Here is a 288,358-nt window from a genome sequence, read left to right on the forward strand (position 1 = left end):
AAGTAGCTCTTTAGCAAGGCACGAGATAACAAGATTCAGACCTAGTTGGTGTAATTAAAAACTACTTTTCAATGATTGTGTAGAATACGGTTCTGTCTTGGAAGCGGAAATTTTTTCATTTTTTTTTTCTCAATTTAAGAATAAAATCAGGCCTTACTGAGGACACATATGAAGTATATTCTCTCTTTAATCTTTCCACTCGACTCGTGTACACTATACTTCTTATCATACCTACTGAGGCTTAAATGCTGCTGTCACCAAGATATGAGGGCATATATTCACCATATATTAACAGTAGGAGCCAGACTAACTTGGAGAAATTAGCTAAAAGGTTAGAGACCCCCTTGTATTCATTTTAGTGTGGTTACTGCAGACTTTAAAATTTGCTACAGCGTAGCCTGGGCAACAGGATGAGACTCCATCTCAAAAAAAAAAAAAAAAAAGATAACTTAGGTTTAATGTTTGGAAATGTAGTTTAAGGACTTGAATAAGTAGTTGTAGGTAGCTCAGGATCTTTGAAATACGGACTGATCCTGCCTGCACTGAGGAAGAGGAGAGCTCCCCATTATATGGGGCTTAATTGTCATCTTAAGATCAAAGGTCGTATTGGATCCTGGATCTTAGAATGACCAATCTTGGATCTTCAGATGATCCAATATGACCTTGGATCTGAAGATGACAATTAAGCTCATGTTGTCCAAGGTCTCTTTCTTTTCACTCTTTTCCAGTTATTTCCTAATTTGTATATGCACCACAGAGCAGCATTAAAAGACAGAAAATTGAGAATTTAGTCTTATCCTTCAGTTGTTATTCATTCATTCAACAACTATTTATTGGACACTTTCTAGGCTCTAAGTACTTTTCAAAATCCGTCTATTTGAACATATTCCATGTGCACTGTTCCAAGTACTAGCATTACAAACAGACATCAAAATTGCTCCTTGTGTGGGAGAAGACAGTTTCAGGGAATGCTTCCCAGTGAGATGAGTTGGAATTTCGCATGAGGACAAATTGGGTTGTGGGAGGAAGAAAAATCCAGGAAAAGAGAGCCTGAGGAAAGGTCAGGGGGCTTGAATGGACACGATGCAGCAGCCAGGCATCATTTGGGGCCATAACAGAACATGTATGAATATTCTTCAGGCCTACTTTAAAAACTTTCTATGTTACTGATGTTCAATAATTTCAGTGATTTCTGTTGGTCGTCACTATAAACGAGTTGGAGTCATTTGAAGATGTATCATTAATACAAATGTATACAGTCTAGCAGTTTAAGCAAAACGCCAATCTGTTATACGATATGGTATTAGAGTCACACAGCTTCGTGATTAAGCTTCGCGGTAATGCATGCCAAGGCATTTTTCTCATTACACTCTGAATAATTGATAGTTGACAATATGTGACATTTATTGAGCATCAGCAATGTGCTAGCTCGCTTACAGAGCACAGAACTATCAGGGGACCTTGCCCAATTGGCTCACTATCAAAACACAGTCTGTCATTTCCTAAGTCTTCCATGCTTCACTAAACTAAAAGAAAAAGAAAAAGAAAAAAAAAAAAAGCATTTCTGGAGATTCACTGCAGAAGTGAAAAAGGCCAGATTTTTTCTGCAGGTAGCTCTGTGGACATTAGTATTAGTTCCATAGGGGATTCAATCTGTTCCCATGGTTCTGGTAATCACAGAAGATAAACTTGATAATCTAGCATAGATTAGGGTAAAGGTTGTTCTAGGATTTTATGATGCCTTTTCTGCTGCAGCCTGTAATTGAGCCCTCAGTAGTGTGACTTTTTCAGGATCAAAACTAAGTACATGTGTTTCAGTCTAGTGCATATAAAACCAACAGTTGGATTCACCAGGGAAAGGCTTAGCTTTGAAGGATTTAAAGGATTCCTTGAAATTCCTGGGTCCTTGAGGAAAAAATAAGAGACTTAAGATACTGCAAAGGGATAGGGAGGAAGGTTATGGGAATTAAATGCCATGAGTTGGTAGGGGAATAGGAGAGAGTAAACAGAATTCTGAGTCCTGGCTTGGAAGGTGCAAGAGGTTAGAAGGAGATCATGAGGGATGTCACAGTGGATGCATAAGAATAGTAGAAATTACTTCTCATGCGTGATTGTTGGGTAGCTTTATTAGTTTTCTAGGGCTGCCGTAACAAAATGCTACAGACTGGGTGGCTTAAGTAATGGAAATTTATTTCTCACAGTTCTAGAGATTGGAAGTCCAAGAAGGTGTTGGCAGTTTGAATTCCTCCAAAGTCTCCTTTTTGGATCTTTTCCGGCCACTCTCTTGCTGCCTCCTCACATGGTCATCCTTCTGTGCACACACGTATCTCTGGTGTCCGTGTCCTAATCTCCTTTTCTTAGAAAGACGCCAGTCAGATTGGATTAGCGCCTATCCCAACAACCTTGTTTTTAATTAATTACCTCAGTAAAAGCCTTATCTCCAAATACAGTCACAATCTGAGGTACTGAGGGTTAGGGCTTTAACACATGAATTTGAGGGGAGGCAACACAATTCAGTCTGTAACAGTAGCAAAGACAAAACCCTTCAAATGTGGGCAGTTTTGTTATTAACAACTTCTGGTTTTCCATAAAGAGAAAGACTTTTTTTTTTTTTTTTTTTTTTTTTTCTGAGATGAGTCTCAGCTCTGTCGCCCAGGCTGGAATGAAATGGCGAAATCTCAGCTCACCCGGGTTCAAGCGATACTCCTGCCTCAGCCTCCCAAGTAGCTGGCATTACAGGCGCACGCCATCATGCCCGGCTAATTTTTGTAGAGATGGGGTTTCACCATGTTGGCCATGCTGGTCTTGAACCCCTGATCTCATGTGATCCACCCGCCTCGGCCTCTCCCAAAGTGCTGGGATTACAGGTGTGAGCCACTGTGCCCAGACTAAAAAGGAGTTTTTGGAAAGCTGATAGAGAATATCAGAAGGAACAGCCCCAGTAGAACGGGTCCACTGATGAACTGTTTTTTCTTTCCTTTCCTTCTTGAATAGAAGAGAGGTTTGAGAAAGACTAGAAACGCTATTCTACAATCTTTCCTCTCCATCTCCCAATTCCATTTCCTTCCTAGTAATTCAAAATTGTGAAATTATTTGTATTTCTGGGCCAGCATGTTAAAGCTAATGTGAAATTTTAGTTCTCGCTTCCACTGAGGTCATTCAACAGGTTGATGGGTTAATTTCTTTTTCATGGAAAGAAGATGTACCAGAGAAGATGGAAATGGGCAAGAGTGAGTTGGGGAGCTTGCCAGGGGCTTCCTATACCCACGGCAGGCCTTGGTTCCATTTTTTGGAGGTTCCTCAGGTAGAATTAATGACTTTCTCATGATTCTTAAATCCACATTATTTAATTTATCCTGGTCATGTAATAGGCATTAAATGAATTATCATAATCATTTTTCTTTGTTATCAATTGTAATATATGTTTCTCAAGCAAGCCTGAGAATATTATCCTTTGGAACTAGAAAATCAAATTTATTGCATGTTCCAAGGATCTCAAAACTACGATTATCCCCATACCAAAAGTTCCTAGGGGGAATTTTGTAGAAATTCCACTTTTAATAGAGGTATAATGATTACAGAGTCTGGCCTTTTTGATGTTGCAGTTTTGGTAGGATGCTACATTCTCCACTGTTACCATCAGCTTTTCTTCTCAAGAGTAGTAAGCCCATATGGTTTGGCTGTGTCCTCACCCAAATCTCATCTTGAATTGTAGCTCTCATAATCCCCACCTGTCATGGGAGGGGCTTGGTGAGAGGTAACTGAATCATGGGGGTGGGTTTTTCTCAGGTTGCTCTCATGATAGGGAATAAGTTTCATGAAATCTGATGGTTTTATAAAAGGCAGCTCCCCTGAACATGCTCTCTCTTTCCTGCTGCCATATAAGATGTGCCTTTGCTCCCCCTTGGTCTCCTGCCATGATTGTGAGGTCTCCCCAGCCATGTGGAACTGTGAGTCCATTAAACCTCTTTCCTTTATAAATTACCCAATCTTGGGTATTTCTTCATAGCAGTATGAGAACAGACTAATACCTAAGCCTTTGGTTATTCTAGATGAGAACTATGATGCTATAAAGACAAGAACTTTGGGTGAAGAGTATAGACATGTAGCCTTGAAACGGAAAATGAGAGAAAGGGAAAGAAACCACAAACCTAGAAAGAATAAACAACACTAGCACCCAATCTAAGATAATTAAACAAAAATATTTCATGATCTGATTGAGATACAGGTATAAAGATGAGACTATGGCAGAGGTTGGGGTATGTCTGTGCACCAGAGGCAGGTAAAAGACACAAGAGGGTGTAGGTATATGATCAACTGTATATAATTTTGTCATACACCTAGCTGTCTTGAATAAAGTTTTCAATGTTTCAGTTGATAAAATAAATAATAATATAAAATAAAATAATAAATATAAAATAAAAAATACATCCAAATCTAATGAGCCCAGTCCCATGAACTCCTTGGGATATGGCATACATTTTTCTGGGAGAAAATTTTGCCAGTGGGAAATTAATTATAATAAATATTCATTATCTCTGGTATTTATGAAGACTTTTATCTGTAAGGGTTAGATGTATGGAAAAAGAAAATATCACTTTTGGAGTGGTTACTTTTGGAGTGATGATACCCACTTAAACTATCACTCTTCATTAGTGAGAGGCTACCTAGAGACGGGGGCCCCCTTAGAAGATGAGGTGATTTGCTTTGGCAGGGAGTGACATTCTGAATAGAGACAATCCAATCTACTAGTTTGATGGTAACTGATTAGAGGGTAGAGAGTGCTTCCTCCAGGAGTAGGGGAGGGACTAGTGGGTGATTTCAAGAGAAATAGATACTCCCATGCTCCCCCCACCAAAAAAAAAGAGAGACTGAAAGATGCTTGTTACAGAGAATGATGCAAAGGCAGGAAGCCACTGTGGAAGGGATTCAGACTCAGAACAAACAACTCACTCTCCCTCCCAACCTCTCCACACAAAAAGGTGTGGAATTTGGAAGCCTGAGAGATGTCATGGACTTTCAATCTCCGTATACACATGGCATATCAAAGCCTGTTGGCATTTGTTATTGATTCAATGTTTTCCAATGGCATTTCACATTATCAGTCAGAAGACCCATGAAGATGCTCCATCATTAACCTTCATACCAGGATAAAGTCTAAGAGTTAGTCCCCTTATCTGGACAGGAATTCAGTCCCCATTCAAGCTAGGAATATCCAGCAAATGCCTCTCAGCCAGAAGAGCAGGATAATATCAGTGTTTCACAATTTGGAACCTTGAAACTAGTACTTTTACAATCAGCCAGCATTCAGCAATTCTCCTCCACCACACCCTATTATTTTTTCCCAGGGGTGTCTGTACAATGAAAGGTATTGTGCCTTGTTAAAGAAATTTCAGGGGCCGGGCGCGGTGGCTCAAGCCTGTAATCCCAGCACTTTGGGAGGCCGAGACGGGCGGATCACGAGGTCAGGAGATCGAGACCATCCTGGCTAATATGGTGAAACCCCGTCTCTACTAAAAATACAAAAAACTAGCCGGGCGAGGTGGTGGGCGCCTGTAGTCCCAGCTACTCGGGAGGCTGAGGCAAGAGAATGGCGTAAACCCGGGAGGCGGAGCTTGCAGTGAGCTGAGATCCGGCCACTGCACTCCAGCCTGGGCGACAAAGCGAGACTCCGTCTCAAAAAAAAAAAAAAAAAAAAAAAAAGAAATTTCAGGCTACAAATAAAGAGATGGTGAAGTACTGGACTGATGGTAGAGGGTCCCTGACATCACATTTTAGGCTTATTTCTTTTACAGCTTGGACTTTTTTTACATTATTACTTTATGGTCATATAATTATTATGGTGAAACAAAAATAATGAACATCCAACAATAAAATAAATAAATAAAACAAAAAATGATTCTAAAAGTGTGCAGTTTTGGTCATATACAAATGCTGTGCCTATTCTAAAATGCTTTTATTACAACTGTGAAAGTTATCAGAATTAAAATAGTCACTAGTGTTAAAACAAAAACAAGAAACCCTGACAAAATTGCTGGGGAAGGCCAGGCAGAGAGGGTTCTCATGCTTGTATGTCTGATAACAAAACTGTCATAGAAGACTTTGCAAAAATCACAACCTTGCATAAAGGCCATCGTGACCTTGCACAAAAAATACTTCTGCAAGAACATCCGCCCAGCAACTGCTCATCTAACCTTGGACGGGAATCACCTTTGCGTTGTCGATCTTTGTAGCCAAGGATAATTATTTCAAAACAGTTATGTTATCCTTTTCATTTTCTCTTTAAAAAATCTTTGACTTCCTTTACCTCCCTGAATATGCACATAGTTTACTAGGCATGCATATTCCTATTGCAATGCTCTATTCCCTAATAGATATCTTTTCCTTTTAGAGAGCCTCTCTCTGTTATTTAGGATGACACGACATTTTTTTTGTTTTCTGAGATGAAGTCTCGTTCTGTCACCCAGGGTGGAGTGCAATGGCATGATCTTGGCTCACTGCAACCTCTGCCTCCTGGGTTCAAGCGATTCTCCTGCCTTGGCCTCCTGAATAGCTGGGACTACAGGCACATCCCACCACGCCTGGCTAATTTTTGTATTTTTAGTAGAGACAGGGTTTCACCATATTGACCAGGCTGGTCTTGAACTCCTGACCTCGTGATCCACCCACATCAACCTCCCAAAGTGCTGGGATTACAGGTGTGAGCCACCGTGCCCAGCTGACACATTTTAAAGCTTACTTCAAATGACAGAAGTCTGGCAATTTGATGTGGGAGGGATACAACACTAGTAAAAGGAAAATCAGATAGTCAACAAATGGTCAATTAGAAACAAAAAGTTTTGAGTGTCTAAAATATACCAGGCATTTTCTACATGTTGTTGTAGTATGATATGAGAGGAAGATAATATAATGATGGGTAAGTGAGTTCCCCAGACTGACGTTTGTCTATTGGAGAAAATACAAGACAATTTGATTCACTTCAAAGGTCTGCAATTTGAGTTAGATAAGAAATTTTAAGAGGCAGTTCTTTTTGCGACAGCAGGAAAAGTGTGCTTACCTCTTCCTTTGAATTACCAGTGATTCATTGCATGTCTGTAAGTGCTGTGATCAAAGGTCAAGGTACAAGTCTTCCTTACATGTGTGAGGTTTTTTCCCACCTTTGAACTTCTTAAAAGGCTTTTATTACAGAGTGCCCCAAAGATCAATGTGTCTTGTTTTATCACTTTACATTCTAATAATGCACCAAAGTTGGCTATTTGCTAGGGTTTTTTTCAAAAGGTTTTGCTGAAAGAAGATAAAATAAGTTTGAGAGGAATTTGTATGTGCTATTTTCCCTTTATTTTCCATGGTTAAATCCCAGCAAGTACAATTATAGAAATCCCTGTCTTGTCTTTTCAGATTGAGACTGGTGCATAATTCTTGGAAGCCAACTGAGTTGACAGACAGCTTCAATTCAGAAATTGGACAATAGCATCTAAAAGGGGGTTCTGTGCAGAAAATTTTCTTTAGACATTTTTTTGGTCAGTCTTAAAAGGTATTAAGTAATATCTATAGACTTTGCATGTCCCCTTCTGTTTACCTATGTGTGCTTCTCTCCGTCCTGGTATTTTTAACTGGCTCCTTTCATCCCCATGAGCTGGCTCCTCAGCCTCTGATTTTAGAGGCACACAAGTTTCACGAACTTCACCAGTTACTTTCCAAAACAAAAAAGCATATTTTATTGAAAAAATGACAACCTGTTGTTAGCTATTTCCATTAAAGATAGGAAAACCATATATTTATTTAAACTTCATTCACAATTTTCCTCTACTTCGACATGCTATTTAGTGCTAAATCCTACTTTGACAAAAATGAACTCATTTTCTTCCACCTCACAACCTGGTAATTTTTTGTGACTTGCCCGGTACTATCAACAAAAATGCCATCTGCCCAGGATTTAAGACTTAAAAGCATGAACTGACTTTTGGCCCCTATTTCTTTTCTGCTTTTCTCAGATACCAGAAGAAGTAAATTAAGCCACCAAAACATGTTTTCTCCATGCATTTCCTATCTGTTGATCCCATTTAGAAAAGTCTGTTCCTAAGTTTTCCTAATCAAGACCTTACATTCACACCACTCTAGTTCTTATCTCCATTATCTCTTCTTCACTTCATGTTTTTTAGGGATGACCTTTCCAGCTAAATAAGTTATCAGGGCATCCAATTCACTTTTTCTTTGTTTAATATCAAGATTCTCCCCAGCTCAAGAGTTCTGTTTCTTATTTTCTATTGCAACACTCTTCCAACTGGCTTTTCTGCTTTTAGTCTTGAACTCCTCCAGTCTAGTCTCCACATGCACCCAGAATGATCCTTATGAGTCCTAAATTTATTCACAGTACTCCACTGCTGGAGGCTTGGGTCTGGTTTCCCACTCATTTCAGGATACATTTCAAATTGTTCTGCATGGCATTCAGGGCTCACCATGACCTGAGTTCCGCTTCCTTTCAAGTTCCATCTAAATTTCCATTTCCTCTTCTCCTGCCCCACTTTGCACAAAACACTCCAGACATAATGAGCTACTTACTGAATGCCCAGGCAGCTTCATACTTTTTCTTTTTTAAACTGGGCAGTCTACCTAGAATGCCAATCCTGATTCTTTTTCCTGGCAAATGTAAATTCATCTTTCAAGGCATTGTTCAAATTTCATTGCTTCTTTGAGATCTTTCCTAACCCGCCTCCCTCCTTGGAGACCAGCCTTCTCTCAGAGAACCTCTAAGACCTTATTGCTCTAATTGATGCCTTAAAAGTCTATCAATGCAGTAGAAATTCCCTCTGTCTCTGTGTACTTTCTCTTCAATCTCTCTTGTTAGAGAGGTTGAAAAACTAGAAACTACATTTAGATGTTTTAGCAACCAAGGATCTGGTTGTGAAAAAGGGTTCTACCAACTAGACTATGTTCTAGAAATCAGAAGTCAGATGCTTTTCTTCCTCTCTTTCTCTCTCTGTCTCTCTGTCTCTCTCTCTCTTTTTCAACACGTTGCTGCCAGCATGCAGAACATGGGATGTGAGTGTTTAGAGGCAATGGCCAGGCTCAGCATTCTACCATCTGGAAGCCATCCCCATAGGTAACTGGAGACAACAAAGCTGTAGCATCAGCAGATGCTGCCCTGTGCTCTGCAGCTTTATGACGTTTGCCTGAATTCAATTGTCCAGTGTTGAGCCCCTGATTTTGGCCCTTCTATTCCTCCCAGAAGTTTTATAAATATCCATTTCCCTGTATTATATTTCGTTGTGCTTGAAGTACCTGGAATGGTTTCTGTTTCCTAGATTGAAACCTGATACATTTGCCTCTATTAAACTATAACTTTTTTGAATGCAAGAACGGGCATTTTTCTTTTTACTTTCTTGGGATGACCACAGAGCTGGCTTTCCAACCAAATAAATGGTTGATTCACTAGATGAGCCAGTAATGATCCAAATGATGTATCACAGAAAACATAAACCTGTTTACTGACATGCAAACCCCTGACACACGAACCCCTCTTTCAGTGCTCTCCTTCTTTACCTGGCCAACCTTGTCTATTCCTGTGCTTCAGTCTAGTGATTCTAGTTATTATATTCCATACACGTATGTCATGCCCCTTCCTCTGTCTTTTTGTTCCAATGGCTGCTCCCATCTGCAGTGTCTTCCTTCCTTTCAGCCAATTCACATTTACTACTTCTGTCAAGAAAAAACATAAATATCACTCTTTATAATAAATATTCTTTTGCTGATGCCCAATGATGAAAAGAATGCTTACTTCTGGTGCTTTCTGGCATTATGCTTTGCTACTCCATACCAGTTAAAATAATTTTGGCTCCAAGTAAAAGCAAAGCCAACCCTAATTACTTAAACAAATAAGGATTAAATTTCAGTTGTGTTTTGTAACAAAAAATCTGGAGGTGAGAGATCGCTGAGTTTTGGTTTAGTAATTCAAGAATGTTTGTAGAGGCTTCAAGTAATTTTCTTGACTTTTTCCTCATGGATGCAAATGACACCCAAAGATCCAGGTATTGTTCTTGTATTCAAGGCAGACACATAGAAGGATGGAGACAGAGCCAGGCCTGCCTGTGCCTTTTAATAGGAAAGCAAAAGCCGTTTTAGAAACCACTTAGCATACTTTTACACCTATCTTATTTCTGAAGACTGGGTCAGATGGTCATCCCTCACTACAGAAGAGTACAGGAAAGCAAGCTTTCAGCTGTGAGATGGAAATAAGACAGTTGGAAATGGCTATTGGGTTACCCAAACCAAAGTGACTACCCTATTTTCTCAATCTTCTACTACCATCACTATTATTTGGGCAAATTCAAGGCCTCATATTTTTCTACAATCTTCAGACATGCTTACCACTGTGCTGCAAACCTGGGCATAAAGATTTCCAGTAATATAAATAACTTAGATTTAATGCAATGAAAACGCTACCATTGTCTAACATGGAGTAGACTGAGAGAGACAAAAACACACTAATCAGATTGTCTCACATGAATGCAATAAAATGAGTAAGAAGGGTGTCTTAGTTCACTTTATGTTGCTAATAACAGAATACCTAAAACTGAGTAATTTGTAAAGAAAAGGAATTTATTTCTTATAGAGGCTCACAAGTTCAAAGTCAAGGGGACATATATTGTAGGGGCCTTCTTACTGGTGGAAACTCTCTGCAGAGTCCCCAGGTGGCCCAGGACATCACATAATGAGAGGGCTGAGTGTGCTAGTTCAGGTCCCCCTTCCTCTTCTCGTAAAGCCACCAGTCCCACTCATGTGATAACCCATTAATCTATGAATGAATTGATCCATTCATGAGGGCAGAGCTCTCATGACCCAGTCAGCTCTTAAAGGTCCTACTTCTCAAAACTGCCATACTGGGGATTAAATTTTGACATGAGTTTTGGAGGAGACAAATATTCAAGCCATAGCAAAGAGTGTGACTTGTTTTCAGATGTATTTTCCTATTGCCAATTGAGGGTCCTTGGCCTCTTTTAATATCATCAATTTAATAGCATTTCTTTTTGTGTTTATTATAATATGCCAATGTCACTTCTAAATTCTAGTTCTTAAGAAACGGCCAACCATTGTGGATGGTCAGTAGGTTCAAACATCAGTTTTTTATGCTTATAACATCTGTCTTGAGTTCAACATGTTTGTGAAGAGCAATGAAATGCTGGCTCACATAACAGCTGTTTAAATGAGAGGGAAAGTGTAGTTTGAAAGATTTGAGCCATTATTTGTGACTACAATATGAATTTTACAAACCTGAAATGTTAAGTTAGGAAGAGTTGAAGAGTCTTTTCTCCCAAACAGGCTTTCCTTAAAATCAGTACCAACCATAAGATGATCAAATGGCATTCTCATTTTAAATTTCCCCTTCCTGCCATTCCCCCAGTATTTTTAACCATGAAATAATGTTAAAATGAATCCTGAGGCAGGGTTGAGGGATATGACTGAAATAAGCAATCACAAAAGTACTCCTTGTGGAGAAACGAGGTTTGCCTTTATGATGGCAGAGTGGCTAAACAGTGTTGAAACGGGGAGGTGGGGAAAGGCTTTTGGTGGATTCTGCGCAGTGACTTTCAAGCCACTTTTAAATCACAATCTAATGGATTCTCTCTGTCCCTGTCATGCAGGCTAACCAGTACTGTCTGGTGCTTTGGGGCTGGCCACTTACCGTAGGAAGTCTCTGCTCAGATTATTAGAAGGAGTGCTTCTGCAATAATCACACCCTTCCCTCTGATAAAAATTAGATATTACAGCCTTTACTAATTATAGGCTGGTGGCTCCGGTGCCCTTCCGATGGTAAATTGCTTTGAGATAGCAGCTGGAAATTGGGTAGTAAAATAAATCCAGAAGAGGCTTGTCAAGCTTTTCTTGTCCATAAAATAAAAATAAAATATCTTATTTGTGAAGTTCTATAGAAGGAAAAATTGGAAAGATAGCTCAAGTTGCTTAGTAAAGACAATTTTGCTGTCAAAACATCGCCACATCAGCCACTGTTAAAACAAAAATGCAATCAGGAAAATTACTTGAAATGTTTATGTTTACTTCCAGTTTTGAAATTAGAACATCATGTTCCTTTGGGTTGCCATTCAAATCTCTCTTCCTCTCCTGATTCCCATAAATGTAGTAGTTGATAAACTCCTCTCTTTGAAAGTAGAATGACTACTCCAAAACTATTTTTTTGTTTTTTCTTTTCTGAGAGCTTCACTGCCTGTATGATGCCTGGAAATTACAAACACATCTAGTTCAAGTCCTTTATTTAAAAGATGTTTGTTTCTGACTTTATGACTATCATGTAAAATCTTTGCTGAGTATTATTGAACTACCTTTGTTTCCAAGTCAAAAGACATTGAATCAGTTGGGTTTTGGTGACTTAAGAACTCAGTGCTTTGTGAGTAGAGAAACACCATTTATTTACACAGCTGTTCTACACATCTGTGAAGTCCTTCCTCATATTTATCTACCCACACCAATCCCTCACCCCTACCTTCTACCTGCCTAGTTCTATCTTTTGGAGCAATACAGAATATCTAGGCACTGAGCCAGGCCAGCAAGTGCAATAGCTGCATGTCAGCTGACAGGTAAAAAAGGTTAGTGATCCATTCAGGTGGGGGCCGCTATTCTCACCTAGGGACAAGTCTCTATATTAAAGTCCAAATTCTGTTCTGATTGTCTTTAGTTTTCCTTTTGTATTCTCTCCGGCTTGTCACTTCTGTTTTTCATTTTTTCCTCCAAATAGAAAAAACATGATCAACCCAAGACGCACAGAAAAGTAAGCGCTAGGATTACAAGACAGAGCACCCTTACCTCTGGTTCTATGTAACAAATGGACAAGCAAAGAGAACTACCTACTTACCTTCCCCGCACTGTCCTGCTTTGCCGCCCACGTTCCCCCACAATCTTGTGTGAGTGTGTAATCATTTCGAATCAAATTCTAATCCCAGTTTTGGGCTCCATTTTACCCCTGGGGAGTGACTGAGAGGAGCAGGGTGGGGAACAACCGTCTGAGAAGGTTACATAAATCTCAATTCCAGGAGAACCTAGCTCAGATGCATCATTCTCAAATTGTGGCTCCAAGACCAAGCAACAACCAACCTCGCAAGACAACTGGGTCGACGGTGCAGGGGGAGCTTCGCGGTCCCGCCGCAAGGGGGAGCACGTGTTTGCTGAGCCCGGCCTCTGCGCGTGGGCGTGGACGTGGGTGTGGGGGCGGGTGCGGGCGAACGGCTGCCGGTCAGGTGTCCTTGTCCCGTTGAGTTGCGCGGGTCGCGTTCGAGGGCATGGACGACAGGTACGCTGCGCTTCGGCGGGCCCAGCTGCATCTGGATTTCATCCACGCCAACTCGTGAGTGCCGAGGTGGGGTCGGGGTCGGGGAGGGTCTCTGCGCCATGAGGAAAGGTTTTGCCGGTTCCGTGAGGAAATACTCAACAAGTGAATTTGATTTATGGATTTATTTACTTATTTGAGCTGTATAGGCTTTTTTAAAACCATGAAAGCGTGATAAAGATATATTCTGGGCCAGGCTGAACCCTTTCGGTACTCTTCAATGAACACCAAGTGGTTGGAAGGCCCCCATTTATCATTTAACACAACTGTTTAATTGTTGGTCGGCAGAACCGTGATTCCACCAATCCTGCCTAACCTTAGTCTGCCTAACGCACTGACAATTTAAACAAAGTTGCCCTTCAAACACAGTAATTTGCATATATTGATTTCAAACTCTGTGGCCTCCTGAGTCTTTTCAAAAATGTGACCTCTCTAAGGATAGGAATCTCACCTTTTAGTTATTTGGTCATTTCTTCTTCGCTGCCGTGCCTGTCTGCCTTTTAGAGCTTCTCACGTGTCATTGCAGATACTCAGATTGCAGAGGAGAACCACAGAGGTGTTTCCTCTAATCTACCATTTCCCATACAGCAAATTACAGCAGTTAGTGCTGTTTAATTCACAGTGGCACGTCAGGGTTTTTCTTTTTCTTTCTTTTTTTTTTTTTTTTTTTTTGTTTGGCATCTTTTGGTTATTTGGATTTACTAAATATATGGACCGATATCAGGGATGTACCAAATTTGAAACCACAAAAGTAGAGGTATAAAGAAAGCCAGGGAAGGCCAGCCTTGCTGTGTGGGACAAACTGTATAATTAACATAACAGAGTTAAACAGGCAATATTCAGCAGATACTCAGTTTTTATGTCTCTACAGAGAATGATGTCAAGCTGGAAAAGGTGGAAAAAAAGTTAAAAGGTAGCTGAGGTGGAAGACAAATGAAGAAATAATAGTTTTGAGTGAATTTAAGAAAAATGCTCAGTGCGGTGCTGGAAGGACTGTGAATTTTATCTCAGAAAAATTCCTCAGCCTCAGTTTTATATGGATTTTGTGACTACTGCTTCACAACCTCCATTCTCCCAAACCACCCTGTGGTAGCCACTTCCCCAGTCCCATTTTCAACTAGTGGTGTAGTAACTTAACAAGTGACAGCGACATGGAGTAACAACAAAATTAGATACAAATCGAAGACTTCTCAGCTCCTCCAGGTAGATTGGTTGGTTGGATTTGGAGACAGGGTCTTGCTCTGTGGCCCAGGCTGGGATGCAGTGATATGATCATAATTCTCTGTAGCCTCGAACTCCAGGGTTCAAGTGATCCTCCAGCCTCAGCCTTCCGAGTAGCTGGGACTACAGGCATGCACCACTATGCCCGACTAATTCTTTTTTTTTAATTTTTAGTAGAGATAGGACCTGGCTATGTTGCCCAGGCTGGCCTTGAACTCCTGAGCTCAAGTGATCCTCCCACTTCAGCCTCCCAGAGTGCTGGGATTCCAGACATGAGCCACTGAGCTCAGCCTAGGTAGATTGTTGTTTGAGACTTCTTTCTGCAAAAGGAGTGATTTTTAAATTTCTCCCTTTACTTCTATGTCCAATCCATCAAGTGCATGCTTTCTCTAAATATGTTTCAAATCATCCATTTCTCTCTGTCTCCACTGCCATTGACTTTAGTCCAAGCCACCACCATCCCTTGTCCAGACTACTCCAGACAGCCTCTTAACTGGGTTCTTTGCTTTCCATTCTGGCTGCTCGATGGTCCTTATCCTGGAAAGCTGCCAGAGTGAACTTTTTAAAATGTGAACCAAATTATGCCCCTCTTCTTAAAACACTACAGTGGTTTCCAGTTGTATGTCAGCCAAGTACAAGTTCTTCTCTGTGGGCTAGGAAGCCCTGCATGACCCAGTCATGCTCTCATCTCAAGCTGTTCTCCCCATTTTACCATAAGCGGAGCTCACTGGTCTTCTTAGCTCTTCTTCTGCTTCGAGGGTGTTTGCATCTCTTGCTCTTGCTAGAAGGTTTCTACCGTACTCTGCAAGGGAGTGAATTCTCTCATCCTTCAGGACTCAGTTTAAATACCTTTTACCAAGAGGTGCTTTCCCTACCACCATGCCCCTCCTCACCAGTTACTCTTACCTATCACTACTATGAAGGTAGCACCCAGTCAAAATCTGTAATATCATCTTAATATGTTTGTTTACTTGTGTGTTTTCCATGTACCCCACCAGCTTGAGCTCCAAGACATCCAAGACCCTACCTGTAAGCATGGGCAATGGTAGGCAGTCAGCGACAATCTCTCGAATGAGTTAGTGCAGAAACTCATGTGATGTTTTGGTCAGAATTACTGCAGTTGCTTTTCTAAAGGATTGTTTGTGTATTGAATTTTTGTATATTGAATCATGTACTTTAAATTTCCTAGAAGGGCTTGTGATTTAAAGTCCTGATTTTGTAAAGCATATCATACTTCTCTTTTACACTATTTTACATTTTTATAATGGCTTTCTTTTGGGTGAAGGACATCTTTTTGTAACAATAACATTTTAGTACTTTTTTTTGTTAATTACAAAATTTAAAGCTTACTGGACTCAAGAGACTTTTAATCAGCCTCTGTGTTTGAAACTCCAAAATATGGGGATATATTCTGTGTGTGTGTGTGTGTGTGTGTGTGTGTGTGTGTGTATGTGTGTGTGTTTTAAAAATACATTTTAAGCTAAAGTGTTGTCCTGTGTCCTGAGGTGTTTGGAGACTCCGAGACATTGCAGATGATGCTTTCTTTTGTATAGAAGAGCAGATGTGTTTTTGATAAATGAGGCTCTCTTGCTTCTGTTACCTGTTTACTGAATATAGAAAGAAAATTGCATACTGAATATTCCCTTAATGCTGTGATAAGGTTGCTGATTGAAATATCTGCATCAGGAAATTAGAAGCAAGCTTGGGAGCCTTAAGCTAGTGTGATTCCACCCTCAGATAACTATGCAACCTCCAAAATGTTGTAAATACTGAAGGCTGACTGGAGCATTATGTTACCGAGGACTTGGCATTGGAGGGTACAGGAGAGAGTGACCTGAGGCCATTTTTGGGGTTATTTAAGGAGCAGGCTTCAGCAGAAAGATTCCCCAGAAAAATACAGATTGGTGAGGCACGCAAGGGCTTCCTGCCAATTCCTTTGCCTGCAGATGGAGCCTTATGGCCTTTTAGTAGGCAAGGATTTTGATCAGTATTCTTCAGAAATATTTTGTCTTTAAGTAATACAATTTTAATGAAAAATCCTCGGGGGAAAAAACTCACTTGAAAACATGCTTATAAAGTAATATTAAAAGGTCAAAGTTTATTTCAGTGATAGACACTAACACCCTTAAGTTTTTATTTTATTAGAAGTGGACAGGATATTTTGGCAAAAGTGTTTTTAACCCCGGCTTCATAATGGAGGGTATCTAGTTCCAAATCTTGACCGTGCTGAGAGAGTTGTTTCTAGAGTAACTTCTTAATTCATTAGATGTCTGGAACTGGAGAACGTTTGTCTGCAAGTATCTTAAAGCTTTTACATTGATTACACACCTGGTTTAACTTTTTGTTTTCTCTTTGTTTCTTCATCAGCACCACTCACAGTTTCCTTTTTGGAGCACTGGCTGAATTGCTGGACAATGCAAGGTAAGGTTCAGCTGTGAACAACACTTATTGAGGGAATTTCATGACCAAACTCTTGTCTAGTTACATGGAAAGATAAAAAGATCATGTCATGTTTTCCCATCTGGAATGTTTTGTGACTTGATTTCCTACAAAATCAAGGTATTCTAGGGAAAAGCATCGTTGAGAGAAAGAATTATTCACCTTTATTTAATTTTTATTTATGATCAAACTTGAAGTCTGTTTTTATGTTAATAACCATTTAATAGTACATATTCATTTAGATATTTTTGAATTGTATGTCAGTGTATACTTGTCTTGAGAATTTACACATGGATTTGGGCATTTATTGAAGTCTGCATTGAAGCAAATTGTATGGTTAAGAAAATAGCTGACTTGTTGATCTCTTACTATGTATCAGACATACATAAACACTTTATATATGAGCATTATGTCATGCATCCTTACATCTACACTCTGAGATGGGAGTTAATATCCTAGTTCTACATATGTGGAAATTGATGCATAGAGAGATTAGATAATTTATTCAAAGTCACATAATTCATATTTGGCAGAGCTGGCATTCAAATTTTGGCTGTCTGGCTGCAGAACCTCACTACCACATTTTACTGTCTCCAATAAAGGTATTAATGATTAAGGAACCCCTTAGACAATTTAAGTTCTACTCAGTAGTGTATTTGTGGGAGCTTGTGAGGGGATAATTTTTTTTAAGTTAAATTGAATAAAGCATTTGACATGTTTTATATTGGTATTCCCTATAACAGAAGATTTTTCCTACTTTTTCCTTAGAAAGCAAAATCCATCCAGGAGGTAATATGCAGTTGTTAGATCAAGGTTCTCAGTAGAAGCTTAAATTCCCTGCCATTGGTTGATAACAGTATTTTAGCTTTTTTGTATTTGTTTCCCGTTTTTTGCCTTAGATGGGAGATGCCCCGTCTGAGAGTGTGACCACAAAGTGTAGTCAATTAACTAGCCATCCAGAATTTCCTGCCCTGCACTAGGTGGAAAGTCGTCATCTCCTCCTTTTAGGAAACTCTGTCTGTTGAGCTAGTGGAATCATAAAAAGGGAGGGAAGCGGAGAAAAAGAATAAAGTCTGTTGTTCAGAGCCATGAGCTCAGCTTGGAAGGAGCTAATAAGGATGAAGCCAAGACAGATGAACACTTCTGATTAGTTTCCCTAAAGGAGCTTAGGGTTGCTACTGTTTCTTCTGCTCAAAGCTTGGAAGCAAGGCTCTTCCTATGTCATCGGTCCTGCCTCCTACTGAATGGCCCACTTTCAGCAACTTGACATCTGAAAGTCTGAAAGAACACATTTGTCGATTTTTCCAACTGTCTTTTCTCCTTTGAAGTTGTTTATTTCAGTCATTCAACAAAGGAGGACAAGTAAAATCAGAACGTAGAAGAAGTAGAACAATGGAAACGGTTTCTTAGTAGAGGGTGATTGGGAAAGAAAGATTGACTTCAGACATGTGATCCATCAACCGATTCTTAGAGCAGCATTTGTAAGCTGGCAGCCCCTTGACCAGGTCCAGCCTGTCTTATGTGTGTTTGGCTCATAGTGAAAGTTTGCACAGTGTTTATAAAGAAAAGGAAGGGAGAAAAAAGGAATTATTTATAAGGTTTAAGATATTGGAGATACCAAATAAAAACTTTGGGCCCTCCACCTTCCTTGAAAGATTAGGAGAAGTAGCAATCTCAAGGCCACATTCCTCCACGGGATCAGGGGCTGGAGGTGAGTAGCAGGTGCTCTCGTGGGACCAGCCTGTGCCTTCAGCTTTGCCTCCAGTTTTCCCCTGTGGACAACCTCAACCCTTCAGTCCCTCGTTCTTCATGGACGTTTGAGTTTTCCACCACTGCTTAGATGCTAGTGTTTGACATCAGAAGAAGCTATTTAGCAGACTTAAGGTACTCGGTTGGTCTTATGAAGGAGAGTCCCCATGTTACTCTAAGAAACTCTTTTATATCATTGTATTCATTATTTTAATGATTTCCTGTAGTTTTAAAAATTAGAACTGAAAGATATTAAAAGAATATTGTAGAGAGAGGAGAAGAATATGTGGTGATATAGGAAGGATTTGTTAGGGCCCGCTTCCTCATACAAGAGCTCTTCAGAGAGGAAGTGTCCTGGGCTAAAGAACAATGATTATTATAAAATGTCTTTATGATAAAGGTGAATTATTTTATGCCTTTATCTGTGGAAGTGCTGCATAAAAAACCTCTCTTTAAAAACTTCCATTTCAATACATTGGCATTTATTAAGCATTTATTGTGTACATGGTACTTTGTGTAATGCATGATTATATAATGGAGATATTGATACCTATGTGTTACGGAACTATGGTAAGGATTGGAAGAGAATTTTCAAAAATACATCATTCAGTGCTTACTTGATACATGGGAGGTGCTCAAGAAATGGCAGTGGTGACTCCAGAGTGCCTATATAGGGAGGACTGAGAAGCAGCAATTGGCTAGAGGAAGGAGCTATATGGGACTAACTTCTAGGCCTGTGGAGCACGAGCAGTGTACCTACTCAGATTTGTTTGGGGTAGTTTTGGGTTTAGAACTGATGGAACTTTTGAGAGACGCTCAGGTTTCCCCACCTGAGTTACGTAGTTGCTGTTGTTGCACTGAGCTTCCTTTTAGACTCCTCCCTGCCTTAACTTACCTTCTTACTCATCAGCTAAGTCTTCCTTGCCTATGTCTTCTTCCTTTCTGTCACATCCTCGGTATTGAAGCCGGAGTCTTCTGGCCCTTTCTCCTTTCCTATTAAAAGTTTTACTTTTAAAAATAATTGTAAAAAAATACAAAAAAAAAATCTGTGAATTTTAGAAAATGGAGATTTTTTTTTTTTTTTTTTTTTAAATCTTCATAACCTAGAAGAGAGGTCAGCATCCTTTTCTGTAAAAGACCAGATGGTCAGTATTTTCACCTCTGTGGAATATGGGGTCTCCTTTGAAACTACTCAACTCGGCCATTGTAGTGCTGAGGCAACTTTAGATACTATGTAATGAATGGACATGATTGTGTTCCAATAACACTTTATTTACAAGCAGTTGATGGGCCATTTTGGTCCATGGCTGTAGTTTTCCAATCTCTAACATAGAGAAAACTCCTATTAGCATTTTGGTTTCTTTCCTCCCATGTATGTTCTTTAAAATGTCTTCTTATAGTATACTATTGCCTAGTAATTTGATTTTTCTTTATTTTGGAACTCAAATATGAAAAACATTCCATGACTTCTGGATTATTTGCCAGCCAGCTTTTTTTGTTGTTTTTTTAAAAAAATTATATCCATTTTGTTAGTTTTTTTGTGTAATTTCCACTAAATTCCATCTCTTCTTTCACATTTCTGAACTGCAGTCTTTTTCATATTCTCAAATTATGACTAATCGTAGGTCTTATGATATAATAGCACAGTGAAACATGTTAGAAATTGATTTTGAAGCAGTTTAAGTGGATTTTTGTATTGCTTGATATCTGACAGTAGGTTATACCTTATGTAAGCAATCCATTTTATCTTGAAGCAATAATATGTTTATATTGTTTCCAGAGATGCAGGGGCTGAAAGGCTTGATGTCTTTTCAGGTGAGCAGATTTGCTTTTTTCTTTTATATTCTTCTGATGGAAAGCCTGTAGTTATTTGCTTGTATTTCATTTCATGAGATAAAACCACATTCTATAGCATTTTAATGTAATCTAAGTGCTTTGTGGGTACAGTGACCCTGTGGGGAGCCAGGGTGAGGAAAGTATACTCTGAGAGTCAAATTGTGTGCAGCAGGACCCATTTGCAAAATTAGGTCTTCCAGAGTTTTGTGAATGTATCAGAGTGATTTGGAACACTCAATTCGCCTGCCATGAGAAACAGTTTTATTTTTAAAAAGCATACTAAGTTAGTGGTTATTCATAATTAAGCATACATCATTCCCAACTGATTAGTTTTAAAGTGTGTACGTGAATGTGCGGTATGAGGGCTAGAAAATCTGTTTTCTTTGCTGACTTTATTCGTAGTCATCCAGTATTTTTGCACTCATTAGTTATCTCATTAGACTATGATGCTAATGAAGTTAGGTTCTGTGATCCAGCTCTGTAGTTAACACTACCTAGAGAAATGCCCAGGTAGTCGCGCTGCATCCCTATCACTTTTCTGTCAGCTGTTCTGCAATATTGGCTACTGGTCACGGGTGAGAGGATATGCTCCATGATCTAAATCCATATCTCTGTTTAAAAAGCACCTCAGTTAACTGAGTGTTCTGAGCCAGAGGAGTGCTTATGCTTCATGAGGAAGATAGACGTGGACCTCTTGAGATAACTGAGGAAACAATAAATGACGCTCTTCATTTCCTTCTCCTCTCCAGGTCCTGAAAAACTTGAGAAATAAAAAAAGAGTCAGCCTTTATTGCTGATAAATGTTAGGCTGGAGTATGTAGCTTAATGTGAGAGAGCAAATGGACTTGCAGATCAGACCCCGGAATCACGCAGACTCACCCGCCCAGTGGAGTTGGGCTTCCTCTGAAACTTGTCTGCCCTGGGACAAGGGGTCAGGACTCATGCTGTCTGCAGGCAGCTTTCTCCCAGGAGGAAAATGCAGGGTGCGAACTGAGCCTCCCAGTTTATTCTTCCCTAAGTGACCAGTAGGTGAGTGAGCTCACCTCCACAGGGAAAAAGTGAGTGAAGGCACAGAATAGGGCCTTTCTAGTGAGAAAAAGTCATCTTCCCTTCCATATCCAATTATGTAGAGTAAACTAGGATGAACACTCTTGCCTAGGAGAGGCTCAAAGTATGGTGGGAACACAGAGAAAGAAGAAATTATGCCTCCTATTAAGGGGCTAGAGCTTGAAATATGGATGTGATTTTTGTCAGATACTCCAGGAAGAAAAGAATATTCCTGTCTAGATAATAATTATGAGAAAACAAATGGATGTAGGCTAGTTCACAGATTCATTAATTTATTCAGTAATAATTTATTGTCTACTATTGTAGGTGCTGGGGATAGTGCACTGAGCAAAATGTTGAGGTCTGTGTTCCCCTGGAACATGTATCCTAATGGGGAGAGAGAGATACAGCACAGAAATGAACAAATACATAGTGTACCAGGCAACGATAAGTGCTAAAAGGGAAAAACATAAAGCAGGATAAGAAAACAGAGAGCCATGGAAGGGGTATACAGTTTTTCATTGGGTGGTCTAAGAAGGTTTCTTTAAATAGCTAACGTACCAGCAAAGACCGGAATGATGTGAGGGAGGGAGCCACACAGATACCTGGTGAAGAAGCCCTCAGGGAACAATGCTGAGGCTCGCTTGACTCACACTGAGTGTCAGAACCAAATGAATGAGCGTCTTCAATACCATACTAAGGTTTTTTCTGCAGTCAGTGGACCACTGAAGAACTTTGAGCAGTGTCAGTTTTCTAAGTAGACATGTGCTCTTTTCTTTTTTCAAAGAAGGATACTCATTCCAGAAATACCTTACAAGAGAGTCTGGAGAAGTATGAAAGCAAGGATAGCAGGGAGATATGGCTATGGGAATTACCTAGGCAAGATTTCATGAGAATTTTAATAGGGCAATAGTACTAGCAATGGAGGAGGAGGAACAGATGTAAGCTGCATTTCCTTCAGAGCACACACACAATTGATGCAGGGATGAGAAGACTTATCCATAGTCACAAAACACAACAAATGTAATCAGAATCCATGCATTATATTTTTTGGAGTTTGTGACTGGAGACCTAAGTACTCAGCATCATCATAAACAAACAAAATAAGATCTTGACCAAGTTGAGATTAAAGTGGCACTTCTTCTTCTTCTTCTTTTTTTTTTTTTTGAAATGGTGTCTCACTCTGTTGCCCAGGGAGTGCAGTGGCACCATCTCGGCTCATTGCAACCTCCGCTTCCCAGGTTCAAGCAATTCTCCTGCCTCAGCCTTTCGAGTAGCTGGGATTACAGGCCCACACCCGGCCAGTTTGTGTATTTTTAGTAGAGATGGGGTTTCATCATGTTGGCCAGGCTGGTCTCAAACTCTTGACCTCAAGTGATTCCCTCTGCCTCAGCCTCCCAGAGTGCTGGGTTTACAGGCGTGAGCCACCACGCCTGGCTTGGCTGGCACTTACTTCTTTTTTGTGTTTATGTATATTTGGCAAAAAACTGAACTTATAGTTCAGTTTGGCTTAAAATTACCTATTCATGTTTTTATTGATTTACCTATTCATTTTTTATTGAGGCAAGCCATCATATGGCTATCAATCTGGCAAACTGATTTTCTTAAAAAAAATGGATAAAAAAGGCAGGGACAATGCTTATGCATCAATACATAGAATTATTCTGGGGATACAAAGTTAATCTAAGATTGGACTAGTTTTCAAATTATTTACTGTGGTCTTGAATTCTTGTCAATCTTAAATTTCTGTCAAGTAATTTGAAGGCTATAAAATTCAAATGAAATATGTTTCACTATGGTGTTTTATACGTTTGTGTGTATTAGTTCCAGTAAACATGGATATACATTCAGTACTTTTTTTTAGTGCTTACTAAATGCTGGGCACTGGGCTAGGTGCTGGGTTTACTCTCTTAAGGAACTGGCATTTTAGTGTGGAGCCCATGAAAAATGCAGTATGTAGCTGTACTTTGGTGGGTAGAGGGCCCATAGCTTTCCTCATATCTCCGAGGGTACTGTGTTCCAAAAAAGTGTAGGAACCATTGGTCCAAAAGACAAACAGATATATGAACAGGTATTTTAATATACTACAAAGGTGGGAAAACAGAGATAAAGGCGACATTAATTATGGGCACTAATGACATGGAAGGATTAGGAAAGGCTTCCTAAAAGAAGTCTGATACGAACTAACTGAAAGAGAAAATAGGCATTCACCTGGTGAGTGAAGCATGGAAAGGGTGGAAGGGCATTATGTGCAGCAACTGGAATATGGAGACAATGTAGAAAAAAATGTTTGAGATGTTAAAGATTTGTTCAAGGGGAGTATTTGTGCAGGAGTGGAAGGTGGCAGTATGGGCAGTATGGGCAGGTGAGGGGAAGACAAGAAATGAGCTTGGAGAGTTATCCAGAGGGCCAGGTCATGGAGGACAAACAGGATTTATTACGTGGTTGGATTTTATCCTGAGAGCAGTGGGAAGCCATGGAGAGGTTTTAAGCAGGAGAGCAGTGAAATACACAACTGATGGAAGACTGGCTGCACCCTATGACTGCAGGGAGAGCAAGAAGTTAGGGAGCTGTTGTGATCCAGAAAAGAGATGGTGGTTTCCTGAACCAGACAGTATACTGGGGATAGAGAAAGTGGTCAAATGGGAATCATTAAGGCAGTGAAATCGAGAGGACCAGATAGTTGCCCATGTGTGGGAAGAGGAGATGGAGAACATGATGATGATCCTGAGGTTTTGATTTGGACAACTGAAGCTTAGGGGCAGGGTGATGCCATTTACTGAACAGGAGACAAGAAGGAGGAGAAAGTCTAACATGGGAGGAGGTGTCTGTTTTGTTTTGGACATACGTAATTAACAGGTGATAAAATATACCTGAAATTCATAGTTTTAAGGAATTGAAATAAACAAGGCCAGGTTTCAGAGTGGATAATGGGGAGTATTAAATTTTGAGGCTGTACTTGCTTGTCTCCAATTCCTAATATGGATTTACAAAAAAGGGAAGTACTGTAGTATATGTCTGCTAGGAATCTTTGGTCTTTCCCAGCCATTTACTGAAGGAATACCCTTCTTTCTGCAAGCTCCTTTCAGGAGAAATATTTACAAAGAAGTGCAAATCAGCTGTGGCGGCTGTGCAGAGCTGCCTGAGGCTAAACCTGGTTTCCAGTCAGGTGGTTCCCAATCCTGGATGAACATTAGAATAATCGAGGGAGATTTTACAAGAAAATACCAATTTCTGAACCCTATCCAAGACCAATTACATTAGAATATCTCTAGTTGATTTCAATGTGCAACCAAGATTGAGAGCTACTGCCTTATGCAGAGAACTCAGCAGAGTTGGATTCCCCTCATTGAACAGTGACGAAATATCAGCCTCAGAGGGAGGACTAAACAGAACAAATACCTTAAAGGGGGAGAGGAGGAATGTCCTGACACGGAAGTTGAGGTAAGCAGACCAGAGGACTAGGTAGAGAGAAGGAACTGGGAAAATGAAATGGTAGGCCAGATCCTAAACGTTTATAGACAAAGAAGTAAATTAGAGAGAGAAGGGGGAATTAGAAGTGGGCATATCACCATGAAATTATAAACCCAGAAAGATTAAGTACGTTTTATAAGTATGTATTCATGGGCTATCTTGAAACTTATTCACTTTTTAAAATATTAATTCTAGGTGGCCTTTTTTTTTTTTTTGGAGACAGGGTCTCTCTCTGTTGCCCAGGCTGGAGTGCAGTGGCGTGATCAAAGCTCACTGCAAACTTGAAGTATAGGCTCAAGTGATCCTCCTGTTCTCGCCTCCCGAGTAGCCAAGACTACAGGCATGTGCCACCATGCCTGGCTATTTTTTTTGAGATGGAGTCTCGCCCTGTCACCCAGGCTGGAGTACAGTGGTGCGATCTTGGCTCACTGCAACCTCTGCCTCCCGGGTTCAAGTGATTCTCCTGCCTCAGCCTCCAGAGTAGCTGGGACTACAGGCACGTGCCACCATCCCCAGCTAATTTTTATATTTTTAGTAGAGACGGGGTTTCACCATGTTGGCCAGGATGGTCTCAATCTCTTGACCTTGTGATCCGCCCACCTCGGCCTCCCAAAATGCTGGGATTACAGGCATGAGCCACTGTGCCCAGCCTATTTTTTTTTTATTTTTAATTTTTAGTGGCCATAAGGTCTCACTATGTTGGCCAGGCTGGTCTTGAACTCCTGGGCTCAAGCCATCCTCCGTCCTTGGCCTCCCAAAGTGCTGGGATTGCAGGCGTGAGCTGCCACATCCAGTCTCTAAGTGACTTTTGAACAGAGAAGTTGACTTAATAAATGTGCTGGAAATGAATCTATGGGGATAGAAAGCATATCAGTGATTGCTTGAGGGTAAGGTGAAGGTGATGGGACAGGAAAGAGTCCTAAGGGAGGGTTTACAAAGGGTCAGAAGGAAACATTTGAGGTGTGGATATGTTCGCTGCTGTGATTGTGGTTATGATTTCATGCATGTGTGTGTTAAAATTTGTCAAATTGTGTACTTGAAACATGTGCAGTTTATTATGCATAAATTATTCCTTTATAACACTGTCATTTAAGAAAGAGAAATGTCCTAGAACTCATATGTCCAACTACTGAAATTATTTTCAGGGCCAGTTTACAAACTGGGCACTAAAATTAGTCTCATTAGTTTTAGTTGCACCTTTAACTTTATTTATTTATTTATTTTAGAGTCCAAGTCTTACTACCTTGGGCAGGCTGGTTTTGAGCCCCCGGCCTCAAGTGATCCTCTTGCCTTGGCCTCCCAAAGTTCTGGGATTACAGGCATGAGTCACCACACCCAGCCTACCTCCAACATTTTTGTAAACCAAAGATTATATTGTGTCATTTAATGATATCTTTAAATCATCAAAATTGATTTCAAATAACAGCCATTTTCAAAGATTAAATGCATCTTCAAGAGGCAAATATTTGTTCCCATGAAGAAACACTCACAAATGGCTCTTATGGGAATTAACTACTTAGAAGGGAGCCTGATGGATTTAATAAGAATGGCCTAGATTTATTTTATAATTGTGCCTTGGTGGAAGGGCACAAAGGTTGGTCAGTTTGAGCGAAGGATCCTGGGGTCACTTCACCATCTACCTTTTTCCCTCCCCACAGAGAGGAAATGCCTGACATTTAAAGGACTAGTCCAGTTCCAGAGCAGAACATGTCCTGCTGTATACATAATTTTTTCACATGTAGATGTTTTATGTTAATTTAAAGCCTTTATGTTGCATGATTGTTTTTTTCCCTGCAGTTTCTTGTGAAGCTGTAGCCAAGACTCCACTCTGGGCTCCGTCTTTGTGCCATAACTCTGTCACTCTGTGGCAGCATTGGAGGAAGACGAGTCATTATTCTAGCAGCATGACTTTCTGACTAACAAATTAGCCCGGTATTTATTAGTAATAACTGCTTTTTTCTTACAGTGGATAATGAAAACCTGCAGGGGGGCTTCATGTTGTGTTTCCTGGATGATGGATGTGGCATGAGCCCTGGTAAGTTAATTATCTAGATACCTAACTGGCTGTTAAAGGAAACAGTCTGAAAACCTACAAAATAAATAAAAATCAATTGAGCTATCTATGCAAAAACAGGTATGGAGCTATTAAGGGAAATAAGCCCCAGACTTTTTGTTGAACTTTTTAAGTATCCCAGCTGGCAGAGTAAATCTATTGTAACCATCTTAACCAAGACAAAAAGTAAATGTATGTAAATATTGTCAGAAAAATGAAAGGCAAATGTTACTGATTGTAGGAAATAAGCATCTGGGAATGAATGGAAAACAAATAGTCACTGAATGAACTCTGAGATTGTTTTTAGCTCACCCTTTAGGTATTGCTTGGGAGATCCCCAGGCCGTTTCCTGTGCCTTTAGGCTATTTTTAATTTTGCTTACCCTTGAGGTAGAGGTTACCTCTCCTTGCTTTTAGCCTTGTTTTTTCCTCTGCATTTTGGAAAATTTAGTTGCTTCAAATGAATGTTCCCATCATAAGGAATACATCTACAATATATTTCATGACTTATCTTTGTGTATTCAAGGTTAGCACAAAGCTAGCGCGTTGTGGGCACACAGTGTCTGTGTGCTGTGAAATTGAAATGTGATTCCATCTGAGGGCGTTGGGCTGTTTTAGATTTATTGTTTTCCTGAAATCTTTAAACACGGTGTGTTCCACAAACTAGGGTTTTTGACCACTAGATTTTAAAAATGGTGAGAGTTTTCAAGTAATATGGAACTGCCGTGGTCTGTTCCACAACCGAGGAAAGGATGCGTCAATATGCTCAGATATTGATTTGCTGTTAGAAGCTGAGAATATGAGACATGGCAAATGTGTGATTTCGGCTCTGAAGTTTCCCCTTGGTCTGAATAGTTGAAGAGTATTTATTAGCAAGTTTAGAAAGACTATTTCACTCAGTTTTGTTTTGACTTCGGATAATTTTGATTTTTCCAGGTCATTTTGATTAAAAGTATTCTTGGTCTTTTAGTGTTTAACTAAAGGAGAAGGAAGAGTTTGTAACAACAACAACAACAACAAAAACCCGTGCTGAAAAAAGTGATTTTTCTCTTCTAGCCTGAATGTTAAGTTCCTGTTTTTGAATTCCTAAAATAAATGACAGAATATATGTGATATATTCTAAGGGAATTCCTTATGAAAAGAAGCAACTCTTTTTATATGGGTCATGAAAAAAATGTTAGAAACACAGACAAATGATGAATATTCAGACCTTCAGAAGGAACTCACACTTCAGTTACATAGTAGCATCAAGTAGTAATAAAGTAGAAGGAAGATGACTAAAAGTAGAATCTATCCCTTGTTCAAAGGGAGCTACATCAATCTGGACCCATAGAAAATGACTACAGTACTTTCTGGGTTTTTAAAAAATTATTTAGTCTTGCCCCTTTATAGTCCATTCCCCACACAGCATCCTGAGTGATTTTCTTTCTTTTAATGTACATTTTATCATATTATTTTCCTGTTGAAAACCCTCAGTGGTTTTCTATTACTTAATACAATTTGTACTCTCAGCATCTCTTCCAAGGGCCTTACATTATTTGGCTCTATGCATCTCTTTGGCCTTTTCTTGTTCTTCCCACTTCCTCGCTTAGAACATTCCACCCACACATGGCTGGCCCCTGATCATTTGAATCCATCTCATGTTAACTATCTGGCAGTGGGCTTCCCTGATCATTCTGTTTGCAGGCCACATTCCTGTTAATTCTCTATCCCTTTATCCTGGTTTTGTTTTCTTCACTTAATACTCTCAGTCAGAAATGATCTTGTTTATTAGTTTACTTTCAGTCTGTTTCTCCTACCACAACATAATGTTGTCCAAGGCAGGAGCCATGCCTGGCCTGTTCAGTGGTTTATTCACATGCTCAGAACCTGGTAACCATGCATGTGAGTTCATGTAGTGTGTAATGAACACATAGGATTTGGTTCAGAGCTATACTATGTCTGTATCAAGACTTACAACTTTGGGTTATAATCCTAGCTGTACCGTCTATCAGCTCTGTGACCTTGGGCAGGTTTTTAAAACTCCTTAGACTTACATTTGCTCATCTGTGACATGCAGGTCATAATAATAATAATACTTTTCTTGTTTTGTTATAAATATTAAATAAGCTGTGCATGTAAGTTTACAACGTAGTACCTAGCACATACTAAACAATCAATAAGAACTAGCTAATATTGTCATTATGGATATCCTCACCTAATGCCTAACCCCTCATAGGAACACATCATAGAAGGTCCAGTTAGTTTCAGAGAAGCAGAGTGTATGGTGGCTTCTACACACCTCATACCATGTGCCACTGAACTATAGCATGTCTGTACCCAGACTGACACAGGGTCCTCAGGACAGTTCTTCAGCATGTATTCAGGTAGGCCAACAAGAAGAACATTCTTGGTCCTGGAGGTTGCTATTAATATATTCTGGAGTCCAAAGGATTACTGTGTAGAATTCCAGAACACGTGGAGAGGTCAGGAGAATGACTTGGAACGTCCGAAATGATTAGCCTTCTTTCCCAGGTGGTATCAGAGCAGAGGCCATCCTGCCCCTCTTAGTCTCACACGGGCCTGGTTAAGGGTTAAATTTGTGGGGAAATTACTAGTGGTACAAATAATTACAACACTTATAATTTGGTAACACCCACCGAGTGCCAAGTTTTGTGTTCAGGATTTCACAAATACGTCATCTCATTTAATTTGTTTCATTTATCTTCATCAGCAACGCTGTGATATAAGTATTAAGTAGTTCCCTCTTCCAGAACATGGAAATTAAGGCTCAGACTTTTTTTTTTATTATTATTATTATACTTTAAGTTCTAGGGTACATGTGCATAACGTGCAGGTTTGTTACATATGTATACTTGTGCCATGTTGGCGTGCTGCACCCATCAACTCGTCAGCACCCATCACCTCGTCATTCATGGGGAGGGGGGAGGGGGGAGGGGAGAGGGATTGCATAAGGCTCAGACTTTTAAACTCTACCTAAGGCCACATGGTTAGGTCTGTCTCATCTCTTTCAGTATACAGTTGTTTCTCGGTATCTGTAGGATGTTGATTCCAGGACCTTTCTAGGATACCAAAAGCTGTGGAAAGAAAATGGCACGGTATTTCCATATAACCTATATGCATCCTCCTGTATACTTTAAATCTTCTCCAGATTCCTTATAATACCCAATGCAGTGTAAATGCTGTTAAATAGTTGTTAAACTTTATTGTTTAGAGAATAATGACCAAAAAAAAAAAAAAAAGTCTGTACATGGTCAGTCCAGATGCAACTTATTTTTTTCTGAATATTTTCAGTCCGAGAGTAGTTGAGTCCGTGAACTCAACAGTACCTTGGGCTGACTGTAATACCATTAGGACCCTTGTCAGAGACTATGCATCCTGATGAAAATCCTTGTGTCTGGGCTGACCCGAGAGCTAGGGATTTGCCCTGATGTTCTGAGGAATGTGAGATCCTGACAACTGGGCCTCAGGCCAGTGTCAAAGAGTCTTCCTAACCACCTTAAAAGTCACTGTCAATTACAGAGGAAGCTTCAGACATCATTTACTTTGGACGATCCAAAAAACGGCTGTCAACCTTGAAGTTCATAGGGCAATACGGCAATGGTCTTAAAAGGTGAGAATCTTTTTTTCCCTTAAAACATGTATTATTGATACTGGGAACACTGTTTATAAAGCAGTTTACACAGAATGATGCAGGCATGTAAAGCTTTAAAAAGAATATAAACTTGAGGCAGGGGTGACCTACTTTGTGTTATAATCTCCATATACAAAACTGACTTTTTTTTTTTGAGACAGATTCTCACTCTGTCACCCAGGCTGGAGTGCAGTGGCATGATCTCGGCTCACTGCAACCTCCACTTCCCTGGTTTAAGCGATTCTCCTGCCTCAGCCTACTGAGCAGCTGGGACTACAGGCGTGAGCCACCATGCCCAGCTTATTTTTGTATTTTTGTAGAGACAGGGTTTCACCATGTTGGCCAGGCTGGTCTCGAACTCCTGACCTCAAGTAATCAGCCCGTCTCAGCCTCCCAAAGTGCTGGGATTACAGGCATGAGTCACCATGCCCAGCCCGTAACTGACTTTTATCTTTACAGCATTTTAAGTTAATTCTCCCAAATAATAAGATAAATCCTCTTTCAGAGATCCCTGAAGCAGTACCCCTGGACTTTAGGGCTTTGTTGCATCTCTATGTTCTGTTGTTTCTCAAAGCATATTTTAACCTAGGTGCTGTGTCTGCAGCTCATTTTTTTAGCGTGCTGCATTGAAAGTTGAGGACATGAGGCTCACTTGTACGGCTCCTGCCTGAGACAGATGATTGTTCTTTCAAGCCCTGAATGGACCCTTTCCCCAGCAGCCAAATCGCAAGCGAAAGTGTGGAGCTGGCTTAGTTCAAATTCTTCTGCTTTACTTTGAAAAAAAAGAAATTATACCCTCTCGATGACGGGTCAGCAGAACAGTGTTGGAAAGAACATCCTATTACAGTACACAGTGGTAACAGCCTACCTGTTTCTTCCTTTTTAGTATTTGAGATGTAAAACATGATGTTCTTCATTTTCAATACAGTGGGTCCATGAGAATTGGAAAAGACTTTATTCTTTTTACGAAGAAGGAAGAAACGATGACCTGTGTGTTTTTTTCTCAGACGTTCTGTGAAGAAGAAAGTCTTAGTGAGGTAAGAGTTGAGGTTTTCCTTCTGTTCCCATAGCAATGATGTTGCTTTCATTTACTCTCTCAGGAGGTGAAATCTTGTCGTGGGTTCTTTCTGATATGATTTAGAAACTTAGGAATATGTTTGGGAAATGGAGAGAAGGTATCAAGACGTTCTGGGGACATCAAAGGCCTGTCCTCTTAACCCTTTCCTGAGAACTTCATTTTCATTATCCATGTGCTCAAATCTCCCAAAAGAAGAGGCTCCCTTAGACATGATGAGCTTTTTAGAAGAAACCTGAAAAATCTTTCCAACATATGGGCCGTAAATGGATTATCATTTTAAAAATAAATAAAATATTGGAGTCAAAGACTTGGAATACAAAATGTAAAGAAATTGAATGCAAAGTAGACTTAAAACTGTAACTCTGGTGACCATAATTTCAACTCCATTTGCTGATCCAGAGGCATTTGCTGCCCCTGGATCCATTTGCAGAACCAGTGCCTGAGTTTTATTAGTATGACTATCAGTTATAATTCAGTACAACAAATACGTGTTGAGGAACTGCTCTCTGCCTGGTACTGGATAGACTCTATGAAGGTAGAAAAGAAGCAGAAGATCATGTGGCCATCTAAGAGTCTTCAGCTTTATCACAAAATAAGGTAGACGCATATGAATTGGATAAAAAAGTGAGGGTATTTAAAAAGAATGCTCCTCAATGAGTCTGTGTGGCTGCTGTTACCAGATTATCAAAAGCAATGATATGGATGGAGAGATTAGAGGGCCTCGAGTGGCCAATGAGGGTTTTATGGAGAGAGGACAACTTGCAGCTGGATAAGCTGGTACTGGACAGTAATGGCCCCAACAAGTCTCAGACCTGGAGATGCATATGGAGTTGGGATGGATGGTGTAGGACTATGAGACTGCCAGTGGGTGGGCCTGGGTGACAGGAGCAGTCTGCAGGTAAAAAGGAGTAAGCCGTGTGGGAACCTGACATGAGAAAAAGTGATGCTTTAAGCATTTATGTTGCATGTTATGTGTGTAAAGGGCATGGAAGATTGGGCTAACCCTTATTTATAGCTTTCTTAAAATGGGCCATTCCCTTTTTTTTAAAAAAAAACTAACAACAGCAACCACTTCCCGTTTCTACTTCCACAGAGACAACCTCTTGCAACAATATTAACAAGTTCTAGCTGGGCATGGTGGAGTGCATCTGTAGTCCCCGCTACTTGGGAGGCTGAAGAGGGAGGATCACTTGAGCTCAGTAGTTTGATCCCAGCCTGAGCAACATAGTGAGATCCTGTCTCAAAAAAATAAAAATAAGTGGCCTATTCTTTTGATATTTACCCGCGTATCTCTAAATAGCATGCTTGTATTGCTACTTCCTGATTTTATCTAGGCATTATCTATTAACCTCCCACTATAAGAGAGGATTTACCTACCTTTTTCTCTGCTTCTATCATATAATCACAGTCTTATCATCCCCCACCCTCAACATAGGTTTATTGTAATTTTAGTTATGACAGTATTCAGTATTTACTTTATAAGGCTTTTTAAACACTGTTCAACTTATACCAAGTCATTGACTATTATTTTTCCTTTTCATGTACAACTATTTCCCCTAAGATTAATAATTGACTTCTTAGTTTTTTATGTGTATTACTATCACTGAATATTTGCTTGGTTTTCTGTGTTCACATCACTCTGTTAACCCCAGTCTCAAAGTGCTGTCCTCTCAGTTCCATTGTCCTGATAAAGTCTGCTTGGGGCTTTCTCCTGTGCTACAGCTCACACTCCTGCTTCCATGGCGGTGTTCAGCTGCCATCCTGGGATCGCCCTTGCCATCGTCTTGGTGATTCCCTTCCCCTCTCTTCTGTGTCATCTCTGAGATCCTAGATACCATGTCTTCTTCCGTAGCTTGCTCTCTCTTCTTGGTACAGCATGTTCTCCAGTGACTTCGTGAGCAAGGGAACATAGAGGGCAAAATATCTGGAGACCTCATATGCATTAAAAGGTTTTTATTCTACCCTAACACTTAATGGTAGTTGGGCTTGATATTATTTCTAGGTTGGAATTTATTTTCCTTCAGGGTTTCAAAGGTTTTGCTTCATTATCTAATTTCTAGTGTTGTTATTGAGAAGTCTCAAGCCATTTAATTACTTAATCTTATATGTGACCCATTCTTTTTTTTGTTTTTTGTTTTTTTGTGTGTTTGTTTTTTGCCTTTACTCTTTGAAGGTCAAAAGAATCTTCTTTGTCCCAGTATGCTGATTTCAATATCTTGCCTTTGCGTGGCCTATTTACATCAATTGTGCTGGTCACTTGTTGGGTCTTTTTGATTTGGAAACTCATATTCTTCAATTCCGGGATAATAATTTCTCGCAATAACTGATGATTTTCTTTTATTCATATTCTCTTTTCTGTCCTTTTGTAACTCCTTTTTTTTAGCTATTGTATTCTGGAAATGGTTCTCTAATTTTCTTAGCCTTTCTTTCCTGTTTTCTGAGTTTTATATTTTTGTTTTATTTTCTGGGAGATGTTCTAATGTTTATTTTTGAACCCTTTTGTTACCAGAAAGGGGTCTGATCCAGCCCCAAGAGAGAGTTCTTGGACCTTGTGCAAGAAAGAATTCAAGGCGAGTTCATGGAGTGCAGTGAAAGCAAGTTTATTAAGAAAAAAGTAAAGAAATAAGAGAATGACTACTCCATAGGCAGAACAGTGGCCTGGGCTGCTCAACTGGGTATACTAATAGTTACTTCTTGATTATATGTGCTAAACAAGGGGTTAATTACTCATGAGTTTTCCAGGAATGGGGTGAGCAATTCCAGGAACTGAGGTTTCCTCCCATTTGTAGACCATATAGGGCAACTTCCTGACGTTCCCATGGCTCTTGTAAACTGTCGTGGCACTGGTGGGAATGCCTGTTAGCATGCTGATACATTATAATTAGCAAATAATGAGCAGTGAGGATGACCAGAGGTCACCATCTTGGTTCTGGCGGGATTTGGCCAGCTTCTTAGTGAATCTGGGTCAGCAGGGTCTTTGTGATCTGTATCTTGTGCCCACCTCCTATCCCATCCTGTGACTTAAGAATGCCTAAAATGGAAATGCAGCCCGGTAGGACTCAGCCTTATTTGACACAGCCCCTGTTCAAGATGGAGTCATTCTGATTCAAATGCCTCTGGTACTTTCACTGAATTTCTTTCTGTAATCATATTCTTAATTTCCAAGAAGTCTTTCTTATTCGCTGAATGTTTCTTTTTCAAGGATATCTCATTCTTGTTTCATGAATACAGTATTCTCTGTTATAACTCTGAAGATATTAACAGTAATTGATTTTTGCCCTGTTGAAATTTTCATCTTCTTTTTATGGTTTCTGTTTTCACTGAGTTGCTTTGTTTATAATTGTTTGTTCTCTATTATCATATTAGAGGCTTTTCTTAGATGGCCATTACTCCTGAATACTTTAAAGATTAGTCCAATAAGATGCTGAGTGCGAGCTCTGAGAGTGTGAGTGGGGCCTGGCTGCTGTGACTGTCACAATCATGTGATCTAACCGAGCTTTTTTTTATTGGGGAATCCTTAATGTAACTGTCTTTGCGTCTTTCCTTCTGGGTTGATCAGATTTTTCGAGAAAGACTCCTAGTCTTCTGCCTCCAGGCCTACCTGTCAGCTTCTGGGAGACAAATGGGAGATGAGATCTGAGGTTCTCAGCATCTGCGAAGTGTACTTTCATTCAGTCTATCTAATCTCAGTAAGGTGCCCCCAACAGCAGTGCCTGGTATGTCTTCCAGTCTAGAAATCCATTGTTCTACTCTTTCCAGAGAATAAATATCCAGACCCTGGGGGTTGAGGAGGAGCCAGATGGGGATGTAGATGCTACTTCTAGTTCTCCTCTTCCGCTACCCCAACTCTAGAGTTAACTCCTCCCATCAGTCCCTGAGCATTTCAGCGCAGGAATTCTGAATTGCAAATCAGGCTGGCTCTTCTTTCTGGCTTGGGTTTTAGATTGCTTTTCTTGTGTGTGCTGTCATCTGCTTTTCAACTTTTAAAATGCTGATTCTGTTGTTTCCTCTGCCATTCTACCCTTCAAGAGGGAGTTGAAGTACACTCCATCTGTTCCCATATTCCACAATGGAGTATTTTAAAATACAATCCTGTCTATACACATTTGTTATGTGTCTCTTATACGACTAGATTATAGGAGGAAAATGAACTTTTAACTCAAGTGTTTTGTAATTTGTCTAGATGAAGAGTGGAATGAAATAGATAAGACAAAAGAATAATGTTTTTTGTGTATTTTATAATAAATTGATGTGTTTTTTTTTTAATAGGTTGTAGTTCCAATGCCCTCATGGTTAATAAGAACCAGAGAATCTGTCACAGATGATCCCCAGAAATTTGCAATGGAATTATCTATAATTTACAAATACTCACCATTTAAAACTGAAGCAGAATTGATGCAGCAGTTTGATGTGATCTATGGAAAATGTGGTAAGATCATCAAAACTCTGACAATTTGAGGGAAGTATTTGTTTTCAGTGTCTTATCAAAGACACTGTACATACGTTTTCTTTTTTTTTGTTCTTATAATCTCATGTGGATTCACACTGGGGACAGTCATTTATTTTATCCATGTGAGCTTTGTCTTAAGAGCATCCAAACATAAATTATTGTAAATCCCTGACCCTGGGAGAAGGATGTGTACTTGCATGAACTTGGTGAAACTGGGTGAGAAGAGGATGATACAGGCTATGACCACAGGGACTCCACAGTCTCTGCACTAGATAGCAAAGTTAGGAGACACTTATTGCATCGTTTGAGATAGGGTGGTAACAGGTATGTAAGAGAGTTAGCAACTTAGGAAGTAATGAATTCATGTCTCTGTGGCAAAGAGTTAGCAAAAGCATTGCAGACATTCTTCTCCAGATTAACGGATCTTTTCCCTCATTCTTTCCACTTCCACCAACTTTCTGTTCAACATGTCGAATGCACTGTGTCTACTGACACAGTTGATCCAGGATTTAGACACAGACATTTAGGCTTGAAAGCCCATGTTCTTAGCTCCTATGCTATTCTCCCTTGTGTTTAAAACTACCAAAAAGTATAGTTAGTTGTCCTCTTAATTTCTCTGATGATCCTGTTTGACTTTGTATCATAATCAACTGGAAATAATTTGGACTTTTTCTGTGAACCGTGCCTTGGAGCAGGGGTCAGCAAATTATGGTCTCGGGTCAAATGTGGCCCCCTACCTGTTCTTGTAAATCAAGTTTTATTGGAACGCAACCACACTCATTCATTTATGTATTATCCGTTGCTGTTTTCATGCTTCAATGGCAGAGCTACATTGTGAATAGTTGCAACAGAGACCGTATGGCCTGCAAAGCCTGAAATATTTACTGTCTGGCCCTTTGCGGAAAAAATTTACTAACACCTGCTATAGTGTGTGAAAACAATACTTCTTATTTGTACAATATTTAAAAACCCTTCTTTGTTTTTATATGTGTTAAATTTAGTACTACCAATGAGAGCTTTACCTATAACACAAGCTTGGCTCATGCTCTTAACAAATTTCATAATGCAAATTATGAAAAAAGTGCCAAAGTTTAAAAATCCACATTGAAAGACTTGTAATGAATTGAATAGTAATAAGAGGCACCATACTGTAGAAACTCAGCACTCTTTGGCAGGGAGTGGAACTTGCTATAAGACATATCTTGGTTTAGCCAAAGACTTAGCCAAACATACTATTTCCTGAAGTACAAAAGAAAATTTTATAACAGATTCAGTTCCATAGATGAGATGATAGCACAATGACTAGCACTTAGTGTATTTAAAATACTGACAAGCCAAACATCTATTTTTCTACCAGGTACTTTGCTGGTTATTTATAACTTGAAGCTTCTGCTTAATGGAGAACCAGAGTTGGATGTTAAAACTGACAAAGAGGATATACTGATGGCTGGAGCTCTGGAGGAGTATGTGTGTGTTTGACAGAACGTTTTTCAACAATGGTGGTGAGCTAGAGTTAGGAGCCCTGTGTCCTAGCTCCAGGTCTGAGGTCGCTGGGCTTTAGCCCTGGGACAGTTCATCTTATCCTAGTTACCGATAAAGTTGGGCTAGACCAGTGGTTTCCAAACTTCAAGCCTCAGAGTGACCTGGGATGTTTCTTGAGAAGTACAGGATCTGGGGCCTCATTTTGACCTACTAAGTCAGAATGTCCAGATATCAAGCCGAGGAATCAGTCTTTTTCAAATGTTCCCCAGGTGATTCAGAGGTGCCAGCATGTTTAGAGACCACTGGAGTATAAGACTTCTAAAGCGTTCTAATACCTTGACTCCTAATTTATAGATATTAAGACTGAAAAAAACCTGCAGAGTTTATTACTCATTACAGATCATTAAAAATGGACAGACATCAGGAGAGTGTGAAGCAAAAAGGAATATGACCAAATGGCAATTTTATCGTTATTTTCTGCATTAAAAAGTGTGGAGAAAGAATGAAATAGTGACAAAAGCTAGGTTTCTCTAAAATAACATTTTTACTTAAGACTTAGCTTGAGCCTGCAGTTTTTTAGTCTCAGAACACTGCAGCTAGAAGAGATTGTAAAGGTAATTTAATCCAGGGCGATTTATTTTGTATTTCAGTGTTGTACAATAGAAATATAATGAGAGCCACAATAAGGGACAAATTTAATCTTAAATTTTCTAGTATAGCCACCTTAAGAAAAGTAAAAAGAGGCCGGGTGCAGTGGCTCAAGCCTGTAATCCTAGCACTTTGGGAGGCTGAGACGGGCGGATCACGAGGTCAGGAGATCCAGACCGTCCTGGCTAACACGGTGAAACCCCGTCTCTACTAAAAAAATACAAAAAAAAAAAAAACTAGCCGGGTGTGGTGGCGGGCGTCTGTAGTCCCAGCTACTCGGGAGGCTGAGGCAGGAGAATGGTGTGAACCCAGGAGGCGGAGCTTGCAGTGAGCTGAGATCCGGCCACTGCACTCCAGCCTGGGCGACAGAGTGAGACTCCGTCTCAAAAAAAAAAAAAAAAGAAAAGAAAAGTAAAAAGAATAAGTTAAATTAATTTTGATAATATTGATGATATTTTACATTCTTTTTTTTAATACAAAGTCTTTGAATCCAGTGTATGTTTTGCAACATATAGCACATATGAATTTGGACTGATGCCCAATAGCCACAGGTGGCCAGTAGCTACCATATGGTTTTAGACTAAGGTGTTAAGACCCACGTAGACACGTCAGGTTACAGAGAACTTCTTTTGCTTTTCCCAATGAGGTGAAATTTAGAAATTTCTTTCCACAGTTAGCAAATAACTATTTGATAACACACTTTTAGATGATCTTCTCTCCTTATTTCTGATGTATATTTTTTCTCATATTCCAACATGTGGAATTCCTAATCTACACAGAAATGGAGGGCTTTTTTGTTTTTTTTTTTTCTTTTAGAAAAAAATATTCAGCCTAATGGCTGTTCCACAAATGCTCGGAACCCCTGTGCCAGCATTAATATACCAGTGTCAGAAAGGAGTCCCAGAATTATCAACATCTCCATTACTGTCTTCCCCTTTTCCTGCTGCCTCTGCCCTTCTAGTTGCCAGCTGGTTCCAAAACCGATATTTCATGCTATTTAAAAGGATTTTGAAACAGTTATCTGTCAGAGTGCCTTGGCATTTCTACACTGGCATTAGAAAACAATACATTATTAGAGGGATAATTTGACAGCTACATCTTTGGAAAGATGTTCTTGCTGTTTCCAGATTGTGTAATGAAGCCAGAGCTTCTCTAGCCATTTAGGCAGTTAATTATAAAATAAAGAAAATGAATGAGACGTAAAACATGTACACTTTCACTTTGGCACGTAGATCACACTGGATTTTCTAATTTGTTTTTCAGCAAAATTTTGTTTTAGTTTAATCACAAGAAAAGCCTTTAAAGACAGGGCTGGGATTTATAAGGAAGAATCAGTGTAAAGAGGATTCATAATTTCTGAACTGAGGATGCTGTACATTTCATGGCCTCTGACACGAGTACTGTGATGATGCCAGGAAGGGACAGCATCACCATTCCCCACCTCCTCGGGGGTAGCAGTGCCTCTGTAGTTTTCTTCTGTAAAAGATTTGCCCTTAATTCCACTTCATTATTGATTTTGACCTACTGTTTCCTCCCCATCACTCCCAAGCTCCCTTTAAACTTAGGACATACATTTTTTTTTAAATTTTTTTTATTTTTTAAGGTGGAGTCTCATCCTGTTGCCCAGGCTGGAGTGCAGTGGTGCCATCTTGGCTCACTGCAACCTCCCCTTCGTGTGTTTAAGCAATTCTCATCCCTCAGCCTCCCAAGTAGCTGGGATTACAGGCATGCGCCACCCTGCTCGGCTAAGTTTTTTGTATTTTTAGTAGAAACGGAGTTTCACCTTGTTGGCCAGGCTGGTCTTGAACTTCTGACTTCAGGTGATCTGCCCGCCTTGGCCTCCCAAAGTGCTGGGTTTACAAGCATAAGCTATGACGCCTGGCCAACATACATGTATTTTTAACTTGTTAAAAAATGGTGCATAGTTTGCCACACAAGATTATGGACAATGGTGTGGTCCCGTAGGTTTTAACGTTAACACCCAATTACTCTTCAGTAAGAGATTAGAAAAGGCATTAATTCTTAGTCCTAAAGGATTAGTTCTGGTCCAAGGTGGATCTTTTTTTTGATTCCTCTTTCATTTATGGCCTTTGATATTTGAACCTCTAATCCAGTGCAGTTTATAATATGACACATTTTTTACCATTTCTTTCCCTGGTGATTATCGTATCCCCTTATCTCTGCTGGGTAGGATTCTACAGCTGTCCAAAACAATTTTCAAATCTTGAAACTATGTAATTTCCAGGTTTGGTCTTAGATAGTAGAGTGCTGCTGATTCTGAAAATAATTTAATTTTCTGTATAGAAATATGAAAATTCAAACTTTCAAGCTTTATTGGCCTCAGGGAAGAGGTGTTTTGGCATTATTTATTTCATATAGTTCTTGTGAATATTTGACATCGTGGTTTTTTTGTTCTGTTTTGTTTTTGTTTTTTTTTGAGACAGAGTTTCACTCTTGTTGCTGAGGCTGGAGTGCAGTGGTGCTATCTCAGCTCACTGCAACTTCTGCCTCCTGAGTTCAAGTGATTCTCCCACCTCAGCCTCCCAAGTAGCTGGGATTACAGGCATGTGCCACCACTCCAGGCTAATTTTTTGGTATTTTTAGTAGAAATGGGATTTCGCCATGTTGCTCAGGCTGGTCTCCAACTCCTAACCTCAGGTAATCCGCCCACCTTGGCCTCCCAAAGTGCCGAGATTACAGGCGTGAGTCACTGTGCCCAGCTTTGACATTAGTTTTAAACATAGGATTCAAAACCTTTTATCATTCTGCTTTGGGCTGAGGCACTAACAGCAGTAATCAGACCAGTGGCAGGGTCTCCTTTCAACATGACAATCATGTCAAGAGAATTTCAGTAGAAGTGATGTTCAAGCACATGGTCAGTGGTGGCCTGTGGTTTGGCAATATCAGTTTAAAGGTGACCTATTTCCACTTAAATTAAAAAAAAATTTCAAATAAATAGCAGTCATCAGAATTTCAGAATGCACGTGATACACAAGTCTGCATTTTATGTGTGAAATGTCAAATTGAATTTTGAAATTGTGAATATGATTTATGGAGAGTGCCAGGGAATCAGATATAGGTTCCAGGGTTATATGCAGAAAGTGAGTTGAATTTGCAGGGTAAAAATTATCTTAAATTTATATGTTGCCATAAACTTAGGCAGTGTTTCCTGAAAGCGAAGAAGATACAAAAGATAACTTTGTAAAAAACCAAAAGAAAATCAAGAGTTTGAAACAAAGGGTGGGGGTAATGCCAAGAATACTGAACACTGAAGAAAATGAAAGTGGACTAATGACAGAAAACAAAATGTTTCTTCAGGGCTGGGCTAGGTGTGTTTACTAATTTATGTTGTGGTAATTTTTTGGAACTCTGGACCCAAATCCCACATCTCAAACTTTTGTAGATGTTTTCTTCCATTAAGTTATATTTTTTCCTCTTTAAATAGTCCATTTGTGCAAAACAAAATCTTTAGTTAATTATTTCCCTCCACCTTATTGGTGGCTTTTAGTAAGCTTCATTTACAGTCATACAGATGATTAAAGTTTAGAATCATTTTCAGAAGTCCTTTATTGAGTGGCTACAGAAGATAACAGGCTAGTGGAGGGTTTCAAAATGAGTCACTGCCCATCATGACCACCTATGTGCTTAGTATGGATTCTCATCTGCGAAATCTACAGGACTGTGATTCTACTTTGGCATTCCTTACATAGAGATCTTATTTCATTCACAGGACATAGACCTCTTTATATGGATACCAGGATGGAATCTTAATTTGGATTTTAAAATTACATGTAAGATACGCCACTGAATTGGATCCAAACATTACTTTTCTTTTAGACTTTTATTTTAGGTTCAGGGGTACACATGTAGGTTTGTTATGTAGGTAAACTCGTGTCACAGAGGTTTGTTTTACAGACTATTTCATCACTCAGGTATTAAGCCCAATAGCCAACAGTTACCTTTTCTGCTCCTTTCCCTCCTCCCACCCTCCACGCTCAAGACCCTAGTGTCTGTTGTTCCCTTCAGTGTATCCATGTGTTCTCATTATTTAGCTTACACTTGTAAGTGAGAACATGCAGTATTTAGTTTTCTCTTCCTGTGTTAGTTTGCTAAAGATAATAGCCTCCAGTTCTATCCACATTCCTGCAAAAGACATGATCTCGTTCTTTTTTATGGTGGCATAGTATTCCATGGTATATGTACCACATTTTCTTTATCCAATCTGTCATTTATGGACATTTAGGTTCCATATCTTTGCTGTTGTGATATAGTAAATAGTGTTACGGTGAGCATTTGCATGCATGTGTCTTTATGACAGAATGCTTTATATTACTCTGGGTATATACCCAGTGATGGGGTTCCTGAGTTGAATGGTAGTTCTACTTTTTAGCTCGTTGAGGAATTGCCATACTGCTTTCCACAATGGTTGAACTAGTACACTCCCACTAACAGTGTGTTAAGTATTCCCTTTTCTCTGCAGCCTCTCCAGCATTTGTAATTTTTCGACGTTTTAATAATAGCCATTCTGACTGGTGCGAGATGGTAGGTTTTGATTTGCATTTCTCTAATGATCAGTGATATTGAGCTTTTTTTCATATGCTTGTTGACTGTATGTATGTCTGCTTTTGAAAAATGTTCATGTCCTTTGCCCATTTTTTAATGAGTTGTTTCTTTTTCTCTTGTAAGTTTAAATTCCTTATAGATGCTCGATATTAGACCTTTGTCAGATGCATAGTTTCCAAATACTTTCTCCCACCCTGTAGGCTGTCTGTTTACTTTGTTGATAGTTTATTTTGCTGTGCAGAAGCTCTTTAGTTTAATTAGATCCCACTTGTCAATTTTTGCTTTTGTTGTAATGGCTTTTGGTGTTTTGTCATGAAATCTGTGCCCGTTCCTATGTCCAGGATGGTATTACCTAGGTTGTCTTCCAGGGTTTTTATAGTTTTGGCTTTTACATTTAAGTCTTTAATTCATCCTGAGTTAATTTTTGTATGTGGTGTGAGGAAGGGGTCCCGCTTCAATCTTCTGCACATAGCTAGCCAGTTATCTCAGCACCATTTATTGAATAGGGAGTCTTTTCCCATTGCTTCATTTTATCAGCTTTGTTGATGATCAGATGGTTGTAGGTGTGCAGCCTTATTTCTGGGCTCTCTATTCTGTTTCTTTGACCTATGTGTCTGTTTTTGTACCAGTACCATGCTGTTTTGGTTACTGTACCCCTTTAGTATAATTTGAAGTTGGGTAATGTGGTACCTCCAGCTTTGTTCTTTTTGCTTAGGATTGCTTTGGCTATTCAGGCTCTTTTTTGGTTCCATATGGATTTTAAGATAATTTTTTCTAGTTCTGTGAAGAATGTCATTGGTAGTTTGACAGGAATAGCATTGAATCTGTAAATTGCTTTGGGCAGTAAGGTTGTTTTAATGATATTGATTCTTCCTATACAGGAGCATGCGATGTTTTTCCATTTGTTTGTGTCTTTGATTTATTTGAGCAGTGTTTTGTAATTCTCCTTGTGGGAATCTTTCACCTCCCTGGTTAGGCGTATTTCTAGGTATTTTATTCTTTTTATAGCATTGTGAATGAGATTGCTTTCCTGATTTGACTCTCAGCTTGGCTGTTGTTAATGTATAGGAATGTTAGTGACTTTTGTACATTGATTTTGTATCTGCAACTTTGCTGAAGTTGTTTATTAGCCAAAGGAGCTTTTGGACTGAGACTATGGGGTTTTCTAGATACAGAATCATGTCGTTTGCAAACACATGTAATTTGGCTACCTCTCTTCCTATTTGGATGCCCTTTATTTCTTTCTCTTGCCTGATTGCCAAGCACTAGTTTTCTTTACTTCCCATATACCTCATTCTCCCTTGTTTTTTGCCAAGTGGTTCAGCACTTGTTCAAGAGGCATTAATTTTGGGGACAGAGGATGGAGTGGGAATGAAGGGAGGAGCTTCAATTAGTATTACAAATATTAACTCATTGAAAAATATGTAAACTTTCATAAATAGGTAAAGCAATATAAAAGTGCATCCTCATTCTCCACCTCAGCTCCCCCAATCTCTTTTCTACTGTAGAAATTATTTTGCTACTTGGGATTTAAATCTATCTTCTAGATATTTATTATCTGTCACTTTATATTAGATTTAACTTACCCTTTTAAAGTTTTTGAAAAAATTTGACTTTTCAAAGTTTTAAAGATAATACAGAAAATTCTCATGTACCTTTCACGCAGATTTTCCAAATGTTGATATTTCACCAAAATCTGAAAAAAATTAGAAATTTGAAACATATCTGGTCCCAGGCATTTCAGATAAGGGATGGTCCACCTGTACATCAGTACTTCTCTGTTGATGGGCATTCAGGTTGATTTTAATTTTTCACTTTTGAGAACAATGCCAGTCTTTATACTTACATTGTTAGATACTTAGACAAGTATTTATTTACTATTGATTCTCAGAAATAATATTACTGGGTTAAGTGGTTGTAATTTTTCCTAATGGTGGCATTTTGCAAAACCAAAGTACAATATGATAACCAGGACATGAACACAGTCCATCAGGTTTGATACAAATCTACCAGTGCATCACTACAAATATCCCCTATATTACCCTTTATGAATTACACACACCTCCTTCTTTCTCCATCAACTCAACTTAAAAAAACTTTAAAAAAGTATATTGGTAGATTATAGATGTACATATTTTCAGGGTATATGATACATTCCTATAATTTGTAAAGTTAAAATAGAGGTAATTGGGATATTCATCCCCTTAAATATTTCTTTTCTTTATGCTACAAACCTTCTAATTATTCTCTTCTAGCTATTTTGAAATGCACAATAGATGATTGTTAACTATAGTTACGCTATTGATCTGTTGAACAGTAGGTCTTATTTCTTCTATTTAACTGTATATTTCATCCCATTAAATCAACCTGTCTTCATCCCCACCCTGTTACCTTGCCTCTGGTAACTACCAGTCTAGTCTCCATCTTAATGAGATCCACTTTTTTAGCTCCTACACATGAGTGAGAACATGTTATATTAGTCATTCTGTGCTTGGCTTATTTCACTTAACATAATGACCTCCAGTTCAATCCATGTTGCTACAATGACAGGATTTCATACTTTCTTATGGCTGAATAGTATTCTGTTGTGTATATGTACAACATTTCTTTATGCATTCATCCACTATGGCACTTAGGTTGATTCTATATTTTGTCTATTGTGAATAGTGCTGCAATAAACAAGGGAATACAGATATCTCTTTGATAGGTTCAGTTTCTTTCCAGTAATAGAATTGCTGGATCATATAGTAGTTCTATTTTTAGTTTTTTGAGGAGCCTCCATACTATTCTCCAAAATGGCTGTACTGATTTACATTCCTACCAACAGCATCCGAGGGTTCCCCTTTCTCCACATCCTCACTAGTATTCGTTATTCCCTGTCTTTTTGATAAAAGCCATTTCAATTGGGGCAAGATATCTCATTGTGGTTTTGGTTTACATTTCTCTGATGATTAGTGACGTTGAGCATTTTTCCATATACCTTTGGCTATTTGTATGTTGTCTTTTGAGAAATGTTTACTCAGATCTTCTGCCCATTTTAAAATTAGATTATTTGGTATTTTGCCATTGAGTTGTTTGAACTTCTTATATATTCTGGATATTAATCCTCTGTCAGATGGATAGCTTGCAAATATTTTCTCCTATTCTGTGGATTGTCTCATCACTTTGTTGATTGTCTGCTTTGCTTTGCAGAAACTTTTTAGCTTGATGTAATGCCATTTGTCTATTTTTGTTTTAATTACCTTTGCTTTTGAGGTCTTACACACACACACACACACACACACACACACCCACATCCCCCCCCCGCTGGCCCCACACACACCCCTTTGCCCAGATCAATTTCCTGGAGAGTGTCCCCAATGTTTTCTAACTGGCTTTCTAGTAGTTTCATAGTTTTAGGTCTTACATTTAAGTCTTTAATCCATTTTGATTTGATGTTTGTATATGGTGAGAGATAGGGGTCTAGTTTCATTGTTCTGCATATGTACATTCAGTTTTCCCAGCACCATTTGTTGAAGAAACTGTCCTTTCCCCTTTGCACATTTTTTATGCCATTGTCAAAAATGAGTTGGCTGTAAATGTGTGGATTTACATCTGGGTTCTGTCTTCTTCTGTTCCATTGTTCTGTGTCTGTTTTTATGCCAGTACCATGCTGATTTGGTTACTGTAACTTTAGTATATCTTGGAGTCACGTAGTGTGATGTTCTTTGTTCTTTTTGCTCAGGATTGCTTTGGCTATTCAGTGTCTTCTGTGGTTCCATATAAATTTTAGGATTTTTTTCTATTTCTGTGAAGAATACCACTGGTATTTTGATATTGTATTGAATCTGTAAATTGCTTTGGGTGGTATTTAATATTCAACAATGTTCTTCCAATTCATGAGTGAGGAATATCTTTCCATTATGTTTTGCATTCTCTTCAATTTCTTTCATCAGTATTTTATAATTTTCTTTGTATAGATCTTTCACTTCTTTGGTTAAGTTGACTTCTAGGTATTTTATATTCTTTGTAGCTGTTATAAATGGGATTGCTTTTTTGATTTCTTTTTCAGATTGTTTGCTGGTGGCACATAGAAATGCTACTAATTGTATGCAGCTTTTGTATTCTGCCACTTTGCTGAATTCATTGATCAGTTCTAACAGTTTGCTGGTGGTATCTTTAGTTTTTTCTAAATATAAGATCATGTCATTCTCAAACAAGACTAATTTGACTTCTTTCTTTCTGATTTGAATGCCCCATATTTCTTTCTCTTGCCTAATTGCTATGGCCAGGACTTCCAGTATTAGGAATAAAAGTGGGGACAGTGGGCCATCCCTATCTTATTTCAGATCTTAGAGGAAAGGCTTTCAATTTCTTCTCATTCAGTATAATGTTAACTATGTGTTTATCTTACATGGTTTTTATTATTTTGAGGTATATTATTTCTTTACACAGTTTGTTAAGGGTTTTTATCATAAAGGGATGTTGAATTTTATCAAATGATTTTTCATCATCAATTGAAATGATCCTATGGTTTTTGTCCTTGATTCTGTTAATGTGATGTATCATGTTTATTTATTTGTATATGCTCAACCATCCTTCCATTCCTGGGATGAATCTCATTTGATAAAGGTGATTGATCCTTTTGATGTGTGTTGAAATAGATTTGCTTGTATTTTGTTGAGGAGTTTTACATCTGTGTTCATCGGTGATATTGGCTTGTAGTTTTCCTTTTTGGTTGTATTTGTCTGATTTTGGTATCAGGGCAATGCTGGCCTTGTGGAATGAGTTTGAAAGAATTCCTTCCTCTTCAGTTTTTTTGAAGAGTTTGAGTAGAATTGGTAGTAGTTTTTCTTTAAATGTTTGGTACAATTCAGCAGTGAAGACATCAGGTCCTGGGATTTTCTTTGATGGGCACCTTTTTATTACAGCTTCAATCTTGTTTATCATTATTGGTCGGTTAAGATTTTCTGTTTCTTCCTGGTTCAGTCTTGGTAAGTTGCATGCGTCCAGGAATTTATCCATTTCTTTTAGGGTTTCCAATTTGTTGGTACATAGTTGTTCATAATCATCTCTAATGATTCTTTGTATTCTTTGGTCTCAGTTCTTAAGTCTTCTTTTTCATTTTCAATTTGATTTATTTGGGTCTTCTCTTTTTCTTAGTTTTGCTAAAGGTTTTTCAAACTTTTTTTTATCTTTTCAAAAAACAACTTTTCATTTTGTTGATCTGTGGTGTTTTTTTTTGGTCTCAATTTTATTTATTTATGCTTTCATCATTTTTTCTTGTTTAAAAGACCAGTCAGTGCTCTGATGCTCTGATCATTATTTCTTTTTTTTTTTTTTTTTTTTTTTGAGATGGAGTCTTGCTGTGTCTCCCAGGCTGGAGTGCAGTGGCGTGATCTCGGCTCACTGCAAGCTCCGCCTCCCGGGTTCACGCCATTCTCCCGCCTCAGCCTCCCAAGTAGCTGAGACTACAGGCGCCCGCCACCACGCCTGGCTAGTTTTTTGTATTTTTAGTAGAGACGGGGTTTCACCATGTTAGCCAGGATAGTCTCGATCTCCTGACCTCGTGATCCACCCGCCTCGGCCTCCCAAAGTGCTGGGATTACAGGCTTGAGCCACCGCGCCCGGCCTGATCATTATTTCTTTTCTTGTAATTTTGAGTTTCATTTGTTCTTGCTTTTCTAGTTCCTTGAGGTTATAAATAACATTAGGTTATTTATTTGAAGGCTTTCAACATTTTGATGTAGGTATTTAATGCTATAAACTTCCCTCTTGGCACTGCTTTTGTTGCATCACATAGATTTTGGTGTATTGTACTTCCTTTTTCATTTGTTTCAGGAGATTTTCAAATTTCCTTCTGAATTTCTACATTGACCCATTAATCATTCTGGAGCATGTTGCTTAATTTTCATGTATTTGTGTAGTTTACATGTTTCTCTTGTTATTGATTCCTAGTTTTATTCCACTGTGGTCAGAAAAAATACTTGATATGATATTTACTTTTTTTTTCTTTTTTTTTTTGAGACGGAGTTTTGCTTTTGTTGCCCAGGCTAGAGCATAATTGCACAGTCTTGGCTCACCACAACCTCTGCCTCCCAAGTTCAGGTGGTTCTCCTGCCTCAGCCTCCTGAGTAGCTGGGATTACAGGCATGTGCCACCATGCCCAGCTAATTTTGTATTTTTAGTAGAGACAGGGTTTCTCCATGTTGGTCAGTCTGGTCTCGAACTCCCGAACTCAGGTGATCCACCCACCTTGGCCTCCCATGCTGAGATTACAGGTGTGAGCCACCGCACCTGGCTAATTTCTACTTTTTTGAATTTGCTGAGACTTGTTTTGTGGCCTAAGATGTGGACTATTCTGAAGAATGTTCCATGTGCTGATGAAAACAGTGTGTATTCTGCAGCTGTTGGGTGAAATGTTGTGTAAATGTCATTTAGACCTGTTTGATCTACCATATAGTTTAACTCTGAGATTTCTTGTTGGTTTCTGTCTGGATGATCTCTCCATAACTGAGAGTGGGGTTTAGGAGTCCCCTAGTGTTACTGTATTTCAGTCTATCTCTTCCTTTGAATCTATTAGAGTTTGCTTTATATTTTTGGGTGCTCCAGTGTTGGGTGCACAGATATATGTAATTGTTATATTCTTTTGCTGAATTGACTCCCTTATCATTAGATAGTGACCTTCTTTGTGTCTTTTTACAGCCTTTGACTTGTAATCTGTTTTATCTGACGTGTCTACTCCTGCTTTTCTCGTTTCTACTTGCATGAAATATCTTTTGCCATCCCTTCACTCTGAATCTATTTGTCTTTATAGATAAATTTCTTATAGGCAGCATAAGTCCGGTCTTGTTTTTTTAATCCATTTAGCTCCTTTGTGACTTTTAATTGCATAATTGAGTCTATTTACATTTAGTGTTATTGTTGATAAGTAAGGGCTTACTACTGTGATTTTGTTGCTCATTTCATGGTTGTTTTATAACCCCTCACTTTCTTTCTTACTGTCTTCCTTTGTGGCTGATTTTTTTCTGGTTGTATGTTTTAGTTTGTTACTTCTTATTGTCAGTGTGTCTGTAATAAATTTTTGCACTGTGGTTACCATAAGGCTTACCAAAAACATCTTAAAGATATAACAAGTTATTATAAAGAGATGACAACTTAGATGACAAAGAATAGAAACAAACAAAAAAAGAAAAAAATGAAAAAAAAACCCTCTAAACTTTAATTTGATCACCCCCACATTTTGACTTTTAGTTGTCTCAATTTACATATTTTTATATTACTATCTCTCTTTTTTTTGGTTTTGAGACAGAGTTGCACTCTGTCACTCAGGCTGGAGTGCAGTGGTGCCATCTTGGCTCACCACAACCTCTGCCTCCTGGGTTCAAGCAATTCTTCTGCCTCAGCCTCCCAAGTAGCTGGGACTACAGATGCACGCCACCATGCCCGGCTAATTTTTTGTATTTTTGGTAGAGATGGGGTTTCACCATGTTGGCCAGGCTGGTCTCGAACTGCTGACCTCGTGATCTGCCCGCCTCGGCCTCCCATAGTCCTGGGATTACAGGTGTGAGCCACCGCGCCCAGCCCTATATTACTCTCTCTTAACAGGCTGCTGTAGATATTATTGTTTTTGATAGATTTGTCTTTTGGGTTTCATACTAGCATAATGAGTAGATTGTGCACCACAATTATGATATTCTGGGTTTGTTCATGTAGTTTATTTTACCAGTGGATCTTATATCTTGAAAAGATTTTTATTTTACCTTAGTATTTTGTTTTTTTCAGATTGAAAAAATACCTTGAGCATTTCTTGTAAGATGGGTCTGGTGGTGATGAATTCTTTCAGCTTTTGTTTGTCTAGGAAATACCTTTATCTGTCTTTTATATTTGAAGGATAGCTTTGCTGGATGTAGTATTCTTGAATAGCAGTATTTGTTTTCCAGCACTTTGGAAATATTGTTTCACTGTCTACTGGCCAGTATGGTTTCAACTGAAAATTATATTGCTAGACAAATTGGAGCTCCTTTACATGTTACTTGCTTCTTTCCTCTTGCTGCTTTTAGGATTCTGTCTTTGTCTTTGACTGTTGAGAGTTTGATTCTTATATGCCTTGGGGTAGTCTTATTTGGATTGGATCTGTTTGGTGTTCTCTGAGCTTCCAAACCTGGATATTTATCTCTTTCTCAAATTTGGGAAAATTTTCTGCTATTATTTCTTCGAATAAGCTTTCTACCCCTTGCTATTGCTTTATTCCCTCTTAAACACCAATAATTCTTAGATTGGTCTTTTGAGGTAATTTTCTGTATCTTGTAGGCAATCTGTTTCTTTCATTTTTTTTTGTTTTACTTTTTACTCCTCTGTGTATTTTCAAATAACCTATCTTTGAGGTCACAGATTATTTCCTCTACTTGATCTATTCTGTTGTTCAGAGCCTTGAATGAATTTTTTAATTCAGTAAATATATTTCTCAGTTTCAATGTTTGTTTGATTTTTAAGTTATTTCAATCTGTTTGTTAAATTTCTTTGATTAATTCCTGAATTACTTTTTTATGTTACTTTGGAGATCACTGAGTTTCCTTAAAACTATTATTTTTAATTCCTTATCTGAGAGCTCACATATTGCTTTTTTGTTAGGGTCAGTCACTGCTTCCTTTCTTTGTTTGGGCAGGTCCTGCTTCTCTGTTTGCTGTTGTTTCTTGTGAATGTACATCTATATCTTTGCACTGAAGGATTAATGACCTCTCCCAGTCTTCTCTGTCTGGTTTTTGTTTTGTTTTGTTTTCATTGGGTATATTTGCTTGAAGATGATTCATAATTTACCTGTTTTTTTTTTTTTTTTTTTTTAAATTGTTCTCCTAGGTTGCTGCCTTCTTTTCGGCACTAGGTGGTGCTATAACCCAGGTTGGCCTTGGCTCTAGTAAATCGTCAGAACACTGCCCTGTCCTAAGTAGGGAAGGTCCTAAGGGGGATGTCCCATCTGTGTAGGAAGGTTGATGGGGGGTTTGTGCCCAAGGGCCCTGTGGAACATACTTCCTGCAGTGCGATGCTGCTGAACGGCCACATGATTTGTCTGAGTTACCTAGCACAGTTTTCCAGGGCTGAGGATGGTAGTTTCCTGCTGTCCTCAAGGACGTTTCTCCCTCCAGGCACTTGTGAGGCTTCTAGTGGATTGCAGCAGGGGCAGATCTCCTGCTGGGGAGCCCAGGATAGTGAGGAAGCTGGTTGTCCACCTTTCTCTCGCTTTTTCTGGTGTAGAAACTGTGAGTCAGGAGGAAATTTTCTGCATATTAGAAGATGGGCAGATTAGGGGAAAGATCATCATGGGTATGAAAGTTCAATTCTTGGCCAGGTGCGGTGGCTCACGCCTGTAATCCCAGCACTTTGGGAGGCCGAGGCAGGCAGATCACGAGGTTAGGAGTTCGAGACCAGCCTGGCGAACATACTGACTGTATTTTTATCTAGTAAAAATACAAAAATTAGCCAGGCGTGGTGGCACGTTCCTGTAGTCCTAGCTATTCAGAGGCTGAGGCGGGAGAATCACTTGAACCTGGGAGGCAGAGGTTGCAGTGAGCCAAGACCGTGCCACTGTATTCCAGCCTGGGTGACAGAGTGAGACTCTGTCTCAAAAAAAAAAAAGAGAAAAGTTTTATTCTTGTACCATCTGCTAAGAATTTTTTCATTTATCTATGCTCTGGGAACTTGCCCATCCTGATATTTGAGTTCTATGGTATTGCTGGTGTTAATTTTGGCACTGTATATTTGTTTTTGGTTTTCTGTTGTGGGGAATGTGAAGCCAGCTCGCTTCTACTTCTACACCACCATTTTGGAATCAGAAGTCTCTCAGTGTGACTTTTAGCATTGTTATTTGCCTTATAAAATTTTTCAATTTTTTTGAGCTCATATCTGTCAACATTTTTGTTGACGTTTTTCTTATTTTGTAATTTTCTACTCAAAAATGCTTTCCGTAACTGTGATTTAAATGTATTCCCTTTTAATTTACTCTAAGAATCTTAGTTTATTTCTATATAGTCTTTTAATCTACCTTGATTGTTTTTGAATATGGTGCAAAGTGTGTGTACATGGAGGGTGAAGGATTAATTTAATATTTTTCTAACAGATCTATATTTATGTAATAGTTCAGCCTTTTCCACTTACGTGAAATAAATCAGTACTATAAACTAAATTTTTATCATAAGTGGTTCTGTTTCTGGATGAACTATTCCCCTTCATGGATATATTTTTCACTTTCTGCCCCATTAGAACTTAACTGCCACAGCCTTTATAATGTGTTTTGTTATTTAGAAGGGCAAATACCAAGCCTTTCTTTCACTGTTCTTTTAAAAATCGTTATTTGCTGTTCTTGCAAATACTCTTTTTTAATCTGAATTTAAAAAATTAGCTTTTCAAGTTTTATTATAAAAATGCTCTTGGGATTTTGATTGGTAGTTCCTTGAATTTATAATTAAATGGGAGAGAACTGACACATTTGTATGTTGGTTCTTATTCCAATCTTTCTTTTACATAATTGAGTGGAGCTTTATAACATCATAGTATATCATAGTAATTAAAAACAAGACTTTGAAAGACTGTCTGGGTTCAGTTTATGGTTCTATAAGCTGTATTATTATGATGATATAGTTTGGCTGTGTCCCCACTCAGATCTCATCTTGAAATCCCATATGTTGTGGGGAGGAACCTAGTGGGAGGTAATTGAATCATGGGGGCAAGTCTTTCCTGTGGTGTTCTTGTGGTAGTGAGTAAGTCCCATGAGATCTGATGGTTTTAAAAAGAGGAATTCCCCTGCATAAACTCTCTCTCTTTGCCTGCTGCCATCCGTGTAAGAGGTGACTTGCTCCTCCTTGCCTTCTGCCGTGATTGTGAGGTCTCCCCAGCCATGTGGAACTGTAAGTCCAATTAAACCTCTTTCTTTTGTAAATTGCCCAGTCTCAGGTATGTCTTTATCAGCAGTATGAAAACGGACTAATACATGGTATGGGAAAGGAATTCAGCCTCACAGGACCTCAGTTTATTTATCTGAAAATAGTGATGATAAAAATAATAGTATTATATCCAAAGGTTGTTGAGAAGATTAAGTGATTTATGACATGAAAAGTGCTTAGGACACTACCTGGCACATGATATGTACTCAATGTTTGTTAACTGTTATTACTTCTTCACATAGCTCTAGTATATTTCTTGTTAGATATATTTTTGGGTATTTTATGACTCTTGGTATTCATATAAGATTTTTTCCCTCTATTGCTTTTCTAATTTTTCATTTGTTAAAAACCATTGATTTTATATTGCCTATTGATTTTATATCTGACCACTTACTGAACTCTTTTATTCTAATAGTTTTCAGTAGATTTTCTGTATAGTCTTATCATCTGCAAATAAGGACAGCTTTGTGATTTTGTCTTCTACTACTTATACTTTTTCTTTTTTCTTAATTTAGTTGGCTAGTTAAATAGAAATGGTAACAGGTATGCTTCTTTGCTTTGTTTTTGTCTTAATGGCATTCTTTTGTGTTTGACTATTATATGTGATATTTTACTATTCTTTTTAATCAATGGCTTTTGTGAAATTGAGAAGTGTATTTTCAGTGTATAGAGTACATTTTGTTTTATTTATTTTTTGCGTGAGGAAATGTGATTCTTACTCTTTTCTGCATGCTAGCTGTATTCTACAGGTTTCAATTTTAATGCTTTTTGACATCTGTTGAAGTGATTTAGTTTTGTTTTTCTCCTTTAAAGTAGTGTTTTATTATAATAGAGTTTATGATGTTGAGTGATCTTTCCATTCCTCAGATAAACCCAACAAGATCATGATGTATTATTCTTTTACATGACTATGTTTATTTTGTTGATCCTTTAAATTTTTTGCTTTTATGTTTGTACATGAGACTGGCTATAACTGTGCTTTTATTATCATTTCTTTTTTTAGTATTGATTGGTATATAAATTTTGGTAGCCTCATAGAATAAGTTGGAATTTCTTCCCCCATTTCTGTGATTTGGAAGAGTTTATATAAAGTGAGTCTTTTGTCTGCCCATAGATCTTTTAGAACTTCCTTGAAAATCTTGTTGCCTTCTTTATTTCTTTTATTACTTTTTAATGGTGCTAGGACTATTATTCTATTCAGATTTTGGAATTTTGGGGCTTAAATTTGTCATTTATAATTTCTTATAAAAATGTTCATTTTATTTATATTTTCCAGTTTGTTGACATGGAGTTTTTTAAAATTTATGTTTTCCTCTGATAGATTTTGTTCACTTTTCTTTCTTATATTGTGTTTTCTGCCTTCTGTCTTTCTTAGCCAAAGAAATTTATTTCAGTTGACTTTAAAAATAAAACAGTTTTGGATTTTTAAAAGTAAGTCCACTGGGATTACTTTTATTTTACATTTCTTTATTTTTTTATATCTTTTTTGGATTTATTTTTCTTTTTCTACTTCCTTGAGGTATATGTTTTATTCATTGACTTTAAATTTCATTTTCTAATCTAAACAGTAAGGTTCTTATTTCTCCTCTGCATTATATAATAGCTATATTCTACAGGTTTCAAAATGTAGAATTCTTACTGTTGTTTATTTCTAAATAGCTTATAATTTTATTTTAATTTCCTCTTATTCAAGAGTTGCTTTTTAAAAATGTTTTTAAAAATCTACTAGTGCATAGGTATGCTTTTTGGAGAGAGGAGTCAGATACCTTTTTATTGTTGCTCTAATTGTATGGTGGTCAGAGAATCTAGCCTATATTATGATATCTGCTCTTTGAAATCTGTTGAGATTTCTTATGGCCTTATGTCTTAAATATTTTTTTAAAAGTGAGTCTCTGATAGGGACAGAGCTGTATCCATTTCATTTACATAAATATTTTAATTAAGTATTCAAATCTTTTATGTCTTTTTTTCTTCTTCATTGCTCGGTTTCTGAGAGCAGTATGTTAGAATCTTCTACAGTGTTTATTGCTATGTACATACATTTTGTATTTCTACTAGTTTTTGCTATCTATTTTTCTGAGTCATTAGATTGTGACTTATGCGTCATCTTAAGTGAAGCTCTTATTAGTACATAGTACCTGTCTGTGTCTGTTATTTCCCCCACTTTGTTTCTTTTTTGTCTAATATTAATCTCTCTGTACTTGCTTTCTTTTGGTTAACATTTTCCTACTCTGTATTTTGTCACCACTTTCTTTCCAGCAGTGATATTTTGATTTTGATTTGTCTCTTATAGACAGCATATCACTATATTTTTTTGCTTGTTCTAACTGCTTCTATCTTTTAGCTAATTCACACTTACTGTGACATTTGCTATGGTTGGACTTACTCTGCCTGCTTGTACGTTGTATTTGCCTTGCTTCTTTCATTGTTATTTGAGCTTTCTTATTTTTTAATTTATTTTGTTCTGCTTCATTTTTTCTCTCCCCCCTTTTGATAATAATTGAATTGTGGTTTTTTTCCCAACAGGAAAAGTTTATTTTTTTCTATTCTAATGATTTGCAAATTAGTTCCTCCATTATATACTTTCAGTGGATTACTTTTACATTTTTAATAAACATGTCTAAACTTATGATTTTATTATCAAACTGTAGAGTTAATTAGTATGTATTTCATTTCACAAATAAGGTATGGTCTTAGTATGCATTTATCTTTGTTCTTTCTCAGTTCCACCTTTTAAAATTATTTTATGTAGAATTTTAATTACATATTTTTATTACAGCAGACGTGAACAATTATTTAGACTAAATTATAAGATTTGTTTTTTGTTTGTTTGTTTACTACTATATCTTCCATGCTGTATCTTCTTTCGTGGATTTATTAGTTAATTTGCTTTATTATATCCCGAAATGATTCTTTCAGAATCTGTTGAAAGCTTTGTATCTCTACAAGTGTGTTTATTTTTCCCTTCCACTTCAATATTTGTTTAAATGGTTATAGAAACATTGGTTTGAAAATAGTTTCCCTTAGAACCATTTGCTTCTTTGACTTCTTGAATACATGTTGTTGATCAGAAGTCTGATAGAAATGTGATTACCAAATTGTTGTAAATTACTTATTTTTTCCTCTGGAGAACTTTCAGGATTTTCTCTTACCTTTTTAAATATTTTAAGTTCTGGGATACATGTGCAGAACGTGCAGGTTTGCTACATAGGTATACACGTGCCATGTTGTTTTGCTACACCCATCAACCCATCATCTACATTAGGTATTTCTCCTAATGCTATCCCTTCCCTAACCACCAACCCCCCGCCAGGCCCCGGTGTATGATGTTCCCCTCCCTGTGTCCATGTGTTCTCATTGTCAACTCCCACTTATGAGTGAGAACATGTGGTATTTGCTTTTCTGTCCTTGTGTTAGTTTGCTGAGGATGATGGTTTCCAGCTTCATCCATGTCCCTGCGAAAGACGTGAGCTCATCCTTTCTTATGGCTGCATAGCATTCCATGGTGTATATGTGCCACATTTTCTTTATCTAGTCCATCATTGATGGGCATTTGGGTTGGTTCCAAGTCTTTGCTATTGTGAATAGTGCTGCAATAAACATACGTGTACATGTGTCTTTATAGTAGTATAATTTATAATCCTTTGGGTGTATACCCAGTAATGAGATTGCTCGGTCAAATGGTATTTCTGGTTTTAGATTCTTGAGGAATTGCCACACTGTCTTCCACAATGGTTGAACTAATTTACACTCTCACCAACAGTGTAAAAGTATTCCTATTTCTCCCCATCCTCCCCAGTATCTGTTGTTTCCTGACTTTTTAACGATTGCCATTCTAACTGGCGTGAAATGGTATCTCTCTGTGGTTTTCATGTGCATTTCTCTAATGACCAGTGATGATGAGCTTTTTTTTTTCATATGTTTTTTGGCCACATAAATGTCTTTTTTTGAGAAGTGTCTGTTCATATCCTTTGCCCACTTTTTGATGGGATTTTTTTTTCTTGTAAATTTGTTTAAGTTCCTTGTAGATTCTGGATATTAGCCCTTTGTCAGATGGATAGATTGCGAAAATTTTCTCCCATTCTGTAGGTTGCCTGTTCACTCTAATGATAGTTTCTTTTGCTGTGCAGAAACTCTTTAGTTTAATTAGATCCCATTTGTCAATTCTGGTTTTTGTTATCGTTGCTTTTGGTGTTTTCATTCCATGCTCATGGATAGGAAGAATCAATATCGTGAAAATGGCCATATAGCCCAATGTAATTTATAGATTCAGTGCTATCCCCATCAAGCTACCATTGACTTTCTTTACAGAATTAGAAAAAACTACTTTAAATCCATATGAAACCAAAAAAAGAGCCCATATAGCCAAGACAATCCTAAGCAAAAAGAACAATGGAGGCATCATGCTACCTGACTTCAAACTATACTACAAGGCTACAGTAACCAAAACATCATGGTACTAGTACCGAAACAGATATATAGACCAATGGAACAGAACAGAGGCCTCAGAAATAATGTCACACATCTACAACCATCTGATCTTCAACAAACCTCACAAAAACAAGCACTGGGGAAAGGATTCCCTATTCAATAAATGGTGTTGGGAGAACTGACTAGCCATATGCAGAAAACTGAAACTCAACCCCTTCCTTACACCTTATACAAAAATTAAGATGGATTAAAGACTTAAACGTAAGACCTAAAACCATAAAAACTTTAGAGGAAAACCTAGGTGATGCCATTCAGGACGTAGGCATGGGCCAAGATTTTCTCTTAACTTTTAATAATTCCCATTGTGTGTCTGTCTTTGAGTCATATAGTTTTCTTATTCTTCACACTGTTAATAGTCTTCCTTGAATTTTAGCAGGAGAATGATATATATTCCTAGTCTACTAGCCTGATTCTGTAAATGTCTTTGTTTTTCCAAAAGGATATTCTTTTACATAATGGCATGATCTATCAGCAGAGACATTAGGTTTAATTGAATGGCTGGGAGATATTGGTTGTCTACTGCCATATGACTTATATTGTACAGTGAGGTATGTATAGAACTAGAAAACATTGGCATCAGATCTTTGAATTCGGTTCTGTAGGAGCAAATTGAAGAGACTAGAACTCTAGGTTGATAATGCCATTGAGTGACTTGAGTTCAGTTGGGAGAGCTTTAATTCTAGTGGCAAGTTATCTTCAGTCTCCAAACTTCTGTGTTCCCATCTATAAAATAAGGCTATAACATCATCTACTTCACACAGAAGCTGTTTAAATAGAACATGCACAGTACCAGGCACGTGGAAAATCTCTGTATATTTTAGTAATTTCCACAATTCTCCTCATTCTACTTTTTCCTGCAACACTTCTTTCTAGCTTACTATCATGCTGTGGAAAGTAACTCAGTGTCTGGTTCATAGCAAATAAAAAATGAATTAAATTCAAGTAAATTGATTTGAATGTCAATGTCTAGATAATTTTCTAGGGACATGACAGATGCTTTCATTATAAGGTGTTTGGACTTTCAATATCATCCATTGTCCTTCATCCTTGAAGATCATTGGAGATCTTCATTATGGTGAGAGAGGGAATTTAAAATATTTTGTAAAGTACTTCTGTTACCTTTGAAATCTCTTTCGAGTTCCAAACTGTGAAGGCCAGATCACACCTTATATCATCTTTCTTGATTCCCTTTTTGGAGGTCAGGACCATGTGTCCATTTCACCCTCTCTCCTTTGCATATTATTTCTGTGTGTTCATGTTGCTTTCAGTGACTTAACTATCTTCAAAACATTATAAATATTAATCACTCAACTTTGTAAGAAACTAGAAAAAAGCACAGCCCCTAGTGAAAAAGGCATGCCATGCAATTGGCTGTCATCAAAGGGGCTTGGCACATCCCTGAAATCCGCCATGGTGGCTTGGGATCGATCTCAGGCAGCTAGAAAAACCCATCCAAAAATCAGCTCTGAGAGTGATGATATAATACAGAGTAATGCAGTTGAAATTTTGTGCTAGGTAATGTTTTAAAATTAGGTGCCACGTTGCGAGCATATTTCTAAATTGACAGTCATTGGGCAGCATTCCATAATGTCTCTACTTTTTATGTCTTAACTGAGCTGCCCAGGAACACATCAAACGTTATAGCTTCAAATTGTTCTAATGTGCTGCTTGCCATACTGTGGTTGTCACAAAAGAAGCACTTTCATTACTTTGTGTAGCTTGTAACTTTTTAAAAAAAATTACCTCTTCGAGTTGACATTTCTCATAGGTATAAGCTACCCTAATATTAAATTTGGTTACCCCCTTCAAAGTTCAGAATTTAAACTAGTTAAAAATCTTTATGCACTTATTTATATTCAAGATAATACAAACCCTGTTAATTTCAACTTCAAAATGTCTTCAGATATTTTTAAGGACTTGAGTAATTTAGAAAACAATTTTGGTTATGTAATATTTTCATGAATAAAAATATGGCACTTCTGAGATATTGCAAACGGAGCCTAATTTAGTCTGCAGGTTGGAGGCATTTTCTCAACCCAGGACCTTATAAAAGTAGCCCAGTTGTTGGGCTAGATGGGGGTCTGTTGTCTGTGTGCCCACTGTGGATAATGTAGGGGTTGTATTTCTCAGCTGGTATCTAGGTCCAAACACCTGTGAGAGACTGTTCTCCTCCCTTCTTTGTGGCAACCTGCCTTACTTACCACTGCGTCCACTAGGTCAGCTAGGCAGTGGTGTCCAAACCTGGCAGAGTCAAAGGAATCACCTGGGTGGCTTTTGAAACCTCACATTTCCAGACTCCAGCCACAGAGAATCTGAATCAGCAGATAAGGAAATGTGGCCTTGGCCACAGAACATTACTTTCTGGCTCCTTCACTGCCCTTAACACAGTTTGATGACTGCAACACACTGATCCACCCATGATACATGGCACATGGAGCAGCATTTGAAACAGCAGCAGAATACTGTGGACAGATTGGGAAAAGAAAGAGGCCACACAGAGAGCACAGCCACAGGTAGGGGCTAAATTAGAGACTGTTAAAAATACCCAGTGCTGAGCAGGGGACAAAAGCATCGATTCTACTCCATGCCCTCCTATTATATCCAGACTATGAAGCCAGTTTCTGCCTTGAAATACTCTCCTCTTTCCCCACATCTATCCTATGACTGGGGTGTGTGTGTGTGTGTGTGTGTGTGTGTGTGTGTGTGTGTGTGTGTGTGTGTGTGTGTGTGTGTTGTAGGGGTTTTTTCTGTCTCTTCTTCAGTTTCTTATCATAGCCAGTTACGTAGAAAATGAGAGAGAAAGACAGAAATATGGACACTTTTGGCAAAGTGTAAGGAGAGAAAGGAAAGGTATTTAGGAGGAAAGAAAGGTATTTAGGAGGAAACAGGAAGAAAAACTCTTGAAGAATACATGGAACAGTTCCTGGTGAGTGTGAAGTAATAGTATTTTTTCCTTTCGTCTTCTGAAGATACCCTGACTATTTAGCATATTTTTATCTCCCTTTCCTAAGTGGATGGCTTTATCTGTAAAGACTGGTAGTGTTGCCATTGAGGATAATCCTTCATTAAAATATCCTTCTTACATAAGGAACCCTCTGTTGTTTATTCCAAATTAAGCCAGGGAAGTCCTGAATGATTGTCATTTATTCAACGTATTTTTATTGATGAGCGCGCTAGCTGCATGGAGTTCACAGCCAGTTAGGGATGCAGATGCACAGACAGTGCTGAGTGGCAGGTGCTTTGACAGGGGAAGTACAGAAGGAAGGGGAGCACAAAGGAGAGCACTTGACCTCTCTCAGGGCTGAGGGAAGGCTTCGAAAGGAAGTGCAATTTCAGATTGTATACCGCAGGGTGAAAAGGGGTGCACCAAGCAAGAGTGACTGAAGAACTGAATATGCCAGCCTTGGATAAGAAAGCATGATTACATGGCTGGAGAAGTGAGAATGGTCCTGAATGGCCAGATTGAAGACAAGAAATGAGGCTGGAGAATTAATTGGGGGGTCAGACCGTGAAGGATCTTATGCATCATATAAAAAAGTTTGACATGTATAATGGAGTGGTCCATTTCACTTACATCTTTTATATTTAGCCCTCTTTGTCTTCTTTTTATCAAAGACATCATAAATAAGAGGTAGTACCCTTCTATTTGTCACAAATAAACAGGAACTTCCAAAAGTAGGCATGTGAGAAAAAAAAGTTAACATAGCAGGTGTCTACTCTTAGAAAGGCTTGCTTGTAAAATTGGTCTGTGGCCAACTTTTGGGAACTTGCCTGGTAAACAGTTTCCTACAATGACATAAAACCTTTCCTAGCTGATAACAGTGGCTTGCTGTGCTAGACTGTGCAAACCATATGGCTTATATGCAAATCTCCTTTCCTTCTGGTACTCTGGAACTTTGCTACATGCTAGGCCGAAGGTGCCTGTGTGGCTAGCTTCCTGATAAAAACCTTGGATGCTAAGTCTCTAATAAGGTTTCCTAGATGGAAACATACACATGTTGCTGCATTTTCATAGCTGGGAGAAAAGTATGCTCTGTGTGAACTTTCATAAGGAGGAGAGGATGTAGGAAAGCTAGCAGATAGATTACTCCAGACTCCAACTATTTTTTTTCCCTTGTGAGCCACTGTGTGTCCTCTCTGCAGTACTGTGGTAAGTCGAAGCCATGAGTACAATTGTGTGCTAAGGCCTGTGAGTCCTTCCAGTGAATCTCCTAACATAGGGGACACCTTGAGGATCCCCAACATATATACTATGAACATTTACCTATAACTAATTACTGAATGAGTGAATAAATTAGGCTATTAAAAGGTAGAAGGATTAGTGTTCTTTTCTAGTTTTAACATTTCCTTATCTCTAAAATGATGATGATAACCAAACACACAGTCTTACTGCAGAAATCAAATGAAATAGTTCAGGTAAAAAGGCACATACATAGGCAGTGTACACAAATTAAATGTTTCTCCCAATAGATATCAAGGTCCTCAAAACAAGAATTAATTTTATCTTTTTTCTATTTTTCCATAAGTTATTGGGGTACAGGTGGTGTTTGGTTACATGAGGAAGTTCTTTAGTGGTAATCTGTGAGATCCTGGTGCATCCATCACTCAAGCAGTATACACTGCACAATATGTTGTCTTTTATCCCCTGGCCCCCTCCCACTCTTCCCCCCTACAAGTCCCCAAAGTCCGCTGTATCATTCTTATGCCTTTGCATCCTCATGGCACATACGTGTGTGTATATATATATATTTTTAGCCGAAATTTGTTTAGCTGGTTTTATCTCTCACCATATTTCTCAAATTCTCAAAGTTGTCTCTGAATTACTTTTGACTTTTACCTTCAAATGATAAAGATGTATCAGTTTTGAAGAGAGTCAAAAGAAAGAGCTACCAGTTCTAAGAGCAATTTAAAACCAGGAGATCCAGAAAGGATTTAAATAATGGCAAGCGTCCCAAGGTGACTTCTTTCCATTTCTTTTATCAGGTGAGGACATACTTAATTGTGCAGTTCCAGGTATACTAAAAGCAACCACATTGTTGTATTTGTAGTGCAACACCCAAATACAGACAGCCTATCTTGTTACATTAAAAAATACATTAGTATTAATATTTAGGGAATAAGAGTGATGGACTAGATACTAATATGTAATTTATACTGGGAAAATTCTGCTTGAGACTTATTTCAGAGAATTTCCTTTGGAACAATTAAAATAAATTCCTGACTTTTTAATGAGCTTCAGATCCTGCCTGAAGGAACTTAAAACCAACCAGGTAATTCTTGAATTTCTTATGGCTTCATCTTCATTTTTGAAAATTTCTTGGAGCTCTGCCTGTCTTACTGAGTTACTGGCAATAGTGTTGACCTGTTGAGTAGTTCCCCCTTAGACAGGCCTTACATTTTTTTTCCCATCATCTTTGTCTTATTCTGGACTGAGGTACAAGTGTAAAAATGATGGGTTTACAGCTCTCTGCTTTCCATTTGACCTTGTAGAGTGGCCTTTTCTGTGACCGAGTGGTAAAGAGCATCGCTTCTTCAGCGTGGCTGGGCTTGTTGTGGATCTTTATTTCCTATCTTATTGGAGAGGATTTACAGTTCATAAACAGACTTTAATATAGAAGTTCTCTGGAGTTATAAGTATACAATGACATGGTAATTTCCCAAGATGCAGTTTTACAAGGGTAGTTTTCTTCATAGGCTATTTATGTTGGTTTTGCTTCCATTTTATTGCCTTCCCATCCTTTATTTTTCCTTTTCTCCTTCTTCATTATCATGTGGTCAGATGCTTCCCCTCAACGGGCCATAAATACTTATTTTAATACTTATTGCTCTTATGGAATGAAATTTTATGTTTCTTGATCATCATTTTAAAAGCAAATGAAACATTTTTACTGTATTTCTCTCTTTATAAGGACTTGATGGAAATGCTTTTTATTCATGTGAGCCTGGATTCTTTTTGTTGTGTTTGAACGAGGGATTGTTTTGTTTATTTGACTTGACTTTATTCTCCTAGGTCAACAACTTTAATGGAAGGTATATTTTAGATTGCTGATATAAGCCTTCTTAGAGTCAGTTGGTTGCCAACAAAAGTTCAGTTCTAACCAAAGTGTAGGTTACTTGTGTTGGGTCTGTGTTTAGAGGCCTCCTTAATGAAGTGAGTGTTGTGAGATTTGCTGGTGTTTGTGGTGTCATTAGTTTTAGAAGAAAAGTTCCTGAAGCTTCTTGTAGTAACAATAATAACCTGATAGTCTGATGTTATTTCTTCTCAAAGAGATGTGGTTGTTGTGTCCTCTGTATTGTGACATTTTGTATTTTCTATTTCAGTTTCCCAGCCAGGTGGTCATTCAGAGCCTACACATCTATTCTGTATTTTAACCCATGGATGAGAATATTCATTCAAGCCAAGAGAGTTAAGACTAAACATCTTTGCTATTGCCTCTACAGACCCAGGTAACTCATCTTTCTTCAGTTATCTTCACGGAGTTTTTATTTATGAAATTGATGTGCACCCTAAAGTTGTCAAAGTGAGGACATTGACTTTGATAGTAAGATTTTTACATTATAAACAAAATTTAAACCACATCCAGGAAGGTTTGCTAAAGAGTAATTGGATGTGAACAAATATTTGGCAGTAATAGAAACACACTGCAGTGAGCATGTTAAGTTAGATCATCACCCCGAGTAGAAATTTGTTTTTTACTTCAGTGAATTTTAGGTGCTTTGACAACAATTAGTTCCACTAAATGATCACAGTTCACATATATCTTCTGTTTACACAATACATTTGAACTATTAAACCATATATGTACATGCTTATATTATACATATAGAATGAATATATTTATAAATATGTATCTGGTTGATTTATATTTTATGTGTTTTTTTACTTTAACATAAATGTTTTCAAGGTTTTGTTGTTGTTGTTTTGAGACAGAGTCTCTCTTTTGTCAGCCAGGCTGGAGTACAGTGGCGCAATCTTGATTCACTGCAACCTCTGCCTCCCCTGTTCATGTGATTCTCCTGTCTTAGCCTCCTGAGTGGCTGGGATTACAGGCGTGCACCACCACACCTATCTAATTTTTGTATTTGTAGTAGAGACGAGGTTTCACCATGTTGACCAGGCTGGTCTCGAACTCCTGACCTCAAGTGATCCGCCTGCCTTGGCCTCCCAAAGTGCTGGGATTGCAGGCGTGAGCCACCGTGTCTGGCCATGCACTAGGTCTGGCCTTTAAGTTTATATTTACATATTATAAAATCCATTTTGTCCAACCATGCATGCCATCACAATGGTCATTTTCTTGTTGTAGTTTCTGGGTAGTCTTTCATTTACACGCCAAACATTTATCAGATTTTTCTGTGAGTCTGAGATTAGAGGAAAAGAAGCTATTTGAAAAAGATACTTGCACATGCGTGTTTATAGCACCACAATTCATGATGGCAAAATCATGGAACCAACCCAAATGTCCATCTGTCAACAAGGGGATAAAGAAACTGTGGTATATATATACAATGGAATACTACTCAGCAATAAAAAGGAATGAACTAACAGCATTTGCAATGACCTGGATGAGAGTGGAGACTATTATTCTAAGTGAAGTAACTCAGGAATGGAAAATCAGATATCGTATGTTCTCATCGATATGTGGGGGCTAAGCTATGAGGACGCAAAGGGATAAGAATGATACAGTGGACTATGGAGACTTGTAGGGGGGAAGAGTGGGAGGGGGCCAAGGAATAAAAGACAACATATTGTGCAGTGTATACTGCTTGAGTGATGGATGCACCAGAATCTCACAAATTACCACTAAAGAACTTCCTCATGTAACCAAACACCACCTGTACCCCAATAACTTACGGAAAAATAGAAAAAAGATAAGATTAATTCTTGTTTTGAGGACCTTGATATCTATTGGGAGAAACATTTAATTTGTGTGCACTGCCTATATATATGTGCCTTTTTACCTGAACTATTTCATTTGATTTCTGCAGTAAGACTGTGTGTTAGGTTATCATCATCATTTTAGAGATAAGGAAATGTTAAAACTAGAGAAGAACTCAAACCTTCTGGCTCTAAATTCTTTACCAATCCACATTCAATGCTTCTTCTCCTATACCACATTAGCTCTTTATAATATGTCTACATTTGTCATCTTGTCTTATTTGCATGAAAATGCAGTAGCTGTCCTGAGAGGGGCCTTGCAATCACTCCTAAAGATATTAATACTAAAATTATAGATCTCTGCATCGTACTCCCTGAGCACACACCAATGAATTTTGCAAAAGCTTTACTTTTGATTTCTAATTATACTGCCCATCATCTTTTGAAAATAAAATATTCCAATCCTGAGACTTTCCCTATAAATCAGTTCATTCATTTCCTAATAAATATCAAAGCAATGTTTCCTTTTCATGAGTCTTATTCTTCTGGGGAGCGCCAAGTGTCTCCTGGATCAATCAATATAGCCAAATTTTTCAAATTAAATTTCTCTCGGTGAGTTTGGGTAAAAAATAGTTTAAGCCCATGGAAAATGTGGATTTGTCTCTATTTTCTGAAGGAATTTTAGTAAATTGAGTGTAATCTACCTAAATTACTTATATCAAGTGATGGCTGCTTCCCATTCGAGTGTATTACAATGGAACGGACTCCCACCCAAGATGAGTGCAAATTTGTCTCTGTAGGAGTCTAGATCATGGAAGAAATTATTACTTTGGAAAAAATTTCTAGGTGATTTCTCAGGTCTCTTAAACATTTTATAAGTCTATAATTCTTGGAGTCTTAAATATTGTTTATATAATAAAGACAAATTATTATATGGTTATGTTATTTGATCTTAGGCAACAAACATTCTTCATTAACATTGCTTAACCATAGACCCATGATGCTGAAGGGAGCCCAAATGAGTTGGGATGGGTGTTACCCTGCATTCAGAGGAACCTCATGGTCCTTTTTAAGTTATTCGGTGACATTAACGCTATGTTCTGTTGTTGAATACTCTGCAACATTATGCTTCCAAAACAATTCAGTATTTAGGGATGCTTTCCATACCCTAACACCCCACCCACCCATCAGACTAGTAATTTTTGAACAGTGATTCTTTTGTATACTATGCATGTTATGTGTCCATTTTTGAATTTTTACAGTACTGAATTATTTAATCTTTTATTACAGTATGATAGTTGGAAGCAAAATTTGGATTAGCCAAACCTGGATGGGAATTTAGGTTTTATCATTTACTAGTTGTGGACCTTTGGCAATTACTTGAGTCTTACTCTTTTCTCCACTGTGAATTGAGAATTCCTCTGCCACTGAGGTTATGATGAAGACTAAAATAAAACAGTGTTTTATGTTAAACATAAAAACAGTAAGGTTTCTGAAATGTTTGTAAACCAATAGTAGTAGTTATTATACAAATGCGTAAGAGCAAGTGGATGGAATGACCACTATGTGCAAGGCTCTCTTGTAGGCATTGGACATTTTGCAAAACCAAAAAGAGAAAATTCCTGGGCTGGGCATGGTGGCTCACGCCTGTAATCCCAGCACTTTGGGAAACCAAGGCAGGTGGATCACCTGAGGTCAGGAGTTCGAGACCAGCCTGGCCAAGATTCTTAGGTGAAATCCCATCTCTGCTAAAAATACAAAAATTTAGCTGGGCATGGTGGCTTGCACCTGTAATCCCAGCTACTCTGGAGGCTGAGGCAGGAGAATCACTTGAACCCAGGAGGCAGGGGTTGCAGTGAGCTGAGATCACACCACTGCACTCCAGCCTGGAAGACTGAGTGAAACTCCGTCTCAGAAAAAAAAAGAAAAAAAAGAGAAAATTCCTGCCCTCATGGAGCTTACGTTCTAGTGGGAGAGGAAAGACAACATGTAAATTAAAATGGATGATAAAATATCAGGTAATTCTTTTTTTTTTAATTTCAACTTTTATCTTAGATACAGGAGGTGCATGTGCAGGTTTATTACATGGGTATATTGTGTGATGCTGAGGTTTGGGGTATGGATCCTGTCACCCAGCTAATGAGCATGGTACCCAATAGGGATAATTTCTACCCATACCCCCATCCCTGCCTCCCTCCTCCCCCGTCTTGTATTCCCCAGTGTCTGTTGTTCCCATGTTTATGTCCATGTGTGCTCAGTGTTTAGCTCCCACTTATAAATGAGATTATGAGGTACTTGTTTTACTGTTTCTGTGTTAATTCACTTAAGATTATGGTCTCCACTGCATTTATGTCACTGCAAAGGACATGATTTTATTCTTTTTTTATGGCTGTGTAGTATGCTATAGTGTATATGTACCACTTTAAAAAAAATCCAGTCCAACATTGATGGGCACCTAGATTGATTCCATGTCTTTGCCATTGTGAATAATGTGGCAATAAACATATGAGTGTGTGTGTCTTTTGGGGCAAGTTGGTTCCTCTTAACAAAGGTCCATTGCATAGGTCCACCTGAGTATTTTCATGACATAATGGTTGACTTCTATCACAGTGAGCAATTCAAGAGAACAAAGTAGAATTTGCAGCCTTTTAGAACCCATCTTCAAAAGTGACAGACCATCACTTTTGCCATGCCACAGGTCAGCCTAGATTTAGTGTTGCAGTGGGGACACCACACATAGGCATTAATACCAGGAGGAAAAAAAACACAGGAGACATCTTGGATGGTGGGTAGCACAGTGAGTTATGCAATAATTTTGTGGGAAGATGGTTCCAGAAGGAGGGGACAGTAAGTGCAAAGACAGCAATCAAAGGCTAGTCTAGCTAGAACACAGAAAACAGATTGAAGTAGATTGGGCAGATCAGGTAAGGCCTGAAGCAACATGACACGAAGAGGTGGCTGTATTGAGAATGGAATAACTTGAGCAGAGGAGTGGCATTACTTGATCTACGTTTTTAAAAGATTATTCTAGCTGTTGAGTAGAGAACTGATTTCATGGAACAAGAAGAAAGGAGGGAAGTTGAGGTAGGATGGATACTATTACTGTATTCTAGGAGAGAAATGAGCTTGAGCTCAGGTGGTAATGGTGGAAGGGATGAAAAGTGTCTGGATTACAGATGTGTTGTGAAGATAGAGCCAACAGGTCTTGCCAATGAGTTGGATATGGGGTGGAGAGAAATTGAGGAGTCCAGAAGGCCTTCTAAATTTTTATCCTGAACAAAATCTTGGGAATGATAGGGGAAGTGCAAATGTAGAGGTTAGGAGGAATGGTGGATGGACTTCTCTTCATATCATAGTGGACATACTAAATTTGGGAGGTCTATTGGACATCCACATCTCTACCTATCAATATTATATGAACCAGAAAATTATTGATCCTGCCTAATTACATGTTGTAAAGAATAATTAAGGATTAGAATTATTTTCACAATATGATTAAACCAGGTAAACTCTTATAACTTAAAAGAAAGAATTATGATTGAATACTACAATGTAGTTATGATTTACAACTGGGGGCTAATTTTTTTCTGTATTAATAAAAGTTCAGAACTGTAGTTTTCTTTACTTGAAGTCTGTTTTTTTCAACTTAAATTTTAAAATACTGTATTTGATATTGGCCAGAGTATTTTGAACAAATGTTTTAAGTGTGAAAATTAAAGTCAATGAAAGTTTAAATTTCTGCAAGTTGTTCTGATCAAACCAGTCACCCAAAATGCTGTATTATGTTCCATACTTATTCAGCACAAAGCATTGAAAGGTACTTAGTGTTTCTTCATATTTTTATTTCTCTTGATGGAGAAGGGTTCTATTTTCCTCATAAAAGTAGTAAAATTAATAAATATTTATACAATACAGAATTAGATATGGGGGAAAAATCAAATAACTAAAAGCCCTTTTTACCACTTGTCATTCATTCTGTGCTATAGCAATCTGTAATGTTCCCCAAAGGAGAACCTCTGTTAGAAGTTTAATAAATATCTTTCCAGATTGTTTTCTACACAGTTATATATATGTGCACTTGCATGCATGCACATACAGGTTTTTTTAAACATAAAATTATGTACAACTTGTTATTTTCTCTTACAGTTACATCTTGGAGACTTTGTCATTGTTAAATATATTGCATAGCACTATGATTTATTTAACTGTTTTCTTATTGATGTACATTTAGAGTTTACAGAGCTTCAAGCATTCTCAAACCAAATATTATTCTAGAATTTTTCTCTCTATGATGATTTAAACCAATGTTTTAAAGCCCAGTTTGGGGAATTTTCTGTAACAGATGCACATACTTTCAACTGTATTCAGAGAACCTCAGGTTCTGTAGAGCTTTTCTCACCTATGCTTTGTTCTCTTTGAATTTATGGATATATACGTGTATATATTTTTTCCTTTATTGTTCTAGAGCATCTTTGCGATCACTAAAACAATGGACCTTGAAAACAGGTCTCTCAATCAATAAAGTAGAAAATGTGCTTTTGGTAATTTAAAATGATACATGAATGTGTGTTTCTGAGCATCGCAGTTAGAGATAATTGTTTTGGGACTAGGATAAGTAGTTTATCCGGTGTTGATGATAATCTGAGTAAGAGGGCTATGCATATTACCCAGAAACTTTGATAAGGGAACAACTTCATAAAATTTTTTAAAGAAAATTATCCTATTTTAGATGTCTAAGTGAACATTTGTGTGGGCAGATTTTCTTATCGCTCTCATGAAGTCTCCTTACAAAAGCAACATTTTTAAGTAGTGAAAGGCAAGGAATTTCGCTTAGGTATAAAGTTTGCTAATTTACTAGCTGGATGCAACTCACTCGATGAATCTTTCTTAATAATTATGTATCTCTGGAGCATATAGTCTTACTAAAGAATATTGTCTTATGTACTTTAAAATGATAGTCTGACTTGATTATGTTCTTTTTTCTTTTCAGAAAGTATCTTTATGTCACATCTTCTTTTAAAGGAGCATTTAAAAATGAAGTTAAAAAGGCAGAAGAAGCAGTAAAGATTGGTATGCGATTACCTGTAGCCTACATCATTGTTGTTCAGTCATTCAGCAAATCTTAATTGTGCACTTATTCTGAGACATACATTGCTCTAGGCATTGTAGGAGCTACTACAATTAATTAATTGTAGTTTCTGTCTCTGTGGAACTTCAAAACACATTCTTTTCATCTCTGAGTTTGTTTACTCATGATATTATTTATTATTGTAAGTATAATCCTGAACACACTTCCAACTAGATTGATATTTGTTAGAAACCTTGTTTGTCTGTCTGGACATGGTGGTTGAACCTATAATTCAAGCACTTTGGGAGGACAAGGTGGGAGAATCACTTGAGGCCAAGAGTTCAAGACCAGCCTGGGCAACATAGTGAGACTGTGTCTCTATTTTCAAAAATAAAATAAACTAAGAAACCCTGCTTGTCATAACTGTGTTAGGTCATTTTAGATCCCTGCACTGCCTCCACTTTCAGAAGGATGTTCTACATATTCCCTCCTCCTACTGCAGGAACAAAGCTCTCTTCCCCAGTATCTGGGAGTGAGTAGTCGCTCTACATCTATATTTTGTGGATTTTGACGCATTTTCTGTCAGCTAAAAACTCATTTATGACTTATGAATTTATATTTGTATATTTTTGTCCAATAAATTGTCGTACCTAAATGAAAGCCCAATAGAAGGAAGATTTAAAATGTGTAAAAGTTATAAGAGGAACATAGGGTTTTCTGAGATCATGGTCTGTATGCCATTTTTCACTGGTCATGCTATATGTATGGAAAATACTCACTTAAAATTGCTTGAAATAATTTTGCTGTATTATAACTATTTGGCTTCTACTTCCAGCTGAATTCATATTGAAAGAAGCACAAATCAAAGTAAACCAGTGTGACAGAACCTCTTTATCTTCTGCCAAGGTACGACATGTAAAGAGAGTAGTCTTATTAAATGGCAAATTGTGTCATTTGCTTTTTCCTGTGCATAGTTGTCTCTTATCATCTACTTCCTAAACTTTTAAGCACAGATAAGCTCAGCAGATTAAGTTGATTTTAACTCAGGTCAACAGAATAGATGAGTGCAGAGAAAGGAGAGGAAACTCAGCAAGTGGGGGCAAGGCTGAGGCAGAGACAAAAGATGAACAGAACATGGGGTGAATTTGAAATGGGGAAGAGCATCACAAGCAATTTCTTTAAAATAGAAAGGAAAGTAACAGGAGAAAGGGAAAAAATAATGAAAAGCCAGCAGAAGAAAAAACTAGCCTATCAAGTCTCCTTGAAAATATCTATTCAAATTATAGCTCCCTGTGGACCTAAATAAATGGGGAAAGCAAGGAAAGGTCTAATAAGCAATCCTTCTTGCTAGTGCCAGGAATTATATGCTGTAATTATGAATATTAATAACAATGCTTCCAGCTTACAAAGCTCTTTTATTATGAGTTGCTCCACACAGTTCATAAACATTCTTTGTAATTCTTACAATATGCCCATGAGTAAGATAAGTTAAAAAGAACTATTGTTATTAATTATAATGCATTGCAACTAAGAGAAATAGAATATTGCTGCAAGACATGTATTGTAAGTTTGCTAACTCTTACCAAAAATATGGTGTGAAGCTTTAAACGATGGTGAATCATTAAGCAACATATTTATTTGCTTATATGCAAAGGGATAAGTAGGAATATGGAGGTAAAATGCCTTACTTCACCTTCTCTTCATCCTCTTCTACAGACTGAATGTATGAATCCTTTCAGTGATTTTGCCATTTAACTTTCCAGGACCAAGGCTGTGTCTGATAAAGATCTTTCATATCTAAGGTCTTGAGTAAGGGATGACATCAAAGAGTAGTTCGTGCTAATGCCCCAAAGCTAATTCTGTCCATGGATTGCCCCAATTTCTCTTAGTTTTTTCTTTTCATTTTTAAAATTAAAGGTAAACCTATCTTATTGTTATTGATTATTGATTTTTAATAGTTTAAGCTTTTTAAAATTTTGTTTTTAAGAAATCATTTCCCTTTGCTTTATATGTTTGAGAGTCCAGAGAAAGACTAATGGGTCAGGACCTTGCTTCCTTTTTGCCTCCTTCTGTTTCTTCTCCCTGCCTCTGCTCTGTGCTCTGAGGGCACTGCCAGGCAGGGGAGGGAAGTCCTTGACCAATTTGCTTTGTTGATCTGATGCAGTCCAGTTTCTTTAAGGCAGAGAAGAGAGCAAATCAGAATGACCTGAACTTTTGATCTCTTAAATTCTTCTGGGCAGATGAATTTTAAATGGAATACTTGCCAACCATTTTCCACTTTCTTTTACTTGAAATTCAGTGAAAATAGTGTTCATTCAGTGGCGTACCATACATCAAAAGAGATACCCACCTTTCACCTCAGGAGGATGAAGCATGTTAAGAGGCTATTCTGATGCCTGAGAACAACAATCATGAATTATTCCTCTTCTGCTTGGTCAGAGGGAGCGTACCAGATTTAGAGTAGTGAATGAGTTGGTATATCAAATCAAAAGTGTTAATAAGAAAGATAACTGGGCATGGGGTATCCTATAAAGGGAAAGTTTGAGAAATATTAGAGGTATCCAGAATTCAATATGAAGGAGATATTTTCTGCTGGCTACTAACCAAATTTCTCAATTATCTTTTTGTTTCCTGCAAAAACACTTAGTGGTCACATAATTGAGCATTTATTGTTCTCACAAACAAAAGTCAGAACCTGGGTACACTAAATAACTCACCCAAGTTTTCATGTAGTTTTTGTCAAAGACTTTGTGCCCTTATGGAGAATAAAGTTTCTTTCTCTAAAAGGCAGAGAGGATATCTGAATATATACAAAAAGAGAATAGTGGGTTAGGATTTGGTTTATATTCTAAGGTGTTGGAACTGAATAATTTATCAAGCATTGAGAATCTACAAAGGTAGAATTGCATTAGGTAATGTGAGCTATTGTTACCCTTGAAACATTTGAATAATAGGATAATATCAACTTGCTTTTTGTTAATTCAGTGGCATAATGTTCTCTCCTAACCAATGCACTTCTCCAGGATGTATTACAGAGAGCTTTGGAAGATGTAGAAGCAAAGCAAAAGAATCTTAAAGAGAAACAAAGGTGAGACATAAGGTTTTTTGTTTGCAGGAATCCTCTGTACTGTGTTAAAACAAATTCTGGTTTCTAAATAGGTAGATTTAGTGGTTATTGTGACAATTTTTTTTTCAGCTTGTGACATCTTATAATCTGAAATTTAATATAGTCAAGGTCCCAAAACCAAGATAAGCAATGTAAAATATTGATAAAGTATATATTTACATGTACACGTGTGTGTCTACATAATGTTAAAACTTCCAAAAAAAGTGAAAAATTAGTTCATTATTTAATTGTTTGGGCTAGATGAAGATGTCTGGATGAGGGAGTGAACTGCCCGGAGGATCAGCTGATAACTCACTTTGCCTCTGTGTCATTTGCCATTTTAAATTCTAGAGAATTGGTTCCAGTTTCTTCCCTTTGTCTAGTTGCTTAAAATTTAAGATAGGAAGTAATGTTTCACGTGAATGTATTGCTTATATATCGCTAAAATATAAATAGCAAGGATATGTTAACAAAACCAGATATTTACATTTGTAAGATTAACTTGCTGTCCAACTCAAATGCTAAACAAGTTAAACTGAAAATAATCACTGCTGCCCACATAAGATCGGACTTTGAAAGCTGTGATACCTTTGTGAAACTATTTTTAAGGGAAGTATGATTAGTTCTTAACATTATTTTTTGTGAACCATGCACTGACCATAACTTTCCAACCATAACTTTCCTCCATAACTTTCCTCAAAACTTAAATTTTAAATGTCACTTTTGCATTTATCAAAATAAATAAATGTGAAATGTTACTTATGCATTTACCAGAAAAATTTAAATAAATGTCATAGATATGTAATTTAAAAATGAAGCCCTAAGGCTTTAGAAATAAAAACCTTCTTGAAACAAGTTCACTGTATGAGGTAGTTCATACAGTGAAGTGTTTGAAAACTGACCAATCAATACTTTATTAATAATAATGCCAGTTGCAATGAACTTGTTTTAATGGTCAAATGCTGGGTTTTTTAATCGAAGAATATCAGTATATCATTTAATATTATAGAGTGACTGTGTCATACACTGTAATACCGTATTTAGGTATCCCTTATACAGTCAGTACTTTTGTTGAATAGTTGGGATCTCATTACTGAGTAGTGATTTTTGAGAAAAAGTTTGATTCCTATATGTTTAACCTTAGATATACGTGCGTTTAATAAATATATAGTATATTAACTCATATCTTATGTTCTATATATATCATATCCACATGGAAGGACTGGTAGAACTTTATAATTGTTCTTTAATGATAGATGCATTTAATTAGTCCAGTAAGTATATTATGTCAAATGTAATAGCACATGGTCATAAAACAAAAGACCAAGTTTGTGGAGAGAGGGGAGCTACAGGATGAGCGCAGGAGAATTACTTTTGTTGTCATCCTTGATTGGGTAAAGAAAATAACAATTGTTATGTACTTAATCTGTTCCAGGCTTATATTTAACATTATTTCTTTTAGTTCTTATAACATCACAAGTGGCTAGGCAGGTATTAGTCCCATTTTTCAAATGAGACAGAAAGTTTAAGAGGCACAACCATGGTCACATGGTTATTACAAAGACAGGCTTGTATCTGAAACCAAGTCTGCCTCTCACATCCAGGCATTTTCGTAGCTTCTAGCAGCCTCTGATATTACAGATGTTTATATCACAACTCCTTACCATAACTGTTTTTATCACATTGTGGTATTTCTCAATTTCTATTTTATACTTTTAATGGAAAACTCACACAAAACATAATATAGAAGGTCAGTCAGAAAAACAGGAGCTCATATCTGTTGCCCTTGTAAACTTGCTTTATGATAATAACTTATTTACCTTGTATTTTGGAAAAGGTTAAGAGGAAGCCAGAGAATATCTTTTGGTGCATTCCAGTCTGTGTGGGATATCTGGAGACTTGAGAAGATGCTGAAATTTAGAAATCACACCTACTGTTAGAAATACCTAAAATTTAAAATAGCCAAGTCATCATTTTGTAAAAAATGCTGCAATGAACTTATAAGACCGGTTAATATTTCACAACTCTTTCAGCATTTTCTAGTTCTTGTCAATTTAAATTGGCAGACGTGTTTTTGAATCAGTAAATGCCTTTGTTTGACTGGCATAGTTACTGGCGTCATGTTTATGCAGAATACGTGGCTATACAGAGACATCCGAGTGTGCCTACCAGATTTTGCCAAACATTTGGATATATACCTTTGACGTTAACCTTCTAGTTTAATTATTAGCAGTTTCATAAACTATATATGTTTATTTAATAAACAACTTTTTAAACTTTCTAAATCTAACTCTAGAGAATTAAAGAAAGCCAGAACACTCTCCCTGTTCTATGGCGTGAACGTGGAAAACCGAAGCCAAGCTGGAATGTTCATTTACAGCAACAACCGTTTGATCAAAATGCATGAAAAAGTGGGCTCACAGTTGAAACTGAAGTCCTTGTAAGTATGTTTTTGCTTTCAGAGGTACAAGCAGAGAGAGGGAGGTTACAGTAAGATGCTGTCTGTAGAGTGAGATGAGTGACTAATCACAATGGGAGCAAGTGTCATAGTCTCTGTTCACCCTTCCTGTCGATATGCAGGCATTAATCTGCCTCATTTATAATATCGGTGAATCTGCATGCATGCTCTAAGGAAAAATCACACTTTGGGAAATTTTTTTCTATGCATTGATTGAGCAGCTTGATGTGGGGCCATTCCTTGTGCCACCTCTTTGGCTTAAATTTTTAATGCTTTACCAATTTAAAAATAATACAAGCATATTAAATAACTTTTAGAAGAGGAAGGAAAGAAAACTCCATAGTCTTGTAAAGCAACCCTATTAACATTTTGTGCAGCCCCTACATGTATGAGTTCATGCCAGTTACCTGCATGATCATATGTTACTGAAACTCTCTAGCCTATTTGGATTTTAGAGTAATACATTCTCATGCTTTCCCAATGGTCTGAAACTTCTCAAGCTGCTTTCATCAATGATGTAGAGTCCTGAAGAGACATGCAGAAAAGGACAGGATTAGACATGATAATCATGACCAGTAGAAAGGGTCGGGGAACATTTACTATCTTGCTTCTTCACTGTCAAGGAATTAGCAATTCATTCATTGTTTATTTAATAAGCACCTATAGTGCAGCGTTGTATGCCAGGCACTATACTAAGCTCTGCTGATAAATGGCCCGTTTGCTAAGGATGTATAATCCAGTGAAAGGGACAAGCATATAAATGCATATTTTTATATTGTGTGAAAATAACAAGAATTATCTTATAAAACCTAGATTCGTTGGATTTCTTGCTTAAATCCCAGTGCACTCAGAATAGAACTGCTTGCCGTGGGCTTCCAGTTATCTGGCCTCTGACTGGCTGTGGGACCTCACCCCCTACTAATACCCTACCCTCTCTGCATTTCCTGTTCCTCAGACCTCCTAAGCTCATTTCTGCATTGAGACCTTGGGACATGCCATTCCTCGGCCTTGAACCTTCTGTCCTCAGATGTTCTTACTGCGGGCCCTAACATGCCATTCAGCCATGAGCCTGAAGTATTTTCCACAGGAAGGTCTTCCTTGATTGTCTAATTAAAACTGGTCCCTTCCCTTCCCCCTACCTGTCACTCTTCACATATCACAGCACCTGCATTATGTTACTCACCCCACTTATCACCATCTGAAATGATCTTGTATACTTATCTGTTTTTTAACTTCATGCCTGCCACCCTTCTGTAAAAGAGAAACTTCAAAGCCAGGGGGAACCTATACTTCTGGTTCTCACCATATTCTTAGTTCCTGGAACAGGACTAGGTGCTGAGCTTGAATGAATGAATGAATATTATGTTAGAGGTGAGCATCCAGTGCAAAAAGAGCATTTAGGAGGGGCAGTGAAGCAAACTGGGGAGGTCAATTTAGGCCTTCTAGAAGAATGAAGCCCAAATTTAGACTTAGAGAATGAATAGTGAAAGGAAAGTAAGGAGGAAGAGTGAAGTGGTAGCAAAACACGATAGGCAGGGACCCCAAATTGTGAGGCTTTGACACATGTGCCATACAAAAGGCAGTGGGGAGCCCTAAAGGCTTAGACAATTGTATGCTCTTTCCCAAAACAAGTTATGTCACCAAGCAGATTTACAGTGAGATACTCATTACCCTCTGGGATAAGCCAACTCTGTGATTCCTTCATGGAATTCACTGAGCACCCCAAGGACCTTTGCAATGAAGAGGAGAAATCCAATCTGATAGGTGAAATGCAGAGAAAGAAAGTAGTTCTCTGGCCACTGTCATTTAGAAGATTATGCCAGTTTATTGCAGTAAGGCACCATGGTTTTTAATGTCAAAAAGCCTTGCCTTCCCAGCCACCCTCACTCTCCATGTAAGGTGATAGGTTTGTAAAACGAGTCATATTAACTCAGTAACATTGTGCTAAAGTGATTTTTTTATTATGGTACCAAACATGTTGGGATCCCCACAGATTTATGATAACGTCATTAGATAACTTGTTAAGCTTTGACATGGTCCAGACCAACAGAATCAATTTATTATTGGAAAAAAAAATGATTTCAAATGACCAGAATATATTTGATTTTTTTCTTTAGCCAAATTTTCAAAATTTAAATATGCATATATTTTCTCAGACTTGGTGCAGGCGTGGTTGGAATTGTTAATATACCCTTGGAGGTCATGGAGCCATCCCATAATAAACAGGAATTTCTCAATGTCCAAGAGTATAATCATCTACTAAAAGTCATGGGACAGTACTTGGTCCAGTACTGTAAGGACACCGGCATCAGTGAGTATTCAATAGTCATAGTAGGAGATACTTACAGAGGTATTACTTTCTGTGCTTTCTTTAAGCTGACATGATTATCTGAATTCAGATTACCAGCAACTGAAAACTCTGAAAGGGAGCTCCTGCTTTAAAAACAGGAGTGAGAAGGGAGCCCATTTCAGAATCTTTCCCAAACTATTGTGAAAAACAAAGCAGCAGATTAGAAATTGCAAGGGAATGGCAATCAGAGAACAGAGTGAGGTGGCAGCTGACCATGGAGGAAGGAAACAGAAGATAGCTCCAAATAGACTGAGAAACACTGCTCTGGGTGAGAGAGCACATAGTCCCGTGGAGACCTTAGTAGCTCGTATAATGTTATGTCATACCATAGAGTAAAAACTACTGACCCTGGGTAACTGTAGATATGTTAAACTTTTTTTTTTTTTTCTCTGAGATGGAGTCTTGTTCTGTCGCCCAGGCTGGAGTGCAGTGTTGCAATCTCAGCTCACTGCAATCTCTGCCTCCCTGGTTCAAGTAATTCTCTGCCTCAGCCTCCCAAGTGGCTGGAATTACAGGCACCTGCCACCACGCCCGGCTAATTTTTGTATTTTTGGTAGAGACAGGGTTTCACCATGTTGGCCAGGCTGGTCTTGAACTCCTGTCCTCGTGATCCACCCGCCTCAGCCTCCCAAAGTGCTGGGATTACAGGCCTGAGCCACCACGCCCAGACAGATATGTTAAACTTTGTTTTGTATAGTTAAAAATTCTTGAGTATGTTAATTCCAGGAAGATTTCAATTAAAAATTTCTAAAATAAATAGATCTGGAAACTTAAAAAGATAAACTTTAGTTATCTGAAAAAGGTGATTTATTTAGATCACCTCACTCCCCAGAGACATCTGAACAATGAGATGGTGTGCTGTGCATTAATTAAACTTCTTTTTGTTTTTCAACATATATTTTGGAATCAAGGTGTACATGTGCAAGATCATTACAGAGGTATATTGTGTGATGCTGAGGTTTGGGATGTGACTAAACTTGTCACCCTGGTATTGAGCATAGTACCCAATAGGTAGTTTTTCAGCCCTTGTCTGCCTTTCTCTCCCCTTTTATATTCCTCAGTGTCTATTATTCCCATCTTTATGTTCATGTTTACCCAATGTTTAGCTCCCACTTATAAGTGAGAACACGTGGTATTTGGTTTTCTTTGTCTGCATTAGTTTGCTTAGGATAATGGCCTCTAGCTGCATCCATGTTGCTGCAGAGGACGCAATTTCATTCTTTTTTATGGCTGTGTAGTATTCCATGGTATGTGTGTGCCACATTTTCTTTATCCAGTCCACTGTTGATGGACACCTGGGTTGATTCCGTGTCTTTGCTATTGGAAATAACACTGTAATGAACATACGTGTGGATGCGTGTGTCCTTTTGGTAGAACAACTGATTTTCCTTTGAGTATATACCCAGTAGTAGGATTGCTGGGTTGAATGGTAGTTGAAATCGTAGTTTTTAAAGAAATCTCCAAACTGCTTTCCATAGGGGCTAGACGAATTTACATTCCCACCAACAGTGTGTAAGTATCCCTGTCTCTCCACAGCCTGGCCAACATTTTTTTTTTTTTTTTTTACTTTTTAACAAAATCCATTCTTACAGGTGTGAGATGATATCTCATTGTGGTTTTGATTTGCATTTCTCTGGTGATTTGTGATGTGGACCATTTTTTTTCATGTTTGTTGGCTGCATGTATGTCTTCTTCTGAGAAGTATTTGTATTCTTTGCTCACTTTTTCATGGGGTTGTCTTTTGCCTGCTAATTTCTTTAAGTTCCTTATCGATTCTGGGTACTAGACCTTTGTCAGAGGAATGGTTTGTGAATATTTTCTGCCACTCTATAGGTTGTCTGTAAATAAACTTACTTTTAATTTATGCAGGCATAGGGCTCCATTTATGTCAAGAAATAGGATATCATGTATTCAGTGATTTGGATGAAGTATGTATAATTCATGTACATTAAAAATATGTCTGTACCCTTCAGTCAACTTAAAATCTTCACTTGAAGTTGTAATTTTAGAATATTTTCTTTTCATTTGTATCCATCCAGCTGTACCTAAAGCTTTCTCACCATCAAAACAGGGAAAAGTGTAGGAACTCAGTGGGAAATTATGAAAGGGGGAATGAGATTGAGGGGACAGATTTCCTGCCGAATCTGGGTTTTCATGTCATGGTCTAAAACATACTCAGAGTGTGTTCTGTGCACCATTATTATCAACATCACCTGGAGTTTGTTAGAAATGCAGAATCCCAGGCCCCACCTGAGACCCACTGAATTAAAATCTGCATTTTTACAAGATCTCCCAGTGATTTATATTCACAATCAAATTTGAGAAGCACTGCTCTGAAGAGTATACCTATGTAATTTTTCCTGGGATAGGCATATCTTTTTTCACGTGTATTTTTTTGTTTTTCAGAGACATGTCTGAAGTTATGCTAAACATGAGAATGATTACATTGTTTGGCAGGGTTTGCTTAAAGCTGTAGAAAACGTGTAAAGGTATAAATATCAACATAAACATAGTGAGGTTTAAGTCAAACATCTACTCTCTGGTCATTAACTGCTACTATGACATGGTACAAAAGGAAAACATTAAGCATTTGAAAATCATGAACCTCCCCATATTCCTCTTGTCTTCGCTGTAATCCCTTCCTTGTCTTCATCCTTAGAAGAAGGAATTAAGTCTTCAGAAAGAGGTAGGCATTAGATTTAAAGGTCGTAAAAGTTATTTCCATCTATGTCACACTTGAGAGAGTCATACTCAGTCCTCTTTGTGGGTGGAGCTCTTTTGAAGCCCCTTTGCTTGGTATGTGGATTCCCTCCCAACAGTTGTACTCCCCGGTACAGGGTATCATTTACTAGCCCCCACTGCTTACCTAATTCCCTGTCCTTATCTAATTGTTTCTCAATCTTCTACCTAATTGCTTCTATCTACCTGTTTCTTAACCTTTTCAACAGATGTAGTAGGGTTTAAAATAAATATATTTGTATTTTTATTATTATTGGTTGATAACATATTGTTTTCACAATTCCATAATTATCTATGAATTGATAGAGGGCTAGAGGATACTGTCACAAAAGATGTTCTCTAGAAGGAAGATAGAGACTAGAGGAAGGATAGCAGGCATGTGTATTTGTTCATATGTTTCACTTCATCCTCAAACTTCATTATCAAACTAAATCAAGTAATCAAAGTCAGAATTGGTAGTTTCACTAATTTGTAAGGAGATTGACCTTCAAGGTCTTTGCTTATTAACTCCCACAGGAATAACCAAAATTACGTAATATTTGACTATCTGAAAACCAGTATTATAGGGCATATATTTTAATGAAAAGTATTTAGGTAGGTTTTTTTTTGCCTTGTGAGTAAAAGATGCAGTCTTTATATTTGCTGAAAGTCTGATGTGTTTTTAGGGAAAACTGGGTCCTTGTAAAAATCGAATCGGCAAAAAGAGAAGTGGAGAGGTAATGACTTTGTGTCATTTATCAAATCTACATTTACTTTCAGCTCAGCTGATGCTAAGAATCTCAGAAATATTTTCCTCGTTTCTAAGTCTGACCTCACCTCACTGTCTGCCACTATGTTTTCTGAAGCTTTATACATCCTTATAATAAAATGGAAATATTAATCATCAGCTTTGGGGAGTAGGGAGAGAAGGAGAAATAAAAAGTGGGGAGAAACATTAAATGAAATTTGGGTTTGAACAGAAGCAATTATGAAAAATGTATTACTAAACTTTTCCAAAATGGATCAGAATTGAGCTGATGTTTTGCAGAAGAATTCAAATCATAGTTCTTCAGTTGGCAAAGAGGGTAAAATTCATTTAGCCCAGTCACTTTTAATCCCCTCACTCTCGCTGCCATTTTAAGCCTGAATGCGGGCCACCTGTGAAAGGAAAACTGCTCCCTCTCGAGGCAGCCCATGAATTTGCACGACACTATTAAAAAATACATAGATCTTCATATTAAATCCAAATCCATGTCTCATGGGTTCTTTCATTCTACTATGCTAGGCACCCGTGTTCTAGGACCAGCAAATCATACATGGTCTGTCTTCTCTGAGAACTACAGTCTAGGGTGGTGCTATGGTCTGAATGTTTGTGTCTCCCCTACAAATTCAAATATTGAAAATCTGACCCCCAGGATGATGGTATTGGGACTTTAGCGGGGTGTTGAGGTCATGAGAGCAGAGCCTTCATGACTTGCATTAGTGTATTTATAAAGGAAGTCCAAGAGAGACCCCTCATCCCCTTCTCCATGCGATGTTCAAGTGAGAGACAGCCATCTAAGAACCAGGAAGCAAGCCCTCACCAGACTCAGAATCTGGCAGTGCCTTGATCTTGGACTTCCCAGTCTCCAGAACTGAGAAATAAGGGTGTTATTTATAAGCCACTTAGTCTATAGTATTCTATTATAAGCAACCGAATTTACGTAAGACACAGGCTAACACGATTTGATAATTAGAAATAGGATTAGTGCCCAACAGAGAAGAATGAAAACTGCAGAAGCCAGTGGCTAGGAGCCCTCAGTCTGTAGGCCAGGGAAGGCCTCCCCGAGGAAGTGATATTTCCTAAGGGATGGGAAGGGGTTAGCTGGGTTTACTGAGTTCTTCCTGTTTGGGGCCAAGGAGGGGAGGCCTAAAGCTTTTCTAAATGGCAGGCCTCCAAGTATTTGAAGACAAGATTATATCTGTCTTCAGTCTTTGTTTAATCTTGACTAATGTTTCCAAGTTCAAGAATAACAATTATTCTTCATTTGACATGGTATTAAATATATTTACCATCCTAGCATTATATTTTAAAGTGTATTACCTAGAAACAAAATATGCCAGATGAAACCTGAACAGCCTTGACTGAAATGGAATCCTCATCTTTCTTTCGAGTTGTTGGAATCTTACTGGTACACCTAATAATATGTGAACTCTCAGTAAACACATTATTGACCCTCAGTGTCCTCATTACCAGTTAAAGTTTTTAACAAAAATATTAATATGTGTCCTTGTAAAGCCATACCTCTCTTTTCTTATTTTTTCCAGTAAGTGGTTTTGAGCCCTAGTGTAAAATCATACATTTATCCCTAGTAAAGTTTGTCACCTTATTAGGCCTCATTCTCTCAGGTTGTAATGACCTTTTTTTTGGAATCTAATGCTAACTTCTAACTAATGTGTTATATTCCCAGATTTATGTAAAGTCTGGCTAGTATTTTCTGTATGACTTCACGTAAACCCAGTTGCGTAGGACAGGAAAATCAGACACCCTGACCCTCTGCCAGTGATCTCCACTGAGATAAAAGTGGGTACCTTGGGACATGTTTTCCTGATTGTGCTATCGCCTAACCCCTGTCAATTCCCCAGTTTGTGCATAATTTTGAAAGTGAGAAATAATATTTGTTACATGAATATTTTCTTTAAAACATAGACAATGCTGTAGTGCCTGGATATAGCTAGTTGCTCACCACAGAATTTTGTTTTCCATATGATGCAATTTAGTCTCTAAGATCTCAGAAAGGGACTACCAGGAAAATGAATATAACAACTTTGCTAAGGATACACATCGAGTGAGGAGGCAAATATTAAAAGGTGAGAATATGAGACAAGTTTATTTGAAGATGTAGTCTCAGAAACAGTTCATATCTTTTTAATTCAGTTTTTGAAGTTAAGGATTTTATGTATGCATCCTGTTTTATTTAAAAATATTATCAACATATTTTATGTTATTTTAAAATTTATTATGGTGTTATGGGCTGAATTGTATTCCTTTCAGATTCATAAGTTGAAGCCCTAGCTCGCAGTAGCTCAGGCTGTATTTGGAGATAGGGCCTTTAAAGAAATAGTTAAGCTAAAATAGAGTTGTTAGGGTGGGCCCTAATGCAGTCTGACTAGTGTCCTCATAAGAAGAGGAAATTGAGACACAAAGGGACATACCAGGGATAGGTGCACACAAATCAAAAAATGTGTGAGGACACAGGGAGAAGGTGACCATCTGTAAGCAAAGTAGGGAAGCCTCAGAAGAAACCAAGCCTGCCAATACCTTGATCTTGGACTTCCAGCCTCCAGAATAGTGAGAAAATAAATAAACTTCTGTTGTATAAGCCACTCAGTCTGTGGTATTTTGTTATGGCAGCCCTAGCAAACTAATACATATGGGAGATTTCAAAATTAGAATTAAAGAGAATTTTATAATGAAACTCTGTAAACCCATCAACCAGCCTCAGTGATCAACTTGTAGGTGAACTGGTTTCATCTGTAGCCCAACTATTCCCTGACAACTGGATTATGAAGGCAGTCCCAGACCCTGTATAATTACATCCATAAGTATTTTAGCATTTATTCTAAAAGTAAGTACTGTTTAAAAATCATAGTACACATATCATTACCTAAAAGTTACTACCTTCTTAATATAATAAAATATCCAGTCTGTTGTTCATATTTCTAATTATCTCCTGTCATAAACTGCAAGATTCTTTCCCTATCACTCTCTCACACTCTCTCCCTCTTCCACTCCCCTCCTTTCTGTTCTTCCTGAAGTTTATTTGTAAGAAAACCAGATTGGTGGTCTTATAGTTATCACACAGTCTAGATTTTGCTCACTGCATTACTAGGAGTAGTTCAACAGGTTCTTCCATTCTGTTCATTTTTATTTAAATTGGTAGACTAGCAGTTTGCCCATTCAGATGTGTCTTTTTTGTCAAGATGTTTCATAGGTGGTAGTGTGCTCTTCCGCTGGGAGGCTGATTGTCTCTCTTTTAATGATATTAGCAATTAGTGATCAATGCTCAGATTCCTTAGGAGTTCAAAAAATTATATTCTAATATATTTTCTTCATCAGCTCTAATACTTCTATAAGGAAAAACTGTCTTTCATCTACTACTTGGTTACCCATGTTGGTATTTTTACTGTTTAACAGAAGCAACTGAACTCTATACTGCTAAAAAATTGCTTTGGATAAAAGCTTGATGTGAAAAGAATAAGAGACAATTAAAAGATTAAAATATGATATAGACATTTTGCCTAATTGATTTACATGACATAAATATATACTGTTTAAAATCATTACTTCATGTCTGCTCCCAGCAAATAAAAAGATGGTTCAAGGGTTCATCAAATTGACTGTTGGAAAAAAAAACCACATTCTTAGATTTAATTCATTTACATTGCTTTCAGCTGGTGATTGAAATTATTACCATTGACAGCACTTATGCTTCCTTTTCTTTCTGACTGTACCTGTATTATCATGATAATGACATTTTTTACAGCTACAATGAAGTTTTTTGCTAAAATATCTCCAAGGATCTCACCCATATTGCAAATAAAATACTAAAAAGCCTAAGACCCTTATTCTTACTGGAATTCAATGAAATTTGATTCTTATAGTTTGATTTTCCCTGCCATACCTAAAAGAAGACCTCAAAACTCTCCTCATCAGCCTGCTTAAGAAGAGTAAGTTATATTGAATGACTCTGAATTTAAAACCGCAGTCAGAAACCGAATGTACAATATGAGGACTGTAGGTAATACAGTTGTACTGTATATGGGAGTTTACGGGTTGGTAAACAGTTCACTTCCCTGTAATAAAGCAGCTCACAATCCATCTTTGAAGTAACATGCTGAGACTCATCTTTTAAACGTGCACATGTAAACCCTTTGCATTATGGCTTTCAACACAATGGTAAGGAATGTCTTTGAAAATCATGTTTTAAACACTTGCTTACGAAGTTCACAGTTTGCTAAATGGTTCATTTCATTCTAATAAAGCAGCTCACAATGCATCTTTGAAGTAAAAAAAGGTACTGTATATGGGACTTACACTAAGTGAGTAGGTTTTAGCTGCTCTTGCCACAAAAACAAGAAAAATGGGTAACTATGTGAGATGGATATATTAACTTATTTCACTGTAGTAACCCTTTTACTATCTGTATGTATCCTATAACACATGTTGTATACTTTAAATACACACAATAAAGTTTATTTAAAAATATTCCTCTAATCCATGAAAAATGAAATAATGTAGCCAGAATTAAGCATACATTGTATTAATAAAAATCAAATATGGATCTTTAGGCTTTTAGGAACATTAGGTTAGTCAGTAAGCTTCACGTACATCTTGAGTAAGGAGAGTTCTGGTAGAAAGGTAGTCTAACTCAGGTATTGGGGAGACATACAGAGCTGACTAGGCAATTGCCCATGATAACACAGAATTCCTTAGGAATACACTTTAGATTTGATTTTTATGCCTAGCTTTGATTTCCACATTTTAGAGGGAAACTGAAATGTATCCAAAGGAGAGCAGTGACAATGACTAAGTAAAAATATAACCTAAAAAAAGGTCAAATTTATTTCTTCCTGAAGAAAGAACCAGAAGAAACATAATTTTCCCCAGTGTTGTTTTTTAAGATTTGCCATAATGAGGCCTCTAGCCGTCTCCCTTCTGCTCTCCATGCACAGAATCATGTGGTTCCCAATCGGGAGCCAAAATGCCCTAGGGGATCTCAGAGTATACCAGGGAGTCCACGAATTCCTGAGCCTACCAATAATTGTCTAAGATGGCGTTATGCCTCATACATCTAGATGCTATAGATTTTCAAATGTATAGAGATGTAGTTGTGGGTAGTAAAATATAAAATTACTCAAAGTGTTATTCATAATTTGTTTATTTTTTGTCATATATTTTCTTAGGTTGAGGGTGTGGGTTCTAAAAGTTTCTTGCAGCATGTGGAGATCCTCACACTTGAGAAGGTGGGTAACCAGTGATACGGTACTAGAGAAAATGATGCTACTTGGCCTTCTTAAATGAGGAAGTTGACATTTGGAGTGAATTGGACCAGCTGCAGACTACTGGAATTTTGCAGGGGAGCGTACTGTGCTTAAAGTAGAGTAGAGAAGTGAAAGTGTTCTGATAGCAGCTGCCACATAACTTTTGCCACTGACTGGACTCATAACATGAGACTAGCACAACCACACGCCACCATACCCAAGAGCCAAGAGAAAGGGAAGAAGGACTGTAGCATCTTCACCACCACTGAATATATCTTGCCTTGCTTTTTTTCACTTCAAGTAGACCACTTTGGGAAGTGAAAAACAAACAGGGATAGCAAATAGGCCTCAATTATGTTGGGGCTCTCTCATTACCCTTGCACCACACACTAAGTCATCATGGCAATTCTTCCTGATAAGCAGCAGTTGGCCTAATGGTTCTTCTCAAGAGTGTATCAGGCATCATTACCAACTGACTGGAGTTGACATTATCCATTGAAACCAGTTTGCCATCCCTAATCCAGAGCTTTCATTAAGAACAAAGATGATAAGCGATCCCACCTTGGACCAGATTAGGACGAGTCTGATGCCTGGCTGTTACCTTAGCTTTAAATGAGAGGGGTAATGACAAACAGGACGGTATTCAACAGAGGAGGAAGAGATTTACCAGTTCCCTGAGAAAAGGTATGAAATTTCTGTCTCAGGAGATCTTTGGAATATAATCATCTATTTAGATACAGAACCACCTGAAAGCAGGAACTGATTTAACATTCTCCAGGTATACCATTTTTTTCTGGTGCTTTGAGTTTATAAACTGTTTCAGGCCTCCTTATTTTGATGGAGACCATCAAAGCTTTGCTGTGGTAGTTTACTATTGAATTTGATTGCGTCTCTCCTAGGCTAATTGATTCCCTGGATGTCATTGTACGTTCTATGAACAGATACAGAACTGACATCTAAGAGGATGTTGTATTTGTCTCTCTCTCTCTCTCTTTTTTTTTTTTTTTTTTTGAGACAGAATCTCACTCTGTTGCCTAGGCTTGAGTGCAGTGGCACAATCTCGGCTCACTGCAATCTCCACCTCCTGGGTTCAAGCAATTCTCCTGCCTCAGCCTCCCAAGTAGCTGGGATTACAGATGCCCGCCACCACACCTGGCTAATTTTTTGTGTTTTAGTAAAGATGGAGTTTCACCATGTTGGTCAGGCTGGTCTTGAACTCCTGACCTTGAATGATCTGCCCACCTCAGCCTCCCAAAGTGCTGGAATTACAGGCATGAGCCACCTTGCCCCACACATTCCTCTTATTTTTAAGAGGCAAAATATGTGTCAACTGCTCTTGTAGTTACTGGTTTTTGACAAATTTTTAGTAAGTAATTGCAGCATTTCCCTTTTTTTTTTTTCCTAGACAGAGTCTCGCTCTGTCGCCCAGGCTGGTGTGCACTGGCGTGATCCCAGCTCACTGCAAGCTCCGCCTCCCGGGTTCACGCCATTCTCCTGCCTCAGCCTCCCGAGTAGCTGGGACTACAGGCGCCCACCACCATGTCCGGCTAATTTTTTGTATTTTTAGTAGAGATGGAGTTTCACCGTGTTAGCCAGGATGGTCTCAATCTCCTGACCTCGTGATCCGCCAGCCTCGGCCTCCCAAAGTGCTGGAATTACAAGTATTTCCCTTTTTTTTTTTCCCGAGGTGCTTGGTTTAAAGAGGCTTCTGAAAAATTCATTACATTAATTTAAACATTAGGAAGCTACTGAATAAAGTATTCCATACATAGCCGGCAGTAAATTAACCTTTCAGTTTTTTTCTCACAGATACTTCTTCTAGAAATTGAGACTTTAATTCTGTGTGCATTAATCCCAGATTATCCTATTAAGTTAATGAGCTAATAGGTTCTTCATACAAAAGTCTTAAGATATGTACTCTTTTATAATTTTGAAAATTAGCTGTGCTTTCAGTCATCTACTCTTTTGTAGTAGTAAACTGAATTCTTTAATCAACCTATCGTGAGCATGTTAAAATAATATATAATTTTGGAGTTAATAAATTTGGGGTTATCTGCATGGCTCTTTTCATAGGTGGATAGAAATATTTTGGTTAATGTTTTTTGGAAGAGACATTATTCCACTTTCATTTTATTTCAGACAACATATTAATGAGGCATTTTGTCAAGAATAGCAGCAACATTGGTTGAGGACTTGTTAGGTGCAGGATGCTGAACTACATGTTGAAGACATGCAGGATTACAAAGCACGCTTCCTCCTCTGGAAAAGTGCCGTGCTCATGGACAAGTAACTTTTAAAGAGAGGAAAAATACATGACAACAGCAAACTTAAATTTCTGCAGGGCTCTTTAGTGGTTTTTTTTTTTTTTTTTTCCATTGTGATTAAATACATATAACATGAAATTTACCATCTTAACCACTTTTAAGTGTACAGTTCAGTAACATTAAAGACATTTAAATGCTGTACAACTGTCACCACCATCCATCTCTAAAACTCTTTTCATCTTGCACAACTAAAACGCTATAAGCATGAAACAATAGCTCCCAATTCCCTGCTTTTCCATCCTCTGACAACCACCCTTCTACTTTCTGTCTCTATGATTTTGACTACTCTAAGTACCTCATGTAAGTGGAACAATAAAGTATTTATCCTTTTGTGACTGGCTTATTTCACTTAGCACAATGTCCTCAAAGTTCATCCATGTTATAGCATATGTTAAATTGCCTTCAGTTTTAAGGGTGAATAATACTCTGTTATACATACACACACACACACACCCCACATTTTGCTTATCCATTCATCTGTGGATAGCCACTTGAGTTGCTTCCATGTTTTAGCTATTGTGAATAATGTTACTATGAAAATGGGTATACACATTTCTCTTCAAGGCCCTGTGTTTTTTAAAAGCAATTTTCAAGTACATATTGTTATTAATTATAGTCACAATGATGTGCAATAGATCTTTTGAACTTATTTATCCTGCCTAACTGAAATTGTGTATCCTTTTACCAACATCTCCCCTTCCCTCTCCCCCAGCCTCTGGTAACCATCATTCTACTCTGTGCTTCTATGAGTTTGGCTTTCTAAGATTCCACATATAAATGAAATATTCAGTATTTGTCTTTCAGTGCCTGGCTTATTTCACTTAACATAATGTTTGCCAGGTTCATTTATGGTTTTGCAAATGACATTTCCTCCTTTTAAAAGGCTAAATAGTATTCCATTGTATAGGTACCACGTGTTCTGAAACCCTTCATCTATTGATGGACACTTAGATTGATCCCATATCTTAGCTATTTACAAATAGTGCTGCAGTGAATATGGGTGTGCAGATATCTCTTTAACACACTGATTTCATTTCCCCTGGATAAATATACAAAAGAGGACATGCTGGATCATATGGTAGTTCTATTTTTAATTTTTGAAGGAAACTCCATATTATTTTTCATAATGGCTACACTAATTCATATTCTTGCCACCAGTGTGTTAGGGTTTGTTTCTATCCACATCCTTGCCAACACTTACCTTTCACGTCTTTGGTAATAGTCATTCTAACAGGTATGAGGTGATATCTCCCTGTGATTTTAATTTGTATTTCCCTGGTGCTTAGTCATGTTGAGCATTTAAAAAATACATACATCTTGGCCACTTACATGTCTTCTTTGGAAAATTGAGACCCTGCTTTAAGTTCTTTTTGTATATACCCAGCAGTGGAATTTCCAGATCACATGGTAATTCTATTTTTAATTTTTTTGAGGAACTACCATATTCTTTTCCACAGTGGCCACACCATTTTACTTCCCACCAACAGTGCACAGGGGTTCCAATTTCTCCACATCTTCACCAACACTTGTTATTTTGTGGGTTATTTTTTTGATGGTAGCTATCCTAATGAGCATAAAGTGGTATCTCATTGTAGTTTTGATTTACATTTCCCTAATGATTAGTGATTTGGGGTATCATTTCTTGTACTTACTGTCCATTTATATATTTTCCTTGGAGAAATGTCCGTTCAAGGTCTTTGATTTTTTTTTAGTTGGATTATTTTCGTTGTTGTTGCTGAGTTTGAGGAGTTCCCTCTCTATTTTGGCTACCAGTCATCAGATATATGTTTTCCCATTATATTTCTTCATTCTGTGGGTTGCCATTTGTCTATTTTTTCTTTTGTTGCTTGTGTCTTTGGTATCATATATTTTACAAAGTGTTGCCAAATCTAATGGTGCTTTTTGTTTTTTAAGAGTTTTCTAGTTTAAGATCTTACATTTAGGTTGTGGATTCATTTTGAGTTAATTTTTGCAAATGGTGTTATGTAAGAGTCCAGTTTTATCTTTCCCGTGTAGATACCCAATTTTCTCCATACCATTTGTTTATAAGACTGTCTGTTCTCCATTGAATGGTTGTGAAACCCTTGTCAAAAATAATTTGAACATATTTGATTATGTGAGAGTTTGTTTTTCTGGACTGTCTATCCATTGGTCTTTATGTCAGTGCCAACTCTTTAGATTTCTGTAGCTTTAGTGAGTTTTGGAGTTAGGAAGTGTGAGTTCTCCAGATTTATTACTCTTTTTTGGGATTGTTTTGGGTATTTAGGATCTTTCTTTATTTCATGTGAATTTTAGGATTGGTTTTTCTATTTCCACAAAAAAAGGTCTTTGGAATTTTCATAAGGATTGGATTAAATCTGTAGGTTGCTTTGGGTAGTAATGACATCTTAACAGTGTTAAGTTGAACTCCCAGTCCATAACCATGAGATGTCTTTCCATTTATTTATGTCTTTTTAAATTTCTTTAAGAAATGTTTTACAGTTTTCACTATAAAAGTTTTTCATCTCCTTGATTAAGTTAATTCCTCAGTTGTCTTTTTGATAGTATTGTAAATGGAATTGTCTTCTAATTTTTCCTTTTGGGTTGGTCATTGTTAGTGTATAGAAACAAAACTGATCTCTGTGTGTTGACTTTGTGTCCTACTTTGTTTAATTTTTTATTAGTTCTAACAGTTTTTAAAAATTGCATGGAATATTTAGGGTATTCTACATATAAGATTATATCAGCTGTGTACAGAGATAATTCTACTTCTTCCTTTCCAGTCTGGATGCCTTGTATTCTTTTTCTTGCCTAATCACTGTGGCTAGGACTTCCAGTACTATTTTGAATGGAAGTGGTGAGAATGGGCATCTTTGCCTTGTCCCTTCTTAGAGAAAACAGGTTCAGTCTTTTACCATTGAGTACAATATTCTTTGTGGATATTGCACATATGGCTTTTATTATGTTGAAGTAGTTTCCTTCTGTCCTAATTTGTTGAGTGTTTTTATCATGAAAGGATGTTGAATTATATCATATGCCCTCTCTACATCAATTGAGATGATCATGCAGTTTTTTCCTTCATTCTCTTAATGTGATCTATTACATGAATTTTTGTATATTGAACATGAATAAATTCCACTTGGTCATGATGTATAGTCTTTTGAATATGCTTCGTAATTCAGTTTGTTAATATTTTGTTATGAACTTTTGCATAATTGTCAAAAGGAATATTGGTCTGTAGTTTTCTTTTATAGGAGTGTCAAAGAGATAGGATAATGCCAGCTTTATAGAATGAGTTAAGGAGGAATGTTTCCTCCTTTTCAACTTTTAAAAAAAGTTTGAGAAAGATTGATGTTGGTTCTTCTTTAAATGGTTGGTAGCAGTCACTGAAGAAGTCATCAGTTCCAGGACTTTTCTTTGTTGGGATATTTGTTATTACTGATTCAATCTGCTTACTAGTTGTAGACCTATTCAGATTTTTTGTTTCTTCATGGTTTAGTCTTGGTAGGTATTGCGTTTCTAGAAATTTGTCCATTTCATCTAAGTTATCCAATTTGTTGTTGTATAATTGCTCATAGTACTCTCTTATAATCATTTTTATTCCTGTAGAATTAATAGTAATGTCCCCACTGTCATTTTTGATTTTAGTAATTTGGACCTTCTCTCTTTCTGTCTTAGTTCATCTAGCTAAAGGTTTGTCACTTTGTTTCTCTTTTTGAAGAACTGACTTTTGATTTTGTTGATTTTCTGTATTATTTTTCTATTCTCTATTTCATTTATCTCTGCTCTAACCTTTATGCCCTTTTTCCTACTGGCTTTGGGTTTAGTTTGTTCTTCTTTTTCTAGTTCTTTAAGTTGTAAGTTAGGTTTTTGATTTGAGGTATTTCTTGTTTTTTAAATATAAATATTTGTAAAAGCTATACATTTTCCTCATTGCCCTGTTTTTGCTGTGTCCTTTAAGTTTTGGTATGTAGTGTTTTTGTTTTCATTTCTCAATATTTTTTAATTTCCCTGATTTTTTTTTTTTTTTAGACAGAGTCTTGTTCTGTCGCCCAGGCTGGAGTGCAGCAGCGTGATCTCAGTTCACTGCAACCTCCACCTTCTGGATTCAAGTGATTCTCATGCCTCAGCCTCCTAAGTAGCTGGGATTACACCTGTGATTTTTTATTTGATTTATTTATTATTTAATAGTTTGTTATTTAATTTCCACAAATTTGTGAATTTTCCCATTTTCCTTTTGTTATTGTTTTCTAATTTCATCCTGTTGTGGTTGGAGAAGGTATTTTATGTGATATCTACCCTTTAAAATCTATTGACTCTTTGTTTTTAGATATAGTTGGTTTATCGTGTTGTTCAAGTCCTCCATTTCCTCATTTTACTTCTGTCTGGATGTTCTATCAGTTATTGTGAGGTATTAAAGTATCCAGTTAATATTGTAGAACTGTTTATTTCTCCCTTCAATTTTGTTAAATTTTGCTTTATATACTTGATGATCTGTTATTAGGTACATAAATGTTTGCAATTGTTACATTTTCTAGCTATACTGAACCTCCCATTAAAGTATAATGTCCTTCTTTGTCTCTCATAAACTTTTTTGATTTCAAGTCTGTTTTGTCTGATATTATCATAGCCATATCTGCTCTCTTTTGGTTACTATTTGCAAGAAGTATACTTCTCCATCATTTCATTTTTCAACCAATTTGTGTCTTTGGATCCAAAGTAAGTATCTTGTAGACAACATATGCTGGGATTATGTTTTTTAATTTATTCTGCTAATCTCTGTCTTTTGAATGGAATGTTTAGTCCATTTACATTTAAAGTAATTACTGATAAGGAGAAAATTTTGTCATTAATTATTTTATCTATGCCTCATAGCTTTTTGTTACTCATTTCCTGCATTATTTTCTTTTATGTCTTGTTGATATTTTGTAGTGAAACAAAAGTATATTCTAGCCATTTTTTGTGGTTACTATGGAGATCACATTTAACATGCTAAACTGATAATATTCTAATTTAAATATATACCAGCTTAACTTCAATAACATACAAGAACTCTGATTCTTAACTCTTTTCCTGTTTGCCCCAAGGATACTCACCAGTGGCGTTTGCGGCTACAACATTTACCCCAAGATAACTTTGCCATGAAATATCTCACTTTTAATTATTATTTTCACATTGCTGTAGTATATCAACTTTGTTTATAGAATTCTGTTTTTAGTAGTGACATTTCTATTTACAAAATATGGTAATTTTTGATCACTGAAAATGTAAATCCTAGAAAAACAAAGCATTCTAAGCATGATGTTAACATTGTTCTCAAACAGTTGTTGGCCATAGATTCATTTGATGTATCTGATTTTTTCAAAGTAGGCAATTCTGATTATTCAGGTGATTCTGGTGTTAGTTCTGTTTAGAAATAACTCTAAAGATTAGTTTTTATATTTTATTTTCACATTGAAAATCAGTCAGATTTGCTTCAGCCTCAAAGAACGTGTTAAGTGAATGCTAGCAATGAACTGTACTTTTTTTTTCTAAACAGGAAAAGGGTCAAGAAGTTCTTTTCCCACTCCTTTCAGTTATTAATGTCATAAAATTACATTTTTATACCTTGTATGTACAAAAACGTAAACTAATAATTTTAATGCATTAGTCTCTTAAATTATGTAGGAAACCATGAATGTAGTTACATACTATTGTTACAATAATACTTGTTTTATAATTGTCCATTTATTTACCTTTAATGATATCTTTATTTCTTTATACAGTTACTAGTTACTGTCTAATGTCCTTTCATGTCAACCTGCAAAATTCCCTTAGCATTTCTTGCAGGGCTGGTCTTAGTGGTAATGAACTCTTTTGCCTTTTGTTTATCTGAGGATGTCTTAATTTCTCTCTCACTTTTAAAGGATAGTTATGCCAAATGTAGGATTCTCAGTTGATAGTTTGTTTTCTTTTAGCACTTTAATAATATCAGTTCACTGCCTCTGGCTTCCCTTCTGATGAGAAATCTTCTGATAATCTTATTGAAGATCCCTTGTATGTGACAAGTTGCTTTTTTCTTTCTACTTTCAAAACTCTCTCTCTGTCTTTCTGCAGTTTGATTATGATGTTTCTTGGGTCTTTTTGAGTTCATCCTACTTGAAATTTTTTAAGCACCTTAGATGTTTACATTCACATTTTTCACCAAATGTAGAAAATTTTCAGCCATTATTTATTTAAATAGTCTCTCCCTTTCTTTCTCTCATTTTCTTCTAGGGTTTCCATAAGGTGTATATTGGCTTACTTGATGATGTCTAGTTCTTAGGCTCTGTTCACTTTTATTCAATGTTTTTTTTTTTTTTTTTTTGAGATAGAGTCTCACTCTGTTGCCCAGGCTGGAGTTTAGTGGTGCAGTCTCAGCTCACTGCAATCTCCACCTCCTGAGTAGCTGGCATTAGAGGTGTGTGCCACCCCCGGCTAATTTTTGTATTTTTTTTTTTTTTTTTTTTTTGAGATGGAGTCTTACCCTGTCACCAGGCTAGAGTGCAATGGCATGATCTCGGCTCATTGCAACCTCCACCTTCTGGTTCAAGCAATTCTCCTGCCTCAGCCTCCTGAGTAGCTGGTACTACAGGTGTGTGCCACCACGCCCAGCTAATTTTGTATTTTTAGTAGTTTCACCATGTTGGCCAGGATGGTCTTGGTCTCTTGACCTCATGATCTGCTCGCCTTGGCCTCCCAAGGTGCTGGGATTACAGGCTTGAACCATGGCGCCCGGCCTAATTTTTTTTGTATGTTTAGTAGAGACGAGGTTTACCATGTTGGCCAGGCTGGTCTTGAACTCCTGACTTCAGGTGATCCACCTGCCTCGACCTCCCAAAGTACTAGAATTACAGATGTGAGCTGCTCCTGGCTACTTTTATTCAATATTTTTTTGTTGTTGTTCATTAGATTTAGTTTTCATTATTCTGTATTAAAGTTCACTTCTGTGTTCAGATTTTCTCCTCTGCTTTCTCAAATCTGACTCTGTATCCCTCTAGTGATTTTTAAATTTCAGTTACTATGTTTTTTCAGCTCCATAATTTCTTTTTATTTTCTTTTTAAGTTCTATATTTCTTTATGATATTTACATTTTGTTCATATATCATTTTCTTGACTTTTTCACTTTTTTTTTTTTTTTGAGACGGAGTTTTACTCTGTCAGCCAGTCTAGAGTGTAGTGGCACAATCTCTGCTCACTGCAACCTCTGCCTCCCAGTTTCAAGAGATTCTCATATGTCAACCACCCGAGTAGCTGGGATTACAGGTGTGTGCCACCACACCTGGCTAATTTTTGTATTTTTAGTAGAGATGGGGTTTCACCATGTTGGTCAGGCTGGTCTCAAACTCCTGACCCCAGGTGATCCACTTGCCTCGGCTTCCCACAGTGCTGGGATTACAGGCATGAGCAACTGTGCCTGGCCTTCTTTTTTCTTTTTCTTTCTTTCTTTCTCTTTGTTTCTTTCTCTCTCTCTCTCTCTTTCTTTCTTTTTTTCAGTTCTTTGAGTATCTTTGAGACAGTCATTTAAAAATCTTTGTCTATTAGATCTGTCATCAGGTTTTTTCCAGGCACAATTTCTGTTGATTCATTCTTTTGCTTGGAATGTGCCATACTTTCCTATTTCTTTGTATGACTTGTGATTTTTCTTATGTTGAAAACTGGACATTTGAATCTAACAGTGTTGTACTTCTGGAAATCAGAGTCTCTTCCTTCTCTACGACTTACTGTTTTTTATTTTGTTTGTTTGTTTAAATTGTTGTAGGCTCTCTCTGGGCAGATCAGCCCGAGCTATACACTTAAGGTTTTCTTGGATTTTTCTGAGCCCGTGGCTTTGCTGGGACATGTGCAGTGACTTCCTAATTTCCTCTATACATGTAGCAGCTTTTGGATGCACTAGTCTTCAATATCTGGTTTCCATAAGGTGAAAGGAGACAAATGAAAGGAGGAAAAAAAAGACACCAACCCCTTAAATCCCCTGGAAGTCACTCCAGCTAGAAGGGGAGGGGCTTGCAACCATGAGGGAGAGGCATATCAAAAATGGCCTTCACCTCTTCATCTACACTTCTGTGATCATAGCCAGCAATCAGTGATCAGAGCAGGAGTCCCCGTTATATGGAGGACAGGGTCTTTTTTTCTCCCCACCCTAATTTCATCAAGCTGTGTGAAAGATCTTCCAGGAACATGGAGTGTAGGTTGGATAGCTACTACTGGCTGAGAGCTGAAATGACTGAAATTAACTGCAATTTAATATCCATACCTTCCCCTGAAAGTTGCAAGCCTTCAGTAGACTCCAGAGTTCACAAATAGTTACACGAGATTCTGCCAGTGCCGTTTTTGTCTAGGTGGTGAAACAGACTTCTGATGCTTCCTACTCTATCATCTTCTCAGAATCTTCCAGGTTTTATAGTTTTTAGTGTGCCTTCACATTTATTCTTTGTGATAAATTTGCAAGACAGGTTATTGCAGTCACTCACTTGATAGATAAGAAAGCTTAGTGGCTTGCCCACAACTATACAACTAATATATAACAGAGCCAGCACTCGAATCCATGTTTCTTTTAATCTACAGCACCCTCTGCTTTGATATAGTAAAGACGAAATAGTTAATGTAGAAATCAGAGAAGCAAGTGGGTCACGGTGGCTCATGCCTGTAATCCTAGCACTTTGGGAGGCTGAGGCAGGTGGATCATTTCAGTTCAGGAGTTAAAGACCAACCTGGCCAACACGGTGAAACCCCATCTCTACTAAAACTACAAAAATTAGCCAGGCACTGTGGTGCGCACCACCCAGTTACTCAGCTACTCAGGAGGCTGAGGCACGAGAATTGCTTGAATCCAGGAGGCAGAGGTTGCAGTGAGCCAAGATCGCACCACTGAACTCCAGGCTGGGTGAAAGAGTGAGATCCTGTCTTAATCAAAAAAGAGCCCATATAGCCAAGACAATCCTAAGCAAAAAGAACAAAGCTGGAGGCATCACACTACCTGACTTCAAACTATACTACAAGGCTACAGTAACCAAAACAGCATGGTACTGGTACCAAAACAGATGTATAGACCAATGGAACAGAACAGAGGCCTCAGAAATAACACCACACATCTGCAACCATCTGATCTTTGACAAACCTGACAAAAACAAGAAATGGGGAAAGGATTCCCTATTTAATAAATGGTGCTGGGAAAACTGGCTAGCCATCTGAAGAAAGCCGAAACTGGATCCCTTCCTTACATCCTATAAAAAAATTAACTCAAGCTGGATTAAAGACTTAAATGTAAGACCTAAAACCATAAAAACCCTAGAAGAAAACTTAGGCATTACCATTCAGGACATAGGCATGGACAAAGACTTCATGATTAAAACACCAAAAGCAATGGCAACAAAAGCCAAAATAGACAAATGGGATCTAGTTAAACTGAAGAGCTTCTGCATAGCAAAAAAAGCTACCATCAGAGTGAACAGGCAACCTACAGAATGGGAGAAAACGTTTGCGATCTACCCATCTGGCAAAGGACTAATACCCAGAATCTACAAAGAACTTAAACAAATTTACAAGAAAAAAAATCAACCCCATCAAAAAGTGGGCAAAGGATATGAACAGACACTTCTCAAAAGAAGACGTTTATGCAGCCAAAAGACACATGAAAAAATGCTCATCATCACTGATCATCAGAGAAATGCAAATCAAAACCACAATGAGATACCATCTCACACCAGTTAGAATGGTGATTATTAAAAAATCATGAAACAACAGATGCTGGAGAGGATGTGGAGAAATAGGGATACTTTTACACTGTTGGTGGGAGCGTAAATTAGTTCAACCATTGTGGAAGACAGTGTGGCAATTCCTCAAGGACCTAGGCTAGAACTACCATTTGACCCAGCAATCCCATTACTGGGTATATACCCAAAGGATTATAAATCATGCTACTATAAAGAAAGACACATGCACACGTATGTTTACTGAGGAATTATTCACAATAGCAAAGACTTGGGACCAACCAAAATGTCCATCAGTGATAGACTGGATAAAGAAAATGTGGCACATATACACCATGGAATACGATGCTGCCATAACAAAGGATAAATTCATATCCTTTGCAGGGACATGGATGAAGCTGGAAACCATCATTCTGAGCAAACTATCGCAAGGACAGAAAACCAAACACCACATGTTCTCACTCATAGGTGGGAATTGAACAATGAGAACACTTGGACACAGGGTGGGGAACATCACACACCAGGGCCTGTCAGGGGGTGGGGGGCTGGGAGAGAGATAGCATTAGGAGAAATACCTAATGTAAATGATGAGTTGATGGGTGCAGCAAACCAACAAGGCACATGTATACCTATGTAACAAACCTGCACGTTGTGCACATGTACCCTAGAACTTAAAGTATAATAATTAAAAAAAACACACACAGAAAGAAATCAGAGAAGCAAAACCTCATCAATGTTTCTAGATACCAAGGAGTAGTACATCAGGATCTGGTGTACAGAGAAGAAGAGTTTGAGATGAACCAAGACAGTTCCACTGTTAACAAGTCTATGTGAAGCTACCCTCAAAGATTGAGGAAGCTGAGAGGCCAAAGAAAGAGGCTGACAAATCCAGTTTCTTAGAAAGGAACATTTAATAGGGTCTTAAGAACAAAAGCTATGTCTTAGGCTGTGGTGAGAGAAGAATGGTGGATCCCTGTGCCATTTACCCCCAGACCCAGGACTTAAAAACCATAGGGAAAGAATGTGTAGGAAAATTGAAGTCAACCCCTCAGTGAATTGTAAGAATGTGATGTGAATCTACCTAATGGCAGGTTTTATGGTTAAGGGTTGTTTTGACCTAAGGGCAGGATTTACAGTAACAGTAAATAAAGTAGAAATTTTAGAGGCATTTCCAGAACAGGGGTTAATCACATGTCAACATGGCAGATTAGTATTTAAGATGGAACTGCTTGATTCTCCAAAAAAACCAAATACTGGGCCAAGAAAAGAAATTGAAAGTCTGAATTAAAAGCCCCAAAAGCCAAATCTGAAGGAAAATTTGGAGCAAGAGCAGCTGGGGATTTTGTGAAAGGTCAAGAGGGCAGACCTGGGAATTTGTGAGGTGTACTTAGACCAGCGCAACTGTGAAGACCCTTTTGAAAGCTGAGTTCTTTCTCTGCTGATCTCTAAGGCCCATAGCACCCTGAGCGAAAATTTTAATTTGAATAATAAGGTGTTAGATCATTTTTTTACCTTTTTCATGGATTACATAGCCATGTGTTAAGGTTGTTGTAAGGCTGGTGCCATGGTTAGTGGTTATCATATTGGACAAAACAGTCAAACATGGATTCTCTTTTTTTCCTTTCAATTTTAACTATAGGCACATGTAAAGATATTCAAAGTGTTGAGAAAAATAAAAAGTGAAAAGTAGAAGTATTTTCCCTTGCCTTCCTCTCTACCTCTCTTTCTGCTCTAAAGATATCCACTATTAAAACTTTCTTTTGCATCCATTCAGGAAAATGTACATTGCAATTTTATATGGACAGGCTTTTCATACATTACATAAAATTACACTACGGATACTCTTTGATATATATATATATTTTTTTTTAAATTAAAACTGTAACTTGGAGATCTTAATGCAACACCACGTTTAGCTCTACTTCCTTTTTAAAGGTTGCCCACTGTTCCATTTTTGGGGAACAGAATTTGTCAGTTCTTTATTCATATGCTTTTACATTATCTCCAACTTTTTACTAGTCGAGCAATGCTATAATATACATGGCAACTTATGTATGTGTGTAGGGATAATTCCTAACAGTCTATTTGCTGGATCAAAGAATAAGAACAAACGACTCTCTAACAGTCCTCCATGGTAAGTAGTGTTTCCAAGCAAGGAGGAAATACACAATTTGGAAATAGGATAGTGCATAAACAATAAAGACTGGAGAGAAAAGGAACCAGAGATAAAATAAAGATAAAAAAACCCCCCACCTCTGGCTGTGAGATAAGAAAGATAAATATTTATATCAATAATTTTAAGAGTGCCCTTTAAAGTGTAATCAGTACAGTCTTTCCTGGGAATGCTTAAGAACAATGCTTTAAATGTCAGTATGTTTCATTGCATAAACACGTAACTTTTAAAATACATGCTATTGTTCTTAGTTTTATTATAAAGACATTGCAGATTTACTGCATATAATTTGGAAAATGCAAAAAGACTAAAGCAGAAAATAGTTTGCACTCATCACTATTCAGAGACAACCAATATTGATTTTTTAATCTCTTATTTCTGTATACGTATTAATGTTTACACAGTTGAGATCATATTGTATATACAAACTTCCCTTTGCCAATCGTTTTGATTTTAATGATTTTTTCATTATTCTTTGCCTGCTTTTTTTTTTTTTAAGATAATAGAAATCTAACATTGTTTTGCAATGAATTTGGATACCAGAATGACATCGACATGGAGAAACCTTTAAATTCTATTCAATATCAAAGAAGACAAGCCATGGGCATCCCATTCATCATACAATGTGGTGAGTGTTGAATTCCGTTCTAATTACCAAATATTAAGAGTTCTTAAATATGCAAGTCATTGTGGGATGCAAGTCATTGAGGGAGGAGGGAGACAAAGGTTAGTAAGACATCTTGCTTTCCAGGAGGTTACAGTCTAGAAGAAAGTTGTAAGTGTGAAAATAATTGTAATACAGGGAAAAATAAGGTAAATGATATAATAGAGACAAATACTTTTTTGAGGGTTCAAAGCAAAGGATTGGGGAGTAGAGGCAAGATTCTATGGTGGAGTCACATTTGTGATAGTCTTTGAAGTAGTTTCAGGCCAGGCATGGTGGCTCATGCCTAAATCCCAGCACCGTGGGAGGCTGAGGTGGATAGATTGCTTGAGCTCAGGAGTTCGAGACCAGCCTATGCAACATGGCAAAACCCCACCTCTACAAAAAATACAAAAATTAGCCAGGCACGGTGGTGCACACCTGTGTTCCCAGCTACTTGGGAAGCTGAGGTGGGAAGATCACTTGAGCCTAGGAGGCTGAGGCTGTGGTGAACTGTGATTGTACCTCTGCACTCCACCCTGGGCAACAGAGTGAGACCCTGTCTCAAAAAAATAATACATTATTTAATTAAAATAGAATTTTGACTGGCAGAGATGAAGAGTAGCGAAAGGTGAGTTAATATCAGGTGTACACTTCAGCTAAGATGTTTGTGAAAGAGTAATAGAAAGAGCCATCTTTCTATTTTTAATATGTAACACTGTTTAATACCTAGTAGGAATTTAATAACTGACAACTGAATTACTGAACAATGAATAAATAATAAGACAAAAGTATTAGGTTGGGTAAAGATGTTAGAGATTCTTGAATGTCAGGATAAGGTTTTACTTTCATAAGCAAGCAGGAGGTATTGGAATTTTTTCCATAGGAGGGTAATTACATTCGGCACTTATTAATATGTTTTCTAGCTACTACACAAAGGGATAGGGAATTAAAGACAGTCTCTAATATTAATCTGTAACTAACAGCTCAGTAGAGAAAAACAGATGAGCAAACAAAAAAGCAGCCTATAGTGTGTAAAACTCTATAGAAGTATTATACAGCTCTCCGGGAGCACCTCCCCCGCCTTTTGCCTGGGAGTATTCCAAGGAAGACCTGACTGGTCAGAGGTAACGTGTAGTTAAAGTTGTTCTGGCAGCTCAATAAAGGATGACTTGGTGAAGGGCTAGAACAGGAGACTAATGTAATCTAGGATCCAGGTGACGAATTATAAATGTCTGAATGAAGGTGTGGCAGTGAGAGTTAAAAGAATCATACATGACAGATACTTAAAAGGTATAATTGAGGAAATTGATGACAGTATGTGACAGCCTGTCACATGCTAATAATAATGGATAACAATTACTGTGATTTTGATTTGTACCAGGTACTGTTAGAATCCAATCTTCAGTACCCAAGAGCTGTACAAAATTGGGCAAATTGTTTAACTTCTTTAAGTCTCAGTTTCTTCTTTTATGAAATGAGATTAGTATTTGTAGCTACATTATAGAGTTTTAAGAATAATGTGAATAAATAAAGTTTACTAAGTGCTAAGGATAGTGTCTAGCAGTGTTGGTTTTTATGATGATGATGAGGAGGAGGATGTCATTTCATTCTCAGTAACTTTTAGATAAGAACAATATAATATTAATCTTTTAATAGATAATGATACTGAAATATAAGAAGTTAAATAATTTGTCCAAGATCATAGAGGTGGTAAGAGGTGGAGCTGTTCAAGTTCTTAACCTTTGTGTATACTGACTGTCTCTGCCTTAGATGAAAGAGACAAGTGTTAACCTATGAGCCGTTAGCAGTGTGTCTGGAGGGAATTCAGGATTAAACCTAAGTGTAGCCTGGAGAGACAAGTGTGCCTTCATCCTAAAGGCAAGGAAGGACTGTTTTGGAAAGTGGGTGAAGAAATCAGAAACTATAGACTGGAGAGGGGAATAAGAACAGAAGAAAGTACAGAAGAAAATGTGTATATGGCTCAGAAAACTTGATCCATCCTTCCTTCCTTCCTTCCTTCCTTCCTTCCTTCCTTCCTTCCTTCCTTCCTTCCTTCCTTCCTTCCTTCCTTCCTTCCTTCTTTCAATTTAATTTTATATTCGTTGAGACCATGGTTCCTTCTTATGTTAATCATGTAGTTGGAGACAGAAAGTGGTGTTGTCAGCAGATGGGTAGTAGGTCAGAGAAAATGGGAGAGTCAAATCACTGAAATTCTTAGTTTGATTTTAGAAGAGGTGAAGTAGATGTATTATTTAAGGTTCTTTTGGCTGAAAGTAGCAGAAACTAACTGGAGGGAACTGAGACAATAATATAATAACTTGGTGGTGGGGTCCTGAAGTAGCTCATAGAACCCTAGAATAGATGTGCCATCAAGGATAATGGTATATGATGAAGGATTCACTTGTCTTTGGATTGAGAGATACCTCATACTTCTGGTATGTGCAAACTGACAGCTTACTATGATAGATTCATTTCTGATCTCTTTTCTATGTCATTTTGTTTTGATTGTCAGATCTTTGTCTTAAATGGAGAGTCTTGCCTTCCTCTACTGATTATCAGGAAAAAGAATTTTTTGACATTTGGATTTGTGCTAATAATCCCAACCGCTTGGAAAACAGGTAGTTTTTGATTATTTTCTAAAATTCTTTATTCATTTTTAATTTCTAAAGTTCATATGTATGAACCTTGAAAATGTTAACTTATAATATAGATTTTAGCTTAGTACCTGGTATCTCTTCAAACTCTAACGCCCTGCTACTTGTGCAAAGAATATTTCATTGGTATGCTTTTCCATCAAATAAAAGAGATCTCGTTGTAACTATCTGAAGATGTTGGGGTGTGCAGCTCTGCACTTCCACCCGTGGGAGACCACAACCTGGTACTTAAGAGTTCTTCCTTCCAGTTCATTTTCATACAACATATGTCCTTATTGTACAGGAATGTTAGTTACTCAGAGAGTGTCTCCAAGGGCATTAAACTGTTAGACCATATGCTTTTTCTGCTTAAATCATATATTGATTTCATTGCTTTACACTCTTGAGGAAAAAGTTCAAACTAAAACAGGAAGAAGACTGATTAAATATTGAAGGGTGTCAACGTTATTACAAGCCCTTTTAGACTAGTATTTTCCCCATAGGGAAAATGGTTAGTATTCCCCTTTAACAAAGGCACCCCTAAGTCAAGCATTGCTTTTCCATGCAGTCTATTCTAAGTCCTTTGAGCTGGATATGTGAGTCAATATTTTTAATATAGACATTAGGGTAATAACTCCTGTTTGGTTATTTTTTATCTGGCTCTGAAAAAGAAGAGCAAAAAGATAAAAGAAAAAGAAAACATTTGGAAACTGCTGCTAAAACCCCTTTCACCTAGAGTCCCCAGGTTGTTTTTCTTTAGAGACTGAAGAAAAATGTCAGAGGTGGAAAAGGCTCTTAGAGTTCAAATCATGGTCCAGGTTTTTTTGTATCCCTTTCTTGTTTTGCAATGCAACCTTGTTTTTCCCAAATAAAAATTTGTCACAGAACCCAAAAATAAAGTAGATAAATGCAAAACTATCCTTGAGTTTTGAGTTGGAGGCTGGGAACCAAAGGTGTCCAATTTTTTATTTCTGTTCCCTACTCTGCAGAAAGCCTAGAGCTCCAGGGACTATGATTATAAAACACTGATCTATTCTTTATTTTGGAAAACAGAATTAAAACCCAAATCCAGGTTAAGAAACCTATGTATGAAGCCACTGGCCAAGATCTTCTGTTTCCTAACCTGTGTTCATCCCCAACTTGGGACTTAAATATCTCCCAAATAGGAACAAAGTGTTTGCTCAGTTTCAATATTAAGAATAGTTAATCATGTGAACTTACCATGAACTAAGAACTTTCATATAGTCTAGGATTGTATTTAGAGTTCAGACTCTGAAGACAGACTGCCTGGGTTTGACTCCTGGTTCTATTAGCTGTGAAATCTCAGAAATTATGTAACCCCCCTTTAACTCAGCTTCCCATACACTGGAATGTGGTATAATAATAGGATCTTTATGCATCTTCTCTGGATCCAGCTAAGTCCCATTGTTACGACAATCTGCGGAAAGTCCCTGGTCACTGGAGGCCCTTGATCCCCGAATTTAGGCTACTCCCCACAGATGTAACCCTATCCCTAGGACTTCTTAGACCAGTCTTGGGCACTGTCAGACCCACAGAACTGGGAAGCTGTCCTCTGCAGTTTCCCTTACCTTCAACTTACTGTTGTCCCTGCATTGGCACAGACTCACCCCCTTCTGAAAAGTAACAGTACCATCTCAGAGCATTGTAAAATTAGTTTCAAAGCTGTATTAATTCTGTCTCTCTTTAAAAATTTAATTTTTAATTTGTATGAGTACATGATAGGCATATAGATTTATGAGGCTATGAGATATTTTGATAAGGCATATAGTATGTAATAATCACATCAGGGTAAATGGAGGTATTCATCACCTCAAGCATTTATCATTTCTTTGTGTTAGAACATTTCAAATAGTACTTTTAGTTATCATAAAATGTATAATAAGCTATTGTTGATTGTAGTCACCTTGTGCTATCAAATACAAGATCGTATTCATTTAATTCTGTCTCTTTTTCACATAAGAACAGTGCTACTTGTGATGAGTGGCTAGATAAATTTAGCCATGTTGACAGAAAACTGATGGACCTTAAAAGCCTATCATGCAAAAAAGTTTTCCTATATTTATAATTTTCTTAAGTCCTTGTTTCTTTAAATATACTGACATGATATTAACCATCTGTGTTTTATTTTCATGGAAAATATTGTGACAAAAATATGCTTAAAGTGGTAGCAAGAGATTTAAGGGAGATGTAAAGAAAAATTGATTAAAAGGGCAGTTAATTGAGATTTGGCACTTCCTTCATGGGAGCTCATTAACGGTGATGTAGATATGATGATTCCCAGGGAGGGGGAAGAAATTAATCTGATGACCTTGCTCAGTCCTTTGATTCAAAATGGTAGGATGGGCCATGCATACCTTGAGAATATGAGAATATGCTTCAAAATACATTATTGCTAGGCAAGACCCCTGACATACGTGCCACTGGATTTGGATAGAATCACTTAAAATAAGTGTAATAAAGTGATGATAAGTATAGTTATTTATTAGGGAGTAGTCTATGAGTAGAGGGACAGAGTAATGGGGTGAAAAGTGTCATTGTCTGTATTTACAGAAAATATGGTTTCTTGTCAGTAGTTAATTGCCAATTGTCAGCAAAGCCATTGCCAACAGACAGCATTTGAATGAACAATGTGTAACTAGAACTTGGGCTGGAAACATGGTAATAACTTTCTCTTACTTTGCAATTATATATGCTATCTCATTCCATTTTTATAAAAGGCCTATGAACTTTCCCCATTTCTCAGAGAAGAAAATAGAGAGGCTAAGAAAGGATTAGTAACTTGCCCAGAATTCTTCACTGCAGCTGAAATTGGAAGCTAAGTTTCTGATGCAAAACCTGTACCCTTCCTGCCTTACCACATTGTCCGTTGGAAGGCATCCTTTTCCATTTCAGGAAGCCTGGTTTCATTCAGATACTTTTTAGTGGACAAAATGCATCTTACAAATGGTAGTATTCAGTAACCTGGACAGGGTAAGGTGGAGCCATTCCTTTTTTGAACCATTGGAGCCTGGTTTTGTTTTCCACTTCAAGCGCAGAGGGAGGCTGTACGTTTTTGACACAGTATCTGAGAAATAGCAATCACTATGCTTCCATTACATTCATACTATGCACTTATCTGCACTGAAAATAGGGATTACCAACAGAGTAAAAATGATGCCTATTACTTGGCTGAACCAAAAATGTCTGAATTTTGAAAAGGATGTGAAAAAATATCTATGGATTGTATTGCATATTAAAGTGTAATTCATGTCCAAACATCTTTAAATGAAGACAATTGAATGAATTGCATTCTAATAAAATGCTTGAGGTTTCTTCCTTCTGAATAAAAACTTAATGTTGTCACAGGTTCTTTTCTGAAATGAAGTAGAAGGCTATATAGATGCCACCCCACAGTTGTCTTCAAATCAACACTGTGGGTTGCTGTATATATAGAAGTTGTCCCTAGGGTTTGTTTATCTAGCACCTTTCTTTGAAAATAACGATAATAACAAACACCATGTGTGGGTGGAATTAAGTGTTTTTTCACAGTAGTACCTGAATTTGATTGTAGTTCCTAACTCTTCTCTGCTGGTGTGGGGCGAGAAAAATATATGCTGCAGCCCTGAAAAACAGAGAAATGGTGGGTCTCATCTGCCTCCCTTTTCCCTCACTGTTTCAGATGGGAGAAAGTCCTCTCTTGATCCTCTGCCTCCTCGTCCCTTGCCTAGCCTAACACCCATGCATTTTCTGTGACTTTGTCCCTTCCTCCTTTTTTTGGTGGTTCAGTGTAACTTCTCCCCTCCCCACCCCCAATCAATAATAGAAAACTCCTTGACCCAGAGCAGGCTCGCAGAACTGACCTCAGCGTCTGACGACACTACTGCATGTTCCCCGCCATGCCCTGAATCAAAGCGATGCCCAGTGGGAGCTGAACTTCTTGTCTGTATTAAGCCTTGATACCCAAGTGAACAAAATAATATCTTACTTTTTCAGCAGTTTGGCTGACTCAGTTCCCCAGTACATAGCCACAAACGCAGAAGTAAGAGAAGGAAAAATGGTCTCAAACCTTCCAAACCATAAGCTTTGAGGGTTATTCGTGTTTTTTTGTAATTAAAACAAGGGATATGCTGATCCATAGCCTGTGTATTGTTCATTTACAAATCATTCTACATTATTATATACTTACTAACCCACAAGTTATTAGAACAGCATATCTGTAAGGCTGGAAAGCAGATACTCTTATGGCAGCAAGCACTTGGGCAGGATGCTGCTGTCAGGACCAGTGGGCGATTTGGGGAAGGGGCTCTAATGCATCTCATTACCTCCCGAGGCTGTTGCTGAATCCTACATTACATCATGTAGTCACTGGTGATCCAGTGATCCTGTGTCATCCATATGTTTCAGAGGCATAATTATTTGCTATATTTTAAAGAGATATATATTTTACTACCATTTTTTTTGGGGGGGGGGAAATGGCAATGATGAGATAAGCTCAGTGATCTCAAATAATTTTTGCAAAAGGCCTCATTTTATGATAATGTAGACTAAGTGAAGCATTAGCAATATAATTGACGCTTTCCCATCCTCGTAAATATATGCTGTTGTCCACATTTTTTATTAGGCTGTTTTCCATGCAAATTGGAGATTTAAGGTTGTTATCGAAAGCCACCAATACAATGCTTTTCCTTTGTATTTGAATTTTGGATATATGACATAAAGAGTAACTGCTTGTAGAAGTAAATCATCTTTTACAGACAGTAAGTAGTTTTATATTTCTCCTGATGTTAATCTTGTACTTGTTGATTCTGAAGTTGTCATCAGGTAGAACGTCTACCTTCCATCCCGCTGGGCACCATGAGCACAATATCACCATCAAAAAATGAGAAAGAGAAGCAACTTAGAGAGTCGGTCCTAAAGTATCAAAATAGACTGGCAGAACAGCAGCCACAGGTGAGTTGTAATTAATTCCTGCCAGTTCTCCCGTGACTCTTGAACCGTTGGTTTCATAGGTGCAAATTGACTAAAGTGGTTTACACAATAAAATGTGTATACTCTTTTTTCTGTCCTTTTTGATGTCTTTTCTAAGACATGTTCTAAAGGGTGAGTTTTGTAAAAAAAAAAAAAAAAAAATACTGTATATGTGATATCTAAGCCCATCTACACAACAATGCATGTGAGAAATAGGGACATTTGTTTCTATTCCACAGCTGCTCATAGAGCCTTATAGAGTCAGCCAGCATGTCCAAGGTCATGTGGTCAAGGCGCAACACAAGTTTGTGTAACTCCAAAAGTCAGGCTGTTTTTATTTCATTCCTCCCTGAGGGAGGATTTTACGGTAAAGAGTTCTTTTAAAAAACATTAACCTATTAATTTAGAAAGTCAAAGTCATATTTAATTGTTAAGAAAATTCAATAAATTAAACATTACTATCAATCAACATAGGTAACCATGACAATTTCGAGTGTAAGAAAATGTGGCATGTAGAAAAATTATTTTTATTTTCTTGACTAATAATTAAATTTCTATAGATTTAGCACTTGAATTCATTATTTTTTAATTGTGTAGCCTGTCGGCTTCCTCAAACAGCACTTGCAGCATATGTCCAAATGTGTGGACACTTCAGTAGATGTCAGGAAATAAAATGCTTATTAAAATAGAAAATTCAGTGATGAAGTGGGAGTTAAGCTCCCCAGCCATAGCAGCTTATAGTAAGTGTTTTCCTGGGCTCATAGATTACTCTTTTACCTCACTTGGCTTGTTAGGGTTCTGCAGTGCAGGTCAGAGACCACCTGAGAGTACAACCAAAGAAGCCAGAGCCTTCTTTTTTACCCTGTAGTCTTAGGGTCTCTCTTGGAAAGATACTGAGAATCACTTTGGAAACACATTCTCCTAAGCACTCCCCACCTCCAAAAAGTGGCTCAACTTTCTACAGTTTTTAAGACCTCTAGTCATGGGTTTGATAACAAAAGTCAGAAATAAAGGTTTCACAGACTTTTAATAAATAATTAGGTACATTCGGATCTTTTTGTTATGAAATATTTTAATTTCGTTTCTTATTTACCACACTTTGTAGCTTTGTGAAGGCATTCAGCACATTAAGAATTGATTGCATGTTTATTGCCATCTCTGGACATTGTTTTTCTTTTCTATAGCGGTCATAGCCAACCCCTGTATACTAATAATGCCAATCACCAAGACTTAATTAGCTCGTTGTTTGTTTAAGATTGGATGTTGTATTCATCACTGAGGTAGAGAATTCGATGGCAGCTGATGGAATAGCAGATTTGGGCCAACAGTTCTGTATTCTTTTTTCTTGGTAGTTGATTTTTTTTTATAAGATTTAAGCCAAGGTTATAGATTCAGTTTGTTTCAAATGTAAACAAAGAAATTTAGCAGTACTTATATAGAAATTCACTGCCAGTACTTCAAAGGACATAACCCTCTCCACCCTCCTTTTCCCTTTTGCAAAAGGAAAATTTTACAAAATCCTTTTGTGAAAAGATTCCTAACATCTTTTACATACTTTCTAGTACTCGGGGCCTATAACTGACCTTGCTTTTGTGGTAACCAAGGAAAGCTTTGGGTTGAGGTTCACTCAACCAAAGGCAACCAGTTAATTTTGAGGTGATCATTGAGCACATACTTGCCCTCAGGTCTGCCCCAGGCTGGGAATTACGGGGAATACAGAGTATCTGTAATACCAAAATGTGAGTTCCATGAGAGCAGGAATAGTCTTGGTTTTACTTACTGTGAATCTGTATTAACCAAAACAGTGCCTGGCATATACTCAATAGGTAGTTGAATCAGTAAGTAAAACATGCCCTCAGATATTATACAGTCTTTTTGTGGACCAAGTCTAACAGCTATTTAAAAATGAGCAACCACTATAAAGTAATATTAATTCAAATGTGTTTTCTTATTGTAATTGACACTGCAATAGAAGTTTACTGCGAGGGCAGCTTCAATCACAGAAAGTTATATGGGGGGTTGGGCGCGGTGGCTCACACTTGTAATCCCAGCATTTTGGGAGGCTGAGGTGGGCAGATCACTTGAGGTCAGGAATTTGAGACCAGCCTGGCCAACATGGTGAAACATCATCTCTACAAAAAATACAAAAAAATTAGCTGGGTGTGGTGGCTCACGCCTTGTAATCCCAGCTACTTCAGAGGCTGAGGTGGGAGTATCTGGGAGCAGAAGTTGCAGTGAGCCCACGCCACTGCACTCCAGCCTGGGGGAAAGAACGAGACTCTGTGTCAAAAAAAAAAAAAAAAAGAAAAAAAAAATCAAAGAAAGTTATATAGTGGAAGTGACACTTGTATCTTGAAGTGTATTTAGGATAAATAGAGGGAAAAGGATAGGGCATTTCAGGTGAGAAAAACAACCTAAAGGAACACTTGGAGATGAGCACTGATTTGTTCTTTCATGGAACCAGTCACTTAGATTACATGCTAAGCTTACACATTTAAAAAATTAAACTCAGTATTTGTGTGGTATCTCTCTTTTAAAAATGGCATGTCTTGTTATAATGATGCAACTCCCATATAGTTATAACATGGTAATTACTGAACAAAAGACCTCTGGAAGATGACCTTGATTCCTCCTTTCACAAAATAATCCATGAACATGTTAAAAAACTATGTTTTGGTGATATTTATCTGATGCCAAAAATAAGACTAAAAATCATGCAGTGTTCAATGTAAATTTCCTGTCCTCTTTCTAAAACCCTTTAGAAGAAATTTTGGAATGTGATATAAGAAAGGATGGGAAAGCTAGAAAAACAGGGCATCATTGGCCCCATTCAGTTTCGGGTGTAGGCTAGACATCACTGGAAAATCAAGAACTGGCTAATTCATTACCGTGATTCACTGTATGTCTATTGTTGGTGTCCATTCGCCCATTCAGTATCACAAAATCATACAATATATGCCATGTAGTTATTATTTGCCCTTCTCTTCCTCCCTCCCACTCCCAATGACCACTTACCCATTGACCAGACCTGGGTAGTGAATATAAAAATGACCTAAACCTGCACACCCTATCTCTTAACTCTCTTGCATTTCAGCTTTAATGGTAGCAGGCATTTTGATCTGGAAAATGAAGGGTTGACTAGATAAATCAAAGATCTTTCTGTATTTTAGGTTCTATGGGTATCTAATGATTAGATGGTAAGAGAGTTATCCTAATCATTAGATGTTGTCCCGTAGGAGAAAATGAAGTAGCTAGATCTAAAGGTATCATTTCCACATGGTATCTTATTTAATTCCTACAACACTCCAGCTAGTGATACCTATTTTAACAAAGAGGAAAGTGAAATCCAAAAACGTTAAATAATTTTAATCAAGTCAAATAGCTTTAAATGGTGAAGTTGGAATTTATTTCCTTTTTGCCTAATTCCAGCACCATTTTTCTCACAGTCTCGTAGGAAAAATACAGACAAAAAGGACATAAGAACATTTACAGTAGCAACAAACTTATATATTGCAAATCATATTTGTTAAGGGAAATACCTAAGTTCAGTAAACCTAATAGGAGAGCTCAAATTCAAGATCCGTCTCCTGCGGTGCATTTTATAAAGGGGTTGTCCTCCATGTAATTGGTAAGCTATGTCAACAAACCAAGATCCTCATTATAAATTGTACTTCTGAATACAACCCATCCCCATCTTAATCCTTCTGTATAGATGAATGAGTAATCTGTTTCTAACTACTTTCAGCTTCATTCCACATTACCTGCTGTTTTCTATACCGAGTGACAAGTGCCATCTGCTGGCCAAGTGATGAAGCTTTTATTTCCATTGTTTCACTGGATTGCTCAGTTGTTATTGGCATATTAGCTGGATAATTGTTATTTTTCGGTAAACCTAGGCAATAATTTTAAAACCATAATGTTATAAAATAAATTTATCTGTATTTCAGGACCTCCTCGTTCTCAAATTTACCTCTTTCTCAGTTTTAACTTACAATTTCTCTTCTACCTTCTATTGTATGACAAGGATGATTGTGTCATTATCATGCACACAGAATCTAGTTTTAGTTACACTTTATTCAGAGTTTTATGGTACCATCTAAAATCCACTTAATACCCTCAATCATTAAAAGACAGATCATACCTTTATCCCTGAATTAAGCTACCCTGTATTTACCCCTTTATACCTAAGTAATGTTAATGAGTAGCATATTTGCATAATCAATATATTTGTGCAATGTGTGATGAATTGCTTATGTGTCCCCTAGGTCTTTCTGAATTAATCTTTTCTATTTACTCTACATTTCTTGGCATACAGTGCAGGCTGTCTATAATCTGACACTAGTTGCCTTTCTATTAATATAATAGCAGTCATTTCTTCCACTCTGTATGGTGCTTCTACTGAGCTTCTCCATGTTCCTTACGAGTATTCACTTCCATGCTGCTCTGCTGCTCTGTATTCTTGTCTGGAGCAGCCTCTGGTCTTTCTCCAGTCCTTCAAGATCCAAAACTATTGCCAATCCCTGTATGAAGTCTTCTTTCATTTACCTACTTGGAAAAGTATCTCCTTCCTTCCAGTTCCCTTTGTCCCATGTGGTCTTTCTTAGAGCGTGTTTTACTTTCTACCTGGTATTATAGTCACTTTTTGTCTAATGTTATAGTTACTTATGTATCTGATCTGTCTCCTGTATCAGACTATATGCTTTTTGAACTAAAGGACTATTTTTATTCATCTTTGTATTTCCAATGGTACCTAGGCCTGCAGCTTTCATATAATAAGTATTTAGCAAATAATGAAGGATGGAAAGAATAATTTGATTTATGCAGAATTCCTAAAAGATGAATATTTTATATTTGATTGGATTGGTTGACTCTACATAGGTTAGACTTACCACCTTCTGCATATATTACTGAAGACCAAAATGTTCTTATACCTGGTCACAATAAACTGTCGTATTTGGATTGGAATACAGAGACTGCATTTGGATTTCATTTGTCGTGTTCATAGTCATCCCATCAAATATATAGCCTTTATAAGACTTCATGCCTGGTGAGAAGGAACTCCAACAATAGAATTCTGTTCTTTTTCAGTGCTCATGTGGACACACATACACACAGAAATGAAATAGTGTAATCTGGCAATTCCCACATTGGTTGTTTTAGCCGTAAATGCAGAGCAAAGTAGTCTTGCCGAACTTTTAGCAGTGTTTTTCAAATTGAATGGCATATCTGAGGACAGCTTTGTGATGAAGAATGTGAATGCATTTTTCCATGTGGAACTTAATCTTTTTAATGTGTCATTATTGTGTAGGCTGCTGAGGTTTCAAATCTGTATAACTATAGTGACAGATGCCATAGAAAATATATTTATTCTTCAAGAGTGCTTTTCAGTCTCCTTATATAAACTGTCATCATCCAAAATTTGTGACACCTAAAGGTCCTTGTCTAACAAGAGGCTATTCTAGTTATTGTAGATGAAATATTTAACTTTATTACTCTTACTACAAATATCTCATTTTTCTATGGTGATGAATTGCTTTTTGAAGAGGGATAATGCATAATATATTCACACTTGTGCATCCTGTGCCCTGTGTTCATGGCATACCAAATGAGACATTAAACAAATTGCTTGTGATTAACTAGTGTGCAAGTCCCTTGAAGGCAGATATCATGTGTTGCTTTCTTCTGTGTACCTCCTACCACCACACCTGGTGCAATGTTCGGCACAGTAGGTGTCTAACAGGAGTTCAACTCTTTAACTTGCACTGCTTCTCCAAATTATTTTCTTACTCGTCCTTTCTTGAGAAGCTGACGTCATACTTCCTGATGGAACAGCATTTGTGGTTTACTGAAGACTCAGACAGCACTAATGATTAAAGAGCATCAGAACAGCCTGGCATTGTGGCACAGTGTGGTGCAGGGAACTCAGGACATTCTCAGCTCCTGGCTTCATAAGCAACTTTATTTTACCATGGGGTTGACACTGAGGAATGCCATCCATTGTGTCTACTCCTGGGTTTCACAGAAGTGACCAAATGCTGTTGTCAAGAGGAGTTTGAATCCAGGGGGAACACATTTTTCCTCCCAGAAGGACAGTAATAGCTTTGGCAGTTGCAGGCAGTCTTGGCACATTACATCCCTCCCTTTGCATGCTAGTCAGTCATTCCTGTTCACATCTCACAGCAGAGATGGAGCGAGGAGGAGAGGTTCAGATGTGTTGCCTGAAATGATTTTCACTGCAGGGAATACTAATTTGGGTTTTAATGCGAATACACCTATTTGATCTCTACCCTACAAAAACTCCTTAAGCATCTGAACTCCATGTACAACCAGTCTCCAGTTAGTGTGCATGTTAATCAGGGACTATCAGAGGCTGCCTGGTGTCCAGGGTACACCTCAGGGTCTGTTTCCTGACTCTGCTCAGAGTAAGATATAAGTCTTCAGCTTCCTTCCACAGCAGGCTGCTCGCTGCTCCCCTCTCAAGGAAGTCTGTGCCTCCGCGCCTGTACGCTCTGGGCACCAGCCCACCTGAGCCCTGCCTCTCTGAGCTTGAATCCTGTTTTTCAATTTGCTTGACCCAATGTCCTTCTTACTTAGGACCTAACTTTACATTTTGAATTCAGTTTGGGAAACTGTGTTTCATGACTGTTGTTGATTTTGAACTTAAACCTTGTATCTTGTACTCCTGATTCAACCTCATTCATCCTTGTCCCCTGACCATGTATGTGATCTGAATCTGCTCCCTTCCTCTGTCTCAATTCCTGGAGGCCAGAGTAAAATTCATACTTAATCTTAATTGGGCTCTATTTTTAACCTTGGACTTTACCAACATGTGATTTAACCTCTCCACTCCTTCCGTTAGTCTTCCCCCACCAAGTCTAGCGTTCTAACCAGGGTGTAAGGTCTCCTGACACATCAGGGATTTGCATCGAGTCCTAAAGAACTAACTGACATTTGTCCATGAACTTTGCTTCACAAGGGTCTAGAATAACTTTTTCTCCACTTGGCGGAACCCCAAAAAGGTCTTGTAGGCACAAGCCAAGACCACTAGGAATAATTTCTGGCATTTGAAAATAAAACGAAGTATTACTTATAGCGCTTCTGAACAGCAGCAGATCTAGTTTGTTTCTGTTTTGTTTTGTTTGAGTCTGAGGTTCCTACAATTTTTGGGATCCCTTTTAAAACAGAAAATGCCAAATTATAAATAAGAAGTTAGGACAGTGCCACGGAAGAGGCTTATGTAACGGAGGGATGTTGCTGCTTAAGCTGTATATACTTCGTGGTTCACCCACTGTTTGGTTTTGCATGTATTATACCATGTGGTAACTGCAGGGTTTTTTTGTAATAAAGGAGAATTACATATTTTTCATATTTCCAGTTCTCTTCTCTCCAGTCTCTTCCCCAAGATTTCCATAATTATGTATACTTTTGGTGAATTCTAAAACTAATTCCTGTAACTGTACGTATTATGTGGATGAAGAAACCTAACGAGAAGGATGAATGGAGGGATGAAATGATAATAACACTTAGAATGTGCCTCTATTAGCAGTGCTGTAAATGCACTGACATTTAATCCTTAGTACAATACTATGATTGTTATGATTCCTATTTGGTGGATGAGGAAACTGAGTCACAGAGAAATAATCTGCCAAAGATGGAGTTAGGAAACTGCAGAACCATGATTTTAGCCAATGCAGACTGGCTCCAGACCTCTCATTCTATTTCTAAACTATATTGCCCCTCTGGCCAACGTGACATAAACAATGTAGGAATACAGGGTAGATCTGAAATGTAGGATTGATTCTTAGTTCAAAGCTGTTCGAACGACTCTGCTTTTCTATTTTCAGTTTGGCTCAGTAGCTCTTCTGTGTAAGAGAAGTTGAGAAATTAAATACTAATAGTAATCATAATTTCTTTTTCTCAGTAGCTCTGTCTATGGTGGGCAGGTTTGGAAGGCAAGGTGACTTTGGAAAGCTTTACAGAAGGAGGAATGCTTTGGAGCTCTTTGAAGGAGGAGATGCAAGCAACAGGATGTGGTGGACAGCACTGGCCTGGCATTAGGATCCCTGCCTTCAGGTCCCAGCCCTGTCGTTCATAAGCTGAGTGACCTCAGGCCTGAGGTCTGTCTGGTGTCTGTAGTCCTTGGTCTGAGTACCCCTAGCCTGGTGAAAAGAAGCAGATTAAGACTATATCTATAGGTCATTTCTAGAGAAGCTTCTCTGAACGTTTAGGACACAGGAAACCACGAGGAGGAGGCACAGCATTCTCTCCTGAGCGTGGAATTGGTGTGTTGCTTCACTGCAACTGGCCGTTCATTTGCTATTGGTGATTCCTCTCTTCCTTTGGGAGGGGAATAGGGAGAGGACACAGTCAAGCACTTCCTATTTTAACAAATAAAAAAGGTGGGGGTGGGGAATTAAGCTAGATGTTTGCAAAGACCCATTCAAATTTTAGAACCCGTGAATATTAGTTGCCAATCTTCTATCACAAGCGGCTGCATTTCAAATATCTTTATTCACTGATAACATTTTGAATATAAACATGATATTTCTGGAGCAGAGCAAAGTATTATATATAATACAAGGAATCATGCTAATTACCCTTTGCTCCAGTTTTTACCCTGGAGCAATGGATCGGGTAAGAGTCAGATCAGATGATATCTTACAATTTGTACTGTAGGCAAAGAATCCTAAGAAAATGTATCTGGACATTTCTATAGGAGAGCGGCAACCACACTCTCCACACTCTTTTGCTCTTTGGGAAGAGCCCTGAGTTCTAATTCCTACCCTTTGGAATGTAAACAGATCTCTGGGGGTACGGAAAGAGGAGACTAGTTTCTCCAACTTTACAATTCTGGTCTTGTCTCTGTGGTCCCAGGTTTTATTCCTCCCTTAAAATATAAACACATATTTCCAGGGAGGTAAATGTCTCTGGAGGCAAATCTCTTCACATGCCCTCTCCACTAATAATCAGTTGCAGATTAAATTCTAAGATTTGTTCTTTTAGTCCAAGTCCCAAGTGAAGTAAATTTAATCAGAAAATCCTAACCGTACAGAAACATAAAAGTATTTTCTCTATAGTCCCACCAAGAATTGATAGAAAATTAGAAAGGAGCATTCTTTACTTTTCAGGGCTGTGAGTCTGTCTGTCTGAAAACGTCACAATTTTATAGAAATATTCACTCCTGAGATCTACACCAGACGGACTAAACAAGAATCTCTGGGTCTGGTGCTTTGGAATCTGCATTTCTGCTGCTTCCCAGATGATTCTATGCACCACTAATATTCACTTCTTTATTCCTGGTTTAAGGATTCTTCAGTTTTTCTACTTCCAGAGACAGTTCATCTTATGCAGTTCTCACTGATTCAGTCTGCGATTTGCGAGACTTTCTAAACTCATAAAGAAATGTAATAGTCTTGCTGGGAGAAGTTATAAGTGTCATTTAAAAATGAATACTGATATTTTCAAGCTTTCTAGGGTAATGATTCTTCTTTGAAATCTGAAAAGATGATGACGATGATAAAAAAAGATGCTATCATTGGTAAACAGCTACTCATTAAGTAACTCAGATTTTGAAGTAGGTTAACTGTGTTATTCAGATTTCTATTTTACAAAAATGCAATCAAAGATGTAAGAATGTATTCCTCAAAAAAAGTACACACGTGATTTTTTAAAAATGTATTTTTAAAACTATAGGCCAACCCCAAAACTGATGCTGAAAATCTTTGTCTGTTGTTTGAAATGTATCTATTAGTGGAAATCTGTATCTCTAATTAGAACCAGAAGGAAAACTTTTAGGGGAACTATTTACATTTTTCATTTAGGTCAACTTCATTTAGTACACTTAACATGTGCAAATTTAGTGCACTAATTATATGTAAATCACTCTTTCCACAGACGATGCTGCAATAGATAAACCAAAAATCCTTTTTGTCTTAATGCTTTAGAAAACTTTCTCCTGATCTTGTGTTTTACTATTTTGCTTTGACTTTTTCACTTCAATTCCATTGGATTATTAAATTAAGTGTGCAAGTATTTCCTTTGTATCTATTATGATCTAAGCATTGTGCTAAGTCCATTGGGCCTTATAACAGAAAGGCCATTGCCAACCTCAGCAAGATAAGTTTCAGAGGGAAAGCCAGGTGGGATGAGGGGAAATGGTGAATGGAAAGTAAATAAGTAGAAGCCATGGGTAATAAGCTGTGTTAGGAAGTTTTGTACTAAAGGAGCAAAGAAACGTGGGGTTGTAGCTAGCGCATTAGGTAGGGTTGAGGTAAATTCGTGGTTAGGAGAGATTAGACAATGTTTCTGGACTAAGAGGAAAAAGCCAGTAAAATTGAAGAAGTATAGCACACAGGTGTGATGGGACCTTTTTCTTTTTTTTTCTTTTTTTTTTTTTTTTGTTGTTGAGATGGAGTTTTGCTCTGTCACCCAGGCTGGAGTGCAGTGGTGCGATTTCAACTCACTGCAACCTCCGCCTCCCGGGGTTCAAGTGATTCTCCTGCCTAAGCTTCCCCAGTAGCTGGGATTACAGGCGCCCACCACCAAGCCTGGCTAATTTTTGTATTTTTTTAGTAGAGATAGGGTTTCACCATGTTGATCAGGCTGGTCTCGAACTCCTGACCTCAAGTGATCTGCCCGCCTTGGCCTCCCAAAGTGCTGGGATTACAGGCATGAGCCACCGCACCCAGCCTGGGACCTTTTTCTTGTAAAGAGTCCAGTAAGTACAGGAAGGAAGGATTACTAGGACCGAGGTGCAGGGTTTAAGTTAGGGCAGGAGGAAGGACATTTTTTCCTCTGAGATTGTGGAAAAGAAGTTAAGGGTGTTCACACACACCTAAAACTTTTATGAAACAGGTGGGCTTTATGTGGAGGGTACAGTAAAGATTTGGAACAATCTTTGTGGAGATGGATACAGAAGCTAGTTAGGGACAAGTGAAAAGATTGTCCAGAAGAGTATGAGAACTATGCATATTTCTTGTAGTGTGGATTCAATGGTTATATATAGTTTAAGCATCACTGATCTGAAAATTTGAAATTCAAAATAATCCAAAATTTAAAATTTTTTGAGTGCGATACAACACTACAAGAGGAAAATTCATCTAGTTTATGTGACAGGTTGCAGTCAAAACAGTCAAAACGTTGTTTCATGCACATAAGTATCTAAAACATTGTATAAAATTACCTTAAGACTGTGTATAAGGTGTATATGAAACATAAGTGATTTTCATGTTCAGACTTGGGTTCCCAAGATAACTAATTATATATATGCAAATATTCCAAAATTCAAAAAGTCCCAAATCTGATTCCCAGACAGACTGTCCTGGGAATCACTTCTGTTTCCAGGCATTTTGAATAAGAGACACTCAACTTGCACAAATTTTAGCAGCCTGGAATTTCTTCAAAGATGGAAAATGATGTCGTTGATCCAAGATTGAGAATTATGAGGATGGCATGGCAGAGCATAGCTGATGTGATAGACTCTTTTTCTCAGATAGAATTGGGAATGGAAGGGAAGTCAAGAGGGTTATAATAAATTCGGAGAAAGAACTGTGGGAAAAGAAGTTTCTATGCGTATGAGGAACATTGATAATAATCCTGAAAGAATTAGAAGAACTATAAATTATAAAGAAGAGAAAAGCATTTCAGAGGTGGATAACTTTTAAGAGATGAAAAGACAATGTAAGTTGCTCAAGGTGACTGAACTTGAGCTGCCCCTGGAGTTACAAAGTGAAAGTAGCATGTGATAGAATTAAAGAAGATGAGCAGAACTCAAATGGGTGGGAGGAATATATCCAACATTCTTAAGGATATGGTGCACTTTACTAAATATATAGTTAAAACATAACCCATTCATTGACTATGGTAAAACCTTCTAGGTATAGATCTAAGGTAGAAAAGGTGTTCAGTGCAGCTGTCTTTGAATTCTTCCTCTGTCTCCTGCTGTGTTCTTCCAATTATGAGTGAATTTTTGCCTTCATCCTGTTACTGGAGGTCATTACTGTGTCTGTTCTTGCTTCTGTATTAACATAAAATGTTTTATTTGGGGCTGGGTGTGGTGGCTCATGCTTGTGATCCTAGCACTTTGGGAGGCAAAGGAGGGCAGATCACTTGAGGTCAGGAGTTCGAAACCAACCTGGCCAACATGGTGAAAACCAATCTCTACTAAAAATACCAACAAATTAGCTGGGAGTGGTGGTGGGTGCCTGTAATCCCGGCTACTCGGGAGGCTGAGGCAGGAGAATCGCTTGAACCCAGGAGGCAGAGGTTACAGTGAGCCGAGATCGCGCCACTGTACTCCAGCCTGGGTGATAGAGTGAGACTCTGTCTCAAAAAACAAACAAATTATTAATGTCTTTCTACTCAAAATGTAGTTGAGACATCTTTGCTGTGTTTTTCTATAATATCTCAAGTTCTTTTGTAGAAGCAACTCTGATATTAAAATGAAAGTATAATTTATGGAACTTATAAAATAGAACTTATAAAACTTTTATTTACTCAAAATTCTGTTTAGTGATGTGATTAATAGTTCAGGTCAAAATCCATTACAATAAAACTAGCACAAAATAATTATCTTCAAGCTAGCACCTAAAATATTACAAACCCAGGTAATTTAAGAGAATTGTACATTGTGAAATCCATTTTGCTGTATCAGGAACAAGACTCATCCCAGAGTGATGCAAACACTGGAAGAGAGTATACACTGGAATTTAATATAAAGCATCCAAATACTGTGATAAGCTCCAACAAGTGGAGAAGTAACCACCTTTTGAATGTAGAGTAGACTTGTGGCACTGTTTTGGCTATGAAAGAGATGAGCAGTAGGCTCTAGAAGCATCTGTTTATCCTGCCAATCATCAACATATTGTTGAGAACCTACAATACTCAAAATCTTGTACGAGGTACTACAGATAAAAACAAATAATTGGGAGTTTACAGTTTATTGAAAGAGACCCACATGTCAACATGTAACTATTAGATATTGTGATACATACAATGATAAAAGTAGGTAAAGTATTACAGGGGACTTTTGGTATAAATATGGCTATATAAACTTAGCATTTCCCCATTCTTTTTCTGAAAGTCTTCTAAGAGCAACATAGAAAATAGAAGACAAAAATGCAAACTGAAATTTTAGTCAAACTAGGAAACTGTCTTAGTCTCTTTTGTGATACTATAACAAAATACCAAAGATTGGGTAATTTATAAAGAAAAGAAATTTATTTCTCACAGTTCTGGAGGCTGGGAAGTTCAATATCAAGGTGCCAGCATCTTGTCAGGGCCTTCTTGCTGTGTAATCCCATGGCAGAAAGCAAGAGAGTGAAAGAGGGCAAGAGAGAGAGAGAGAGAGATTGAACTTGCAGTCTCAAATCCTGTAATAATTGGCATTAATCCATTCATGAGAATGGAATCCTCATAACCTAAACACCTCCCTTTAGGCCCAACCTCCCAACATGGTTGCATTGCAGATTTAGTTTCCAGTACATACTTTTTGGGGGACACATTCAAGCCATAGCATAGATGTATATCAGCATATTTCTCAGAGCTGCTCAAAACAATCTAGGAGCTCCACAGGAAGAACAGAAGAGAAATCGAAGGAGGAGCCCAGCGCTAGCATATCAAAAGAATCAATACAAATACACTTACTGAAAAAGGATACATCTAGAGATGGAAAAGCTATAGTCGTTATCTGCAATAGCCAGCAGGCAACAGGAACCCTACTGGACCAACTTTGATTCACAGAAGTAGAAAATGTGAAATGCACATGAAAGGACTCAAATAAGGCACAATTTTCAGAAGCGATATTTTTTGTAGAGATCAGAGGAAAAGAAGCTAGGCTTGTGAAAAATAACTTGCCTAGAAATTTACCCTCCACTTACCCTTTCTATAGAAAGCTCTGGGAAAGAGCTGGTCCTGGAAAATCCACCTTTTAGAATGACATGTTTTAAAAAAGCAACTAGTATAGCATCTAAACAGATACATTAAAAAAAAAAAAAGATTCCAGTAAAATATCGATAAGAAACCATATAATTATATAACAAATAAAATACTGCAAGAAAAATGTTAAAGAATTCTAGCAAAATATAAATACAAAAAAGAAGCAACTATAGCCATTCCTGATAAAATTTTCAGAAAAACAGGAATAGAAGAAAACTCTCTCGATTGATAACGGGCATTTACAAAACACTTGCAGCTAAAATCTTGCTTATTAGTGAAAGAATCAATGTTCTCCCACTAAGGTCAGGAATGAGGCAAGGGAGTTTCACTCTCACCCTCTAGTTCCACATTGTACAGGAGGTTCTAGATGGTGTGAAAAGAGAGAAAAAGAAAGAAAAGGCACTCAGATTGCAGAAGAAGAGGTAAAAGTTTTTTTTCTTTCAAAATTTGATAGTTTGTGTAGAAAACAGATAATATTTATAGAAAATTACTACAACTACTGAAATGAGCTTTAGCAAGGTTGCAGGATACAAAATCAATATATAAAAATTAATTTTCTATGTATTAGCAGCAAACAATTGGAAATTGAAATTGAAAAATACCATTTCCAATAGCATTAAAATATATTAACTACTTGGAGATAAATTTGGCAAAAGACATGTAAGACCTGTACAGTGAAAGCTATAGAACACTGCTGAAAACATTAAATAAAACACATAAATGGAGAGAGATTCTATGTCATGAGTTTGAAGAGTCAACATTGCTAAGACAGCTATTCTCCCCAGTTAGCATCAATTAAAATTCAAGCAAGTATTTTGATAGAAATTAAAAACTGATTCTAAAATTTATATGGCGTGCAAAGAATTTAGAATAACCTTAAAAAAGAACAAAGTTGGAGGAATCATACTACCTAATTTTAATACTCGTAATAAAACTGTAGTTAAATCAGTGTGGTATTGGTGTAAAAAGAGACAAATATAGCAATGAAATGGAATAGAGAGTTTAGAAATAGACCCACAAGTATATGGCCAGCTGATTTTCAACTAAGGGACCAAGATGTTTTAATGAGAGAATAAGAATCTTTTCAACAAATGGAATCAAAACATTTGGATAGTCATATATCCCCCCAAATAATAAACATTTATTCTTATTTCCTGTTATATACAACATTATTTTGAAATGGATCATGGAGCTAAATGTAAAAGATAACCTTCTAGAAGAAAATATAGGAAGAAATTTTAGTGACCTGGTATTTGGCATATATTTCTAAAATATGACACAAAATGCATGAACTATAAAAAGAATTTTTTTTAAATTGTACTTCATCAAAATTAATGACTTTTGCTCTTCAGAAGGCATTGTTGAGAAATTGAAGTCAAGCTACAGACTGGGAGAAAATATTTGCAAAACAATACCTGACAGTGGACTTGTATCTAGAGTATGGAGAGAACTTTTAAAACTCGGCTGGGCTCGGTGGCTCACGCCTGTAATCCTAGCACTTTGGGAGGCCAAGGCGGGTGGACCACCTGAGGTCGGGAGTTCAAGACCAGCCTGACCAACACGGAGAAACCCCATGTCTGCTAAAAATACAAAATTAGCCGGGTGGCGTGGGGGTGCATGCCTGTAATCCCAGCTACTCAGGAGGCTGAGGCAGGAGACTCGCTTGAACCTGGGAGGCAGAGGTTGCAGTGAGCCAAGATTGTGCCGTTGCACTTCAGCCTGGGCAACAAGAGTGAAACTCCGTCTCAAAACAAAAACAAAAACAAAAAAAATAGTAAGAAAACAATGCAGTTAAAAAATAGACACATTTAAGCAGGTACTTAACCAAAGGAGACATGCAGATAGCCAATAAACACATGAAAAGTCAATTTCATTAATAATTAAGGGAACTGCAAATTAAAACCACAATGAGATAACCACTACACACTCACTACAATGGATAAAGTTAAAATGATTATGCTATGTTGACCTAGGATAGAGAGCAACCATTAAAAATGCAAAATGGTAAAATGACTTAGGAAAACAGTTTGGCGGGGTTTTTTTGTTTTGGTTTTTGTTTTTTGAGATGTGGTCTCACTCTGTTGCCCATGCTGGACTGCACAGTCACAGCTCACAGCAGTCTCAAACTCCTGGCCTCAAGCAATCCTCCTGCCTTGGCCTCCCAAAGGGTTGGGATTATAGGAGTAAGCCTAGTTTGGCAGTTTTTAAAAAGTTAAAGATACACCTATCATATGACCCAGATATTCCACTCCGAAGTATTAGTCAAAAGAAATGTAAGCATATGTCCACTTCAAAACTTGTGCTTGTGTGCTTATACTAAGCAGCTTTGTTTGTAATTGCCAAAACCTGGAAGCCATCCAGATGACCATCAAAAGGTGAAAGGACAAATTATGGCATGTCCATTCAGTGGAAAATTACTTAGTAACAGGAAGGAATGCACTCTTGATTCACACAGCAATATGGATGAGTTTTTAAATAATTCTTCTGACTGAAAGAGGTCAAACAAAAAAAAGATTGCATACTGTGTGATTTCACTTAATATAAAACTCCAGAAGATGCAGCTAATTGACAGCAAGAGAAAGCAGATCAGTGGTTGCTTAGGAATGGGACAGGGTTGGAAGAGGTGCTGGGGAGACAAGGAAAGTTTTGGAGATGATCGGTATGTTAATTATCTTGATTATTATACATATATCAAAAGCTTTCAAATTATATATTTGAATTTTGTGCTGTTACTTGTTTTTCAGCTATATCTCACTAAAGCTGTAAATTAGAAAAAAGAAAAATTAAAATGCACATCAGAAGGAAATTAAACATACACATTTATACATACATTTTTTAAAACTCAATGAAAAAGGTCATTTTTATGCAAGAAGATTCTAAAACAGAAATATAAGGATTTGTGAAGAGATGCTGAGACTGTAGGAGACAATGAAATAAAACATAATTTTCAGAACTTAAGGAAACAGAAGAAATGAAATCATACAATTGGAAAGAACACAAGGCAAATTATCATTTTGGTAAGGACAGTGGGGCTGTAGAGCAAAGGTCACAAACTATTACCCATAGGCTAAATCCAGTCCACCCCCTGTTCGTTTATGGCCCACAAGCTGAAAATGACTTTTACATTTTTAGATGGTAAAGAGAGAAAGGGAGAGGAGAGACAGAGAGAACACTGACCTGCAAAACTATTTTCTATCTAACCTTTTACAGAAAAAGTTTGCTGTCCCCTGGTGTAGAGGATAAAAGTAAAAAGCAAATAAAAATAATAGAAATTAGGAAAGAATTGCTTACAATTAATTACACAGAAAATGATAATGATAGAAGTAAGAAGGAGACACAATATTTGCATAATTTGAATACCCAGAGAAAACAGAATAATGGAAGAACACATTTTTAAAGATATGAACCAGGCATGCTTTTCAGGAAAAGGGTAAAACTTGAAGCTACATGTTTGAAATGGTATGCTACACAATAGGGAAAAACTGCCCCCAGAATAGTCAATAGTAAGATGTATATTATAATAAAATTACTCAACTGTAAAAATATAGATTCCTTTGACCAACAGGTATACACATCAAGTCACCTATAGGGACAAAACAGTTCACTTTGGCTTCAAACTTCTCTAAAAAAAAATCAGCTCCAGGTGATGAAGTAAAAACTGTAAGATCCTCATGGAAAGGAAGTGTGAACCAAGACTTTTATATTCACTAAATTACTCTTCACATAAAAAGCCTACAGGTAAATAGTTTTAAAAATAGGAAAGAACTGGGTATGGTGGCTCACGCCTGTAATCCCAGCACTTCAGGAGGCCGAGGCAGGCGGATCACAAGGTCAAGAGATGGAGACCATCCTGGCCAACATGGTGAAACCCAGTCTCTATTAAAAATACAAAAATTAGCTGGGCATGGTGGTGTGCACCTGTAGTCTGAGCTACTTGGGAGGCTGAGGCAGGAGAATCGCTCAAACCCGGGAGGTGGAGGTTGCAGTGAGAGGAGATTGTGCCACTGCGCTCCAGCCTGGCGACAGAACAAGACTCCATCTCAAATAAATAAATAAATAAATTAAATTAAATAAAAATAGGAAAGAACTCAGGAAATATTCTCATGGTCTCTTTTTGAGGAAACTACCAGGGATCAAACTTCAACCAGCAAGAGATGTCTGAAAATTCTACAGCAAAGAACTGGATGTAAGCATTGACTGTATTTAATTAAAGCAAAAAGCCTAAAATATATGTGACATTAAACACCAGACTGAGTGTAAATACCCTGGCAATGTAAAAATAATTCGGCTAACAAAAAAGGAAAGGCAAGGGTGATAGAAGGGGAAAAGTAGTTTGATGTTTGCCTCAACTGTAATAGGAGACCAAGAGGTGTCATTTATTTGATTTCAACATACTTCTTAGTACTAAGTTAGACACTGGGAAGGATCATACTGTTGATAAATATCAGGGGAAGAAAAGGGGGAAGAGAAAATAAATTTTGCTACTGTTCAGAGTAGGAAATACATAGATCCTGTCTAAAGACAAAGAAAACTAAAAATATTATATAAAGTTATCACCATAATGGAGGTCACCAGAAAAAGAGAAAATACTATATATCATTAAAAACTTAAATTATAAAAGTAAAGGATAAAATAAAATGGTTGAACCAATATCAAACGTGTGTATGATGTCAATAAAGCAATAATTACAAGTGATATGTGAAAAAAAGAGACAATCATACTAGTAATAGGAAACTTTAACTTACTCTCAGCTCAGGAATACCTAAACAATCAATAATAATAATAGCAATATACATATAATTTTATCTATCTATCTATCTATCTATCTATCTATCTATCTATCTAAACTCTGCACTCTCAAAATAGAGTATGTATTTCTTTTCAAGTACTCTTGGAATAATCACAGGATGACTATATGCTAGGCCACCAAAAAGCCTGGCAGAGACAATTTAGCAGTGTCTATCCAAATTGTAAATGCATGTACCTTTTGACCCAGAAATTTCACTTTTGGAAATTGATTATATGGACGTATTAACCCAAATGTGAAATTACCTATTTACTAGGTTGGTCACTGCAAAATTGTTTGTATAGTAAAAGATTAAGAAGATCCAAATGTCAATCAACAGACCTGGTTAAATACATTTTTTTTTGCAACAATACACTGGAATACAACAATACAGCTGTAAAAGAGAATAAGAAGCTCTTTATGTACTAAAGAGAAAGACCTCTAGGATATATCCTTAAATAAAAAGGCATGATGCAGACCGTGTGTATAATATACTACCATCTTTCCCTGCCACAAAAAGTGGGAAATATATATATACACACACACACACACACACACACATATATATGCTTATATATATGAAATATAAACAAATCTCCAGAAACATTAAACAAGATGGTAGTATCAGTGGTCACATGTTAATGGAATATGAATTAGACAAGTGGAGATTGAAGTAGTAAAGAGGCTTCCTTTTAATATACTTCTAAAAATGTGTTGTCACAAGTGACTACATTACCTCTATAAACATGTAGACAGGAACAATGCCATGCGGGCGTAGAAGATAAAGCAATTAATTATCCCTTGGGGAATTGGAGGAGACCTTCAGGATAGTTATCTGAACTGAGACTTGAAGGATGAGTGGAATTTGACAAATGGACAAGTTTGGAAAAGTCATTTCAGGCCAAAGTATGGAAATATGAAAATAAGCCTGAGGAATAGTAAATGTGATTGGGCACTGACTGCATTAGGGACATAGTCAGGGCCAGTTTACCCTCAAGAGTCCATTGAAGCTGATGCCCAGGGCTCTGAACTAGACAGTGCTGCTGCCTAAGGTCAGGATTCCTTCCAGACCCAGAACCCTGTAGGTGGGGAACAGAGTCTTGAGAGAAAAGAGACAAGGGCTGTGGAGGCTGGACACGAGACTCAGTTCAACAGAGCAATGCCTTGGTCAAAGACATTTGATCCATAATGCTTCAACAAACCATTGGATTTTCTTGCACTGTCTTGTCACTACTAATCAGAACATTACTGCAGTATATATAAACTTAAATGCACTCCTTGAACAATTATTCATGAGGGTTTGCTATCTTGACCTTTCTTTAAGAAATGGAGAATGCTGAATTATTACCGTATGCCAACTGAAGGTTATTTTTACTTACATTTGCCTTAATGGTTTGTTTTCCCATAAAGCCTCAATTTATACCAGTGGACGAAATCACTGTCACTTCCACCTGCCTAACTTCAGCAAATAAGGTGAGTAATTAATGTAGGATTAAGCAATTTATGTCATGTTTTAACCATGTGAAGGATAAGCCTTATCGAGGGCCAACGGTCTTCATGGTTTATGAGGTTCACACAGTGAAGCACTAATATATTTTAACTGCCATTTTATTCTTGTTAGAGTGATACATGTTTATTAGGGATAAGTTAGAAAATAAAACATAAACAAAATTTAAATCACCCATTATCTTCCTTCCTGTGCATAATAACCTTTTTAAATGATGTATTTCTTTCCAATACTTTCTAGGGATATATACATATATGTTTTTTGTCTACGGATGTGTATTTGCCTAGAAATATGTTGTATATATAGTTCCTATGTTTTTGCTAAATGTCATATTACATTATATTCCTTGTGTTTGCTAAATGTCATATTACATTATATTCTTCAAATGTCTGTTCTTATGTAGAATTTAAAATTTAGAGAGGAACATTTTTGAGCCTTTAGTTAGAGCTTCTCAGTTATATCAGTCACACACAAAAATATGGAACTCTTTATAATTTTAATTATTCACATTTCTTAACAGGCAGATGATGGGATTTATAAACTCAGACAACCTTTAAATAAATAGATTTCTGATATACATAATGTATTTTGTATCTTTGGCATTTCTTTACTATTCATTTTAAATATTGGAACAGTTGTTTCCATCCTGTCTTTTTAGTTTATGTATGTGTGTTTTTAATTTGCACCTTCTGCTACTATATCAAGGAATCAGAGACCAATGAACCCAGTAATAAGTTGGAGCTGGTATAGTCTTATAATCCAGCTCCCTCCTTTTATAGTAATTTATCTAAGATCACCACATACCTGAATTGCAAAACCAGACTTAGAACCTACCCGTTTTATAATAAATTATCACCAGAGTCTGAGAGCAAGATGAAGAAAGGGATTCTTCTGGAGTGGAAAGCAGTAAAAATCACCTGCAAGTAACTTGCCATGGGAAAAGATTGTAACATGTCATTGTAAGTCCTCTGTAATAATAACATTGTCTCATGCCTTGAGATTTGACTTAGCTATGAACAAACTAGTATACTCAACTGTATCATAACTTTACAAAATGGTGGTGGTTTATGTGAAGGAAAATGGGAGTTAAAGAGTTTCATTAAGCCCTCAGCACTGTTGCAGAGAGGGTTACTTGACTAGTGGACACTAAGGCTACGGAGGATAATGATATGCTTAGAATAACTAGAATGTCACTCGGTGCTCTGCTCTCAACTCCTCTCCTTCTAATAGTTATTTTTGGTTTCTTACAAAAGAGAATAGGCTCTAACAAGCAGGCACGTGTATTCTAGATCTCTTAGCAAATGTATCTTTCATTGACTGCAGTAGCAGCTAGCAAGGGGCAGGAAGCAGGATGTGAATCTGGATAGGGATAAGGACCAGCCTTGTTTGCAGCAGGGAGCCAAAGGCAAGTGAACCTCTATTGGGATGAAGTCAGAATGCACAGTGTGTTCTCAATTGCTGGGCTTTTTTATCCTCAAAATCAGATTTATTGACCCAGCACAACTTTGCAGCTATTTAGGAATCAAATTCTTAATAAGCCATTGTGGCATTATACATTTGCTAAAGTTGTTTCTAAACTTTTGATTTTTAAACTTTGTATTAGCAATAAGAAATACCTATTATAATGAGGTTATGAGAGAAGTGGTGATTAGTTATAAATAAGCTATCTACCAAAAAATAAAAACATGTTCTTTGTTATTTAAGGAAAATACCAAAACCCAGAAAATCAGGCTTTTGGGCGATGACTTGAAGCATGAATCTCTTTCATCCTTTGAGCTTTCAGTGAGCCATAGAGGACAGAAAAGAAACATAGAAGAGACAGACTCTGATGTAGAATATATTTCAGAAACGAAAATTATGAAAAAGTCTATGGAGGAGAAAATGAACTCTCAACAGCAGAGACCTCCAGTAGCTCTGCCAGAAAATGTCACACTAGCTGAGAGATCCCAGGTATTATCATTGTTTCTTGTTCACAAAACAATTCACTTATTCTGGAAATAGCATTCGGTCAAGGTTTTGCTTCATCTTCACATTTTAAGACACTCTAATTATAAAATATACATTGCAATCTGTGTTTCCTGGACAAGGTCCCAATTTCTAATTTTTTTTCTGTATTCTCTGTTTTGAAAGAAAAGTCAGATTGCTAATATTACCAGTGTCTGGAGAGCTCAACCAACTGAAGAGGCCCTGAAGGATGCCCAGGTGGGAAAGGGCTTTTAAATTTGTATTTAAGGGAGAAATATTCATATAGGATAAACCTTTAATCTTTAAGTTTTGCATTCAATGCTTTATAGGAAAAATGCTTAGCTAAATCATACATATTGTTACCCTGTAATCAAGGTTCTGAAAAAACTGGGATATAATGTATTACTAAGTGTTGAGAGTCATGTTAACAAATGCACCACTCTAGAATTTTCATGTGTACAGATGAGTTTGTTTCTTTGAAAAGAATCACAACACATTTATTCTTACAGAGTTGCCATTATTTAATTCTTTTTTTTGAGGATTTGCCCTCAGATACAGTTTATAACAATATGAATGCCTACAATTGAATGGGCATTTACCCTGTGCTAGGTTCAGTGCTGAATGATTATAGACATCATCTCAATAACTTTCATTTTATATCTTTTTAAGCCAAAATTTACTGCCTAGTTTATCTACCTTGTCCATCACATTTGACTTCTAATGCCCTTTTACTATTTCCACAAATTAAATTCAACCTTAAGGAGTAGATATTGTTCACCATAGGAAATATTCAAATGAACAGCTATAGGCTCTGAAAGCCATAAACTTACTTAATTAGCAAATATCTGCTGAGTTCTACCCAGTGTAAGACATTGGATTAGTCGTGGTGGGAGGCAAGATATTTTATGCATGATCCTTTCCAAAGGAATTATTTTGAATAGTAGTTACATTATAGAAATCTCTCACACATTCCTTATAATATCTTTGGCAAATGGTATACAGACTCTCTGAAAATCTTTAGTAAAAATCCTTACTTCCTAAGGCAGCCTTTCCTTAATACCATTTTTTGGGTAGCTCATCCTCTTAAAGTATTTCAAGTCCATTTTCCTATAATTTTGAAATTTTTGCCCAGATCTTTTCTTGAGACTATATGAGCCAAGCTGCATCTGTTTACAACCTACAGAATTTCAAGTTTTTGTTGATTTGAATTATATATTGTACTTGAATGTAACATTTTATATATTCAGCAGATATTCAACCCTTGCTGTGTTCAAACTCCTGCATGTTATCACTTTATAATCATATCTCTTTTAACTCAGAATTCCAGAAAGACTCATTAGCTGTGCAATTTCAAGATTTAGGATTTGTCAGTTTATTGTATAGATATGTTACATGCTCTAAAAACATACAGTCCATTGAGAAGTTGAGAGTGTGTCCAAGTGTTAGAACAAAACATTTTAGACATTAAATACAGGGACTCACTCAGTATGCACGTGCATGTGTGTGTGCATAAACATATAATATGTAAAGCTATATGAAGCAATATACACACACTTCAAGTAGATATATATACTTATACCAGTATATACATAGATGTGTCTGTATATGTATAATTTTACTATGTGCCATTCAGTATGCCAGTCACAGGAGATTTGGGAATAAAACCACATATGGTTTCTGCCACCATCAAACTTACAGTCTAGTGAAAGAGACAGACACCCAATAATTACAGAGACAAACGTCAACTGCTACTATGGCAGTTTTTATGACACAGTAGCATGAGTGTTTATAATAAGGGTTTTTGATTCTGGTAGGACAGGAACATCTTCCCAGAAAATATGGTAACTAGCCTTTTAGGATTGAAATGTAATTACATTGGTAAAAGGGGAGGAAAAGCACTTCTAAGCAATGGAAAAAGAGGAAACATGGTGAACATGAAGAACTTTAAAAAGACAAGTAATCTATGGCAGGGAAAAGAGATGGAAAGGGACTGTGGTGTGAAGGAGTAGGGCAGGTCCTATAGGCCACCCATAAGGGGTTTTGCATTTATCCTGTAAGTAATGGGAAACTATTGAAGAGTTTCAAGCAGGGAAGTGACATGACCAGAGTTTTCTTTAGTGAAGATTGCTTTGGCTGAGTATAGAAGAAAGGTTAGGAGAGAGCAGAGTTGTTGGGAAAGACAGTCTCAGGGGTATAGCATTTTGGCCTCCACCTTGCTGCATAAGAATGGACCTTGAGCCATTCTCTTACCAAGAGATGAAGACCACACATGGCCTATGCTGGGTTTATTGCCTTGTATGGAAATATTTTCTCTGTTGCAAGTCCAGTGTATGCTCTTTTGTTCTACTTAAATGTGTGTGTCACATGAAACCTTGGTCAACCCCACTGCTATATCTGTCTTCCTTAGGGAGGGAACACAGCATCTTTCTCCTGTAGTATGAGAAGGGTGCATGTAGCCAATTGCCCAGCATTGGCTGATGGGGGAGCCTGCTGGGCATGGGGGACTGATACACACTTCTGAGGCTGATCTTGCTCTTCTCTATGTGAGTAAAGCATTGTTCCATCTAGTGCCTGACTGCATTGTGTTTTCTTTGGCAACTCCAATAAGCAAGATACTATAGGCAGAAGTTTTGAGACTCCTCCTCTGGAACTGATAACCAGTACATGGTGTTTCTGTTTCACAGATAATGCTTAACAAAAGTGAATGTGGGCAGAGCAGTTAGGAGACTTGACCGTGCTCTGATGGAGAGATCACAGTGGTGTAGGCTAGGATGATGGTGATGGAGGAGGTAACACTGCCCTTTCCTGGGGGCTGTCTTTATTGGATATAGAGGATCATGTAGAGGAAAACAGCAGAATGACTACAGAATTTTGAGCTCTTTCACCAGGTTGAATGGTGATTCCATTAATTGAAATTGGTCATTGTAGAAGGTGACTGGGCTTCTGGAGAACAGCATGAGTTCAGCTTACATAGTTTGAGACTTCCAAGAGGATGTGCCAAGTGAAAAGTCATAAACATGAGTCTGGATTTCAGAGGTGAAGTTTAAATAGGAGACAGTCTTGTGAGGTATTTACATGCCTAAGGATGAATGAGGTTGAATGGGTAAGAAGAAAAGAAGGACTAGATAGAAACTTGCAGAATTTTAGCATTTTGTGGCTAGCTACGAGAGTACAGCTGTGCACAGATGATTGTGAAGGAATTGCCAGAGCAGTAAGAGAAGAAACCAGGAATTTACTATTTCATTAAAACCAAAATGGAGGAAAAGGGTGATTTGAAGAGAGACTGTCACGAAGGCTAAATTCTGTTGAGAAGCCATCTCAACTGGCCAAAGACATAAAAATTGTCTGTTGACTTAATGATTTAGAGGTAAGAGGGATGATCTCAGGAATATTTTTGTTGTTGGAGTAGAAAGAGTAGAAACCAGATTGTAGATTCATGCAAAAGTAATTGCTGTTTTTGCCATTAAAAAGTAATGAATTTACCGCTAAGTGGAAGATGAAGAAATGGAGACAGATTGCATATCAGCTCTTAGAAAAATAAGCTAATATCCCAGGCATGGTGGTGGGCGCCTGTAATCTCAGCTGCTCAGGAGACTGAGGTAGGATAATCACTTGAAACTGGAAGACGGAGGTTGCTGTGAGCCAAGATCGCACTACTGCACTCCAGCCTGGGTGACAGAGCGAGACTCCGTCTCAAAACAAACAAACAAACAAACAAACAAAAAAATAGATAAGCTAATTTCATTCCAGAAGACATTATATATTTAAGAAAATCTAGAAATCCCCATTTTCTCCTGGATAAATCAGGAGATTGTGAAATTCTTTATAAGCACTTGAAAAATTAATTTAATCAGGTTTTAAACTGTAATTGAAACAACGTTTGATTACTCGAGGATTATTTGTAGTAAATTTCTAATATCCTGTCCAATAAACACACTAGGCATTACCACCAACAGAGAAGGTTCAGGAAATATAATTAATTTTAATATTAACCTAAGCAGCATGGAATTAGGAAGGCAGATATGCTCTGAGTAAATCTTACCACGTGCTTATCATATGCAAAGATCAGAAATTGAATTTTCGCTATATATCCTACAAAAGTCTACAGTATGTAGAGGCAGAATGAAGAGTGAAGGTAGCTTAATGGTACCATTGATTGCAACTAATCCTTGTATTTTTTTTTTGTTAATTCCTTGGTATAGGCCGCTTTTTGGGAAATGAAAAAGAAGCAGAGTCTGAACTTTGTAGAGGAATGTAAGGTGTTGATTGAAGATGACAACAGCAAGAGTGATTCAGATATTATCCTGGTGAGATAAACTAAACACTAAATGACACCTTGACATTTTCATATTCACAAAGGTTAGAGGGATCTGTTAGTGCCTCAAAGTAATGGAAACATTTAGTTGGATAACCTAGTTTTTAGATGAAGAAATAAGACTCAGAAAAGTTTAAGTTACTTGCTCAAGGCTACATAAACTAGTAGAGATACATCTGGAACTTACGCATCTCCACCCCTAATCCACGGCCCCTTTCTGTTTTAGTTATCAGGCTAAGAAAGCCTTAATATATATGTAAATATACAAAAATTTACAAAATTTATATATATAACTTGAAGGTCATTGTGAAAACTCATTCCCAAATCTGAAGAATATGATCCTTTCTATAATTTGTAATTTGGACTCTCACCAGAAGGTTTACTTCTGAATTGACTTAAATTAGGCAGGGAAAAGTCTATTCAAGGATTATGGGCATGCTCCCCATTTTCTCCTTTAAATAATGTCTTCCTATTTCTAACTTGATAGTTGATATCAAGGAGTACCTGTCTGGGCTCCTGTAGAATCGAGTTGCTTTGCCTTCACTAAACCAAACGTAAAAAGCCCTTGGTGTTTAGGAAGAAATGATTCAAGGACTTACTATATGAGAAATGTTTTATCTGTGAAGCCATGGTGTTCATTATGTTATATAGTGTCCTTTCTGTTAAAAAAAATCACTAAAAGTAATTGACACATGAGAATTTCATGTCAGGGAAAAAATCTGATATTTTCTTTTATCTGAATATAAATTTTATTACTCATTATAGTTTCCTTTTTACCTTGATTGCCAAGAAGCTTATAGCTAAACTTGAACCTGCGTAAGAGCAACTACAGTAGCCTAGATGGTTCTATTCTTGACATGATAAGTGAGAGTATTTAGAAAAGGACATGGCCTCTTTGGACATGTCTTTAGGGTAAGGTCCCTCAAAATGCTATGTAGAATTATGGATTAGGTTTAAATTGCACTTGTGCCAATGAGAGACATATCACTTCTTCTGACTTTAGCTTAATTTATGATAATGTCCTTCACCAGAAAATTATTGTCACAAGGTACATGACATAACTATAATGAAGGTTTTATTTAAAAGTTGTTTCATTTTGGAAAATTTTAAACATAGTGCAACCATGGGAAATGTGCCCATTTCCCGGCTCCAGTGGTTATCAACTCATGGCCATTGTTGTTTCATCCATATCCCCTCCCTGCCCCCATTACTCCCAGACATCATATCATTTCATCCATAAATTGTAATCATTTGAAGAAGCCATTTGAAGGGATGTTAAAAAAGTATAGACATGATTTGTGAATGGGAACAGAAATAGCCTCACTATTAACAGTAAAGAACAACTAAATGAAAAAAGTAAACACCAAAGTATTTTCAAAAGGAAAAGGGTCAAAATTTAATCAGAGGCTAGAAAGAAAGACAAAACTGCAACTGGTGGTGTAAATAATGCCACCTCTCTTGACCTCTTCAAAGCAAAATGTAATATAGTTGTACCTGTGAATATTACTGTTCACCACTTGCTTTTCAGAAGTTTCAAAGTCTGTGTGAGTTTTCATGTAGCCTTTACTTTGTCACCTCTCTCAGCTTTGCACAGAGCTTTTGGCAAGTGCCTTTTCATGAATTAGAGATGGCATTTATATTTAAAACATTGTCTTTTTAGGTAGTAGTTCTCAAGTTCTTATATTACTGTGTGTAGCTATGTGGTATGATTTGTGTCTCTGTGATCCTAGCAAGATGTCTGTTTTCATACTCATGGTGTCTAATTAACTTGGATAAACACGTATTATCCAGAGATGCACATTAATTTCTGTTTGGCTGGAGTTGCAATAATGCAAGTAGGAAATAATTGCTCCTCAATGTTGTCTGTCTGTACTTTCTTAAACCTAGAAATTAAAAAAAGATCATCCCATCCCCCGTGCTCCTTCCTAGTTATCTTCTAATTATAGCATGTATCTGTGTGCATGTGTGAGTGTGTGTGTGCCCCTGTGTCTATTAAATTTCAAGAAGGAAGGCACTCAGTGCTAATGGTGGTGCAGGAAGTTGTCACTTAAGAAAGAATAATTAACTACCACAAAAGACTCCCTCCCCTGACCCCCAAATGTGGCATTTATTATTTTGGCAAATTTACTGGATGTGGGACCCAGGGTCTTATTTTAGGTATAAGAAACTAAGAAAACTAAGAAATATAGTATATTCAGCACACCAAAGAAACTTCATCTCACAGGGATGACTTCACATTATCCAAATTCATAAAACTGTTGTATTATAGCATAATATCAGTTTAGTTATTTAAAAGATAAATACAGCCTCAGTTCAATTGGAAGGCACATATTGACTTAAGCTATGCATTCTGTCCCATTATGCCCATCTGCATGGGCTGGCCAATTATAATCTGACAGTTGCTGGTGAGCTGGGTGCCTGAATATTTAAAAGGCGTCCAGCTAAGACAGCCTGCTGTGTCCACCTCCCCAAGAGACGTGACGGAGATGATGTTACCAATGCAACTATAATACTAAAAGAGCACTGACTCTGGGAACCTTTGCCTTATTCCTGCCTGTGTTTCTATAACTGTTTTTTTCATGCTTTCAGGAGAATAACTCCATTCTGACTGGCAGATTTGTTTTTGCTATGTTAATACAATTAGTAAATGTCTATCAGTCTGCCTTTTGAAATGTTTTTTTTTTTTCATATTAAGGCACTTTATTTTTCTTTGTTCCATGTTTCAGGCAACATCTCACTCTGGTTCTTGTACTTATAGTTATGCAATTTCAAGTGAAATGACAAAAGTATTTGTTATTTTCCAGATTCATATTTAACCCTACCGTTGCTGATTATTTCAGCCATCTGATCGTTCATTCTCCCAAATTACCTCACTGCTGTGGCTTACTGTTATGTTTTATTTGTTTTCCTAACTTCTTCTCTCCCTACCACCACTGAGCCCCTCAATTCTTGATTGAATGCTCTTCTTATTACTTTTATTCTAAGGCCTGTGATCTATTGAAGCAATTTTTTATTTTTTTATTTTACCTTTAAAATTTTTTTGAGACAGAGTCTCCCTGTGTCGCCCAGGCTGGAGTGCAGTGGCACAATCTCCACTCACTGCAAGTGATTCTGTTGCCTCATCCTCCCGAGTAGCTGGAATTACGTGTGCCACCACATCCAGCTAATTTTTGTGTTTTTGATAGAGACGGGGGGTTTTGCCGTCTTGGCCAGGCTGGCCCGAACTCCTGGCTTCAAGTAATCCACCCACCTTGGCCTCCCAAAGTGGTGGGATTACAGGCATGAGCCCCATGCCCAGCCTTATTGAAGCAATTTTTAAAAACCACATTCTTCTTGTTTCCTCTTTTCCCAGTGGGGACAATCCTTATTTTCTGATCATTTCTAATGTCTGGCACTTTGTTCTGCACCATGCCTCCCATTTAACATGCTCCAAATCATTCATGTGGTATGGAGCTTCATTTGTCACATCTCTAGTTACTTCTGCTCATATTCTTTGTTGGTATTGCTTCCACAGCATTTTTTCTTTTTCTTTTCTTTTCTTTCTTTTTTTTTTTTTTTTTTTGAGACGGAGTCTCACCCTGTCGCCCAGGCTGGAGTGCAGTGGCGCGATCTCAGCTCACTGCAAGCTCCGCCTCCCAGGTTCACACCGTTCTCCTGCCTTAGCCTCCCAAGTAACTGGGACTACAGGCACCCACAACCACACCCAGCTAATTTTTGTATTTTTAGTCGAGGTGGGGTTTCACTGTGTTAGCCAGGATGGTCTCGATCTCCTGACCTCATGATCCGCCCGCCTCGGCCTCCCAGAGTGCTGGGATTACAGGTGCCAGCCACCACGCCCGACCACATTTTTTCTTTCTGATATTTATGCTTGGCCTTTTAGCCAGTGTGGGCCATTCATTTTCAAAGTCCATGCAATGAGCGTGTTCGTGGCAAGACCTTGCACATCATTTGGAGCTGTAGAAGTTTCCAACTGGGATTCGGTTAAAGCTCCAGGCATTTTCTGGAGATTAAAAAAACTGCCAGGAAAATAATGAGCAGTTTTTCTTTAAAAAATCTTAATCCTCTTTCAAATGCTCTAGATAGCCTCTCAGTTGTTCCTTCGGAGATATTTGGTATGGGACTCTGCGTTTCAGCAAACTTCTTATTTTTCATAATCTTGTTAGCACAGCTACAGCCCTCTCCACCATTTTAGGGTAGCTAGGGTGGTCCATATTTGTTATCTCTGACCCTGTAAAGCTGAATTGTCCAGAAATTCATGTGTGTGTGTGTGCGCGCACAGGCATGTGTATTCTAGTAGAGTCGGTCTTTTTCTGTGTGGCCATGATGAAATTCAGGTACTGTTCTTCCATCATCTCATGTCACCTCTTCATAACCTGAGAGGCAAGTATTCTTTTCACCCCTATTTTACAGATGGGGAAAATTAAACTCACTAAAGGTCACACTGCCAGGAGGTGGGCACCTTGAGCCCCAGCTGTTAGACTTTGCTTCTCCTTGTGTAATCACTCTTCATGTGACATCTCCCTTTACCTCCCACCTTCATAACTGTCCCCTACCTCCATTCAATCAGCCCATTCCACTTGGGTCAGTTGAAGTACCTAAATACACTTTACTCAGGCATGAGAGTTTCAAGGTCTACCTATATATTGCACTGGCTAACATTCAGCATTTTGGCTTGTGTTTCCAAAGTTTTTTAGAAGGGCCTCTCCAGCCAAGTATCTTGAATCAATTTTAAAAGACCAATCCATCATCCATGCCTTGCCCAGATTAAGCTCTCTTAAGCCCATTTCTCTCTGTATTCACCCTAAATCTGACCTAAACAATGTGTTAATAGTTCTTTTCTTCTAAGACCCAGCTTTTGTCCTTCTAGTCAAGCTAGAGTCCAGTCATAGTCATGAGGCTCATCTTCTTGGGGTCTCCACTAGTTCCTAGCTTCTAAAAAAGAAAGTATTTTTCTTGTCCAAGATTATTACTCTAGCAATATGGTTGTGGTCATACCTTTACCACCAACCCCTTCCATGAGCTGTTGTTGCTTTACCTTTGGCCTCCAGAAAATCTGCCCTTTATAAAACCATCAGATCTCATGAGAGTTACTCACTATCACAAGAACAGCACAGGAAAAACCCACCCCCATGATTCAATTACCTCCCACTAGGTCCCTCCTGTTACGGGATTATGGGATTATGGGATTATGGGATTATGGGAGCTACAATTCAAGATGAGATTTGGGTGGGGACACAGCCAAACCATATCAGCAGGACTTTGAACTTTTCACCGTAATACTTTCTGGCCCACACTAGAAACCCAATGTTAGTGAATAAATTACTGAGTGAAGGGGAGGGCCTGGAACATAATGTTAACTGCGGATGAGTGCAAACAGAAGGAGTCTTTGAAGTTGGCCGAAAGGTATTTACTGGTCTTATAGCCCTTATGGCTCCTTCATAATAATAAGTGCTTGAAGTAGGCGTGGAGGGGTAAAGGAGTAGAAGTAAAGAAATCAGATAAAGTGATATTACCCAGTTTTTAAGTTTCCTTAACAGCAATGAAATTAAATAGGTGTTGCACAGCTGCCTGTGGTATGTTCTTTTTTTCATCTGACTTATTTATGATTTATTTATCTTCTTAAGTAGATACTTTACAAAATTGAGCATGCGGTATTATGTTGATCTATTGCATCCCTTGGAGAACTGACAAATCCCACCCTGCTCATTGTTAACATAATTTTAATTAAGACGTCTTAAACTCTATGTTAAGACTTAACTATAATCTCACTTACTTTGTGTGAGGTGTTGTCTATTTCATGATATAGGTAAAAATCTCAGGCAAGAGGTTTCCTCCAGCTTCAGAATATGAGACACAGTTAAGCCTAAGTGACTGAAGAACATTTCTATAAGGAAACCAATTAATGTAAATGAAAGACCTTTGTAAGTAAGATCAAATATACAAGCAATGTAATTGAAAAAACAGCTGTGTGTTTTCTTGTCTCATCTTGAAAAAATTCAGACTCTCAACTATATTGTAATAGAAGGCAGCATCCTATAAAATCAGATTTCCACAGTGTTATTTCAAAGAAAATACTGTAGGCTTTAAATCATTTATCCAAAAATCTTTTAAACATTAGAATAAAGATAATACAACAAAGGAAAAGAAAAGAAATTTTTCATGTTATAGAGATGGCAGAGCTTTGTACAAGTAACATTTTGGGGTGAGAGGGCATATCTGATCCTAGAAAAAACAGCCCTTCAGAGCTCAAAGCAGAGAACTAAACAATAGAATACAAACATAATTAATATCATGAGGCTGTGTTAATAACACCAACAACAAAATTTCTTTTCTGGGAGTGCTGTCATTTTTGTTAACCTTGGATACTTTCATCTTGTCTGATTTTATCATAAAAGAAAGTTACCAAGAAAATTAACACGTTTTGATATAATCATCTTGGATTATAACAAAGTACTTATAACGAAAAGCATTAAATAGTTCTTCTCATAAGCCTATCTTGTGGTTCCTATTAGCTATTGTTGATAATAGTCTATGCTGCTGCTTATAAACTGGTCCGAAAAATCTTTAGTCCGAAGTTGGAGACACTTAATATCATGTAGATTTTCCTTATATATCAGCGCATCAGAAAAAAACTTTAAATTTTATGTTGATCAGAAGTAAATAAAGCATAGACTTTAAGGTCACTTAAAGATGTTTTGCAAAATGAATCTTTAAAAATTACGTGTTTTGATTACTTCCTGGGGCAGTCACTTATTTACAGTTTAAGTACAAAAATTTTTTGAAATAGACAAAAGTAGCTTATAAGTAGTCTTATTTCTTTTCCCCTTATCCATAAGGCTTTTCTTGCTCTTGATTTAGGTGAAATGGAAAATGGCAATGATAGACAGCTACACAGTTATTGTGTTGCTAGGCTATGTGTGTGCCCATTTAACCTGCTTCCTGAGAGAGCACAGTTTCCAGAATGCTATGTAAAAATACTCCTTTGTTTCCTGGGAGGGGGGAAAAAAGCGAGTTGACATCCTCTCTAGACCACATTTGTTTAGCAGGTTGGAGGGGGCATGAAAGATGAAAGATATATCTACAATGAGCAAACTTGAAAAAAAACTGACAGCTCCCTGCAGATGGGGACGTGGTTGTGTGCGTATCAGTGTGTGTTTAGGGGTCTTCAGAACAAGGAGCAGACAGGAGCTTTTGCCTTCTGCTTGCTTGCTTTCTTTCATAACTGCCTGTTCCTCTACCTTCTCACAGATTTACAAAATACATAGAGGGAGCATTCTGGTTGTCTTTTCCCAAAGGCATAAACAGACACATTCTCTCTCTGTCTCTCATCTAAGGTATATTTCCAAAGTGTAAGTCAGCTTTATGTGAGCCTTGTAAAATGGATCTTAACAGAATTCCCAAAGTGATCATAGACCTGGCTTATGAATGGTGCACTCCACCCCTCAGATGTCCCCTATCCACTCCCACCCTCTCAGCCTCCCAATCGCACACGAACACACATCCATCCTCTCTCTCCAGGCGCCAGTAACCCTCCTGGCTCCAGCAATCAACACACTAAGGCTCTGCAGCCCGTTTCAGGCAACTTGCCTGGGATTCTGTCAGAAGATGAGATATCCCATCCCCCAGTATTCCAGGTCAACTCCCCATCCCCATCTCCTTATCTATTATGCTTTGGAACTACAGGCCCCAGCCCCAAACTCTCCAAAGTTTTCATTGCACGGATGCTGAACTCTTACTCTGTCTGCTTTGCAGCAACCAGAGGTACCCTAAGCTTCTTCAAAACAATAGAGGCTCAATGGTTGTTTCTGGTGAATCAAATACTTGACCCATTTGTTGTAGACATTGTTACCTCCATGTGTAATATCAATTTTTAAATACCTGCACAAATATTAGTAGAAATACAAAAATCCCTTTAAAGAAATCAAATGAGTAAACATGACTATGATAATGCAATCATCCTTGAGATTTATGCCATTATTGTTTTGTACATGTACCATTTGTTCCCTTTATAACAAGTGCATAGCTTTACTGCTGCTAACATTATGATCTCTTTTCTGCTGGGGACACTGCTTTTCAAGGTCTTTTATCAGGTTTATAATATGTCCTATGTTTCTGTATAGTTTTAAATAAAGAGCTTGTTTTTCAGGTTTCAGATAAAAGCAACACTGATGCTTCACTGAAACAAGAAAAAAAGGAAATTCCTCTGATAAACCAAGGTAAAAAAAATCAGCTCATATATATATATATATATTAGCTATAATGTTTGAGACGTTTTCAATATGGCTTGACAGCCTAATATATAGATCAGAAGTTTGTCAGCAACTTGGATTTTAAAAAATTAAGTTTGTTGTTCTAGAAGTGACAGGAGTAGAGAGAGGGTGAGCTGCCAACATTGTGTGTTTTGGTGGAGCAGAGAGACACTTTCTGACTGAGGATAGTGTCCCCAGCACTGCCACACTGCCTGAAATTTCCGTAGACTTATGCCACTCTCTGTCTTGAATTCTCATTCTAATGTTGATTAGGATGGAAATCAAGTCAATACTTTTCAAAATCTGTTTTGAAAATTATAATGATGACAGTTCCCGTGTTTTCATCTTTTAGTAACTTTTTGCTTTTCATGATTCTTCTGAGGTCCCTAAAAGTAGTTCAACAAACACGTTTATTAAATAGTTTCTTCATGTCCAGGCGATGTAATGTGTCTCAGGTAAAAGACTTGAACTTATTTAAGGCATGAAGTTGCCATCTTATAATATTCAATCCAGTAATAATTTCCTGGATAGAGAAGCTGAAAACAAACTGGATTCAAAGTGTTTTATTTTCTTAGTGTTCATTGTTATTACTGTAAATCTTTTATTATGCATTCTAATATTATTATGCCATTATCTTTTTATTTTGATATTATACCATGGGACCTGAGAAGCACATCCAGTATTTTCATTGTCTTTGTCTTATTTTGAAATAACTTTCAAAGATCTTAGTCTCAGCTCATTTGTTTTCATCATTCCTAATCCTTTTTTTTATCAATCCATGTCATGGTTTTATGTTCTCTTTTGGTGGCATGTTTTTCCTTCCTTCATACTTTGTTGCTTAGGTAACCTAATCAGCTATTCATTCACAACTTTATGTTTGAGCCCATTAGTGAGGTCCCTAAGAAATCACACTTTTTCTTTTTCATCTTAATTACAATAATTTGCAATTCCACCATCAGGATTTCTTTTGTAAGGGTGTCTTAATTTTAAAGCCAATCTTTTATAGACAGTTCAAACTACTACTGTGCCTTCAAGTATGGTTCTGTTGGATTTCCAAATTGTACTAGAAAAATTGCTAATGTAATTTTATCCTAAAATTAGTATTTAATTTTAAATACTCTTCCTAGGTTTGGCAGGAACAAATTGTGAAATGTTTTCAAATGACTGTTATTTTGAATTAGTTAGCTGTTGGGTTAAAAATTTTCACTTTGCATTGCAAGTCAGTGAGTAAAACCAATGGTGCCTGCAGCATGGGTGGAAAGCATCTGTCCATTCATTCTTTTTCCTTAAAAGGGTCAGGCAGATCCTCAGCCATTTACCCACCATCTAGAACTTTGCTTGTTGATGTCCTCTGCTACTTAGCCTTCAATAACCCTAAACTTGTTGGTAAAGGTTTACTTAGTGGAACAAGATATCTAGACAGTTATAATAAAGACTTCTACATGGAAGACGGACACATTGACTCATTGCTTATACTGTCCCCAAGACACTCTTAGAACAATCCAAGTGGACCACAGAATTTCTGCTTTGCTGTGAACTGGAAATAAATCACCAAACTCTGTGAACCTATAATTCTGAGGTCCTCTGAATGAGGAGACTAACTAAATGACTGTAGGTCTCTTCCTGCTTTAAAGTTCACCTTCCTACTGGAGACACATTTTGTATTGGGATCTGTCAGAATGTCTTTGAACCTGAACCCCAAATAGGAGAGAGTGAGATGTTAGGGGGAAGATGGTTGTCTTGGTAGAGGCTGGCGAAAGCAGGGAATCAAAAGTTCTGATCAGTACTCCAGGCTCTGGTAAAAAATGTCAATTTAAAAATTACCAAAGGCCGGGCGCGGTGGCTCAAGCCTGTAATCCCAGCACTTCGGGAGGCCGAGACGGGCGGATCACGAGGTCAGGAGATCAAGACCATGCTGGCTAACATGGTGAAACCCCGTCTCTACTAAGAAACAAAAAACTAGCTGGGCGTGGTGGCGGGCGCCTGTAGTCCCAGCTACTCGGGAGGCTGAGGCAGGAGAATGGCGTAAACCCAGGAGGCGGAGCTTGCAGTGAGCTGAGATCCAGCCACTGCACTCCAGCCTGGGCCACAGAGTGAGACTCTGTCTCAAAAAAAAAAAAAAAAAATTACCAAAAAAGAGTTACAGAGTCTGTTGCATAACTGTCTATACTACATAAACTGTATTTGAAACATTATAAACTACCTTAAGAACATATTATACATCTCCTCACAATTGGTACAGTTTTATAAATGGATGTTTGAATACAAATCCATATTATACAGAGGTAGATAATGAACCGCTAACATTTCTTTTGGTTCAGTTTATTGTGTGATCATCCAAATGCGATTGTTTGTCTGTGTTCTTTTGAAGAAAAACAGGAGCTGTGCAATGATGTTCTAGCAATGAAAAGAAGCTCTTCATTACCTAGCTGGAAAAGGTGAGTGTACTACAATTATACAAATTCCGAGTGAGTGCAATTATACTGCTGAAAAGTAATTATCAATGTTTAAGTACAAGAAGAAAGAAAATAATAGCAACAAAAGCAATCAAGAATGGAACCTAATTTTACAACAGAGACATGAAAGAATTAGCAATACACCTTTCCCCCAAACCTTTTCATTTCTTTCGTGAAGAGTTGGAAATAATGAAATGGAGCTGGCTTAACTTCCTGCCCACAGCAAGTAACCAATTCAAATTACTTTAATGTAGTCAAAGAACTGAAAATGTCACACATATATAAGGTATGATTATGAAATCATTAACTGATTTTTTTCCCCTGTGGTTCATTATCTTATTGTCATACATACATGTAATTATAATCATTGCATGCTAGAATTTTCTTGACATAAGAATTTTATCACTTTTAAAATGAAATCAGCTGAATGTTTTAGATATCCAATAGAATTAAAAGAATGTTTTCAAGGAAGCAAACCCTTATCCTCTGTTACAAACCTAAGCTGCTTTCCAGGCGTTCAGACCCAGTTTCTCTGAATCCAAATCCTGTGCTCTTTGCATAGGAGCACATTGAATTAAGAGCAAGAAAAAACGGAGAGGGGCTTTTATTTCCCTGCACTTGCTGACAGGGTAGTGAGTCAATCCAGCACTCATACCTCATCACCTTACTCTTCTACTTCAAAGCCTTTTCAGCCCCCACTACTTTTAAGGTAAGTTACAAACTCCTTAGCATGGCACAAATCCTCTTCTCTACTGCCTCTACTTTTAGCCCCCACTTTGCTTCCCAAAGGTTCTAAATTACTAGTAGTTCTGTTTTATCACATCTCATCCCTTTGTCTGTACCACTTCCGTTACTTGAATGCCTCAGCAACTCATATGTCAGTGTCAGTTACCCTTTCATTTAAGTCTTAGTTCAAGTTTTCCCTTCTTTAGGGTCTTCTTGACTCTCCTCAGCAAACTCAGGTATTCACAGAGGCACTGTTGCAATGTTGAGATTGTACTGTAATTCGTTCAGTAGTTATTTGTTAAATTCTGTGTTCTGACATGCAGTGGTGAGCAGTGATCACAGTCAGATGGAATTATCTGTTTGAATCTCTGTCTTCCCATTGCATACAGGCTCCTAAAGGACGGAGGCCTTCTTGTCTTCTTCATAATTCTAAGCTTTTGAAAGATCTTCTCGGACAACTCCATCTAAAGTAGCCCATCCCATTTCTGATAAGCCACACTTTTATCATCCTGTTTTATTTTTTTCAAAAAGTATATTACTATTTTAAAGTATCTCCTTTACCACCTATTTCTTTTAACCATTTTTTAATTGTAGCTTGCTTATTTTCTCTATTTTTCACTAGATGCCAGTGCACTCCATGAGAGTAGGAACTGTCTTGCTATTATCCCTGTGTCTCTAATATCCAGAATGACACTGACTCATATTTGGCACTCAATAATATTTGTTGATTAAATAAGTGACATAATTTTTTTTCCCCAGTGCTGTTGCCAGGCCTTCCCATGGCCGTTACTTTGACTTAGAATTATTTATGAAAATTTGCTTTACAATTTAAGATTCATCCAAAAACAAACTAAAACACATTTATGTGTATGTGAGTGTGTATATGCATGTATATATTATTTCATGTAATACTTTTTGGTCTTTATGAGATTGTTGGTTTTTTTGTAATCACTGTTGACTTGTAAACACAATATGAATGTTAGAAACAATCCACAAAAAACAATCTTTTTTTGCAATAAAAAAAATCAAAATCAGTCTATTCCTTTATGTGAATTTCAAGAAGCAGCAAAAATAATCCATGGAGATAGAAATCAGAATGGTGATTGCCAGAGTGGGAATGGGGTGAGGATTGACTGGAAAGGGGCTTTAACGACTTCTTGGGTGAAATGTCCCATAACTTGATCTGGGTGATGGTTTTTTTTTTTTTTTAGACTTTAACTTCTAAGGTACATGTGCACAACGTGCAGGTTTGTTACATAGGTATACATGTGCCATGTTGGTTTGCTGCACCCATTAACTCGTCATTTACATTAGGTATTTCTCCTAATGCTGTCCCTCCCCTGCCTCCCAATCCCACTGCAGGCCTCGGTGTGTGATGTTCCCCACCCTGTGTACGTGTGTTCTCATTGTTCACTTCCCACCTATGAGTGAGAACATGCAGTGTTTGGTTTTCTGTCCTTGTGACAGTTTGTTCAGAATGATGGTTTCCAGCTTCATCCATGTCCCTGCAAAGAACATGAACTCATCTTTTTTTATGGCTGCATAGTATTCCAAGGTATATATGTGCCACATTTTCTTAATCCAGTCTATCATTGATGGACATTTGGGTTGGTTCCAAGTTTCTAGTATTGTGAATAGTGACGCGATAAGCATACGTGTACATGTATCTTTATAGTAGCATGATTTATAATCCTTTGGGTAGGTACCCAATAATGGGATTGCTGGGTCAAATGGTATTTCTAGTTCTAGATCCCTGAGGAATCGCCACACTGTCTTCCACAATGGTTGAACTAGTTTACACTCCCACCAACAGTGTAAAAGTGTTCCTATTTCTCCACAGCCTCTCCAGCACCTGTTGTTTCCTGACTTTTTAATGGTCGCCATTCTAACTGGTGTTAGATGGTATCTCATTGTGATTTTGATTTGCATTTCTCTGAGGACCCGTGATGATGAGCATCTTTTCACGTGTCTGTTGGCTGCATAAATGTCTTCTTTTGAGAAGTGTCTGTTCATATCCTTTGCCCACTTTTTGATGGGTTGTTTTTTTCTTGTACATGTGTTTAAGTTCTTTGTAGATTCTGGATATTAGTCCTTTGTCAGATGGATAGATTGCAAAAATTTTCTCCCATTCTATAGGTTGCCTGTTCATTCTGATGGTAGTTTCTTTTGCTGTGCAGAAGCTCTTTAGTTTAATTAGGTCCCATTTGTCTATTTTGGCTTTTGTTGCCATTGCTTTTGGTGTTTTAGTCATGAAGTCCTTGCCCATGGCTATGTCCTGAATGGTATTGCCTAGGTTTTCTTCTAGGGAAAAACAATCTTAATGGAAGAAACTTATCAAATGCATTATGAATGATGGTGATGATAAAGATGATCATAACAACAATAATAGGTATTATTTACTGAACACTTACACTAAACATTGAGCTACATTCTTTGTATATCCTCAGTATAACTCTATGAGGTAGGCCCCATTATTATTCAACAGAACAAGAAAGAGAGGTTTAGAGAGGAATCTCCTGTGCTCTAGTATAGTACTTTTTACCCTTCAACCTCAACGCCAACATGAATGAATCTTTAACATCGCTAAAATGGTTAAAGAAAAAGACTTCTTTAATAAAATGTCAGCATACAGGAGGTTATAACTAATGAGCATTCAGACGTTGTGTAAGTATTCTTTAACAGGCAATTAAGCATTAGTTTATATAATGTTCTTAATCTCAAAAAAATCAGCTGAAGTTAGACAGTATAATTAATGCCAAAGAGCTGTTGACAGTAGAAGCACATTCCATTTGATATAAACTGTTATCCAATTTTAAAAGATCCTCATCTTATAAACATGTAAAAGTCTCTGGAGCTGTGATCTTAATTTATGGACATCAGCATGAAAGGATTGCCAAAAAAAAAGTTTTTATTACTTGACAAACAAAACCCTTCATGATCTGACCCCTACTCGCCCTCCCCAGCTTTATTTCCCATGTTGTACTGCCCCCAGACTCTTGTACTTTTTGTTCCCTATGATACTGAAAGCTTTAGTCTCATCAACAAACTGCACATCCTTACCGTGAGTTATTTTTCATGCTGCAGCCATGTATCTTTTTAAAACCTGCATCAGATCACCTCGTTCCCATGCCTGAAAACTTCCAATGGTAGTGCCCACTCTGCTTAAAAGAAACTCTAGTTCCCTCCCCATGCCCACGATGCCCTGTGATCCCAACACTGACCTCGCTCATCTCATCTCTTTCCATTTGCTTCCTGTTCACTCCACCCCAGTAGCTCTGAACATTCTTCTTCCTCTTCCAGGTCATGACTAAGTATTTCTCTCAACTGACTTGGTTCTTTTTTTGTTTGATTTCTGTGCTTTTCTCTCAGGCTAAAATAAACTTTAGTTTAAAAGTCTCTTGCATTCGTGGTTAAGTGATTTTTTTCTGTATTGTAACCACATTGCAGGTTCACTTGCCCGCTGCTTGCAGAATCTAATTAACACAAGCTAGGTCTGGTGTAAAGAAAGTGACTTTTTATTCCAAAGCTAGCTTAGGGGAAGAAGTACAGGCTTACTGCCTTCAGGGTACCACTTCACCTTTGGAGCAGAAAGTGGACACTTTTAAAGGGGGCCTATCATGAATGGCACCTCAGGGGAGGAGGTGAACAGGTGTGTGGGTCCCCATGCTAGCTTGGTGCCTTATCTACTGGGCAGTAAAGTTAGCATTTCATGGGCAGAAATAGGTTTTAAAGGTGCCTGAAAACTTTCTAGGTGGGAGAGAGTTTTGTAGTGGGACTTTGGATTGTAAATCAACTGTTATCTCTGGAGGCAGTCTCCTGGTGGCTGAAAGTTCCACTAGAGCTTCTAAGCATACAGTTAGATGAACTTGCCCTCTAGGGAGTTTCTAGTGAAGGGGAGGTAAAAGGTTTCAATTGCATTTCTAAAGGACTATGTAGGAAGTGGGGAATGGGGAAATGGAGAAAAGAGAAAATAAGAAATAATAAAAAATAATAGTAACTCATTTTCTTTTTCTTAGAAAAATGGGGCTACTTGGTTACAGTATGTTTTAATTTGTTGCTTTTTAAGTATATCCATTGTAGATTTCTGCTGTATGGTTACCATGAGGCTTACAAAAAATATTCTGTAGTTGTTTAACAGGTTTCAAAAGTCTCTTTCAGCAAATGAGAGACAAGTGGTATATGACTACTGTTAAAAATAAATTATCACCAATTCCATTTAGTTGTTACTACCTAAAAACTTTGAAAAAATATGTGACTGGAATAAATATAAATTCTTCTAATTAAGAATTTGTTTCATGTAACTACAGTGGTGGCAGTTTTTAGCATTACACATATGTTCTTGTTCTCATTTGTTGTATATGAACATTTCACTCCTTCTTGTATATTAATGTTTCTGAAATTGTTAATACCTAACATGATTTCTACTTTGAAATGATAAACCACAGCTTGCTTAATGTGCCGATGGAAGATGTGAATCTAAGTTCTGGACACAAAGACAGAGTTTGTGTGAGTGGCAGTGATAAAGTTGCTTCTTTGCCAGCGTCGTCTCAAAGCACACCTGTCAAGGAAACAGTGAGAAAACTGAAGTCTAAATTAAGGTAAAGATGTTTACTCACATATTTCCACATGCTTTGTTTCACTTTCTAAGGAGTTACAACTCCTGTTGTTTTCCTTACTGAGTTTTAATGATATTGAATAAATTCAATGGCGTGACATTATGACTTTTCTCGTAACTATGCTGATTTAGATATACTATGGGTTAAATGTCCCTTATAATAGAACTGGTAACTGCCTGTTGTTACATAGTTTGGCAGTATGGTAGACATTAGTCTTCTCTTGAATGTAATAAATAATTTTTACTGAATTTTCTTTCTTTTTTCCCCAACAGAGACTCTTATGACATTATATGGCCTTTTTAAAAAAATCTGGGTTTTTTTGTTTGTTTGTTTTAGTTTTGGATACTGAACTTATTGAGGGAAATTGAGTTTTGCTTGTTTTGTTCTGTGTAGAATGTTAACATTTGTGGGCACGTTATTTGAGGAATTTAAATGTCTGGGTCTCATTTCTCAAAGGATGGAGACAAGGAGAGGGAAAAGTTCATGATTCAGGGTTTTTCCAAATAGAGACTGATAATAGATGGGGGCCTTAAAATCAAGTCAAAGAAGTCTGTATACCAAAGCATGCTCTAAAACAGGTGCCATGTGGGAGGGTGGGAGGTGGGGCCAGTAGCACCACTAAATCACTGTACCTCATTGGTGGTGTTGGGATCCACAGCCTTTTGTTGGGTTTTAAAGGTCTTGTGTGGGGTAAGAGGCTCTAGGCGAGAGAAAACAAACACATGCCCTACCTGGAATAGTATTTTTCCTTAGGATAGCTGCTTGATTTTTTCATCAGTGATTGACATAATCTTCCTGAAGATGAGAGTTCTCAAACAGTAGAAGCAGTTAGGAAGAAAGAGAAAGATGGAGGAGAACACTTACATAGGGACTGTAGCCTCTACTAAGGCTCAGGCTGTGGTCCTGTTTGTGAGAGGAGACTGCTAACCCCAGTAGACTTGAACCCAATTCCGCAGATGCCATGGGCTTGGTGAAAGTCTCTGTAGCAGCATCCAGGGCTGCAGGGCTATGATTATGACATGGGCATGAAGGCCCCACCTGCTGTCTCATGCCTAACAACAGTCCTGCCCCAGGAGGGAGGAAGCACTCTTGGTTACATGTGGATGGACCCACCTTGGACTTTGTAGAGGGACCTATTTTCACTACTGACACTAGGGATCCAGAGACAAGTTGTTGATGGAGCAATGAAGACAGACTGCTACATTCCAGAACACCAAGTTCTGACCACCAAATATCCCATTCTGTCTGGTTGGCAATCTTCCACTAGCCTGGAAATGGGACAAAAGCAGGCCAGACCTCAGCATGGTTCAGGCATTATAAGGTTGAAAAAGGCCACTTATCCAATGATCTAGATAGATGTCAGTATTATACTGCTGTAGCTTACAGTATAATCCCTAAATAATGGGATTCTCTAACTAGTTTCCTACACTCTGCCTGTATTTTTCTAGAAGTAGTATTTAAGGTCCTCAACTTTGAAGGTGGGTTGCTATAAATTTGAATTCTGATGTGTTACTGGTCCTAAAATTCAGGCCTATTGGTTGATCACTAAAGCATAGTAGTATACAGTAAGTTATATATGCATGTGCCTGTATATATTTGAATAAATGTGAATATCATTAAAAATGTATGGCTATGACTACATATCCAATTATTTGGACATTGCTACAAGTGAACCAGGCCTTCTTAATAATAGTAACTGTCACACCAGGCACCGTGGCTCATGCCTGTTATCCCAGTACCTTGGGAGGCCAAGGTGGGAGGATTGCTTGAAAGGAGGAGTTCGAGACCAGCCTGGGCAACATAGCAAGACCCCGTCTCCATAAAAATAATAATAACAATAGCTAAACAGTAATAGTTATCAGGTTTGAACCTTTATATTTCAGGCATCCACCCACTTACTTTTTATAAATTAATTTATATTCTCACAAATTCATGAAATTGGTGTTATTTTTAAATATTGTGTATGGATGAGGAGACCGAAGCTTAGAGGAACTAACTTAACATTACAAGTCTCATGGACAATTACATAAATATGAAGGATGGGGCTGGGGTTTAAGGTGAGGCTTTCTGATTTGGAATCCCATGCTCTTAATCATATATAGTACATACCCTCTCTTCACACTAGGAGACCTATAGGTACCTGTCTGAGTGTGTTGCAGTGTGTTGCAGAGTTTGGATGCATAGCTACTTAAATTTCTTTTTCAGATAGATCAATTTTCTTTTTCAAATTCATTATTTTCCTGATTTTTTTCTTGGCTAATTTTTGTTGTCTAAGTGTAACATTTCTGTTATTTTAGTGAGTTACATGTGATCAAAAAGGGGATAATCTGATTGAGTGTACTAAGACTTTAAATTGCATCCACTTCTATCATCAGGCATCACTAGAAAATTAAAATTTCCCAGAAACTATCTCTCTCATGAACAGGCAGACTCTTTACTGCTTAGAATCATCATACTGTTATCAGCTGAGCACTCTGAAAGCTGAATGTGTTAATATATCAGCTCTATTCTGTATCAGCTTACATTTTGTGTGGTGATTATTTTATTAAAAATATTCAATGATGAAAAAAATTTGGACAGATCACAGCTTTAACTAAAACAAAATGAGCTCCTTGTCATACCAGTTTTCTCTTTTGCCTTCAGCAACATGTAGTGTGTTTTCTCAAATTTCACCAGTGAAAACAGATTTCTTGTTTTCTTTGTTAGGTATTTGGTTGTTTTTCTTGTTGTTGTTTTTGTAGTATTATTTGCTATTTTATATCTGGTCCACATGTAATTTCTTGAATTTACTAGACTTTAAGTTTTTCAAGGCATGAAGAATGTGGCTCACTGTGTACAATGTAAAGGATATAAAGTATAAAGAAATACTCAGAATTGTTTACCATATTTACCTTTCTTGTCATATGATAAAAAGAGTAGTAGTTAGAGACCTTTTAGGTGTGAAGGGTGTTCCCTCCATTTGGGCCACTTTGGACGTGACATCATCCTTATCCGTTTCCACAATGCCAAGATAGTGTCTGGCCATCTCTGTGTAATTAATGCTAACAATTAATTAAAAGTACAGTTTTTAGTGTACCTACTCATTACCTAATTTTGCTCAGTTAGGCATTTTCCTCTCTTATATTACTTCTTGCTTTTTGTGTATTCATTTGTTGACTTCCCAAATAAAGTAACATCTTTGAAAACAGATTGAATTGTCCACAGTATGTCTAACATATATCGGCATGTATTTAAATAATACTTTTAATTTAATTGAAAGGGATTCATGTAAAAAGTAGTAAGTGGTATTACTGAATGTTAAAATACTTTTAAATCTTGGAGTGCAACTGAGTTAAGTTAGTGGCAAATAAGCTGAACTGGTTCCAGACTATTAAATTTTATCAGATGATCCTAAATGTTGGAGTAGTATTACATTTCAAATCTCTTTCAATAATAATAATAGCAATAATATTAGTAACAATACATATTTGTTATGCACTTACTATATGCTGGGCATAGTCCTAAGGGCTTTGCATATGATAGCTCAGTCATCTTACAACAATCCTATAAATACACACTTTTATTATCCCCATTTTACAGATGAGAAAACTGAGACATGTAGAGGTTAAGTAATTTGCCTAGCACTTGCTTAGATTTGACTTCCTGGCAATCTGACCCCACAGTCCTTGCTCTTAACTGTTGACTGTAATGCCTTGTTTTGGTTTATTGTTGTATATGTAAACTTGATAAGGCAGACTCCGTTTATTTCATTTCTATAAAAATATAAACATGCTTTTTGTTATCTTAGATTTTTAAAATACCAAAAATAAGTTTAAAAAGAAAGTCACTTTTTAACATTTCTGCCAGTTGTTAAAGGAAAAGGCCATGAAAATACATATACTAGCAGTTGAGGTCTGCCAAAAAAACATTATTAGAACTGTGCCATTTCCATTTCATACTAGTCTTTTACTGAGTTGAGGAAGAAAGTTTTGGTCAACCTCCAGTAGGAGGCTTGCTCTTCTCCTTAGCCAGGACTAAGCTAATTAACTAGGTTATTGTTTAAAAAGACAAGCTGGATGACCAGGTAACTCTATGGACTCCTGTCCATGTCTACCATGTTTAGAAAGAGTAGAGTTGTATCATCATGAGTCAAAGATTTTCCTTGGTAAAAATTATTTTGTTGAGAAAGGAATATGACTATGGAGTGAAATGGAAATGGCCCTTAACTGGAACCTTTCAAAGGTTGGCCATGATTTATAGAGAGAGTGTTGATTTAGTGGTTCAGCTCACTTAATTGAACTCTATAAAAACTTCAAATTCAAACTTGCAGATATGGATGTGGATTCCACAGAAATTCAGCTGAGATGGGCATCATAGCCAAGATTCTGGATGAAAGTAACAACTTTGGAGGAAATCTTTAGGATATTTATTTCTTGAATTCTTGAGAAGAAAGACAATGTTAAACAAAAACAAATTTCTGATTTTATTATCAACTCTGGGGTTAAAATTCTGAGCAAATGCTTCAAGGGAAGGACTATTCCTGTTCCTAAGTGGGACAGAAGTCCTATTGAAATGGCAGCACTTGGTTCAGGAGTTGCCCCAGATGCATCTACTTGATGCAGTGGCTCCTAGTGAATGAATGCTGGTTTATTCCTATAATTTTGTGCTTCGTGTCTCCTGGCCCACGTTGAAATGTACTTTATGGATTCATGGCTCACTGTGTCTGTTCTAGGGGAAATCTCAAGTTTGAGGATAGAAAGAGGTTTGATAAGATGTACCCTCAAGAACAAAGAAAGTATTGCTGAAGAATATCATTAAAGAAAAGGACTCAAGACAATAAAACTGAAGTAATTTTTAAAGAGTTCTTAAGGATCTACAATCAGACCCTAAGTCTATGATTTTTGGTATCCTATAGGTTTTTACAGAATCTAATTGTTTTCCTGAATTAAATTTGCAGGAAAAGGGAAAGGCCTGTGTGTTTGTGTTTAGAGACTGCAAGTTGCTGGGTAATTTGTCCTCCTCTCTAGTCAGTCTTACAGACCAGAATCTCCAAGGGAGAAGCAATTTAGGAGCGATCTGATGTAGAAGAGAGTAAAAGGCTCAATACCAGGGAGTCCAGGAGGGAGACAGACATTGAAGGAGGGTACAGGGAACTGACTTGGGCCTGGTGGTGGGGGTGTCTTTAATAGCCAGGAAATCAGAGAAAATAGGAATAATTCCTCAATCAAAGAGTTTCCATAAAGATTGCATGAAATTATGTGTAGAAAATTATAGCAGTGCTTGGCACGATTCTAGTACTTTATAAAGAATAGTTGGATTGACTGGGTGCGGTGGCTCACAACTGTAATCCCAGAACTTTGGGAGGCCGAGGTGGGTGGATCACTTAAGCTCAGGAGTTTGAGACCAGCCTACGCAACATGGCGAAACCCCATCTCTAAAAAAATACAAAAATGAGCTGGGTGTGGCGGTGCGTGCCTGTAATCCCAGCTACTCAGGTGGCTGAGTTGGGAGGATTGCTTGAGCCCGGGAGGCGGAGGATGCAGTGAGCTGAGATCGCACACCACTGCACTCCAGCCTCAGCAACAGAGTGAGACTCAGTCTCAAAAACAAACAAACAAACAAACAAAAAAACACAAAGAAAAAATACTTGAATCTAACCAACTTTTTGGTCAGATATTTTACCAAAGAAAAATACAAAATTCTCTGGTGTATGGTGCCGGTGGCCTGGAATACTTCCTTCACATGCCCCCATCCACTACACTCGGCTAACTCCCACTCTTCCTTTATGGCTACTGAAATATGAGTTAGAGCCCCTTCTTCTGGTCTCCGTGATGCACCTTTCTCGTCGTCCTCCAAGCGTTTATCACATGGTGTTGGAATAGCTTGCTTTCTTGTCTCCATTTCCCCACTAGACCAAATCAGTTCAGTAAGATTGTATTGGGTTCCTAGCATGGGGGCATGATGCCAGGCTCTGTGGGGCACTGAAGGTCAAAGGTGTTGTTTTAGTAGGGGTTTAAAGAATGCCTGTGGAATTAATGAGTTAAGAAAATGCAAAATGGCAAAAGATACTGTGATTTCAGTAAACATGAAATCATGTTTAAAGATGTCTATTATGTGTCTGTTTTTAGAAATAATAGTACAGACGTAAGACAGTATTCAGACTATAGATGATGTTTGCTATAGATTTTGAAATAGAGATGCCAGATTGAAAGTAATTGAGAACTAATCCAGAACTTTCTTCTCTCACCAAACTTCTCCTTTGGTTTCTCCCCTTCGCTAGTAAATGCTGCCATCTAATATTTATTTGTCTAAAAGCATATTCTTAGGGGATTTCTGATTTGCTGTAAATTTAAAGACAAAAGAATTTATACTCACAATGGAAAGAACTAATACTCTTAAAAGGTTTCAAGCCTGTGATGGGGAAAGGGATCCTGGATTTGACGAGTAGCAAGGTTAGTTTGTGTAAAAGGTCTTTCACCCTCCTGCTCCAACAAAATGGCCATAATGTTGACCCAAGACGCCTTTCCCAGGAACTCCTGTTGCAACTTTTCTTTCTATGCCATGTGATTTCTTCTCATCTCATATACCCGGAAACCCCCAACCCCACTTTTTTTTTAATCCCATTCCTACCCCATTTATCTTCTTGCTGGCCAGACAAATAACTCTGACGAGTGTTGTATGTCATATTTAATGTTTGGGCAATGCCAAGAATTTTCAGCTTTTTGGTTTTAATCCCCTTGAAATTATAAATGTGTATTAATACAAATAATATACTTAAAGTATGAGGAATGTAAATTGTATAAGAAAGAGCTGTTTTGGTTTTGGTTTACCATATTATTTTACAACTGGAAAGATGTTGTAAATCCCTTAGATAATATACATGAAGCTCTTGGAACATGTCAGCATTAGAATACTATGCACTTTTAAGATGTGGTGGCTATAAATTTCTAGATCTCATATTCTCCCAGGAATGAAATATGTGTCATATAGGTGATTAATCCTAGAAAAACTGTCACAGTAGAAGGATGGGTGCTACTGCCTTTTGACAAAATGAAGCACCTGTCAGAACAACGGCCACCACTATTTAGAAAGAGCATGGTCCACGTATGATTTCTAAGAGCAGTCTTGGAGTCCCTCATGAAAAAATTACTCTGGAGACTTAAACTCTTTGGTTTTCTCAGGAAAAAAGTCAGTAAGTCTGTAGTCAACCTAGTTTCTTCCAGGAAATTTGCAATGTTGAGTTCTTTGCAGAAGAGAACACTCAACTAGGTATAGGCCTTTCCTGGACTGGTTGTTTATGGACTGCGAGGCATTGTGAGGTTGGCTGATTTCTTTTCTTTTCTTTTTTCTCCCTTCCTTCCTTCCTTCCCTCCCTCCCTCCCTCCCTCCCTCCCTCCCTCCCTCCCTCCCTTCCTTCCTTCCCTCCCTCCCTCCCTCCCTCCCTCCCTTCCCTCCCTCCCTCCTTCCTTCCTTCTTTCAGTAACCTTTTTATTTTGAGATAAATATATGTTCACCTTAAGTTGTAAGAAATAATGCTGAGAGATCCCCTGCGTCCTTCACCTAGCTTCTTGCAAAACTGTAGAAGAGTATCACAATCAGGATATTCACATTGATGCAGTCAAGATACAGACCAGTTCCTTCACCAGAAGGGTCCCTCCTATTGCCTTTTTATAGCCACACTCACCTTCCTCTCCCCAGTCTATGCTTTCTGAAAAACACTTTGATGTCAATTCTAAAAACAAAATGTTTGGGGGTAACTAATATTCGTCTTTGCCAGGATATTTGATACCCAGAAGACAAATCCAGTTCTGACAGGTGAGTGCTACCTCTGTTATCCTCGTATATTCCCATATCTGCTGTGCTTGTATCTTCCTAGGGAGATTCTTCTGTATTTTTTTCCTGAGTATCAGCTACCATCAGAATTGGAAGAACCTGCGTTAAGTTGTGAGGTGAGTTGTTTTTTATTTTTTATTTTTTATTTTTTTGAAACTGTGCGGGAATGATAGAATATCCTGAATTTAATCCTCAGTGAAGAAAAATGTAAAGTGTTTCCAATAAGAGGACCTAGAATGGCTTAAGTGAATGAAGATGAGCATCTTTACACCAAATGGTGATTCGTAATTAAACCTATATTTGAAATCATTGTGACTGTGAGTTACAAAAGGTGGAAAAGATCTTACAGACAGATAGTTGCAGAGATGAAAAGAAACAGGACGAAGTCCTTGAGTTCCCTCTCCCCCACCAAAAACAAAGTTTCTGTTCCTTAGATACACCTCATCAGCTGCTTATTATGAGGAGCTGAGCTGCGGATTGGGTAGGTCAGGCACATTAGGTATCCAAAGCACTCATCTTACTGAAATCACCAAGACATCACTGAGATAGATGAAGAAAATTGGGTCGACCAAACCTCCTCTCGGAAACAGTGCCAAATGTGATTGGAAAAAAATCTTCCAACAGCTACTTGGGGTGCAAAGAGTAAGCCTCACATCTATGGGTTATGCTTCAGTAACAATGAGTAGTCTACAAAGGGCTCGCGCAGGGCTGCGGTGAAGTTGAGTGAGGTGCGCATGCCTGACAAGCAAGCTGCTCAGCAGAAGTGGAGGGAAGAGCTGCCTAGTGCAGGAGGATGGGAGGTCTCTTCTCCATCTCCATGCTCACTGTTGCCTGTGGAGATGATGGATATAGTTGGTATTGGTGAAAACAGCACAAATTATGAATGCAAGAAGGACTATATGAGTCTGATCCTGGGCACCATCCCTAATTTTCTAGTCTGTAATCATTGTTTCTGCCTCTTTACCCTCTACTCTCTCCTCATCCTCTCCCATGGGGCTTCTGATTCCACAGCTGAACTATGACTGTTCTTGTCAGGGCCACCAGTGACCTCTTGATAAGTGCAGTGTCACTTTTACCTGACCTGTCAGAGGCCTTCAACCCAGGTGACCACTTTCACCTTCTTGAAGCACCTTCTTTTTGTAGCTCCCTTGACTGCACACTGCCCATTTTTTTGCTTTCCTCTCTCCCATCTTCCTTGCGGCAGCTCCTATTGTACGTGGTTTCTCAGTGTTGGCATGTCTGAAGGCTCGTTCTTGGGCCACTCTCTTTTCTCTATTAAATGCTGTTTGTAGGTGACCTCATCTAATCTCTAACTTTAAAACATTAATATTACCACCCACATGCCAGTGACTTCCCCATCTGTTTTTCTGGCACTCTCTTCCAAGAAACCCAGACTCCAGCTGCCCTCTTGACATCTCCCTTTGAATATTTATTATTTTATCGCTTCATTTTTCTTCACCTTGATTTCTGTATCTGCACAGTTTTTTTAACTGTGCTGTAATCATTTATGTAAGCTGACTTAATCCTTTTTTGGAAGGAAGCAAAGTATAATTTAGTTAATTAATTGAATTAGACTCAGACTTAAAAGGCCCATAGTGCCAATGTTGGCCAGTTCTAGACTTTGATGCTTTTTATACTCAATGCTTGCATGATATAACTCTGCTGTAGACAGCAGGTTCTCTAAAAGCTAATATCCTGTTCTATTATCATTTATGAAAACAGCTGGAGCAGTGCCCAGAGCATATAAACAAAAAGCTGAAAATGTGTTTCAACCAGGTAAGCGTCCTTTCAGTATCGCCATTTATATTCTAAATGATCCTGTGTTCCAAAGGATAAATAATGTACATTTCCAAATGTTAGGTTTGAAAGGAAATCAAATTTGCATTCACTTATCGAGACTTATATTAATGTATAGTGTATCAGATGTCATAAAGCAATATCTTTTTGAATTTTAAAATACTAACATTTCTATAACATAAAGCTGTGAAACACTTGGAATAGGACTGTATCTTGAATAGGAAACAGGACATTCTGAGCTTTTAAGAAATATTTTCACTGAATCCTCAAAATGCTAGACTGAAGCATAAATTTTAGATTCAAGTTTTAAATTATTTCAAACAATTTGATATCTCTCTGAGTTTTTTAAGTACCTTAGCAATAGTTTTTTAAGTTAGTGATTTTTCCATTCTAAAAGTAGACATAAAGGTAATTAATGCTAATATAAGAAGTAAAAGCAGTTTTTAAAAATTCATCCATAGCCTCAAACTATTCCAAGATCACTGATACTAATATTTTTGTGTATTTCCTTACAACCTTTCTCTTTCTCTGGGTAGATTTTTTTTTTTAACAGTTATCAAATAATGCTGTGTATCCAGTCCTTAATGATTTCCTGGGGGAGAAAGAGTCCAGAGTGCCCTTCAGTTCTACTACAGAAATATCTCAAAAAATCATATGCCCTCAAATCCCTTATTTTACTCTTAAAAAAAAAAAACCCTGGGACTCCAAGTTGTGAACTTGGCCAAGCTGACATAGGGGATGAATGTTGGAGCCAGGATGGCCATGAAGGTTCCCAGATTCATCGCACAGGCCAGAGTAGCCAAGAACTTTGACACCAGGATCATACTGAAATGTTGGGTCTTTGTTGACACTTTACCTGTGCTTTGTCACCTAGCCACCAGCTCCATCATTAGTGCAAACATTAGCATCTTCTTCTGTATGCTTATGTTTACAGCCATCTTTGGAAAGCTCTCATAACATGAAAATCTGTAAAGATTAAGAGGTGACTGGCACTTCTTGGAGTTGTGCAAAGAATGACTCTAAGCAGAGACACTGCCTCATAGTTTTTATAGGTAATGGAGTACATTTGCATTCGATCTTAGCCAAAAGTCCAAGAAGCAATTATAATGGAAGACATCTGGATATTCTTGTTTTATAATTGAAAAAGAATGGTGAATAAATTCCCCAGAGACATACGACAAGGCAAACTTGACAAGTAGAACCTAAACCATATTCCTTCTTACAAAGACTGTATCACATGGTATTTAAAGTTCAGACTGGGCCTAAATTTAACAACCCTTGTTGATAGGTTTGCCTTTGATGTTTCTATCAACTGGATGGTGATAAACAACTGGAAATGAAAGAGGGGGGTGTAGTTATTGGTCTCCCATTACTGTTCAACTAAAAAGTGAATTTATTTTCTGAATAAAATTTTGCTGAAAAAGTAGTAACTGAACATTTTCAGTTTGAAGAGTTACTTGTCAACATTTCCTAACAAGAATAAAAGACAAAGTTTACTTTCAATATATTTTGATGCTGTTCTACCACTAATATTATTTTCATCAATAATGTAAAACTGGGATTAATTGATTGAGAGCCACTAGAGCCAGGCACTGAACTAGGTCTTTTCTATATTAACTCATTTATCCTCACAACTTTGGTAGGTAGGTACCACTATCTCTTTCAGTAATGAGGAAATAGAGATTCGGAAAGATAATATTCCAGTGTCATGATCAGATTCAGAATTGAAACCCTGATTTTCCCACTCCAAAGTTCTTTTCATTGTACTTTTTTTTCCCACGTTTTTTGCCCACCCCCTCTATTTTTGTGTTGCTTGTTTTTGTCTTGAAATAGGATCTTGCTACATTGCCCAGGCTGGTCTTGAACTCATGGGTTCAAGCAATCCTCCTGGCTTAGCCTCAGAGTGGCTAGGATTACAGGCTTGTACCACCACACCTGGCTATTTCATCTTATTCTCATCCAGACTTTAATACTTCATCTTTGTGATAGAGGTCACATGTATTACTTGCAATAAGTATATTACAACTTCTCAGCCTGTTGGTGTAGAAGAATTATTTTTAACTGACTGGAGACCTGACATTACATTATGAGACATATATGGAGGAGATGCTGACAGTGATATATTTATGTGGGGTGTGTGTGGTAGATGGGTTGGCTTGTTGGGCCACCAGGAATTCATTGTCCCAACTGAAAGTCTGTGGCAGTCAGCTTGAGGAGCTTATCAGTAAGGCTCCTGGATCTTCCTGTAGCTCTCCATTTACTGGCTAGGATACTCTGATTTGAATACACTGTAAAACTTAGAAATGTGCTAAGAATTATACTGTCATATAGCTGTTTATCCAAGCTTATATATACCCTTTCATATCTGTTTCTAAATATTTTTTCCAATGTCTACACTATTAGTAATGGAGCCAGAGTGAATAAGATACGTGTTTATTCGGGGTGAACAGTGTTAGCGTAGATGATGAGCAGTATCCCCTTAACATGCAGGGCAAGTCGGGTTCAAAAAATCAAAGCAAGATAAACAGTCAGGAGACCAGAAGTTCCTGTTGAAATGAGATCTTGTAAGCGAAACACAGAACAACTTGACTGAAGTTCTGTACATTTAATGAAGAGAGCCACATCACAGCATAGGAGAAACTTACATAAGTCACAGGCTTCCTTGGTCACAACTGTGGTTTTCATAACTACTATTGTAGTAGTAGCTGATTCATAATGGCATTGGTGGTCCTGCATCACCTGACTCAAACCGTCATCTTTTATTCTTTCCTCAGAAGCCGTCTGTTCCAGCTAAAATGAGTGCCCCAGAGTTGTTCCAACTTACTTACACTGGTCTACCTCTGAGCCTTTCCCTTCCTGATATTCCCCAAAATACTCCTATCCACTCTCCCAATACACAGTCGGCCTCTTGAAATCCTTCCCCCTTGAGCTTGGTCAATATTATCTTTTAGGTAAAGACTCTCAGTTTCTCCATGAGAAATTAATCTTGACCTCTCTGTGTTCTGGGAGAAAGTTAAAACTTTGTTTAGCATTATTAACATTTCTACCTTATAATAGTTTATTATATTTCATTTTCTCCTCAGTTAGATGATAGAATCCTTGAAGTCAATAATCCTGTCATCAAACTCTGTATTCTAGCAGCAATCAACCAGTGCCTTTGAATGCATCTGGATCTTCATAGTTACATGTTGAATCAAAGTCGATTGTTTCTGCTTTAGTACCTGCCAACATAAACACTTAAATGAATATTCCTGTTTGTATGCTACAAAATCTATAGATGTCGTAGGCCTTCCTTACTTTGCACAACTCGTTAGGATTTTGGAGCTGCGAAACTGCTAGAGCTCCTGCTCTTTGAATTCAAGGCAGAAAATTAAAATCTCAGTTAAATATCCTTTCTTTCAAATACTAATTCCATTCTGAATTAATGTAGTTCGGAAAGAATTTGGTTTGTGATCTGCAGATACCTCTACAAGAGTGGGTTTAACCAGCAGAACTAAGCCTCTCATCTTGCTACAATTATTTTCTCACCTTAATTAAAATGTTAACACAAAAAAAAGCTAATACAACTAGATGTCCTTTTACACGGAGCTTGAAAAGTTGTCAAAATCGTTACCTTTCATAGAAACTTCCTGGAGAGGTTAGCAGAACCTGGAGAGAAAGGCAGGAGAGTAAACCAAAAAGCTGGCCTGTAGTGTTTGACAAAAACATAGTTTACTGGTCACTAAAAGGTAAACTTGCAGAGACTGAATGACTTTGTAGTGTACTATATAAACATTCGTGGTCTCATCTCGTATTAATAGTGTCGAGGCTTTTTGTTTTTGCTTTTTTCTTTTAATTTCAAAATAATTATAGATTCATAGGAAGTTGCAAAAAGAGAGGTCCTGTGTACTCATCGCCCAGTTTCCTCCAGTACATAATTATGCATAATTCTGGTACGATATCAAAACGAGGAAATTGAATTTGGTAAAATGTGTGTGTATAGTTCTATGTCATTTCATCATACATGGAAGTTTGTATAACCATTACCGAAATGAGGATGCAGAATTCTCATTACCATAAGTATCTCCCTTATGCTACCTTTTTATAGTCATATCCACTCAGCCCTTCCACAATCAACTCTAACTCCTGGCATCCAATAATCTGTTCTCCATCTCTATCACTTTGTCTTTTCAGGAATGCTGTAGAAATGGAATCATATGTATGTGTCATTTGACAATTGCCTTTATTCAGCATCACTTCAGGTCCATTTAAGTGTGTCAATAGCAGGTTCCTTTTTATGGCTGATTTGAGCAATACTGTTGTTTTTTCAAATAATATTTCCATAATGTTTGCCATTTTTGATATTTCTTTGATTTGTTTTGGTTTATTTTACTGTGGCTTTTATTTTTATGAAAAAAGTGTTTTCTGACTATTATTCAGCATGGCAAAAGCTATAACATTCTAGAGTTCTGAAAACTGTAAGTGGCTAGTGACATGTGAACTGTATGTAACGCTGTTCTCCTTATTCCAGCTGAGTTGGATTATTCCTCCTCCTCCACCTTCAGGCAGTAGATGTCTCTCCCTGGGTTTGCCTGCAGCCTCTATAGGAAGCATCTATGAAGCTTCCTGGTGGAGGTGATGGTTGCCTTAGTTTTAAGGCATCAACTTGTAGGTTGAATTAAAGATGTTCAAAAGTGGATTCCGTTCCAGGATCTTTAAATGTAGCCTGGGTTTCAAGGAGGATTTACCCATATGTTTGAAATTCTCTTGCTGTGAGTGCTGCATTATCTGCTGTCCTGAATCCCTGCTATTTAGTGCCTTACTTGTGGGCACAAGGTCCTTATTTTCCATAGGATTTATTTGCACACTTGTATTATCTCATGCTATAGACTAGAGAGTTCTTGAGGGCAAAGACTGTACCTTATATATCTCCACATCATCTATAATCAAATGCAGTGCTTTCGAGTTAGGAACTAGTTAGTGAATATTTATTAAACAGAATTTCCTATATGTAGGGATTTTCGCTTGCTTGTTTAAAGGATTTTGTAGAAAAAGGCGAAATTTGTGAGGTCAGTGAATGCTAAAGGAGATGATGTGGACGTCAGAGAAGGGTCTGCACACAGTCAACGTAGTGGAGGGTCTGAAGAGGGAAAGGTAGGCCCAAAAGACAAATGAGGCTACCTCACCACTTTCTTGGCAACCCAGTCATATTAGAACACATGAATCTCCTTATTACATAAACATCCAAATGCTTATCAAAGTGGAATTTGCCCTGTATCTCTTTTCTCAGAATATCACTTGGCCTTCTAGAAATGTTTATACAAGCAATTAATGTCATTCTGAAACCGAAGCATTTGGCCTCTCCATTACCTCTTTCTACTTCATGAGTGCCTCAGGCACAGCATGAAATTTTGGAACACAACCAAGATTCTTCAATTAATGAGGGTCATATATATAACTGCCTGTACTTTTTGTATCATGGTAAGGAACCCAAAGAGAGTGAGAACAGGAATTCCTCTTTCTGTAGTTTCTGTGCTTTCTAGATGCTACAGCCTTGCCTCACAAGTAACACTACATCATCTGCCAGACAGCCCCAGGTGGTGGGCCATTCTGTCATTGCCTGTGAATTACTGGTGCTGCGGAGAGGGAGTCACAGGCACCTGCTCATTTTGTGCCTTAAATAATCTGGTGATCACCATTGGGAGAACAGATTCAGCTTTTACAAGGTTTCTTCTTCATTCCAGAGCAGAGGTCTCCAAGCTCACTGTCATGTGTCTCTTTCCTCCTCATAATTACAATTACTGAAATATTATACATTTTTCTCTTCTTAGTCTTCCGTCAGAGTGTATGTAAGTTCCTTAAGGGTAGCAACATTTCCTAAATTTAGACCACCTGTAGTACTTACCTACAAAGTTGACACTTGGTGCATGTAGGCAGAGTTGGAATATGAAATTGTCTAGTGATACTAGGGGGAAAGTAATATTTTAAAAACATGCTAAAACTGTTTTTAAAACATTCCCAGATACAGAATACTTACATGGTCCAATATGAAAAAAAAATAAAGAGGAAATTGCAGTCCATTATCTATGATTCAAATACAAGAGGAATACATAATGAAATCTCTGTGGGGCAATGTGAAAATAAAAGAAAAATCTCTGAGGATAAGTTGAAGAATCTTCGTATAAAACTGGCACTATTGTTGCAGAAACTTCAACTGGTGAGTGAAAAAATTGTATCTGAGCAGTAGGAGTAGACTCTCCGGAACGAGAACTCAGCTAACTTCTCTTAACATTGTCATTCACTTACTGACCTGGACAAGTCACTTAAGTCAGCCCTTTGTCTCCACATAAGGATTTCAAAATCCTAAATAAATGAATTGTGAAAGCATATATTAGAACATTTAGAAACTTTGTGTTCTTTCGTATCTTTTGTTTGTTTGTTTGTTTTGTTTTGTTTTGTTTTGAGATGGAGTCTCGCTCTGTTGCCAGGCTGGAGTGCAGTGGCGCGATCTCGGCTCACTGCAACCTCTGCCTCCTGGGTTCAAGTGATTCCTCCTGCCTCAGTCTTCCAAGTAACTGGAACTACAGGCGCACGTTCTTTTGTATCTTAATTCAGAATCTTTGCTTGTGCTGTTGGTATAGCATGATCACCTTTGGTGTCCCCTTAATAACATGTGACCAGTAGGTAATTTTTTCAGTTTTTTCAGACAGAGAAATATTTTACTTTACTTTTATTTTAATGCATAAATAAAAATAAACCCTCTTAATCTTAGAGGACAGTTTGGGAGAAGTCAGGAAACATCACGTAAGTATGGATTACTGTCAGTTTTGTTTGTGTGTTTTAATGTATAAAGAATTGAGTTATGTGATAGGTTGAACTAATGAGGAAGAGCCCGTCTTCTATAACACATGGAAATGCTGCATACAATACAACAAAACTGAAAATACATGTAGTCGAGATTGAAAGTCTTCCTGTGGATTCTAGAGATAAATTGAGAAATCCAAGCCAGAACAGTGAGCCTGGGGAGCCTGTGGCATTTTGTCCTCAAATATAGGCCCTGAGTGCTGGAACAGGCGACAGAGACTTCATGGGCCACGGAAGGTGAGGGGACAGGAACTGAGACCCTTATGGAGGATTGGCTAGAGGATTGGATTGCCTTGCCCTTGAAAGGGCTGGGGAGAGACAAGGAAACTCGCCATACATACATCTGTATAACGTGTGAAGAACATGGACCTTGAAGCCAAACTGCCTGGGTCTCAGTCCTGGTTGTAAACATTTAAAAGTGGGAGTCCTTTCCCACTTCAAAAAAATAAATCTTTTAATTCATCTGAAATTTATATTAAGTACAAGACAAAATGCAGAAAAGCTTTTTTTGTTGTTGTTTTTTGCTTAATTTAAGTATATTGCCAAAAGAAAAGTCCCTCTCCCCTTTGATGGTCTAGGCAACAGTTAAAATGTTATGTTATTAAAATTTAAAAGGATGTTTAATACTAATTTTTATATAAAGGTAATTGTATGTGTGCTTCTATCAACCATAGCGCTTCAGCCAATTTGTCTAGTTTATTTATTGCTATGAGAGTAGGATTTCAGTAGAGCTCCTTTTGGTTCTTGTGGCTGTGAAGGATGCCAAATGTTTTCACGTGTTGAAAGTCTGGTATGGAGCCTAGCACATGGTAGTGTTTCAGTGACGATTATTGTTTCATTTAACAAGTAAACTAGAAAGACCAAAGAAATTCTGTATCCTAGAGATTGAATACCACTTCCTGACTATTAAACAGGTTTATAAAATAATTGACTTTCATAATAGCAAATCCACATTTGGCTAAGAAAACTGAAAGAATAATCATTTACTACTCCTCTGCCAAACCTCTAGGTTCTTAAGCAGCAGCCAGAGTAACCATACTAATTTAATTTACTGTATTCACAAAGTTTGGTAGGCGGGTGAAGGGCTTCAGCCAGCAGAGTATGAAACTCTTTTGCCTAGTCTCAGTGGAGAGGCACTTAAAGGGCTCCTGCCCAAATGTATTACTCTCATCCCCCGACATGAAAGTTCTATTTCACAGTCTCTGATTGCCAGAGCCACTGCAGTAGAGTACAGCAGAGAATCGAGATGAGGGACCCAGAGCAGATAGAGGTGGGGCAGGCACATGAAGAAGCCGAGCATGGAAATAATGTAGCATCCTGGAAGAAGTTTAGTCCACCAGGCAGAGGATAATAGCCAAAAGATCAGATTATATCTAACAGGACGAGAAGTGCTTTGTGTCAGGGTCACAAGGCATTCTTCAGGGTCAGCGAATATTTGGAAGTCAAGGTAAATATCAGCATCATTGTAATCCATCTGTAGGAACAGTATCCCAGTCAAAAGCTGGAACTCAGTACAATTCAGCCTTGTTAGAGCAAATCTATGGTAGAGGGAGTAAAGCTGAAGCACATTTTATGGAACCAGAGAAGAGATGCAGAGGCAAGGTTAATGGTGCTAGACACTTAGTGCTGGGATTGCTTCTGAAAGGCCCTTCCTAAAAAATCCTCTTATCTATCTGCTCAGTTGGAGAGTTAGTTGATCCCATAGTTGGGCCCAAGGGAATGAGATTTAGATCAGTCAGCCAAGAGGGAACATTCAAGGGGAGCTCAAACAGTTTGTGGAAAAATGGGATTAAAAGTTAAAAGTAAAAATGTAAACTTTATTTTTCAACATAATCTCCATCAAGGTCAAGACACTTACGTAAACAATGGCAGCAGCCTTTCAGTCCATCTCTAAAGATCTAAGAGTTCTTGGAATTTAACCATGTCAATGCCATCTTTTTTACATTATTAAAGAAAAATGGATGCCCTTTACAGATTTTTTTAAAGATTTTTTAAAAAGAAGTCAGAAGGAGTCAGATCAGGACAATAAGGTATGCCTAATGATTTCCCGTCAAAACTCTCACAAAATTGCCCTTGTTTGATGAGAGGAATAAGCAGGAACATTGTCAGGGTGGAAGAGGACTCTGATGAAGCTTTCCCAGGCGTTTTTCTATGAAAGCTTTGGCTAACTTGCTCAAAACACCATTATAATAAGCTGGTGTTATTGTTCTTTGGCCCTCAAGAAGGTCAACAAGCAAAATGCCCTGAGTATCCCAAAAAACTGTTGTCATGACCTTTGCTCTTGACCGACCACTGTTGTTTTGACTGGACCTCTTCCACCTCTAGGTAGCCATTGCTTTGTCTTCAGGATCATACTTGCAAAGCCACATTTCATCTCCTGTTACAGTTTTTTGAAGAAATCCTTCAGGATCATGATCCCATTTGTCTACAATTTCTATTGAAAGCTTTGCTCTTGTCTGCAGCTGATCTAGGCACAGTGGTTTTGGCACCCATTGGGTGGAAAGTTTGCTCAAGTTTAATTTTTCAGTCAGAATTGTGTTAGCTGAACTACTTGAGATGTCTGTGGTGTTGGCGATTGTTTCTGCTATTAATTATCATCCGTCTTCTCCAGTTAGAGCATGAACAAGATTAGCTTTTTCATTGCAAAGGGATGTGAACAGTCTGACACTGCCAGCTTCCTCTTCAACATCATCTCATCCATTCTCAAGTTATCCGTTTATAAACTGCTGATTTCTCTGTTTTTAAAAATTACTTGCCATAGTCCTATAGCCCCCTGAGTCTAATCTCATCCTTCTGTTATAGGCTTTCTGTTGGGGACATTGTCCTCATAAACTTTTTGTAAAGCATGAATGATTTTACCATTCTTCCACCCAAGTTTCACCATATATTTGATCTTTGTTCTTGCTTCAATTGCAGCAGAATCCATGTTGGTCTGATAGTGGCTTCTTTCAAACTGGTTATCTTATCCTTTTAGTGCCTCAAACTACATTCTGGTCAAATATGTCATAACAACTTAGTGTGAGTTTATTTTTGTTCAAAAATTTTGAAATCTGTGCCTATGTAGTTTTTTCATAATATGCATTTTCCATGAACTTTTTGAAGACCCCCCCTCACACGTCTAACTGTTCATTGGATCAAGAAGCCCAGGAAAGGAGAGCATGAAATCACCTCAATAGGGAGCTGAGTAAAAGAGAGAAAGGGAGGATAAAGAGAAGGAGACAGACCAGGGTAGTTAGCCAAGAACTGAGGGAAAAGACACTGCAATGGAAATAGAAGAAACAGAGAAGACAGAATTTGGCTACTTGTCTATTTTTTGCCTATAAGGCTAAAGATTCATTAATTTTAAAAATAGGAGATGACAGCCTATAACAGAGAAGGATGAGATTAGACTGAGGGGGCTTTAGGAATATAGCAAGTAATTTTTTAAAAAGAGAAAAAACAGTTGTACTAACTTCCACTAAAGAATAAAAAAATGAACCAAGTTTCTAACCACTTGTTAGCATAAAATGACATTAAATGAGAAAACATTTTGAAAGGTTAAAAGCATGATTCAAATGTAAGGTGGCTTTTGTTGCAGCAGGAGTCATAGGGAAGACTGTTAGGAAGCTGCCCAAATTACAGGAATAAGCTCTACAGCTTCTTTCCCTGGTGTGACTGTTGCTTCTCTTTTCCAGGGTGGTCCAGAAGGTGACCTGGAGCAGATTGACACTTATTTAGAAGCTTTGCTTAAAGAAGATAATCGCCTCCTCCAGAACAATTTAAATAAAGTGACTATAGATACAAGACATAGACTCCCTTTAGAAAAAAAATGAAAAGATTCCTGAAAATTAAGTCAGAGAAGGTATTCCCTTTTAAAAAATGCTGATAAGAAAGTTGAAAGATTCTTTTAAAAATTTTTCTTTTTTGTTGTTACTGTAAAGTCTATTCTGTTTAACAACAAGAAATAAGAAATAATTTTTTTCGAATAAGAAAATTGTACACTCTAGAAATGGAGACCGATTTACAATTTATATATCCCCTAATCCTATTGTCTAAATCTTCCTTTTCTTTCAGAAATATTAATAATATTTAGAGTTCTCTAATTTTCTTGTGAGCTACTGAAAAAATTGAAAATGTCACTCAAGCTTAAATTTTGTTATTCCTTAAAATATTGTTATTGTAATTTTGTTATTCCTTAAAAAAATTTAAAAGCAGATGTTTTCAAAATCAATATGCAAAGGACTACAGACTCACCTCCTCTTGAAGATGTTGAAAAAGAAAGACTTTATACCCTTTCTCCACTATAGCCAACACTCAGTAAAGCAGAAAGTACAAATCCTCTCAAAACTGAGATATAGCTTATATAATTTTATTATTTTGTCATAGTAAAATAATAAATCTCCTAAGCATAATATGTATATATATTACACATAGGTAAAAATTGTTGTTTCACATTTATATATACATAAATAAGCATGTTTTTACACTTTTCTTGATAAGTGGTTGGGTTTTTTTTGTTCCGAAATGTCTGAAACTTTAGACAAAAACAATAAAACATTTAATATTCATTTGTGAAACTGTATAATTTTAATTTATGATATGAACATAGCAAAAGCCTGGAACATGGAAATGGAATATGGTAAACTCTTTATTTCATTTTTGCCTTTAGCCACTTAAATACTCTTCTCAAGAGGCATGTTTTTACCAGTTACTTGTAAATCTATCCGCAATCAATTATCTGTAAAACCATATATATCATGATATAGCTATAGATATGGATGTAATAGCATCCAAAAGATGGGGCTGTTGCTTTTTCCACTCAATATACCTTCAAGATCATTCCATATTGAGACCAATACATGTAATAATACATATATATCGAGAGATAATGAGATAACCTCTCATTATCTTCAGCTGCTCCTTATTATTTCATTCAATGGAAATACTAAATCTGTTTAACCATTTCCTTATCAATGCATGTTTAGGTTTTTATTGTTCGTTTGGATTTACATATGCACAACAGTGAATATCCTTATAAATTTGTTCATTTCACACAGGTACAATTATGTCTGTCAAATGTCTCAGCAAACGAATTTCTGGATCAAAGGGTATATGCATTTTATTATGAATAGATATTGCCTAATAGCACTTTGAAAAAATTGTGTTAGTTTACACTCCTACAGCAACGTATGAGTTCCTGTTTCCTCTCACCTTCACCTACCTGGTGGATTACCAGACTTTCTTATCTTGCTGATCAAACAGGTGAAAAGTGGTATACCCTTGTAGTTTGAACATACATTTCTTATACTTTGAGTGTGATTGAGCATCTTTTCATATGTTTAAAAGTCATTCAGATTTTTAAATTTGGACTTTGTCAATTTTTCTACTTGGTGGTGGGTATTTTTCTTATTGATTTGTAAGAACTATCTTCACAGTAGGGATATTATCTTTTTTATGTGATATATATTACAGATATTTTCTAACAAACTTTTAAGTTTTGTTTTTATGGTGTTTTGGGTCATCTGGGATTTTTTAAAAGATTATGATTGAATTTCCTTTTGTTTATGGCTTCTATGGTCATATTTAGAGAGGACTGTCCCATGCTAAAATTATAAAATAATTTTGCTTTGTTTTCTTATAGTGATTTATATTGTTAAACCTATGATTCATCTAAAATTTATTTTGGAGTGAGAAGTAAGTTAGAAATCCTTTGTGTGTATGTGTGTGTGTGTGTGTGTGTGCATCTCCACATAGCCATAGCTTTGTACCAGAATTATTCATTGATAATCAGTTATTTCCTATGTCTTACCATACCTTACTGCATATTAAATTCTTATTTGTAATTGAGCCTAGTTAAAAAAAGAATCTATTTATTTTTCATTGAGTGCTTCATCTTTTCTCATGCCAGATTCATGTTGTTTTTGGTAGGGCTACTTAATAATTTTATTTTTCAAAATTTTTTGTGTATTTTTTTATGCTTGATTCTCAGAATTACATTTTGTAGCTACCACTACCCCTCAAATTCTATTTATATTTTTTAGATGGGGGTTTGTGGTGATAATACAGATTAATATGGAGAGAACTGATATGTTTTTAATATTAAGTCTTTCTACCCAAGACCAAGATACGCCTTTGCATATCCTCAAGTCTCCATTGGAACCCTATACTACCATTTTAAAATTTTCTTCAAATACATCTTGCACATTCCTAGTTATATTTATTGCAGTTAGATTTATTTTTTAGCCTATCATAAATGGAGGCTTTTTCCCATTATCTTATGACTGGCTAATGTTCTATACAGCAAGACTCCTGATTTTTGGACTTCAATACTGTATTCAATATTAGAATTCTTATTTTACAAATAACCTTAAAGTTTTTTTCTGCATCAGCAAATGATCATTATGCAGGTTTTCTTTTTGTTTCTTTTTTCTTTTTCTTTTTTTTTTTTTTTTTGAGACAGAGTTTCACTCCTGTTGCCCAGATTGGAGTACAATGGCACGATCTCTGCTCACTGCAACCTCCGTCTCCCGGGTTCAAGCGATTCTCCTGCCTCAGCCTCCTGAGTAGCTGGGATTACAGGTGCCACACCACCATGCCTGACTAATTGTGTATTTTTAGTAGAGACTGGGTTTTGCCATGTTGGTCAGGCTGGTATCGAACTCCCAACCTCAGGTGATCCACCTACCTCGGCCTCCCAAAGTGCAGGGATTACAGGCGTGAGCCACTGTACTTGGCCAATTTTCTTTAAAGTACATTTATATGAAGAAACAGTTTCTGGATCTCAGGTCCTTATATTCTTGATCCATCCAAAGTTTTCCTTCCTCAAAGGATTTTCTTGCTTCCTTGAAAACTTTTACTACCGTCCTCTGCCATCGTCTGTACCATTTTTTCTTTAATTTAAAAATTAGTGATTAATAAATGTTAATGGTGATAAGAAGTCAGTGCCTCTGAGCATCCTCTGGCAGACATTTAGAAAGAATCTTAAAGGGGACTTCCCCAAAGAATGCTTTTTGAAAATTCTAGCAGGATATTTCTCTCACTCCAAGCTGAATAATCTCGAGGCTGAGTCCTCACTGTCTCCCCTTTGTCCTTTTTGCTGTCTAAAAAAGAATATCATTCACTCTAATGGTTTCAGGTAATTCTTTCAAATTGGTATGATAAGTTTCACATTCTATGACCTTATTTTCACCTTTTTTTTTTTTTTTTTTTTTTTTTTTTTAGACAGAGTCTCACTGTCACCCAGGCTGGAGTGCAATGGCACAATCTCAGCTCACTTGCATCCTCTGCCTCCAGGGTTCAAATGATTCTCTTGCCTCAGTCTCCTGAGTAGCTGGGATTACAGGCATGCGCCACCATGCCCGGCTAATTTTTGTATTTTTAGTAGAAATGGGATTTCACCAGGTTGCCCAAGCTGGTCTTGAACTCCTGACCTCAAGGGATCCACCTACCTTGGCCTCCCAAAGTGCTGAGATCACAGGCATGAGCCACTGTGCCCAGCCCTATTATTTAATTGTGACATCAAAATGTCCCATTGAGAGTCTACATTGATATGTTTGAAACAAAATTAACCATATTCACCATAACCACCACCACTTCTGGTCAACGCAATTCATTTAGGCCCCGATGGCTCCTTCTTAGGAATCAAGGATTTTATAATAAACAGGTAGTCAGGACTAAGGAATAGGGACAAAGACAGAAACCAGATGTATGAACTGGGCCAAAATGGAAATAAAAGAAAGAATTGAGTGAGGTTAGAAAAGGAGAACTGTAGACCAGGCACTGTGACTCACACCTGTAATTCCAGCACTTTGGGAGGTCAAGGTGGATCACAAGGCCAGAAGATCGAGATCATCCTAGCCAACACGGTGAAACCCCATCTCTACTAAAAATACAAAAAATTAGCCTGGCATGGTGGCGGGCGCCTGTAGTCCCAGCTACTCAGGAGGCTGAGGAAGGAGAATGGCATGAACCTGGGAGGCGGAGCTTGCAGTGACCTGAGATCGCGCCACTGCACTCCAGCCTGAGCGACACAGCAAGACTCCATCTCAAAAAAAACCAACAACAACAACAACAAAAAAAAAAAAAAACACAAAAAAACAAGGAACTATAATTCAGGAGTAACAGAATTATATTCCACCTGGGGTTATCTGGTTCTAAGTATGGTTGGTAGCAAAATGGGTTGAGGACCACACAAAGCATTCATTTCCACTAATGGACCTTGGATACAGTTCTTAGGTCCATTGACCCTGTTCTTAAATTCATTGGCAAATGGGGCTTGGTTAGGACAAGATTAGCCAGATTAGAAAACTGGAGTGAGATAAAGCTCGCAGGCCAATGGCATGTGTAGATACTTGAGAGACCAGAAAAAGGTAAGAACAGAGGGTAGGGGAGAGAAGAGAAGACCAACACCAGAAGACACAGCCCAATATGTTCCTTTATCTGACTGCTACATCTAAAGTTCTTCTGACTACTATTTGATTCTCTCTACCTATTTTTCTCTCTTATACATAGACTTCTTTTTAATAATACTCAATGTATGATTTTTTCATGTAAAAATGTTATCTAAATTTATCTTCACAATACTCAGGTATGAAAAGGCAGATACTTTTATTCCTATTTCACAGATGAGGAAACAGACAAGAATGTGAGTAATGTTTCAATGTAGTTAATAAGTGGTAGAACAAAGCATAGAATCTAGGCTCCCTGATTGCACCTCAAAGTTCCTGCCATTAGACCCACTGTACCACTCCATAATATAGGCAAAATTGATGGCTAACAATATAACAAGGGTCACCCTCTCTAAAATATTGCCTCTTCCCTTCCCAAAAAACTATGTCTCTGCATGACTGTAAGCATGTTAGTTACCAACTGCCAAGTGACCTTGGTTTTAAAACTGGGCAGATGAGTTAATCTCACTGGCTTTCTATTCTTATTTAGCTTGTTGCTGTAAGAGGTTTAGAGTAGCTTTCTGAGGGCATATGTTAGCCTTCAGTTTTAGTGAGGAGTAAGGGACTAAATCCAGTGAAAACTTACGTGAAAACAACCTGAGGAAAAGCTGTAGACTGTGAGTCAAGATGGGGAATGGCAAATCTATAGCTGGTGATCAGAGAGCAGTTCCTACACAAGGGACCCATGTGTGGTACAGAACATTTATGACGGAATATCCATCCGGCCTGCAAACGCTACATGAATTTAAGACGCTTTTGGGTCTGCAAGGTCTGAATCAGAAGGCCAATAAACATGTTGATCAAGTTTATAATACCTTTGACACGAACAAGGTAAGGTCTTTTACTTTTCATTTCATTGGAAAATGCTACGGTTCTGCGCTCTTTCCTTTTTTTCCCTATAAGATAGCCTTAAGTAAAATGTGTGCATCCCACTGAATAGAGAGTTCTTCAGACAACTCACAGCTTGTAGGTAAGTGAGTCATTAAACACTTTTAGTACTGACGGCATGAAAATAATTGGGAACTAGCCTCTCCCACCCTAGGAAGTGTTCTGCATGTAGGGGGTTATTTTAAAGCCAAATTAAATCTCGGCATGGAACTCTAATGCTATCATTTAAATAAATCTAATAAGTACAGATTGATTTACAAAGACTGTTTTCGAAGTATTTAATGCATTGGTGACATTTTACAGAAAAGTGAATTACAGGACTCTGCTTTTAAAAGTGATTGCATCTAGATTGGCAGATATAATCAATACAAATTAGCCAACATGTTGTCTGTACTCAAATCAAAAGTTAGAATGCTTCATATTACTTTTTTCCCCATAGTTGACCAATCTAGTTTGAGGAAAATGGAAACTTAACAGTTTTAAATTCAGACAAATTTTTGTTTCTAAAGATGGTTACTCAACTATTGTCTTGAATTTACTCATTTCTGAGGAGCTGTAGTGCATTTAATTTCATTTCTTGAAAAAATAGAGAAAAGAAAAGAAGATATGGAATTGAAAAAAAAAAAAAAAAAACAGAGAGAGACAAAAAAGCAATAACCTGAAATATCAGGCTCAGGTTCTGCCTGCTTTTACTTGTTTATTTTGGTTATTTTACTGTGGATTTGTATATTTCAAAATGTGTAGATGTTGATTCGAATAAAAAGGAACAGAGAAAATACTAATAGAAAAGAAATGACTTTAGAAGGCCATCCAATTGATAATAGAAGAGAAAGAAGGGGAAGTAAACTGAATAAAATTTTTAAAAAACTGGTTGTTCCATAGGATGTTTAGAATTTAGCACAATCCTTTAAACCAAGAAGCAGGTGACTTACAAGGAGATATCAGGCAGGAACTTGGGAAAATTAAACCTGTGCAAAATTAACAGCTATTTTAATCCTTGTAGCAATGTCAGGAACAGATTTCTTTAGGACATTATGGTATGGTCTTTTGTGCTTTGTTACCAAACATAGTTAAGCACTGCCTGTTTAGCATGACAGTGCTTTCCTCCTCATAAATTTTACTTAGTGTCGATGCAAGCAAAAGGCAATCTTCAAGGAGCTGACAAATCAATGGGAAAATGTGGCAGATTCCGCTTTTGTTGTTAATCCTGAAATGTGTTCCGGATACTATAAGCATGCTGCCATGTTGTCTTTATTTGCCTCTGCCTGTGTATGTGTCTCTCAGCTCTCAATCTCACTTCTCTCTTTCTTTCGCTCTGTCATTCTCTGTGCTTCACTCTTTGTATGGCTGCTATAAGCAGCCCAATATCAAGATGAAAGTCTGTTGCTCTAGACAGCAGCTTCTTAGGCTCTGAGTACTCCTGAGAGGTTAGAAAATGAGCTATCATAGAGTTTTACTCCAAAGGCATTGATGTCATATCCCATGTCAGCAGTTTGGTTGCCAGCCCAGTATTGTACATGTCAGGGGTTCACATGCAAGAACAGGAACATGCGGAAAGGAGTGCTGGGTGGAAGCAAGGATCTGCTGCCAGATGAAGCAAACTGGCAAGGAAGCAGGGGCAATGTCCAGACAGGTGTGTGTGTCCTCAGTGTGAGAGCCCGCTCAGTGTCCACCACAGGAATGGCGCGACCCATCCTGGGAGCTTAATTTAGATGGCTTGGAAGTTCTGCTGCTATATCTCAAAGACATTTTATGTTTGCTTAGGAAGGAAGTGAGCCGAAGCAGTAATGACAAATGCCACAAAAGGTGTGGGGAATCTCAACATAAAATCAGGTGGTAAAATGACAAGAGTAAGGATTGTTCATTATCAAGTGATACTAAGAAATGATGTGCCATTATGCACAGAAAAAGTCATATATTAGATGAATTGATAAAACTAGCATCTGTCCAGAACTCCCAAAGATTTACTGTTTCTATGCAACTTCTCTGCAGTTTTCTTTTTTTCTTTGTGATTTTATAAGTTTGACTTTATTTTTAAAATTTTATTTTTAAAATGAATTTTGTGTATGTCTAAGGTATACAACATGATGTTATGGGATACATATGCATAGGAAAAAATGTTACTGTACTGAAGCAAATTAACATATCCATCATCTCACAGAGTTGCCCATTTTTTTTTTGGTCTTTGAGGCAAGAGCAGTAAAATCTACTCATTTAGCATGAGTTGCATATAAGTACAATTTTGTTACTGTAGTCCTCGTGGTGTGTAATGAATCTCCAGACTTGTTCCTCCTACATATCTGCTACTTTTATCCTCTGACCTACATCTCCCCATTTCCTCTTCTCCCACCCCACTCCTCGTAACCACTCTATTTGATTTTTTTTAGATTCCACATGTAAATGAGATCATGCAATATTTTTCTTTTTCTTTTATGTGCTATAGATGGAAATTATTTAAAAATGCATGTCATACTTTTCTACCTCCTCAAAGTGCTGGTAAAGCACTTTCTTGATATATCAGGGTCATTATTATGAACAGCAGTTGTTACATTCTGTGTAATACCGTGGGACACCCATTCCCATTGAAGTTTCTGGAGCTGTTTCCTAATGTTAAAAACCCTGAAAATTTGTGCTTTTATCATTGTGTTTGCTTTTCCTTGTTGTTCTGTCTTTTCTCCTCCTGTCAAACTAACATTTCACAGCTTTCTTATTGTTATAATATTCATGAGCTTTTGATTTTTAATGTGCCGTTTCTAACCTGGCTTTGGATTGTATTCAAGCTAAGCAACGCTATTAGGATAGTGCTTAAAATAAAAGTAAATACATTCTGAGATTTAGAGCACAAAATTTATAATAATATTTTTTAGCTAATCACACAGCATGGTGGGTTTCTCCTTGGCATTCAATAACAATAACACTTTCTGAGTTCAAGGATGTGGGGAAAAGAGAGACCTTACACCCTGTTGGTGGGAATGTAAACTAGTACAGCTATTATGGAAAACAGTATGCAGGTTCCTCACAAAATTAAAAATAGAACTACCATAGGAACCAGAAATCTCACTTCTGGGTATGTATCCAAAGGAAATGAAATCAATACGTTGAAAGGTTATCTGCACTCCCATGTTTGTTGCAGCACTATTCACAACCGGCAAAATATGGAATCAACCCAAGTATTATCCATCAGCAAATGGATGGATTAAGAAACTGTGCTGTGTATATGCAATGGAATACTATTAAGCCTTAAACAACAAGGAAATCCTGTCATTTCCACAACATAGATGAACGTGGAGGACATTATGCTTGGTGAAATAAGCCAGACACAGAAAGACAAGTAAGGCGTAATCAACCTCACTGATACGTGAAGCCTAAGAAAGTCAAGCTCATAGAAGCAAAGAGTAGAATGGCTGTTGCCAAAGACTGCCAAAGGGGTTGATGGGGCAGAGGAGTCATAGGGAGATGTTTGTCAAAGGGTAGAAAATTTTAGTTATGCAGGATGAGTAAGTTCTGGGCATCTTGTACAGCATGGTGACTACAGTTAATAAAATATTTCATACTTGAAAATTGCTAAGAAAATCTTAGATGTTCTCACCACAAAAAAGATAAGTATGTGATAAGGTGATGGATATGGTAATTAGCTTCATTTAATCATTTCACATTGTATACACGTATAAAAATAACATATTGTATACCATAAATATATATAATTTTTGTCAACTATTCCTTAATAAAGCTGGAAAACAAAACCCACTTTTTGAGTGGTTATGATGTGCCTGACACTGTTCTAGGTGCACTGAACCATCAACCATGGAGGGATGAACACATTCAACCATCACAATGGTAATGGAACCTATTTTATAGTAATGGCCATGGCCTTGGCCCCTCAGACCTTTGGGTCTTTAGAATTCAAATTGTGCTTGCCCTGGGTCCATGCTGCCAGGGCTTAGACTACTGCCAGTGATTGAGTGCAACAAAAATACTAAGGCTGGGTTATTCCTAACAGACAGGAGAGTCCTCTGTCTACAGGCTTTGTCTCAGGGATTCCCTGGCAGCTTTGCTGGACCTTGGGTTGCAGGAATGCTTAGGACATTTCTACCAACCTTCCTTCCCTCTCTTCTTCACCTGGATCAGATTAACATCATGGTCTGACAGCTGGCTCAGCTGTTACAGACTCCCTCCCTATTTCCTTCCACACATGCATTTCTCCAAGTAAAATACTTAAACTGAGTTGAATAGGTCTACTATCCTATTAATAAGACTCTCAGAAAAAGAGGCCAGAGAAAATAGAAGATTATGACAAAAGAAATCAGAAAAAATGGCCACTGCGGTGGCTCATGCCTGTAATCCCAGCACTTTGGGAGGTTGAGGCAGGCAAATCACTTGAGGTCAGGAGTTCAAGACCAGCCTGGCCAACATGATGAAACCCCATCTCTATTAAAAACACAAAAATTAGCTGGGTGTGGTGGGGTGCACCTGTAATCCCAGCTGCTTGGGAGGGTGAGGCAGGAGAATTGCTTGAACCTGGGAGGTGGAGGTCACAGTGAGTAGAGATTGCACCCTTGTACTCCAGCCTGGGTGACAGAGTGAGACTCTGTCTCAGGAAAAAATTTTTAAAAAAAGGAAAAACCAGAATTTCCCAGATCTATTAGACACAACTTTCACAAGGCCCAGCACAATGTGCAGAAAGACATCAACATACAGCATGTTCTGAGAAATTTTATAAGAAGGGTAAAGAGAAAATCCTAAAGTCTTCAAGAAAGGAAAGAAAACAGAAATAGAAACCAAAATAGCATTGAGCTTCTTAACACCAACACCAGAAGCTAAAAGTGGAAAAAAAAACCTTCCAAAATTCTGAGAGGAAATTACCGAGCCAAATCAAACATGAAGAGAGAATAAAGACATGCAAAGACTAGAAAATTTATTTCACATTTACTTTTTTTTAAGGAAGCTCTGGAGTAGGTCTCCATCAAAAATGAGGGTTTATCTGTTCTCACTGCTATAAAGAACTGAGAGTGGGTAATTTATAAAGAAAAGAGGTTTAATTGGCTTACAGTTCTGCAGGCTGCACAGGATACATGGCTGGGGAGGCCTCAGGAAACTTACAATCGTGATAGAAGGGTGAAGCACGTCTTTACATGGTGGCAGGAGAGAGAGGGTGGAGGGGAAAGTGCTACACACTTTTAAACAACCAGATCTCGTGAGAATTCACTCACTATTGCGAGAACAGCAAGGGGAAAACTGCCCCATGATCCAATCACCTCCCACCAGGTCCCTCCCACAACATTGTAATTGAAGATTACAATTCAACATGAGATTTGGGTGGGGACACAGAGCCAAACCATATCAGAGGACATATATCAACAAACAAGGAAAGAGGAATCCAACGTAGGAAATCAGGTAAGGGCAGTCTCAGGATCATAGAACAGGAAAGTCCAGATCAACAGCTATATGCCGAAAACCCATTCAGCTGCTAATCCCAATTGAGAAGGAAAAAGGGGGACCCTGGGAGGAAGACCTTAAAAAATGACATTGATGAATCAGCTACTATGTTTGTGGATTTCAAAAGCAATATTAAATTGTTAATAGATATTTAACAAATCTGATGCTGCATTTGACTAACAATAACAAGGCTAAGTACAAGAAAAACTACCAAAATTTAAAATGAAATACCTTAAACATGTTTATTATGAAAATTTTCCACATACAAAAGTAGAATAGCTCTCATAGACCCATCACTCAGCTTTAGCAATTATAAAAATTTTGCCATTTTTGTTTCATTTGTCCTCCTACATGTTTTCTGTTTTTTTAAAAAGAAAAAATATTCCGACATTATGTAATCTGTCCTAAAAATATTTATTATTCATCTATACCAATAAGGACATTTTTAAAACATGAGTACTATGCCATTAGCATACCTAAAAACAGTAATTCTATCTTAAACTTTAAATTGACAAATAATAATGGTATATATTTATGGGGTATATGCTATAGTATGATATACGGTTGACCCTTGAACAACACAGGTTTGAACTGTAAGGGTCCACTTACAGATTTTCTTCCTTCTCTGTCACCCCTGAGACGGCAAAACCAACCCTTCCTCTTCCTCCTCCTCAGCCTACTCAAACGTGAGGATATCCTGATGAGGATGAAAACCTTTATCATGTTCCACTTCTACTTAAAGAAGAGTAAATGTATTTTCCTTATTATTTTCTTCATAACATTTTATTTTCTCTAGCTTTATTGTAAGAATACATTACACAGTACACATAACATAGAAACTAAGTGTTAATCAACTGTTTCTGTTAGAGGTAAGGCTTCCAAGCAATAGCAGGCTATTAGTAGTTAATACATTGTGTAATGATTAACTCAAGCTAATTAAAATATCCAGCATCTCACATACTTATCATTTCTTTGTGGTGAGAACACTTAAAATCTACTCTCTCAGTGATTTTGAAATACACATTATTATTAACTAATAATTGCTAATACCATCTCCTACCCAGTCTATGGACAAATTTTCCTGATTATTTCAATCATACACTTTTTTTTTTTTAGATTCTTGATTTGAGCTAGGATCCAAACAAGGTGCTCATGTTGCAATTGTGATTATGACTCTCAAGTCTTCATTTTTTTTCTACAATAATTCTCTAATCATCTTCCCTTTTCAAGCCGATGATTTGTTAGGGAAAGTGAGTCATTGGTTCTGTAGAAGATCCCACATTCTAAATGTATCTGATTGTCCTCTTGTTGTGTCATCTAACTTGCTTTTGGTTCTTCATATTACCTATAAACTAGTATTTAGCTGTAGAAACTTAAATAGATTCAGGTTTGTTTGGAAAGAATACTTCACAGGCACATAATTATTGATTGTCTTTAGTGAATTGTCTGCTAGGTTCAGGTGATGTCAGGCTGATTACAATGAGGCAATTACTAACTCCATGTAAAACAAGGAAGTCAATAATTTTGGTATGCCACAGCTATGCAGAGAACAAAATGTACCATAGGCTGGGCACGGTGGCTCACGCCTGTAATCCCAACACTCTTGAAAGGCCAAGAAGGCTTGAGTGCAGGAGTTCGAGACCAGCATGGCCAACATAGCACAACCTTGTCTCTAAAAAAATACAAAAAAATGTAGCTGGGCACACTGGCTCACACCTATAGTCCCAGATACTCAGGAGGCTGAGGTGGGAGGATTGCTTAAGTCCAGAGGGGTTGAGGCTGTGGTGAGCAGTGATTGCACCACTGCACTCTAGCCTGGGTGATAGAGACTCTGTTTCAAAAAACAAATTACCACAATCATTAAAATGAAACTCTGACTTTTAGATTAACTACAATTAAGGGAATCTGGTGGTAGAACAATAGTGTGCTGGTGAATGCTTCGTTAGCTCAGAGGGTTCAAGGGCAGGTAACTCTGGTGACATTTGCTGATTTCCATAGAGTAAATACTCGCGCGGTGGCCAATTTTCAAGCTAATGACTGTTTAATACTTGGCTTATACAATTTAACAATCAGCTCACTCTGGCAGATGAAATACGCTCCAGCACATCATTGGGTTATATGAGGGTCATAAAATTAAATACTTCTCTTTTAGTATAACAGGAAGCCAATGTCTAAAATTAATAAATCAAGATATAAGAATAAGCATCTTAATTACAAACATTGAGTAAAGACTAGGAAAAACCCCACAAGTTCAGTGTTTTTAATTATAAGCCTTTTAGTTGTATTTCATTTTAAATATGTACATGTTCTATGTACATGCTTAAAAACAGGATTCTTTAAAAATTTAAAGATAGCACAGAAGACAGCAAATCTGAGTAGGTGAGGGCAGTGATGGAAACTGCTCCTCTCAAAATTAAGATCTGTCTGTGGGAAAGACTTGGCAACACAAGTTCTTTAGTTTCTACAACTGGGAATCGTCCATTCCATTATGAAAATTCTACTGACTTGAAAGCCAGTGTCCTAGACTGGTGCAAACGTGTCAAAACATAAAGTCTCCATGATGAGTCCAAAATGAAAGTATGTGGCTCCGTGGTCAGTGTTACACCTAAATCAGGTGAGATGATGGGACTTGAAGTTAGGTGGGCTCCAAAGACCAGCCACAGCAACCACCACTGCCAACGCAAAACCTGTTGACAGCCTGGTGAGCCTTTGAGGGCCAGGTGCGGGACAGCACAGATACAACAGAAACTGTAGATTTTTGTTGCTGGCCATTGGTTCCTTATAGGCAGTGAAAGTGGGGCAGGGGCTGCACTATTCTCACCTAAGCATCTATAGGCTTCACCTGGAGATTGATACCAAGCACCCAGTTCTTGGGAAAGCACTTGCTGTTCTGGGAATGCACCTGCACTCTGGCTCTGCTCCTAGGGAGTGCACAAAGTGGAACTTGCTTCTGCTCTGCTGACATCCATGCAGAGGCTGAGGATGAAGGAGCACCTGGCCCTGCCACTCATCCTGCACTCTGCACTTTAGGCATGCTGCCTTCTTTCTCACCCTCCGTTTACTCCTCTCCAAGTCTCCTTTCTCTTTTGAAGGGCAAGTGGTGCATCAGTTCATCTTCATGAAACAACAGTACAGAAATATGAAGAATAAGAGGATTATTGACCCGCTGAAATCCCACATTTCCCCAGAACGGGCACCTATTATAGCATGATGGCAGACAGGAGACAGCAAACATATTTACCGAGTGATTACATAAAATGATAGGGAGATGTGCTGAACCCCTGTTAACCTTCATAAGGAAGGCACCAGGTTAAAGAGGCCAAACAAGCTGCCCAGAGCCAGCAAATGAGACATGGGGTTTCATTAGGGTCTTATATACAAGAGAGAGAGCCCAGTGGCAGGGGCTGGACAACATAACTGCATGGCCCAGTGGTGGCAGGCTGGTTAGGAAAACTGCAGTCGCTTCCCAACAGCATGCAGTTGCTATAATGTTTTCAGTTCAGATCCTCCCCTTAATGACCTCCACCTGGCAACCTTCATTTAACCTAAAACTCCTGGCCTCAATCACCTGTGACCCATGTTCCACAGGACGGGACAGGGGCTTAGATGTTCCTCATAGACAAGAAACAAATCTCCGGGTTGGCCACTCCCGATTCTCTAGCTTAGAATACATTCAGGTGCATCTGCCAGACAGGGGTATCCTCACGTTTCTCTGAAATTATTCCTACCAGGTGTGTTTACCCTGCAGGAAACAACTGAAGTAGCCTCAGTTTTACATATGCACTTCTTTCCTTTCCATTCCTCTCTTTCCCTCCTTTTTTCCCCCATATGTATTCCAAAGGAGGCCACCATATCTTCCAAACTCTAAGTTAGTGCTTAATTGGAGTAATTATCTCAAGAAGTTGTTTAAAATATATTTATTTTCTTTACATGTTTATTTTTTATTTGGATTTCTTGTTTTGTCCACAGAATTTATATGCTTATTTTAAATTTGGTTTATCATTATTTAATTAAAAATTTTTTGCCATAAGTTATTGGGGTACAGGTGGAGTGACCTGGATGAGATTGGAGACTATTATTCTGAGGGAAGTAATCAGGAATGGAAAACTAAACATCGTATGTTCTCAGTAATATGTGGGAGCTAAGCTATGAGGACGCAAAGACATAAGAATCATACAATGGACTTTGGGGACACGTGGGGAAAAGTGAGAGGGGGGCGAGGGATGAAAGACTTAAATGCATTTCTTATTTGTGTATCTGCTAAGAATTTCAGCTTCTGTACTCAGGCATTCAAGAAATGTTACTTTAGTTTTCTACTAAATTTGTATTTTGAGTCCTCCTTTACGAAGGAGGGCTCTCCCGCCACTCTCCAGGATTGCATGTAAACCCCAAATGTGCATCCAAACCTCAAGGTGTTGGGGGAGAATCTGTCTACACCAGTATTTGTGGAGATAGTCCCCCTCTGTATCTCCTGATTCATGCAGAGGGCTGTTGTTTCTTCACAGCTATGCCTCCTAAGTCAGATTCTCTCTTAGCTACTTTATACTCCAAGGCCTCTTAGTCTGGGTCAGGCTTCTCTGGCCAAATACACCTACAGCCTTTTCTCACCATCTACGCTAGGTGCAGGGGAACTTGGTGTATCTGTACCCAGGAGGTGAATCACAGGTGCTTCTGCTCTTACAACTGCCAAACGTGGTGTTTCTATTATCTGTCATCCAACCATTCTTGGCTCTCACATATCAGTGCCTCCCTCCCCCTCAATATCTGGCAACTCTCTCTTCCTTCCTTTATTCCACACCCTCCCAGCCTATGGAATCTTTATGTAGTTTGGGAGTAGACTGGAGAAACTAGAAAAACTGTGTCTAATTATACATCCTTCTAAATCTTTTGTTTATGGCATAAACTTTATGCTCTGAATCCTGAATGGCTTCAACCATTGAAACTTGAGAGCTAAGAATGAACTCTTGATTCCTGCTTAATTTTCTGCTACAGTGACCTATCTCTTAGGCAATGAATGTCTTTATGAATGTGGGGAGAGCTGGATGACAGAAGGGATTACCAGGAGCAAACTCACATAGTTAACATTCTGTGTTACTATCTCACTGCACTCGCAAATATTTACTAAGCACTTGGAGGCATGGAGGAGGGAAGGATGCCACAAAGATGGATAGGAATTGGTCTCTGTCCTAAATTGACTTTACAATGTAGTGGGGAAGACAGGCACATCCTCAAAAAATAAAAAGAAGTAAATAAAGAATCAAAGCTTGAGAGGGGGAAAAACATTGTACTAACTCTGTGGTTTCGAGGTTCCAAATGGACCCGTGGTGTTGAGGGCTGCTTTTAAACCTGGTAATGTGGTCAAGGGTCCCCTAGGGAAATTCTTCAATCCCATCCCAGCAGGGCAGATAAGAATAGAAAAATTACATTCCAATATTAGGGTTGTGTGGGGCTAGGGGTGTGTAAATAGGTAGAAAACATGATTTTCTGTTCCCTCAAAGAATTTATAACCTAGTTGAGGAAATAAGTTATATCGAGATTATATAACCAAAGAATAAAACAAGATAGTATAAGCAGGACTGACTGTGCGATCCAAGGCTCATTTACTGGGATCAGAAGATGTGGCAGAGGTTGAGCGATGGACTTAGTTAGGAAAGGCTTTCTGGAGAAGTTGAGGCATTTGGGGATCTTGAAAGAAGTGAAAAACTGTGATTATTACTAATAAAGGCTAACACTCAACACTTCTGTGTCAGTCACTCTTTTATGCATTTTATGTTTATTATCTCATAGAATCCTTACAACAATATTATAGAGTAGATACCATTTTTCTCATCTGCGTTTACACATGAGGAACCTGAGGCACAGAGTAGTTAAGTAACTTGCCAGAAACTACACCTCAGGATTAGAATGCTGACTGCACCCTTGAATTGGTGTGTTATTCCATTAACAAAGGAGTTGAGAATTGCAATGAAGAAAACAGCTCTAATTAGAATAGGAGGGAAGAGGGAGACGGCATGTGGGGGCCTAGTTGAGGCAGAGGGTTACGGCTACAGCATAACTGGCCGCAGACTTGAGGTGTCTCATCTAGAACTTTTGTTCTATGTGGGTAACCAGACAGTAGTCAGGACTACACTTACATCCTAGCTGAGAAATGAGGCGCTCAGAGCACTGAGATGCCTGGAGAGTCTCAGAGCAGAAGGTCAGTCTTTGATGATACCTCTAGCTTCTGGTCCATATTCTGGTTGCTGTAATAGGTGTGAAGGTAAATAAATGACCCTCAGGACCACAACTAGGCATCTGGGTTTTATCCAAATAGAGTGTCATTATTGACCCTTAAACTAGGCCCAAACTCCTCTAAGAATACTCACTTGTCAGATGCAGGAAGGCAGGGATGAGCCCATTTCCAAAGGGCAAAATTGGACTCATAGAAGTCTGATTTTTGGTGGCAGAGGAATGAAATGGAGGAGGAAAACAGGGGTCTAAAAGACTTGTCAAAAGTCTTTGCCTCTTTGGGGACTCCAAAGATCTTACAGAGGGAGGTAAAATGGTTTCTCTAAATGTATGGGTTTGGAACTCAAACCACCAATGGAGTGCCAGTTTAAGCCAGAAGAACAGTTATCAGCACTAGGTCCATGTAAACTCCAGAATAAAACAAAACACCCAGAAAATCCTTAGGTTGTTATTTTCAGTTAGCAGCTTCGGACAAAGCCTGGGCATCAGGAGTGAGGGGATGATGAGTGAATTCTTAGAAACAGGGCAGAGGTCTATCCTTGACGGGAAGAGGAATGAGAAGCAGTGGGGCTGTGGGATTTGAATAATGATTATTACAGTGGATGTAGTGAAGGTTTACCTACAAATCTGTTCATAAACCACATCTTAGCTTTAATGTAGCAGAGGTCCTTGCTGGTTTTTTTTTTTTTTTTTTTTTTCCAATGAGCCCCTTAGGGAATGTCTTTATGATATAAATCACAGCCCAGCAACAGGACAGTGGAGGCAGCACCTTGGGAAGAATCAGAATGTCTGGCCTCCTGTCCCCGCTCTGACCCTTACATGGGGTATGTAATCTTGGACAAGACCATTAACCTCTCCGTGTCTCAAATCGTTCATTTCCAAAACTGGGACAAGACCTGTGCTGCCTGCATTATCATTGAGCTCATGTGAAATAATGCAGTTGAAAGAACTTTGAAAAAATGTGCAATCTAGTCCACAAATGAACAGAATGTTTATCTGTAAAATGCAGATAACTCTGACCTGAGCCCCCACAGGTTTGATAACAAGGCAGATTTAACAGTACTTCTTATCAAGCTTGTATTGTATTTCCAAACGAAAGGTGTTTCTACAGTTGCAGGAGTTGCTTTCCTGCCATTTCTTGTTTTTAATTTTTCTTAATGCTTTGGACATTTATTCGTGCTGTTCTGGGCAACATTTGCCCCTTGCAATGGCTGCCAATCATGGAATGAAATTCATTGAATAAGAATCATCTTAGTATTTTGACTGTCATCTTACTATAACTCAGGACTCATGCTTGGGAGCCCCAGGTCTACTTGAAATTCAGAAGTGACCTTTGGTTATCTGCTCCCTGGCTTCTTTGTGTAGGAGCCCTTAAAAATTGGAGCAGGCAACATGCCTTTTAACTTGTGTCATAATCACTGCTGTTCATTAACCCGTGGCTACCCTGCAACCCTATAACACTGTACTGGGTTTTCTGGCCTACAAAGTGACCACAATTAACTGTTGATATTCATAAGATACGTTTACTGGAAACAAATGATCTTATATTACATTGTAAATCATTAAGTTGCAATCTCTTAAGGGTTAAGAGCAAGAGTTCAGAGCTATTGGCATGGAAGCTCTCAGGAAGCATTTGTTGTGATAATAAAATACGTCATATTTGCTCGGCACTTCGTAATTTACAAAGAATTTTCATGTATGCTATCAAACACAACATTTTGGTTAAGTTTCTCACAGAATTTTACCTGTTAAAGACATCAGCTTTACCCGCTGACATACATTTAAATGTAAGCTGTTGTAATTCATGTATTTTAACAAAATCTATTGAAATTGTGGTTCTTAATTCTGGCTATATATGAGAAGCACCTAGAGACATTATTAAAAATACCAGTGACTGTGTTTCTAACTCAGAACAACTAAATCAAAACAATGTTTTGTTTTTTAAGCTGCCCGATGATTGCAATGTGTAGCCACACATGAGGATCACTGCTATCCAAGAAAGACTGCGGTCTAAGTGGCAGAAAACTAAGGGGCTGTCTATATGTGTGTCATGGGTACATAAAGAAAGGGGATTCTAAGTCCAAAACTACTAATTCAGAAGCAGTTCTTCTGACTTTTAGTTACAGTCCTGGTTAAAGAAAAAAATCAGCCTTGGCCGGACGCAGTGGCTCACACCTGTAATCCCAGCACTTTGGGAGGCTGAGGCTGGTGGATCACCTGAGGTCAGGAGTTTGAGATCAACCTGGCCAACATGGTGAAACCCTACTAAAAACCTACTAAAAATACAAAAATGAGCCAGGCATGGTGGTGGGCATCTGTAATCCCAGTGACTCAGGTGGCTGAGGCAGGAGAATCGCTTGAACCCGGGAGGCAGAGGTTGCAGTGAGATCATGTCACTGCACTCCCACCTGGGCAACAGAGCAAGACTCTGTCTCAAAAAAAAAAAAAAAAAAAAAGCCTTGAAGCAAGTAGTATATTAATAGTTGTATCCATCCCACCATCGAATTCTGCCATTTTCTACATCCTCAACTCACCTCTTCTATTCATTAAGGAGCAAGGATCCAGGCTGTTACAAGGGAAAGGAAACACTTGTAGGAGACAGGCCGATTAAGGGTAAAGCTGGGTTTGACTTTATCTGTTGCACTATCAGTTTAGGAAGACAGATGCTTACAAGAGGAAGCCCATAATGCCTACCTGAGGAAGTTCGTTGCAAAAGGATACTGTGACTATAGTCCTAGGTCTGCAGTGATTAACTATAGCATTCAGAAGTGGTCAAACTTGGACAATTGTCTTCCTTCTTCAAACCCACATGAGATGACTTCTGATTCACAGTGGACCTGCTAAGCTGGCTGTATTCTGGGGGCTGATGGTTAGGGCTTTCTGATATCCAGAAAACCTATTAATAATCAGGAGCTCGTTTGGTAAATATTATGAGAAGTCATTTGTCTCAGAACCCCTTGCATTATTACAGTCATGGTCAAGTCAAGAACAACAGTGTCTGATCTCAGATCTGCATAAAGATCACATTATGTAACCAATTACCAAGCCAGCAGTGTATTTCTGATCTCACAGAGGCAAGCCTCTCATCAGGACATTCCAGCAGTTCCATGTTTCATAGAGACTGTGTTTGCTGTTAATATTAGTAGTATCTGTGGGTGAAAATAGGCTAGGTCATAAATCCTGTATACAACATTTCCCCTATGGATTTTTAAAATTCACAAAAGGTATTAACATATATTTAACATGACAGGACCTTATATTGCGTATTTTTAAAGTTCCTAAAATGTAAATTAAATACCACTGACAATTATTGATCAATTGTGAAGTGTGCTTATGCTAGCCATCTGGGTTTCCTTCCTTCTGACCATCTGAGTAACCATTTTCAGACAGACATTTCAATTCATATGGTGCTACCAATTCACCACAGCTGGTAAAATGTCATTGAAAAGTGTCATATGTTAAAGAAAGCATGCAAATGTCTTCAGGTTATGGGGTTGTGAAAATTCATGAATTTTTCACAGATAGCGATACTATGAAAAATAACTGAAAGTTAATGCTGTGTGAGGAATCAGTTTTGATCTAAGTCTATAGTTTGGTGAATTTTTGTTGGAGCTGGATTGTTTTCCTAAATTAGAGGGTACACAGAATAAATGGGTTTATCCCTAGTTGCTGTAATAACAGTAATTTCTGTTTCTGTGGGTTTTTTTTTTTTTTTTAAGACAGAGTCTCGCTCTACCAGAGTGCAATGGCGTAATCTCGGCTCACTGCAGCCCCTGCCTCCCGGGTTCAAGCAATTCTCTGCCTCAGTCTCCCGAGTAGCTGGAATTACAGGCGCCTGCCACCATGCCCGGCTTATTTTTGTATTTTTAGTAGAGACGGGGTTTCACCATCTTGGTCAGGCTGGTCTTGAACTCCTGACCTTGTGATCCACCCGCCTCAGCCTCCCAAAGTGCTGGGATTACAGGTGTGAGCCACCGTGTCCAGCCCTTCTGTAGTCTTAATATGACTAGAACTCTAGATGCTATGGTTCTTGGTTAACACTGTGTAGGGTCTTATTAGAACTCTTCATTAACGCTGTGTTGGCCTCATGTGTGCAAAGCACAATGCCTGGTCTTATATGGATAGCAAGTATTACATCAACACCAGTAATTATAATTGTCATCATGATAACTTTTATTATGATTGTTATTATTACTAGTTCAGTCTGTTTCCCATATAAAAACAAAGGACTGTTTCTAGAACTAAAATTCTAAGATTTGAAGCAATGAAATGAAGCCAAGTTCCCTTAATGAAGTTACTCAATTTATAAATTCATAGCTCTATTATTGGGACAAAAGCCCCAATGCAGATGTCTCTGAAATACACTAAGATAACATTTTAGTATCTGTTTCTGGAGTTACTCAAGCAAACAGAGAGGGAGCAATGGTGGGACCATACTGAGCATATCAGATGGTATCTGCGGTGAAATTTCACCCAGGGATTGCACAGGGTGGGGAGAATGGAGGAATTAGTCGGGCCTATAATGCAGCTACGAGGCCCTCTGGATGGCAGGTGGGTGGAGAGATGCTGAATCAAAGCAAAGACAGACTTCACAGCAAAAGCCAGCTGTGGATTCCTAGTTGAGAGTGTGGGTGAAGATTAACAACAAGATCAGTTGAGGCTGGACGAGGGTGAACACGTCAGGCCTTGGAAGGGCATTTGGGAACATTTCCTGGGAACACTGTAGGCTGAGGGAGACTATGGTCTATGGGGTGCTGGAGGTTAAACTTATGGGCAGGGGTCAGAGGGCTAAGGATCCCAAAACGGACAGAAGAAATGTTCATAAAATACACCAGGAAGCAGAGGAGGAGAAAAAGAGAATGAGCCAGATGGCACTGAAGGTGAGGTGTGGGAGGGCCCTAGAAGTGGTGGCCCCAAGAGCTGTCTGGGCTCAAAGTCTCCATGAGGCTGAGCAGATTATTGTACTCAGACCAGACTTCCCTTGAGCTAGTATGAAAATAGCATAGGCTCCAAGGTGCAGCATCTTCATCTCCAAGCACCTCTGAATCTCCTTACTTTATACAATTCTATCTACTACCAAGTAGCTCACACAGAGGAATCCAGAGTAGCGCACTGCACTGAATGTGTCCCATCTACTCAAGTCTGTGACGCCTCTCCTAGAAAGAGAATTCAATTGTAATGAGTTCTGAGGGTGACGGTGGGTGGTACAAAAAACCAAGGCCTTACAGTATGGCTGACTGGGTTTAAACCCTGCATTCACCCCATCCTCATTTTCGTTACCTTAATTCCTTTATTTAATGTCTCTGAAAATCAGTTTTATTCTCTGTAAAGTAAGAATAATAAGATGACCTGCAAAATTGCTGTTACAATTAGAAATAATGCATTGAAAGGGACTCACACAGTGCCCAGGACATAGGCTTTTTTTTTTTTTAAAGTAATGGTAGCTTTTATACTTAGCAATAAATAATAAAATAATATTTTCACACATACATAAGCCTTTTTTTTTGAGACAAGGTCTCACTCTGTCACCCAGGCTGGAGTGCAGTGTTGCGATCACGGCTTATCTCAACCTTCAACTCCTGGGCTCAGATGATCCTCTCACTTCAACCTCCCGAATAGCTGGGACTACAGGTGCACACCACCATGCCTGGTTTATTTTTGTATTTTTTGTAGAGACGGGCTTCACCATGTTGCCCAGGCATGTTGGTTTCAAACTCCTGGGCTCAAGTGATTCACCTGTCTTAGCTGCCCAAAGTGGTGGTATTACAAGCATGAGCCGCCACACCCCACCTCATATAAGCCTTATAATTTAACTTTTTACCTGCCTACAAATTGATCATATCCTGAAAACACCTGTGATTTCTGGGCGCTTATGAACATTGCCTGAAGACCATATATTCCACTTCTGGTTTTCTGTTGGACAGAAGCCCTACAGGCTCTCGTTTTCATTATTTTGATTATTTCCTTATTTTGACTTTTTTTTTTTTTTTTTTTTTTGAGACAGAGTCTTGCTCTGTCACTCAGGCTGGAGTGCAGTGGCATGATCTTGGTTCACTGAAACCTCCACCTCCTGGGTTCAAGCGATTCTCCTGCCTCAGCCTCCTGAGTAGCTGGGACTACAGGTGCATGCCACCATGCCTGGCTAAATTTGTGTGTGTGTGTGTGTGTGTGTGTGCGTTTTTAGTAGAGACAGGGTTTCACCGTGTTAGCCAGGATGGTCTCAATCTCCTGGCCTCGTGATCCACCCACCTCGGCCTCCCAAAGTGCTGGGATTAAAGGTGTGAGCCACCTGCACTCGGCCTTTATGCTTTTTTTATAGATATAAAAATGTGCTTATATTTTCCATGTTTTTTTTTTTCAATTTTTATTTTAGACTCAGGAGTACAGATTTGTTATCTGGGTATTTTGGGGGTACTACTGATCCCATCATCCAGATAGTGAACATAGTACCCAATAGGTAGTATTTCAACCCTTGCTCCCTTCCTCTCTTCCCTTAACCAGTAGTCCCCAGTTTCTATTGTTGCCATGTTTATGTCCATGAGTACCCAATATTTTGCTCCTACTTAAGAGTGAGAACATAAGTGAGAACGTGTGGTATTTGGTTTTCTGTACCTGTGTTAATTTCCTTAGGTAATAGCCTCCAACTTCATCTATGTTGCTGCAAAAGACATGATTTTGTTCTGTTTTTTTGGCTGCATAGTATTCCATGGTGTACATGCACCACATTTTCTTTGTCCAGTCCACTGCTGATGGGCACCTAGGCTGATTCCTTGTCTTTGCTATTGTGAGTAGTGCTGTGGTGAACTTACAGGTGTGTATGTCTTTGTGGTAGAATGATTTGTTTTCCTTTGGATATATACCCAGTAATGGGATTGCTGGGTCAAATGGTAGCTCTGTTTTAAGTTCTTTGAGAAATCTCCAAGCTGCTTTCCACAGTGGCTGAACACATTTACATCCTCACCAACAGTATATAAACATTCCTTCTTCTCTGCAGTCTCGCCAGCATCTATTGTTTTTTGACTTTTTAAAAATTATAAGTTCTGGTATACATGTGCAGAATGTGCAGGTTTGTTACATAGGTATACATGTACCATGATGGTTGGCTGCACCCATCAACCTGTCATCCAGGTTTTAAGCTCTGCATGCATTAGATATTTGTCCTAATGCTGTCCCTCCCCTTGCCCCCCACCCCCTGACAGGTGTGTGATGTTCCCCTCCCTGTGTCCATGTGTTCTCATTGCTCAACCCCCAGTTATGAGTGAGAACATGCAGTGTTTGCTTTTCTGTTCCTGTGTTAGTTTGCTGAGAATGATGGTTTCCACCTTCATCCATGTCCCTGCAAAGGATATGAACTCATTCTTTTTAATGGCTGCATAGTGTTCCATGGTGTATATGTACAACGTTTTCTTTATCCAGTCTATCATTGATGGGCATTTGGGTTGGTTCCAAGTCTCTGCTGTTGTGAATAGTGCTGCAATAAACATGAGTGTTCATGTGTCTTTATAGTAGAATGATTGATAATCCTCTGGGTGTATACCCAGTAATGGGATTCCTGGGTCAAATGCTAGCTCTGTTTTAAGTTATTTGCGAAATCTCCAAAATGCTTTCCACAGTGGCTGGACTAATTTACCTTCCCACCAACAGTTTATAAATGTTCGTTCTTCTCTGCAGCCTTGCCAGCCTCCGTTGGTTTTTAACTTTTTAATAATAGGCATTCTGACTGGTATGAGATGATATCTCATTGTGGTTTTGGTTGCATTTCTCTGAAGATTAGTGATGTTGACCTTCCACAGGTTTTAGCAACCAGAAGAAATCTTGTATTTGAAGTCTCCATATAGTTTTTCTTTCTTTCCTCTCCCGCTTATGAAACAATTCATAATTTATAATGGAGCCAAACTCCCGTAGGGGCCTGAGAAGCTGTTATGCTTTCATATCCTGACACCTCCTCCTCTAACCCCCCATTAAACTTTCCCTGGAATCCACTCCAGAACAGGATGTATACATCGATGAACATGTTGGGGTTAAAATTATTTTATATGTATGCTCCCAAACTCTCCTTTCCTGAGGCTCACTAGAATGGGTTCTGGCTTTGTGAGCTCTTAATTTCTTCCCCTCCTCAGTTTCAAAGGGGGATTCTACCATTGCCAAATAAATTCTTTACAATTTTGTGATGTAGAATTATAAGAAAAATTGGTGAGGTAAAAGGATAAAATGTTCTCATGCTAGGGCTGGCAGTGAAAGATTAGGAAATGGAGATTATTGAAAATTGAGCAGTATGACATATGTGGAGAAGCAGATGAAAGGAAGGGGGTGTTCTGAAGAAATCCTTAAAATTTCTTGCAACTCATATGTATTCCAGAAATGCAAGCAAAGACCTTCCATTATTTTGAAATTAATTTTTGACTGCTGGACTTCATTCTCTTTTTTTTGAGATGGAGTTTCACTCTTGTTGTGCAGGCTGGAGTGCCATGGCACGATCTTGGCTCACCGCAACCTCCGCCTCCTGGGTTCAAGTGATTTCTACTGCCTCAGCCTCCCAAGTAGTTGGGATTACAGGCATGCGCCACCATGCCTGGCTAATTTTGCTTTTTTAGTAGAGATGGGGTTTCTCCATGTTGGTCAGGCTGGTCTTGAACTCCCAACTTCAGGTGATCCACCTGCCTCAGCCTCCCAAAGTGCTGAGATTACAGGTGTGAGCCACCATGCCTGGCCTGCTGGACTTTATTCTTGTGGCATATCTCATTTTGAGACTGAGCCATATGGGTCATAATTTTTCAAATTACTTTTAATAAGGTTACATAAATTTACATTGGAATAAATAAATAGCCACTTGGAGAGATGGCTAGATGATAAAATTGCCTACAGAGAAGGGTGTGGATTAGAAAAACAGCTTAGGTCCATGGTTCTCCACTCTTAGAATATGTAAGACTTATCTGAGGAGCATTTTAAAATGCAGACTCTTGGACTATATTCCAAGGAGCTTTGATGCTGGGTTTTTGTTGTTGTTGTTGTTGTTTGTTTGTTTGTTTTTTGGTGGGGGGTCTAGGAATCTGCATGTTTCATTATCCCCCATATGATTCTCATGAAAGGGGTTTATGAACTCCACTCAGGTTCAGGCCAATAAAAATTCGTCATCTCCAAACAGTTATGTATGCCAGAGGACTCCTGAAGTTCAACTATGGAAACATGAGCTTAAGAGCATTCCCAGCCAGGTGCGGTGACTCACACCTGTAATCCCAGCACTTTGGGAGGCTGAGGCAGGTGGATCACGAGGTCAGGAGATCAAGACCATTCTGGCTAACACAGGGAAACCCCATCTCTACTAAAATTACAAAAAATTACCCAGGTGTGGTGGCGGGTGCCTGTAGTCCCAGCTACTCTACTCGGGAGGCTGAGGCAGGAGAATGGCGTGAACCCGGGAGGTGGAGATTGCAGTCAGCCAGGATCGCACCACTGTACTCCAGCCTGGGCGACAGAAGGAGACTCCATCTCAAAAAAAAAAGAGTGTTCCTTTGGTTCACCTTTGGACTTTATTACATCCTTCTTAGTCACATTTGCAGGGACATCTCACCTTCGCAGTGATAATTATCCCCCTCTCCAGCCCTTGAAATCCATAGACTAACTGAAAACAATACTTTTTTTCCTCCCGATTCATAGAATAAGCATGTACCCTAAACCCTCTTCAACGCCAACACAAGTCATTAAATCACATTTGCCAAAGTCATTTCACCAATGCAAATTTCTACAAAATCTTAACAGAAAGATAACGGAACAGAAGAATTGGCCATAAATTGTAAAGATCAATTTGCCTGAGTGCATGACAGAATACTGAAATGAAAACACAAAACGTTTTGCTTACAGAAGTTTTTGAAAGAGGATGCCCTTGTCTAAGTAGAAAGGTTTGATTAACCAGGTTGTTCATTGAAAAACCGCACAGTGAAAATACTTATGTGCATCTCATGATAAGGGCTTGCCCAGAGCTCTTAAAGCCTGAATTGAAAGATATTAGTACCACCCATGCACTGTACCTAAAAATAAAATACCAAATGTTCTAAGGGCAACATTGCTCTATTTAGCCTTTTGCCATTCATCATGCAGGTGACATTGAAAAATGCAGTCACTGAAGTGGAACTTGTAAAGTGAAACAGACCATCATCAAATAAAAGGCTTTTATGGAAACTCTGGAGGATCAACTTAATAACAAGCCAGGCCTCCAGGGAGGATGCTCCTGTGACTCTTTGGTAAATTCACACAATAACTGTCCAGGAGACTGCTGAATTCATTGGTCAACCCTAAAGACCCCGGAGGAAGGCCTGGGAGTCAATGTACCTCTGGTTGGATACTGTCCATTCAGCTTATTTCATCCACACTTCCAGACCTGTTTCTGAAAAATAATGGTCATGTCCTGCCGAATCTGGAGATATGATACCTCATTGTCATCTTAAATAAATTTCAACCCTATAATAACATATTTCGCTTGTCTCAGTCATAGCTCTGCTGGGGATTAATAAAGTGAAGTGGCAGGGAGCAGTAGGAAAGGCAAGCAGCAATAAGGTAAAATCAGTTAGGTTTTGTGTCTTTGAACGAATTTCTTTTAGGAGACCCATTGAAATAGACGCCTATCTGTCAGAAGAAATCTTATCTCTTATAAGAAGATCAAAGTTACTGATGGGGTAAAGAGGTCTAAGTCGTAAAACACAAAAATCTAATACTAAATGCAGTAAAATGACTTTGAAATGTTTTCTTATCACTTTCTGACTGTAAAAGTAAAACGTCCACAGTGTAGAAAATAAAAGTGTAATAAATTTAGAAAACAATGCTATAGTGATTACCACATTAGCTTCCAACGTCTGAAATATTGTGGTAATCTTATTTTTAAAAACCTTTAAAAAGCCAAGTAGACTTTGCTTCCCAATTCAGAACTATTGGTCATTTCTCAGTAGCTCTTTTTATAGACTTCGTGAAACTATTCACAAAAGCTTAAGATGCAGGCAAACACATAACGCTTTACAGACTGATAAATCTAAATCTCTTTATTTCCGGGAAGCAGTGGTTTACTTTTTGTCACATCCCAGTTTTGTAAACAGACCCTGGCGTCACAAATACTCCAAAAAGACTACAGCCTGCAGCACGTGTTCTTGTGCTGGATATGCCACCGTCAGCATCAGAACTCACACGGGAAAATAGCGAAGAATGAGTCACGTGCCTCCCTAGAGCTGGCCACCTTTCCTTAGACAGTTGAACATTTACATATGCCAGGTTTGAAGCATATGATTCTAAAGAGTGACACAGATTGTTTCTGTTTCAACTGAAAATGTTTTACCAATTAAAAACAGGATAAGGCACACCACCTAAACTTGCAGTCCTTAAATAATCTTCTCCAAGATTGATGAATAGGACAAAATCTTTATAGAAAAAGAGCCTCATTAATTTTGATTCATACCTAAAACTATGCACTTAAATCCTAACCTGCAATTTAGCAGCCCAAAAATATCAACCAGTTCCTATTAAAAGGAATATAAAATTTGTCTGCTTGATATGTTTTCCTTCTATTAAAAATTGGTACTTGGTCTTCAGAAGAGGACAAAATCTGAAGAAATTCAGAAGAAGAAAGACATTGAAAAAGTTCAGTGGTGAGGAATTTTATGTTTGTTTCTTTGGCATAAGAAGTAAACATTTTCTCTAAAAAGGTAGTTAATCTCAACTTGATAAAGAATATCTACAAAAACCTGACAGTAAGCCTTATACTTACTGGTAAGAAACTAAGAGCTTTCCCACTAAGATCAGAAACAAGGCAAGGATGTCACCTCTCATCACTGATTTTCAACATTTTACTGGAAGTCCTAGCTACTGCATTAAGACAAGAAAAGGATATAAAATTTAAACTGTTTGGGAAGGAGAAAATAAAACTGTCTTTGCGAATAACATGATACTCAACTTTGGAAAACTCAAAAGAATTGGCAGAAAAAAATCTCCTAGAACTAATAAGAGATTTTAGCAAGGTTTCAGACACAAAGTTTTTTTATACGAAAGTCATCAGTCATCACTTTCCTATATACCAGCAATAAATAAGTGGAGTTAACATATTACCATTTACATTGGCACCCTCAAATGAAATTATTAGGTATAAATCTGACAAAATATGTACAAAATCTACATGAGGAAAACTACAAAACTCTGATAAAAGAAATCAAAGAACTAAATAAAAGGAGAGAGATTCTTTTTTTTTTTTGAGACAGAGTTTCGCTTCTGTTGCCCAGGCTGGAGTGCAGCGGAACCTCTGCCTCCCGGGTTCAAGTGATTCTCCTGCCTCAGCCTCCCAAGTAGCTGGGATTACAGGCGCCCACCACCACGCCCAGCTAATTTTTTCTATTTTTAGTAGAGATGGGGCTTTACCATGTTAGCCAGGCTGGTCTTGAACTCCTGACTTCAGGTGATCCGCCCGCCTCAGTCTCACAAAATGCTGGGATTACAGGCGTGAGCCACCGCGCCCAGCAAGGAGAGAGATTCTATATTCATGTAAAGGGAGACTCAGTGTTGTCAAGGTGTTACTTCTTCCCAAATTGATCTGTAGATTCAATGAAATTCAAATCAAACTCCTAGCAAGTTACTTTGTAAATATTGACAAATTGATTCTAATGTTTATATGGAGAGGCAAAAGACCCAGAATCGCCAATATAATATTGAAGGAGAAGAACAAATTTGGGGTACTGAAACTACCTGACTTTAAGACTTACTGTAAAAGTATAGTAATTGAGACAGTGTGGTATTTCTGAAAGAACAGATACATCAATCAATATGAGGGAATAGAGGGCCAGAAATAGACGAACATATGTCTAGTCAACTAATCCTTGACAAAGAAACAAAGGCAATACAGTGGAGAAAAGACAGTCTTTTCAACAAATGGTGCTGAAACAATGAAACATCCATGTGCAAAGAAAAGCATCCAGACAAAGACCTTACACCTTTCACAAAAATTTATTCAAAATGAATCAGAGACCTAAATATAAAATGCAAAACTCTAAAACTCCTAAAAGATAACTTAAGAGAAAATCTAGCTGACCTTGGGTTTGGTAATGATGTTTTCAATACAATGATAAAGGCATAATTCATGAAAAATAATAAGCTGGAGTTTATCAAAATTAAAAACTTCTGCTCTGCAAAAGACATTGTCAAAAAATAAAAAGACAAGCCACCAACTGGGAGAAAATATTTGCAAAAAACATAGCTGATGAACGACTATTATCCAGAATACAAAAAGAACTCCTAAAACTCAACAATAAGAAGACAATGTGGATTAAGATGGTGGAGAGGGGCAGGACTAGCTTGCAGCTCCTGCTCGGATGGATGGAGCAGCGTGTGGAGACTCACATCATGGACTTTTGCTCCAAGAACTACCACAGGTACATAGCAGGAAAGCTGAGATAATCCACAGACCCTTTGAAGGAACTAGATCACTGCTGCAGGCTCCCTGAGATGCTGAAAATCTGTGCTGGTATCCTTGACTGCAAGGCCTGAAGACAGATAACAAGACTCTTTGCAGATAATCCCCAGTACCAGCCCGGAGCCCAGTAGCTCCACTAGGTCGCTGGACCCAGAAGAGCAAAAACAATCACTACAGTTTGGCTCTCAGGAAGCTCCATTCCTAGGGTAAGGGGGAGAACACCACATCAATGGAGCATCCCACGGGACAAAAGAATTCTGAACAGCAGCTCTTGAATCTCAGATCTTCCCTTGGATATAGTCTACCCAAATGAGAAGAAACGAGAAAAACAATTCTGATAGTATGATAAAACAAGACTCCAAGATCATACCAGCTCACCAGCAATGGATTCAAAATAAGACAAAACCTCTGAACTGCAAAATAGAATTCAAAAGGTCAATTATTAAGCTAATCAAGGAAGCACCAGGAAGGTGAAGACTAACTTAAAGGTATAGGATATGAAAGGAAAAGGAAAATTATTCAGTGAAATAGATTGCACAAATAAAAACAATCACAACTTCTGGAAATCAAGGACCCAATTAGAGAAATGCCAAATACACTAGAAAGTCTCAGCAATAGAATCAAATAAGCAGAAGAAAGAACTTTAGAGCTCAAAGACAAGGCTTTTGAATTAACCCAATCTATCAAAGACAAAAAAAAAAAAAAGTTAAAAAAAAGAACCTCCAAGAAGTTTGGGACTATGTTAAATGTCCAAACCTAAGAATAATTGGGTTCCTGAGGAAGAATAGAAGTCTAAAAGTTTAGAAAACATATTTGAGGGAATAGTAAAGTAAAACTTCCTCAGCCTTGCTAGAGATTTGGATATCCAAATACAAGAGGCTCAGAGATCACCTGGGAAATTCATCACAAAAAGATCATTGCCTAGGCACATAGTCGTCAGCTTATCTAAAGTCAAGACAAATGAAAGAATCTTAAGAGCTGTGAGGCAAAAGCATCATAACCTACAAAGGAAAACCTATCAGATTAACAGCAGATTTCTCAGCAGAAACCCTACAAGCTAGAAGGGATTGGGGTCATATTTTTAGCCTCCTTAAACAAAGCAATTATCAGCCAAGAATTTTGTATCTAGTGAAACCGAGCTTCATAAATGAAGGAAAGATACAGTCATTTACAGACAAACAAATGCTGAGAGAATTCTCCAGTACCAAGCCAGCACCACAAGAACTGCTAAAAGGAGCTCTAAATCTTAAAACAAATCCTCAAAATAAACCAAAATAGAACCTCCTTAAGGCATAAATCTCACAGGATCTATATAACAATAACACAATGAACAGAAAAAAAAAAAAAAAAAAACAGGCAGGGCGTAGTGGCTCATGCCTGTAATCCCAGCACTTTGGGAGGCTGAGGAGGGCAGATCACGAGGTCAGGAGATTGAGACCATCCTGGCTAACATGGTGAAACCTCATCTCTACTAACCATACAAAAAAGTAGCCAGGCATGGTGGCAGGTGCCTGTAGTCCCAGCTACTTGGAGGCTGAGGCAGGAGAATGGTGTGAACCTGGGAGGCAGAGCTTGCAGTAAGCCAAGATTATGCCCCTGCACTCCAGCCTGGGGGACGGAGTGATACTCCATCTCAAAAAAGAACAGAGCTTCAGGCAACAAAGAGCATAATCAATATAATAATACCTCACATCTGAATACTAACATTGAAAATAAATGGCCTAAAGCTCCACTTAAAAGATACAGAATGGCAGAATAAATAGGACTTAACCAACCATCTGCTGCCTTCAAGAGACTCACCTAACAAATAAGGATTCACATAAACTTAAGGTAAGGGGGTGGAAAAAGACATTACATGCAAATGGACACCAAAAGCGAGCAGGAGGAGCTGTTCTTATATCAGACAAAACAAACTTTAAAGTAACAGCAGTTAAAAAAGATAAAGGGGAACATTATATAGTAATAAATGGACTAGTCCAACAGGAAAATATCAGAATTCTAAATATATATTCACCTAACACTGGAGTTCCCCAATTTTTTTTTTCAGATGGAGTCTTGCTCTATCACCTAGGCTGGGGAGCAATGGCACAATCTCAGCTCACTGCAACATCTGCCTCCTGGGTTCAAATGATTCTCCTGCCTCAGCCTCCCATATAGCTGGGATTACAGGCATCTGCCACCATGTCTGGCTAATTTTTGAATTTTTAGTGGAGACGGGGTTTCACCATATTGGTCAGTCTGGTCTCAAACTCTTGATCTCAGGTGATCCACCTGCCTCGGCCTCCCAAAGTGCTGGGATTACAGGCATGAGCCACCATGCCTGGCCTGGAGCTCCCAAATTTATAAACAATTATTACTAGACCTAAGAAATGAAATAGATGACAATACAATAATAGTGGAGGACTTTAATACTCCACTGATACCACTACACAGGTCATTAACACAGAAAGGCAATAAAGAAACAATGGACTTAAACTATGCCCTAGAACAAATGGACTTAACACATATTGACAGAGCATTCTACCCAACACCTGCAGAATGTACGTTCTATTCATCAGCAGATGGAACATTCACCAAGATAGACCATATGTTAGGCCACAAAACAAGTCTCAGTAAATTTGAGAAAATTTAAATTATATCAAGTACTCTCTCAGACTGCAGTGGAAGAAAATTGCAAATCAACTCCAAAAGGAACCCTCAAAACCATGCAAATACAAGGAAATTAAATAACCTGCTTCAGAACGATCGTTGGGTCAACAATGAGATTAAGATGGAAATTTTAAAAATTCCTTGAACTGAATGATAATAGTGACACAACCTATCAAAACCTCTGTGATACAGCAAAAGTGGTCCTAAGAGGAAAGTTTATAACATTAAATGCCTACATCAAAAGTCTGAAAGAGCACAAATAAGGTCTCACCTCACAGAACTGCATAAACATGAATAATCTAAACCTAAACCCAGCAGAAGAAAATAAATAATGAAGATCAGAGCAGAACTAAATGAAATTGAAAAAAAAAAAAAGAAATACAAAAGATAAATGAAACATAAAGCTGGTTCTTTGAAAAGATAAATAAAACTGACAGGCCATTAACTAGATTAACCAAGAAAAGAAGAGAGAATATCCAAATAAGCTCAATTAGAAATGAAACAGGAGATGTTACAACCGATACCACAGAAATACAAAAGATCATTCAAGGCTACTATGAACACCTTTATGTGCATAAAACAGAAAACCTAGAGGAGATGGAAACATTCCTGGAAATACACAAATCTCCTAGATTAAATCAGAAAGAGATTGAATCTATGAACAGACCAATAACAAGCAGCAAGATTGAAATGGTAACAAAAAAATTGCCAACAAAAAAGTCCAGGATTCACAGCGGAATTATATTAGACAGTCAAAAAAGAATTGGTACGAATCCTATTGACACTATTCCAAAAGCTAGAGAAAGAGGGAATTCTCCCTCAATCCTTCTATTAAGCCGGTATCACTCTAATACCAAAACCAGGAAGGACATAACAAAAAAAAGAAAATGACAGACCAATAACCTGGATGAACAAAGATGCAAAAACCCTCAATAAAATACTAGCAAACCGAATCCAACAGCATATCAAAAAAATAATCCACCAAGATCAAGTGGGTTTTATATTAGGGATGCAGGGATGGTTTAATATACATAAGTTAATAAATGTAATACACCACATAAACAGAATTAAAAACAAAAATCACATGATCATGTCAATAGACACAGAAAAAGCATTTGACAAAATCTAGCATCCCTTTATGATTAAAATCGTCAGCAAAATCGGCATAGAAGGGACATACCTTAAGGTAAGAAAAGTAATCTGTGACAAACCCACAACCAACATCATACTGAATGGGTAAAAGTTGAAAGCATTTCCCTTGAGAACAAGACAAGATGCCCACTTTCACCACTTCTGTTCAACTTAGTACTGGAAGTCCTACCCAGAGCAATAAGACAAGAGAAAGAATAAAAGGGAATCCAAATCAGTAAAGAGGAAGTCAAATTGTTGCTGTTTGCTGATGATGTGATCATATACCTAGAAAACTCTAAAGATTCCTCCAAAAAGCTCCTAGAACTGACAAATGAATTCAGCAAAAGTTAAGGATACAAAATTAATGTATACAAACCAGTAGCTCTTCTATACACCGACAGCGATCAAGCTGAGAATCAAGTTAAGAACTCAACCCCTTTCACAATAGCGGCAAAAAAATTAAATACTTAGGAATATACCTAACCAAGGAGTCGAAAGACCTCTACAAGGAAAACTGCAAAACACTGCTGCAAGAAATCATAGATGACACAAACAAACAAAAACACATCCCATGCTCATGGATGAGTAGAATCAATATTGTGAAAATTACCATAGAACCAAAAACAATCTTCAAATTAAATGCAACTCCCATCAAAATACCACCAACATTTTTCACAGAACTAGAAAAAAAATTCTAAAATTCATATGGAACCAAAAAAAAAAAAAAAAAAAAGCCTGCATAGCTAAATCAAGACTAAGCAGAAACAAATCTAGAGACATCATATTACCCAACTTCAAATTATACTATAAGGCCATAGTCAACCAAACAGCATGGCACTGGTATAAAAATAGGCACATAGACAAATAGAACAGAATAGAGAACCCAGAAATAAAGCCAAATACTTATAGCCAACTGATCTTTGAAAAAGTAAACAAAAGCATAAAGTGGGGAAAGGACACCCTATTCAACAAATGGTGCTGGGATAATTGGCAAGCCACATGTAGAAGAATAAATCTGGATCCTTGTCTCTCACCTTATACAAAAATCAACTCAAGATGGATCAAAGACTTAAAGACCCAAAACCATAAAGATTCTAGAAGATAACACCAGAAAAACCCTTCTAGATATTGGCTTAGGCAAAGACTTCATGATTAAGAACCCAAAAGCAAATGCAAGAAAAACAAAAATAAATACATAGGACTCAAACTAAAAAGCTTCTGCACAGCAAAAGAAATAATCAGCAGAGTTTACAGACAACCCACAGGGTGGGAGAAAATCTCACAATCTGTACATTCGACAAAGGACTAATTCCGAGAATCTACAAAGAACTCAAACAAATCAGCAAGAAAAAAACCAAACAAACCTATCAAAAAGTGGGTTAATAAAAAAGAATGAGTTCATGTCCTTTGCAGGGGCATGGATGACGCTGGAAACCATCATTCTCCTCAAACTAACACAGGAACAGAAAACCAAACACCTCATGTTCTCACTCATAAGTGGGAGTTGAACAATGAGAACACATGGACACAGGGAGAGGCCTGTCGGGGGGTAGGGAGCTAGGGGAGGAATAGCATTAGGAGAAATACCTAATGTAGGTGACGGATTGATGGGTGCAGCAAACCACCATGGCATGTGTATACCTGTGTAACAAACCTGCACGTTCTGCACATGTATCTCAGAACTTAAAGTATAATAATAATAAAAAAGTGGGCTAAGGACATGAATAGACAATTCTCAAAAGAAGATATACACATGGCCAACAAACATATGGAAAAATGCTTAACATCACTAATTATCAGGGAAATGTAAATCAAAACCACAATGCAATGTCACCTCACTCCTGCAAGAATGGCCATAATAAAAAAAACAACAAATGTTGGTATGGATACAGAGAAAAGGGAACACTTTTACACTGCTGGTGGGAATGTAAACTAGCAACTACTATGTGAAACAGCGTGGAGATTCCTTAAAACTAAACGTAGACCTACTGTTTGATCCAGCAATCCTACTACTAGGTATCTATTCAGAGAAAAAGAAGTCATTATATGAAAAAGATACTTGCACATGCGTGTGTATGGCAGCACAATTTGCAAATGCAAAAATATGGAACCAGCCCAAATGCCCATCAATCAATGAGTGGATAAAGACAATTATCCATATGTGTGTGTGTGTGTGTGTGTGTGTATACACCATGGAATACTACTGAGACATAAAAAGGAATGAAATAATGGCATTCACAGCAACCTGGATAAAAGTAGAGACTATTATTCTAAGTTAAGTAACTCAGAAATGGAAAAACCAAACAATGTCTGTTCTCACTCATATGTGGGAGCTGAGCTATGAGGATGCAAAGGCATAGGAATGATACATTGGACTTTGGGGAAAGGGTAGAGGGTGGCGAGGGATAAAAGACTACACCTTGGCTACAGTGTTCACTGCTCAGGTGATGGGTGCACCAAAATCTCAGAAATCAGCACTAAAAAATGTATTCATGTAGCCAAATGCCCCCGATTCCCAAAAACCTATTGAAATTTTAAAAAAATTGAAAAAAGGAAAACAATCTGATTAAGAAATAGGCCAAATATTTCACCAAAGAAGAAATACAGGTGGTAAACAAGCACATAAAAAGATGTTCAACATCATATATTATTAGGGAATTGCAAGTTAAAACAAGGAGATACCGCTGCACACCTATTAGAATGGCCAAAATCCAGAACACTAAAAACACCAAATGCCAGTGAGGATGTGGAGCGACAGGAACTCTCATTCAGTGCTGGTAGAAATGTAAAATGGTTCAACTACTTTGAAAGATAGTTTGGCAGTTTCTTAAAAACTAAACATACTCTTACATATCATCCAAATCCCCTGGTATTTGTCCAAAGGGGTTAAAAACTTAAGTCCACAAGAAATCTGCACATAGATATTTATAGCAACTTTATTTATAATTGCCAAAATCTGGAAGCAACCAAAATGTCCTGCAGGAAGTGAATGGATAAATAAACTGAAGTACATCCAGACAATGGAGTATTATTTAGTGCTGAAAAGAAATGAGCTATCAAACCCTGGAAAGACAAGGAGGAAATTTAAATGCATATTACTAAGTGAAGGAAGCCAATCTGAAAAAACTATGTACCATATACTACACACTATATAATTTTAACCATATAACTTTCTAGACAGGTAAAGCTATGGAGACTGTAAAAAGATTAATGGTTGTCAGGAGTTAGGGAAGACTAAATAGGCACAACGCAGAGGAATTTTAGGATAGCAAAACTACTCTATGCAATACTATAATGGTGGGTACATGGCATTATATATCTAGACTTGCAGAATGTAAAGTACAAAGATTGGACACTAATGTAAACTATGGACTTTGGGTGATGATGATGTGTCAGTGTAGGTTCAGCAATTATAACAAATGTACCATTCTGATGGGAGACACTTGACGACGGAGGAGACTAGGCATGTGTGGGAACAGGGAGTATATAGGAAACCTCTGTACCTTCCATTCAATTTTGCTGTGAGCTTAAAACTACACTAAAAAATAATGCCTATTTACTTAAGGCACTTAATTGTAACATTAAAGTCACTTGTGTCTGTAAACTTTTTTTAAATGAAACACTAGGGAAAAGTTTTATGCTGAAATCTTTTGGATTGATTTAAGTTATACTAAAGGCCCTGTTCATGAATGCTGACTTCTCAAATAAAAAACAATTATTCTTCTTAAATATTTATTTTTCTTTTCACCTTAATTTCCATAGGATGGATTTATTGACTTTTTGGAGTTTATTGCTGCTGTAAATCTAATCGTGCAAGAAAAAATGGAGCAAAAATTAAAATGGTATTTTAAGCTGTATGATGTTGATGGAAATGGTTCTATTGACAAAAATGAACTACTGGACATGTTCGTGGTAAGTGAAGCAGTAAAGTATCCTTTTCAGGCCACTATACAGTTAACCCACTTTCCCTTCCTATGGAGTAGGTAACAGCCGTCTATGGGGTTGGCTGTTTTTGGGATATACATTTTGAATTGCTGAAGTAATGTAAGCTTTACTTAACCTATTGATTACTGAATGGGCAACAGCAGCAAATCAGCTTTTCCTTCTTGGTGCAATCCACCCTGGCATTCACAAAATTAACAGAGCATTGCAATGAAAAAATGAAACAAATATGATAGTGTAAAACAACTTATCTTTTTCTCTGCCTCAGTGCAGAATGCCTGGTGAGGAATAGCTAAACTATGAGATGGTTTATATATGTTTAACAAGAGACATGGACTAAGAATGAAGGTATGTGAGGACTGATCTTTCTGGGAGCTATACTGAAGTATTTCTAATAGTTGGTTCAGGGATCTCAGATCTTTTCCACATCTAAAGTTCAATAAGTGCCTTTCTAAGCCCCTATACCATCACCCCAATGGAGTAGGAGATAGTTATTATCATGCTATGAAACAGTAAAGAGCCCAGAGTAAAAACTGGTTAAGTGGGACACTATACCTAAATGAAGATAAGAGGTAAAATTAATATTATGAATCTAAGACATTGAATTTGTAACACAGACTCAAAGAGCATTAGAATTAGATGTCTTAGAAATGATCTGGTCCAAATTCTTTGTTTCATAGATGAAGGAGCTGAGTTACAAATAAAATACATAGTAGAAATATTAGCAAAAATGCCAGAAAAATAAGTGAGTAGAACTACATTTATAATTAAACTTCTCAACAAATGTTCAAAGCAGATAAAAATGGAAAGCTAAATAAGCAAATGTAGAGTTAACCAACATATGGAAAGAGTTCAAGGGTAGGATAATACCAATATTGCTAATATTTTAATTTCACATAGATCATTCACACAAAAAATGTGCTAGGATTCACTTGGCAAGTGAACAATTTAGAAATTCTGCCTATACCTTATATATTGCAACACAAAATTAGATACCAAATATTCTACAGAGAATACCCAACTCCATGTAAATTTTAAAATGTTCTTTTAAATACTGGGCTTCTTCTAAAAACAATGAAAATGTAAATACAGCATATAGATCTTAGGATGCCACCAAAGCATTTCTCGAAACAGGGGTTTTTAGTCTGGGATCTAAGAATCAATGGCCTTCAGGAGTCATTTTAGCCTTTAAACTTAAGGACAAAAAATTTTGCCTGTATGTTATGCTTTTTTTGGGTGAAGGAGAGAGTCATCAGATTCTGAAAAGAATTAGGAATAACAAGGATAAACATAATTTTGTCTATAACTTATGGGGAAATGTGCTGTAGATTTTTATTAGTTAAAATGTATAACTTCAGTTAGTGAGCCAAGGAAAGAGAAGTAGTAAGTCGCAAATTGAATTTTCCCTCAAAGTGCTTAGAAAGGAAAAAAAAGAACATAGGAAAATTGAAAAAATAAAAGCACAGAACAGAAATTTAATAATTAGATACCATTTGTCTCTATATTAATCAGTACTAAAAACAATAATGCAAATTCTGGTAAGAGCGTGGTAAGGAAGGCGTCTTACACACTGTGGAGAGAGTGTAAGTGGATAAAACGTTCCGGGAAATGTGGTAGCCTGCGTCGAGAGGCTGAAAGCTGATCTTCATTTTAGAGTTAGCATTACTTATTTTGAGTTAGGAAAAACAATTATTAGAGATGAAAGTTCTATGATTTACATCACAGAATCTCTTAAGATAGCAAAAAATTCTAAAAAACTAAAAGAGGAAAATGTTTAAATAAATTAATGCAATGGAATATATACTTATTAAGAAATTGGTAGCCTAGGAACATACTTTCTATACAACAGACAAGTGAAAAAAATCAGCAAGGTAAATAAAAAGTGTACAATCTAAGTTCTCTCTACATATAATACAGACGCTAAAATGGAATTCAGCCCAGGCATTAAGAGATTGCAAGGAAGTACCAGAGCATAGGCAGTATCTACAAAGGAGATAGCTACAGCTTAATCTCACTTCAAGGGTATAAAACAGTCCAGAGAAAGGTTTTTAAGGATTTTTGAGGAAAATTTATTTAGTAGGACCCCCCCAGGTCAATAACACGAGTATGTTAGTAAACCACTGAACTGTGGTTGTATCCTGCAATTTGAGGATCACAACAGTGAGTGTTTGAGTCATGAGTGAGAAGCCTAAAGAAGCAAACAGCGGCAGCAAGAGTGCACACTTTGGAAGTATCTGCCTGCATAGAATTTGTTGGGACAAAGTATGCTAGGGTGTTTTCTATAGATCAGGTATGGAACACTGTGAGAGGAAGCTGGCATAGATCTGTGTTAGATCTTATCCTGCAGGGCCACTGGAAGATGTGAAGAAAACTCAAAGCTGCAGGTAGACCTAGAGCACTTGTTCTCAACCAGGAGAATCTCCATTCAGGGGACATTGCACATTGTCTGGAGACATTTTGGTGAGTTGGAGAATAGAGAATGCGTAGTGCTGTTGCCATCTATTGCTTAGAGACCAAGGAGGCTGCTAAGTATTCAACAATGCACAGGACAGGCCTGAACAAGAAAGAATTGCCTACTCTAAAAATGGCAATTGTGCAGATTTTAAGAAACTCTTTTTTTTTCTTTTTTTTTTTTTCTTGAGACAGAGTCTCTCTCTGTTACCCAGGCTGGAGTGCAATGGCATGATCTCGGCTCACTGCAACCTCCGTTCAAGCAATTCTCCTGCCTCAGTCTCCTGAGTAGCTGGGATTACAGGCACCCGCCACCATGCCTGGCTAATTTTTGTATTTTTAGTAGAGATGGGGTTTCACCATATTGGCCAGGCTGGTCTATGAACTCCTGACCTCGTGATCCGCCCACCTCAGCCTCCCAAAGTATTGGGATTACAGGCATGAGCCACCGCACCTGGCCGCAGATTTTAAGAAATTCTAAGCAGGAAAGGGACCAGCTGGAATCAAGATGCATGATTCATGCCTACAGAATTGCAGGAGAGAGCGTCTACACCTGCCAGGCCAGGGAGCACTGAAATGAGCTAACCAGGACAGTACTTGCCACGTGAGAACTCTCCTGCTTCCCTTTCTCTCCTGCGTCCTCCTGCTCCCACACAGGGAGTGCTCAGATACTGCCGTTAGGAAACTGGGGAAGGAAGAATGAATGTAGTAAATGAGGAAGGAAAGAATAAGAAGAAAAAGCTTCTTTCCTATCCCCTGATCCTGCTGCTTCTAATAAAAAAGGAAGGAAAACAGAGCAAGCTGACGATTCCCTCCGAAAATATCCCCTCAGTGCTCCTCCACTTTCCATATTTCACTTGCACTTATATGACCTGAAGATTGGTGATGAACAAACTAAGATCTCACAATTTTTTGCTATGACTCTTTATGTGGTCTAATATCACTTCAGAACGTGGGGATACTTGATACCTGGCCAAATTTTCTAGGCTTTTGAAGCCTCTGACCAAACACTGAGAAATCCTTAAAATTTTCTTCAAATGTGATGCTATATGTATATGGCAATTACTTTAAATATTGTCCTATATTTAACCATGAGATCCATGAGACCTAAACTTGCTAAAGCCAAGACTGGTGTTTTACTACCATTTATTATGATTAATCCTGGACTTAACGTTGGTAATGCTTGGGAAGCAGCAAGAGAGAGAGAGCCATATTTATGATTGTGTCCTCTAATTGAAATACATTGCTAGAAGTTTTTCTAAAGATTCCTTCATGTTCAATCAAGAGAGTTATGTTCAAATTCCCAAATGAATAATCGTCTTTCATTTTATTATGAAGTTCTATATCAAGTCTGGGTCATTTAATTTAATCACCTTGGGGTTAGGGGAGGTTAGCTATGTCTTTCCTCCAGCAAGGCTGGAAATGTCATTTGCCCCCTGGTCTCTGGCAGAATGTGGGAGAAATTCAGCGCCCTTCGAAGCCGTATATATCTGTCTCCCCAGTCAATCATTCTACAAAAAGGCACAAAGAACCAGGGGTGCCAGCGGTGGAAGCCAGAGAGGAAGCTTGAGACTCTTACAGCGTTGTGGTCATCCTTTTACTTTCATCCATAAGACCCAAATGAACCTGTCTGAAATTGAGAGCGATGTCTGTTTTCTGGGTCTGGAATTCTTATGACCATGACCACTACAATATTTTCTCCAATGGGCTCATTGCATCTGTTGTGATCTAATATGTTGAATGGATCCCTTTATACTGTATAAAATAGGATTTCAGTCTTTATTTAGTTCATTTAATTTCCAAGTCTCATTACACAGAACTGACATACAATCTTTTCTTTTTATTTACTTTTAACAGCTGGTACAGGTTGGATAGCAACTGACATTAACACATCCCCAAATTCTGTCACATTGGAGCAGAAATGTTGCAAAATGTATTTGCTTCCAGAAAAGTTGACCTCTTTGATTTAATGTCTTTTTGCAGGCGGTACAAGCCCTCAATGGCCAGCAAACCCTGAGTCCTGAAGAATTCACCAACTTGGTGTTCCGTAAGATCGATATAAACAATGATGGTAATGGAGCTACTCTCTTCTGGATCACTTTTCTTACAAAGTAGGAGATGGTGGTAGTGGGGAGTGTCATTTAGACAAAAGCAGGAACCATGCAAGAGAACCCTAGTTGTGACTTGGGCTTCATAACTGGACCAATCCAATGTTCTCAGTATGATTCAACTGAGTAAATATTTATTGACTATATTTATTTCCAATGTGTGATGCTTGACACGTTGGGATATGTAAAGAGTAAAGGTGAGACGAGGAAATAAATCGGAAGAATATAGGATGAAGTACCTTCTGCTGTTTGCTCTGAGACACATTCTATTAATCAGTTCCTCTCCACTGGAGGTTTTCCATCAGCATATAAATAAACTCAAGTTTTCCCTACTGTGGAAAACTTTCCTTCAATTGTTTTATCTTCTTCTACTGTCAGACTTTTTTCTTCCTTTGGACTAAACATTTCTGGAGAAGAGTCCACACTTGCCTCCATTTCTGCTTTTTCTACCTTTTCTATCTACATTTCTGCTCTTTCTGATTATTTCTCCATCTGCTCTTTCTACTCTGTAATCTGGGTTCCTTTTTAGCTCAGAGGAGGTGCCTTTCTTCTTCAAAGGTAGGAGTGAAGAGGGAAGACACAGACAGCCCAAGAGAAATGAGTGCTTCTACCATATGGCTTTGATATCAGCAAACAGGTAGGTGAACATAATGACTTGAGATTGAGGCAGAAGATCTAGGAACGGTCCTTGAAAAACAGAAAATCTGACATTGTTAAAAATATAAGATATCAGTAAAACGTTTAAAAAAATGGAAAAGAGGCATTGGCATGCCAGTCACAGTTGTCATCATTCCAAAACTCCTTCCAAAGGCATCGACCTGCCCATCATGCGTCACTTCTTCTGGTGGACACGAGAGGGCAGTAGAGACGCATGTTCCCATGTTGAGCGTGGCAGGTTGTTCTAGTAAAATGTGGCAGCTCAGCGTGGCAGGATGGGATGGTGAGGCCAGGAGGAAGCTCAAATGCAGCCACTGCTGCGAACAAGCCAAATGACAGGACAAGAGTATACTGCTCAAGAAAGCAATTTGAAGATGCATCAGTTGCATCAATCTTCTCTTAAGGACCTCGGTCTAGATCTGCCTCTCCCGAATCTCAATTCAGTATGCTCACTTACTAGTATGCGACATCAAATAATGAAACATGCCAGTACATGTGAAAGCTTGTAAGAAACAGAGTCAGACTACCCAGAGTAGATAAGGTGGCTAAGTGCAGCTAGGAAAGGACCAGAGAAATGGAGAGTGGAGGGTCTGGTGAGGACAATGAAGACTTTATTTGGAATATGCAACTGAAAATGGTGGTCATCAAACTGGAGAAATGCTGTAGATTTCATTCTGTTTCACTTTGTTTTTAATCTTAGAGGTGCTGCAGGATGGCAGGGATCGGAGTAGAGTAAATAATCCATTTCAGCCTGGGGCTGAAAGCATTGATGTAGAAGAATGAGTACTCTGGAAGCAGATGGGACATCACAGTTTTAAGACTTGGTTTAGACAGTGACTTTCAAAAGGGCAGGTCAAGAATGTTTGATAATATCCATGAACACTGCTTCTAGTGCTAGGAGTGAGGGGAATAGGAAAGTGACCTTCCTCGGAGAAGTACGAAGATTTTGGTATTCTCAGGAAAAAACTAAGATTCTATTAGTTTGAGGACACAGATAATGTATTCCAGAAAATGTGAATATAATTCAAGACTTTTTGTTTGCTATCCAAGAAGATTCCCCAAGGGCAAAGTATAATGAATCAATAAAATGGGGACTGTGATTAGAAAGGAACTTGAAATGGAAAGGGCTGGGTTAAAAGAGATGTGAATTCAGAAAAGAGAAATTGTACCTGGGCAATAGCTGAGGTCACCTGAAGTTAGAGAGATGGGCTCTTTGACCTACAAGAATAAGTCAATGACAGGAAAAAGGGGATGAATTATGGTTTCTAGAATAGTTTATAAAACTAAATATACTAATTGTTTCCTCTCATAAAAATTATTATTATTATTAGGATAATAATATTATCCTAAAATAATATCCTAGCTCTGTTGCCCAGGCTGGAGTGCAGTGGTGTGATCTCAGCTCACTGCAACCTTGGCCTCTTGGGTTCAAGCAATTCTTCTGCCTCAGCCTCCTACAAGTAGCTGGGACTATAGGCGCCTGCCACCATGCCCAGCTAATTTTTGTACTTTCAGTAGGGACGGGGTTTCACCATATTGGCCAGGCTGATCTCGAACTCCTGACCTTGTGATCCACCCGCCTCAGCCTCCCAAAGTGCTGGGATTACAGGTGTGAGCCACCATGCCCAGCCCCAAAAATTTGTATTTTAATTAAAAAAATTATACACACATCCACACCCATATACACTTCGGAGTAACTATGAATCACTATTTCTTAGCAAATGCATATACAGAACTAAAACTGATAGAACTTGCTTTTGTATAAAAAATTATTGACAGCTGTTACATCGTTTCATCAAGAGACAGCTGGATCATTCCATACATCAAGAAAAAGATGCTAACAAATGTGCTGGTGGACAGAGACAGTCCGGTGTAACCAAAGACAAGGAAGAAACAGTAATGAAGATATAAAAGGTTGATATTTGCAGAAGTGAAAAAGGATTTGGCCAGTATTTGACAGAGAGGAATAATATGAAGTGCTTCATTTACAAATAAAGGGGGAGTTAGCACCACAGAGGAGAATGTCTATCCGCATTTGTAAAAGCTCAACTCTGTACACCTCAAATATAATTTTTTATTGTTCATTATCATTTTTATCAAAACATCAGTATTGATAGAAACAGAGATGCTCAATTAAGTATACCAAAATGCTGTTGACTATACACTGACATATATATGTATATATATTTTTTATTTCTCAAAATAAAAAACAAGCGCATCACTGTGCCGATAATCTTATGAATATTGAAACCAAAAGTAAAGATGATCACAGCCCACAAATATACAACAAAAAGGTACATATATGAAAATCCCAATTTGCTTGTAAATTGTTTGCAGAAGAATGGTCAACATCACATCTGTTGTGACAGAAAAATACACAACTTTTGTGAAGTATTCTAAGCATAATTCTTATAATAGTAAGTCAAAGTTAGAAGGTTAAGCAAAATAAAGGTACAGGATTAATGCTAGATTTATAACAAGATGAAGAGCTATGAGGTCCATGAAAGCAGGAACCATTTCCGTTTTGTGTACTTTGATATTTCCTATGCTGGCACACAGTAGGTGCTCTATAAGTAACCGTGAAATGAAAGAGCGTCTGCTAAGAAGATGTCATATAAGGAATAAAGAAAAGGTTCAATCAAGAAACAAGCACAATATGCAATTCTATCTATAGGAAGAAAGGTATCTAGAATTTTTTTTTAAAATTAACAAATATATGCATATATGTTAAAAACTTCATAAAATATAAACCTTGATCAGTTAGCAGGAGTTAATTACCTATGGGAAGTCAGACCAGGTGCCAGAAAGAGGTTAAAGGGAAATTTTTTTCTTTTCATTACATTTCTGTATTGTTCAATTTTTTTAATCATGAGGACATATTATGTTATAATTTAACAAATTAGTTTTATTTTTATATGACGAACAAAAGCATCAGGAAAGAGCTTGAAGAGACAGAGGCAGAAAATTGAAGCTAAACATTCAATATTATTGAAAAATGAAAACAGAGGAGACAAGACAAGTCAGGCAAAATGATTAAGTGTGGAATTCTGCAGGCTTTACCACCAGAAGAACAGCAATCCATGTTCTACCATGTTCTGGTTAGGCATCATTCTTGACATGATTTAGGGAGATTTATGGATGTTCACAACATCAAGTGCAGAAAGTGCCTCAGTAAGTTTCACATAGAGCCAAATAAGGCCCAGGGATAAGGGAGACTTAAGTGGCTCGTAATAACAAATGGTGAAGGTGAAAAGAGGCCAAAGAGGAAATGAAAAGGGTGATTATTATTATTATTATTATTATTATTATTAAGACAGAGTCTCTCTCTGTCACCAGGCTGGAGTGCAGTGGCACCACTCGGCTCACTGAAACCTCCGCCTCCTGGGTTCAAGTGATTCTCCCGCTTCAGCCTCCCCAGTAGCTGGGATTACAGGCACCCGCCACCATGCCTGGCTAATTTTTGTATTTTTAGTAGAGACAGGGTTTCGCCATGTTGGTCAGGCTGGTGTCAGTATCCTGACCTCAGGCGATCCTCCCGCCTCGGTCCCCTAAACTGCAGGGATTACAGGCATGAGCCTCCGTGCCTGGCCAAGAAGGGTGATTAGTGAGCAGATATTTTGGGTAAAAAAAAAAAAAAAAAAAAACAAGGGCAGGACATAAAGAAATTTTATTGATTAACTAAAAAGAAAGACCAGTGCTTTAGACTAGAACTTTGTGAAAAGCCATGAGGGTCACATTGAATCAAACTGGGAAACTGAGAATTACCAGGAGATAAGAGGGAATTGAGTTTCCACGTAAAGGAAAAGAAACTACTGCATGCAAAAGCTCTCCTGTAAAATGGCGCTAAATGCTTCTAGTGCCACCGTGCTAATAAACACAATATTGTGTCATTCAAAATCTTCACCAGCATCCTCCCTTGAAAATTTGGTTATTCTCATCTCCCAAATCTTCCCCACCCTATCTTTGCTAAGGTTCCAGCCCCAGCTCAATGTTTTATGAAGTTATAATGAAAAGAAATTAAAATTTTAAAAAATCCTCTACACAGGCTGATTTCTTTTAAAATCAGGATGACTTCTTCTTCTTCTTCTTCTTTTTTTTAAATTATACTTTAAGTTCTAGGGTACATGTGCACAACGTGCAGGTTTGTTACACATGTATACATGTGCCATGTTGGTGTGCTACACCGGTTAACTCGTCATTTCCATTAGGTATATCTCCTAATGCTATCGCTCCCCCCTTCCCCCATCCCATGACAGGCCCTGATGCCTGATGTTACCCGCACTGTGTCCAAGTATTCTCATCGTTCAATTCCCACCTATAGGTGAGAACATGCGGTGTTTGGTGTTCTGTCCTTGCTCAGAATGACGGTTTCCAGCTTCATCCATGTCCCTACAAAGTACATGAACTCATCCTTTTTTATGGCTGCATAGTATTCCATTATGTATATGTGCCACATTTTCTTAATCCGGTCTATCATTGATGGACATTTGGTTTGGTTCCAAGTCTTTGCTATTGTGAATAGTGCCTCAATAAACATACATGTGCATGTGTCTTTATAGCAGCATGATTTATAATCCTTTGGGTATATACCCAGGAATGGGATATCTGGGTCAAATGGTATTTCTGGTTCTAGATCCCTTGAGGAATTGCCACACTGTCTTCCACAATGGTTGAACTAGTTTACAGTCCCACCAACAGTGTAAAAGTGTTCCTATTTCTCCACATCCTCTCCAGCACCTGTTGTTTCCTGATTTTTAATGATCGCCATTCTAACTGGTGTGAGATGGTATCTCATTGTAGTTTTGATTTGCATTTCTCTGATGGCCAGTGATGCTGAGCATTTTTTCATGTGTCTGTTGGCTGCATAAATGTCTTCTTTTGAGAAATGTCTGTTCATATCCTTTGCCCACTTTTTGTTGGGGTTGTTTGATTATTTCTTGTTAATTTGTTTGAGTTCTTTGTAGATTCTGGATATTAGCCCTTTGTCAGATGGGTAGATTGTAAAAATTTTCTCTCATTCTTGCCTGTTCACTCTGATGGTAGTTTCTTTTGCTGTGCAGAAGCTCTTTAGTTTAATGAGATCCCATTTGTCAATTTTGGCTTTTGTTGCCATTGCTTTTGGTGTTTTAGTCATGAAGTCCTTGCCCATGCCTATGTCCTGAATGGTATTGGCTAGGTTTTCTTCTAGGGTTTTTATGGTTTAGGTCTAACATTTAAGTCTTTAATCCATCTTGAACTAATTTTTGTATAAGATGTAGGGAAAGGATCCAGTTTAGACCAGAAATACTAATGTAGGCATGCGCAGTAAATTCTGCTTTTTTTTTGGTGGGGGTTTGGGGGGTGAAGGAGAATTTTTCTTTATAAAAGATTAAGATGTAAATGGGAAGAAATGCATGATTTAGGAATATCAGTAGGATAACTGGATTGCAAAAACAAGACTAAGTAAAATATTCCTGGGTAGCTATTCTATTACAAATGAAACTCCTGAAACTGGTAGTGAGTGATGAAAGAGCACCAGTGATACTGACCTTCAGGGTCCCCAGACATACAGAGCACACCCACTAATACAACAAACAGCAGTAAACAACGTAGATTCCAAGTACATATATTTCACCTTATAAAAATAAAATCATGAGGTTTCCAAATAATGTCCTACAAAAATTGAAATATGTTGGGTGGGCGTGGTGGCTCATGCCTTTAATCCCAGCACTTTGGGAGGGCAAGGCAGGCGGATCACGAGGTCAGGAGATCGAGACCATCCTGGGTAACACGGTGAAACCCCGTCTCTACTAAAAATACAAAAAATTAGCGGGGCGTGGTGGTGGCGCCTGTAGTCCCAGCTACTGGGGAGGCTGAGGCAGGAGAATGGTGTGAACCTGGAAGGCGGAGCTTGCAGTGAGCTGAGATCGCGCCACTGCACTCCAGCCTGGGCAACAGGGGGAGACTCAAAATTGAAATGTGTCTGTATATATAAAACAAAGTAATAAAAACTTAGTGATGACTTTAGATTCCTTCTAAGTCCCATGATCTCCCTGCACTATCATCTCTTACAGGCATTGGCTTTTTGCTGGTAGAATCTTTATCTTTTTTTTTTTTTGAGATGGAGTCTCACTCTGTCGCCCAGGCTGGAGTGCAATGGCCTGATGTTGGCTCACTGCAACCTTTGCCTCCCGAGTAGCTGGAACTACAGGCGCCCACCACCATGCTCGGCTAATTTTTTTATCTTTAATAGAGATGGGGTTCCATATGTTGGCCCGACTGGTCTGGAACTCCTGACCTTGTGATCCGCCCGCCTTGGCCTCCCAAAGTGCTGGGATTATAGGCGTGAGCCACCGTGCCCGGCCTTGCTGGTAGATTCTTTAGTGGGAAGCTTCTGGACCTCCACAGGTGACTCTTTCCAGGGAAATACAGAAAGCATTCTTTTAATTTGTTGGGGCCTAAATCCACAGTCACATTAAAGCAGAATAGGAAGCAATGTTAAAGAACATGAGATAAAGGAAGGCAATTAGTCAGTGTGTGCCTTCTGAGCTCCTACCATATTCATAGCACTGTAGTCGGCTATAGTGGTGGTAGCTGTGTGGTAATAGAAATGGTAATTGTGGTTAGGGCTTAATAAATGTGATGAATAAATGAATGAATGTTGACTGCTAGAGGGAAACAGTGAAGACAATTTCAAAAGAAGTAGTTTAGATATAGTAAACATGTTACTAAAGGTAGAGTTTGATGATGATTTGCAACAGAGATTTTTTTTTATGGTAAGTGATTAGGTAACATGAAAAAGTTAATATACAGAGTTCACAAGTGTTTTGAAGAAAGTGGAAAAACAGCAGTGAATATTTCCATCTTTTCTCTCTTATCTATGTCAGTAACCTGCATTGCTTTTCAGCTGAGACCACTACTATATCCCGGTTCTTTCAGATGCTGCCTCTTCTGTAGCCAGTAGTTAGAGCAGAGAAGTTTTATAACTAAACAGTCTCCAGCTCCACTTCTACTTCTCTCTTGGTCATGCTGAGCCCCAATAAATTTGAAAAGTCTTTGGGGTTGGGAATTTACCAGCTGTGATTTTCTTTTGCAAAGGGCAGTTATTCTGTGATTGTTTGAGGTTCCCTGCCCCGTTGCCACTGACCCATGGGACTCTCTCCAGCCACGCATGTACCACTTTTTAAAATTTGCAATCTTCTCTACTCCCTATGGTTTCTTCCATGATTGGACTTTTTCTGTGACACACATGGGGCCCTACTCCTGACTGCTGTTAACTGAGGTTTTCACAGACCTTTCTTTGGCATAAGCATAACATAAGGAACACAGATTAGATTTTTCTCTTAAAAAATGCATTTTAGCATTTTGCTTTGAAACCAAAAGGGAGGTGTCTTATGAATATATGATGATTCATGCTTTTTGACATTTGAATCAATGTTGTGGTATTTTAGATATTTGTCTTCTCCATTAAAAAGTATAGGTACAGCATAACACCTGACTCAGTCCCTGCTGACTTCCTTCCTTGAATGCACTTTCTCCAGTTCTTGAATGCACTTGACCTGTCTTTGGCTGATCTACCCATCCACAAACCTCCCCTGGGTACAGTCTCTTTGAGATCAGTAACTGCATCTGTACCCTTCAACTTGAACACACTCATAATCCCAACCCAAATGATTCATATCAACAGAGAATTCCACCTCCCTAAAAAATGTTTAAAAGTCATCTTGTGGGATGAAGGTAGTAGAAAAACATGGCAGCCAGGACACATGGATATAAGGCAATAAATTTATAGTACTGGGCTGGCCAGCACAGACTTAAGACATAACTCAAGATGATAAGATTGGGACTCAAAAACCAGAAAAAGAGAAGAGAAATAATGACCAATAATAACTTGTGGAATGAACACATGTTGAAGCTTTCTCACAGCTTTGGACAGTCCCAAGAATTATTTCTTCAGAGAGAAGAATATTGAAAATAGCCTTGTGAGTAGTCATTTTGTCTTGATCTTAAAAATCTCCAATCTATCATGCTCCTAAGACTTGGTCATATCTTCGAGATTAAAAGTCCAAAAACCAATACTGTGTAGAGATATAATTGTATATGTGCTCTTATTTCATCTGGGGCATTACCTGATGTTTTCAACTAAACATAAAAATAGGTTTATTATCTTTATTTTCATTGGCAACCCCACCACTGAATGCTTTTTTTTTTTTTTTTTTAATGAAGATCTTCAAAGATCTTAGAGTCTGGTTGAGGGGAAAGGATATCAAAAGAATATCAATAAACATACCAGTGAGTATATCATTTGTGCCAGTGAGTGGTATAGACAAAGCCTCTTAACTGGTTTTTTTTTTTTTTTTGGTTATTTTCCAGGAGAATTGACTTTAGAAGAATTTATCAATGGCATAGCAAAAGATCAGGATCTCCTGGAGATTGTTTACAAGAGCTTCGACCTCTCCAACGTGCTAAGAGTAATCTGTAACGGGAAGCAGCCAGACATGGAGATAGACTCCTCCAAATCTCCTGACAAGGCTGGCCTAGGGAAGGTGAAAATGAAGTCTCTGTGAGAATACCTTTCCCAGCTATCAATGAGCACAACATTTCAATAGAGAAGAAATAGAATCTTCCCCATGTACATGCTGTTGATTTCAGGTCTTTGTTATAATTCATATAGGCTTGTGAATATAGCACTTATTTTAATCCAGTAGAGACTTCCATAAAGATCCTAAACAGATGCATTGTTGCTTTTCTGTGCTCTCTCTGCGGATTAAAACATAATAATTACACTGAAGGATTGTCTCCATACCTATCCATTCAAAATAGAACTCTCATATGTGTTTCCTTGTGCACTTAATCTACACCTTGAAGTAGAACTGGATTATCAGTTGGAAAGTGTTTCCACAGTTTAGCATTCTCAGATTAAACGTGCATGTGGTAAATGTGTTTGCTGCCTCTTTGCTCTTGTTGCATCTGTATATTATAAATGACTGAGTTCTGGTTTATTTGAGAAACTTTTTTTTCTGCACCTATTTCTCATTGGTGAATGCTGTCTTGCATTAGTAATGATGCTCTGCTTCAAAAGAAAAAATCTTAAGCTATGTAGTAAGAGGGGAAAACTTCAGCCGGGGCAGTGAGAATGTTTTCATATGATTCGTTATAAATTTGCATCCAGTTGTGCATGAAAATGCGATGTATCCTCTGTAATTATTATGCCAGTTGGAGGTTTGATCAGAACAGCAGACAGCCAGGCTATGCAACAACAAGCACTTGACATTTTAAATGGTCCTGACATTATAGCTCTGACATTTCATTTTTTATATCCTTTCCAGAAAATGAAATGATGAATGGGACTTCTTGATGGGTTAGAACTTTTTAAGGTTTGAGTTCTATATCACAGGCCCATTAGTATGTCTGTCAACGACTGGCTTTCTTGTAGAAACACAGAGGAGGTTTCTAAGACCAGATGTGAACCATCTTTAGGTCAAAAGCTTCATAATTAGGCTTTCATATTCAAATTTGGGTTAAAAACACACAACTGGAAGACTACAAAGAGAGAGTTGGACTGTCCATTTCTCCCTCACAGCTGTCTGAGCAGATCAGTGCAGAAATGGAGGCACGGAGGAAATAAATGGCAGTAGAAATGAAGTATAAGTGGAGGTAGAGAAAAAGTTATAGATGAACGTATAGGTGGAGGTAGAAATGTCCTCAGAATTTTTTCCCAAAAGATTTCAAGGAGATTCACAAAGATGTATACAATGCAAGATAAAATGTTGAAATAAAATTATCACAGATAATATAAGGAAAACTATTGTAGCTGCGGTGACACAAAGTTTACTTGTTTGCAAAAGGTGCATTACTCTTTGCCTCCTAGAAGTGAAAAGGGAAACATCAAAACATCATTGTAAGAGCCAGAATATCAGCCAAGTAAACAATCCCACAAAGTTGTTGTGTTGCCAGATGACATTATGCCTTAAATTGTCCAGCATTCCATGTATTGTTAAGATTTGCAAATGCGAGTATAGCAGAGAAGTTAATATACAGAGTCCACAAGTGTTTTGAAGAAAGTGAGAAAACAGCAGTGAATACTTCCATCTTTTCTGTCTTTTCTGTATAAGGATATATTTCTGTATAAGGATAATGCTAAAGAGAACTCATTTTCCTTGTAGCTTAATCTTTCTCAGAATAGCTGAACCTATTTAGGGAAGCAGTTTCAAGGCAGAAGCTGTTGCTTGCCAAGTTCACCCCGTCTTGGCTTTCGCTTACAGAATTTCCACCCAATGCTTCCCTCCCTGGCCTGGCTATTTTCACTACTGGCGGTGCCATTCTCACTCCAGGCAAAGTATTGTATTCATGGATCCTTTCAACTCAGTGGCCTCTGTAGCCTCAACATCCTCCCCTCCTCCCATCTTTCATGGGCACTCAGGGCCCTTCTGTTCCTCTGCCCCAGGACTCAACCACCTCCGCACACCCCACTCAGAGGAAAGAGATGGAGATGATGGGACAGTGCAAAGGGAAGTTGGGACACCAGCAGGAACAGCAGGCAGCAAGTTGGAATACAAGAGAAGGGCTTGGGGGTCAGGCAAGTCTGGGTCTGAATCGAGTTCTATTAGCATGTTTAACAGCATGTACTGTGTGACTCTGGGGAAATGACATGACTTCTTTGCGTCTCAGCTACCAGAATTAAATGGGGAAAACAGCAACATCACCGGACTATTAGGATTAAATAAGTCCCCTCAGCAAAATTCCAGAGTAAGTACTCAGTGCATGTAGAAAAAGAAGTGGGTGGCTGGGCGCGGTGGCTCAAGCCTGTAATTCCAGCACTTTGGGAGGCCGAGACGGGCGGATCACGAGGTCAGGAGATCGAGACCATCCTGGCTAATATGGTGAAACCCTGTCTCTACTAAAAATACAAAAAACTAGCCGGGCGAGGTGGCGGGCGCCTGTAGTCCCAGCTATTCGGGAGGCTGAGGCAGGAGAATGGCGTAAACCCGGGAGGCGGAGCTTGCAGTGAGCTGAGATCTGGCCACTGCACTCCAGCCTGGGCGACAGAGCGAGACTCCATCTCAAAAAAAAAAAAAAAAAAAAAAGAAAAAGAAAAAGAAGTGGGTGGGTTCCCCACCTTCAACAGGATTGACCCTTCAGTCAGGCAAGATCCAGTCAAGGAAACACAAGGAAACCACACTTACGTTAACAGAGAGAATTTAATATAAGGAATTGATTTAAAGGGCATTGGAAGACTAGAAATGCAAAGAGAGGGCACTGAAATAGCACAGAACTAGTAATGGCAGGAAGCAGCTACCATCCTAGGCTAGGGGAGCAAAGGGAAGAGGTTGAGGTTATTAGAACACAGAAGCTTGAAAGAGGAGAACTGGGACCCAGCTTTCCATGGAAGGAACACAGCGTGCCTCAGAGGAATGTAGGAAAAGTATTGCAATCAACGATCACTGCCAGGACAGGGCTGTTGTTGGGGTGAGGCTGATAGGAACAGGAGGGATCAGCTTGTTCTACCTCCTCTTACCTAGCAGTTTCCCTCTAGCACCTGCTATGGGCTGGGCCTACCAGGGAAACAACTGACAGAGGAGAATTGTCAGCAGGGCTCCACCCAGCATCACAGAGCCTATTATAGAAGGATGGGCTTGGAGCTGAGAGTGCATGACTTAATGACCAGCACAGATAGGATGGGTAGGATGAGCCAAGGAGACACCGTCCAGACACCATCACCATCGTAGGTAGCATATTAAGAGCACCCAAGCTCAGGTTTAGCCTGGGCCCCGCCTGCCACTGTCTGTTTTGAACCCTGCAGTTTCCCTCTGACTTCCCCAGGCTCCCATCACTCTGCTGCCTCATACCTTGATCCTCTCTCTCAGCATATAATCCCTTTGGCACCATGACTGGTTTGTGTAGTTTGCCCAGATCTGGTTTCGGTTTTTCCCTAGATGCTGCCTCTTAGATTTCTAAGTTCTATTCTGTGCGCTGTACCCAAAGCTCACTCCAGGTCTTCTGCCTCCCAAACTGACCCCCTGGGTTCATAGCAGAGAAGTGAAAGGGGTACTCACTTCCCTTTCCAAAGAATAGCTCTGTCCTGTGTGTCCTCTCTTGGTGTCCCATAGCACACCCTGGTAGGTTTCTTAGGAAAACTTGTTGAGGCCAGACACGGTGGCTCACATCTATAATCCCAGCACTTTGGGAGGCTGAGGCAGGAGAATTGCTTGAGCCCATAAGTTCAAGAACAGCCTGGGCAACATAGCGAAACCCCATCTCTGCAAAAAATACAAAAATTAGCCAGGTGTGGTGGCGTGCACCTGTGGTCCCAGCTACTTGGGAGGCTGAAGTGGGAGGATCTCTTGAGCCTGGGAGATTCAGGCTGCAGTGAGCCGTGATCATGCCACTGCATTCCAGCCTGCATGACAGAGTAAAATCCTGGCCCGAAAAAGCAAAAAACAAAAACAAAAAACACTGGTTGGTGGATTGGGAGAACGTAAAGGTACTAACTGTTCATCGTAAGAAAACAAATCATAAAACAATATCTATGTTATAGTTTTTTCTGAGGGTGGTCCAAAGAAGGAGATAAGTCAGAAATTCAGAAGCCAAATAATTTTAGGGCTGGGTGCGGTGGCTCAAGCCTGTAATCCCAGCACTTTGGGAGGCCGAGATGGGCGTATCACGAGGCCAGGAGTTTGAGACCAGCCTGGCCAACATAGTGAAACCCCATCTCTACCAAAAAACAAAAATTAGCAGGGTGTGGTGGTGCACACCTGTAATCCCAGCTACTCGGGCGGCTGAGGCAGGAGAATCACTTGAACCCGGGAGGCGGAGGTTGTGGTGAGCCAAGATTGTGCCACTGCACTCCAGCCTGGGCAACAGAGCAAGACTCTGTGTAAAAAAAAAATTAAAAAAAAAAAAAAGTACGTTAGGTTCATGGTTAGGTGAGGTGGGGGGAAAAGAGAGAGAGAGACTGTGGGGGGAAAGCCATATTTTTTCCCTCAAGTCTCCTTAAAGTCATCTCTACCAAAGTGCTGCTCCTTCTCTGTCATTTTCTCTGCAATTTAACAACATGATGCTGAGTCCAAAGGAAAAGTCCTAATCTACCTATCAAGTCATGGTATTTTAATAAACCAAATATTTTAAAATAAGTGTCTTCCTCTTTCAGATGATAAGCCTTAAGCAGAGCCTACTGTCCAGTGACTTTTTAAAAAACTTTCATTCAGCTTTATTGTTTAATTGGAATTCCATGAATTTTCCTTCTTATGGCTATACAGCAACATTTCAAGTAAGGGAAACCATGATATGTGGGCCAAGTGTCTGAAGAACCTCAGCAACCTTAATTAATTTCCGAGACTCCCATTGACCAAATAGCACTGACTAAACCAGAATGACATCACTGTTTAAGGAGAACCTAGATTTTCCTATTACTTTCCTGTTTTTTGTTTTTGTTTCTGTTTTTAACTACAATTTTTGGTGCTTTGAAGTAAAGAGATATTATTTTATTTTACTTTTTTCATTAAAGAAATATTTACTGAATACTTTCCAGGTGCATGGCACTGTACGAGGCTGGGGATAAAGCAATAAATTAGACATATATTGTCCTTGCCATCATAGTGGATAAGAGACATCAGTGAGTTACATGATTGAATAATTCATTGTAATTGTAGTTAAATGCTGAAAGCTGACATACAAGGGGCTATGAGGGCATGTAACTGGAATCTAACCTGTATTAACAGTCAAGGAGAGCTTCCCTGGGGAAAGTAACACGTTGGGTTTTTTTTACTATTTTTTTAAGAGACATTATTTTAAAAAGAAAGAAAGATGAAGAGAAAGATACTAAAGCTTGTAATAATTTTTGCCTTATAAAAATGACAGAAAAAATTTTTAAATATTAAGCTAACAGCATGTTACTCAAGTTTCTCTGTACAACTGAAGATGCACCAGGAAGAAGATGCCCCGATTCTTTGGCCCAAAATACGGAGAAATAAAGAGAGAAGGAAACAGATGAGTTGCTCCTGGTCCGGGAGGAGTACAGCACTGATCTGATTTCCCTCGCTTCCTCACACTGCAGCAGCCAATCAGCGACTGCTCCTTCAATGAAGCCTGGGTTCTGCGGGCATGAACAGAGAACATTCTAGCTAAAGAAGTGTTTGTTTAAAGCAGAAGAGTGATAGGAAATGGGGTGTAGCAAATGTTTCCTTCATTTTTCTTTCCAAAATGTGTTGGACTAAAAGTTATTGGGGAAATAAATGAGAAAATGTGGTTTGTTTAACACCGAAAGCATGACTGAGAGGCAAATGAAGAGACATACAGGAAGGGTTAGTGCATTACAGAAACAATGCGAGTGTGGAGAGAGGCAGCAAGCTCTGCTCCCCCTCCCTCATTTATATTAGAATAACCTTTAAAAATGAAAATGAAATACAGAAAAAAAATACTGACATTTAAAACCAAGCGAACGTCCTGTGCTTGCTGAAGAAATCTAAATCATTAAAATTGGGTGGACAGGGAATAGCTTTTTCAGAACTCAGAATTTGTTTCTGGGGACAGCCGCAGGTAGACAAAACTGAACGTTGAAAGTAAACCCTGAGAATACCAAGTGTTTCCAGCAGAATGGCACACAACGTTGAGAAAAGTATTTAGGGAGGCAGAATGGCTGCACTGGAGTGAGCACCAGATCTGGATTCTAGTGACCTTTGACAAGTCACTTTACCTCTGAGCGCTGGTTGTCTCCGCTCTTGAAGTAAGAGAAACAATCGCTGAATTTCCTTCCACCTCTAATATTGTATCATTCCATGAGACTTTCATAATGGAGGAAATGATGCCTTTAGCACCTCAAAAAGATTAATTGTTTAGAAACAAAATTGAGGAAAATTTCTTAACATTTGATGCAAACTGCAAGCCCAGATTTCTTTGGACTTTTCTGGCCACTGAGTCTCAGATTGCTACCTATGGACTCTATGTCACAGGTGATTTACTTTTGTCCCTATACCTAATTCTGAGTGCTCTTCATCAAGCATGGAATGGCAGGTCAGTGATTAGGCTGTCTACATAGAAGTTACCTGGAAATCTTTCAACATGAAAGGAAATGTATATCTCTGATAGTCATGGTGATTGTAATGCAAGACCAGGTGTGGAAACCATAACTTCTCACGTCTCTTTGAGCGTCCCATCCCTGGTTGCCATGGAAATGGCCAGAGTCCATCCACACTCTATCTCCTAGCATTGACCTTTAAAGTACCTTGGGGCCATAGAGTTCTGCGTATTTCCTTTGTAAGATATAGGAAAAAGGTCACAGACTTCCATGCATGCAGTTTAACTTAAATCTCATCTCCATCACTCACTACCACCTTGGGTAAGTCATTTTACCTTGATAAACCAGAGTTTCCACACCCATGAAATGAGATTTCGGATATTTGGTTGGGTTACTGTGTGGATGACATGAGCTAACACACATAAATGTCCAGCGTGGTGCTCGGCCCTCATCATGTATCAGTGCATTCTGGCACCTCCAACTTTTAGAATCTTTAAGGCCTCAGGTACATGAAGCTAAGGTTGCTTCTTAGGGAATATTTCCCGGTCTGACCTAGAGGAAGGCTACATAATTGTCCAAGACACTTTAATATTTTGGCTCTTTAGTCACATTTAATTGGCCATTCCAATAAGGTCTAAGAATATAACCATCTATAAACAATTATCTCTGGATGAACAAAATATATCAAATACCAACAGGCCCTTTCGACTGGTCCTCAAACTATACCATCATTGGTATAAAGATTATTATACCAATCTTTAAGATTTTCCCCATGTTGTTAAAATGACGCTGAGCCCTCACCTGTTTTCATGGAAAAGTCTTACAATTAGATGGCATGGTTGGCCTCTTTTCCACACATGAATATTACTCCAGCATAGATGTTTATTTCTTCCAAGCATACATTTCACATTTCTGTAATAACTTACACTTTTAAGGAGCATTTTAAGAAAAATAACATCAAAATTGATAGCAATTCATTAAGATAATTTTGATATACATGTAGCTATTATGACTATCATTTAATATCTATTATTCAGATGGGTATATATGAGAAAATTAAATTGAAATATGTCTAGAATTAGAACCCTTTCTGTACCAAGATACCACCTCTTACCCCACCGGCCCATGCTAGGATGTCACTATGTCTCATCTGGATTATTCTAGCAATTTCCTAACTAATCTCCCTACTTCAACCCTTGTCCCTACAGTCTATTCTCAATAGAGCAGCCAGAGTGATCCAACTGAAGCATAAGGCACACTGACTTGATCTTTACACATTATATGAATATATCAAAGTATTACATACACTTCCAAACTATGTATATCTATTATGCATAAATTAAAAAAAGAAAAAATAATCTTACTTATAGATAAAACGTATATTGACACAGGAAAATGTTCATGAGTGGTTGCGGAATGAAAAAAAAATTATGCTATAATAAAAATACATATTATTGTTTTAAAAAAGCATAAGGCAGATCCTAAGACTCTCATGTGGCTCCTACTTTCATTCAAGATAAAAGCCAAAGTTCTCAGAGCGGCCTTTAGGGCTTTACATAATCCACCCGCTCTTCTCCCCTTATTTTTCTCACTTCATTTGCTCCCACTCTCGCCCTCATTCACTCCACTTCAGCCACAGAGGCTACTTCTAAACCGCTCCAAGCACAGCCCTCCTCGGGGACTTGGTTCTTGCTATCCTCTGCCTGGGATATTTACCTCTAGAATATCAACATGACTTTTTCTTTCACCTCCATCAAGCTTTTGCTCCATTGAAGCTTTTGCTAAATTGTAACCTTCTCAATGAGGCCTTTCCTGACCACCTTTCTAAATTGCAAATGTCCATTTCCTTCACCTTGACACCCTCTATGCTCCCACCCTACTTAATTTTTGAAGTAGTGTTAGAAGGTAGTGTTTGCTACCTTCTAACCTACTATGCCATTGTTTATTTTGTTTATTCTTTGTTTCTCTTTGGAATATGAATTCTACAAGGCAAAGATTTTTGGCTCTTTATTAACAGATCCTCAGCACTTATGATGCAGCCTAGCACATAGTAACATAGTACATGCTGAACAAATACGTTGAATGAATAGAGGAAGTACAAACTTTGTCAATAATTATACACCTTAAAAGTGGCAGAGCTAACAAAACTCATTTTCTTTTGCAGAGTCTTTCTTTTTTTTTTTTTTTTTTTTTTTTTGAGACGGAGTCTTGCTCTGTAGCCCGGGCTGGAGTGCAGTGGCTGGATCTCAGCTCACTGCAAGCTCCGCCTCCCGGGTTTACGCCATTCTCCTGCCTCAGCCTCCGGAAACAGATGAGTCTCTCCTTCGAGCCGGAATCGAACCAGCGACCTAAGGATGGGTACGGGCGCGCGCCTACAGTCCTCCGCTCTACCAGCTGAGCTATCGAAGGGAGCGTTTGCAGAGTCTTTCATACCATGTGTCCCTTCATTAGATCACAGAAGTCATAATGGGGAAAATAGTTTTTTCTATTATCCTTCAAATTAATTTCCACGGGAGCTCTTATCATCCAACTGATGCTGCCATTTAAAAAGTATTTTTGAAATTGACTTTTAAGCAGTTGCTTGATCACACAAGAAAATCATAATGTTATCATCATATTATCCCAGCTGCTGATGGTTTTGGTTTTTGATTTGTAGTTTTCTTACCACAATAGCATTTGTTTATCTGTACTCTGGTCACCTGACTTGATTACGAATTATTTCTGGCTTTTTCCAGAATTCAAAATATATTCTAAAAAAATAGAATAATGTGCCACCACTGAACGCAAAATGGTTCTCAAAATATAAATATATTTTTAAAATACTTAAAAACACAAAACTATTTAATCAAAAAATTAAAAAGAAAAGAATAAATTAAATTCATTTGTACAAGTATGACAAACACATCTAACACATTTAAAATACAAAACCTCAGACAAATTCACAAGAATAACATGAAGATTCCAAAGATGGGGAAACTATCAGGATAGAAAATTTGCAAAGGAGAAAATACAGTGACTACTAAACATAAAAAAAACGTTTCAAGGTCACAGATGATAAGAAAAAAACTCACAAATTAAAACAAAACAAACAATTTTATACGTCAAATTTAAAGTTGCTTTAAAAATCAATCTGATGGTAACATTCGGAGAAGGGGGTTGACAGATATAAGGGAATTCTTTGTACTGTTTTTACAACTTCTGTAAGTCTAAAATTAGTTTAAAGGTTAAAAAAATAAATGCTCTGTTCAGTTTTATTGATTTGTCTAGTCCTGCATCAATACCATACTCTGTAAATTACTATAACATTACAATAAGTCTTGATATCTGGTATCTGCTTTCTTTTTTCTTCTTGCAATTTCCTTGGCTATACCTGACCCTTGGTATTTTTATGTAAAATGTAAAGTCGGCTTGCCAATTTTCACAAAACCACTGCTGGGATTGTCTATGAGAATAACATTGAATTTATAGGTCAGTCAGGGGAAAGAAAAGTGAAAGACAGAAATGTAAAATGAAAGAGAAAAAATGTGAGCTGTAACAACAGCACACTGTGTGTATCTTCCTCTTTTATCTCTGTGAGCTCCTCTCCTAGGTCCTCTAAAAAGAGTAAAGCTGGGGCGGAGCAAGATGGCCGAATAGGAACAGCTCCAGTCTCCAACTCCCAGCGCGAGCGACACAGAAGACCAGTGATTTCTGCATTTTCAACTGAGGTACTGGGTTCATCTCACTGGGGAGTGCCGGACGATCGGTGCTGGTCAGCTGCTGCAGCCCGACCAGCGAGACCTGAAGCAGGGTGAGGCATTGCCTCACCTGGGAAGCGCAAGGGAGAAGGGAATCCCTTTTCCTAGCCAGGGGAACTGAGACACACAACACCTGGAAAATCGGGTAACTCCCACCCCAATACTGCACTTTAAGCAAACAGGCACACCAGGAGATCATATCCCACACCTGGCCAGGAGGGTCCCACACCCACGGAGCCTCCCTCATTGCTAGCACAGCAGTCTGTGATCTACCAGCAAGGCAGCAGCGAGGCTGGGGGAGGGGTGCCCGCCATCGCTGAGGCTTAAGTAGGTAAACAAAGCTGCTGGGAAGCTCGAACTGGGTGGAGCTCACAGCAGCTCAAGGAAACCTGCCTGTCTCTGTAGACTCCACCTCTGGGGACAGGGCAATAACAAACGCAGCCGAAACCTCTGCAGACGCAAACGACTCTGTCTGACAGCTTTGAAGAGAGCAGTGGATCTCCCAACACGGAGGTTGAGATCTGAGAAGGGACAGACTCCCTGCTCAAGTGGGTCCCTGACCCCTGAGTAGCCTAACTGGGAGACATCCCCCACTAGGGGCAGTCTGACACCCCACACCTCACAGGGTGGAGTACACCCCTGAGAGGAAGCTTCCAAAGCAAGAATCAGACAGGTACACTCGCTGTTCAGAAATAGTCTATCTTCTGCAGCCTCTGCTGCTGATACCCAGGCAAACAGGGTCTGGAGTGGACCTCAAGCAATCTCCAACAGACCTACAGCTGAGGGTCCTGACTGTTAGAAGGAAAACTATCAAACAGGAAGGACACCTACACCAAAACCCCATCAGTACATCACCATCATCAAAGACCAGAGGCAGATAAAACCACAAAGATGGGGAAAAAGCAGGGCAGAAAAGCTGGAAATTCAAAAAATAAGAGCGCATCTCCCCCGGCAAAGGAGCGCAGCTCATCGCCAGCAACGGATCAAAGCTGGACGGAGAATGACTTTGATGAGATGAGAGAAGAAGGCTTCAGTCCATCAAATTTCTCAGAGCTAAAGGAGGAATTACGTACCCAGCGCAAAGAAACTAAAAATCTTGAACAAAAAGTGGAAGAATTGATGGCTAGAGTAATTAATGCAGAGAAGGTCATAAACGAAATGAAAGAGATGAAAACCATGACACGAGAAATACGTGACAAATGCACAAGCTTCAGTAACCGACTCGATCAACTGGAAGAAAGAGTATCTGCGATTGAGGATCAAATGAATGAAATGAAGTGAGAAGAGAAACCAAAAGAAAAAAGAAGAAAAAGAAATGAACAAAGCCTGCAAGAAGTATGGGATTATGTAAAAAGACCAAATCTACGTCTGATTGGGGTGCCTGAAAGTGAGGGGAAAAATGGAACCAAGTTGGAAAACACTCTTCAGGATATCATCCAGGAGAACTTCCCCAACCTAGTAGGGCAGGCCAACATTCAAATCCAGGAAATACAGAGAACGCCACAAAGATACTCCTCGAGAAGAGCAACTCCAAGACACATAATTGCCAGATTCACCAAAGTTGAAATGAAGGAAAAAATCTTAAGGGCAGCCAGAGAGAAAGGTCGGGTTACCCACAAAGGGAAGCCCATCAGACTAACAGCAGATCTCTTGGCAGAAACTCTCCAAGCCAGGAGAGAGTGGGGGCCAATATTCAACATTCTTAAAGAAAAGAATTTTAAACCCAGAATTTCATATCCAGCCAAACTAAGTTTCATGAGTGAAGGAGAAATAAAATCCTTTACAGATAAGCAAATGCTTAGAGATTTTGTCACCACTAGGCCTGCCTTACAAGAGACCCTGAAGGAAGCACTAAACATGGAAAGGAACAACCGGTACCAGCCATTGCAAAAACATGCCAAAATGTAAAGACCATCGAGGCTAGGAAGAAACTGCATCAACTAACGAGCAAAATAACCAGTTAATATCATAATGGCAGGATCAAGTTCACACATAACAATCTTAACCTTAAATGTAAATGGACTAAATGCTCCAATTAAAAGACACAGACTGGCAAACTGGATAAAGAGTCAAGACCCATCAGTCTGCTGTATTCAGGAGACCCATCTCACATGCAGAGACATACATAGGCTCAAAATAAAGGGATGGAGGAAGATTTACCAAGCAAATGGAGAACAAAAAAAAGCAGGGGTTGCAATACTAGTCTCTGATAAAACAGACTTTAAACCATCAAAGATCAAAAGAGACAAAGAAGGCCATTACATAATGGTAAAGGGATCAATTCAACAGGAAGAGCTAACTATCCTAAACATATATGCACCCAATACAGGAGCACCCAGATTCATAAAGCAAGTCCTTAGAGACTTACAAAGAGACTTAGACTCCCATACAATAATAATGGGAGACTTCAACACTCCACTGTCAACATTAGACAGATCAATGAGACAGAAAGTTAACAAGGATATCCAGGAATTGAACTCATCTCTGCAGCAAGCAGACCTAATAGACATCTATAGAACTCTCCACCCCAAATCAACAGAATATACATTCTTCTCAGCACCATATCGTACTTACTCCAAAATCGACCACGTAATTGGAAGTAAAGCACTCCTCAGCAAATGTACAAGAACAGAAATTATAACAAACTGTCTCTCAGACCACAGTGCAATCAAACTAGAACTCAGGACTAAGAAACTCAATCAAAACCGCTCAACTACATGGAAACTGAACAACCTGCTCCTGAATGACTACTGGGTACATAACGAAATGAAGGCAGAAATAAAGATGTTCTTTGAAACCAATGAGAACAAAGTTACAACATACCAGAATCTCTGGGACACATTTAAAGCAGTGTGTAGAGGGAAATTTATAGCACTAAATGCCCACAAGAGAAAGCAGGAAAGATCTAAAATTGACACTCTAACATCGCAATTAAAAGAACTAGAGAAGCAAGAGCAAACACATTCGAAAGCTAGCAGAAGGCTAGAAATAACTAAGATCAGAGCAGAACTGAAGGACATAGAGACACAAAAAACCCTCCAAAAAATCAATGAATCCAGGAGTTGGTTTTTTGAAAAGATCAACAAAATTGACAGACCACTAGCAAGACTAATAAAGAAGAAAAGAGAGAAGAATCAAATCGATGCAATTAAAAATGATAAAGGGGATATCACCACCGACCCCACAGAAATACAAACTACCATCAGAGAATACTATAAACACCTCTACGCAAATAAACTGGAAAATCTAGAAGAAATGGATAATTTCCTGGACACTTACACTCTTCCAAGACTAAACCAGGAAGAAGTTGAATCCCTGAATAGACCAATAGCAGGCTCTGAAATTGAGGCAATAATTAATAGCCTACCAACCAAAAAAAGTCCAGGACCAGATGGATTCACAGCTGAATTCTACCAGAGGTACAAGGAGGAGTTGGTACCATTCCTTCTGAAACTATTCCAATCAATAGAAAAAGAGGGAATCCTCCCTAACTCATTTTATGAGGCCAACATCATCCTGATACCAAAGCCTGGCAGAGACACAACAAAAAAAGAGAATTTTAGACCAATATCCCTGATGAACATCGATGCAAAAATCCTCAATAAAGTACTGGCAAACCGGATTCAGCAACACATCAAAAAGCTTATCCACCATGATCAAGTGGGCTTCATCCCTGGGATGCAAGGCTGGTTCAACATTCGCAAATCAATAAACATAATCCAGCATATAAACAGAACCAAAGACAAGAACCACATGATTATCTCAATTGATGCAGAAAAGGCTTTTGACAAAATTCAACAGCCCTTCATGCTAAAAACGCTCAATAAATTCGGTATTGATGGAATGTACCTCAAAATAATAAGAGCTATCTATGACAAACCCACAGCCAATATCATACTGAATGGGCAAAAACTGGAAAAATTCCCTTTGAAAACTGGCACAAGACAGGGGTGCCCTCTCTCACCACTCCTATTCAACATAGTGTTGGAAGTTCTGGCTAGGGCAATTAGGCAAGAGAAAGAAATCAAGGGTATTCAGTTAGGAAAAGAAGAAGTCAAACTGTCCCTGTTTGCAGATGACATGATTGTATATTTAGAAAACCCCATTGTCTCAGCCCAAAATCTCCTTAAGCTGATAAGCAACTTCAGCAAAGTCTCAGGATACAAAATTAATGTGCAAAAATCACAAGCATTCTTATACACCAGTAACAGACAAACAGAGAGCCAAATCAGGAATGAACTTCCATTCACAATTGCTTCAAAGAGAATAAAATACCTAGGAATCCAACTGACAAGGGATGTAAAGGACCTCTTCAAGGAGAACTACAAACCACTGCTCAGTGAAATAAAAGAGGACACAAACAAATGGAAGAACATACCATGCTCATGGATAGGAAGAATCAATATCGTGAAAATGGCCATACTGCCCAAGGTTATTTATAGATTCAATGCCATCCCCATCAAGCTACCAATGAGTTTCTTCACAGAATTGGAAAAAACTGCTTTAAAGTTCATATGGAACCAAAAAAGAGCCCGCATCTCCAAGACAATCCTAAGTCAAAAGAACAAAGCTGGAGGCATCACGCTACCTGACTTCAAACTATACTACAAGGCTACAGTAACCAAAACAGCATGGTACTGGTACCAAAACAGAGATATAGACCAATGGAACAGAATAGAGTCCTCAGAAATAATACCACACATCTACAGCCATCTGATCTTTGACAAACCTGAGAGAAACAAGAAATGGGGAAAGGATTCCCTATTTAATAAATGGTGCTGGGAAAATTGGCTAGCCATAAGTAGAAAGCTGAAACTGGATCCTTTCCTTACTCCTTATACGAAAATTAATTCAAGATGGATTAGAGACTTAAATGTTAGACCTAATACCATAAAAATCCTAGAGGAAAACCTAGGTAGTACCATTCAGGACATAGGCATGGGCAAAGACTTCATGTCTAAAACACCAAAAGCAATGGCAGCAAAAGCCAAAATTGACAAATGGGATCTCATTAAACTAAAGAGCTTCTGCACAGCAAAAGAAACTACCCTCAGAGTGAACAGGCAACCTACAGAATGGGAGAAAATTTTTGCAATCTGCTCATCTGACAAAGGGCTAATATCCAGAACCTACAAAGAACTCAAACAAATTTACAAGAAAAAAACAAACAACCCCATCAAAAAGTGGGCAAAGGATATGAACAGACATTTCTCAAAAGAAGACATTCATACAGCCAACAGACACATGAAAAAATGCTCATCATCACTGGCCATCAGAGAAATGCAAATCAAAACCACAATGAGATACCATCTCACACCAGTTAGAATGGCGATCATTAAAAAGTCAGGAAACAACAGGTGCTGGAGAGGATGTGGAGAAATAGGAACACTTTTACACTGTTGGTGGGACTGTAAACTAGTTCAACCATTATGGAAAACAGTATGGCGATTCCTCAAGGATCTAGAACTAGATGTACCATATGACCCAGCCATCCCATTACTGGGGATATACCCAAAGGATTATAAATTATGCTGCTATAAAGACACATGCACATGTATGTTTATTGCAGCAATATTCACAATAGCAAAGACTTGGAATCAACCCAAATGTCCATCAGTGACAGATTGGATTAAGAAAATGTGGCACATATACACCATGGAATACTATGCAGCCATAAAAAAGGATGAGTTTGTGTCCTTTGTAGGGACATGGATGCAGCTGGAAACCATCATTCTTAGCAAACTATCACAAGAACAGAAAACCAAACACTGCATGTTCTCACTCATAGGTGGGAACTGAACAATGAGATCACTTGGACTCAGGAAGGGGAACATCACACACAGGGGCCTATCATGGGGAGGGGGGAGGGGGGAGAGATTGCATTGGGAGTTATACCTGATGTAAATGACGAGTTGATGGGTGCAGCACACCAACATGGCACAAGTATACATATGTAACAAACCTGCACGTTATGCACATGTACCCTACAACTTAAAGTATAATAATAATAAATAAATTAAAAAAAAAAAAAAAAAGAGTAAAGCTGGACCTGACCAGAGCTTGGATCTCTCCAGATTTACTGTCTGGTCTAATTGGTATACAGTTTATTTTTCTATGTGGAGGATTATTTTCTGATAAAATATTCATCTGGTATGAAAGATAAAGCTCTCAGCCAGGCACGGTGGCTCATGCCTGTAATCCTAGCACTTTTGGGAGGCCAAAGTGGGTGGATTGCCTGAGCTCAGGAGTTCGAGACCAACCTGGGCAACATGGTGAAACCCCGTTTCTACTAAAATAATTTTAAAAACTCAGCCAGTTGTGGTGGTGGGCGCCTGTAGTTCCAGCTACTCTGGAGGCTGAGGGGGGAGAATTGCTTGAATCTGGGAGGCGGAGCTTGCAGTGAGTCTAGATCGAGCCACTGCACTCCAGCCTGGGTGACAGCGCGATACTCAGTCTCCAAAAAAATAAATAAAGCTCTCTCTTCCTGTCTTCTAGACTAAGTCCTATTTTAGCAGGTGTTTATATCATTATTTCAGGTAAATTGACAACTTTGCTTACATCAGCTTAGGAGTGGAAGATGAGAATTAATTTCAGTAGAGCAGTCAACAGAAGAAACCTAGCTCGACATAGCTTCAGCAGAAAGGAAAATGTCCTCACACATGTAACTTAAACATTCAGACAGCTGGATACAAGGGCTCAAATGATCTTCTGGATCTCTCATCTTGGTTTCTATGTTGGCCTCATACTCTTCTTCAGTGTCCTCCCTAAGGCTGAGATAGATGGCCACAAATGAATCTAACCCAATTCTCCATCCCCCAGGAAAAGAGTCCCTTCCTCCCACCCCCTCTACCAACACCCATGTATCTAATCTGAGGGAAGACACATGGGTGTTGGTGGACTGCTGCTTGGGACTGTTGTATCAGCCACTGTGGCTACGAAGGTGAAAGGTATGACTAGCCTTGCTCACACACACACACCTTCTTTGGCTTGGTGTATGTTGTAGGATGGGGGCAGGCTGTGTGGGGAGCCATCATTAACCTCACCTGAATCTCAGAAATGGGTTTCCTACAGCAGAGAGGAGTTCTGTTTCCAGAAGGCAAAGAGAGCTGAACAGACAAGAATAGCACAGGGTGCTGAAGTTACAAAAGTACTGAACCTCATTTCACATCACATATGGTAGAGAGCTAAGTGAATGAAAGTAAAACAAAGCACCTTTTGTTAAACACTGCAGAAACTATTGTAGAATTAATGCAAATTTTAGGCATTGTCTGAAAATTTTTTGTAAATTTAAGCATGGTCTAAAATATTGTATGAGTCCTTTCCTATTAGGACTTTTCCCCTAGATTTATCGAGGTAATGTGTCCAGAATTGGTGGGTTCTTGGTCTTGCTGACTTCAAGAATAAAGCCACGGACCCTCACAGTTTGTGTTACAGTTCTTAACGGCGGCACATCTGGAGTTGTTTGTTCCTTCCAATGAGTTCGTGGTCTCGCTGGCCTCAGGAGTGAAGCTGCAGACCTTCGTGGTGAGCGTTACAGTTTATAAACATGGCGCGTCCAGAGTTGTTCATCCCTCCTAGTGAGTTCGTGGTCTCACTGGCTTCACGAGTGAAACTACAGACCTTTGCAGAAATATTACAGCTCATAAATGCAGCATGGACCCAAAGAGTGAACAGCAGCAATATTCATTGCAAAAACCAAAGAACAAGGCTTCTACAGCACACAACCATAACAGAGAGAATTGGCACTGCTGGCTGGGGTGGCCTGCTTTTATTCCCTTATCTGGCCCCACCCACATCCTGCTGATTGGTCCATTTTACAGAGAGCTGATTGGTCCATTTTACAGAGAGCTGATTGGTCTGTTTTACAGAGAGCTGATTGGTCTATTTCACAGGGAGCTGATTGGTCTGTTTTACAGAGAGCTGATTGGTCCCTTTTGACAGAGTACTGACTGGTGCGTTTACAAACCCTTAGCTAGACACAGAGTGCTGATTGGTGCATTTACAATCCTTTAGCTAGACAGAAAAGTTCTCCAAGTCCCCACCCAATTAGCTAAACACAGAGCACTGATTGGTGCATTTACAAACCTTTAGCTAAACACGGAGTGTTGATTGGTGCGTTTACAATCCTTTAGCAAGGCAGAAAAGTTATCCAAGTCCCCACTTGTCCCAGAAGCCCAGCTGGCTTCACTTCTCACTGGCACTCACCAGGGGACTTTGCAGCACCTATCGCAGGCACTCTGGCAGCCCAGAGGGAGCTCATCCCAGACAACCAAGAGGAAAACAGGGGAAGCGAGACAGGGATGGAGACCTGCCATCATGGCCAACGACCCTGCAAAGAGGGAATGGCGGTCCACACATGGGACCCAGCCTCCAATCAAGCCCGGCAGGTGCCAGCCGGCCGCGTGGAGTGCGGGGCCGCTGAACCCACACCCACCCAGAACCCGCGCCCACCTGGAACTCACACTGGTCCAGGAGCACTGCGCACAGACCCGCTTCCTGCCTGTGCCTCTGCCTCCACACCTGCCTGCCAGCAGAGGGAGCTGGCTCCAGCCTCAGCCAGCCCCAGAGAAGGGCCCCCACTGTGCAGTGGTGGGCTGAAGGGCTCCTTGAGCGAGGCCAGAGCAGACGCCAAGGCCAAGGAGGCGCTGAGAGCCAGCAAGGGCTTCTAGCACGTTGTGTTGTCACCTCTCAATCCCCCGTCTAAACAGGACACCCCAACTGCTGTTGGGAATTTGGCCGATGACTGCTCTAGCTACTTCCTGCTGGATAGGGGCAAAGAAGGGGCCCTGCAGTTGTAGTATCCTCCAGAGGGGAGCTCTCTAGGCCAGTGAAAGGGCCAGCGGGTCGGTCCAGGGGTCCTTGGTAGAAGTTGTTGAGCTCATTTGGGGTTCCATTTGTAAGACCATCTGTAGCTTGCTGGCCTTGATTCTAGAGGAAACAAATTTGACAAGGAGGTTAAAAATACAGGGCTCGAAGCTGAGTAATAGCAAGATGGCTGTCACGGGACCTAGAAAGGAGAGCAGCCATGTTGCCCAACCCCAGAGGTTGGTATAAGAGTTTGAAAGGTGTTGTCTGATTTTAGAAGCCTTTTCCTGTAAAGGCCGGGCGGCATCTCGTACTATCACTGATTGATTAGTGTAAAAGCAACACTCTACCCCTAAGAAAGTGCAAAGTCCTCCTTTCTCAGCAGTGAGGCGGTCTAGACCTCGGCGGTTTTGGAAAGTCACTGCTGCCAAAGAGTCTATTTGGGATTGTAGTTACTATCCTTCCTGAATAGATTTTGTTATTTCTTGCAAACTGAGAAATTCTTTGAGAGTGTATAAGTAGTAGGATAATGAAGTAGATAAACTGGATCTTCCGGGTCCTGTAGCAGTGGCCATTTCTAACCCTATAAGTAGGGGTATTCATTGTATGGCCCTGCACTGACAGACTTGAACTTTGAGGGGCACTGGTAGGGTCTGATTTCCATAAGATTAGAAGTTAGGATAATATATGTTACACTGTTAACTTTTAGCAACTTTACTTGTGTTGAAAATCTTGTAAGTTTGGGATTTCAGTTATTCTTTGCCATTAAGAAGACCTTGTTCAGTCCATATTAACTTAGAATTGGCATAGATGGCTCCTTCCTGATTCTGTAAGTAGTTTAAGGTTTGGCTGAGTGCAAACAGCTCACATATTTGAGCAGACCAATTATTAGGCAATTTTCCTAACTCTGCTTCTGTAAGAGTTTCCTTATCACTTACTGAATACCCATTGTGTTTTTTTTCCTTAATTCCCCGGAGGAAATATCTGTAGTCCTGTCCTGAAGGGAGTTCCTCCTAGATCTGGTCGGACCTTTGTATGGTAATTAATTAAGATTTAGATCCTCTGTTAGGAAACCTGCTGGGTTAAGGATTTTTGATAGGAAGGCTACAGGTTGTCAGTGGCCTCAGTGCTTTCCGACTATGCCCTTGTTTACACTGACAACAAGGTGGTATTGGAGTGTTATAGGGTTACAGAGAAGACCTTCGATGATCAATTATAGGTTTTAAATTTACCCTGGCTTTTAAAGGAATAGGGACACTGTTTGGCACGGCCAGAGCCGACGCTGAGGCCAAGGCCAAGGAGTCGCCGAGAGTGAGCGTGGGCTGCTAGCACGGTGTCATCTCTCAGTAAAACTGATGAATTAAAACTGTACAAGTTTAAGAGATACCACATGATGATTTTATATGTGTATACATTGTGAAATGATTACCACAATTAAGTTAATTAACACAACCATCACCTCACATGTGTCTGTGGTGAGAACACTCTTTTTTTTTTTTTTTGAGATGGAGTCTCACTCTGTCCCCCAGGCCGGAGTGCAGTGGCGCGATCTCGGCTCACTGCAAGCTCCTCCCGGGTTCAAGCCTTTCTCCTGCCTCAGCCTCCCGAGTAGGGGGGACTACAGGCACCCGCCACCACACCAGGTTAATTTTTTTAAAAAAAATATTTTTAGTAGAGACGGGGTTTCACCGTGTTACCCAGGATGGTCTCGATCTCCTGATCTTGTGATCTGCCGGCCTCAGCCTTCCAGAGTGCTGGGATTACAGACGTGAGCCACCATGCCAGGCCGAGAACACTCTTTTCGCAATTTTCAAGCATACAATACAGTATTATTAATTACAGTTGCCATGCTGCACAATAGATCCCCAGAATCTATTCATTTTATAAGTTTGTACCCTTTGACAAACATCTCCTAATTCCCCTGACCGCACAGCCCCTGGTAACCACTACTGTACTCTGCTTCTCTGAGTTGGACTTCTTTAGATTTCAAGTACAAATGAGATAATGCAGTTTTTGTCTTTTTGCGTCTGGCTTATTTCACTTTGCGTAAAGTCCTCAAGGTTCATTCACATTTTCTCATACAGAAGTATTTCCTCAGTTTTCATGGCTGATTAATATTTATTTAAGTATATATGTCCTTAAAGAATTAATAATTAAATATTATTTAAGAAATTTCATATATATATATCTCACATTTTCTTTATCCATTCATTCATCCATGAGCATTTCTGCAAGTACTCAGGACTATTTCTATTGCTAACATGATCCCCATAAGACTTTGGCACTTTCCCACGCCAGCTGGAGAATGTACCCCCAGTCACCTACTAATAACACTGCTCCAGGCACTGGGCGAACTCTCCCAATTTCCCTTCATCACTTCAGTGACCACAATCCTGGCTGCCCATTAGAATTTCTCAGGAAGCTTTACAAAATCCCAAAGATCAGGCTATACCTGAGGCCATGTGAATCAGAATGTCTGGGATTGGGACCTAGAGTTCAGCACTTTTTAAGGCTCTTTGGGTGATTCCAATTTGCAGCCAAGGTTGGGCACCTGATTGGGTGGATGGCAGCCTTTATGCTGACTCATCCTAGACAATCCTTGCTTTCCTACTGGAGTGATAAAACATAGAGGACTAAGACTGAATAATGACCAGAGCGGGAATGGACAAGAAAGTATTATAGCTCTGCCTGCATTGGTTTTAGGCCATGAACCCCAAACAAGAAGCTGATGGGCCAGACCCAATCATTTATGGTACCCACAGCATTTTTAAAAAATTAAAAAAAAAATCACATGGATTGTTTTATCTTCTCTTGATATTTAAAGACTGAGGCAATACTGGGCAGCAACTAGTGAGCTGCCATTGAGTAACAACAGCCTTCTCGAGGCAGAATATGGATTTTCCAATTTGTCATAGTTTCATCACTCTCTTTTAACAAGATATAAAGATGCACTGATGCAGATGTAACTGAGATGTGGGTATAGGTAGAGCCACCGTGGCTATCACAGGGACGTAAAGGAGATGCTGACAGATCTCAATGATTCTGTTCTCCACCTAGGCAAACTTAACACCTTGAGGCAGAATTCATTCAATGCAATTATTTAATTCAACAACCACAAATAATAGCATTTGTACAGTGCATTCCAATTTACAGAGAACTTTGACACTCGTTTTTCATCTGATCTTCATAGAAGTTATATAAAGAAGGCTTTATTGTGCTTCCTACTTCACAGATGAAAAAATTGAGGCTCAGATGATTTCACGAGATTTTAGGTCATTAAGTCCCCAAATCAGGACTTGAATATATGCTTTTTATCTTAAATCCCATAATCTCAATTATAACATGTTGTACTCCTCCCCAAAGAACAATAACAGCTTGAAAGGCGTGTTGAAAAGTTGTAATGAGTAACAGAGCTAGAAAACTCTAGGATGTCTGGGTGCTGATTGTATGCATAAGGCACCCTCAGACCGTTCCTAGCACAAGCTGGAACCAGTTACAGCTGCCTGCCTTCTATAAAGCAGGGCCTTAAACTCAGGATTAATTTAGCTAAGGGCCAAATGAGCACCATAGGTACCGTAAACATTAATTTGTACTGTACTTATCCAGAAATTTTGAAAGATTTAAACCTTTCTAAACTGAAGTTCACTTTGAAACTTATATAACTCCGTAATATCTACCAAACATATGGTAAAATATAATTTACTGGGGATTCAGAGAGGAAATTGACAAAATATTTTGATTCCTTGACTCTTGAATTTCACATACAGGATTTAGAGAGAAACTCTATTTCAAGGATAACTGTCGATCTAGATTGACAGTTTCTGATTTGTCACTGTTTTCTCCTTATTGAAGGTAAATAACTTGGCATTGTGCCTGGATATGTACTGTAAATGAACAGTACATTTTAGTTCTTACAATTATTACAATTATCCTTCTAATCTTTTTCACGGCTGACTTTTTATTTGATATGTCCTTGCCATGGTTTCTTGCACTTAGTATTCATTTTTAGTTACATTGATTAAATATTTGTTACATTGAACTAAGATAAACAACTTTGTAAATTTTGACATACAAATTCCAAAAAGATCCTTGGTGGAGATTTTGATAAATTCTGCACTATAGAATATGCAAAATGTTTTTAGAATAATGTGGCAATACCTATTCGAAGTTAAACAATTAGTTTATTAATTTTCATTATCTTTTTAATAGTGAAGTACTATAGCAAATATTTACTGCTTAATGCAATTTAATAATCACTAATTTATTAGTCCGTAAATTGGGCTTTCCCCTCATTCAGTCTGGCTTCTCTCAGTTGATCCAGTGAAACTTCACTGTAAAAAAGTTACTTTTATAATTGTAATTATCATAGTAACAAATCTTAAGACATTATCAACTAAAACTTGAGGGAAAAATTGATGAAATTCCAGAATTTAATTTTATGTTATATGTTTAAAACATCATGATATCAGAGGGAAAGATAAATGTCAAGTGTAAAATTCCTAAAATCAGTAAGAAAAAGACAAGCAACCATGTGGAAAAATGTAGACAGTTTGGAAACAGAATTATCCCACAAACATATGAAAAGACATTTAGCCTCACTGATAATCAGAAAAACACAAAATAAAGCAATAATTGTTTTATTGTCAGATTAGAAAAAAATGCAAAGTAATAACATCAAAGTTGGTATCTAGGGTGGATGAGGGCAAAGAAGAGTCCTCATTCACTACCGTGGAAATATCACGATCTCTCAGGTCACTGGTTAAAACTAAATACATGTATATCCTATCAGCCTGGGTTTCCTCCTTTTTAAATCTACTCTAGAGAAACATTCACACGTATGCTTAAGAAGACATACACAAGAATACGTATTGCAGCTTTATTTGTAAGAGGGAAAGTTGAAAACAAATTGTCTATCAATTTGGAACAGCTAAGTAAACAAATACACTTGCATTAGTTGGGGATTGGTTCCTGTTTCTACACAATTAATTCGATTTGGAGTGTTCTGACCAAATGCATTATTATTATTATTATTATTATTTTTTTTTTTTTCACATTGCACAATTTAGAGGTAGTTGGTCCAGGGCTGGTATAGCAAATTAAAAATATCATCCAAGTGCCAGACTCCTTCTGTCTTTCCAATCTGCTGCCCGTAAGTGTTGTTCCCAACCGCAAGGTCACAGGAGGCTCCTGACCCCTCCCTCCGAGCATCGCAACTGTGTTTCAGAAGGAAGGAGGAAGGGACGGGACATTGTGACAGCAGAGTCAGTGGCATTTGAAGAGCTTTTCTAAAAGCCTCACATAGTGACCTCCACTTCCAGATTTTGGCCAGAACTGTGTCATGTATCACCCTAGCTACAAGAGAGCATGTAGCATTTTATGTGGGCATGTTGTGATTCTAAATAAAATCAGGAAGAAGGAGGAAGGGTAGAATAGATCCTGGATTGGCAAACAGCTATTCCTTCAACAATACTAATAAGTGGAATATTGTTAGGGGTGTGCTAGATCCAAAAGAATCAAACTAGATAGATCTCTGAGACATGATGAATGAAAAAACCTATCGTATAATGACATTTATACACTCACATCCATGCATACAGACACAGAGAACAGGAAACTACTACAGAGGGAAAGGTCTGGAAGGATGCACACCAAATCCTAAGAATGATTAGTTGTGGGAGTAGAAGTTGTGAATCTCTAGTTTATTGATAATTCAGGATGAAGTGGACATCGAGGTATGTTGTCCAGATCCCCTTTTAAGGAAGGACTTGCTGCCAGTCACAGTGTTTTCAGCAGACAGCTTCCAACTGCCATCCCCTTCTGCGGTTGCTTCAGGTGCAAAGCGGCCTCACTCAAGGTTACAGCCCCGGATGGCAGGAGTGGGTGGCCCACATGCACTAACAGATCGATGGCAGAGTATAAAGGCCCAGCTATTTTGGATCAATATTGAGCACTCTATTGGCCATTTTAGCTCCAGAGTCACCCAGTGGAATCAGCTGAGGCTGCTCAGCCTGCATTGTGGCTAATTTCCCCCTTTCCTCTGTTTCCTTGTCTTCCTTTCCACAGATGTTGTTCAAGGGTCCTTCACAGCAAACATTCTGCACACTCAAGTCTGTCCCAGAATCTACTCCCCAAAGAATCCAACCTGTGAGAGTGATCGTTCTGTTGTAAAGCGGTATGTGTATTCCTGAAAAGCCAAATGTTTTGTAAAATTGCACACTAAAAATAGCCAGGCTTATGAAAAAGATGGGATTGGGACAAAGTATCCAAAATCTATCTAACTGTAAGTGGAGAACCAATAAAACCAACTTTAACAGTTACTCTCCAACCACAGTCAGTAGATCCCTGTAGCCTTAAACCCTGATTCCCGTTTTCCTCATCAGGGCGTCCTCGGGGCATTCGCTTCCAGTAGAGACCAGCTTCGCCAAAATTAAAAAGAAGGAGTAGCTTTTCTTCATCAATCACTTTTTTTTAACCCAGGGGAAACTATGTCCTTCACAACTGCTTTATCTGCACTCATGGCTTCACCAGATAGCACAAAGGTCTGGAAATCGAGGCAGACCAGTTACTACTTGGACTAAAGGAAGGCACTCCCACAGGATTTCCACTTTTTTCTGTCGAGGTCTTCATATGTTGTTACTAAGACTTTCTCTTTAATTATGAGAAAGCTTGTTGTGATCCCTTCAAAATACTAATAAGATACAAAAATTTCATGTAGAGATCAACGCAGCTTCTGTGCTATACTGACATCAACCTTGATTATCATTACAAACACAAAACTTGAAAGAGACAAGGCTGATGTGTTATTTTTATTTTATTTATTTATTTATTTTTTGAGATGGAGTCTCGCTCTGTCCCCCAGGCTGGAGTGCAGTGGCATGATCTCGGCTCACTGCAACCTCTGCCTCCTCAGTTCAAACAATTCTCCTGCCTCAGCCTCCCGAGTATCTGGGACTACAGACACCTGCCTCCATGCCCAGCTAATTTTTTGTATTTTCAGTAGAGACGGGGTTTCACCATGTTAACCCAGATGGTCTCTATCTCCTGACCACGTGATCCACCCACCTCAGCCTCCCAGAGTGCTGGGATTACAGGCGTGAGCCACCGCGCCCGGACTAGATTTTTTTTTTTTTTATAGGAAATTCCATTTGTGTTTTATTTCTGTTAACATTTAAATAATGTATCTATATGGAAGAGGAGTACTGAAGAGAGGGAATCCAAGTATAAGAATGATAATTTGGTATAAACTTGGAATAACAGTGTCACAGCACAATTTTTTTTCAAGTTCCTGGGCCTCTCTGGACACTAATCCCTAGAAAGAATTATTTTTTTGTTATTTGTAGGTTTACTGATCCGCCATCATCTAAGTTTGTCTTACCTACTGCTATGGTATGAATGTAGTCCCTCCAAAATTCAGGTGTTCCCAATGCGATAGTATTTACAGGTTGGGCCTCTTAAGTATCAAGAGTTGACTAGGCTGTGAGGGCTGTTCCCTTATTAGTGAGATTGAAGCCCTTATAAAAGTAGCTTCACGTTGTTTTTGGCTGTCAGAAGGCTTTTGCCTTTTGCACATGCAACTGCAGCAAGGATGCTCTCACTTGACCAGGTGCCAGTGCCTTGATCTTGGACTTGCTGGTCTGCAGAACTGTGAGTGAATAAACTTCTGTGTTTTATAGAGTACCCAGTCTGTAGTATTCTGTTATAGTAGCACAACACTGTTCTTCTATCCTCAGTTCATTTAAGGAATAACTGTGTACCAGGCAGAATGAGGATTCCATTCTCCCTTGACTTCCCCAAATTGTTTTCTGGTATCCCAGATTGCAAAACATGTTTAAAGGCAATAGTTTGGTGCAATACAAATACATTAGAGTCAAACTAAATGTGGACCAAAGAGATGTGTGTACCTGCTTTGGTGATGTGTTTTAGTTGAAATAGTTCTGACAGACAGGCTCAGAGGCAGGGGAGAGCTAGCCAATATTCTCTGAGTCAAAGTGACTACCTTCAGGTTTACAAAAAATTGTGTGTAGGCTGTTCTACTCTAGCGAGCAGTTTATTAGGTTTGAGATGCCTGTGAGAATTGGTCTATGACTTTGGTGGAAACTTTGTGTAAGACAAACAATGTCCTTGCTGATTCTTGACACGCTGGTGACATTTTCCTGTAGAACCTTAGGTTGTGTGGGCTAAGTATTTTTGTTTTCACTTACTTCTACATATCTATATTTTAAATTAATTTTATTCTCAGATAGTTTTTCTTCTCCAAAGGGGAATGGGTTTTTGTTTTAGATAGTAAACAAAGTTCTGATTTAGCATTACTGTCTCATATTAATAGGTGTCTCAAAAAGTAAATCTGCATGAAAAGCCAGCACTGCATGTTGCTACAAACTCTGAGGAGTAGATAAATATGATAAATATAACTCTCAGCTCACACAGTCCGGCTGGAGGGGACGTAACATCATCTTTCTAAAAATCAATGTAAATTCTATTTTCAGGTTACCACTTTTCTGGGTAATGAAAATGTAATCTCAATTTAGGAGCTGTTTCCCATCCTCCTCTTTTCATCTGTCGGGGAAACTTATCAAATGGCAATATATAGGAAGGTGGGACCTGGTCCTTATTGCCATATATCCAGCTGACTTTTGTTGTAATCAATGATCATATCAAAATGTATTTTTTAAATGTCTAAAAGTAAAAATGGCACAAGCAAAGACAATCAAAATGGATGTCTGTAGTAACTAATTAGCACAAGCAAACAAGCACATACTGAAGTTCTTGCTCTTCCGGTCTGCAACTATTGGTCCATCCAAGCTACAATTACACCTTTTTGCCCCCATAGAAAAACCTTTTCAAGTTTCTGTGCCATATGCAAGTGCTTCTCAGATGCTTTAAATGCAGTATGCTACTCCTATTCCACTTTTGGCCGTGGAAACTGTGTCTTCTCTACTCGTCTGCTCCTTAGGACAGAGGTAAAATTATGATCCTTGCATCTTCCTAGAGGTAGTCAAAACTCTGGTTGTGCAGGGAGCCAGTGAGTTGCCCTGGTCTTCAGTTCCTCATGCTTATCAAGGTTTAAATTGGATTTGGACCAGGTTTGAGATGGGAGTCAGGGACCAGAGATGGTCAGAGTACAGATAATTTTCAGAAGTACATCTCAACTTCTAATTTTGTTTTCAACTCTCTCCTCCTTTTCTGATCCAAAGACTTTTTCTTTAATAGAGGGGACTGTAGACTGTGTCTCCATGTATCTCCCCAAATCTATCATTTAGGGTGAAATTTTTATGGTCTGGGTCCTTCCAGCTCTTAGGCCTTGGCTTTTGACAACAAAAAGTCTTTTTTTTTTGCTGTTGTTTCATACCCACTGAGGCAATGAAACGCTGCTGACTAAACAAAAGAATGTTCACCGCGTAATAAGGAACACAAGGAATGGCAAATGTATGGCTACTCTATATTTCAATATTTATTTTCCAAATCTGCTTCAGGCACCTGATCCATCTGTCAAGACTATACATAAACGTCTCAAGCACAAAAACAGCCTTCCTCCTTGAAAGCCTGCCCGGTCTTCAGATTGCTCTGTTAGAAAGTTATTTGTTAGCCAGGTGCAGTGACTCATGCCTGTGGTCCCAGCTACTTGGGAGGCTGAGCTGGGAGGATCGCTTGAGCCCAGGAGGTTGAGGCAGTGAGCCATGATTGCACCACTGCACTCCAGCCTGAGTGACAGAGCGAGACTCTGTTTCAGGGGAAACAACAACAACAACAACAAAAAAACAAAACAAGAGAGAGTTACTTGTTATGATGATCTGAAATCTGTCTCTGTATAACTTCCACAGGGGCAGACTTTTTTCCCCGAGAATATTAAAATAAAGAGAAAGGAAAACAGTCAGTTACTCTTACAGTATCACTTCTCTTCAGGTCTCTCTTCAAATAGCCTCTTCTGTTTATCACCTTACCAACCCAAAGGCAGAACCCAAACCAGGATGTAGAATGCAAAGTTAACTTTTTGGAATCATGGTTTTCTGTAGCTCTTCTGTCATCCAAATTCCCGCCTAAGACTTTCAATTAGCAGTGTGGGCAACCAAATCTTAATCAGTATGCCTTATTTTCCAGTGACAAGACCAATGGCACGTGTTTGAGGGAGTAATATATTGGTCAGTGGAATTTGGAAGCCTCCACAGGCCATGTGAGGGCTACAAGGCTCTACTTAGTCTGGCTTTTTCCTTATCTCCAGCCTCAACTCTTACGACACTTCCCCTGTACTTTCTCCACCCTGGACACTCATCTTTTTTTCCATTTGTCTTTTCTATGCTTCCTCTTAACATAGGGCATTTGCTTTGCTATACCTACCTTCAGAAATAACTTTTTCCCTCTTTGTCTGGTATTACTCTTCTTCAGACTTTAGCTCAAATGGTATAGCCTTGGAAATTTTCTCAATTTCCCTCCCAAGATCCTTTGTCTTTATTTTTCTAGAGTTACTGGTTTACATTTCTATGATTATTCATTTCCCCTATTCTAACAGTTTGCAGAGAGCTGGCAATTGGTAGACATTGCACAAAAAATTGTTGAATAAATGAACTGAGAGATTGTACCTATGTGTAAAGTTAGATCCAAGCCCACTTGTTGAGCAGGCCCTCTCCACTCTCTCCTACCTGTTTTCATCTCTGCATGCTTCCTTTCCTCTTTAATTGCAGTGCCCGCTTCCAGCAGGCACTAGAATCAAATAAATGGACAAATGTGCATAGTTTTCTTTTTTCTTCCAAAAGGCCGATTACAGTCTGGGGTGATGATTATCCCACGGAGTCACCCAGACCTTGTTTAATGAGCAACATGAATCTGCGAGGACATGCTGTTTCCCAGAACTGGGGTCAAAGGTTGCAAAGATGGGCTGCAAAAAACCCACAAAAGCCAGTGACAGTTTTTTATTTTTTTCCCAAATGTCATTTATTCTGCTTAGTGATATTTACAGTGTATCCTGTCGTCGTAATAACACACCAATTAATGGGGAAAATGGCAGCTCATTACCCTATGAAATAGTAGAATTTTCAAATTGGCTGGATGCTCTCAAAAGCTTGTAATCACAAACTCTGCTCTTATTCTTTGTTCATATTCTCTGTTTAAAATGTAGCTTCCTTCAGATTAGATGTCATTATAAATCCTTTGACATACAACTTCCCTTCAGATATAGCTCATTTAGATTGTGAAAAACATTACTCAAATTTCATTTTTCATGAAAATCAGGTATGTTAATTTGAATATCTAAGGCAGACTTAAATTCTTAAGGAAATTTTTATAAGTGGTGATGCTTTCTCAGTTTTCTCAGGGTTTCTTAGAAACCCTACCAAGGGCTAATATTTAGGAAATATTATTTATCCTGACCAGTTGCTTCTTTTGAAAGATATTACTATACATTCTGGTGGTACAATTTTAAATGATAATATATTATTTTAATCACAAAAAAAGAAAACAAAAAACGCCCCACAAAACATTTAAGAGGGCAAAATGGTAGCAATTTGGATGTGAACAGCTTACTATCTAACCAACCCAATTTTCGTTTCCCACAGCTATAATGGAAGATGCTAAAGCTAAGGCAGGCCAGGTGTGGTGGTGCACACCTGTATCCCAGCACTTAGGGAGGCTGAGGCAGGTGGATCACTTGAGCCCAGGAGCTTGAAATCAGCCAAGCAACATAGTGAAACCTTGTCTCTACCAAAAAAATTTTAAAAATTAGCTGGATTGGTGGCTGCACCTGTGGTTACAGCTGCTAAGGCTGAGGTAGGATCGCTTGAGCCTGAGAGGTTGAGGCTGCAGTTAGCCGTGGTTGCACCATTGCAGTCCAGTGTGGGTTACAGTTAGACCCTGTCTGATAAAAAAGCTAAGGAGTAAGACACATTTATAGGGAGATGATTTAAAGTAAGCTAAAAAGTATAATAGTTTATGTGAAATTGAACAAAAATAAATGAGGCAGGTATTTTGCTTATGATGCAGACATTTTGTTTATAAGATAATCTACATTACCAAGAATCCACACTCAAGTATGGATATGGAAAACTATTCTGCTAATAATTCAATTACACAAAACAGAATTTAAAAGGCAAAAAAAAAAAAAAAAAGTCACCATCTAAAGCACTGATCCCTTTAATCTTTTTTCAATACTGTTCATTTGAGGGGGGAAAGCTTTCTTTGGTCTTTACGTTTTTACTTAGCAAAAAAAAAGTATGAAACATACTATATAAAAAAGACATGGGGATTTGTTCAGTGATTCTGTTCAGTGATAATTTAAGAAGGATACTATTGAAAGCAAGCGGTTTGACTTCAACATTTTATTTCTGCTATTTGGATTTTTCCTGAAATAATCTAAAAAGGTGGATTGTGACTCAACCATAAGTTTTGAGGGCCTAAACCCCACATTCCTTTTTTTTTTAAAATTAGCCCTTTAATTTTAATATGGGGTAGGTTATGACAGGTAATCAAGGTTAAGACCAGAAGTAGGAGAGGGTTTTTGGAGGTAGGGGACAGTGGAAAGACTGGAGGTGACACTGATAATCGAGATAGTTGCATATGAAATGTAGTTCTTACATAGGAATTTTACATGGCTATTCTTTTTCCCTGTTGATTGCTCAGAAATAAAATGTAAATTTTGTGCATTAACAGTGAATATCCAACATAATTAATTTATTACAAGTAGTTCAATGATCTCTCTTTGTGAAATAATTGTGACTATACAAATAAAAATATATAGCTTTCTACACAGCCTTCAGTTCTGAGTAAATCTATTTATTTTTCTAGGGCAAGATTGTCCATTAAAACATCTACTCTCTGCTTGCTTTCTATTTTGAAATTGTTTAGTATTTTCAACTTCATCCTTTTAGGCAAAAATAAATTTCAACAAAGCTAGTGTGGTCACAGCTAGCACACCTGTGTAGTGATTGAATAACAACTTAAAATCCTAAGGTCAAATTAAATGAGAAAAATAGAATGTGTTACTTGTTTTGGATCCTAGAACATTAAAATGCAGGTACAATGATAGAAGATCACTTTTATTTTTCTCTGTGACTTATTGGGCCCACTAGAAAAAATTATAAGGAAAACCCAACTAATGGCCTTGTAGCTCAAAGAAAAGGAAGTCCCTAACCAAATCCAGATTATATGAACTAGAGTGCAAAGTTATTTTCTACAATTGCATTGTTTCCAATTGAGTGGATGCCAAGTGTTCTTTTTCTTTCATTTTAGAAAAATCATTTCTAATAGAAATAGGAGAAGTAGCAGCAGCAGCAGCTACAACCTGAGGTACAGCTGAATATCCCCTAACCTTATAAACAAAAATGGGTGGGAAAGATGCTTCAAGATCAATCTAACCATAGGCCCCAATGAGCTAACTGCCTAGTGCATTCCCTAGGCTGAAAGATAAGTCTATGAGGCTCTTTCCTGCTAGGGCAGTGGTAATGATGAAGTGGGCAGAGATAGAAAGAGTCATTTATTAATGCATTCTTCAATTCATCAAGTATCTGTTGTATATCGTAGACTTATATGCACTGGACTCTGGGATAGACCATATGGAGACAAAGTTAATAAAGCCAGACATGGACCATGCCCTTTTGGAGTTAACAAGCCAGAGGAGTTATTAATCAAGTAAATTATATTATGAGTATAAAATTGCAACTTTTAACAAGCACTAGGAAAGGCTAGATCAATTCAGCTCAAGGTTTTACAAACAATGTTAGTTCAGTTATTAATTCAGTGAACATGAAGGACATTATCTGGCCACTTTCAGAATATGTTTGAGATCTTGGAAAGGGTATATTTCAGTGTCTTTCCTTGTTTTTGCAAAGGCGTTGATGTTGAATTGGTGCAAAAGCACAAGGGGGTAGGATTATGTAGGTTTTTCATTATCCGGAAGAAAAATTTCTTTTGAAAGAAAAAAATATTTAATTCAATTTTAAATTAATTATAATTACTTGCCAATGTTGGTAACAGCACAGCTTCAATCTTGGAATCAGGTTGGTTAGCACCACTTTGTTTCTTTTTCCATAGTGATTTTCATGTGTTTGCTTTTTTAAAAATTTAAACTTTTTATTTTGTGAAATTATAGATTAACATGTAATTATAAGAAATATGCAGAGTTCTTTCACTCATTTCCTCTAATGGTAACGGCTATCAAAACCACAGTAAAATATCACACTAGGTACTGTATGATATTTTACAGTAATATCTGTAAAATCTGGACACTGAAACAGTCAAGCTACAGAATATTTCCATCACCACAAGGATCTCGTGTTGCCCTTTTGTAATCCCACCCACTTCCTTCCTGCCTCCACCTCCTCAACACCTGGTGACCACTAAACTGTTCTCCTTTTCTTTTCTTTTCTTTTTTTTTTTTTTTTTTTTGAGACGGAGTCTCACTCTGTTGCCCAGGCTGGAGTGCAGTGGCACAATCTCGGCTCACTGCAACCTCCGACTCCCTGGTTCAAGTGATTGTCCTGCCTCAGCCTCCCGAGTAGCTGGGGTTACAGGCATGTGCCACTACGCCCAGCTAATTTTTGTATTTTTACTAGAGACGGGGTTTCACCATGCTGGCCAGGATGGTCTCGATCTCCTGACCTCTTGATCCACCCACTTTGGCCTCCCAAAGTGCTGGGGTTATAGGCGTGAGCCACCACGCCCGGCCTAACTGTTCTCCATTTCTATAATTTGTCATTTAAAGAATGTCATATAAATGGAATTATACAATATGTAACCTTTTGGAACTTGCTTTTAAAACCCAGTGTAATTCTCTGGAGATTCATTCATGTTGCATGTGTCATTAGTCAGTTCTTCTATTGCTGAGTTAGTATTCCATGATATGGGTATACCATAGTTTGCTTAACTAGTCACCAGTGAAGGACATATGGGTTGTTTCTGGTTTGGGGTGACTATGAATAATGTTGCTGAAAAATTCATGTATAGGTGTGAAATAAATGCTCAGAAGAAATTGCTAGGTTATATGGTAATTGCATCCTTCTTTTTCAACAAATTGTGTTAGTATTTTCCAAAGAGACTGTACCATTTTACATTCCCACCGGTACAGTGTGAATGATTCAGTTTCTCTACATATTCCCTAGCATTTGGTATTGTCACTATTTTTTCTTTTAGCCGTTCTTGTAGCTATGTAGTGATATCTCTTTGCAGTTTTTTTTTTTTTAAATTTATTTTTTGGAGGTGATGTCTCATTATCTTGCCCAGGCTGGCCTTGAACTCCTGAGCTCAAGGGATCCTCCTGTGTCAGCCTCTCAGTAGCTGAGACTACAGGCATGCACTATTGCACCTGCCTCTCTTTGTGGTTTTTAATTTGTGTTTTCCTAATGGCTAATCATGTCAAACACCTTTTCATGTGTTTATTTGCAATCTGTATAACCTGTTTAGTGAAATATCTGTTCATGTCTTTTGCCCATTTTCCAATGGAATTTTTTTAGCTGTTGAATTTTGAGGGTTCATTATATATTTTTAGATACTAGTCTTTTGTCAGATATGTGTTTTGCAAATATTTTCTTTCCATCTGTAGTTTATCTTTTCATCCTCTTAACAGGATCTGAGTCTTTCACAGAGTAAAGTTTTAAATTTGATAACAGGTTTTCAATTTTTTTCTTTTATAGGTAGTGATTTTGATGTGAAGTCTAAGAAGTCTTTGACTAGTGCTAGAGCCCAATGTTTTTTTTTTTTTCCATTTTATAGTTTTGCATTTTACATTTATATCTGTAGTCTATGTTGAGTTAATTTTTATATAAGATATAGGACTTAGATTAATGCTTATTTTTTCATCTGTGGATGTCCAATTGATCCTGCATCTTTAGTTGAAAAGGCTCTTTTGTTTATTGAAATACTTTTGCAACTTTGTCAAGAATCAGCTGGCCATATTTCTTGTGAGTCTGTTTCTGGGTTCTCTATTCTGTTCCATTGATATGTATGTGTCTATTCTTCTGACAATACCACACAATCTTGATTATTTTAGCTATATAATAAGTATCGAAATTAGGTAGACTGATTACTTTCACTTTATTTCTGTTTTTCAAAATTGTTTTAGCTATATCTAGTTGCCTTGCCTGTCCACATAAATTTTAGAACAAATTTATTTATATCTTTAAAAAAATCTTTCACGGATTTTGATTTCCCTCATGAATATAGATGTGAGACCTCAGTAATACATTAGCAAATCAAATTCAGCAATATATTAAGAGAATTATACACCAGCAGCAAGTGTAGTTTATTCCAGGGATGGAAGGCAGGTCTAATATTTGAAAATCAATCATATTGAAAGATCAAAGAGGAAAAATCACATGATCATATCAATTGATGCAGAGAAGGCATTTGACAAAATTCAATACCCATTCAAGGTGGGAATGTCAATGTCTTTGGGTTATCCTGCTTCTTTTGGTTCAGTCAGTTTCTTTTTTTCTTTTTTTCTTTTTCTTTTTTTTTTTTTTTTGAGGTAGAGTCTCGCTCTGTCGCCCAGGCTAGGGTGCAGTGGCATGATCTCAGTTCACTGCAAGTTCTGCCTCCCGGGTTCATGCCATTCTCCTGCCTCAGCCTCCCGAGTAGCTGAGACTACACGCACCCACCACCACACCCGGCTATTTTTTGTATTTTTAGTAGAGACAGGGTTTTACCATGTTAGCTAGGATGGTCTCGATCTCCTGACCTCGTGATCCACCGGCCTCGGCCTCCCAAAGTGCTGGGATTACAGGCGTGAGCCACCGGCCCTGGCCAGTTTCTTTTAACGTGCAGGTTTATGTCTCTTGCTGAATCTGGGGAATTTCTAGCTATTATTTCTTTGAATACCATTTCAGTCCCATTCTTTTTCTCCTCTCCTTTGGAAACACCAGTGACATACATATTAGATCTGTTATAGTCCCACATATCCCCAAGGCTCTGTTTATTTCATTCAGTCTACTTTTCTCTCTTTCTTTCACACTGGGTAACTTTCATTGCTCACTCTGCTAGTTCACTGATTCTCCTGTCCTCTCCATTCTGCTGTTGAGCCCATCCACTGAGGTGTTCATTTTGGTGGTGGTTCTAAAATTTCCCTTTGGTTCTTCTTCACATCTTTTATTTTCTTGCTGAGGCTTTCTAGTTCATCATTCATCTCAAGCATGTTCATAATTGCTCATCTACATATTATGTTAAGAGATTTTGTCGCTTTAAAATCTCTTTCAGATCATTGTTGCATCTTGGTTCACTTGGTGTCAGCATTCATTGATTGTCTTTTGCTGTTCAGTTGAAATCATCCTGGTTCTTGGTATGATGGTGATTTTTAAAAATTGAAACCTGGACATTTTTGTCTTATGTTAAGGAGACTCAATCATATTTAGACTATTTTAACTGGTTTTTCTCTCTGAGAGCTCTGACAAGTGTAGAGGGGCACTGCCTTGTTACCGCCAGGTGGAAGCACAAGTCTCTAGGTTCCCTAGCCAGCCTCCTGAGGACAGGTGGGAAGTCCCCGTTACTGCTGGATTGGGGGAGAGTTTCCGCTGCTGATGGGGTCTCCACCGACGCGAGGGTGGGGTGGTCTCACTGCTGCTGGGTGACGCTGAGTGTCCTGACTCTCCACTAGGTTTCTTCTGACATCTTCTTCCCCATGTGGTAAGAGGAAGGGGTGCCTCATTACAGCTGGGTAAGAGGTCCAGGGTCCTCCAGTGATCTCTGCAGATACCACCATGGGATAAATGGTGGGGCCTTGTTATCAGGTTGGGTGGTTTTGGGGTGGAAATCCTGCCTCGCTACTTGGACTTCGTTAACACTGCCCTGGTGGGAATTTTGGAATGCCTCATTGCGGTTTATTGAGTGAGGAAGGTTACGTTCCCACAGTGAGTTTGTCTGCATGGCTGGGAGGGCGGCCACAGTTTTCTTCACGCCGTTTGAATAGAATAGAGAGGTTATAGCTAAAAGTTTTCTGTCTCGCTAGGCTTCCCCTATCCTGGTCCTTTCAGAGAGAGAAGGCTTTTTTGTCCGTGCTCATTGGCATTGTCAGGTCTCTGGCTTCTTCAGTTCCCAGTGTGGAATACGTGATACAGAAAGGGAACCCGGGGAACTCACCACTTTGTTGTTTTCTGGGTCACTAGGGCACTAGCTGGTCAGCTGCTTCTCTCCATATAATGTTCAGAGTTTTCTTATATATCATGTCCAGAGCTTTACTTGTATTTAACACAGGGAATAGGGATAAGTACTTCTACTCAATCCTTCCAGAAGCAGAAGTCAGTCAATTAATTCTCCTGATTAATGCATTTTTATTCCACATGTAGTCTCGTCTTGAGTTCAGCAAATAAGAATCTAAATAATTCACAAAGGAACATGGACATAGGCAAAATATGTGCCCAGAACCCAAACGCTATTCACCTTCATCAGGGTCTCTACTGTGGTCCAAACCGCGACCATCTCTCATCTGAATTATTGGAATGATCTCATGATTGCTTTGCCCTGCCCCCTACTTTCTATATTCATTACAGAATCCATAGGGGTCTTATTAAAACATGAATCTGATCACTGCTGAAAATTTTCCCACGTGTTCCCCAACCACCCTCAGGGTAAAAGCAGAAATCTGTACAATGGCTTACAAGGCCCTACAGATTCTGCACCCGCCCTTTTGACCTCACTTCCTCCTATTCTGTCCCTCACTCAATCTGATGCGACCATGGTGTTCCTCTCACATGTGGGGCTCATCCCCACCTCAGGATCTTTGCATTAGCTCTTTCCTTTGTCTGCAACACTCTTGCCCCATACATATCCTCATGGATAGCTCCTTCACTTCTTGCAGATCCTCGTTCAAATGTGTCACCTTCCCAGGTCTTTCCTTACCACCTTGGTTAATGCTGCAACCATCTGTCACTTTCTCTACCCTCCATGTTCCTCTTCTTGTTTTATTTTCTCCATAGCAATTTTCTCTTCTAATATACCATGCAATTTACTATTTTAGTTTGTTTACTTTTTGCCTCTCTCCATTAAAATATAAACCCATGCAGACTATGGTGTGTTGTCTGTTATTGCTGTATTGTCCACATTAAAAACAGTGCCTGACATATAGGAAGTGATCAATAATATCTGCTGAATGAATAATTGACCTTCCAAGCTTCGTTGACGTAGAAATTTTTCATGATGGGCTGGGTGCGGTGGCTCACACCTGTAATCCCAGCAGTTTGGGTGGCCGAGGCAGGCGGATCACGAGGTCAGGAGATCGAGACCATCCTGCCGAACACAGTGAAACCCTGTCTCTACTAAGAATACAAAAAAAAAAAAAAGAAAAGAAAAAAAAATTAGCTGGGCCTGGTGGCGGGTGCCTGTAGTCCCAGCTACTTGGGAGGCTGAGGCAGGAGAATGGCATGAACCCAGGAGGCGGAGCTTGCAGTGAGCCAAGATCACGCCACTGCACTCCAGCCTGGGAGACAGAGCGGGACTCTGTCTCCAAAAAAAAAAAGAAAAGAAAAGAAAAGAAAAAAAGAAATTGTTCATGATGCAGCAATAGCTCTGGTGGTCTGACTGACAGCAGCTGTGATGATGACAAAAGATGAACTCTATTACATGTTCCTTTGGAAGCATTTATACATGGATCCCTACTGTATATCTATATATTTCTATATCTAGAAATATCTACTGTATTTCTTAGATATTCTTTCTCCCTCTGCTTCCCTCCACCTTTCTCAGTCCAAACCTACTACCAACTGTATGGTTTTCTCAATAATCTCTAGATTTAAAAAAAAGAATCTGATTCATCCAGTGAATTGATAAAGCTCCTATAACATCACGTTATAGATCAGTGGCCATGGAATCCCCTTGGCTCAGACCTGAGTCGTGTGGTATGGTAAATGGCTACCTCTGCTTGATAAATTGCCTAGGGCAGTTCTCTCAGCAGCAGCAAGAGAACAAGGCAGAGGTCCAAGAATGAATCAGTTCTTTTCTAATGTGCGTAGACAACTCAGACAACTCTGTAGATTTGTAAAGTTTTAGATTTAAAAATAAAGTCCTCAAATCCTTCTATTAACGGTTACATCTGTATCCAAGCTACTAAGCCAGCATCTTAGAAAACAAAAACATAATCATAGCTCAATATTTACCAAAAATGACCCCTGACTTTTTAGACATTCTGGTTAGGAAAAGATTCAGCTCCTTGAGAAACTTAGGAATCTATGCAACAAGTAGCAAATAGTTTAACTAAACTTTTATTTTTGAAATGAAATTGAATTTTAATATAGAACAAGTAGAAGGGCTTTCCTCTTGCATGTAATGTTTTGTCAGAAAAGTGACAAAGCCCTTTCCTTTGAAGCCTGTCCTAGTGGACCCCACAAGACCCTTGAGAGTTCTTGGGGAGTAGGGAGAATTCTGTGTCTCGGATATTATGGCTCCACTACAGTGCCTTTCTGAGATCTCTTGGAAATATACAAAAACAAAAATGTCAGAATCAACTGCTGCTGCCCAGCATGACAGGTAAGAGACAGCAGTTCAGAATTGGTGTAAATTTTGAATTTTGGGGAGGAATTCTTTTCCTAGCCGTACTCAGGGAAAAACTGCTTCTAACATGCAGAATGTAATTAGGCTCATTGTATAATCTCCCACTTTTTAAATAACATGGCAAATACATTATAAACAAACTGTTCCATCACAAGCAACTTACAAAACATGAGAAAAATAATATTAAGCATATTTTTCCCTAGGAAATGTCTATCATATCCAACGGCTGTTTGTCATTATGTTGTTTGGTGGGCTTTTTTTCTCTCGTATCTATAGATGAAAGGAAAAAGTTATTATGAGTGAAGTGTGAAAAAATTACTAAATCCCAAAGAACCAGTGGAATGATTTCATATGAGTATATTTAATTCTGGAGAAATGGGACCAATTTGAAATTTCAGCAGAGCCTTTTGCTTTCACTTTTCTCTAGAATCATTTCCTTTTTCCTATTGAACGCGAGGTATTGATTAAACAAGCTTTTATTTACTTTTCATTGAACCCCTCCAAAAGTAGAGCCGAAGAGTTTGCCTTTCATTGGTGACATAAGTAAATGCTATTAAGCAAAATGCACATGGAAATAAGTAAGAGCTTCCTGTTTTTCCACCTTATGGAACATCCCTTTATAATTGAATAAGCTTTTAATTCTCCTGATTAGAGTGCAACATTACCCGAATTGAAAGGAGGTAGATTAAACAGTAGCGTGTCTAAATTAGATGAATTATCTGCTGATTAGAATAGAATGACACGTGATTACCATGCTTTTTTCATCTTCATTTGCCCAATTATCTTTACTTGTTTAATTATCATGGGTAGAAAATGAGGCCAATAAAATTTTCAAGACAGAAATTTGTATCGTTTTAGTGAAGCTAACATTGAAAAACAGCAGCCAAGTAAAACAATCAGGACACAATGTCAACATTTAAAAAGTCAATTTGGTGATACTGCTTTATTAATATTTAGTGTACTTACTGTCAGCCATTTGAGCCATAGTGAATCTGGTGCAATCATTAAACAAAAGTCTTAAGATGGAAAGCTGCCCTTTCCCCCTTCCCTCTGGCCCTAATAACACTTTAGGCCTATAAATTTCTGAAAAATAAAACACCAACTTGCCTAGCAGCTAGCATCCGAGAAGAATGTAACTCTGCCAACTACTACTAATGAAGGACCTGAGGCTTTTCTGACATAATTCAACAATGCAGAGTAGATGGAGTTGCACTGAATTTGAATCTTCTTGAGGGCAAAGACTTATGCATTCCTCTTTATAACCCCAGTGTCTAAAACCATGCCACCACACTGTAGGCAAACAATTAAATTTGGCAAAAGCAAATATATGTGGTGTGAGAAAGGTAATTCTTTCCTATGTTATAATACTCAGTCTTTTCCCATGATATCTTCCCTACATCAAGAAAGGTTTACTTGATGTAAATGTTCCAGTGTAAATTTGGAGGATAAAAAGCAGAGCAGTGGCAAGAAAGCACAAGCATGGCTTATTTCTGCAAAGAGATGCCTGTTCATTTGGGTGGGTATTTCTAAGTAGACTGTATGGTCTAAATATGGGTATTTGCAGGCAGTAACAGGTAACAATGACAGGATCCTAAATACAGTACTAACGCCTCTGACTCTTAAGTTATTTGCATACTCCAAAGGAGGACTGGCCTTCAAATACGATAATGTGAAATCAAGCAATTATTGAAAACATTCATTCACTACTGTAGTATAGTAGATATGAATTATTCAACACTCTAGTACAAGAAATTTTACATTGCTCTATTTGTGTAAATCAAATTAATTCTCATGTCATGGCCTCACTTCTCAAGGTTGCATGAAATTCAATTATGAAAGTGTTTTAGGAGGCCCTCTACCTCCTTCAAAGTAGTCTTTCATGTTGCCCAGAAAATGAGGTTCCTGTCACCATCTTTGCTCCTTCTGCATTTTGCTGTTGATCTGGTTCTCACGGGAGTCCTCTCCAAGGTTCTGCCACAGAGGCTTTTGGCTCTCCTCTCCAAGTGTCTGTGCTTGGAAGCCTGCCTCCACGGATGTTTCACAGCACAGCTAACCTCCAATGTGGCACACCAAGTGTAAGTGGGACATATATATCTGTCCCTTGAAGATACTCCCTCAACACTCATTATCTTCTCATGCTTGAAAAAGTTTACGTGTATTCGGTCTCTTTCTCTTTCTCTCCTGCCTACCTGCCTCTTTCCCTTTCTCTTTCTCCATGTCAAGATTTGCTTTTTCAACTCCCAGCATCAACTTCTCGCTTTTTGCCCACCTATAATTAAACTCCCAAAGAAACAATTGAAGACAGAGAAATGTCGTGGGGTAGGGGAGCAGGGACTTGAAGTTTTCATTTTTAACTCAAAGGGCAAATGCTATAAGCAAGCCCTTGAGACAGAGGAACTCAGAAGTACATGCCTGCCTTCAAGGTACAAGGAAGTAAATATACCTCCAATTCTACAACAACAACACCTGACATGAACATTTTAATATGTTATGTATGCGCATAGCTACTGTTACTTCTTATGCTTTAGATGAAAAGCACTTCTTGGTTGGATTTCACCAATGGAATCCAATTGTCCAGCCATAAAGAAGGTGCTCAAAGTAGCATGACTTTCCTTGTAAATTCACTGTGACTCAGAGTCTATCTCTTTTCTGTGCAGATTCAGGGCTTGGATGCTGAATCATGCTATAGAAGCCAACAAGATTATAATCAAAAAGTCAAAATGCCCACCGATTAACTGAAAATTAGAAATAAAGTGGCAACTAGACCAGATACTTATGTGAACCTGATCAGTAAATTCTCTCCCTGTAGACAATATCTATACAGGAGACCGAATGATGCCATCACTTGACGACCATGAAGTCAGATCAGAGTGAGTGCATTATATGTCTTAGCCTGATACATCAGTTTCAGTATCAGAGAAATGGAAACACCAGAACTTGGGCCTGGGTCTGGAAATTGTCTCTGAAATGGTTTTGGTGGTCATGCTCCATAATTTTTCCTTCTTTTTTTCTAGGCTTTGTGCTAATCTATATCTGCCTCCTTTTTGACTGACATTCTGTATGTATGCTAGGATTTCCAATCTAATTGGTAAATTTCCCCTAACCTGAGAGTCATCTATTACACATACTGTGAAAACTTTCATGTATTTAAGAAGACATCAAGCTTGGTACAATGGCCAACTACGTGCCCACCACTTAGCTTGATAAATAAAACTAAGATAGTCACAGCCCCCTGTCCTGTGGGCACACTGTCTGATGCATTCTTCTCCTTCCTTCCTTCCCTCTCTCCCAGTGGTAAACATCATCCAGAATCTGGTGTTATCATTTTCTTTCATTTCTGCGTATTTTTACTACTTAGGTATGTGTTTCTAAACAATATATAGTGTAGTGTCATGTGTTTTTAAATTTTATATAAATATTCTATGGGCACCTTTGGCAGCGTTCCTTTTTCTCAATATCATTGTATTTGTGATATATATCCATATTAATACATGTGGCTCTGGTTTATTCATTTTCATTGCTGCGCAGTACTCCAGTATAGGAATAAAATGAGATATTTGTATTTCCAAAGAAAAAGAGAGCCAGACATTTATTAAAGGTAGCAAGGCAGATATTTTATTCATACTGCTGCAGTAGGGAAGAGAGACTCCAGTATAAATCCCAGCTCAACTCCAACTAAGAGGAAGGTGGCTGAGGTTTTTAAGGGGAAAACAGATAAAGAATAAAAAAGGATTATTAGGAAGTGCAAAAGGGGAACAAAGAGGACTAAGGGGGTATGTGAAAATGGAAAATTATAGAAGGGGAATTAGGTAGAGAATTGCTGAAAAAGGTTTGGCAAGATGGGTTGAACAATACACATTTTGCAGTTTGGCATCATTGCATTTTCTTTTTTTTAGATGGAGTCTTGCTCTGTCACCCAGGCTGGAGTGCAGTGGTACGATCTCGGCTCACTGTAACCTCCGCCTACCAGGTTCAAGCTATTCTCCTGCCTCAGCCTCCCGAGTGGCTGAGATTACAGGCGTGTGCCACCACACCTGGCTAACTTTTTGTATTTTTAGTAGAGATGGGGCTTCACCATGTTAGCCAGGATGGTCTCGATCTCCTGACCTCATGATCTGCCCGCCTTGGCCTTCCAAAGTGCTGGGATTACAGGCGTGAGCCACCGCACTGGACCATTGCATTTTGTTTAGCAAAGACTTAGCTTGGGAGCTGGGGCTGCCTTTAGAAGATGGCCTAGTGTGGTGAAAGTCAGGCTAGAGTTCCGTTTACTCTCCTAGCACAGTGTTTAGCAAAGGGTTCTGTGCCTTGGATGAATTCATAGCTGATGGTATTCACTGTCCTGTTGTAGGACATTTAGGATGTTAACCATTTATTTATCTTTATAAACACTGCTGCTGTAAACATTCTCACACAAATCTTGTTTACACATCTGGGATTTTCTCTAGGATATGGACCTATCTGTGTTATTGCTCTATAAAAGAATATGCATCCCTTCAACAGACATTTTCAAGTTGACATTGTCAAATAATTTTTCAAAGTATAAGGAGTAAAGGACAAACCCACCAGTGGCATATGTGTGCCAACTCTTCCACATTCCAGACAAAATGGATCTTGTCAGATGTTAACATTTTTGCTGTTGCCAAATGTGTCTGAAATGTACCTTATTACTTTTTAGTGTCTGAAATGTACCTCATTACTTTTTCAGTGTCTGAAATGTACCTTATTACTTTTCCCTGATTATTAATGAGGTTGGCCATCTTTCCATATGGCCATTAGGGTTTGTATATATGATAACCTGTCCATACTTTTTGTGCATTTTTTGGCACGTGGTTTATCTGTTCCTTACTGATATTTAAGAATGTTTCAGATATCCAGCTGGGTGCGGTGGCTCACGCCCATAATCCCAGCACTTTGGGAGGCTGAGGCGGGCGGATCACGAGGTCAGGAGATTGAGACCATCCTGGCTAACACGGTGAAACCCCGTCTCTACTAAAAATACAAAAAAATTAGCCGGGCGAGGTGGCAGGCGCCTTTAGTCCCAGCTACTCGGGAGGCTGAGGCAGGAGAATGGCGTGAACCCGGGAGGCGGAGCTTGCAGTGAGCCGAGATAGTGCCACTGCACTCCAGCCAGGGGGACAGAGCAAGACTCTGTCTCAAAAAAAAAAAAATAATAATAATAATAATTCTGGATTCTATTCCAATATGTAACTTGTCTTTTCATTCTCTACCCTTTCTTTGAAGAAAGATTTTTAATTTTACTCTGAGTTTATCTAGCTTTTCGTTTATTGTTTGTGATTTTTATGCCTTGTTTTAAAAATCTTCCCTATTGTAAATTTTTGTCTTTCACAGCTACAACCTTAATCATGATTGTTGTGCTTCATGTGAAAAAGGAATGGTTTTTGTTTTGTTTTGTTTATCCAGATGGCTATGCAGTTGTGCCAATACAGCTTATTTAATACACTATAATGTCACCACCCATCTACAGTGCCACCTCAGTGACCCAATGTTACTCTGGATTTCTTCAGGGCTCTCTGTTCTGTGCTACTGGTCTATTTATCTATCACAGCACTAACACAATAGTGTCCCAACAAATCTGATGTTGAGAACTTTACACTTCTCTTTCAAGAGTTATTTTAGCTATTCTTGGCCCTCTAAACTTTCAAATAAATTTTAAAAAGCTTGTTGGGATTTAGATTGGAATTACGTTGAGTCTATAAATAAGTTTGGGGAAAAATGATATCTTCAAAACATTGCATTTTGTGTCATTCAGAAACATGGTACTTTTCTCCATTTATTTAGATCAACTTTAATGTTTTTCAACAGAGTTTTGCACATCTTTGCTAGATTTACATCAAGGCATCATTTATTTATTTATAAATGTTAACTATTTTAAATTGCACTCTGTTCCTGTTGTGTAAAAATGTAATCACTTTTGCATACTGATTTTTATGTATGGTATCCTTATAAACTCTCTAATTCTAATATTTCTGTAATTTCTTTGGGATTTTTGAAATACATTATAATATTATATAGGTAGTTATAATTCTTTTTCAATTTATTTTTTATTTTCCTGATAAGGAAGCTACAGAGGTATGCCAAATAAAAGCAATAATAATAGGCATCCCTTTCTTGCTATTGATTTGAATGCTTATGCATTTAATATTTCACTATTATATATGATGTTCGTGGTAGGGTTTCGGATAGTTTTTTGCTCTTGTTAAGCAAGATGTTTTTTAGACTCAGTTTCCTGAGAGGTTTTTTGTTTGGTTGGTTGTTTTTAAATAAATAAATGTTGACTTTTCTCTATTGCATTTCTTCATCTATTGAGATCTTTAATGTGCTCAAATTATTTATGCCTCTGGAATGCAAACTTGTCAAGATGTTTTAAATAGATTTTAGTAATGGCTTTACTAATGTTTTGAGTTTTTACACCTATATTCTTGAGTGGCTTTGAGTATTTTCCAGTCTTAAACTATTATTATCATCTGTTTTTGTTATCAAGATTATCATAACCTCATAAAATGAATTGAGAATTTTCTTTTTCTATTCTCTGACTGAAAAGTCATGTTCCAGCCCTCTCAAGATTCACCCATTCTCTTGATTGTGTGTGTGTGTGTGTGTGCACATGTGCACTGATTTTCTTTATATAAATACAAGTAAACACAAATATATGTATATTCTTCTTCCTCCACCCCTGGCATCTGCACACAAAAGGCAGCATACATTATACATTGTTCTGCACTATGCTTTTCTTACTTTTTTTTTTTTTTTTTTGAGACTGAGTCTCGCTGTGTCCCCAGGCTGGAGTGCAGTGGCATGGTATCTGCTCATTGCAACCTCTGACTCCCTGATTCAAGCGATTCTCTTGCCTCAGCCTCCTGAGTAGCTAGGATTACAGGCACATGCCACCAGGCCCAGTTAATTTTTGCATTTTTAGCAGCGACAGGGTTTCCCCATGTTGGCCAGGATGGTCTTGATCTCCTGACTTTGTGATCTGCCCGCCTTGGACTCCCAAAGTGTTGGGATTACAGGTGTGAGCCACCGCGCCTGGACGCTTTTCTTACGTTTTAAACATATATCCCAGAGAGCGTTTTACATCAGTGTATAGAGCTTATCTTTATTCTTCTTTGTAGTTTTATAATATTCCAGGTGGCAGTTACAGTAAAATTCCTTTAAGTAGATTTCTATTGTCATCAAACTTTTGCTATTACAAATAATGCTGCACATACGCTGGTAAAATATCATTTAATGTATATCCTGCCATATCTATAGACTGGATTCTTGAAAATGAGAGTGCTATGTCGAAGAATAAAACATTTATAAATTTTGTAAATATGCCAAATTGCCCTTCATAGTATGTGCTATGCTACATTCTATACCCATAGTGTAGGAGCATGCCTGTTCTCTACAGCAAAGTTTTACACTGAGACCACTTTTTAATGGTTGTAGAATCTTTTCATTTTTCTGTTTCTTCTTGAGTTTGTTTCAGTAGTTTATACTTTTCTGGGAATTTATGTCATCTAAATGTTCACCCATTTTTGCATGAAGTTAATATTCTTATTTTCTTTTTTAAGTTTTGCAGTACTTGCAGACATGGCCCCATTTCTCATCCTTAATATTGTTTACTTGTGACTTCTCTCTATTCTTTTTTTTTTTTTTTTTTTTTTTTTTTTTTTTTTTGAGACAGAGTCTCGCTCTGTTGCCCAGGCTGGAGTGCAGTGGCGCAATCTTGGCTCACTGCAAGCTCCACCTCCAGGTTTCACACCATTCTCCTGCCTTAGCCTTCGGAGTAGCTGAGACTACAGGCACCCGCTGCCACGCCCGGCTAATTTTTTTGTATTTTTAGTAGAGACAGGGTTTCACAGTGTTAGCCAGGATGGTCTCGATCTCTTGACCTCGTGATCCGCCCGCCTCGGCCTCCCAAAGTGCTGGGATTAGAGGTGTGAGCCACCGTGCCCGGCCTCTCTATTCTTGATCCATCTCTCTAGATGGGATTTCTCAACCTTGACATTTTGGGTCAGAGGCTTCTTTCTTGAAGGGAGCTGTCTTGTGCATTGTAGGATGTTTAGCAGCATTTCTGGCTTCTATTTACTAGATGCCACCAGCATCCCCCACCACAGATTGTGCCTGTATACACAAAATGTCTCCAGACATTACCAAATATCTCCTAGGAAAGAGGAACAAAGCACTGGGGGACAAAATTGCCCTCCGTTGCAAATTACTATTCTAGAAGTTTGGCAGTATGATCAGTCTTTTTAAAGAATTAATTTGAGTTTTGTGAATTGTTTCTTTTTTATTTTTCTATTTAATTAATTGTTGCTCTTTTTCTGTTTTTGTGTGTGTTTGTTTTTTGTTGTTGTCGTTACAGCTTCTCACTCTGTCGTCCAGGCTGGAATGCAGTGGCGGATCACAGCTCACTGCAGCCTCCACCTCCCAGGCTCAGGTGATCCTCCCACCTCAGAATAGCTGAGATTATAGGTGTGTGCCACAATGCCTGGTTAATTTTTTTTTTTTTTTTGAGACCTCACTCGAGCCTGCTGCCCAGGTTGGAGTGAGGTGGCACAATCTTGGCTCACTGCAACCTCTACCTCCTGGGTTCAAGTGATTCTCATGCCTCAGCCTCCTGAGTAGTTGGGATTACAGGCGCCTGCCACTGCACCCACCTAATTTTTATAATTTTAGTAGAGATGGGGTTTCACCATGTTGGCCAGGCAGGTCTCAAACTGTTTACCTCAGGTGATCTGCCTGCCTTGGTCTCCAAAGTGCTGGGATTACAGGTGTGGGCCACAGTACCCAGCCTCCCTGGTTAATTTTTTAAAAAATTTTGTAGGAGTGGGATGTCACTCTGTTGCCTAGGCTGCTCTCAAACTCCTAGACTCCTGATCCTCCCAATGTGTTGGGATTACAGGTGTAAGCCACCAAACCCAGCCAGTTTTCCTTTTTCTAATTTGGCTTATTGATGTTTATTTCCTAACTTTTTAAGATTGATATTCAATAATTGAATGTTCACCTTTGGTTTCCTAATGTATGCACTTAAGCCTACATATTTTCCTCTAAGTATGACTTAAGTATAATTTACAAGTAAGTGGTATTATAGTTTCGTTTTAAATTTCAGCTTTAAGGTTTTTTTACTCATGGGTATTTAGAAGTGTCTTTTTACATTTATTTATTTATTTTTTGAGATGGAATCTCGCTCTGTCGCCCAGGCTGGAGTGCAGTGGCGCGATTTCGGCTCGCTGCAAGCTCCGCCTCCCGGGTTCACGCCATTCTCTTGCTTCAGCCTCCGGAGTAGCCAGGACCACAGGAGCCCGCCACTGCGCCTGGCTAATTTCTTCTTCTTCTTCTTTTTTTTTTTTTTTGTACTTTTAGTAGAGACGGGGTTTCACCACGTTAGCCAGGATGGTCTCGATCTCCTGACCTCGTGATCCGCCTGCCTCGGCCTCCCAAAGTGCTGGGATTACAGGCATGAGCCACTGCACCCGGCCAGAAGTGTATTTTTATAATTCCCAAATATATGGGTTTTTACTTACCTTTTAGGAATTGATTTCTAATTTAATGTAATTGTAAAGGAATATGTTTGCTTAATTCTGATTCTTTGATGTATAGTGAGACTTAGTTTATGGCTTACAATATAGTCGATAATATTCATAAATGTTCCATATGCTCTTGAAAATGATGTCCAGTTACTTCATATAGTCTTCTGTATAAGTCAATTAGCTCAGTTCTTCTCAAACTTTTTTGTGTCATGTCATGCTAAGGTAAATGAATGAAGCTGCCTGAGGTCAGATGAGACTGACCTGTAAGGCTGAAGACACCCAGTCCACGTTTAGCTATCCTTATGATGGAGAAAATTAAGATCTGAATCAACTTCTAACCCTTTTACAGTATAACAGTTCGCCAGAGCCCAGCATAGCAGCTTATAAGTTTTACATTGTGTCAAGATAACTGTGTTTTCCAATCTTCCAAACTTTTATCAATTTCTTTGTTTATTAATCTATTAATTATAAAGTTGTGTTGGAGTCTTGTTATTCTTATGGTTTCTCTTTGTAGTTCTGTAAATTTCAGATTTATAGATGGTAATAGGTGCATATAATCAGGATTGTTATATATTCTTAATAAATGTTAAGTTTATTAATTGCAATGACCCTTTTTATCTCTAGTATTGCTTTTGTTTACATCTCAGTTTTGGCTGATAGTATAGCCACAACAGTTTTCTTTCAGTTCATTTGGTTAGCATATTTTTCTTCACTTTTTATTTTCAACTTCTGTATCCTATGTTTTGGGTGTATTGCTTCTAGTTAGCATATAGGTGGATCTTTTTCTCCATTTTCAAAATATTTGTCTTTTAAATTGAGAGCTTAGTCTAGTAACATTGACTGAGACTGTTGATATATTTGGAATAATTTCTACCATCTTATTTTGTATCTTCAATTTTTGTCACTTTTCTCTTTTTGTCTCCCTGTCTTCTTCTTGGGCTTCTTTTGGGATAAATTACAGTTTTTTGTTTTTGCTTATTTGGGGGGTTTTCTCCCTCTCTCTTTCTTCTTTCCATTTGTTTGGAAGTTTTACATTCTTTTTCTTTCAATAATAATCTAACAAATTTAACCATCATATTTAAATTAGTGCAAAGATAGTAAATATCTTTTTTTGTTTGTTTTTTTCTCGAGATGGGGTCTTGCTCTGTTGCGCAGGCTGGAGTGCAGTGGCACAATCTTAGCTCACTGCAACCTCTGCCTCCTGGGTTCAAGCGATTCTCCTGCCTCAGACTCCTAAGTAGCTGGGACTACAGGCACTTGCCTCCACGCCTAGGTAATTTATTTTTAGTAGAGACGGAATTTCACCAGGTTGGCCAGGCTGGTCTCAAACTCCTGACCTCATGATCCGCCCACCTCAGCCTCCCAAAGTGCTGGGATTAAAGGCATGAGCCACCACGCCCGGACGATAGTAAGTATCTTTATACTCATCTTGAACAATATAAAAAATTTTAAATACTTTGATTATCTCCTCCAGATAAATATCTTATTTTGGTCTAAGTGTTTTTAATCCAAAAATTGAAAATTTTTATATTTGCAATTTAATGGGTTTTTTTCCCAATTTATGTCTAAGTTTAACATTTTCTTCACTATATTTCTTATTGCAACTCAGACTTTCTTTCTGAAATCAATTTTCTTTTCCTGAAATCTCTTCATAGAAGTTCTTTTAAATAGTTCTATTAGTTGTAAATTCTGTCATTTTTAATTTTTCTGAAAATGTCCAACAATTTTTGGAAAATATTTCAGTTGGTGCAAAAGTAATTGGGGTTTTTGATATTTCTTTTAATGCAAAACTGCAATTACTTTTGCATCAACCTAATAGTTTAGCTGGATGGACAATTCTAACTTGAGGGGTATTTTATCTCAGCATTTTAAGGATTTTACTCTGTATTAGTCTGTTTCCATGCTGTTGATAAAGACATACCTGAGACTGGGCAATTTACAAAAAAAAGAGGTTTAATTAAACTTACAGTTCCACGTGGCTGGGGAAGCGTCAGAATCATGACGGAAGGCAAGGAGGAGGGAAGTCACATCTCACGTGGATGGCACCAGGCAAAGACAGAGTGCTTGTGTAGGGAAATTACCCTTTTTATAACCACCAGATCTCGTAAGACTTATTCGCTATCACAAGAACAGCACAGGAAAGACCTGCCCCATGATTCGGATTCAATTAACTCCCACTGGGTCCCTCCAACAACACGTGGAAATTCAAGATGAGATTTGGGTGGGGACACAGCCATACCATATCATATTCCATTATCTTTCTGGCTTGTATTGCTGCATTTGAGGAGTCAATTGTCAGAATAATAACTTCTTTGTAATGATCTTTTTTCTCTGGCTACTTTAAGATCATCTCTTGGTCTCTGATATTCTGCAAATTCAGTATAAAACATCTAGATATGGATTCATTGCACTTCCTAAATTTGCTTATTGATTTAATATCATTTCTGGAAAATTTTCGGGTATTTGAAAGAGTGCAAATTTTCCATTATTTTTATTATCTTCAAGAACGTCAGTTACCTCTACATAAAACTTCTTACTCTCTCTTTCAAGTATCTTAAGATTTTTCATGTTTGTCATCTCTTTACACTTCATATTGAGTCATTTCTTCAGTTACCATCAACCACTAGCTATTCTAACTTATTTAACATCAAATGTTTTATGTATTTCAAATAGCAAATATCTAATATTTCTTTCCTAAAAGTTCTTTTTTTCAAACTTGATTGGTCAATTTTGTGAATATGTTTTCTTCTCTTCATATTTCCAATGCCCTAATTTATTATTTAAAAATGTAAAGAGTTATATTATAACATGTACATGATAATTCCAGTATTTTGGAAGGTCTGGTGAGAATTTTGTTTTGTTTTGAGACGGAGTCTCGCTCTGTCGCCCAGGCTGGAGTGCAGTGGGGCGATCTCTACTCACTGCAAGCTCCGACTCCCGAGTTCACACCAATCTCCTGCCTCAGCCTCCCAAGTAGCTGGCACTACAGGCGCCCGCCACCACACCCGGCTAATTTTTTTGTATTTTTAGTAGAGACGGGGTTTCACCATGTTAGCCAGGATGATCTCGATCTCCTGACCTTGTGATCTGCCCGCCTTGGCTTCCTAAAGTGCTGAGATTACAGATGTGAGCCACCGCTCCCTGTCGAGAATTTTTAACACAGATACATGAAATAAAGCCTTAATTCAGATGTTTATAATTTATTTGAGATTCAAAAATGGCTCGGACACATTGTTAAAGTGCTAAGTAGAGGACCAGATCGTGTGATTTTGGAATATATAGGAAGGACAAGGAATTTACATAATGCCATTGAAGGGGCAGGTCAAAGGAGGCTTAATGAAGGATGTGATGTTTAAGCTAAATCTCAAGGATAGGGAAGATTATCTTAGGCAGGGAAAGTTAAATCACAGAACCTTGAAAATGCATGATATGCTTAGGAAGCAGTAGTCAAGTGTGGTTGGTATATAGGATATATTGTGAATGAATACAATTTGAAAGATGTTTGCGGACGGGGCAAAGACATAAGAATTCTGGTTAAGTAGTTTTGATAGAGATGAGACAGCCAGGGGTCCCTGGAGAAACCTCGCCTTCAAGCCTAAAATGGTCTGAACGCTGAAAAACTGGACTGCTGGTCCCAGATGAAGCTGCCCTCTGCTGACTGAATAATGCCCACCTGCACACTGGGAGGACAGGGTGGAGCCTGGGGAAGTTCGTGCCAGTGGCAGGGGGAGGAGCCTGGCCTCTTCAGTTCCTTGTTGGTGACCTGGAATTCAATCTGTGAGGTGGGAGACCTGCTAGCTGGACTCTCTCACTTCACTGAGAGTTGTTTTTCCTTTTTCCTTTTCACCCAATAAATTCTACTCCTCACCCTTTTATGTGTCTATGAGCCTAATCTTGCCTGGTCATGTGACAAGAACCCGGTTTTAGCTGAACTAAGGAGAAAGTTCTGCAACAGTTTGGCCTTTCACATCTAAATAAATGCTTATGAAATGGTGATTCAAGGGCCATATTACATAAGAATCACAAGCTGTTAATATGTAGATTTCTAGGCTCCAATAGAAAACTTATGAATCAGAATCACTGAAGTATCAGAATCACGGAAGTATGTGACTCACATATGTATGCTTTATAAAATCCCCTGGTGATTTTTTACTTCTCATTGAAGTTTGAGAACAATTGATCTAAGCAATGAAAATCAATAAGAGTTTTTTTAAAAGAAGAGGGAAATAATCTGAGCTATATCTTAGACACAGTCTGAGAGTAAGCAAAAGACTTCGGGAAGAGAGATAAATTACAAGGCTATTGTAGTAAGTCAGGTGAAAGATGCCATCAGCCTGGATGAGGGAAAAAGAAAAATGAAATGGGATATAGTAACAAAATCCACAGGCCTTTGTCCCTTAATTGGGTAAGAGGCAAAGGTGAGGGCTGAGTAAACTTCCCCAAGTGGTTTTGGTTGTATTCTCCTGTCTCCGCTCAGTCTCTTGGTTCTGGCTTCATCCTCAGAGTAGTAACAAGATGACTGCAGCAGTTCTGGGTGTCACATCAGATGCAAAAGTGCTCAGATAGATGAGAAGTCATTTCTTCCTGTGGCTCTATTACAATACCCTCGAACTAATTATGCCCCACCTTGATTTCCTTTTCTCACCTGGGGAACAGCTCAATTTCCTGTGAGGGACATGGATGCATGAGGGTGGGGAAAGTGCATATGCAAAACCAGGGACTGTTGTTGATAGCCTCCAACACCGATTGGATGTGGGGTTGGACATTACACTAGAATAGTGACTAGCACATGGTGGGCTTATACAAATTTTTGTGGGAAGAATGCCTTACAGGGTCATTTGGAAAATAACAGCTCCTTGCATTTTGCCTACTTCTACATTTTTCTACCTCAATTGCCCCTTCTTATAATAGCTTGTTAGGTAGATTTAAATAGATATTATTCCCAATAAATTAGCTAGACTCTCAATCTCTTTGTTAAAAAAAAAGTTACAGTCATAGGCTTTAACTTTTCCATCATGCCTGTCAGAAAAAAAGAAAGTGTCAGTGATTATTTTTTTGTATGACCTAGTAATCTTTCAAGCATTTATATTGTTTAAAAGCACTGAGGTGGCCGGGTATGGTGACTCATGCTTGTAATCCCAGCACTTTGGGAGGCTGAGGCAGGCAGATCATTTGAGATCAGGAGTTCGAGACCAGCCTGACCAACATGGTGAAACCCCATCTCTACTAAAAATACAAAAAAATTAGCCAGGTGTGGTAGCCCATGTCTGTAGCCCCAGCTACTTGGGAGGCTGAGGCAGGAGAATCGCTTGAACCCGGGAGGGGGAGGTTGCAGTGAGCTGAGATTGCACCACTGTACTCCAGCCTGGGTGACAGAGCAATACTCCATCTCAAAAACAAACGAACAAACAAGCACTGAGGTGTCAATTACAATAATATTACAAGGGCAAGTAAGATAACCAATCAGAATTGTAGGTTTCCTCTGGTTATCACAGGGCATTGCAACAAACTTTAAAGACATCAAAGTCTTAGAAGAATCTCTTCTTCTAACGATACTTCCAAGGACAAATTTATATTAACAGAGAATAGAACAAGTTGGCAACAGTTATGAATATTCACACAAGTCTCCTTGTTGCACAGAAACAAGATTGATATTCTTGTGAATGTTCTTAATTTAATACCTTATCACATCAGGCTATTTGAATTTATTTTATGATGCAGAAAGCTCTATCTTGTAACTTCAGGAGAGAGGGGACATCTCTTCATCTTTTTAGCGACCTATTGTTAATTGTGAAGACTTGCATTTTTTAAGGCCAGGCTTGGGAACTTCATTACTTAGCGTAAGAAGTGAAAAGAGGCCTAAGGCCTCATTTTTATTTGCAGAAACGAAATAAAGGATGAATAGGATTTTACTTCTTAACAGTGAGAGAAGGAGCATGTGGCATTCATCTACCACATTCTGATTTTTGCTAATGAGGAATGTGCTAATGTCACAAGAGTGGCAAAATTGACAAGATGTCAACAAGCACAAGTAAAGGTAATTCTTTCTTAAGGTAATCAAAGGTTTAGAAACTTAGAGAGCAGGGGACACTGCAGCACTTCTGGCCAGACAAACAAGTTTCCCTGCTCTCCTAAATCCCCTGCGACAAGAGGCTACAGCTTCTGCCTCCCAATAAGAATCTGACTGTTCCACTTCTTTATTCTTTTTCCCTAACCAGTGTTCAGTGTTGAACTCTGCAGACCGCTTTATTTTTCTATTGCTGGAACCTTGTCTTCTAAGGCCTGCTGAGGTTAAATAAATTAGGTCAGACTGATACTAACTTGGTAATGAAAGGACACAAAGATAGATGTGTACCCGCCCCCCACCCGCTACACCCTTGTTCTGCTCTCTAATCTTTGCACGTACCAGAGGTTTTGTAAGTTCTGTAAGTACATGTTTCTCTTTCTGAGGCCAGGTCACAAGGAATGTTTAAGTAAGATAGCCAGGTCACAAGGTGTGTTTAAGCAAGATAGCCATAAACTGGTCGTGCAACCTGATGCAATATAATTAACTGCCTTTGTGTAAAACTGCTCTTCTGCCTCAAGGGTTGTACTGAAATATCAGAAATGGCGGGAACCAATCATAGTTTGCCAAATCGCTTTGTTCAAACTCCAGCCAATCATACCTCTGATTTGTATAATGATTCTATGCCTACTTTCCTTAGACTATATAACATTGTTCGGAGCTCAGTAGGGGAGCTCTCCTGCCCGTCTCGTTTCACGAGCAAGTGAGAGCTCCAGGTTCGAACCTGTAATAAAGATCCTTGCTGCTTAGCTTTGACTCTGGACTCTGGTGGTCTTCTTCGGGGAATAAACGGTCTGGGCATAACAAATGGGGGCTCGTCCGGGATTTCCCCCAAGCTCACCAGACCCCCAAGTCAACGGATCTTAATCTGTAGGTAAGCCGGCTTTGTCACTGTCTCTGTCTTTGTCTCTGTCTGTCTCCCTGAAATTTCGCGAAATCCGTAATCTGTAATCTGTATTGGTCTGTTCTGTAAGTGGCACGGTCTTGGCGGACGCGCTAGAAGACAGCCACTCGGGACTGGTGGGAGACGTTCCCCAGTGCCCATCTGGGGGCCTCCATCCTTGGTTGCCCCGTCTGACTCAGGTCGGAAGTCCGACACGCGCTCGCGAATGCTCATCGTTATTACTGTCTGTCCGTTATTGTTAAGTGTTAAGTGTAAGCCCAAAACGAAACATAAAACCTTTTCTTCCCCCTCCAGGACCGGACCTGTCGGATACTCCCCTCTGCTTCACACTCATTTTCGTCCCCCCTTCTCTTTGTAGAAGCAGTCCAAAGATGGGCAACAACCAGAGCACGCCGCTCTCACTCCTTGTTACCAATTTTAAGGATGTGAAGGCTCGGGGGCGTAACTTAAGCATAGAACTAAAGAAGGGAAAGCTAGTTACTTTCTGCCATTCGGAGTGGCCCTCTTTCGGCGTAGGGTGGCCCTCTGAAGGAACTTTCTGTCTCTCTATTATTACTAAGGTAAAAACTAAGATTTTCCTGCCAGGGCAGTCAGGACATCCTGATCAAATTCCTTATATTCTAGTGTGGCAGGATCTTGTGGAAAACCCACCACCCTGGATAACTCCATTCATCCTTGAGCCCTGCAAAGTCCTAGTAACGCGACCTACAAGACAAAAGACTCCCTCTGCTCCCTCGGCCCCTGTGCTGCCGGACAGCCAGGACCCCCTAACGTTAGAACCCACATTTCCCCCACCATATCAGCACCTTATCCCGCAGGACCCAGTCCCCCAGGGTGGTGCTTCCGTAGAGGGAAACCGAGAAGCGGAAGCAGCCGAGAGTGAAAGTAACCTGGGGGGGCCGGCCGGCCGAACACGAGGCCGCGTACAGCGGGACCAAGCTTCCCGACTCCCTGACTCCACTGTAGCCCTGCCTCTCAGAGAAATAGGATCGCTCGATGATACCGGGCTCTCCCGTCTCATGTATTGGCCTTTTTCCACCAGTGATTTATACAATTGGAAGTCCCAAAATGCTCGGTTCTCAGATAATCCCAAAGATCTAACCTCGTTGTTAGACAGTGTCATGTTTACTCACCAGCCGACCTGGGATGACTGTCAACAGCTCCTCCGAATCCTGTTCACAACGGAGGAGCGGGAAAGAATCCAAGTTGAGGCCAGAAAACTGGTTCCAGGAGATGACGGCCAGCCAACTGCAAATCCTGACCTCATTAATGCGGCTTTCCCTTTGACCCGGCCCAGATGGGACTACAACACGGCAGAAGGTAGGGGACGACTGCTCATTTATCGCCAGACTCTAATGGCGGGTCTCCGGGCTGCAGCTCGCAAGCCCACCAATTTGGCTAAAGTATATTCTGTGTTACAAGGTAAGACAGAAAGCCCCGCTGTGTATTTAGAGAGATTAATGGAAGCCTTCAGACAGTTTACCCCTATGGACCCGGAAGCACCGGAAAATCAGGCAGCGGTAGTAATGTCCTTTGTAAACCAGGCAACACCAGATATTAAAAGAAAACTCCAGAAATTAGAAGGTTTAGAGGGAAAGCAGATTCAGGACCTCCTTCAGATGGCCCAGCGAGTTTATAATAATAGGGATACTCCAGAAGAAAAACAGTTCAAGGCAACCAAAGAAATGACCAAAGTCTTAGTAGCAGCTTTCCCCCAGGCAGGAAATGGCCAAAACAGAAAGCAGAAAAAGCAAGGCCCTAGGCAAGGATTAGAAAAAGATCAGTGTGCTTATTGCAAGGAACGTGGCCACTGGATTAAAGACTGCCCAAAGAAACGGAGACCAGCTAACCCTACCTCCGTACTCATTACCCAGGACTCTGACTAGGGAGGACGGGGTTCGGACCCCCTCCCCGAACCCAGGGTAACTTTGCAAGTGGAGGGGTCCCCAGTTCGCTTCTTGGTCGATACTGGGGCGGAATGCTCAGTCCTAACCAAACCAATTGGAAAAATGTCTAAGAAAACATCCTGGGTGCACGGGGCCACAGGCATCAAAAAATACCCCTGGACAACCCAGAGGACTGTAGACTTAGGAACGGGAAAAGTCTCCCATTCCTTCCTAGTCATCCCAGAGAGCCCCTGCCCTCTACTAGGGAGGGACTTGCTGACAAAGATGGGGGCCCAAATCCACTTTGAGCCAGAAGGGCCCAAGATAACTGATTCCCAAAACAGGCCAATATCTATCCTGACTGTCACCTTAGAAGATGAGTACCGACTCCATCAAGAGCAAAAGTCCCCCGATCAGGGAATTGACTCTTGGCTCCAGCGTTTCCCTGAAGCGTGGGCAGAAACTGGGGGCTTGGGGCTAGCTAAACATCGACCTGCCATATTTGTGGAAGTTAAGCCAGGGACGGACCCCGTTCGGGTTCGGCAATATCCTATGCCCCTGGAGGCAAGAGAAGGAATTACGCCCCATATCCGCCGACTCCTAGACCAGGGAGTCCTACGGGCTTGCCACTCATCCTGGAATACTCCACTGTTACCTGTTCGTAAACCCAACAGTACGGACTACAGGCCAGTACAGGATTTAAGAGAAGTTAATAAAAGGGTCATGGACATACATCCCACTGTGCCCAATCCATACACCCTTCTGAGTGCCTTACATCCCAAAAAACAGTGGTATACCGTTCTTGATCTAAAAGACGCTTTCTTCAGCCTTCCTCTGGCTCCCAAAAGTCAAGAACTCTTTGCATTTCAATGGACGGATCCTGAGAGGGGCATCAACGGTCAGCTAACATGGACCAGACTGCCACAAGGGTTCAAGAACTCGCCAACTCTGTTCGATGAAGCCCTTCATGAAGATCTGGGTGAGTACCGGCGGCAACACCCTGAAATAACTCTTTTGCAATATGTTGATGATCTCTTAATAGCGGCCAGGTCCCCGGAAATTTGTGTTCGAGGGACTGAGGACCTCCTGAAGACTCTGGGGGAGCTAGGCTACCGAGCCTCAGCAACAAAGGCTCAGATCTGCAAGTCGGAGGTAACTTATCTGGGGTACCTATTAAAAGGGGGGCAACGCTGGCTAACCAAAGCCCGAAAGGAAACAGTCCTACGCATCCCTAGACCCCAGTCAACACGGCAAGTGAGAGAATTCCTGGGGTCGGCAGGGTTCTGTAGGTTATGGATACCCGGATTTGCTGAGTTAGCCAAGCCCCTATACCAGGCAACAAAGGAACGGCAGCCCTTCAATTGGACGGAAGAGGCTGAGCTGGCCTTTCAGCAAATCAAAACTGCCTTGTTATCAGCCCCCGCGCTGGGGCTCCCTGATGTCTCCAAACCCTTCCACTTATACGTGGATGAAAGTAAGGGTGTTGCAAAAGCCGTGTTAACACAGTACCTAGGCCCCTGGCAGAGGCCAGTTGCCTATTTGTCAAAAAAATTAGATTCAGTGGCTGCTGGCTGGCCACCCTGCCTCCGGATAATCGCGGCGACCGCCCTAATGGTCCGAGATGCTGATAAACTTATCATGGGGCAAGAGTTGCGTGTTATAACCCCGCATGCCATTGAAGGCGTCCTCCGGCAGCCGCCGGACCGATGGATGAGTAACGCCCGGCTCACCCACTATCAAGGACTGCTGTTAAACCCCCTCAGAATAACTTTTCTGCCCCCAACCTCTTTAAACCCTGCTTCACTGCTGCCAAATCCAGACTTGGACGCCCCGTCCCATGAGTGCACTGAGATACTGGCTCAGGTGCATGGGGTGCGGGAGGACCTGCAAGATCGTCCGCTCCCCGACACAGAACTCACCTGGTTCACTGATGGCAGCAGCTATGTCCACCAAGGCCAGCGGTATGCAGGAGCGGCTGTAACGTCAGAGACTGAGGTAATCTGGGCGGAACCCTTGCCTCCAGGGACATCGGCCCAAAGAGCCGAACTGATAGCCCTTACACAGGCCCTCACCCTAGGGGCAGAGAAAAAACTAACAGTATACACGGATAGCCGCTATGCTTTCGCTACTGCGCACATACATGGGGCCATCTACAGAGAAAGGGGACTATTAACAGCCGAAGGCAAAGAAATAAAAAACAAGCAAGAGATCCTAGCTCTATTAACTGCTTTGTGGAAACCAAAGAAATTGGCTATTGTACATTGCCCTGGGCATCAGAAACCAACTACGCCAATTGCTCGAGGCAACTTCTTAGCCGACCAAACCGCAAGGAGCATAGCAAAAGCTCCCAGTCAGCTCCTCGCGCTCCAGCTCCCCGATCCTGGCCCGCGAAATTTGCCATGTTTTCCCGACTATACCGAACAGGATCGCGAATGGATGAACACGCTTCCCCTAAAACAGGTTAAAAATGGGTGGTGGACTGATATAAATGACCAAACCATCCTACCAGAAAAATTAGGACGGCAGGTGTTGGAACACATCCACCGGACAACCCACCTGGGTGCCCGGCGAATGATGGACTTAATCAGGCACGCCAAGTTTAGAATCAGGCGCATAGCTGAACTGGCCAGCGATGTCACAACAAATTGCAAAGCCTGCCAACTAAACAACGCTTGCCCCCAAACCCAGACCGCCACAGGAATTAGGTGTAGAGGAACTAGGCCTGGTATCTACTGGGAAATAGACTTTACTGAGATAAAGCCTGGAAAATATGGGTATCAGTACTTACTTGTCTTTGTAGATACTTTTTCAGGATGGACAGAAGCGTTCCCAACTAAGAGAGAAACTGCTCAGGTTGTAGCAAAGAAAATTTTGGAAGAAATCCTCCCCAGGTATGGCTTTCCCGTCCAAATAGGGTCAGACAATGGACCAGCCTTCGTTGCTAAGGTAAGTCAGGATTTGGCTTCCATTCTGGGGGCAAATTGGAAATTACATTGTGCTTATAGGCCCCAAAGCTCAGGACAGGTAGAAAGGATGAATCGGACTCTGAAGGAGACCTTAACTAAATTGACCATGGAGACTGGCGCTAATTGGGTAGTACTTCTCCCCTACGCTCTGTTCCGGGCCCGAAATACCCCTTACAGACTAGGCCTCACACCATATGAAATCATGTATGGCAGACCCCCACCCCTGGTCCCCAGTCTAAAAGATGACTTACTCAAACCTGAAACTGAAAATGTCTCTGAGCTCCTGTTCTCCTTACAAGCCTTACAGAAAATTCACCAGGAAATTTGGCCCAGACTACGAGAACTGTACGAGGCAGGACCTCCGCCGATGCCTCATCCGTTCCAGCCGGGAGACTGGGTCCTAGTCAAGCGCCACCGGCAAGAAACTCTTCAACCCAGGTGGAAAGGACCACTGCAAGTACTCCTGACTACTCCCACCGCTCTCAAAGTAGAAGGCATCGCTTCGTGGATCCACTACACACACGTCAAACCAGTGGACCCAACATCCGACCTTCTCGGGCCGTCTGGAGCACCGGTTACATGGACTGTAGACAAAGCTAAGAACAATCCCTTAAAGCTAACCCTGCGCCGTCATCCCCATAGCCGTAACCATGTCTAGCTTTCCTATGCTTTTATGCCTTATGCATCTGACTCTCCTCACTGCTGCGCCGTCTAATCCCTATGTCTGGAGGTTCTGGCTCTATGAAAACAAAACTCACCCCGGGGAAACCCCCCAAGCGGGTAAACTGCTAGCTAGCGCAGACTGCCCCCCCTCAGGGTGTAATACTATAGTTTACCTCAATTTCACTAGGTTCCAGATTGCCCAACCAGCAACACCCATGATCTGTTTTGAATATGATCAAACTGAATATAATTGTAAAAATTATTGGTGGCACCAGAGTGCAGGTTGCCCATATAGCTACTGTAAGACGCACTCTGTCCGATACTGGAGAGAACGACAAGGGTGGTATTTTTACAAAACTGAGTCTCCCGTCACTTACACTTGGATAATTAGAGACCCATGGGACTCTCGGTGGACAACCCCACAACATGGGGGAGTATATTACTCATCAACTAGTACCTGGCCCAGTAGCCATTTATATCTGTGGAGAAGTCTAGTCCAGATTCAACCCTTAATCCACACACAAATCCACAGGCAAGAAACCAAGTTATCACAAGACTTGCAGCCCTTCTCCTGGCTAACTCTATTACGGGAAGGGCTAGCATTCGCCAACCTCACTGGTTTAGGCGACCTGTCCTCTTGCTTTATGTGTGCAACCCTAGGAAGACCACCATTAACGGCTGTTCCTCTATCCTCCCCTCCCACAAACTATACAGGTTTTAACTCATCGATAGTCACGATACCCGATGTAGCCCTGTACCGTGACCCATACCAAGAGAAATACCCCTATTGTTATTCGGCATTTAGCAACAGCCTCTGCAACCAATCGGCTACATACCCTAATAGTCCCATATATGCTCCCCCTGGTGTGTTCTTCTGGTGTAATATGACTCTGTTAAAAACTCTGTCCAAAAGCATCTCTGACGGACAGTTGTGTATCCCTGTTACCCTAGTTCCCCGACTGACACTGCTAACCCCGGCAGAGTTCATAGGCTGGGCAGGGACCGCCCCAACTAAAACTGCGCGACATAGACGAGCAGTTTTTCTACCACTAATTGCCGGAATATCCTTAACCACCTCTGTCGTCGCAGCGGGGTTAGCAGGAGGGGCCCTACAACACTCCATGATAGAAAACGACAAGCTGTTACAACAATTCTCTGTTGCTATGGAAGACTCCGCCTATTCCCTAGCCTCCCTTCAGCGGCAGCTCACCTCCCTAGCACAGGTCACCCTTCAAAACCGCAGAGCCTTAGACTTACTCACGGCTGAGAAAGGAGGTACCTGTATGTTCCTCAAAGAAGAATGCTGTTTCTATATAAATGAGTCAGGGTTAGTTGAGGAAAGAGTCCAACGCCTACATGAACTAAGCTTAGAAATGAAAAAGCAACAATTCACTACAGCCGCTAACAATTGGTGGAGCTCTTCAATGTTTTCCCTTCTGGCACCCCTTTTAGGCCCCCTAATGTCTTTACTACTTCTATTCACTATAGGCCCCTGTGTG

The 288,358-nt window shown here is 38.6% G+C and overlaps 3 protein-coding genes, 1 non-coding gene and 1 pseudogene across 5 annotated transcripts in view; 4 read left to right on the forward strand and 1 right to left on the reverse strand.

Moving 5' to 3' along the window:
• Positions 1–23,926: 23,926 nt before the first annotated feature.
• On the forward strand, positions 23,927–173,589 carry MORC1 (MORC family CW-type zinc finger 1). Its single transcript, XM_074033711.1, has 26 exons — positions 23,927–24,245; positions 27,072–27,140; positions 30,680–30,770; positions 31,720–31,828; positions 36,139–36,298; positions 37,677–37,782; positions 64,744–64,869; positions 71,289–71,368; positions 72,202–72,272; positions 74,390–74,454; positions 76,769–76,912; positions 79,087–79,241; positions 102,729–102,857; positions 105,388–105,493; positions 110,320–110,458; positions 130,608–130,670; positions 132,409–132,654; positions 132,835–132,906; positions 136,872–136,976; positions 145,131–145,200; positions 147,605–147,671; positions 152,861–153,013; positions 160,887–160,959; positions 162,566–162,619; positions 168,642–168,836; positions 173,158–173,589. The coding sequence occupies exons 1-26, from the start codon at positions 23,927–23,929 to the stop codon at positions 173,293–173,295; spliced, it is 3,105 nt and encodes a 1,034-aa protein (XP_073889812.1). The 3' UTR covers positions 173,296–173,589.
• Positions 118,656–118,848, forward strand: LOC123572141 (small nucleolar RNA U3; annotated as a pseudogene).
• A 4,869-nt stretch (positions 173,590–178,458) lies between the features above and the next one.
• Positions 178,459–225,761, forward strand: GUCA1C (guanylate cyclase activator 1C). 2 transcript variants are annotated; one of them, XM_045385408.2, is made up of 4 exons: positions 178,459–178,740; positions 211,448–211,597; positions 216,062–216,189; positions 225,196–225,761. In XM_045385408.2, exons 1-4 carry the CDS (start codon positions 178,537–178,539, stop codon positions 225,302–225,304), a joined length of 591 nt encoding a protein of 196 aa, XP_045241343.2. In that variant the 5' UTR covers positions 178,459–178,536; the 3' UTR covers positions 225,305–225,761. The 2 variants fall into 2 exon arrangements, with proteins under 2 accessions (XP_045241343.2, XP_005548272.3); XM_005548215.4 differs by having other exon boundaries at positions 216,062–216,149.
• Positions 225,762–234,158: 8,397 nt separating this feature from the next.
• On the reverse strand, positions 234,159–234,247 carry TRNAY-GUA (transfer RNA tyrosine (anticodon GUA)). The gene is given in 2 exon segments: positions 234,159–234,194; positions 234,211–234,247. It is a non-coding gene; the product is annotated as a tRNA-Tyr (tRNA).
• A 46,144-nt stretch (positions 234,248–280,391) lies between these two features.
• Positions 280,392–288,358, forward strand: part of LOC135969413 (uncharacterized) — an 8,622-nt gene continuing 655 nt past the window's right edge. The window contains exons 1-3 of the mRNA XM_065539221.2: positions 280,392–280,413; positions 281,969–282,664; positions 286,031–288,358. The exon at positions 286,031–288,358 is cut by the window's right edge and continues 655 nt beyond it. Coding sequence (XP_065395293.2) covers positions 280,392–280,413; positions 281,969–282,664; positions 286,031–286,854 — 1,542 coding nt within the window. The 3' untranslated portion in view covers positions 286,855–288,358. The remainder of the gene's footprint in view (positions 280,414–281,968; positions 282,665–286,030) is intronic.

Source organism: Macaca fascicularis, chromosome 2 (genome assembly GCF_037993035.2).
Source record: "Macaca fascicularis isolate 582-1 chromosome 2, T2T-MFA8v1.1".
In the NCBI taxonomy this organism is placed as follows: Eukaryota; Metazoa; Chordata; class Mammalia; order Primates; family Cercopithecidae; genus Macaca; species Macaca fascicularis.

What these genes read in the sequence shown, in the direction of transcription:
- MORC1 (XM_074033711.1), top strand. Translation starts at nt 23,927, where the DNA reads ATGTTAAAGATTTGTTCAAGGGGAGTATTTGTGCAGGAGTGGAAGGTG. An exon ending in CAGTTGAAACTGAAGTCCTT is followed by an intron (nt 76,913 to 79,086) that starts GTAAGTATGTTT and finishes ATATTTTCTCAG; the next exon opens with ACTTGGTGCAGGCGTGGTTG. An exon ending in CTGTAAGGACACCGGCATCA is followed by an intron (nt 79,242 to 102,728) that starts GTGAGTATTCAA and finishes TTTTTTTTTAAG; the next exon opens with ATAATAGAAATCTAACATTG.
- GUCA1C (XM_005548215.4), top strand. Translation starts at nt 178,537, where the DNA reads ATGGGGAATGGCAAATCTATAGCTGGTGATCAGAGAGCAGTTCCTACA. An exon ending in ATACCTTTGACACGAACAAG is followed by an intron (nt 178,741 to 211,447) that starts GTAAGGTCTTTT and finishes TAATTTCCATAG; the next exon opens with GATGGATTTATTGACTTTTT. An exon ending in GATCGATATAAACAATGATG is followed by an intron (nt 216,150 to 225,195) that starts GTAATGGAGCTA and finishes GTTATTTTCCAG; the next exon opens with GAGAATTGACTTTAGAAGAA.